Genomic DNA, 266,239 nt, shown 5'->3' on the forward strand with positions numbered 1-266,239 from the left:
CTAAAAATAAAATATAAAAGAAAAAAGAAAATCAATTGGCACATACGTGAGGGGCTAGTTGTTATTAATTATTTTTATTCACCTATTGTAGTCTTCCTTGTTCACTATCTAAATACTAATTATTCACTAAAGAAATAATAATTAAAACATAATTACTAATTAAAGTAATTACAAAAGTCTAAGATATTACTTAATTATAAAAAATAAAAATAAAAACCATTTTGTGCCGTATAGTCGGACGGCTATACTATTTATATATTAATATATTTTAAGAGTAAATCCACGTGGCTATACTCTTTAAAATTTTCGTATATATTTAAAGAGTACAACTGGGCAGCTATACTTTTAAAATAGGGAGTTTCACTAAAACACCCAAAATGGGGGTTGAAATTATAAAAAAATTCAAACACTATTTAAACATATAAACACACCCAAAACTCATCATTACACACACTCAAAACCCATTTATAAACACACCCAAAAAGTTGACTTTGTGGTTGATTTTGGGTGTGTTTCTATGTTTAAATAGTGCTTGGGTTTTTTTATAAATACATGTCTAGGATTGGGTTTATTTATAAATTTGTATTTAAAATATTTAAAAGAGTATAGTCCCCCATTAATATTTTAAATGTCTAGCTACTCGGCTATACTATTAAAATATTGTATATATTTGTATATATTTAAAGAATATACTTTTTAAATATTAATATATTTTAAAGGAAAATTTGCATAAATACCACCTGAACTTTTGGGCATGTGCATCATTACCACCTGAACTTTTAATTTTTATTTTTAACCACCTGAACTTTGTAAAGTGTTGCAATCCACCATCTACGTCTAACTCTATTAAAGTTTCAATTAAATTTAAGGATATTTTCGTCAATTATCTATAATTAAGAATAATTATATAAAAAACCAGAATTAAAAATACAAAAAAATTAAGCTAACCTCATATCTCTCTCTCTTTTATCTACTCCATCGTCTTTATTCTACCAAATATCATATCAGATTGCAATGGTCCATTAATTTTGTTGCCTTCCTGTATTTCCATTTATTTTATTTTTGCCAACACCTTCCTGCATTCATTTCATGGCTTGCACTATTTGTTCAAAGGCTTGTCCTTCATTTCAATGAAAGTTTGCATATCTAAAAAAAATAATTTCATACTACAATTACTCTCTCTCTCACCCTCAATCCAGCAAACACTCTCTCACCCTTATTGATGTTGTTGGCACCACCTCTTTTATTGCACTTTCTCTTGTTGTGGCCTTGCTCCCCATAAATGGAACATTTTATTTTGACATGGAAGGATCTTGATAGCTTAGATCCAGTAGATGTTGCTGGTTTCTCATCTTTCTCTCTTGCCCTCACTTTTTTTAAAAAAATCTATTTTTTATATAATTATTCTTTGTTATACTTAATTGACGAAAATACCCTTAAACTTAACAAAAATTTTAACAGAGTTAGACGTAGGTGGTGGATTACAACACTTTACAAAGTTCAGGTAGTTAAAAATAAAAATTAAAAGTTCATATGGTAATGACGCACATACCCGAAAGTTCAGGTGGTATTTATGCAAATTTCCCTATTTTAAAAGTATCTTATGAAAGCAGCAGTCTTAAAACTAGAAAAGCACCCCTAAGAATGTCTGGATTGGTTGTGGCATCAAACACCACAAAGCAAATGTTTTCGAAGAAACCAACCGCATAACCAATGACATATCCAGGATTTGGAAGTTGAGTATGCAGAATTTACACGTTGTATGAATATGGGTATGGATACGCTCATACAAAAAATTTCCAAAAACTAGGATACATGTATGGCACTAATAAAATGATTCAATAATATAAATAGCAAAATTGATATTACATTTATCATGTTATAATCATCCATCAAATAAGAAGGAAAAAAAAATCTGAATCAAATGCATTTTGATTATAAAAAAAACAATTAGTACATGTAAAAACAATTAGCATCTATTGCTAAAAAACTAGGCTCTAGTGTACAAGAAATTGGGATTGGGTGTTAAAAAAAATTGGGTGTCCAAACAATTTTACCTAGTCCAAAATAATTATAGAGAATTCAATATCACCCATATCTAATCACGTGACTCTTGCCACGTTTATCCCTCTCTCTCTTTTCCTGGCTTGTTGATCCGTTCTTTCTCTTTTCTATTTTTTTTTCTTCTTCCCCTTTCTCTTTTCCTTGGTCTTTTTGCTTAATCTACCTATTTTCATTTCCTAACAATTTTCGGGTAGGCAGCTACCTACCCAAAACATGGCTAGATCCGCCAGTGTGCATAACAAACTAACTCATATTTGTGGAAGGATGGGCAAGGGCATCCTTCTTCATTATCTATTATATCTTTAGTTACAGACAACAAAGTATTTCAATCATATAAGATAAAGGTGAAAGCAATCTAAGCAATAAGGTGGATTTATGCAATCCTTGGGGTGATGAAAAAACACTAATTTATTGTTTGCAAAATTCACCATTGCATACTCCATGGTCATGCTAATGTCCAGCAATATAGGAAACAACATCAAGATGAATGATAAAATATATTGAGTAACCTTTTAACATACTTCAGACAAGTTCAATAATCAGCAAGTACAGTATCAATCTATTGTGTCTATCATGAAAAACAAAAGACTTTATTAGGACCTTAGAAGTAAAAATCCTCTGAAATATGAGAATTTTATGTTTCTCATATACATGACAAGTAGCTCATCAACTAACTACGCAAATAGAGCTCATTTCCTAAGGAGTTTGCGCAATCACATAAGTTACATGAACTCGGGTATGGGAGTCAGACGAGGGTCAATGCCCAAGTATATCACAGGGTTTGTCTTTCTCTGAAGGTCTTTTATGCATCTGCAATTCCTAGTGCCCCTTATCACTTACATGTGTCATGTCTTATTGACACATGTATAAGCAATAAGATGAAGTGAAGAGTCCATGTAACCTTGCAACATTTATATCACTCATATTTAACTATTTATTAAAGCATCATTTACAAAGAACTGCCTTTAAATTTCTATATAAAACCAACAAAGGTTGTTGAAACCACACCATCAATCTAATTCAAGAATGCCATAATTTGATGTTATTCATTAAGATAAGGCTAACATTCTAGGCGGGATGGATACAGAATATTTAAGTGATGCCCGTGTGTGGGCGTATAAAGAAAAAGGTATTGTAGGAGCAAAATCTAGCATACCATTTATGATGAAAAAATGGCATAAGTCCACGGATATTCGGAAGAGTAAGAAAAGAGAGCTAATGTTGCCAATGACATATTAAGCCTATAGAATTATATGAATCTTTGACGTTTATGATGAAGTATAAATTTGAATACCAATCACAAATGTTACAATCAATCATGTGTTTTATGCTAACTCAAGTATAGACTTCAAAATGAAGAACACTGATATCATAACACACCGCTTCTTGTTTTGTGGCAATAGTAATTATTAATTGTTTATAGCCGATATTCAAAAAATAAAAAGTTATTATCATCCAAAAAAAGTTTAATTGCTATCAAGTATTTTTATTCACCTGTCGTAGTCTTTTCTTGTTCACTACAATTGACCAGTTAGATTAACCAACCCAAAAAGTAAAAACAGTGGCAAAGTAAATTTGTGTTGAATAAATGTGGATGATTTTTCACTGTTCTGCTATGCGGGTAAAATATGCAGATCAATTACTTTACTTTACTGTTCTTGATTGAATGGCAGAGGATTTATTCTTCAACATAAAAGCGTGCTCGTGTTCACTGTGGTTTAATGGTTCTCCTCCTCCATAGCGTCCACTGATTGAAAACACACTTTTACAAGGAAAAAACCATATGATATGTTTGTATTAATTCATGGTATTTGTTGTGTATGAGTGTCAGCTAATTCATGGTACTCGTGTGTTTGAGTTTTTCTCTCATTTTTTAAATTTTAGAAAGAAAAAAAAATAACAAACCATATAATATGTTTGTATTAATTCATCCTCTTCTTAACTTTGGCAGAAGAAAAAAAATCCAACTTGGCTGAATTTAATATTATCCTTGTTAAAGTTGTACGGACGCCCCAACACAAAGTGATTCATTCTTTCTTCATCTTCACCACCCACCCAAAAAAAGGTGCAATTGTATAATATAATATAATATTCAATTAATTGTTGGCACTTACAGAGTTGAACTAAGAAGGAAAGGAAAGGAAAGGAATGCCAAGTCAAAGCTGCAAGAGAGAGAGAGAGAGAGAGAGCGTTTAATTATATATATTGAAAAGGAAAGCCAGTTTTCCATTGGGTGATGGAAGGAAGCTGCTCTTTGTGACTCTGTCTGTCTTCTCCAATTTGCTTATCAGATTCTGAGTTTTGTTGAAGTGTCATTCAACTAATCATCAACCGCATAACATACTCTATTATATAAATTATATGTTTATTTAATTTTTGATTAGCTTTGTCACTGAGTCTTTGATGATTCACGGACCAATAGAAAAATCTAAATTTGATTGTCTTCCTTTTTTCTTTTATATATTATAAATTGCACGTCATTTTGGCACTAGGTGACAACACATGGTGACTAACTCAAAATTTTAATAATGAAAAGGATATTGAAATGATGGAGGAGGGTGGCAGACTTTAGTGATCCATCGACCTTATCCCAAACTGTAGTAGATAATCAACTACTATATTTACTTTAAAATTAAAACAATAAAAAAGTAATAAAATAAAATAAAAAGATGCAGAAAGAAAGCTACAAATATGGCCCCCCACTCCCTCCCTATGTTCTGGCTTTTATCATGTTGGACGAAAAGATTCTATCTTCCCAATGAAGGCTCCATGGTATCTATCTCTCATAATAATTTCTTTTCTTTTCTTTTTTTTCTGCACATTCTGTAGAGGAAGCAGCTCTCTGCAACTTTATGGTAGAGTCTCAATACATTATCTAAGGTGTTTTTTCTTTTCCTTTAACTTTTCCCAACTATCTGGAACCCTGCCATGCCATTTATACCAATTTTGCTTCAACATTTGATCATGTATTGCTGCTATAGCCCCCACGTCCTTGGCTTTTTCAAGAGCTACTTAGATCTCAAATCTTGTTTATTCTATCTGCTGTCCTCCCCCTAGACCTAGAGCTAGACATACATGTGCCCGCAAAAGAAGGGGTCACTACTTTCCAGTACATTATCTTCTGATCGATTCTCTGCCTAGCTAGTCTTTATTATATATTGTCAAGGAAGGTTTTATCATGTTCCTTCCTTGCTATAAAATAAAAGCTTGAGTTCTATAAAAGCTGCTCTGCGCATAATGTGAATATAGAAGAAGAAGATTTTAGATAAACTTGAGGTTTAGAGAGCTAAGCGCTGGGCCCTATCATTTCATTCATGGCCCAAAATCTTTAAGCATTGTGTCATATTATACATTACGGCTTCTTGTTGTTAACCAGGAAGACTCATAGAAAGAGCTAGATATATATATATATATATATATATATATGATATGAGAGGTTGTTTCCAACGTTGAACATTCATCGCCAGCTAATTAAGAATGCTAATTGCCAGTTAACTGGGAAGAGGAGTACATGTGCTCTAATTAATTTGAGGTTTATATATACATACACATATACATATAGAGGTATGTTCCCTAACGTCCAATTATTCTTTGAAAAGAATCAGACACGCGGTGATACGGTAGCTTTTTCATCCAACCACGTTCCATTATCTACCCTGCTCATGTACGTGAAAATACTAAACTAACTTGGAAGATAAAAGATACCAGTTTTGATGAATATAAAGTATTTGTATGCGAACTTGATATAGCACTTCTGCGGTGCGGTGTCAAGTCAACGATTCATTAATCAATGAGAAACAGAGAAAAACCAGAAAACCAGTTGTGTTATACAACGACGATCGATGTCTCTTACAGTCATGGAGCACACCAGCAAATGCATAATAAAGATCAAAGCAAGGAAAAAAACACAACGGAAATACAAAATTATATCTCTTTCGCTGCTCGACCTGGAGGAGCTAACATTCCATAGTTTATTTCAGTTTCCTCCATTAATTTCTTGGCAAACAAGCCAAGAATCAGGAGAAAAGGAGTTGACTAAAAGGCAAAGATAAAAAAAGGAACGGAGAAGGTCAAGGAATATTAAGGGTTGATATATATATATATATATATATCATATGTATAAGCCAAGAATCAGACTTGCCTGAGGTTACATTTCCTCCTCAAGTTCATCACCTTCTTTACTGCTGTAAACCAGGCCATGACTGAAAGTTGAGGACCCTATATCCTCCTCCTGGTGAGCTTTTGGACATGAAAGAATTATCTTCTTCTCCTCTTGACATTCTTCTCATCAACTTCTGAAGCACCATCATCGCCGTCATCGATCCTTCCTTGGACAAGTTCAGTGAAACCCTAATTATTATTTCTCTGGCAGAAAAATCAACTTAAGTTGTAGAGGAAGAAGAAAGAGGCAATAGAATTTTGGGGTGGTTGGGTATATAGAATAGATAGATGTCTTAATATATAAGTAGCAATCGGTTGTGGAAGCGGACGAAACAAAGGTGAAAGGGAAATGAATTAGGCCACGTACGTACATGGGAGGCCCTACTTCACATGTCTCTATGTGTTTTACTGATAAAAGGAATATCCCATTAAGTAAAAAGGACCCCCCCTCTTATAATTTAAAGTTGGAATCTGAGGTGAGCTATCCAATTTGGATCCACATATATACCTAAAAATAAAAACAAAAACAATATTCGTTTATTTTGTGCTCATAGTTGGCCAAAACTTACCCATTGGATTGGACAACCTAATTAGCTGGCCGCTAATTAACTCAATCACTAGGTTTTGTATATATAATAACACAAGATAGTTCTTGGGTTTTGCAGATAATGACTTTATTATAAATGGCAGCATTAGTTTAGTTGCTTATATAATTGTTTTTAGAGCTTCTTGTCAAAATTTTGTCTCTCATGTCAATTTTGTCGTTCAATTGTTTTTGACAATCTCTGCCGACACACCATTGTCAGTCGTTGATGCATATGAAATCCATAATAGAATTCACCTACATCAAACACTAATAGTCATTCATTCGCGCTCTCATGTCCATAGCATATGACAAAGAGTCACATGAGATCTACATATTTTTTTAATATGTTGTACCATATACTAATTAATTTAGAAACATCATTCCAAGGTAAGGTAAGCATGGATTAAATAACTATTAGCTATATAAGAAATGATGATCAACATCATTCGTATATGATCTCAATTGTCAACTGTTTGCACCATGAAACCTATTGATTGAAAGACTAAATTGGCACAAGATGTGGTAGCCATATATAGCTAATTGTGGTTTACTCCGCTGTCGACATTTCTGGTTAGACATTTCTGGTGCCCCCATTTTTGGAATATTAAATTACACCCTTAGCTCTTAGTGAGAGTATAGAGACAGAGACCTTTTTTTTTTTATGTGTATACAAGATTTAAAGGCATGTCCTTTAGACAATTGAGATTCAGTTGAGAATTAGTGCCGTTTAAGTGGGGAAGGTCTACTGTAAACAACTAAACAAACATGGTCTGATTAAGGACGATCGACTAGTACTAACAAAGTCAAGGGGAAGGGGCCTTTTCAAATTGGATTGTTGAGAGATTGATTGGATGGATTTTACAAATTGAAAGAGTGGAGGGGCCTTTTCATTATTTAGGTAGGACCAAAAGCTGATCCAATTGAACAGAGAGAGAGAGAGAGAGAGAGATGTAACTTGTAAGGACCTCACCTCATGGGTAATGCTTTTGCAATTGAAGAAAGAAGCTCTCACGGGTTTGCAATTAAAAAGTCTCTGGATTTTGGTTTGAGTGGAAGCCAAAGCCAGTGAGATTTGGAAACGTGGCCAACCACACTGAGCTTCAAGTGCATCTTCAGAACTCACAGAAACAAAAAAGCTAAGATCCCACTCCACTGAAAAGTAAAATTTTCTACTTATAATGATTTATGAATCTTCAGTACGAAGCACGTCTTTAATAATACTATTAGTTGGTGATGATGGTATAATCCTAAAACTGTTTTTAAACATTATTCGCGTACAACTAGAGCAGGCCCCCGCCATGTCATCATTTCCACCAAACAAGATTTTCTAGCTTCACTTTATTAAGCGTGATAAGTGAGAAAGTAGGAATTGTTGGTTAAAGAAAAGGAAGAAAAAGGGGGAGAGTTTTGTTAGAAAAGCTTTACATGGGGCTCAATTATTTGAAAAACTTACACAAATGACAAAATGTGGGGGCAAATGGAGAAATCCTTGTCCGAATGCATGTAAAAAAGTAGTGGTCAACTTGTCTTCTTCTCTCATTTATCCTCTAGTTTAATATGACTTGTGTGCATGCCAGTTTCAGTGCATGTATAGTTTGCATATCATGGATGTCATGTTGACTGAAAAGTTATGGTCATCCGTTTCATGTTTCCAATTTGGAGCATTGCGTTTCAAATGTCTTTCCAAAAGTATGATGCAAGCCAAACCGAGCAAAGCATGCAATTCAATAGTGGACTGTCTGAGAAATTATGGCCCCAACCAAACATCCAATAGATACCAACATGCTGTTAAAGACATATATATATATATATATATATATATGTAAAAAGAATCAACTAGAAGCAGAGGACATGCACTTCCCAGATGGGGCAGTCTATTTGATCTAAAATTAAGATGTTTTAAAATTGAACTCAGTTCCCTTGGGGATCAAGGCAACTGAGTTCAATTTTTGTCATGGTAGATGCATCTCGTACCAACTACTGTGGTTATATACGCAGCCACACACGTCCTTCAAGAGCGTTGCGTCCAACTACATGAGGACAACTGTTCTATATGAATAAGACCACTTGGGGTATAATTGACTGAATGGCAAATCTATGTAACATATAATACACAAATGGAAGCACAATCTTTAATCACAAAATAGAGGGCACAGATATCTTTTCTTTGGCACAGATATCAGAAGCAAACAAACTAGTCAAGAAAGTTGCAACATCCAAACATTAACATGAACTCTGCATCTGCATTTATAATAGGACATGGCATAGGTACCACCGAAAATACACTCTGAAACTGCCATTCATCCCAAAAATATCGAATAGCAATCAGCTATCAAAATACAGATACAGAACTTGAAATGTTTATATGGACAAATGATATAACAATCTCTGTTTTGATTCCTTGCTGCCTGTAAACCCTCGATGCCTGAAATATGAGGATTCAAGAAACAGATACGATAACGCAGTTAAATAATACCCAAGGGGAAAAGACCGAGGAAAAAGATGAAAGAAGCAGAAGATAATTGCACATACCCTGTTTACAGCACCCTGAGAGGCCAACATCACATTTCTCAAAGAGGTCTCCTGTTTACAAAAGAGAAGGAAAAAAGGGCAAGACAGCAGCAAACCTGTGGCCCTTATAAAATCAGCCACCAACTTTTATCTTTGGTTTTTGACACGACACCAACTTTTATCTGTGTTCCACTATATATGAATGATTCCTTTGTCAAAGCACATAGTTGAGTGCATAAGAACAAACAAACAAAAAAACAAAAAAACAAAAATCTAATACCCCAAAATGAAGGCATGTATTTCAGCCCAACTACTCGCTGTGTAAAGAATGCCAGTTAACCCTTTCCAATTAGAAGACCTTCCTTCTATGAATTCTTTCTGTTTCTTAACTAACCCAGGAAACAATGGAACAAAAGATACACCAAACTGAGTCCCCACTCTCCTAAGGCTTGAACTTGACCCAATTACAATTCCTATATCTGCCTCAAGCAGACAAAGTATGTCACCCACTGAGTCTCCAATGTAAACGGTCAAGCTCTTTCTGTCATCGCGGCAATTTTTTAAAATATCTTTGAAAGATCGAACCTTGTCAATAGGAGACTCCACCTTCTTAACAATATCACCTGTGGAGATGGATTCTTCAAAGGTAAACTCATTTGCATGCACATTCAGCTCGTGTAAATCCCCTGCTCCAAAAGTCAATAAATAGATAATGCTGATCATTTATACTTGGTCACAGGAAAAAGGAACAAAGACACGACACTTAATCAAAAGGAAACAACCCATAAGCAAGAATCCCAACAATAAAATAGCTGAAGGGTCCCAATGAGATGCAATGTAATAATGTATCTTAACCAACAACACATTACTTATTCTTAGTTCTGATGATATGTATGCACACGTATATAGGACTGAGGCAACACAAGAGAGAAAATCAAGATACAGTTGCTCACAGTGATAACTATATGCACTTCAAACGTCAACAATCGGCATCTTATATGCCCACCAAGGGTCAGATTCTAAGGTTTCGAATGATGGCCTCAAATATACATGTACAAGGAAAAATCCATACCCACCAAAATATTCCCATAACTCATATGATCCAGAATTTTATCCTAAATCTAGGTATATCACCTTTAAGGCATCTTATGAAAACGACTGTTAAACTACGCCTACAAAAGAGGTAATACATTCACATCAATTTCTCTTTAGCAAAAGTCAGTTAGGATCATGTTCAATTCATTTTCCACAGAGGAAAAAGAAGGATAATATTTCAATATAGACCAGCTTGTCCAAAACATACAAGATATAGCTACTGGGATCAAAACAATAAAACTGTCTATAGTACTTCCAAGAAAACAAGAGAATAAGCGTAAATTTAGTCTGCGTAATGCACACACATAAAACATGAACAAAAGTAAAAGTTTATGAATGTTCATTAGGAAAATATACCTGATGAAAAGGCTGACCTGATGAGATCGCCACACCAACAGTATGAAAGAACATGAACATTTGCATTCAAGTTTTCACTCTTGACAATTTTCTGGAAGAAATTAATACAACCATCTTGAAGAATGAGACGTTCACCAGCTCTTTTTATATCCTCAATATTAAGACCCTTGAGTACTCCAGACTTCGTAACTCTATTGTTTGCCTTTTTCTCAAAATCTGAAAGTTTTTCAAGTGCTTTATGCAAATTTTTATAGTCAAACACCACTGCAAAACCACAGAAAGTCAAACGGTCAAATCTGAGCAAGTAACCTCTATAAAGGTGCTTTTGTAACAATTTCACACCTTCAAAACAAAAGTTGAAAATTCATGAGTATCAAACAAGATTGCCTTAATTGTTACTATACCTTTTTCAGTTGGAACAAAGCTTTCTATGCACTGCTCATACTCTTCTGTGTACTGCCTGGAAAGAAGGCCCCATGTATTCCTGAGATCAGCTGATGACATCCGAGCAATCTGATTTTCAGATTGATGTTGATCAGATTTTGGTGCTGTTACTATTGCAATTTCAGCCAAAATGGCAGATGAATCAACGACTGTACAGGTCAAATCAAAATCAGAAAATATCATGAGGCGATCTGTTGCGGGGTTATGTTCTTTGATCAGAGGAACTATGGTTGGCTGAACAAGGGACTGAGCAGAGAAGAACTCTATTTCAAGTTTCATTGCTTGGTGATAAAGCTTTTCGATGATGTCAAGCTCCTCGCCTGTCAAAGAGACACTTAGTTTATCGAGCAACTCTTCGGTTTGCGCAGCTGAGGCCTAAATTCAAAGATAACAATATTTGAGCTATAGAAGTAATGAAGGCCATTTATGCAATGCATGAACCTTTTAGAACAGAATCAGCAAATTATAACCAGACTGACCATAAGAAAACAAGGTGAAAAAACTTGATATGACAAACCTGAAAACTTTCAGAAGAGTAATTGTCAATCCACTTCTTGTATGGGTGACTGCCTTCATTGGGATCTAGAAGTGCCTTGAACTCCTTACCTAGAAAGGCATATAGTCTCATGCAAGGAGTCATAGCACCAAGGGTGTAAGCAGCAACTTTGGTTTTTTCAAATGGGGTTGCAAGTTTACCAGGGCCTTTAACTCCTTCAACTTTTCCAGAGGCTGTTGCCAATAAGAAATCTATGTACTTTGCTGCTGCAGAATTGATAGCGGCCTTTTTAGCACCATGTAAACCCCATTCCTGCATGACTCTTATATTTAGACAATGCAAAATGTAACTTAACTGAGTAAGAAACAGAGAATTTCTGCCAATATTTGAACATTAAAAAAAATACAAAAAATTAATAATAAACGCTTAATTGGAATGTTGCATTCAAATACAATTTACATGTCTATTCTTATATTAGACAAAAGAACCCTTCATCATACCTTCACAAATGAATCATGCATTTTCAGCTCCTCCCGAACAGCATTCCTCAACAGAGAAATCGCAACCTTTGCATCATCATCATCTGCACACTCTTCCGCCAATTCATACCTAAAAAACCAAACATAAATGGAAATCAAACAAGTAAATCACCTACCCTAGTTCTAAACATAACTGAAATAAAATGTATTCCTATGCTAAACATTATTTTGGATTGCAGGGAAACGAAAAAACAAAAAACTTACCCATTCAACGCACATAAATATTTGCAAAATACCTAACCCTCCATTTGGTTGCTGAGAAAACTGACAAAAAGAAATGAATACAAAATTTTGAAAATCATGATTTTTAGTTACTCCTGTTATTAAAGAACAATAAAGTCAACCAAATAAGTCAATCATTTAAATTATGCTCAGCCAAATTACCACATAATTTTCTCCATCATAGCCACGAAAAATAAATTTTTTTGTTTTTGTTTTGTTTTGTTTACATTTCAGACCTTTTCTGAGCAGCCAAACAAACCTTCAGTTGAAAATCCTAGCTCATCTTCTGGTAGACTTTTAAGGGAAAAATTTTATATAAAAAAATTCACGACATATTATGAAAATAAATTACAAAAAAGGTGACCTAATGTAAATACCAAGGCAAAGAATGGAAAGGTGCATAGGAGAATAAATGGCATATTACTAAACAATAAAAAGTGTCCAAGACGCATGTGGTTATTCTTTGTCATTTCCTATGTTTCCTCAGCAACCAAAGAGACCAAGAAGTCAAGAACAGATAAAGGAAAAGAATACCTTACTTGGCCTTTTGGCTAAGATTATGCAAAGAAAAAGAAACAGAGGTAAAATCCATACAATGAAAAATCAAGAACTCTGTCTTGGCAAATATATAGTAGATACCGAGTTTTCATCAAACCACATATCCTTTCCTCCTATTGATTAAGCCTCTACATTCACAATCCAAATTCCTATATTTTCCCATATTTTCCCCAAAATCAAACAGACCACAACAATGAAAGCACGAGCATTCGCCAAACCTTTATATTTGTGTTAGGGTAAAACTACCAATATGCAATTTCAAGCAATTCATGAATCTTTATTTTTTGTTGCTAAAAACTGTTATCTAACTTTAAAAAAAGTTTAATAAATGGAACCAAATTTTCCAAATTGACAACAACAAGAAAAAAAAGTCTAAGAATTACAATAACTACTCTGGGCTATACTTTTTTCTGAAACCAAATACGCCTAGAGATAAATAGACATATAAACAAAGGCATAGTTTAATCCTTATTTGCTCAAACACTTGCAGTGATTAAAAAAACTAAGCAAACCCCAGATTCAGATTCCGATTCAGATTCAATCACAGCATTTTCCCAGCAACCAAACAGTCCCAAAAACCCCAACAGAAAAATATACCCAAAGAAACTCGTATAAAGAAAAAAGAAAATGAAATTAAAGAAGGCAACAACTCACGCATGAGCGAAGGCCTTGAGAAAGTGAACATCTTGGGCAATATAATGGCGGAAAGTTTCAATCTTGAGATTCCCGGAAGCCAAAGAGAGCGAGAAGGGAGAGTACATAGCGAAAACCGATTCTCGGTGGAACTTGATCCAGAAGCGGCGAGCAAGACCCACCTCGTTGTCGACAGCAGAAGCCATGGCTGACTTCGGAGGAGGTATGGCCATTGAGTTGAAACAGTGGGATCGGAGCGAGTTGAATCGCAGACGGAGGATGGAGTTGAAGAGAGCTGGGGTTTTGATTGGGTTTGGGGGGAAGAGTATGCGCATCAATCAAGAAAATTAGAGAGAGAGAGAGAGAGAGAGAGAGAGAGTGGTTTGGTATTTGCTGTTTGCCTGCTAAAATGCTCCGTGTGAGTATGTGAAAAGAGAGGGAAGTTTTTATCTGCTGCCTGCCTGGTGCTAGATGGTGTTTTTCACCTTGTTTTTATTATTCATTTCTTTGGTGCATAATATTGATTAATTAATTAATTAATTATACTTATATTGAAAAAATGATGACATATTATGTCAGCTGATAATATCACCTTACAATGTTAAAAAAATTTGTATATGCACTCGAAGTCTTGTATCTGATTACTTCTCTTTAAATATCGTTTGTATAAAAATAAAAAAATAAATTAAACTTTAATCAGCTTATGCTAAAGAGGAATGGAATATCTTGCCGTGAATAAAAAGATGAAAAGAGAGGGGGCCGGGTCTATTTTCTTGTGTCATTTTCTGATAAAAGTATTGCCACGTTGTTTTATTATAGTTGGGCTATTCAAGACAAAGACCTTGTTATACAACTGCAACCATTTTTGATTCTGCCATTTTTGTATACATACGTACACCATATAATACCAACATCTCTTTCAGTTTTTTTTTTCCCGAACATCTCTTTCAGTTATTTGCTCCCCAAAACTTCTTCAGTGGCAGCTGCATCATCATCAGACAGACAGACAGAGACATATTGCGTTCCTTAATTATAGTTAATAAGACCAAGCAAGCAAGGGGGATGGATAGAAATCTTTTGCATCCCAGGCGAGGATTAATTAGGCTAGATTAAAAAAATAATAATAACATTAAAAAAAAAGGGTTCGAATTTCATTCTCTATAATTTAAAATAATTTTAAAAACTAGATTGCTAGACACTCTTAGCCGCCGCTACCCCTCGGTCCCCTTCCATACCTCCTCCTCCTCCTCCTCCTCCTCCTCCTCCTCTCTCCTGTTATCCCTTCTTTTCTCCTTTCCTCCCTTTTCTCTCAAGATTGTTAGTTTATTTTGTGATGTGGAAGTAGTTGCCATAAAACGATGTCGTCGCCATGATATAGTCATCGTATTTTGGCCTACATACACAAAGAGTTGGCTTCATTCGACATAGTTTTGAGCTTTAAGGAGGGCAAGATGTTTGCTTGCATTGGGTTCGGGTTTAGCCAATGCAAGATTATAGATTTAGCTAGTATGTATGACAACCGAAAAGACTCATATAGGGATGGCAAAAATCCCCTCAAGGGCGGGTTCCCATCAGGTCCCTAATCATAACGGGAAGATTTGAGACCCCACAAATATCGAGTACGAGGATCCTCAAACTTGAAAAATTCCCGACGGGTATGAGGAGGGAATGATATTGGCCTCCCCATTCCCTAACTTGACTCGAAAACATATATGTTTATATTTAAATAAATAAATATATAATTATAATATTTATGTTTAATCCTAAGTTAACTTCCCTATCCTAATTCTTTCTAATTTTCTATGGAATTTCATATTGATGTGATTTTGAATAGTTGAGTTGAACTTTATAGTTAATTTGGATGTGTTGAATGATAATTTAATATGAAACTTAATGTTAAAATGTACGATAAATATTTTTTATACAAAAAAAAATCGGGGATTAAGGGTGGGTATGGGGGATAGTCTCCCGATGGGGACGAGGATTCCCTAAAAACTATTAAACGAGGATGGGTTCAGGGACGGATGAGGGGATGGAGAGCGGGGCGGAAACAGGGATGATATTATCATACCCGGCCCCTACCTGACCCATTGCTATCCCTAGACTCATTATGTCATACCGGCTAAACCTCAACATAGCAACACAAATATGAAATGCGCTTTGTTTTTATTCAATAGATAAGAAAAGCTGCAATACATGGCTTATTGAAGTATTAGATGACAATATTCATTTTTAAGTTGGCCGAGCCAACTACATACTTAGGAAGTTGAATTGAAACTGTAGTTAACGTTGACCAAAAAGACAAGTGCATATGCCATGCTCACAAATTTGTTGAGTCCAAGAAGGAATTTTTGGTAGACAATCATCATCACAAGAACATTTAATTGGGAGGTCTTCAAATACCAGTGATGAGTTATGAGCATAATGACACGTAAAAAAGTTACTTATAATGGGAATAACATTATTTTATAATTTTCGACTAATAACATAATGATACGTGAAAAAGTTATTATATGTGTTATTACATTATTGACTAGAAATATAAAAAATATTATAACGTTATATGAGAGTTTCTCTCCTTTGCAAGAGAGCTATCTGGCCACTACCGCAAATGCATTAGCCGATGGTCACAAACTTTGAGGGCGCCTTGACATTTGATTTTGTGGCACTCAATGCCAAGAGAACATTCCGCATTTTCAACCTCTGCGAAAGGAGTGAGGGGTTGGCCTCCAAAGCAAATACATTTACCATGATCACATACTTTGAGGCGTGTACATATGATTAGATAGTAGCAATCAATGCCGCGGCTACATTTGGCCTCAGGCACAATCCTGCCAGCTGCTTCCACTCTTGCAGGTACTCCTTCTTACCTAACAAAACAAGATAGATGGGTTGGGTCTAACTGTTTATAAGAGATGTTATGGGTCAGTTTGTAGGTAGAGAAACCAAAAAAGGAGTTTATCATTACAAGGTCAGATTTGTGTACATAGGATCTCTCCATAAATTATGATATTTTACATGCAATGAATTAACATTAACATCAATTTGCATTTATAAAAGATACTATTAATATATATATATATATATTTAGAATAGTCTTAAAATAATTATATTGCCTAACAAAAGGATAGATCCTAATCCTATTTTGAAAATGTTATATATATATATTTGGATCCGTCCAATTTCAGATTAAGGAAGTTTAATTACTATATAAGTATATAATTCATACTTGTTCATAATTCCGGCCTTTGTTAGGTTGGGCTTATTTCTGTGTCAAGCATAGCTGCTGCGCGCATGGGATTTGGCCCATTATTCTACCTCAAATATACACGGTTAAATAAAATTATATTTGAATTCAATATCAACAGATCAGAGTGGCGCAGCGGAAGCGTGGTTGGCCCATAACCCACAGGTCCCAGGATCGAAACCTGGCTCTGATATAAAATATATGTTTTTAATATGTTTTTCTTTTCCTGCAACCCTTTCACCCTTTCTTTTCGAAGCTAGTGTAATTTATAAATCGAAGTTTGCTTTTTAGGCTTTTTGCTGTATTGTTTATTGTCTTAAGTTCATGTAAAGATTCCTCTACACTCTTGTATATTAATATATATAACGAGTAGGCCAACTACCCCATATACTCCTTTCTCAGGCGCTCCTCCCAGCAGTCTCTTTCATTTCATCTCTCTCTCTCTCTCTCTCTCTCTCTCTCTCTCTCTCCCCCATGGCAGCAGCAGCAGCAGCAACAACATCAAATTCTGCAGATTCATTTCCCAATCTAAAAATCGTAGTAGAAAGCAATCCCTCTGAGTCGCGCTTATCTGAGTTGGGCATTAACTCATGGCCCAAGTAATTAGTCTTTTATAATTAGTCTAGATAGTTATATTCAAGTCATGAAGTTTATTGAATTTCATAAAATTCATTAGATATGATATGATTTCAGATCATATATATTTTTTGATTTTTTTTTAATTGTAATTATTATTTATAGATGGGGGTGTCCACCGGGGAAGTACACACTCAAGTTTGACGCAGCAGAGACATGTTATCTGGTAAAAGGCAAAGTGAAGGTATATCCTAAGAAAGCAGCAGCCTCCTCCTCATCATCTTCATCTCATCATCATCATCATCATCAGGATGTTGTTGAGTTTGGTGCAGGGGACCTTGTCACCATCCCCAAAGGCCTTAGTTGCACTTGGGACGTCTCCGTTGCCGTTGATAAGCACTACAAATTCGACTCTTCATGATCAACGGCCATGATCTTACTAATAAGCTAAGCTAGTGATCATTTGAGCAGAGCAGCCCCATGAATTCTTTTTAGCTTCTGGTTTATATATATATATATATATATATGTAGATGTAGTAGCAGCTGCCATGCCATGCCAGTTCTAAACTTGAAATATTCAGTATGTATGTGTGTCTACTTTTATGAATTAAATTAATGTAAAGTGATGTTAATCTCCTTGCTTGATTGCTTGCTGTATAATTATATATCATATATGCAGGTGAGAGAGAGATTATTATGGAGGTGCAGTGCAGCTGCCATGCCTTTTTTGTTCTTTTGACTGGTCAGCTGCTTATTTTATCATGCATGATGCATGGCATGCAGCTAGAAAAAGGCCTCCTTTTTTGTAGCTTTGTCACGTGAAATCCAAGCTTAAAGGTTTCACATACATTTTCCATACAACAATATAAGAAAAGGCAAAACTGTTTTCTTTCACTTGTTCGTTCTCACCCAAAATGCACACAATTCCAAAGTGCCACGTATGCAATAATAATGTCAGTCTATGAGTCAATCGTCAACGGACCAAGCTGACCCCCACCATCAAACTTTGTGGTCCGCATCTCAATCCGTTGGCCCGGGGCCTCCTTGCTAGGAAAAAAGATTGGGCTTAAGTGCTGCACGTTGGGCTAAGAATTTAATCAAGGTTTCAATCCCAACAATTGTGGGCCCAGCATGAGCCCAACTGGCTGGTGGGTTACATTTGTTTTTATTTTTATTTTGTATAAATGATATTAGGGAGGTGGTGGGAAATTCGGGTGCAAATTGAGCTACAATTCAAAAGAAAAACAAAGCTGTGAATTGGGAGTTTCACATCATAAAACAAAGAGTTTGTGATTTTCCAAGTAATAATCTCGAAAAGCGTTATAAGCTAGCTACATTGATAAATAAAAAATTAGGAAATAAAATTGAAATACAAGCTACTTTTCTAAAATACAGAAAGAAAGAAAGTGAATCCCAATTAAAAAATTAAAAAGAAAAAAAGGGGAAAAGAGATGCAAAGCAAGCGTTCGTCCGTCCCGCCGCTAAGCAAGTAGAGAAGCGGTGTATGTGTGTGCGTGTTTGTAGAAAGGCTAAGCTACCGCAGCGCTGCTGTTGAGTTGAGAATGGGAGAAGATAGTGAGTGGGTGACCCCAGGGGAAGTGCTTGGGAAAGCCTCCAAGTTTAAAGCAGGCAGAGGTGCCTACGTGTCGCCGGACAATCTCACCGTCTATGCTTCCCTCACTGGACTCCGCCGCATCATATCCCCACCTCCCGACTCACCCGACCAGGTACTTATCAGCTTTCCTTCTGTTTCTCTACCCACAAACCTACGAAGATTGAGAAAATTAGTTTAACAGTTGAAAGTTTGAATTTTTGGTTTACTCTGGCCTGAAAATCTCAACTTTTTAATATTGGAATTGGATGTTCACCGATTACAGTAGATGTAAAATTCAGACATGAACAATCCTAAACTTACTTATGAGTACTCCATTTAACAACTGTCCCTACCCTTTTGTATTACATGGCTCTTAAATTCTGAATGTGTGAATTTAATGATGTGGTGGTCTTGGCATTTCCATTGATGACATTGAGTTTTATGATTTGTAGAGACCCACTGTGGAAGTAACTGGTCACAAGGCCCACGGTGCCATTCCAGAGCCTGGATCAATTGTCATTGCTAGAGTAAGGGATCATCAACAACAGCATGATTACATAGCTTTCCTGCTTCAATTAGGAGGCAGATTGTCGGACTGATTCATATATATAAACCTTGCCCTGTATTTTTCTGATTATGTTAGGTTACCAAAGTTATGGCAAGAATGGCTTCTGCTGATATTATGTGTCTTGGCACTAAGTCTGTCCGAGAAAAATTTACCGGTATAATCAGGTACGTAACATTCCTTTTCAACAGTTACCTCAAAGGTGTGGCATTTATCTTCTAGTATTCAGTTTGTAGCTTGCCTTCTGTTTTAAAATTGTTATTTTGTTGACTTTACAAGTATACATTAAAGCTCAGAGCTCGTTCTATTAACAGGCTTCAAGATGTTCGAGCAACCGAGATCGATAAAGTGGATATGCACATGTCTTTTCACCCTGGTGACATTGTCAGGGCTGTTGTGGTATCCTTTATGTGTGGAATGTCTCGGTTATTGTTTGGTGAAAGAGATTGTAATATTCAATCTGATGATCCCACTGCTGTGCAGCTTTTATTTAAAGATAATTTGAGACCAAACTAAGTAGTACATAAAGGCTTGGTGTTTCTTAGATGTTAATAAGTTATTTTACAACCTTTTCCCCTCGATGCAAATCTGGTTAGGTGTTAGTCCGTTGAAGAAGTCCTATTCTTTGAAGTGGCATGCCCATTCCTAATTTCTTATTACTGCCATCAATAAACGTTTTCTTTGTGAGGATTAATATTGTTTGAATATAAGTTTTTTCTTCTCTGCTTTGCTTCATTCTGCTATATGCTTATTCCAAAATATCTATATTTCTTTTGGGTGAAATTCATGATATCAATTATCATATTCAACAGTTTCTTTGATTCTTTCGATAAGCTGTCCCTTGGAGACGCTAGGGCTTATTATCTGTCAACTGCAAAGAACGAATTAGGTGTTATTTCTGCCCAGAGTGCAGCAGGTATATGAACTTTTGTTAGCATACAGCCTTTTGTTCTTTATCCTCATCTAATGTGTGCATGGGCGTCTAGCTAGTAACCCTATCAAATCTAAATGATGTTAGCTCATATGTGGTTTTCTAATTGTTCATTGTAGGTGCAACAATGGTGCCAATAAGCTGGACAGAGATGCAATGCCCTCTTACAGGGCAAATTGAGCACAGAAAGGTTGCTAAGGTCGGAGGATGAAAAGATAAACTCAACATTAATGTTTCTTCTTGTTCTTTCTTCCCGCTTTTTTCTTTTTTCTTTTTTCTAGAGAGTCGGTAGTGTTGAAATTTCTTATAGATAAAGTGTACTCAGGGATTTTGGTTGTTAAAGTCAGAAATTATGGTAGTTTGATATACGATTTGGTGTCAAGGGGTATTGGTTAAAGTCAGAAATAGGTACCGCAGTTGGAAGGTGCATTCGACATCTCTCCCATCCAGTATCACGATTCATTCATTTGAGTTTAGAGTTCATGAACAAAATTGAGATTAACCGAAGTTTTTATTTTCCAAGTAAAATAAAAATGCTTCTGATCAACGAAATTATAAATGCTCAACAGATGTGGGTTACAGTGGGCAGATAGTATATCTATTCAGAGCATCTCTGGTTATTCCAAGACTAAATATTGCACTGTATTCCCATAAACCATGGAGGTCGTTTCTGTAGCACTATCATGTGACATGGTAGACACCCCTGCAACATCTGTGTCATCAGGTGCATCCTCCATTGGCATCTCTTGTGGACAGAAGAAAGGTTTTGGAGGCATTTGCAAGAGTTCGACATCACCTTCAAGCATCTCTACAACTTTGCTCATAGAAGGGCGATTGACGGGCATCAACTGTATGCAGCACAATGCAACCATGACCATTTTCTTGGCTATTTTCTTATCATACTCACAGCCATCCTCAATTTCAATGCTCAATCCCTTTTCTAGTTGCTCATAAATCCAAGAAGGGAAGTATATCTGGCTTGAATTTTCTGCATGTGCATTCAAGTTCTTCCTACGTCCTGTCATTTCCAATAACAACATTCCAAAGCTATAAACGTCTGCTTTGTACGAAACGCCTCCAATGGATCTATAGAACATTTCTGGAGCTATATATCCCATTGTGCCTCTTACAGCAGTAAGAGAAACAGTGTTATTATCTCTTGGGTAAAATCTTGCAAGCCCAAAGTCTGAAATCTTTGAAGTGAAGTTTTCATCAAGAAGAATGTTGTGGGGTTTAATATCAAAATGTAGAATTTGCACATCACATCCCTGGTGCAGATATTCAATTGCACGAGCCACCCCGAGAGCTATCTCAAGCATGCTATCCCAACTAAGAAGAATATTTTTTCCTCTGTCAGGAAAGATGTAGCTGTCTAGGGATCCATTAGGCATGAAGTCATAGACAAGAGCTCTTTTTGGTCCTTGAGAACAAAAGCCAATCAGCTGCACCACATTGACATGATGAATTCTTCCTATTGTGGCAACTTCATTGATGAAATCTTGCCCTTTACCTTTGGAGCCACTCAACATCTTTACTGCAACAAGATGACCATTTGACAGCACTCCTTTGAAAACAGAGCCAAAGCCTCCCTGGCCCAGTTTATCTTTAAAATCATTTGTCATCTTCTTAATATCTGAATAGGAATACCTTCTCGGCATAAGGTTCTTGTATGCATCCAGGAACTCTTCAACTGCATCATCCTTTATGAACTTTTTCCAGTACGCTCCCTGACTGAGTTTAATTTTGAAATCAATGGTCATCTTCTTAATATCTGAATATGAGTACCTTCTTCTCATAAGATCATTGCATGCGAGCGAGAATTTGTCAACTGCATCATCCTTTAGGAATTTTTTCCAATACAGTTTGTAGCTCCAGAAAGCCAACAAAAAAATAATGCCGAGTACCATTCGTGCCATCAGACTCAATCCTGCCATAATAACAACACAAGCAGGTTCTTAAAGTTCAATCTGGAATCTTGATCTCTATATGTCTAAATGCTTTGATGCTCTTTTTTCCTTATTCTATGTTCTTTCCAAGTTAATTTAACCTTTTATGTTCTTGAAAAAGACTTACCAGAGATCTTGGCGGCTCGTGTGAAACCTGCGTGAAATGAGAATCAATGGAGAAATGATTTAGGTGCAACTCACATCATCAACTACCATTTAAAAACTCACAACATTAACCACCATTAAGAAAATTCTAACACAGTACAAAAACTGGTGGTAATCAAACTTACCCCGTTTCAAGTACTCACGAAAACCTGCAAAGTACCACTGGTGTCAATAAGAGATTAATTTCAAGAAGAAAATAATATATGCATTCTAGATTATAAAATCGAAAAGTGATTCAAGAAACATGCATGGCCAGTCAGTCACACATGCGCAAAACTGCTCGTAGTGATACCCCACCTCCTCCATCAAAATTTTACTGCATTGGACTATAGATAGCATACCCTTGATCACTAGAGATATATGCATAAAAACTACCATAATTTTCAAAAGCACAGAAATCGACCTCACATAAGAGGAGAAACTGATCAAAACATTAAACATACTCACAGTAGTGCGATTGGGATGGACTGTAGCAGTACTTATCGTGGAGAAATTGCAACCATGAAAGCTCAAAACCCTGTCTCAACTCATCATGTATGGAAGAAAATGAAAGCGCCTTCCCAGTTTCTTCATAATTCCTTAAAATGATCGTTGACATATTACAAGAAGAATGAAGATCATCTACCCCATCTGCCACTGTAACATAAGAATACAAAGTTGTAGATGAGCTACTGCAAGTGATGTTTATGTAGTCAGGAGACTCAACTGGAAACGAGCAATCGAAGAAGGCTACATAATGGATGGAAACTGGGTAGTATCGGTCTGGAGTATCGTACGGGATAAAGTTATCTTCTGTTAAACTGCGGAGTGGCCTAATGGAGCAACCATCGCTTAGCAGACCAGGATCCACAAGTCGGATTCTAAATAGTTCATAATCAATTGCCTTGACATAATACGTACCATCGTATAGATTTAAAATGGTGCGGTTATGCTGGCATGACAGTTCAGCTGGATAGTCGAGAGTCTTGAGACAATTCTGATGAGGAGAAGCATTTTTCAAGTGAAAAGGGTATCTAATGTCAAGGAAATCCCCGCAAGAAGCAGGCTGACAGAGTTCTCCTTTGGCCGCATCAGGAATAATTACAAAGCAAATAGCTACGACAGTACATGTTAATAACCAGATTCTTCTCACCATTGCGACTTGCGAGGGTTGAGATGAGATCATAGATTCATAGTAATAAGGGAGAAAGAAAAAAGAAAGAATACTTATCATTACAAGTTTCAGGCTGGATGGAAGAAACTCAGTCCTTGCACTTGCCAAGAAAGTTACTTTAGAGATGACAGCTACAATCGTACCATACACCAAGTCAACTGCTCAGAGTCAAATGATAAGGCAGGCACAATATATGCTGCGTGGACAGTCGGCATGTAGCGTCCAAACTCATCTAATACATGTTAATCAAATAAGAAATAAGAAAAATGATGGATGTGAATGGACCAACGACTTTTTTAATATGAGGCAGAAACTTAGATCTGATAATAACTAACTGGCTTGGGTCTGCCTGGCTAAAGAAGAGTAGAGGAGATGGATGTCCTGCTCTTGCCTTTGTTTTTCGTGCTTATTGTGTTCCCCGTGGCCATTGTTGTACCAAGCAAAGCAGCTGATGATTCTCGTGACTGCCCAATTCAAAGGTGTAGGGATGATGGTCCCGATATCAAGTTCCCATTCCGTCTGAAACACTATCCACCTCACTGTGGCCATCCAGAGTTTGAGGTTGTTTGCAGCAGCAGCTTCAACAATTTGACAATGATGAAGCTCTCTTCATCTTCAGGACTGCTTCCCATTCAAAATATTGATTATGAAGCACAATCCTTCAGCATATACGATGCAGATGGTTGCCTTCCCAGACGCCTTCTTAATTTTACTATCTCCACCAACTCACTCTTTCAACAAGCAATATATTATCGCCTAAATTACTACTCTTGCATGTATAGATATCATGGGGATAATTCGAAGATCACGTTATTAAATTGTTCCACTGCACAAAATTTTAGTACGGAGATGAACTATGGTAGCTACTTTCCCGTCAGATGTCTCAGTGTCCCAGGGCATTATCAAGTTATTGCTGCTGTGCCGGAAACTACTAAGGCTGACTTGCCGGTGCCTACTTGCACTAGTTTGAGACAACTCTATCTTCCACTACGAAGAGTGAATGCTAATATGCACCACTGTGAACCGGACAACGTTTTATGGCTGCTATGGGATCTGTGGGATTTCCCAGCGTGTCAAAACTGTAATAGAAGAATGGAAGACTGCTATTTCAATTATAGCAGCAATGAAATGTTGAAGTGCCATCCTTTCATTCCCCCACACAAACCAAGAGGTATGTAGTCTACCTTTAAAATTAGATGCAATATATGCATAACACCACGGGGTAAACTTTTTGAGAAATTTGTTGTGTTCAACATATGGCTTGCCAGGGACAAAAACAAAATGACTCTCCTATTTTAAGTCCCTTTGTTAATTTTCTCCTCATTTATTCAGGTCATATATCGAGTAGGCATATAATTGTAGGAGTGAGTTTGGCTTGCTGTTTTGTGCTCATATCGATAATGGCGGTAGCAATTTTCCTCTATGTAAAACAACAAAGAAATAGCATAGAGGAAAAGGAGAATCAAATGAAGGTTGAAAAGTTTCTAAATGATCACAAATCTCATGTACCAACAAGATACTCTTATGCTGATATAAAGAAGATTACAAATGGATTTAAGAAGAAGTTAGGGGAAGGCGGTTTTGGAAGTGTTTTCAGGGGAAAGCTTCCCAATGGAGTTCCAGTTGCCGTAAAAGTCCTCAGTGATTCTAAGGGAAATGGGGATGATTTCATTAACGAAGTGGGAACCATTGGCAGAATTCACCACGTTAACGTGGTTCGTCTACTGGGGTTTTCTGCTGAAGCAGGCAAGCGTGCAGTTATTTATGAGCTCATGCCAAACAGGTCCCTGGAGAAGTTCATCTCGTCTAAAGATCAATCTAATAATGCTTTGTTCGATTGGGAGAAACTTGACAACATTGTCAATGGTATAGCAAAGGGAATTGAGTATCTTCACCAAGGGTGTGAACAGAGGATCCTCCACTTCGACATCAAGCCTCATAACATCTTGCTAGACCATGACTTCAATCCAAAGATCTCTGATTTTGGTGTGGCTAAACTGTGTTCCAAGGAAGACAGCATTATATCTATGACTGCCGCTAGAGGCACAGTGGGCTACATTGCACCAGAAGTGTTCAATGGGAACTTTGGAAGCGTGTCCCACAAGTCAGATGTGTATAGTTTTGGGATGCTAGTGCTTGAAATTGTTGGAGCTAGGAAGGAAGCTGCTGTTACATCTAGCACCACCAATGAGGGCTACTTTCCCGAATTGATTTATAAATGTCTCATTCAAGGAGAAGCACTGGGTTTGGAGCTAATAAACACGGATGAGGATGCTGAGATTGCTAAGAAACTAGTGATTGTTGCACTTTGGTGCATCCAGTGGTACCCGGTGAATCGGCCTTCCATGAAAGCAGTTGTTAGAATGCTAGAAGGAGCCTCTGAAAACCCGATCATGCCGCCGAATCCGTTTGCTTCCGCAACAAGTACTCAGAGTCAGACAGAGCAACCAAAAACAACAGAGTCAAGTTAATTAACCACGCTACTAAGCATAGCATAGAGCAAGTGATCAATGCTAATATCCAAATCAAATCAGCCACTAAAATTAGTATTGTAATTTGTAAGTGCTTTTCAATGAAGTTACTGGTTGGCTAGTAGTTAGTAGTAGAAGATAAGTTAAACTTGTTATGCTGCAGCTTGTTTCAGTTTCAAAGTCGCCGTCGGAGACAACACGCCAAGTTTAAAAAATGCAAGTCTTAGCATTCTTTCTGACAAGTCAATCCAGAAATTGCGCCACATTTTCTGCATTCTTAGTTTTGTTGGAAGACTTGACCCGATGATAGGTGCATCATTAGATTAATTAACTCAGACTTAACGCGGTTCGTCTACTTGGTTTTTCTGCTGAAAGAGGCGTGCTCTTGCCAATCACAATTTGCTACGTGTCTAGATTTCGAAATAGTACAACGTGACTGTTTGTCTTTTTGGTTTTTTCATTGGCTGGTCCTTTACTCGAGTCTCATCCGTTTTGTCGTGGATGACCCGACTGTCCAACATCAACACCGAGCTGGAAAGTTTGTAGCTTGTCTGGTGAAGTTGGTTCTGGTTGTAGTTGTGTTTTTAAAATGTTATTTTGTTGACGTTACAAGTATACATAGAAGCTCAGAGCTCTGTCTATTAACAGGCTTCAAGATGTTAGAGCAACTGAGATCGATGCAGTGGATATGCACATGTCTTTTCGCCCGGGTGACATTGTCAGAGCTATTGTGGTATCCTTTATATGCGGAATGTCTTGGTTATTGTTTGGTGAAAGAGAGTGTAATTTTAGATCTGATGATCCCACTACTAAATAGTACATAAAGACTTGGTGTTTCTTAGATGTTAATAAGTTATTTTGCAACCTTTTCCCCCTTGCTGCAAATCTGGTTAGTGTTAGTCCATTGAAGAAATTCTATTCTTTGAAGTGGTGGCATGCCCTCATTTTTAATTTATTATTACTGCCATCAATAAAGGTTTTCTTGGTGAGGATTAATAATTGTTTTTTGAATATAAGTTTTTCCTTCTCTGCTTTGCTTCATTCTGCAATATGCTCATTCCAAAATATCCGTTTTTATGCTTAACATTCATATTCAAGCGATTAACTACCAAACAGTTTCCTTGATTCTTTCGATAAGCTGTCCCTTGGAGACGCTAGGGCTTATTATCTGTCAGTTGGAAGGTGCATTCGACGTCTCTCTTATCCAGTATCACGATTCATTCATTTGAGTTTAGAGTTCATGAACAAAATTGAGCTTAACCAAACTTTTTATTTTCCAAGTAAAATAAAAATGCTTCTGATCAAAGAAATTATAAATGCTCAACGGATGTGGGTTACAATGGCCAGAGAGTACATCTATTAAGAGCACCTCTGGTTCTTCTAAGGATGTGTGAAATTACAAGACTAAATATTGCACTGTATTCCCATTATACCATGGAGGACGTTTTTGTAGCACTGTCATTTGACATGGTAGACACCTCTGCAACATTTGTGTCATCAGGTGCATCCTCCATTGGCATCTCTTGTGGATATGTGAAAGGTTTCGGAGGCATTTGCAAGAGTTCGACGTCACCTTCAAGCATCTCTATAACTTGGCTCATAGAAGGGCGATCGACGGGCGTCATCTGTATGCAGCAGAATGCAACCATGACCATCTTCTTAGCTATTTTATTATCATACTCACAGCCATCCTCAATTTCAATGCTCAATCCCTTTTCTAGTTGCTCATAAATCCAAGAAGGGAAATATATCTCGCTTGAATTTTCTGCCTGTAGATTCCAGTTCTTTCTCCGTCCTGCCATTTCTAATAACAACATTCCAAAGCTATAAACGTCAGCTTTGTACGAAACGCCTCCAATGGATCTATAGAGCATTTCTGGAGCTATATATCCCATTGTGCCTCTTGGATCAGTAAGAGAAACAGCGTCATTATCTGCAGAGACCATTTCTGGAGCTATATATCCCATTGTGCCTCTTACAGCAGTAAGAGAAACAGTGTTATTATCTCTAGGGTAAAATCTTGAAATTCCAAAGTCTGAAATCTTTGAAGTGAAGTTTTCATCAAGAAGAATGTTGTGGGGTTTAATATCAAAATGTAGAATTTGCATATCACATCCCTGGTGCAGATATTCAATGGCATGAGCCACTCCCAGAGCTATCTCATGCATTCTCTCCCAACTTAGAATTACGTATTTTTCTCTCTCGGCAAAGATATATTTGTCTAGGGATCCATTAGGCATGAAGTCATAAATAAGAGCTCTTTTTTATCCTTGAAAACAAAATCCAATCAGCTGCACCACATTGACATGATGAATTCTTCCTGTTGTGGCAACTTCATTGATGAAATTTCGCACTGTACCTTTGGAGCCACTCAACATCTTTACTGCAACAAGATGACCATTTGACAGCTCTCCTTTGAAAACAGAGCCAAAGCCTCCCTGGCCCAGTTTATCTTTAAAATCATTTGTCATCTTCTTAATATCTGAATAGGAATACCTTCTCGGCATAAGGTTCTTGTATGCATCCAGGAAATCTTCAACTGCATCATCCTTTCTGAACTTTTTCCAGTACGCTCCCTGACTGAGTTTAATTTTGAAATAAATTGTCATCTTCTTAATGTCTGGATATGAGTACCTTCTTCTCATAAGATTATTGCATGCGAGGGAGAATTGTAATTTGTAAGTGCTTTTCAATGAAGTTACTGGTTGTTTCAGTTTCAAAGTCGCCGTCGGAGTCAACAAACTGCTAGTCTTAGCATTCTTTCTGACAAGTCAATCCAGAAATTGCGCCACATTTTCTGCAGAGACCAAATCAAACCAAATGGAAAATTATTCAACTTTATTTGATTGAGAATTTGCATACTTTTCATACCAATTGGAAATTCAAACCAAACCAATAATCACGACGGAGTTTCGACGAAACTACTCGCAAGAAACAACCAAGTTTTGTTGGAAGACTTGACCCGATGATGCAGAAAATTTTTTCCTCCTTTTATTTTCTTTTCAGCCTTCAAGAAAAAGATAAAAGATTATGGAAGAAAAGGATAATAATAATAATTGGAGATTATATCCCCGCCAGGAACTTCCAAATTTTCAGTGGCTGAAACTGCTGGTCTTAGCATTTTTTAACAAGTCAATCCAGAAATTGCACCACATTTTCTGCAAAGACCAAACCAAATGGAAAATGAATGAACTATTTAATTAGATTGAGACGTTGCGTGGTCTTTCGCATACTTTCAAACATGCATTAAATTCACCAATTCATCACCACAAAAGTGTTGTTGGAAGACATGACCCGTGATGGCATTAGATCATACAAAGAGAATGATTCGACTTTTCTTTCTTACTAACTGTAAAAGAAAGTGGTATCAATTATTACAAGACTAAATATTGCACTGTATTCCCCTTATACCATGGAGGTCGTTTCTGTAGCACTATCATGTGGCATGGTAGACACCTCTGCAACATCCGTCTCATCAGGTGGATCCTCCATTGGCATCTCTTGTGGACAGAAGAAAGGTTTCGGAGGCATTTGCAAGAGTTCGACGTCACCTTCAAGCATCTCTACAACTTTGCTCATAGAAGGGCGATTGACAGGCATCAACTGTATGCAGCACAATGCAACCATGACCATTTTCTTGGCTATTTTCTTTTCATACTCACAGCCATCCTCAATTTCAATGCTCAATCCCTTTTCTAGTTGCTCATATATCCAAGAAGGGAAGTATATCTGGCTTGAATTTTCTGCATGTGCATTCAAGTTCTTTCTCCGTCCTGCCATTTCCAATAACAACATTCCAAAGCTATAAACATCAGATTTGTATGAAACGCCTCCAACGGATCTGTAGAACATTTCTGGAGCTATATATCCCATTGTGCCTCTTACATCAGTAATAGAAACAGTGTTATTATCTCTAGGGTAAAATCTTGCAAGCCCAAAGTCTGAAATCTTTGAAGTGAAGTTTTCATCAAGAAGAATGTTGTGGGGTTTAATATCAAAATGTAGAATTTGCACATCACATCCCTGGTGCAGATATTCAATTGCACGAGCCACCCCGAGAGCTATCTCAAGCATGCTATTCCAACTAAGAAGAATAATTTTTCCTCTGTCAGGAAAGATGTAGCTGTCTAGGGATCCATTAGGCATGAAGTCATAGACAAGAGCTCTTTTTGGTCCTTGAGAACAAAAGCCAATCAGCTGCACCACATTGACATGATGAATTCTTCCTATTGTGGCAACTTCATTGATGAAATCTTGGCCTTTACCTTTGGAGCCACTCAACATCTTTACTGCAACGAGATGACCATTTGACAGCTCTCCCTTGAAAACAGAGCCAAAGCCTCCCTGGCCCAGTTTATCTTTAAAATTTTTTGTCATCTTCTTAATATCTGAATATGAATACCTTATTGGCATAAGATTCTTGTATGCATCCAAGAACTCTTCAACTGCATCGTCCTTTATGAACTTTTTACAATAGCCTCCTTGTCTCAGTTTACGTTTGAAATCAAATACCATCTCCTTAACATCTTCAACTGCATCATTTAGCAACTTTTTCCAATAGCCCTTCTCACTGAGTTTAATTTTTAACTCAATGGTCATTTTCTTAATATCTGAATATGAGTACCTCCTTCTTCTGAGATTCTTGCAAGCATCAAAGAATTTTTGAACAGCATCATTTAATAACTTTTTCCAGTAGCCTTCCTGACTTTGTTTATTTTTGAACTCAATTGTCATTTTCTTAATATCTGAATACTTTCTTCTCATAAGATTCCTGCAAGCATGCAAGAATTCTTCAACTGCAGCATGCTTGGGGAACTTTTTCCAATACAGTTTGTAGCTACAGAAACCCAACAAAACAAAAATTCCGAGTGTCATTCGTGCCGTCAGAAACCATCCTGCCATAAGAATACAAGCAGGTATTAGAAATTCATCCTGCCATAGGAACTTCGGTTTTCAAAATCCATTTATGCATTGATGGCTTCAGAAACATTTTATGCTTTAGACTCAGCTACTTCAGAAACACTTTCCATGACCAGGCAGTTTTAATGGAAATTGGATACAGAGAGTATATAATGGAGATATGAAAGGTGAAGCACATGGAAAATGATGAATGTTGGCATACTCTTACTTGTTCATTGATATACATATATATATGTGTGTGTGTGTGTGTGATCTGCAATAGCAGGCGAATGTTTCACCTTTTTAAAGAACATATATTCTTGAAAAGGACTTACCAAAGTTCTTGGCGGCCACTATGAAACCTGTGTGAAAAACAGAATCAATGGAGGAATGATTTAGGTTCAAGAAAAGGAAATTAACTCAGAAGTTTCAGTGACATAAAACACTAGCTATTAGAAAAAGTGGTGTGAGTCAAACTTACCACGCTTAATGTTTTCACCGAAACCTGCAAAGCTCATCAGTATCAAAAAGAGATTGAAGAAGAAAAAGAATCTGCGTTCTAAATCATAAAATTAAATTGAAGAATGTCCAGTCACACAAAACATACTCACAATAAAGGGATTGGTGTTGGGTGTAGCAGAAGTTTTCGGGGAGAATTAGTACCCATGAAAGCTCTAAACCAGTTTTCAATTGATCTCGGATGAAAGAAAATGAAAGGGCGCCCCCAGTTTTTAATGACTTGGTTGGAATGACGGTGGTCAGACTACAAGAAGATTTAAGATTGTCCACGCCATCTTCCAGCATAATATAAGAATATGAAGTTGTAGATGATGAGTTGGTAGTACTGCTACTGCAGTTGATTTGTACATAGTCCGGGGACTCAACTGGCAACGAGCAATCAAAGAAGGATGCATAATGATTATAATCATCAAAGATGTATGATGCACCATACATGTATGATGCACCATATTCATAAACGCTGATGTTACGAATTGTTAAACTGTAGAGTGGCCTGAAGGGGCAAGAGGCATCGTTGAGCAGACCAGGATCCACAACTCGGATTGTAAACTTGTCGTAGTTGATTTCCGTGACATAATACGTACCATTGTAGAGATTCAAAGTGGTCCGGTTTTGCTGGCATGATAACTCAGCTGGATGGTTGAGGCAATTAAGATCAGAAGCAGTTTTCAAGCGAAAAGGATATCGAATGTCACGTAGATCCCCACAAGAGACAGGAGGACAGTATTTTTCTCCATTGGCAATGTCATGATGACAAATTACAAAGCAAATAGCCATAGCACAGCTTGTAAACCGGATACTTTTTGCTGGCATCATTAAGAGCTTGGTTTTTAGATAATAGGAAAACTGAGGGAGACAGAGAAATTTATGGGTGCAAGTTTTAGGTTGGATTCTTCATACTCTTCTGAGCTACCAATCTATATGCTGCTGATTGATGCACTTTGTTTGTTGTTTTTACACAGGAAAGTACGAGTACAAGGCAGGAGGAACAGGATCCACATGACCATTGGGTGAAGGAAGATATTTAGATGCTTCCCACTTGCCGAGAAAGTTACACTATAATAGAATGAAGAGTCAAACATCATCAATGACCAATGACTATGATGTGCAGAGTTGATCCACCAAGTCAGTCAAGTGATAAGACGCAGCTAACTTTCGTTTCGTGGACATGGCTGTGCGTACATCTATCTCTATGCAATGCAGCCTCCCAAGTCCAGAAGTGCATCAATTCTTTCGTTGGCCTTAAGTTAACTGACGACTGTCTCCCTAAACATCAGTAAAATAAATCAAGATGGACGTCCTGATGCTGCTACTGCTGCCTCTGTTTTTCTTGCTTATGATGATGACCATGAGAGAATTAGCAGCAGCAGCAGATGACCATGGCATCGAGGATTGTCCAATTTCAAAGTGCAGTGGCGGAGGCCATGCTGATGATGGCCCAGTTATCCAGTTTCCATTCCGTCTAAAACACCATCCCCGTCACTGTGGCCATCCAGAATTTGAGGTTTTTTGTGTCAACAACATGACAATGATTCAGCTCTCACCATCATCAGGACTGTTTCCCATCCGAAACATCGACTACAGCATCCGAAGTTTCGATGTCTACGATGATGATGATGCAGATGGTTGCCTTCCGAGACGCCTTCTTAATTTTACAATCTCCAAAAGCTCCCTCTTTCAACCAGCACCTTCTCAATTACCTATGTACCGCCCTTCTGGTCATGCAGCCATGTACAATTGCGCTTACTATGTTTCCCTTTCCATATATGTCAGATCTTATCCCCATTTGAAGAAATATACCTTATTAAATTGTTCCACTGCACAAAACTTTAGCACACAAGAGTTCAGGTTCGAGTTCAAAGCGTACGTGCCCATCACATGTCTTAGTGCCCCAGGGCATCAAGTTCTTGCAGTTCCACCCTCAACTTCTGTCATTGACTTGCCAGTGCCAACGTGCAGTACTTTGAGTTCGACGAAACTCCTTCTTCCACTACGAAGAGTTGATGATGAAAATAATGGCCACAAGTACCACTGTGAACCGGACAACGTTTTATTGCTAAAATGGGAATCAACGGAATATTTCCCACAATGTCAAAACTGTACAGAAGGAAGAGGAAGCTGCGAATTCAATAACACCACCAATCAAATGGAGTGTTATCCTTACCCTATCCCTCCAGATCCCCCACAATATCCCCAAGGTTCGTACTCGTCTACTATATGCAGCCCAATTATTTAACATGACTTACTTAGTCTTCACAAAATCTCAAAACAAAATAATTTTCCTGAAATTTGATCAATTTGTTTAACTTTACACCTTGCAGTTTCAGGTCATGTATCGACTAGGCATATAATTATAGGAGTGGGTTTGGCTTGCTGTTTTGTGCTCATATCAGTAATGGCGGTGGCAATTTTCTTCTATGTAAAACAACAAAGAAATAGCATAGAGGAAAAGGAGAATCAAATGAAGGTTGAAAAGTTTCTAAATGATCACAAATCTCGTGTACCAACAAGATACTCTTATGCTGATATAAAGAAGATTACAAATGGATTTAAGAAGAAGTTAGGGGAAGGCGGTTTTGGAAGCGTTTTCAGGAAAGCTTCCCAATGGAGTTCCAGTTGCCGTAAAAGTCCTCAGTGATTCTAAGGGAAATGGGGATGATTTCGTTAACGAAGTGGGAACCATTGGCAGAATTCACCATGTTAACGTGGTTCGTCTACTCGGATTTTCTGCTGAAGCAGGCAAGCGTGCAGTTATTTATGAGCTCATGCCAAACAGGTCCCTGGAGAAGTTCATCTCATTCTCGTCTAAAGATCAATCTAACAATGCTTTGTTCGATTGGGAGAAACTTGACAACATTGTCAAAGGTATAGCAAAGGGAATTGAGTATCTTCACCAAGGGTGTGAACAGAGGATCCTCCACTTCGACATCAAGCCTCATAACATCTTGCTAGACCATGACTTCAATCCAAAGATCTCTGATTTTGGTGTGGCTAAACTGTGTTCCAAGGAAGACAGCATCATATCTATGACTGCAGCTAGAGGCACAGCAGGCTACATTGCACCAGAAGTGTTCAATGGGAACTTTGGAAGCGTGTCCCACAAGTCAGATGTGTATAGTTTTGGGATGCTAGTGCTTGAAATTGTTGGAGCTAGGAAGGAAGCTGCTCTTACATCTAGCACTACCAATGAGGCCTACTTTCCCGAATTGATTTATAAATGTCTCATTCAAGGAGAAGCATTGGGTTTGGAGCTAATAAAGACGGATGAGGATGCTGAGATTGCTAAGAAACTAGTGATGGTTGCACTTTGGTGCATCCAGTGGTACCCGGTGAATCGGCCTTCCATGAAAGCAGTTGTTAGAATGCTAGAAGGAGCCTCTGAAAACCTGATCATGCCGCCGAATCCATTTGCATCCGCAACAAGTACTCAGAGTCAGACAGAGCAACCAAAAACAACAGAGTCAAGCTAATTAGCCACGCTACTATGCATAGCATAGAGCAAGTGATGATGTTTTGAGTAAAGTAATAATAAAGAATGATATGCTGATCAATGCTAATATCCAAATCAGCCACTAACATTAGTATTGTAATTTGTAAGTGCTTTTCAATGAAGTTACTGGCTGGCTAGTAGTTAGGAGTAGAAGATAAGTTGAACTTGTTATGATGCAGGTTGTTTCAGTTTCAGTTTCAAAAATACTTAGATGTTCAATCCACAAAGAGTTTTTAGCCTTTCAAAATTGCAACTCAGCTAAAAAATTCTTGGATCCGCCAGTGCTACTAGTTAGGAATAGAAGATAAGTTAAACTTGTTATGCAGGTTGTTTCAGTTTCAAAGTCGCCGTCGGAGACAACACGCTAAGTTCAACGAACTGCTAGTCTTGGCATTCTTTCTGACAAGTCAATCAAGAAATTGCACCACATTTTCTGCAGAGACCAAATCAAACCAAATGGAAAATTATTCAACTTGATTTGATTCAGACTGTGCATATTTTTCATACCGGCATTGAATTCACCAATTAATCAGAGAGAGAGTTTCTTCGACAGGACTTAGTTTTGTTGGAAGACTTGACCGGATGATAGGTGCATCATTAGATTAATTGACTCGGACTTAACGCGGTTCGTCTACTTGGTTTTTCTGCTGGAACAACTGTGATGTTATTTACGTGCTCTCGCCAATCACAATTTGCTACGTGTCCAGATATCGAAATAGTCTAATTGTCTTCGTTGACCAACAAAAAAAACAAAAAAAAGACTGTTTGTCTTCTTTTTTTTCATTGGCTGGTCCTTTACTCGGGTCCCATCCGTTTTGCCATGGATGACCCGACTGTCCAATATCAACACCGCGCTGGAGACGGCCCATTTATGTTTGGGCCTTCAAGCAAAAATATAAAAGGTTATGGAAAATGGGCCCACAAAATACTTCCCGTTTCTGGGCTTAGGTTTTGTTTGATGCAGAAATTTTTTCCACCTTTTATTTTCCAATTATGGAAGAAAGGGATAATAATGAATGTTGACTGGAGATTATATCCCCCGCCATGAAAACAAAAAAACCAAAAACACTTCCAAAACTGCCAAATTTTCAGTGGCTGAAACTTAGCTCAGCAGCAGCACGCATGATACACCCTCTAAAATGGCTTCTCTTACCTTCCTTCAACCTCTCTCCAATCTCTCTTCCCCTACCACCCTCGTCTCTCTCAAAAATCCCCACCATATCCCTTCTTTTACTTCTCTAAATCCCTCCATTATCCCCAAAACCAGCCCATTCAAATCTTTCACAGCCTCATTCTCTCTTGCAGAATCAAACTCCCCCAAATCCTTACAGCCCAATCTTCAGCCTTTCCTCCAAGAACTCGCTGTAAGAAACCATTTCCTATTCAAATTTCGAACCTTTGCGTCATGATTTCAATGCCAAAACTTCCATAAATTTTATATGCATTCCTTAGTTTTATGTTTTCAATGTCAAAAGTGCCTTAATTTTAGTTTCAGTTTTTAATTTCTTTTTTGTTCTCTTCTGTGCAGGATAGTTTCGATCTTCCACAAGACTACTTTGCGCAGCTTCCGAGCGATCTCCGTCTCGATGTGAGTAGAATTTTTGCAATTCTCAGTGAACCCAGTTTCTTTAATTTGATAAAGAATGTGACTTTGAACTGACACAGTTTTTCAAATTTTGTTTTGGGCATGTTTGAAGCTGAACGATGCAGCTTTTGATCTTTCAAATGGACGGGTCATTGATGAGGTTAGTTCTTTCCATTGCTTTGCCTCTGCATTCTGTTTGAAATCTGATGAATACTTTCCCCCTCATCCTTGGTCTCTTGTCTGTTCAGCTGTCAAAAATTTCTGCTTTTGAGTGGATACAGATTACTATTAAAATTACTGTCTTTGGATTTTCTTATTTGCAGTGTGGTCAAGAGTTGGGAGAGACATTGTTAAATCTCTCTCGTGCATGGGAAGCAGCTGACACATCAACTTCCCACGCCTTAGCCAGACAGCTCCCTGGGTTGGGGGAATCTTTGACAGGCAATGCCAAATCAGGCAAGAATGAAATTATATGCAATTGCTGCTTTCGATGTATTCTTCAGATTTTGATTCAAAAGCCTATATCTATTTCATTATAGCATTTGGGAAGCGTTTGGTTTCTGCTGGAAGAAGGTTCCAGTCTATGGGACAGTATGGTCAAGGTGAACTACAAAAGGTATGTTATATATCACTTGGGCAAGACTGAGTGTAATGTGGGGGGCTAAATAATCTTTTACTTCCAAAAGCCAAAAGATTTGTTTATTATTTTAATACAAGCCAAACGAAACTTAATTATGTTGTTATTGTGAATGAAGATACTTTGGGAAGATCTATGTGAATCCAAATACTTTTGCCTCAAACCCTCTAGTTATATTTCAGAAGTTTATGGAACAATTCTCTATTCTATTATAATGCAATATAACTAGGTTTCGTGCGCCTCTAAAATAGCAGTATTGTTGGACTCTGTTCAACCATTATAGATTGCAAAAGTAATGATTACAACTGGAAGGGTTCTATCTGAGAGTTCAACATCCACGGTCACTGATGAACAACCAAAGAAGGAAAGCAGGATGCTGAAGGTAGACGATAGCACTGCACTTGATGGAAGTAACAACGCATGCATTTATTCTAAATTCAATGGACGTTTTTAGGCTACGTTAATGGTGCGCTTGATATGATGTATTAATGTCATTGCCAACTGCAGTTTGGAGAACTTCAGCTCGAGCTTACATCAGATAAAGCCATCATTGGGGCTATAATCAGCGTTGGTTTTGGGTAAATATATTGGACTTAGTTCTCTTTTCTACTTATCTGTTGTAACAATGAGGTATAAAAGAGATTTCTATTCTGTTTCCTTTAAAATTTCAAATGTAGAATTCTTTCGTGGGAGCTAGCTCAGGGCATCCAAAACATCCCAGAGAGTTCGTTGCAGCAGCAGCAGCAGCAACAACATCAAATTCTGCAGATTCATTTCCCAATCTAAAAATCGTAGTAGAAAGCAATCCCTCTGAGTCGCGCTTATCTGAGTTGGGCATTAACTCATGGCCCAAGTAATTAGTCTTTTATAATTAGTCTAGATAGTTATATTCAAGTCATGAAGTTTATTGAATTTCATAAAATTCATTAGATATGATATGATTTCAGATCATATATATTTTTTGATTTTTTTTTAATTGTAATTATTATTTATAGATGGGGGTGTCCACCGGGGAAGTACACACTCAAGTTTGACGCAGCAGAGACATGTTATCTGGTAAAAGGCAAAGTGAAGGTATATCCTAAGAAAGCAGCAGCCTCCTCCTCATCATCTTCATCTCATCATCATCATCATCATCAGGATGTTGTTGAGTTTGGTGCAGGGGACCTTGTCACCATCCCCAAAGGCCTTAGTTGCACTTGGGACGTCTCCGTTGCCGTTGATAAGCACTACAAATTCGACTCTTCATGATCAACGGCCATGATCTTACTAATAAGCTAAGCTAGTGATCATTTGAGCAGAGCAGCCCCATGAATTCTTTTTAGCTTCTGGTTTATATATATATATATATATATATGTAGATGTAGTAGCAGCTGCCATGCCATGCCAGTTCTAAACTTGAAATATTCAGTATGTATGTGTGTCTACTTTTATGAATTAAATTAATGTAAAGTGATGTTAATCTCCTTGCTTGATTGCTTGCTGTATAATTATATATCATATATGCAGGTGAGAGAGAGATTATTATGGAGGTGCAGTGCAGCTGCCATGCCTTTTTTGTTCTTTTGACTGGTCAGCTGCTTATTTTATCATGCATGATGCATGGCATGCAGCTAGAAAAAGGCCTCCTTTTTTGTAGCTTTGTCACGTGAAATCCAAGCTTAAAGGTTTCACATACATTTTCCATACAACAATATAAGAAAAGGCAAAACTGTTTTCTTTCACTTGTTCGTTCTCACCCAAAATGCACACAATTCCAAAGTGCCACGTATGCAATAATAATGTCAGTCTATGAGTCAATCGTCAACGGACCAAGCTGACCCCCACCATCAAACTTTGTGGTCCGCATCTCAATCCGTTGGCCCGGGGCCTCCTTGCTAGGAAAAAAGATTGGGCTTAAGTGCTGCACGTTGGGCTAAGAATTTAATCAAGGTTTCAATCCCAACAATTGTGGGCCCAGCATGAGCCCAACTGGCTGGTGGGTTACATTTGTTTTTATTTTTATTTTGTATAAATGATATTAGGGAGGTGGTGGGAAATTCGGGTGCAAATTGAGCTACAATTCAAAAGAAAAACAAAGCTGTGAATTGGGAGTTTCACATCATAAAACAAAGAGTTTGTGATTTTCCAAGTAATAATCTCGAAAAGCGTTATAAGCTAGCTACATTGATAAATAAAAAATTAGGAAATAAAATTGAAATACAAGCTACTTTTCTAAAATACAGAAAGAAAGAAAGTGAATCCCAATTAAAAAATTAAAAAGAAAAAAAGGGGAAAAGAGATGCAAAGCAAGCGTTCGTCCGTCCCGCCGCTAAGCAAGTAGAGAAGCGGTGTATGTGTGTGCGTGTTTGTAGAAAGGCTAAGCTACCGCAGCGCTGCTGTTGAGTTGAGAATGGGAGAAGATAGTGAGTGGGTGACCCCAGGGGAAGTGCTTGGGAAAGCCTCCAAGTTTAAAGCAGGCAGAGGTGCCTACGTGTCGCCGGACAATCTCACCGTCTATGCTTCCCTCACTGGACTCCGCCGCATCATATCCCCACCTCCCGACTCACCCGACCAGGTACTTATCAGCTTTCCTTCTGTTTCTCTACCCACAAACCTACGAAGATTGAGAAAATTAGTTTAACAGTTGAAAGTTTGAATTTTTGGTTTACTCTGGCCTGAAAATCTCAACTTTTTAATATTGGAATTGGATGTTCACCGATTACAGTAGATGTAAAATTCAGACATGAACAATCCTAAACTTACTTATGAGTACTCCATTTAACAACTGTCCCTACCCTTTTGTATTACATGGCTCTTAAATTCTGAATGTGTGAATTTAATGATGTGGTGGTCTTGGCATTTCCATTGATGACATTGAGTTTTATGATTTGTAGAGACCCACTGTGGAAGTAACTGGTCACAAGGCCCACGGTGCCATTCCAGAGCCTGGATCAATTGTCATTGCTAGAGTAAGGGATCATCAACAACAGCATGATTACATAGCTTTCCTGCTTCAATTAGGAGGCAGATTGTCGGACTGATTCATATATATAAACCTTGCCCTGTATTTTTCTGATTATGTTAGGTTACCAAAGTTATGGCAAGAATGGCTTCTGCTGATATTATGTGTCTTGGCACTAAGTCTGTCCGAGAAAAATTTACCGGTATAATCAGGTACGTAACATTCCTTTTCAACAGTTACCTCAAAGGTGTGGCATTTATCTTCTAGTATTCAGTTTGTAGCTTGCCTTCTGTTTTAAAATTGTTATTTTGTTGACTTTACAAGTATACATTAAAGCTCAGAGCTCGTTCTATTAACAGGCTTCAAGATGTTCGAGCAACCGAGATCGATAAAGTGGATATGCACATGTCTTTTCACCCTGGTGACATTGTCAGGGCTGTTGTGGTATCCTTTATGTGTGGAATGTCTCGGTTATTGTTTGGTGAAAGAGATTGTAATATTCAATCTGATGATCCCACTGCTGTGCAGCTTTTATTTAAAGATAATTTGAGACCAAACTAAGTAGTACATAAAGGCTTGGTGTTTCTTAGATGTTAATAAGTTATTTTACAACCTTTTCCCCTCGATGCAAATCTGGTTAGGTGTTAGTCCGTTGAAGAAGTCCTATTCTTTGAAGTGGCATGCCCATTCCTAATTTCTTATTACTGCCATCAATAAACGTTTTCTTTGTGAGGATTAATATTGTTTGAATATAAGTTTTTTCTTCTCTGCTTTGCTTCATTCTGCTATATGCTTATTCCAAAATATCTATATTTCTTTTGGGTGAAATTCATGATATCAATTATCATATTCAACAGTTTCTTTGATTCTTTCGATAAGCTGTCCCTTGGAGACGCTAGGGCTTATTATCTGTCAACTGCAAAGAACGAATTAGGTGTTATTTCTGCCCAGAGTGCAGCAGGTATATGAACTTTTGTTAGCATACAGCCTTTTGTTCTTTATCCTCATCTAATGTGTGCATGGGCGTCTAGCTAGTAACCCTATCAAATCTAAATGATGTTAGCTCATATGTGGTTTTCTAATTGTTCATTGTAGGTGCAACAATGGTGCCAATAAGCTGGACAGAGATGCAATGCCCTCTTACAGGGCAAATTGAGCACAGAAAGGTTGCTAAGGTCGGAGGATGAAAAGATAAACTCAACATTAATGTTTCTTCTTGTTCTTTCTTCCCGCTTTTTTCTTTTTTCTTTTTTCTAGAGAGTCGGTAGTGTTGAAATTTCTTATAGATAAAGTGTACTCAGGGATTTTGGTTGTTAAAGTCAGAAATTATGGTAGTTTGATATACGATTTGGTGTCAAGGGGTATTGGTTAAAGTCAGAAATAGGTACCGCAGTTGGAAGGTGCATTCGACATCTCTCCCATCCAGTATCACGATTCATTCATTTGAGTTTAGAGTTCATGAACAAAATTGAGATTAACCGAAGTTTTTATTTTCCAAGTAAAATAAAAATGCTTCTGATCAACGAAATTATAAATGCTCAACAGATGTGGGTTACAGTGGGCAGATAGTATATCTATTCAGAGCATCTCTGGTTATTCCAAGACTAAATATTGCACTGTATTCCCATAAACCATGGAGGTCGTTTCTGTAGCACTATCATGTGACATGGTAGACACCCCTGCAACATCTGTGTCATCAGGTGCATCCTCCATTGGCATCTCTTGTGGACAGAAGAAAGGTTTTGGAGGCATTTGCAAGAGTTCGACATCACCTTCAAGCATCTCTACAACTTTGCTCATAGAAGGGCGATTGACGGGCATCAACTGTATGCAGCACAATGCAACCATGACCATTTTCTTGGCTATTTTCTTATCATACTCACAGCCATCCTCAATTTCAATGCTCAATCCCTTTTCTAGTTGCTCATAAATCCAAGAAGGGAAGTATATCTGGCTTGAATTTTCTGCATGTGCATTCAAGTTCTTCCTACGTCCTGTCATTTCCAATAACAACATTCCAAAGCTATAAACGTCTGCTTTGTACGAAACGCCTCCAATGGATCTATAGAACATTTCTGGAGCTATATATCCCATTGTGCCTCTTACAGCAGTAAGAGAAACAGTGTTATTATCTCTTGGGTAAAATCTTGCAAGCCCAAAGTCTGAAATCTTTGAAGTGAAGTTTTCATCAAGAAGAATGTTGTGGGGTTTAATATCAAAATGTAGAATTTGCACATCACATCCCTGGTGCAGATATTCAATTGCACGAGCCACCCCGAGAGCTATCTCAAGCATGCTATCCCAACTAAGAAGAATATTTTTTCCTCTGTCAGGAAAGATGTAGCTGTCTAGGGATCCATTAGGCATGAAGTCATAGACAAGAGCTCTTTTTGGTCCTTGAGAACAAAAGCCAATCAGCTGCACCACATTGACATGATGAATTCTTCCTATTGTGGCAACTTCATTGATGAAATCTTGCCCTTTACCTTTGGAGCCACTCAACATCTTTACTGCAACAAGATGACCATTTGACAGCACTCCTTTGAAAACAGAGCCAAAGCCTCCCTGGCCCAGTTTATCTTTAAAATCATTTGTCATCTTCTTAATATCTGAATAGGAATACCTTCTCGGCATAAGGTTCTTGTATGCATCCAGGAACTCTTCAACTGCATCATCCTTTATGAACTTTTTCCAGTACGCTCCCTGACTGAGTTTAATTTTGAAATCAATGGTCATCTTCTTAATATCTGAATATGAGTACCTTCTTCTCATAAGATCATTGCATGCGAGCGAGAATTTGTCAACTGCATCATCCTTTAGGAATTTTTTCCAATACAGTTTGTAGCTCCAGAAAGCCAACAAAAAAATAATGCCGAGTACCATTCGTGCCATCAGACTCAATCCTGCCATAATAACAACACAAGCAGGTTCTTAAAGTTCAATCTGGAATCTTGATCTCTATATGTCTAAATGCTTTGATGCTCTTTTTTCCTTATTCTATGTTCTTTCCAAGTTAATTTAACCTTTTATGTTCTTGAAAAAGACTTACCAGAGATCTTGGCGGCTCGTGTGAAACCTGCGTGAAATGAGAATCAATGGAGAAATGATTTAGGTGCAACTCACATCATCAACTACCATTTAAAAACTCACAACATTAACCACCATTAAGAAAATTCTAACACAGTACAAAAACTGGTGGTAATCAAACTTACCCCGTTTCAAGTACTCACGAAAACCTGCAAAGTACCACTGGTGTCAATAAGAGATTAATTTCAAGAAGAAAATAATATATGCATTCTAGATTATAAAATCGAAAAGTGATTCAAGAAACATGCATGGCCAGTCAGTCACACATGCGCAAAACTGCTCGTAGTGATACCCCACCTCCTCCATCAAAATTTTACTGCATTGGACTATAGATAGCATACCCTTGATCACTAGAGATATATGCATAAAAACTACCATAATTTTCAAAAGCACAGAAATCGACCTCACATAAGAGGAGAAACTGATCAAAACATTAAACATACTCACAGTAGTGCGATTGGGATGGACTGTAGCAGTACTTATCGTGGAGAAATTGCAACCATGAAAGCTCAAAACCCTGTCTCAACTCATCATGTATGGAAGAAAATGAAAGCGCCTTCCCAGTTTCTTCATAATTCCTTAAAATGATCGTTGACATATTACAAGAAGAATGAAGATCATCTACCCCATCTGCCACTGTAACATAAGAATACAAAGTTGTAGATGAGCTACTGCAAGTGATGTTTATGTAGTCAGGAGACTCAACTGGAAACGAGCAATCGAAGAAGGCTACATAATGGATGGAAACTGGGTAGTATCGGTCTGGAGTATCGTACGGGATAAAGTTATCTTCTGTTAAACTGCGGAGTGGCCTAATGGAGCAACCATCGCTTAGCAGACCAGGATCCACAAGTCGGATTCTAAATAGTTCATAATCAATTGCCTTGACATAATACGTACCATCGTATAGATTTAAAATGGTGCGGTTATGCTGGCATGACAGTTCAGCTGGATAGTCGAGAGTCTTGAGACAATTCTGATGAGGAGAAGCATTTTTCAAGTGAAAAGGGTATCTAATGTCAAGGAAATCCCCGCAAGAAGCAGGCTGACAGAGTTCTCCTTTGGCCGCATCAGGAATAATTACAAAGCAAATAGCTACGACAGTACATGTTAATAACCAGATTCTTCTCACCATTGCGACTTGCGAGGGTTGAGATGAGATCATAGATTCATAGTAATAAGGGAGAAAGAAAAAAGAAAGAATACTTATCATTACAAGTTTCAGGCTGGATGGAAGAAACTCAGTCCTTGCACTTGCCAAGAAAGTTACTTTAGAGATGACAGCTACAATCGTACCATACACCAAGTCAACTGCTCAGAGTCAAATGATAAGGCAGGCACAATATATGCTGCGTGGACAGTCGGCATGTAGCGTCCAAACTCATCTAATACATGTTAATCAAATAAGAAATAAGAAAAATGATGGATGTGAATGGACCAACGACTTTTTTAATATGAGGCAGAAACTTAGATCTGATAATAACTAACTGGCTTGGGTCTGCCTGGCTAAAGAAGAGTAGAGGAGATGGATGTCCTGCTCTTGCCTTTGTTTTTCGTGCTTATTGTGTTCCCCGTGGCCATTGTTGTACCAAGCAAAGCAGCTGATGATTCTCGTGACTGCCCAATTCAAAGGTGTAGGGATGATGGTCCCGATATCAAGTTCCCATTCCGTCTGAAACACTATCCACCTCACTGTGGCCATCCAGAGTTTGAGGTTGTTTGCAGCAGCAGCTTCAACAATTTGACAATGATGAAGCTCTCTTCATCTTCAGGACTGCTTCCCATTCAAAATATTGATTATGAAGCACAATCCTTCAGCATATACGATGCAGATGGTTGCCTTCCCAGACGCCTTCTTAATTTTACTATCTCCACCAACTCACTCTTTCAACAAGCAATATATTATCGCCTAAATTACTACTCTTGCATGTATAGATATCATGGGGATAATTCGAAGATCACGTTATTAAATTGTTCCACTGCACAAAATTTTAGTACGGAGATGAACTATGGTAGCTACTTTCCCGTCAGATGTCTCAGTGTCCCAGGGCATTATCAAGTTATTGCTGCTGTGCCGGAAACTACTAAGGCTGACTTGCCGGTGCCTACTTGCACTAGTTTGAGACAACTCTATCTTCCACTACGAAGAGTGAATGCTAATATGCACCACTGTGAACCGGACAACGTTTTATGGCTGCTATGGGATCTGTGGGATTTCCCAGCGTGTCAAAACTGTAATAGAAGAATGGAAGACTGCTATTTCAATTATAGCAGCAATGAAATGTTGAAGTGCCATCCTTTCATTCCCCCACACAAACCAAGAGGTATGTAGTCTACCTTTAAAATTAGATGCAATATATGCATAACACCACGGGGTAAACTTTTTGAGAAATTTGTTGTGTTCAACATATGGCTTGCCAGGGACAAAAACAAAATGACTCTCCTATTTTAAGTCCCTTTGTTAATTTTCTCCTCATTTATTCAGGTCATATATCGAGTAGGCATATAATTGTAGGAGTGAGTTTGGCTTGCTGTTTTGTGCTCATATCGATAATGGCGGTAGCAATTTTCCTCTATGTAAAACAACAAAGAAATAGCATAGAGGAAAAGGAGAATCAAATGAAGGTTGAAAAGTTTCTAAATGATCACAAATCTCATGTACCAACAAGATACTCTTATGCTGATATAAAGAAGATTACAAATGGATTTAAGAAGAAGTTAGGGGAAGGCGGTTTTGGAAGTGTTTTCAGGGGAAAGCTTCCCAATGGAGTTCCAGTTGCCGTAAAAGTCCTCAGTGATTCTAAGGGAAATGGGGATGATTTCATTAACGAAGTGGGAACCATTGGCAGAATTCACCACGTTAACGTGGTTCGTCTACTGGGGTTTTCTGCTGAAGCAGGCAAGCGTGCAGTTATTTATGAGCTCATGCCAAACAGGTCCCTGGAGAAGTTCATCTCGTCTAAAGATCAATCTAATAATGCTTTGTTCGATTGGGAGAAACTTGACAACATTGTCAATGGTATAGCAAAGGGAATTGAGTATCTTCACCAAGGGTGTGAACAGAGGATCCTCCACTTCGACATCAAGCCTCATAACATCTTGCTAGACCATGACTTCAATCCAAAGATCTCTGATTTTGGTGTGGCTAAACTGTGTTCCAAGGAAGACAGCATTATATCTATGACTGCCGCTAGAGGCACAGTGGGCTACATTGCACCAGAAGTGTTCAATGGGAACTTTGGAAGCGTGTCCCACAAGTCAGATGTGTATAGTTTTGGGATGCTAGTGCTTGAAATTGTTGGAGCTAGGAAGGAAGCTGCTGTTACATCTAGCACCACCAATGAGGGCTACTTTCCCGAATTGATTTATAAATGTCTCATTCAAGGAGAAGCACTGGGTTTGGAGCTAATAAACACGGATGAGGATGCTGAGATTGCTAAGAAACTAGTGATTGTTGCACTTTGGTGCATCCAGTGGTACCCGGTGAATCGGCCTTCCATGAAAGCAGTTGTTAGAATGCTAGAAGGAGCCTCTGAAAACCCGATCATGCCGCCGAATCCGTTTGCTTCCGCAACAAGTACTCAGAGTCAGACAGAGCAACCAAAAACAACAGAGTCAAGTTAATTAACCACGCTACTAAGCATAGCATAGAGCAAGTGATCAATGCTAATATCCAAATCAAATCAGCCACTAAAATTAGTATTGTAATTTGTAAGTGCTTTTCAATGAAGTTACTGGTTGGCTAGTAGTTAGTAGTAGAAGATAAGTTAAACTTGTTATGCTGCAGCTTGTTTCAGTTTCAAAGTCGCCGTCGGAGACAACACGCCAAGTTTAAAAAATGCAAGTCTTAGCATTCTTTCTGACAAGTCAATCCAGAAATTGCGCCACATTTTCTGCATTCTTAGTTTTGTTGGAAGACTTGACCCGATGATAGGTGCATCATTAGATTAATTAACTCAGACTTAACGCGGTTCGTCTACTTGGTTTTTCTGCTGAAAGAGGCGTGCTCTTGCCAATCACAATTTGCTACGTGTCTAGATTTCGAAATAGTACAACGTGACTGTTTGTCTTTTTGGTTTTTTCATTGGCTGGTCCTTTACTCGAGTCTCATCCGTTTTGTCGTGGATGACCCGACTGTCCAACATCAACACCGAGCTGGAAAGTTTGTAGCTTGTCTGGTGAAGTTGGTTCTGGTTGTAGTTGTGTTTTTAAAATGTTATTTTGTTGACGTTACAAGTATACATAGAAGCTCAGAGCTCTGTCTATTAACAGGCTTCAAGATGTTAGAGCAACTGAGATCGATGCAGTGGATATGCACATGTCTTTTCGCCCGGGTGACATTGTCAGAGCTATTGTGGTATCCTTTATATGCGGAATGTCTTGGTTATTGTTTGGTGAAAGAGAGTGTAATTTTAGATCTGATGATCCCACTACTAAATAGTACATAAAGACTTGGTGTTTCTTAGATGTTAATAAGTTATTTTGCAACCTTTTCCCCCTTGCTGCAAATCTGGTTAGTGTTAGTCCATTGAAGAAATTCTATTCTTTGAAGTGGTGGCATGCCCTCATTTTTAATTTATTATTACTGCCATCAATAAAGGTTTTCTTGGTGAGGATTAATAATTGTTTTTTGAATATAAGTTTTTCCTTCTCTGCTTTGCTTCATTCTGCAATATGCTCATTCCAAAATATCCGTTTTTATGCTTAACATTCATATTCAAGCGATTAACTACCAAACAGTTTCCTTGATTCTTTCGATAAGCTGTCCCTTGGAGACGCTAGGGCTTATTATCTGTCAGTTGGAAGGTGCATTCGACGTCTCTCTTATCCAGTATCACGATTCATTCATTTGAGTTTAGAGTTCATGAACAAAATTGAGCTTAACCAAACTTTTTATTTTCCAAGTAAAATAAAAATGCTTCTGATCAAAGAAATTATAAATGCTCAACGGATGTGGGTTACAATGGCCAGAGAGTACATCTATTAAGAGCACCTCTGGTTCTTCTAAGGATGTGTGAAATTACAAGACTAAATATTGCACTGTATTCCCATTATACCATGGAGGACGTTTTTGTAGCACTGTCATTTGACATGGTAGACACCTCTGCAACATTTGTGTCATCAGGTGCATCCTCCATTGGCATCTCTTGTGGATATGTGAAAGGTTTCGGAGGCATTTGCAAGAGTTCGACGTCACCTTCAAGCATCTCTATAACTTGGCTCATAGAAGGGCGATCGACGGGCGTCATCTGTATGCAGCAGAATGCAACCATGACCATCTTCTTAGCTATTTTATTATCATACTCACAGCCATCCTCAATTTCAATGCTCAATCCCTTTTCTAGTTGCTCATAAATCCAAGAAGGGAAATATATCTCGCTTGAATTTTCTGCCTGTAGATTCCAGTTCTTTCTCCGTCCTGCCATTTCTAATAACAACATTCCAAAGCTATAAACGTCAGCTTTGTACGAAACGCCTCCAATGGATCTATAGAGCATTTCTGGAGCTATATATCCCATTGTGCCTCTTGGATCAGTAAGAGAAACAGCGTCATTATCTGCAGAGACCATTTCTGGAGCTATATATCCCATTGTGCCTCTTACAGCAGTAAGAGAAACAGTGTTATTATCTCTAGGGTAAAATCTTGAAATTCCAAAGTCTGAAATCTTTGAAGTGAAGTTTTCATCAAGAAGAATGTTGTGGGGTTTAATATCAAAATGTAGAATTTGCATATCACATCCCTGGTGCAGATATTCAATGGCATGAGCCACTCCCAGAGCTATCTCATGCATTCTCTCCCAACTTAGAATTACGTATTTTTCTCTCTCGGCAAAGATATATTTGTCTAGGGATCCATTAGGCATGAAGTCATAAATAAGAGCTCTTTTTTATCCTTGAAAACAAAATCCAATCAGCTGCACCACATTGACATGATGAATTCTTCCTGTTGTGGCAACTTCATTGATGAAATTTCGCACTGTACCTTTGGAGCCACTCAACATCTTTACTGCAACAAGATGACCATTTGACAGCTCTCCTTTGAAAACAGAGCCAAAGCCTCCCTGGCCCAGTTTATCTTTAAAATCATTTGTCATCTTCTTAATATCTGAATAGGAATACCTTCTCGGCATAAGGTTCTTGTATGCATCCAGGAAATCTTCAACTGCATCATCCTTTCTGAACTTTTTCCAGTACGCTCCCTGACTGAGTTTAATTTTGAAATAAATTGTCATCTTCTTAATGTCTGGATATGAGTACCTTCTTCTCATAAGATTATTGCATGCGAGGGAGAATTGTAATTTGTAAGTGCTTTTCAATGAAGTTACTGGTTGTTTCAGTTTCAAAGTCGCCGTCGGAGTCAACAAACTGCTAGTCTTAGCATTCTTTCTGACAAGTCAATCCAGAAATTGCGCCACATTTTCTGCAGAGACCAAATCAAACCAAATGGAAAATTATTCAACTTTATTTGATTGAGAATTTGCATACTTTTCATACCAATTGGAAATTCAAACCAAACCAATAATCACGACGGAGTTTCGACGAAACTACTCGCAAGAAACAACCAAGTTTTGTTGGAAGACTTGACCCGATGATGCAGAAAATTTTTTCCTCCTTTTATTTTCTTTTCAGCCTTCAAGAAAAAGATAAAAGATTATGGAAGAAAAGGATAATAATAATAATTGGAGATTATATCCCCGCCAGGAACTTCCAAATTTTCAGTGGCTGAAACTGCTGGTCTTAGCATTTTTTAACAAGTCAATCCAGAAATTGCACCACATTTTCTGCAAAGACCAAACCAAATGGAAAATGAATGAACTATTTAATTAGATTGAGACGTTGCGTGGTCTTTCGCATACTTTCAAACATGCATTAAATTCACCAATTCATCACCACAAAAGTGTTGTTGGAAGACATGACCCGTGATGGCATTAGATCATACAAAGAGAATGATTCGACTTTTCTTTCTTACTAACTGTAAAAGAAAGTGGTATCAATTATTACAAGACTAAATATTGCACTGTATTCCCCTTATACCATGGAGGTCGTTTCTGTAGCACTATCATGTGGCATGGTAGACACCTCTGCAACATCCGTCTCATCAGGTGGATCCTCCATTGGCATCTCTTGTGGACAGAAGAAAGGTTTCGGAGGCATTTGCAAGAGTTCGACGTCACCTTCAAGCATCTCTACAACTTTGCTCATAGAAGGGCGATTGACAGGCATCAACTGTATGCAGCACAATGCAACCATGACCATTTTCTTGGCTATTTTCTTTTCATACTCACAGCCATCCTCAATTTCAATGCTCAATCCCTTTTCTAGTTGCTCATATATCCAAGAAGGGAAGTATATCTGGCTTGAATTTTCTGCATGTGCATTCAAGTTCTTTCTCCGTCCTGCCATTTCCAATAACAACATTCCAAAGCTATAAACATCAGATTTGTATGAAACGCCTCCAACGGATCTGTAGAACATTTCTGGAGCTATATATCCCATTGTGCCTCTTACATCAGTAATAGAAACAGTGTTATTATCTCTAGGGTAAAATCTTGCAAGCCCAAAGTCTGAAATCTTTGAAGTGAAGTTTTCATCAAGAAGAATGTTGTGGGGTTTAATATCAAAATGTAGAATTTGCACATCACATCCCTGGTGCAGATATTCAATTGCACGAGCCACCCCGAGAGCTATCTCAAGCATGCTATTCCAACTAAGAAGAATAATTTTTCCTCTGTCAGGAAAGATGTAGCTGTCTAGGGATCCATTAGGCATGAAGTCATAGACAAGAGCTCTTTTTGGTCCTTGAGAACAAAAGCCAATCAGCTGCACCACATTGACATGATGAATTCTTCCTATTGTGGCAACTTCATTGATGAAATCTTGGCCTTTACCTTTGGAGCCACTCAACATCTTTACTGCAACGAGATGACCATTTGACAGCTCTCCCTTGAAAACAGAGCCAAAGCCTCCCTGGCCCAGTTTATCTTTAAAATTTTTTGTCATCTTCTTAATATCTGAATATGAATACCTTATTGGCATAAGATTCTTGTATGCATCCAAGAACTCTTCAACTGCATCGTCCTTTATGAACTTTTTACAATAGCCTCCTTGTCTCAGTTTACGTTTGAAATCAAATACCATCTCCTTAACATCTTCAACTGCATCATTTAGCAACTTTTTCCAATAGCCCTTCTCACTGAGTTTAATTTTTAACTCAATGGTCATTTTCTTAATATCTGAATATGAGTACCTCCTTCTTCTGAGATTCTTGCAAGCATCAAAGAATTTTTGAACAGCATCATTTAATAACTTTTTCCAGTAGCCTTCCTGACTTTGTTTATTTTTGAACTCAATTGTCATTTTCTTAATATCTGAATACTTTCTTCTCATAAGATTCCTGCAAGCATGCAAGAATTCTTCAACTGCAGCATGCTTGGGGAACTTTTTCCAATACAGTTTGTAGCTACAGAAACCCAACAAAACAAAAATTCCGAGTGTCATTCGTGCCGTCAGAAACCATCCTGCCATAAGAATACAAGCAGGTATTAGAAATTCATCCTGCCATAGGAACTTCGGTTTTCAAAATCCATTTATGCATTGATGGCTTCAGAAACATTTTATGCTTTAGACTCAGCTACTTCAGAAACACTTTCCATGACCAGGCAGTTTTAATGGAAATTGGATACAGAGAGTATATAATGGAGATATGAAAGGTGAAGCACATGGAAAATGATGAATGTTGGCATACTCTTACTTGTTCATTGATATACATATATATATGTGTGTGTGTGTGTGTGATCTGCAATAGCAGGCGAATGTTTCACCTTTTTAAAGAACATATATTCTTGAAAAGGACTTACCAAAGTTCTTGGCGGCCACTATGAAACCTGTGTGAAAAACAGAATCAATGGAGGAATGATTTAGGTTCAAGAAAAGGAAATTAACTCAGAAGTTTCAGTGACATAAAACACTAGCTATTAGAAAAAGTGGTGTGAGTCAAACTTACCACGCTTAATGTTTTCACCGAAACCTGCAAAGCTCATCAGTATCAAAAAGAGATTGAAGAAGAAAAAGAATCTGCGTTCTAAATCATAAAATTAAATTGAAGAATGTCCAGTCACACAAAACATACTCACAATAAAGGGATTGGTGTTGGGTGTAGCAGAAGTTTTCGGGGAGAATTAGTACCCATGAAAGCTCTAAACCAGTTTTCAATTGATCTCGGATGAAAGAAAATGAAAGGGCGCCCCCAGTTTTTAATGACTTGGTTGGAATGACGGTGGTCAGACTACAAGAAGATTTAAGATTGTCCACGCCATCTTCCAGCATAATATAAGAATATGAAGTTGTAGATGATGAGTTGGTAGTACTGCTACTGCAGTTGATTTGTACATAGTCCGGGGACTCAACTGGCAACGAGCAATCAAAGAAGGATGCATAATGATTATAATCATCAAAGATGTATGATGCACCATACATGTATGATGCACCATATTCATAAACGCTGATGTTACGAATTGTTAAACTGTAGAGTGGCCTGAAGGGGCAAGAGGCATCGTTGAGCAGACCAGGATCCACAACTCGGATTGTAAACTTGTCGTAGTTGATTTCCGTGACATAATACGTACCATTGTAGAGATTCAAAGTGGTCCGGTTTTGCTGGCATGATAACTCAGCTGGATGGTTGAGGCAATTAAGATCAGAAGCAGTTTTCAAGCGAAAAGGATATCGAATGTCACGTAGATCCCCACAAGAGACAGGAGGACAGTATTTTTCTCCATTGGCAATGTCATGATGACAAATTACAAAGCAAATAGCCATAGCACAGCTTGTAAACCGGATACTTTTTGCTGGCATCATTAAGAGCTTGGTTTTTAGATAATAGGAAAACTGAGGGAGACAGAGAAATTTATGGGTGCAAGTTTTAGGTTGGATTCTTCATACTCTTCTGAGCTACCAATCTATATGCTGCTGATTGATGCACTTTGTTTGTTGTTTTTACACAGGAAAGTACGAGTACAAGGCAGGAGGAACAGGATCCACATGACCATTGGGTGAAGGAAGATATTTAGATGCTTCCCACTTGCCGAGAAAGTTACACTATAATAGAATGAAGAGTCAAACATCATCAATGACCAATGACTATGATGTGCAGAGTTGATCCACCAAGTCAGTCAAGTGATAAGACGCAGCTAACTTTCGTTTCGTGGACATGGCTGTGCGTACATCTATCTCTATGCAATGCAGCCTCCCAAGTCCAGAAGTGCATCAATTCTTTCGTTGGCCTTAAGTTAACTGACGACTGTCTCCCTAAACATCAGTAAAATAAATCAAGATGGACGTCCTGATGCTGCTACTGCTGCCTCTGTTTTTCTTGCTTATGATGATGACCATGAGAGAATTAGCAGCAGCAGCAGATGACCATGGCATCGAGGATTGTCCAATTTCAAAGTGCAGTGGCGGAGGCCATGCTGATGATGGCCCAGTTATCCAGTTTCCATTCCGTCTAAAACACCATCCCCGTCACTGTGGCCATCCAGAATTTGAGGTTTTTTGTGTCAACAACATGACAATGATTCAGCTCTCACCATCATCAGGACTGTTTCCCATCCGAAACATCGACTACAGCATCCGAAGTTTCGATGTCTACGATGATGATGATGCAGATGGTTGCCTTCCGAGACGCCTTCTTAATTTTACAATCTCCAAAAGCTCCCTCTTTCAACCAGCACCTTCTCAATTACCTATGTACCGCCCTTCTGGTCATGCAGCCATGTACAATTGCGCTTACTATGTTTCCCTTTCCATATATGTCAGATCTTATCCCCATTTGAAGAAATATACCTTATTAAATTGTTCCACTGCACAAAACTTTAGCACACAAGAGTTCAGGTTCGAGTTCAAAGCGTACGTGCCCATCACATGTCTTAGTGCCCCAGGGCATCAAGTTCTTGCAGTTCCACCCTCAACTTCTGTCATTGACTTGCCAGTGCCAACGTGCAGTACTTTGAGTTCGACGAAACTCCTTCTTCCACTACGAAGAGTTGATGATGAAAATAATGGCCACAAGTACCACTGTGAACCGGACAACGTTTTATTGCTAAAATGGGAATCAACGGAATATTTCCCACAATGTCAAAACTGTACAGAAGGAAGAGGAAGCTGCGAATTCAATAACACCACCAATCAAATGGAGTGTTATCCTTACCCTATCCCTCCAGATCCCCCACAATATCCCCAAGGTTCGTACTCGTCTACTATATGCAGCCCAATTATTTAACATGACTTACTTAGTCTTCACAAAATCTCAAAACAAAATAATTTTCCTGAAATTTGATCAATTTGTTTAACTTTACACCTTGCAGTTTCAGGTCATGTATCGACTAGGCATATAATTATAGGAGTGGGTTTGGCTTGCTGTTTTGTGCTCATATCAGTAATGGCGGTGGCAATTTTCTTCTATGTAAAACAACAAAGAAATAGCATAGAGGAAAAGGAGAATCAAATGAAGGTTGAAAAGTTTCTAAATGATCACAAATCTCGTGTACCAACAAGATACTCTTATGCTGATATAAAGAAGATTACAAATGGATTTAAGAAGAAGTTAGGGGAAGGCGGTTTTGGAAGCGTTTTCAGGGGAAAGCTTCCCAATGGAGTTCCAGTTGCCGTAAAAGTCCTCAGTGATTCTAAGGGAAATGGGGATGATTTCGTTAACGAAGTGGGAACCATTGGCAGAATTCACCATGTTAACGTGGTTCGTCTACTCGGATTTTCTGCTGAAGCAGGCAAGCGTGCAGTTATTTATGAGCTCATGCCAAACAGGTCCCTGGAGAAGTTCATCTCATTCTCGTCTAAAGATCAATCTAACAATGCTTTGTTCGATTGGGAGAAACTTGACAACATTGTCAAAGGTATAGCAAAGGGAATTGAGTATCTTCACCAAGGGTGTGAACAGAGGATCCTCCACTTCGACATCAAGCCTCATAACATCTTGCTAGACCATGACTTCAATCCAAAGATCTCTGATTTTGGTGTGGCTAAACTGTGTTCCAAGGAAGACAGCATCATATCTATGACTGCAGCTAGAGGCACAGCAGGCTACATTGCACCAGAAGTGTTCAATGGGAACTTTGGAAGCGTGTCCCACAAGTCAGATGTGTATAGTTTTGGGATGCTAGTGCTTGAAATTGTTGGAGCTAGGAAGGAAGCTGCTCTTACATCTAGCACTACCAATGAGGCCTACTTTCCCGAATTGATTTATAAATGTCTCATTCAAGGAGAAGCATTGGGTTTGGAGCTAATAAAGACGGATGAGGATGCTGAGATTGCTAAGAAACTAGTGATGGTTGCACTTTGGTGCATCCAGTGGTACCCGGTGAATCGGCCTTCCATGAAAGCAGTTGTTAGAATGCTAGAAGGAGCCTCTGAAAACCTGATCATGCCGCCGAATCCATTTGCATCCGCAACAAGTACTCAGAGTCAGACAGAGCAACCAAAAACAACAGAGTCAAGCTAATTAGCCACGCTACTATGCATAGCATAGAGCAAGTGATGATGTTTTGAGTAAAGTAATAATAAAGAATGATATGCTGATCAATGCTAATATCCAAATCAGCCACTAACATTAGTATTGTAATTTGTAAGTGCTTTTCAATGAAGTTACTGGCTGGCTAGTAGTTAGGAGTAGAAGATAAGTTGAACTTGTTATGATGCAGGTTGTTTCAGTTTCAGTTTCAAAAATACTTAGATGTTCAATCCACAAAGAGTTTTTAGCCTTTCAAAATTGCAACTCAGCTAAAAAATTCTTGGATCCGCCAGTGCTACTAGTTAGGAATAGAAGATAAGTTAAACTTGTTATGCAGGTTGTTTCAGTTTCAAAGTCGCCGTCGGAGACAACACGCTAAGTTCAACGAACTGCTAGTCTTGGCATTCTTTCTGACAAGTCAATCAAGAAATTGCACCACATTTTCTGCAGAGACCAAATCAAACCAAATGGAAAATTATTCAACTTGATTTGATTCAGACTGTGCATATTTTTCATACCGGCATTGAATTCACCAATTAATCAGAGAGAGAGTTTCTTCGACAGGACTTAGTTTTGTTGGAAGACTTGACCGGATGATAGGTGCATCATTAGATTAATTGACTCGGACTTAACGCGGTTCGTCTACTTGGTTTTTCTGCTGGAACAACTGTGATGTTATTTACGTGCTCTCGCCAATCACAATTTGCTACGTGTCCAGATATCGAAATAGTCTAATTGTCTTCGTTGACCAACAAAAAAAACAAAAAAAAGACTGTTTGTCTTCTTTTTTTTCATTGGCTGGTCCTTTACTCGGGTCCCATCCGTTTTGCCATGGATGACCCGACTGTCCAATATCAACACCGCGCTGGAGACGGCCCATTTATGTTTGGGCCTTCAAGCAAAAATATAAAAGGTTATGGAAAATGGGCCCACAAAATACTTCCCGTTTCTGGGCTTAGGTTTTGTTTGATGCAGAAATTTTTTCCACCTTTTATTTTCCAATTATGGAAGAAAGGGATAATAATGAATGTTGACTGGAGATTATATCCCCCGCCATGAAAACAAAAAAACAAAAAACACTTCCAAAACTGCCAAATTTTCAGTGGCTGAAACTTAGCTCAGCAGCAGCACGCATGATACACCCTCTAAAATGGCTTCTCTTACCTTCCTTCAACCTCTCTCCAATCTCTCTTCCCCTACCACCCTCGTCTCTCTCAAAAATCCCCACCATATCCCTTCTTTTACTTCTCTAAATCCCTCCATTATCCCCAAAACCAGCCCATTCAAATCTTTCACAGCCTCATTCTCTCTTGCAGAATCAAACTCCCCCAAATCCTTACAGCCCAATCTTCAGCCTTTCCTCCAAGAACTCGCTGTAAGAAACCATTTCCTATTCAAATTTCGAACCTTTGCGTCATGATTTCAATGCCAAAACTTCCATAAATTTTATATGCATTCCTTAGTTTTATGTTTTCAATGTCAAAAGTGCCTTAATTTTAGTTTCAGTTTTTAATTTCTTTTTTGTTCTCTTCTGTGCAGGATAGTTTCGATCTTCCACAAGACTACTTTGCGCAGCTTCCGAGCGATCTCCGTCTCGATGTGAGTAGAATTTTTGCAATTCTCGGTGAACCCAGTTTCTTTAATTTGATAAAGAATGTGACTTTGAACTGACACAGTTTTTCAAATTTTGTTTTGGGCATGTTTGAAGCTGAACGATGCAGCTTTTGATCTTTCAAATGGACGGGTCATTGATGAGGTTAGTTCTTTCCATTGCTTTGCCTCTGCATTCTGTTTGAAATCTGATGAATACTTTCCCCCTCATCCTTGGTCTCTTGTCTGTTCAGCTGTCAAAAATTTCTGCTTTTGAGTGGATACAGATTACTATTAAAATTACTGTCTTTGGATTTTCTTATTTGCAGTGTGGTCAAGAGTTGGGAGAGACATTGTTAAATCTCTCTCGTGCATGGGAAGCAGCTGACACATCAACTTCCCACGCCTTAGCCAGACAGCTCCCTGGGTTGGGGGAATCTTTGACAGGCAATGCCAAATCAGGCAAGAATGAAATTATATGCAATTGCTGCTTTCGATGTATTCTTCAGATTTTGATTCAAAAGCCTATATCTATTTCATTATAGCATTTGGGAAGCGTTTGGTTTCTGCTGGAAGAAGGTTCCAGTCTATGGGACAGTATGGTCAAGGTGAACTACAAAAGGTATGTTATATATCACTTGGGCAAGACTGAGTGTAATGTGGGGGGCTAAATAATCTTTTACTTCCAAAAGCCAAAAGATTTGTTTATTATTTTAATACAAGCCAAACGAAACTTAATTATGTTGTTATTGTGAATGAAGATACTTTGGGAAGATCTATGTGAATCCAAATACTTTTGCCTCAAACCCTCTAGTTATATTTCAGAAGTTTATGGAACAATTCTCTATTCTATTATAATGCAATATAACTAGGTTTCGTGCGCCTCTAAAATAGCAGTATTGTTGGACTCTGTTCAACCATTATAGATTGCAAAAGTAATGATTACAACTGGAAGGGTTCTATCTGAGAGTTCAACATCCACGGTCACTGATGAACAACCAAAGAAGGAAAGCAGGATGCTGAAGGTAGACGATAGCACTGCACTTGATGGAAGTAACAACGCATGCATTTATTCTAAATTCAATGGACGTTTTTAGGCTACGTTAATGGTGCGCTTGATATGATGTATTAATGTCATTGCCAACTGCAGTTTGGAGAACTTCAGCTCGAGCTTACATCAGATAAAGCCATCATTGGGGCTATAATCAGCGTTGGTTTTGGGTAAATATATTGGACTTAGTTCTCTTTTCTACTTATCTGTTGTAACAATGAGGTATAAAAGAGATTTCTATTCTGTTTCCTTTAAAATTTCAAATGTAGAATTCTTTCGTGGGAGCTAGCTCAGGGCATCCAAAACATCCCAGAGAGTTCGTTGCAGCAGCAGCAGCAGCAACAACATCAAATTCTGCAGATTCATTTCCCAATCTAAAAATCGTAGTAGAAAGCAATCCCTCTGAGTCGCGCTTATCTGAGTTGGGCATTAACTCATGGCCCAAGTAATTAGTCTTTTATAATTAGTCTAGATAGTTATATTCAAGTCATGAAGTTTATTGAATTTCATAAAATTCATTAGATATGATATGATTTCAGATCATATATATTTTTTGATTTTTTTTTAATTGTAATTATTATTTATAGATGGGGGTGTCCACCGGGGAAGTACACACTCAAGTTTGACGCAGCAGAGACATGTTATCTGGTAAAAGGCAAAGTGAAGGTATATCCTAAGAAAGCAGCAGCCTCCTCCTCATCATCTTCATCTCATCATCATCATCATCATCAGGATGTTGTTGAGTTTGGTGCAGGGGACCTTGTCACCATCCCCAAAGGCCTTAGTTGCACTTGGGACGTCTCCGTTGCCGTTGATAAGCACTACAAATTCGACTCTTCATGATCAACGGCCATGATCTTACTAATAAGCTAAGCTAGTGATCATTTGAGCAGAGCAGCCCCATGAATTCTTTTTAGCTTCTGGTTTATATATATATATATATATATATGTAGATGTAGTAGCAGCTGCCATGCCATGCCAGTTCTAAACTTGAAATATTCAGTATGTATGTGTGTCTACTTTTATGAATTAAATTAATGTAAAGTGATGTTAATCTCCTTGCTTGATTGCTTGCTGTATAATTATATATCATATATGCAGGTGAGAGAGAGATTATTATGGAGGTGCAGTGCAGCTGCCATGCCTTTTTTGTTCTTTTGACTGGTCAGCTGCTTATTTTATCATGCATGATGCATGGCATGCAGCTAGAAAAAGGCCTCCTTTTTTGTAGCTTTGTCACGTGAAATCCAAGCTTAAAGGTTTCACATACATTTTCCATACAACAATATAAGAAAAGGCAAAACTGTTTTCTTTCACTTGTTCGTTCTCACCCAAAATGCACACAATTCCAAAGTGCCACGTATGCAATAATAATGTCAGTCTATGAGTCAATCGTCAACGGACCAAGCTGACCCCCCACCATCAAACTTTGTGGTCCGCATCTCAATCCGTTGGCCCGGGGCCTCCTTGCTAGGAAAAAAGATTGGGCTTAAGTGCTGCACGTTGGGCTAAGAATTTAATCAAGGTTTCAATCCCAACAATTGTGGGCCCAGCATGAGCCCAACTGGCTGGTGGGTTACATTTGTTTTTATTTTTATTTTGTATAAATGATATTAGGGAGGTGGTGGGAAATTCGGGTGCAAATTGAGCTACAATTCAAAAGAAAAACAAAGCTGTGAATTGGGAGTTTCACATCATAAAACAAAGAGTTTGTGATTTTCCAAGTAATAATCTCGAAAAGCGTTATAAGCTAGCTACATTGATAAATAAAAAATTAGGAAATAAAATTGAAATACAAGCTACTTTTCTAAAATACAGAAAGAAAGAAAGTGAATCCCAATTAAAAAATTAAAAAGAAAAAAAGGGGAAAAGAGATGCAAAGCAAGCGTTCGTCCGTCCCGCCGCTAAGCAAGTAGAGAAGCGGTGTATGTGTGTGCGTGTTTGTAGAAAGGCTAAGCTACCGCAGCGCTGCTGTTGAGTTGAGAATGGGAGAAGATAGTGAGTGGGTGACCCCAGGGGAAGTGCTTGGGAAAGCCTCCAAGTTTAAAGCAGGCAGAGGTGCCTACGTGTCGCCGGACAATCTCACCGTCTATGCTTCCCTCACTGGACTCCGCCGCATCATATCCCCACCTCCCGACTCACCCGACCAGGTACTTATCAGCTTTCCTTCTGTTTCTCTACCCACAAACCTACGAAGATTGAGAAAATTAGTTTAACAGTTGAAAGTTTGAATTTTTGGTTTACTCTGGCCTGAAAATCTCAACTTTTTAATATTGGAATTGGATGTTCACCGATTACAGTAGATGTAAAATTCAGACATGAACAATCCTAAACTTACTTATGAGTACTCCATTTAACAACTGTCCCTACCCTTTTGTATTACATGGCTCTTAAATTCTGAATGTGTGAATTTAATGATGTGGTGGTCTTGGCATTTCCATTGATGACATTGAGTTTTATGATTTGTAGAGACCCACTGTGGAAGTAACTGGTCACAAGGCCCACGGTGCCATTCCAGAGCCTGGATCAATTGTCATTGCTAGAGTAAGGGATCATCAACAACAGCATGATTACATAGCTTTCCTGCTTCAATTAGGAGGCAGATTGTCGGACTGATTCATATATATAAACCTTGCCCTGTATTTTTCTGATTATGTTAGGTTACCAAAGTTATGGCAAGAATGGCTTCTGCTGATATTATGTGTCTTGGCACTAAGTCTGTCCGAGAAAAATTTACCGGTATAATCAGGTACGTAACATTCCTTTTCAACAGTTACCTCAAAGGTGTGGCATTTATCTTCTAGTATTCAGTTTGTAGCTTGCCTTCTGTTTTAAAATTGTTATTTTGTTGACTTTACAAGTATACATTAAAGCTCAGAGCTCGTTCTATTAACAGGCTTCAAGATGTTCGAGCAACCGAGATCGATAAAGTGGATATGCACATGTCTTTTCACCCTGGTGACATTGTCAGGGCTGTTGTGGTATCCTTTATGTGTGGAATGTCTCGGTTATTGTTTGGTGAAAGAGATTGTAATATTCAATCTGATGATCCCACTGCTGTGCAGCTTTTATTTAAAGATAATTTGAGACCAAACTAAGTAGTACATAAAGGCTTGGTGTTTCTTAGATGTTAATAAGTTATTTTACAACCTTTTCCCCTCGATGCAAATCTGGTTAGGTGTTAGTCCGTTGAAGAAGTCCTATTCTTTGAAGTGGCATGCCCATTCCTAATTTCTTATTACTGCCATCAATAAACGTTTTCTTTGTGAGGATTAATATTGTTTGAATATAAGTTTTTTCTTCTCTGCTTTGCTTCATTCTGCTATATGCTTATTCCAAAATATCTATATTTCTTTTGGGTGAAATTCATGATATCAATTATCATATTCAACAGTTTCTTTGATTCTTTCGATAAGCTGTCCCTTGGAGACGCTAGGGCTTATTATCTGTCAACTGCAAAGAACGAATTAGGTGTTATTTCTGCCCAGAGTGCAGCAGGTATATGAACTTTTGTTAGCATACAGCCTTTTGTTCTTTATCCTCATCTAATGTGTGCATGGGCGTCTAGCTAGTAACCCTATCAAATCTAAATGATGTTAGCTCATATGTGGTTTTCTAATTGTTCATTGTAGGTGCAACAATGGTGCCAATAAGCTGGACAGAGATGCAATGCCCTCTTACAGGGCAAATTGAGCACAGAAAGGTTGCTAAGGTCGGAGGATGAAAAGATAAACTCAACATTAATGTTTCTTCTTGTTCTTTCTTCCCGCTTTTTTCTTTTTTCTTTTTTCTAGAGAGTCGGTAGTGTTGAAATTTCTTATAGATAAAGTGTACTCAGGGATTTTGGTTGTTAAAGTCAGAAATTATGGTAGTTTGATATACGATTTGGTGTCAAGGGGTATTGGTTAAAGTCAGAAATAGGTATCACAGTTGGAAGGTGCATTCGACATCTCTCTCATCCAGTATCACGATTCATTCATTTGAGTTTAGAGTTCATGAACAAAATTGAGATTAACCGAAGTTTTTATTTTCCAAGTAAAAAAAAAAATGCTTCTGATCAACGAAATTATAAATGCTCAACAGATGGGGATACAGTGGGCAGATAGTATATCTATTCCGAGCATCTCTGGTTATTCCAAGACTAAGTATTGCACTGTATTCCCATTATACCATGGAGGTCGTTTCTGTAGCACTATCATGTGACATGGTAGACACCTCTGCAACATCTGTGTCATCAGGTGCATCCTCCATTGGCATCTCTTGTGGACAGAAGAAAGGTTTCGGAGGAATTTGCAAGAGTTCGACGTCACCTTCAAGCATCTCTACAACTTTGCTCATAGAAGGGCGATCGACGGGCATCAACTGTATGCAGCACAATGCAACCATGACCATTTTCTTGGCTATTTTCTTATCATACTCAGAGCCATCCTCAATTTCAATGGTCAATCCCTTTTCTAGTTGCTCATAAATCCAAGAAGGGAAGTATATCTGGCTTGAATTTTCTGCATGTGCATTCAAGTTCTTCCTACGTCCTGTCATTTCCAATAACAACATTCCAAAGCTATAAACGTCAGCTTTGTACGAAACTCCTCCAATGGATCTATAGAACATTTCTGGAGCTATATATCCCATTGTGCCTCTTACAGCAGTAAGAGAAACAGTGTTATTATCTCTAGGGTAAAATCTTGCAAGCCCAAAGTCTGAAATCTTTGAAGTGAAGTTTTCATCAAGAAGAATGTTGTGGGGTTTAATATCAAAATGTAGAATTTGTACATCACATCCCTGGTGCAGATATTCAATTGCACGAGCCACCCCGAGAGCTATCTCAAGCATGCCATCCCAACTAATAAGAATATTTTTTCCTCTGTCAGGAAAGATGCAGCTGTCTAGGGATCCATTAGGCATGAAGTCATAGACAAGAGCTCTTTTTGGTCCTTGAGAACAAAAGCCAATCAGCTGCACCACATTGACATGATGAATTCTTCCTATTGTGGCAACTTCATTGATGAAATCTTGGCCTTTACCTTTGGAGCCACTCAACATCTTTACTGCAACAAGATGACCATTTGACAGCTCTCCTTTGAAAACAGAGCCAAAGCCTCCCTGGCCCAGTTTATCTTTAAAATCATTTGTCATCTTCTTAATATCTGAATAGGAATACCTTCTCGGCATAAGGTTCTTGTATGCATCCAGGAACTCTTCAACTGCATCATCCTTTATGAACTTTTTCCAGTACGCTCCCTGACTGAGTTTAATTTTGAAATCAATGGTCATCTTCTTAATATCTGAATATGAGTACCTTCTTCTCATAAGATCATTGCATGCGAGCGAGAATTTGTCAACTGCATCATCCTTTAGGAATTTTTTCCAATACAGTTTGTAGCTCCAGAAAGCCAACAAAAAAATAATGCCGAGTACCATTCGTGCCATCAGACTCAATCCTGCCATAATAACAACACAAGCAGGTTCTTAAAGTTCAATCTGGAATCTTGATCTCTATATGTCTAAATGCTTTGATGCTCTTTTTTCCTTATTCTATGTTCTTTCCAAGTTAATTTAACCTTTTATGTTCTTGAAAAAGACTTACCAGAGATCTTGGCGGCTCGTGTGAAACCTGCGTGAAATGAGAATCAATGGAGAAATGATTTAGGTGCAACTCACATCATCAACTACCATTTAAAAACTCACAACATTAACCACCATTAAGAAAATTCTAACACAGTACAAAAACTGGTGGTAATCAAACTTACCCCGTTTCAAGTACTCACGAAAACCTGCAAAGTACCACTGGTGTCAATAAGAGATTAATTTCAAGAAGAAAATAATATATGCATTCTAGATTATAAAATCGAAAAGTGATTCAAGAAACATGCATGGCCAGTCAGTCACACATGCGCAAAACTGCTCGTAGTGATACCCCACCTCCTCCATCAAAATTTTACTGCATTGGACTATAGATAGCATACCCTTGATCACTAGAGATATATGCATAAAAACTACCATAATTTTCAAAAGCACAGAAATCGACCTCACATAAGAGGAGAAACTGATAAAAACATTAAACATACTCACAGTAGTGCGATTGGGATGGACTGTAGCAGTACTTATCGGGGAGAAATTGCAACCATGAAAGCTCAAAACCCTGTCTCAACTCATCATGTATGGAAGAAAATGAAAGCGCCTTCCCAGTTTCTTCATAATTCCTTAAAATGATCGTTGACATATTACAAGAAGAATGAAGATCATCTACCCCATCTGCCACCGTAACATAAGAATACAAAGTTGTAGATGAGCTACTGCAAGTGATGTTTATGTAGTCAGGAGACTCAACTGGAAACGAGCAATCGAAGAAGGCTACATAATGGATGGAAACTGGGTAGTATCGGTCTGGAGTATCGTACGGGATAAAGTTATCTTCTGTTAAACTGCGGAGTGGCCTAATGGAGCAACCATCGCTTAGCAGACCAGGATCCACAAGTCGGATTCTAAATAGTTCATAATCAATTGCCTTGACATAATACGTACCATCGTACAGATTTAAAATGGTGCGGTTATGCTGGCATGACAGTTCAGCTGGATAGTCGAGAGTCTTGAGACAATTCTGATGAGGAGAAGCATTTTTCAAGTGAAAAGGGTATCTAATGTCAAGGAAATCCCCGCAAGAAGCAGGCTGACAGAGTTCTCCTTTGGCCGCATCAGGAATAATTACAAAGCAAATAGCTACGACAGTACATGTTAATAACCAGATTCTTCTCACCATTGCGACTTGCGAGGGTTGAGATGAGATCATAGATTCATAGTAATAAGGGAGAAAGAAAAAAGAAAGAATACTTATCATTACAAGTTTCAGGCTGGATGGAAGAAACTCAGTCCTTGCACTTGCCAAGAAAGTTACTTTAGAGATGACAGCTACAATCGTACCATACACCAAGTCAACTGCTCAGAGTCAAATGATAAGGCAGGCACAATATATGCTGCGTGGACAGTCGGCATGTAGCGTCCAAACTCATCTAATACATGTTAATCAAATAAGAAATAAGAAAAATGATGGATGTGAATGGACCAACGACTTTTTTAATATGAGGCAGAAACTTAGATCTGATAATAACTAACTGGCTTGGGTCTGCCTGGCTAAAGAAGAGTAGAGGAGATGGATGTCCTGCTCTTGCCTTTGTTTTTCGTGCTTATTGTGTTCCCCGTGGCCATTGTTGTACCAAGCAAAGCAGCTGATGATTCTCGTGACTGCCCAATTCAAAGGTGTAGGGATGATGGTCCCGATATCAAGTTCCCATTCCGTCTGAAACACTATCCACCTCACTGTGGCCATCCAGAGTTTGAGGTTGTTTGCAGCAGCAGCTTCAACAATTTGACAATGATGAAGCTCTCTTCATCTTCAGGACTGCTTCCCATTCAAAATATTGATTATGAAGCACAATCCTTCAGCATATACGATGCAGATGGTTGCCTTCCCAGACGCCTTCTTAATTTTACTATCTCCACCAACTCACTCTTTCAACAAGCAAGATATTATCGCCTAAATTACTACTCTTGCATGTTTAAATATATATATCCTGGAGATAATTCGAATATCACGTTATTAAATTGTTCCACTGCACAAAATTTTAGTATGGGGATGAACTATGGTAGCTACTTTCCCGTCAGATGTCTCAGTGTCCCAGGGCATTATCAAGTTATTGCTGCTGTGCCGGAAACTACTAAGGCTGACTTGCCGGTGCCTACTTGCACTAGTTTGAGACAACTCTATCTTCCACTACGAAGAGTGAATGCTAATATGCACCACTGTGAACCGGACAACGTTTTATGGCTGCTATGGGATCTGTGGGATTTCCCAGCGTGTCAAAACTGTAATAGAAGAATGGAAGACTGCTATTTCAATTATAGCAGCAATGAAATGTTGAAGTGCCATCCTTTCATTCCCCCACACAAACCAAGAGGTATGTAGTCTACCTTTAAAATTAGATGCAATATATGCATAACACCATGGGGTGAACTTTTTGAGAAATTTGTTGTGTTCAACATATGGCTTGCCAGGGACAAAAACAAAATGACTCTCCTATTTTAAGTCCCTTTGTTAATTTTCTCCTCATTTATTCAGGTCATATATCGAGTAGGCATATAATTGTAGGAGTGAGTTTGGCTTGCTGTTTTGTGCTCATATCGATAATGGCGGTAGCAATTTTCTTCTATGTAAAACAACAAAGAAATAGCATAGAGGAAAAGGAGAATCAAATGAAGGTTGAAAAGTTTCTAAATGATCACAAATCTCATGTACCAACAAGATACTCTTATGCTGATATAAAGAAGATTACAAATGGATTTAAGAAGAAGTTAGGGGAAGGCGGTTTTGGAAGCGTTTTCAGGGGAAAGCTTCCCAATGGAGTTCCAGTTGCCGTAAAAGTCCTCAGTGATTCTAAGGGAAATGGGGATGATTTCATTAACGAAGTGGGAACCATTGGCAGAATTCACCACGTTAACGTGGTTCGTCTACTGGGGTTTTCTGCTGAAGCAGGCAAGCGTGCAGTTATTTATGAGCTCATGCCAAACAGGTCCCTGGAGAAGTTCATCTCGTCTAAAGATCAATCTAATAATGCTTTGTTCGATTGGGAGAAACTTGACAACATTGTCAATGGTATAGCAAAGGGAATTGAGTATCTTCACCAAGGGTGTGAACAGAGGATCCTCCACTTCGACATCAAGCCTCATAACATCTTGCTAGACCATGACTTCAATCCAAAGATCTCTGATTTTGGTGTGGCTAAACTGTGTTCCAAGGAAGACAGCATTATATCTATGACTGCCGCTAGAGGCACAGTGGGCTACATTGCACCAGAAGTGTTCAACGGGAACTTTGGAAGCGTGTCCCACAAGTCAGATGTGTATAGTTTTGGGATGCTAGTGCTTGAAATTGTTGGAGCTAGGAAGGAAGCTGCTGTTACATCTAGCACCACCAATGAGGGCTACTTTCCCGAATTGATTTATAAATGTCTCATTCAAGGAGAAGCACTGGGTTTGGAGCTAATAAAGACGGATGAGGATGCTGAGATTGCTAAGAAACTAGTGATTGTTGCACTTTGGTGCATCCAGTGGTACCCGGTGAATCGGCCTTCCATGAAAGCAGTTGTTAGAATGCTAGAAGGAGCCTCTGAAAACCTGATCATGCCGCCGAATCCGTTTGCATCCGCAACAAGTACTCAGAGTCAGACAGAGCAACCAAAAACAACAGAGTCAAGTTAATTAGCCACGCTACTATGCATAGCATAGAGCAAGTGATCAATGCTAATATCCAAATCAAATCAGCCACTAAAATTAGTATTGTAATTTGTAAGTGCTTTTCAATGAAGTTACTGGTTGGCTAGTAGTTAGTAGTAGGAGATAAGTTAAACTTGTTATGCTGTAGCTTGTTTCAGTTTCAAAGTCGCCGTCGGAGACAACACGCCAAGTTTAAAAAATGCAAGTCTTAGCATTCTTTCTGACAAGTCAATCCAGAAATTGCGCCACATTTTCTGCATTCTTAGTTTTGTTGGAAGACTTGACCCGATGATAGGCGCATCATTAGATTAATTAACTCAGACTTAACGCGGTTCGTCTGCTTGGTTTTTCTGCTGAAAGAGGCAACTGTTATGTTATTTACGTGCTCTTGCCAATCACAATTTGCTACGTGTCCAAATATCGAAATAGTACAACGTGACTGTTTGTCTTCTTTTTTTTCATTGGCTGGTCCTTTACTCGGGTCTCATCCGCGTGTCCATTTATGTTTGGGCCTTCAATAAAAAATAGAAAAGGTTATGGAAAAATGGGCCCACAAAATACTTCCCTACTTCCCGTTTCTGGGCTATGTGGTGCAGAAATTTTTTCCACCTTTTATTTTCCAATTATGGAAGAAAAGGATAATACTGATGACTGGACTGGAGATTATATCCCCCGCCATGAAAAACAAACAAAAAACAAAAAATCATACTTCCAAACTGCCAAAATTTCAGTGGCTGAAACTGTGCTCAGCAGCAGCACGCATGGTACACCCTCTAAAATGGCTTCTCTTACCTTCCTTCAACCTCTCTCCAATCTCTCTTCCCCTACCACCCTCGTCTCTCTCAAAAATCCCCACCACATCCCTTTTTTTACTTCTCTAAATCCCTCCTTTATCCCCAAAACCCGCCCATTCAAATCTTTCACAGCCTCATTCTCTCTTGCAGAATCAAACTCCCCCAAATCCTTACAGCCCAATCTTCAGCCTTTCCTCCAAGAACTTGCTGTAAGAAACCATTTCCTATTCAAATTTCGAACCTTTGCATCATGATTTCAATGCCAAAACTTCCATAAATTTTATATGCATTCCTTAGTTTTATGTTTTCAATGTCAAAAGTGCCTTGATTTTAGTTTCAGTTTTTAATTTCTTTTTTGTTCTCTTCTGTGCAGGATAGTTTCGATCTTCCACAAGACTACTTTGCGCAGCTTCCGAGCGATCTCCGTCTCGATGTGAGTAGAATTTTTGCAATTCTCAGTGAACCCAGTTTCTATAATTTGATAAAGAATGTAACTTTGAACTGACACAGTTTTTCAAATTTTGTTTTGGGCATGTTTGAAGCTGAACGATGCAGCTTTTGATCTTTCAAATGGACGGGTCATTGATGAGGTTAGTTATTTTCAATGCTCTGCATCTGCATTCTGATTGAAATCTGATTAATACTTTCCCCTCATCCTGGGTGTCTTGTCTAGCTGTAAAAAAAATTCTGCTTTTGAGTGGATACAGTTTACTATCAAAATTACCGTCTTTGGATTTTCTTATTTGCAGTGTGGTCGAGAGTTGGGAGAGACATTGTTAAATCTCTCTCGTGCATGGGAAGCAGCTGACACATCAACTTCCCATGCCTTAGCTAGACAGCTCCCTGGGTTGGAGGAATCTTTGACAGGCAATGCCAAATCAGGCAAGAATGAAATTATATGCAATTGCTGCTTTAGATGTATTCTTCAGATTTTGATTCAAAAGCCTATATCTATTTCATTATAGCATTTGGGAAGCGTTTGGTTTCTGCTGGAAGAAGGTTCCAGTCTATGGGACAGTATGGTCAAGGTGAACTACAAAAGGTGTGTTATATATCACTTGGGCAAGACTGAGTGTAATGTGGGGGACTAAATAATCTTTTACTTCCAAAAGCCAAAAGATTTGTTTATTGTTTTAATACAAGCCAAAAGAAACTTATTTATGTTGTTATTGTGAATGAAGATACTTTGGGAAGATCTATGTGAATCCAAATACTTTTGCCTCAAACCCTCTAGTTATATTTCTGAAGTTTATGGAACAATTCTCTATTCTATTATAATGCAATATAACTAGGTTTCGTGCGCCTCTAAAATAGCAGTATTGTTGGACTCTGTTCAACCATTATAGATTGCAAAAGTAATGATTACAACTGGAAGGGTTCTATCTGAAAGTTCAACATCCACGGTCACTGATGAACAACCAAAGAAGGAAAGCAGGATGCTGAAGGTAGATGATAGCACTGCACTTGATGGAAGTAACAACGCATGCATTTATTCTAAACACTTGATATGATGTATTAATGTCATTGCTAACTGCAGTTTGGAGAACTTCAGCTCGAGCTTACATCAGATAAAGCCATCATTGGGGCTATAATCAGCGTTGGTTTTGGGTAAATATATTGGACTTAGTTCTCTTTTCTACTTTTCTGTTGTAACAATGAGGTACAAAAGAGATTTCTATTCTTTTTCCTTTAAAATTTCAAATGTAGAATTCTTTCATGGGAGCTAGCTCAGGGCATCCAAAACATCCCAGAGAGTTCGTTGCAGTACGCAAATGAAAACGCTTTGATGCTGGCTAAGGTGCTTGAAGATTATCCGTGTCATAGTTGTAGCCTATGTTTTCTATTATAATCTATTACTGCATGCTAAAATATGAAGGTCAATGAATGCAGTCTTTGAGAGGAGCTCTACTTGCAGTCTGCTATTCATCAGCATTCTTGTCTGCTCTTACTAGTGTTGGACTTGTCTTACTTGGAAGACAACTAAAGTCATCAAAAGAAAAGTGAGCTTGGTATCCTGTTTACCTTTCTTTGTATATGCACAGTCGGTCCATCTCTTTTATGTAAAAGAATTCTCTGATAGAAGTGAAATTAAATAATGCTCAATAATGGTCTGAAGAAGTGCATAAGCTAGTTATTAACAAAACAATTGTATCATAATGTACCAAGTTGAGAGCTCTTCTGTGTTCATGCTGATTATCGTTTACGTTTACATTTTTTCGGGAACTTTGTACCCCGAAAAAGGGGAATCTATGAACCTACATTACTGTGGGCTGCAAGTTGCAAGATAGTTCTGTACAGTTCTGGCTGCATTTTATTAAGGCAAAGCAAAGGGAACTTGTCCTTGTAATAATTCAGGTTATGGTTGTCAGTCGCTTTCCTGTTACTATCCCTCTTTGTTGTAAATGAATTAAAACTATATGGCGACTTGAATTGTATGCATGACATATGTAAATGGATTTTTTGTATAGACTTTATGTGTTTGTTTGTTGAGCAATTCAAAATCTTTGTTTTATAAGAAAGTCGAGCGTGCTTGAGATTGAGACAATAGTCAGCAATGCTGTCACAGGTTCATGAGCCAGACAAGTTTTCTATGTGGCAAGACTTGTCTGTTATTCTGGTTATTGCGACGTCCTAATTACTGCTAACGTAGGATGTTTGAAAGATACAAGTATGATTATTAATTACCAAAAAAAAAGAAAAATACAACTATCAGATGATGTATTGTTGGTTTGAATTGAATATAATTGGGATGGGAGAGTCGAGAGTGTGTAAAAGGGATATAATTGACATTTAACCCTTAAAGAGGATTCTCTTGTTAATAATTGTATATATATGAATAAAATCCAATTTGCCAATTTGAGAGAACCCCAGAGAGATTAGAATCTTCTCGTTTGACGATGCAACTTGGCTTCAAATTGCATCACACTAATAGTAATGATTCTTTGTTTATATCTTAAACCTTTTTGTAACTCATTTATTTCAACCAACTTGTTATTCTCTCCTCTTAGTCCTCTGGTGGCGATCAAAATTCTTTAGTGTTAAAATTATGTCATCATGCAAATGATTCATTAGTGTAGTGGGTTTGGAGTATTTACTCCTTCAAACAAGGTTCTGGGTTTGAGTTTTAATATTCATGTAGTGTATATAAATTTAATATACTACCGTCATTCTCAATAAGATTGTTAAAAATATAAAAATGTCATCATATTTATCTTGGGGAAATTAATTAAACAATATTAATTTTCCTATTATAAAGAAAAGTTGATGCTACTTTCGCATGACATAATTATAAGGAACGGACAAGTCTAGGCGCCACATTTTACTTTTTATATGCCTCAAAGGTTCATTTAAGAGCCTCCAAGTCTAAGGTATGTAAATTAAGAAACCCCTCGAGTAAACAATTTTTTTTTAACCTCTCATTAGTGTTACCTAACAACACGCAAGGATTTGTTTAACAACCGACGACTTTTAAAGATGCAGACAAAAACAAAAGAATTACTCTAATTGTCTCTATCATGGTATGCTCCCATGAACGTGACACTCTGCAATTAAATTCACAACTTCCACACTCTAATCTGACACAGTGTGGGTGGGCAATTACTGTCAACAGCATTAGGACGTGTAACAACCGCAATTAGTTCTACAGAGAGTTGAGATATATATATTTTTTTGTGTTGTTGACAAATGATGGGATATTTATAAGATTAATATGATAGATAATTCATGACATAACTACGCTTGTATAATGGGCCAGTCACATTTAAATATCAAATTCATCATGCATATATGTGATTTTCGTGTTTGTGTAAGTCAAGTTTGAGAGGCTTTCTAACCAAACATACGTAACTATACCACTAAACCAAAGACTAATTGATACATAATTGGCTAATAAATTGATGTTACACCTAAAAATATTAGTGAACCAAGTGATCAAACTCTATTAGACGATGACCACAGCAAAACCAAACAGAAACAAGTACTATACGTATCAATTAGGTACCAAACATATTGTTCCCTGTTGCCCTTCGCATGCACATGCAGAGGAATAATCCAGACATGTTATATTTAGCCTAACTTTCCTATTGCTTAATTTTGTTAGTTTAAACTTATAATCATCCAAAATCAGCTTTAACATCATCTGCTGAATAATTTCCTCTACTCTTTTTTTTTTCCTTTTTTTATTTTTATATTTATTTTTTTGGTATTAGAATTTATTAATAAATATAAAATTAAAAAAAAGTATTATCCATTAATTAATATCATCTGGTCCACAATGTTTTTGATATAGAATATGGACCCCATAATCACACAGTTGCATTAGGGAGGAGTGCATGGCCACACAGTCCCGGTATTCCTATCCATTTGCTCTATAAAAAAGACAGAATTCGTTCTTCACTTCTTCACTTCTCTCTCTCTCTCTCTCTCTCTCTCTCTCTCTCTCAGAGACAAACATCATGGGCTCTCTGACCTGCACAGCCTCCGACCTAGCCCCTCTTCTCCTCACCACCACAACCACAACCCTCAACGCCACCACCATAGCCGAATTCCTCTGCAGCCGCTTCAACACCATCAACATCAAATTCAACGACACCACCCACGCCATCGACAACACGTACCTCCTCTTCTCCGCTTACCTCGTCTTCGCCATGCAGCTCGGCTTTGCCATGCTCTGCGCCGGCTCCGTCCGAGCAAAAAACACCATGAACATCATGCTCACCAACGTCCTCGACGCCGCCGCCGGCGCTCTCTCCTACTACCTCTTCGGCTTCGCCTTTGCTTTTGGCGCTCCCTCCAACGCCTTCATCGGCCGCCACTTCTTCGGCCTCCATAACATCCCTTCTCTCTTAGGCGGAGATTACAGCTTCTTTCTCTACCAATGGGCTTTCGCCATCGCCGCCGCCGGCATCACTAGCGGCTCAATTGCTGAGCGAACCCAATTCGTCGCTTACCTCATTTACTCTTCTTTTCTAACCGGCTTTGTCTACCCGGTCGTTTCTCATTGGTTTTGGTCTGCTGATGGCTGGGCCAGCCCGAGCCGGCCCAATAATCTACTCTTTGGTTCCGGTTCCATTGACTTTGCCGGCTCGGGTGTTGTCCACATGGTTGGGGGAATAGCTGGTTTATGGGGTGCTGTAATTGAAGGACCGAGAATCGGGCGGTTTGATCGAACAGGCCAGTCCGTGGCCTTGCGGGGTCACAGCGCGTCTCTAGTGGTTCTCGGTACGTTCTTGCTTTGGTTCGGGTGGTACGGCTTCAACCCCGGTTCGTTTCTCACGATCATGAAGAGTTACGGTGAGGGAGGTACTTATTACGGTCAATGGAGTGCTATTGGGAGGACAGCTGTCACGACCACATTGGCTGGGTGCACTGCTGCTCTGACTACCTTGTTCAGCAAGAGATTACTGGCGGGTCACTGGAATGTTCTGGACGTTTGTAACGGTTTGTTAGGGGGTTTTGCTGCGATCACCTCAGGGTGCTCGGTGGTAGAGCCGTGGGCAGCAATCGTGTGCGGGTTTGTGGCGGCGTGGGTTTTGATCGGGTGCAACAAGGTGGCGGAGAAGCTAAAATACGACGACCCATTAGAGGCGGCCCAATTGCACGGCGGGTGCGGTGCTTGGGGGCTAATGTTCACAGGGTTATTTGCAACGGAGGCGTATGTGAACGAGGTATACGCTGGCAAGCCAGGAAGGCCTTTTGGGCTGTTGATGGGCGGCGGCGGGAAGCTGTTGGCGGCCCAGATTGTGCAGGTTTTGGTGGTGTTGGTGTGGGTGAGTGCCACCATGGGCCCACTTTTCTACGGGCTCCATAAGCTGAAGTTGTTGAGGATCTCAGAGGAGGATGAGACTCAAGGAATGGATATGACAAGGCATGGTGGGTTTGCTTATGTTTACCATGATGAAGATGATCCATCCATTAAACCTGAGTTTATGATGAGGAGGGTGGGGCCCACTGATGATGCCAGTCCTGCAATAATCACCCCATAATAATTGACAGATAATCTACCCTAATTAAACCTCGTCATCATCAGAAATCAACAAGATTATGCGTGATATCATGGGATGGGATGGGATGGGATGGGATGGGATGGCATGATATCATTATGAATGAACGAAGCTATATACATATTTACACTCAAGTCCCCATCAAATCAATGCAATACTTTGTTTTTTTTCTTTTCTTTTCTGTCTGGCCAAATGAGATAATTAACAAATAGTTAATCCAGTTATATCATAATTATCATGTTATTAATTAAGAACATGGGAATTAATGATATAGAATTAGATTCTCTGATCCATAAATATTAGGATGCACATGCACTTGTGGGATCAGATTCAATGAGACAATGTTTCCCCTCATCTGTATCTGTAAGCTTAACAACTGCAAAGCAGAGACGTTCTTCTCCGTAGATAGGAGGATTGTCGTCATTGTTAACTCGAAACGACCACACCTGGATTATATCCTCTTTCTGAAGCTTATTCTTTTTGTTCTCTGAAATTTTGGACCAACCACTGTTTAACATATAGGAAGAACTACGCTTTCCCTTGCTCAAGCCTGAACAAGACCTACTTTTGAACTTCCACTCGCTCAACCTTAACTCATTCTCGTTTAAATTTGGATCGATTACTTTCACTCTTATTGATCCCTCAAGCTTCAATGTTTTCTTATCTTGTTCCCCAAGAAAGTCCTGGTTACTCACTTGATTCTTGGGCATTGAGAGACGGTCGTGATGCGGGCTCAAATCGGTAGGGAAAATTTCTTTCTGAATTACCAATTGCACTCTGAAACCGTGCAAGGATTGAATCTTGTTCTTGAATTCCATAGGCATGTCTGGTGGCGTAGAGGGAATTGATGATAAAGCTGATCGCATGCTCACTGCTTTCTTGGCCTTGTCCTGCTTCTTCTTAATCAACTTGCTTACTTTCTCTTCAATACACTTATATTCATCTTCGTCTTTGCTGCTTCCCAAACTCTGCTTTCTAATTTTCATATGGTAATTTCCAGCAGAAGTAGAAGCAGCTTTTTCTTGATTATAATTATTCTGCTTGGAGATGGATGCTTCTGCTTTCCTCGCTTGACTTTGAATGAGATCAAACACAATTCTTTCTGTTAGCAATTGATCCTGTTCAACTGGGTCTCTTGAGACTGCCTTAACCTCTTCCACAATCTTGTCAAAAGAATCCGAACTAGACTTGTTCTTTTTCAAATCTTCAAAGCTCATGATCCTCGTCGTCAACTCCATGAAGGGAATTACTAAAGATCACCAGTACTTGGATGTATTGACAACAAAGATGGAGAAGGAAGAATGTAGGGGCTGTTGAAGTTATAGGGGGCAGCACATTTATATATTACTACTGCTTACAAGCGAAATCCTTCCCTTGGTGATCAACATCAACTAGTAGTACTAAAGAAGAATTTGAATTAGTAGAGCTTTCAAATTCAATACTCACCTGGATTCAAATCATCTTACGGATTTATATATGGTAAAGATTATCATAAAAAGCGGATACTCTGTATTTGTTTATGCCAAGAAATCCCAACTCTTTTCTGATTGGGATTCTCTAAAAATCGACATAGAAAAATTAAAGAACATAACAAGCACGACAAAGGAGTCAAGCCGCCTCATCTCCATTTCAGGCAAGCCTCATTTCTTATCATGTTTCTTTGATGTGAAGAAAATGGTGGGGAAAGTATTCTAGAGAGCAGATCATGTGGTATTTTAAGTTAACCCCAAACTTTGTTCTTTTTTCCTAGTTAGTAAGAGTTCAGACAACTCTTCTGATCCAAACCAAGTCTATAGACAAATGTGATGTGATGATACACAAAAACTATTTTCCTTTTCTCAAATTTTCAGGTATGTTGATCAATGAATCATTATTTTTCTTGATACATACATAATGTTGTTAGACTAAATGAGAGAGAACAAGAAGAAGAAGAGAGAATTATATTTAAGAGAAAAGCTTTCAAATTGTATTGATTATTTCATCATTTACAATGTATAATCTAACAGATTGTAGCTTAACTAGTTAAGCTGACTCGGCCTTCATATCAATGAATCACATAAAACCATTTTCTACAAAAAAGAAAAAACTCCCTCCAAATTTATACAACAGGAACAGAACAGCAGCCTCAATTTTTTGCAAACGTTACGTCTCTAAACTTGATTGTGATATGTTTCCTGGCTCCAAACTCAGACTGGTTCTTGGCCATGGATGATTCATTAGCTTCGTTGCCGCGGGCAATGCTACCATTAACATCTTCTTTCTTGCTCATCGACGTTCCAACAGTTTCCATTCTGTCATTACCACCATTAACATCTTCTTTCCCCTCTTCTTTCTTGCTCATGGACGACGATGATCCAATAGCTTCCTGGGGATCTTTAACATCTTTGTGCTTAACAAGTGCGAAGCAGATACGTTCTTGGTCGACAAGATTGGGATCGGAAACTCGAAATGTCCACACCTGAAGCACATCCTTTGCCTTAAGGTTATTAGTCTTTTCTGTAAAAATCTTGGACCAGCCACTGTTTAACACATAGGAATAGTTGTTTTTAAAGACCCACCTCTTCATCCTTAATTCGTACTCTGTTAAACACGGATCTATTACTTTCACTTCTAATAATCCACCACCTTTCAATTTTTGCTTGAGTTCTTTACCCAGAAACTTTTTGTTAGACAGTTGATTCTTTGGCATCGAGAGACGGTCATGGTGCGGATTCAAATCAGTAGGATGAATTATCTTATACATCACAAATTGCAAGTGGCGACCATTCATGGATTCAATCATCTTCTTCAATTCTATAGGAGGCGCGTCAGGCGGTGTAGAGGGTTTTGATGGTAGAGATGATCCCTTGCTCTCTGCTTTCTTGGCCTTCTCCTTATTCTGCTTCTTCTTCTTCGTCAGCATCAACTTGCTAGCTTCATCTTCATCACCATAATCATCCCCATGTTTCCTTTTCCTGCTTTCGAAACCTCGCTTCTTAATTTTCTCAAGATAATTTCTAGCAATATCAACTTTTTCATCAATGTAATTATAATTAGTCTCTGTGCTAACCACCTTCCTCTTCTTGATCACAACTTGGGCTTCCATGCGTTCTCTCTCGTTCGAAATCGAAACATTCGATTGTTGTGCTTCCTTGGATTTTCTTTGCAATTCATGAATGAGATCAAACACAACTCTTTCTGTCAGCAGTTTGGATACTTCTTCTGGGTCTCTTGCCACTGCTTTAACCTCTGCCACAATTTGGTTAAAGGACTCGTTACCCAACTTCTTCTTTCTCAAATCTTCCAATCTTATCTTCATCGTCATCTTCAATTTCTTCACCACTTCTCGAGTGTAGGAACTGAGATTATGACCTAGTTAATTAATTTCTGAAACAAAGATGGAGATGATCAATGCTACTTAGAATTAATTTATAAGCACAACCCTTTCCTTATTGATCAAGGAAAACCTTCATCTATTCCCAAACCCACAAGGACATATTTAAATTACTTACCGGCCTTTTAATCCTCATTTCACCTGGGTTTAGCTCATTTACTCTTTTGCCATTATGCTTTGACTGAATTACAGAACCCTATTTCCTATCGAATTTACCCTTTTTGCTATTCTATTAATACACGGGCTTGCCAAAAATTAAGACAAAATATGGTTTTCTTTTTCTTTTCTTTTTTCATAAGGAAAGACAGAAAATTCCATGTCAAAAAAATAATAAATGAAAAGAAAAGCCGATAATTAATTATTTTTTTCTCGGGAAAAAAGTTTGAGCTATCTCTGAATTTCTTAGGGGAAAAAAAGTTTGGTACTTTAGCCAAAACCACAGGGACAAAGTGAATTGAGACTATAGGAAACTTGATGCCCAAGTAATTGAGAGTACACTTAGGGTTTGGTGGGTGATGCTACTTACTTTACTAATTAGTTAATTGGTGGTATTAGGGGTTTCTTCTCTCCTCTTATTGCAACTACGAACCCTACTTGTATTTTATCAGACTACTGATCTCACACCTCTATATAACACAAAGATTGTTTTTGTTTAAGGGAAATTAACCGAATTAATTAGGCGGATGCAAATGAAGGGCAAGGCAAAATATCAAAGGCCTTGTACACAGGCTCAGAAGATATGCTTGTTTGACCTCCAATATCACTGATGAAGCAAACCATGGTCATCATGATCAAACTCCGCTGTCTGATCACCTTAGCAGCCATGAGCATATTAGGCAAAGCTACAATGCCGGTTTGAACAAAAAGGCACTTAATGACCCGATTTGCTTATGAGAATTCAATCTAATCTAGTTACTTTTATGCGTTTATTTTACTCTTGTAGGTATTTGTAGCTGAAAAGGTTATGAATGTTTTAAGTCATTTAATGGAGTTATCTTTAATATAATATATAATCAAAATAAATTTCTCTATTATTTCATTTATATTTTATATTTACATATGGTTGATTAGATTAAACCTAAGGATAAATATTTAATATTTCATTATTGTCTTTTTTCATTATCAAAATTGATCATCCAATCTAATTCAATTCAATATCAATTAGATCGGATCGGATTTAAACATCTAATATGATTGGATTGGATAGAAAAAAAATCACAATTCAATTTATATTTGATCATATGCGGATTGACTAAATTGTATTAGTTTCGAACCAACTACACCCTACAATAACATGTGTGCGAGACGATTAAAGAGCCAGATGGATTTTTTTTTGGGGTCAGAAAAAAAAAAGTAAAAACAGAGGAGGAGCAATAATATAATTCTATAATTAAAATTTGCGAGCTCACAAATATTTACCAAAACAAAATAAGAGAGAATTTACGAATATAATTTCCTAACTATGAGTGCATGAATTGACAGAAAATCTTTACTAAATAGTGACCAGATGATTTCAGCAAAGTTAAGTATGAATCATTAAGCCCAGATCCAGAGGAAAATTCCATTATAAAGAAATACTGCTATTTCCAAGCCCATTTGTGCAACGCAATACTTGTCTTATTTTTGCAAACTCAAAAAATGTATGGAATAATAAAAAAGCAGAAACAAGGATGGAAATAGCATATTCTTATAATTACATAATTAAAGAATATATTGCAATTAACTAAAGTAAATACTTAATTAATTGGAGCACACATGATCAGTAATTAATTGGAAATCGAAACATTTGATTTTTGGGCTTCCTTGGATTTTCTTTGAAATTGAATGAGATCAAACACAACTCTTTCTGTCAGTAGTCTGAATACTTCTTCTGGGTTTGCTGGGTGTGCTGGGTCTCTAGCCACTGCTTTAACCTCTGCCACAATTTGGTTAAAGGACTCGTCACCGAACTTCTTCTTTCTCAAATCTTCCAATCTCATCCTCATCGCCATCTTCAATTTCTTCACCACTTCTTAAGTGTAGGAAACAGGATTTGTGCCCTAGTTAATTAATTTCTGAAACAATGTTACGTTGATGGAGATGAACACGTAGAATTAATTTATAAGCACAACCCTTTCCTTATTGATCAAGGAAAAGCTTAATCTATTCCGAAACCCACATGGACAAATTTGAATTACTATCCTTATTTCACCAGGATTTATATAAAAGCTTTCTAGTTTTTGGTAAAGATTTATTCAAATTCGATACTTGGGATTTATTAACAAAATAAATGAAAAGAAAAGCCAATAACGTTTCTTTTTTCTTTTTCTTTTTCTTTTTCTATTTTTGGTAACTAAGTTTCCTTTTTCTTGGGAAAAAACGTTTGAGCTATCACCGAATATCTTAGAGGGGAAAAAAATGTTTAGTAGTTTAGTCAAAAGTTACCACAGGCCTAGGGCAAATAGTAAATTGACAAGATTTCTGGCTCCAAAGCTTGTAAACCAACTCCTTAGAGCATCTCCAAGGGAGATGTTAAATACCAAACATCAAATTTAAATTTGATGGCTGATGTGGCAATTTGACATTTACACAGTTTTACAATCTACCTCAAAGAAATGATTATTGTAAAAGTCAAATTATTTAAGATAAAGAATAAAAAAATTTAAAAAAGGAAATTAATAAATGAAAGTAATAGCTAGCTGTCTTTAAAAAAATAATAAAATAATAATTTGACATCTTGCTTTTGGGATGTCAAAAATAACATCTCAACCTCCAGCCTTCATTCCACATCAGTTTTGACAATTCGGTTGGAGTAATGTGAGATGTTGTTTCTAGCCGTTAAATGTCTATGTGGCACTTTTGACACATTGGTTGGAGATGCTCTTAACCTTAATGAGCAATGGCTAGTAGAAAAGTCAAAACAGAATTCGGAATCCTTATTGGATTTGGACATGCGTGCTGTGTGAGATAATTAAAGGTCCCAGATGGATTAAACACAGGGTTTTAGATTTAATGGCACTTGAATTTTGACTCGATTTGTATTTTGGTCTCTTAATTTTCAAAATCGTTCTCATAATCCTTCAATTTTAATTTAGTTAGGATAAATGGTCATGTCGTCAATTTTGCTAACTTTTTCTGTTAAATTTGAGCATGTGCATGGCACATGGTGTATTGTTGAGGGTCAAAATCCAAAATTGCTTCATTCTTTCGGTTGATGGGCAATTTCTGGCACACCTAAACCTTGCACTCACTCCCCCACCACTGCAACTTAACTCTCCCCATCCATATATCTCCCTTCCTCCCCAAACCATACCCACCCTCCCTGCAATGGCTTCTACCCCTCATTCTATATCTATATAATGTCCTCGATTTTGCTGATTAAAAAAAAAAATTGAATACTTCATCCTGAGGAAAGAGGGGTTGGGACTTGGTGAGGGTGAAGGTGAGGGTGAGGGTGAGGAAGGCTTGGTGGTTGTTATGGGTTGTGGCTATTGTGATGAGGATAGGAAGAAGGTTTTTTAGTTTTATTTTTTGGGTGAAAGGAATATTTAGATGGTGGAAATTAAAAATAATTTCAAAGTACTATTTTGCCCTTGTATTTAACAGAAAATATAATAAAATTGATGGCATGACCATTTGTCCTAACAAAATTGAAGTTGAAGGATCACGGGACGATTTTGGTAATTAAGGGACTAAAATGCGAATCAGATCAAAGTTCACGGACCATTAGACCTAAAAACCCATTAAACACGAGATAGTGTTCTCCTAATACAAGTGAAAATAGAGGAGCAACAATAAAATAACTCTATAATTAAAATTTGTGAGCTAATATTTACCAAAACCAAATAAGAGAGAAGATTTACAAATCTAATTTGGGTCCGGCAACTGCCTAACTCATTGCATGAATTGACAGAGAATCTTTACTAAACAGTGAGCAGATGATCTCAGCAAAGTTAAGTATGAATCAAATTAAGCCCAGAGAAAAATTCCATTTCCAATATAAAGAAATACTGCTATTTCCAAGCCTGTTTGTGCAATGCAATACTTGTCTTATTTAATGATAATAATACACAACGCTAGCTAGATTTAGCTACTTTGCAAACTCAAAAATGTGTACGTGGAATTATAAAAATACAGAAACAAGAATGGAAATAGCATATTCTTATAATTACATAATTAATGAATTTGACAATTTATATATATATATATATATATTGCAATTAACTAAAGTAAATACTTAATTAATATGGATTTAAGGGCATCGTGAATTTTTGCCAGGGCCACCATAGTAGAAGTGCGTGCCCCATTCATTGTTGTACGAGCTCTCGATGTTGTAGCAATTGGTGTTCTCCGCCAAAGTTGACACACCTGGGACCGAGCTGAGGCTGTTGTCCGAGTCCACGATCTCAAGGTTTCGGAAATAGCTTGCTTTCCCAAACCCGTCTTCAGCGAAATGACCCGAACCCATTTGCGTGGCGGTGTGCTCACCGTTGGCTCTTGTGTTCACCACCTCGCCACCCCATTCTACCATCGTCGCCTTCTCTTTCAAGTGTGTGAATAACTCCGCTGGCCAGTACCCTACAAGTGTATTGTCTCCAAATCCCATCCACCAGTTCCCTAGCTTTGGATCCTACGCACACACACACATAACACATTCATACTTATATACGTACATTAACAAAACCGATCATTAATTAAATTAAATTTATACGGTAATTAATAATGTTCTCTTACTAAACTTATGTTGATGACATAAAAATGTTACGTTACGTACCTTCCATATGAGAATGGTGACATCGTATTGGTTGCTGGCATAGGATGAGACTGGAGAAATGGAAGCTCCAATTGCTATCTTACTGTTTGTTTGGATAAACCCAGAACACAGAAGATTGTAGCACCCAGTCGCCTGATATGAATCGGTCTATATATATACACAATCAAAGAAACAAGTTATGCAAAATATAAACACACATTGACATGCATTTAATGATATATATTGGTCGAGTTCCATGATCTGTTTGTTCGAGTGTTGACTAACATGCATGCATATAATTCTCAAGGCTCAAAAGAAAAGCCCATGCTCTAGGATTGAATTGATATATAAAAAAAAAAAAGTCAAGTACCTTACTAGTTGCTTGCACTTCATAAATTCCTAGCCAGCTAGCTACTCTCTAGTCTCTAGGGGTTATTGAAGGCAACCGGAAAACTGAAAGTTGAACCAATTTCCAAATTCCAATGATGTCCTAAATGAAAGACTTTCATGACCACAAGCTATGCATAGCTAGTCTACATAGTTTTCTGTGTATCAATCAATTTCATGGTAATTAAGCTTTGTGGCCCATTCATTATTACTGCTAGGTAATTGTAAGCAAGCCATAACCAAGCGCTCTTTCTGCTCAAATTTGATTTATAGACTTATTTTGTGCAATGTAATTAAGCCTATAAATATACAATCACATCACAAATAGCGGTACAATAATATTATGTCACATGAAAATGTTATCATACGTATCATAGCATTATTAACCGAATATAACAAAATAGTGTTATCTTCGTTTCATAAAAGTCTTTCTTCAAAAACACACACGGGGCAAAATGTATGCAATTAATCAATAAGCCTATTATATAGACATGTACAAGGACAACTTAAATTTCAGTTAATATAATTGGGTGAATGCATAAATATTGAGAGAAAAAGAGAGAGATCTGACCGTCCAGTAAGTGAACAATCTGGGCCTGTTGTCACCATAGAGCTCCGGACTGACCTGACTAGTGGAATAATCAAGGCTTCATAATTTAGAATTAAGCGCATAAAATAAAGAATAAATTAAATGGAAGAAGTACCTGCCATCCAGCTTCTATGCTGTTGAGATCTGAGCCGTCGAATGATCCGGAAAGAACCCAAATCTGGGAGAGACTGAACTCGTTTACTTGTTCGATCGAGGGGGTCCACACATTGATTGTCGCCCTTGCCCCATACACTTCTTGCAATGATCCGGTGTACGCGATTGCGTGCTATATATCATTTTAATTCATACAACTTTCAGTCAAATAATCATCATTTCATTACTTTGGTCTCGGAAGGGGTTTTCTCTTTCTTTTTTAACAAATTCGAGCAAACGAGAGGCGGACACACTATCTTAGTCAAACAAATCCAACATTTCATTAAAACTGTTTGTTGGCAAATGTGGCCGAATTTGTTGAAATATTACACAAGCTATTATCATCTAGAGATTGGCTTTTCGAGAAGTTAATAATTTATATTGTCAAAGTCATGGTCCATAAACATTTAAATATTTCAACAACAACATTTATATATCTATGCAATTTAATGTTCTCGGTAGCTATGCAATTTATATATCTAACATATTCCACTTCCTTTTGATTATACAATAGGAAATCAAAATTGTATATCCAAGACTAATCAAGACACACATCTTTTTTCTTATTTAATTTCATCCAACTTGCAAAGAAAAAGAAGACGACGACATGACATGTATGTTTCCAAGGAAATGAATGGAGGTTTTTATCCGAAAAGGAAAATGCTCGGCATACCTCATGGCCATTGCCGCTGACTACATCGGGTGCATCGGTGCGCCTAGCAGCAGGATCAGCAGTGAGATTATTATTAAAATTGAAATTATTAGGAGGTTGCTGCTGCTTCTTCTTGCCATAGTGAAACAAAGATTTGGCTCGCAGGACGTCATCTACTGTGCTTCGCCGTATTGGAACCGTTCCTCTGGGACATCTCGTCCCATTTCTGTGCCACATTTGCTGCACAACCCATGCACCCTCCTTACCCTTACCCTCAACTGCCGCTGCTGCTTCATCTCCATTATTATTGTTAATCCCTTCTTCATCTTTATCATTTGTGTGCTTCATCTTCTTCTTCATCGCTTTTGGCCTTTCTGGTGCCTCCTTCTGTTACGTTACGTATAATAATATTAACACAAATATTAATTATATCAAAATTGAAACCCTCATTATTATCAAATTAATACACAAGTAATATAATTGCTTAAGAGGAGAGAGTTATGAGGAGGAAATTTAATTTGCATTTATACGTATGTATTTTTTATTTTGTTGGTCGTACGTATATACGTATGTGTATATATACAACAACAACAAAAGTTATATAAAGAAAAAATATAAAGCCAACAAATCTAATAAATTGTTGGGGAGAGAGAGAGAGAGAGAGAGAGAGAGAGAGAGGGAGGAGGGGCAACTTTTTAAAGCTTTTTGTACCTGGATCTTGTGATTCTTTAAGAGAGGGTGATCCAAAGCTGGCTGTTTTCTTTTATGAACGCAATCTATTATATCTCCATCTGGGCTCTGCAAACATTGAAGAAGAAAAAAACCAAAACAGGAAACCCCACATGAGAAATATCTATATATATGAAGTGGTAAATAAATTCAGATCTTTTAATATTACTAATTGAGAAAATAATTAAGAATTTATACTATATATATACGCAAATACCTGAACGGTGATGACAGCAGGCTTGTTGATCTTGTTGAGGTGCTTCTCAATCCTTTGCAGTCTCAAGCTGCTAACTTGCTTATAATTATGCCTTGTGTATTTTAGGCCCCCTGAATTCGAAGCAGCTTCCACTGAAGGTGAAAACCTTTGGAAAAAGCTGGTGCAGATGCATAAGAAGATGATGAGAAACAAGTACTGCTCTCTCTTCTTCCTTCCACCAATATTAATAGTAGAAGTAGCCATCATCATCATCTATTATCTCATTCAGTGCCAAACAAGAAACAAAAAGGAAGAAAGAAACTAGCAGAAGCAGCTCCGCATGACCATTACAGGTAAAACAAACAACACAACCAAATCTGACTTTGTTTGCTTGATATTTACTTGCACCAAACACCCATACATACAATACCACAAAAGAACAAAAGAAAAAGACTTATGGCAATTCCAAGAGGGGTCCTATATCTTTCCTTTCCTTCTCTCTCTCTCTCTCTCTCTCTCTCTCTCTCTCTTAATGGTTTAATGGTGAGGAAGGGGAGGTGGGTGAAGGATAATTAAACACAGTGCACAGCAGAGAGTTGGCCCCCTGAGATGACCTTCAGAATCAAGATCATCATTGTCTGCTGCAGCATTGGTTTCATAATATATATATATATATATTGTTGCTCTTTCTTTGAAGTTGCACAAGTTGTTGAGTTGAGGCAAAGAATTTAAGGAGAGGAGAGGGAGAGGGGGAGGGCAGTGGCCAGGCTAGAAGAGCATTAAAATTAAAAATAAAAGAGCAGACCTACCCATTACCCATTACCCAACTGAAACAAGGACACTCCTTCAATGTGTATCTGCCCCAACACACTTTGCCATTAATATTTACTTGAAACCGCACACCTTCCTTCTTCAACTTCTCCTTCCTACCTTTCTTTAGCTTTCTTTCTTTCTTTCTTAGCTACACTCTCCGTATATATTCCTTCATCTTCAATATCCCTTTTTTTTTAATTTGTTTCCATCACCTTTTTATCCCTAAGTAGCAATCAATTGCCATGCTTTGCTTTCTATCCTTTGCTTCTACCACATTCCAAGTCAATGCGTTCCCTCACCTTTTCTCACCTAAATGTAAGGTATGTCTGAATGTGAATATGATATGTTACCATCTACAAACGTACGTTCACCATATATTGTACACATATATATATATATATAATATTATATTATACAATCATTTTCTATTAACAGATCCCTTAAAAAACCTTACTCGGAGAGAGAGATATATCGTTTAAAGTCCACTGCAAATTTTATTTCAACAATCCAAATCATTTATGTATTACTCCCTTTCGTTGTAAAGATAATTAATGAGTGCTTAGGGTTTGGACTTTGAGGTGATAGAATGGAACCCAATGAAGTAAATAGCTGTTGTTCAAATCTCAACGTATGAGTGTTGCTTTTTTTTTCTTTTTTTTTCTTTTTCAAATGGATGGAAGCGAACAGTCCCTTGATCTGTGCTGCAAACGCACCCTTCTCCATGTGGTATACACTTCAGAATAATGACAAATTTTAGTAAATGTAGGAAGGATAATAAAATAATGAATAAATTATTATCTTATATGAAAATTTTAAATGTGTTTACGATATAATAAATGGGCAAGCTTCTATTCTCGAATCTCGAATGCTTCTGTGCTCATTTAATAGAGAGAAATTTGGTTGTCAGTCTCCTCCTCAACTCCACAAGCCTGGATTTGACTCGAATTTTTTACTTCAAATGACCTAAATACCCTCCACAACATCTCGTGATATTTTACTGTAACATCTCGTTTTTGGAGTTTGATAGTTGAAATACAGGAGAAAATAAATATATATCCAGTGCCAGACCAGAGGGAAAGAAAGAAAAAAATCATTGTTATAATAATTTTAATTTTGGAAGAATTTACTTGCGAGTATTCTATTTCCATTTATTTTACTACCAAACTCAAAGGCCATAAAGAGTATTTACTACCAAACTCAAACCCCAAAGGGAATGCAGTGTTCCACGATTATTCAGATAGTTTCCATAAATATACTTGAATAATACTGAATAAAAACATAAAAGACCTGAAATTAATCTGAGTTGAGGCCATGTTTCATCAAACATAAACATGTTACATGTACATTCAACTAAAATCAATAAACAGAAATCTAGTAATCAATTATAAGGGATTTATTGAATTTGAATGCTTGACCAGTTATTCTCCAAGCCAAGTCAAAATTGTGAAATCATAGCCCATCAAAATATCATCAATTTAAACAAGAGGTGATTTAAATTGGAGAATGACCACACAGCGATTGGAGGGGCCCTTTGCCCTTAATGCATTATATGTCACTGAATAATAACATGTGTGTGCAGTTCCTACGGTGCTACATGTAAATGTAGAGATTCGAGATCCCATCCCACGATATATATGAACAATTAATGCAGCTGGCTCATTGAGGGTCATTCTAGCCTTTGCACATTACGCTCGCTTCTAAGGCAAGAAGGCTTTGAATGGAGAGGCCATGACATGACCATTTTATTATAATGTCCTGCACCTAAGTCTCTGCTGATTTACCAATCCATCTCTCTCTCTCTCTCTCTCTCTCTCTCTCTGTGCTGTGATTTGAACTATCTGAACTTTGCAACTACTCATGAACTTTGACGGCTAAGGAAAGATATAACCTGAACTTGGCAAAACCCTTTGGCTAAGCAATAGACTTTTTATTATTATTATTATTATTATTTCGTCGAAACACTTGCTTTGTTTTTGTTTTTGGCTTCAGCTACCAACCCATACCCAACAGGTAAAGCCATAACGTGGAACAGCCAAAGGAGGCTTTGGTTTGTCACCCAAGTAAGGCTTGGTGTGGAACAAACAAACAAGGTGCAAAGTTGATCAGAGAAGATAAACCAATGCGCGACTCTTAACTGTCATTATTAAACATACGTACATACATACAGACATGCATGTTCAAATTCTAATGTATGTGGGGTTTTGTGAAAGTGAAGCCACGGAAGTTGGTATGGGGGTTGAGTCTGCGGCCAGGAAATGAAATGATATTTCAACCTTAAAACATTGGTAAATCATTTTCTTTTTTTACTCGGATAATCAAACAAGTGAGATTCCAAAGCTACGCTAATGGCATATTATACTTGGGAATAGCTCTGTGATAAGATGAAACATTATATGAAATATTTGATGTAGCTTACAAAAATGGCAAAAGCCAACATGCGCTCTTGTTCTATACATGATCCTTTGATATATATATATATATATATATATATATGATATCCAATCAACAATTATATTCAACTTATAATACCCAGGTGAGAAAAATTGGGTATGGAGGCCTCTATGATTTGTATATCGGCAATTCTTTGATAAAAATGTTCCATAAAACCTTCTGCTGGCATCCCAAACGTATGGATTTTCTATACCTCCACTTTTGATAAATGAGATATTCGCGGCTCGTCAAACAACATACATTTTCAGCCACTTGCCAAGTCCTCACTGTCGCTATCATCACTGCATATTCCCAGAAGCAACAAGCAGTTGAAAATACCAGCAATTACAAAATATTTAAAAACAAAATCAAATTATCAAAACCACAATGCACATTTTGGAAAACCAGTGTATTTTCTTTTATATATATGTACCGTAGTATACCTGTTTTCAGGGATCTTTGATATTCGTCTAGCATCCAAGCCTGTGATGAATTTTTGTGCAGCTTGAACATTTTCAGGACCTGGAAAATATGTAACAGAAACTGTAACAGCTGCATTTTTTGGTCCGACAACTGAATCATTGGAAATTTTTCATTTGAACTATTGCAGTAAAACTGTAAGAGAGCTTGAAAAAAATACCCTTTGTCAATTGGAAAGCATGCAGAGCACATCTTTCCGCTGCAAGTCTCACAGGAGTGCTTCCATCTTTCAAGCATTCAGCAAGTGCGGGTCCAATAATATTCATATGAGCCAAAATAGCCGAGGAATTTTCCTGTAATGCAAACACCAAGCATAAAATCCTTAAGGATTTGCACAGTTGAAGTCCATAATTTCAGCATGCAATTCCAAAATCCCCAAGCACAAACCTTAGAACCTGCTTTTATAGCAGATAATGCCTTTCTTCTAACTTCACTAGAATCATCGTGCAAAGCTGACACTAAGGATGATATAATATCCGAATGAACTGAGCTATTAGATGGATCACTTCGGAACTTATGAATCAGAAGTCTCCCAAATGCCTTGGTTGAAGTTTCACGAAGAGGGAACTGTTTGAAGGAGTGTCACTAGTTTGCAAAGCATAATAAAAAATATATATAAAAATGCTTACTATCAGGACTAAGTACCTTCTCATCAGTCAAGGCACTTTTAAGCTGGTCCAGAATAGACGGAAACTCTGGAGACGTACAAATAACGGATGGGTTGTGCCTGAGCATAGATGAAATTGTGAGTATGGAGCCATGCCTAGCAGACCAGCTAAGAGACAACGGCAAATTTGAGAGTTCCTGAAGCAGCTCAGACAGTTGATCATCTTCTACGTACTGCAAATAATCAGAGAAAAGTCTGGTCAATAATAAAAGAAAACCACTAAGAAGCCAATAATATATTGGAAAGCCAGAGAACAATAAGAGTTACATAGAATCAATTTAAATGAATGTGACAGATCTCATGATGATTTTGATGGTATTGTTGATTGCAGTTTGCATGTAAGCAAATAGAAAATGGTTTCCATATATCCAATATGAAAGAATTCTAGTGCATCTCGTCAGTACTCTATTACTTTTGTATCTTTTTCGCAGAACACAATGGCCGATGAAAGATCATAAAAAGATTGGCAACGGACATATATATCCCTTTGATATTGATCATTATTTAAGCTGTTTCTTACTTGCCACATTCGTCCATTATTTTTATTCAACAAAATCATGCATCCCACTCCTCTCAACTAATTACTCTAGTATCCCGACAGATATATTATTGCATCAATCAACAAATATCAAACTTCCAAATGAAATCTCCAAATTTCTTTTATTGTTACACCCAATTTTACAGATATCTTCTCCAATCTTCATATGTGCTCTGCATACATACTTTAGTTGCCCAGTCAATATCAACAGTACGAACATTGTCTACAACCGTATATCAACAATACAGAATCTTGAACATCATGATTAAGCGACAGCTAAATACATCTAGAAACCTTAATTGCTCATGCACAAAATTAACAACAGATGGTAAGATATAGATATTGGAGAAGTTCCTATATTACCGATGACATACCTGGGATGTGATACCCAAAATGCTTGCCGCAGATATGCGAACCTGGTCATCATCATTACGAATCAAATCCTTAAGGTGCAAGTAGACACGAGTTCTAACAGCACTGCTCAAGCTCTTCCCAGCATGCTTCAGGACACCTTCTAAAGCAGACAAGCTTGCCTCCCGAACCCCACTATCCGAAGCCTGAACAGTGAAATCAAGAACAATTGTAAAATCAAAATTTGAAATTTAAGTGCATCAAAGATCCTAACTAACAATCACCTGCAAACTCGATAGGAGGTCTCCAACTAAAGGGTCAACCCGGGTACTGAGAGCACTAAGCTTCCCAAGTGCAAGGGCAGCACTTGAACGAACAATTCTGCGCTTGAAAAGCATCTAATAAGGAGGATATATGGAGGAAACAAGCTGGACTACTTGTGCGCCACTAATGCTAATATAAGAAAATACACAAGAAGCAATTAAATGTAAATCTGATTCTTTCTCCCGACCTGAAAGCACTAATTTGTATAGGAAGTGATACCTATGTGGACCATATTTGCAGCACACACCATACCCCAATCATATTTTAAATCTATATATGTAAAGGTCTTAAAGGTGAGACATTCAAAATACCAAAAATGCCCTTAGTTAATGAAATTGTAAAAAAAAATTATTATATGAGGATAATATAGTAAATTAATATAATCTTTTAAATTGGATAAGTTTAAAAAATAGAAAACTAAAATACCCACATTTCCTTGAAAATAGACACTGTTTTCTTCTTAAACCCCACGTCAGTAACCTCTTCCCCCAAATTACTTTCTTTTCATTTTCTACCCTTCATTTTTTTTTCTTATTTATGTTTATAGATATATATACAGGGTGAATAATGTTTACGTGGCAGTAAAAAAGGTGCCAAGAGGATAGTTATGATTATAGCACCATTTTAAAGGACATAATAATTCCAAATGTGAGGACCTGTGAGCCAAAAAGCATACATGGGAAAAACATTACTAGATGATTGTACTTTAAGCCAACCTTGTGTTATCCTGTAGACACTTTACAAATGTTGTTTGAAGCTGAGGAAGAAAAGGTTTCAACGCCATCCCACCCTTTCTTATCATGATTGCCAAAGTAGATAAAATAGCACTCTTCACCTGCCAAGGGAACCGATCACCTATTATCCGGATAAGAGGCCTGCAGTTGCAATCCAATAATAGCCAGTCAGATTTTGAAAAACAATGCACAAGCATGAGAAACTGGGGTCTTATGGAAAAGTAAGATATACAAAGTTCAGTTACAGTACAAAAGTGGCCTAGAGTCATGAAAGTCAAACAATGATATAAGAACTGAAAAAATAGATAAAACATATGATAACAAACAAAAGCTAAAGAGTCATTTTATTTTGGACAGAAATTGAATCTGCAAACTGTGAATTTTGTAATACAATAAAGAACATGAGTATTTTCAAGAGTTTGCCTCCCACAGACCATTTCATCTGGTATGACTCAAGTTTTTTTCATACAGAGCAAAAATACAATGCGTTTCATCACTGAGGAGCACAATGATTAGACCCAAAAAAAAGACCAAAAAAAAGTATTGTAAAGAAAAGCAGGTATTATTAAAGCCTCTACGTGACTTTCAGTCATAAGCAACAAAACCATTCCATTAATGAAGACATCAATCCAATTCCAAGTGTCAAGTAAAAAACTAAGGGCAGTACTTTATACAATGACATTGATGAGGTCAAAATTAGATATCTCAAATTTAGCGAACATTCCTCTACCATACTTTAATCATACGTACCCTGTTATTGGGATGACAAATTCTTTCAGTGCCTGTTCACTAGTCACCTCAATCAGTTCACCAAGACCCAGTGCCGCTTGCTCTCTCAGTTCAGCAGATCCACTTATTAAGCCCTAAAGGTGCAGTACAGGTACAGTTTAAAATCTAATGCCCAAAAAGCAATGAGGACAAAGTAATGAACCATATCAACATCTAGAAATCTATCCTATCATAAAAGTAACAAAATAATATTCTTACCCTACAGGCAAGCATGTAAAGAAATCATATGCAACTAAAACTTCACATAACCAAGTATCTGGGTCAACCCAAAATTCCATAGAAATCCACAAGGAAGCACTTCCGGCAATCCAAAAAGTCATCCAAGTAAACTTCCAGAAATCCAAAAAGTCATCCAAGTAAACAAATCTTCCCCAGATCACAAGGATAAAAATAAATAAAGAGAAAACATTATATTCAACCATTATTTTCTACTACAAGTTCGAATAGTAAAATTTTGTTCTGGAATAGATAAGAAACCCCACTTTATTAGAATAATAGAGCACACTACGAGCACAATGGACGAGAAGTCCGTCAACTACTGAAACAACAAAGGACCAAAGCCCATGAATGAGTCAGTACCAAGATTTTTTCTTTCTACAATTGAATCATAAGGTTAAGGAATGGGTGCATTTTAAAACCACAACTAGCTAGCTATAATGACGTAATATTGCATGTTAACTAAAAAAATTGAACATACAACAAGACTAATTGATTTCCATTTAAGATCAAGGCAAAGAAGAGTTACTATACCTGTAGAAATATTGGAAGCAATGGTTGAAGTGCTTTTGGTAAACAAAATCCAGGTATGAGAATTGGTCCTCCCTGAAAGATCACAAACATAACTATTAGGATTTAATGGACCATTCACTAGAAAACATTTAGAATAGACAACATATAGAACTTATTTTGAACTAACGAATTTGCTATGATTCACAATCTAAACTATTTGCCCACCTTCTTCTTCCTGCGCTCTTTATCCCTGGAAGTAGATACAGCATCTCGTACTAATTTAATATATGAAGGAAGTACCTCCTTGGGAACAGAACTTACAACCCTTGACAAAGCTTCCCAAGAAATCTGTTGATTAGAAGATAACAGACAATGTTACATACTTGGAGTCAATAACAGAACATGAAATACTTGTAGCACATACCGCCACAGTAGCTGAATCTGAGTCACTGAGCAAGACAATCAAGGTAGATATCATGTTTGGAGCTTCATCAACCAAATATAATTTACTGTTTTTGAAGAAATAGCCTATAAGATATGAAGAACTTCTTCTAATTGAGGCCTGAAAACATGAGTAAAATATCGAGTGAGAAGAGCGAGGGAGGGAGGGAGGGAGATAAACAGGATGATACCTTGTTAGTGATTATTACCTGACTATCACTGACAGCTCTAACAAGTTCAGATATAAGAGATTCAACACCTTCCTCATCTATGACTAAGACCACTGTTTCAGCAGCCTCCCTGGCCAAAGTTTGAACTTCCTAAAATTTCCAAAGCAACAATATTTCAAATTCAGCCTGATTATATTTCAACAACATCCAGCCAGTCAGTGTCACATATTAAATAATCGTGTACAAGCCAGTAAGACGTGTTCAACCTACTAACCGAAACCGTGGGGGCAAAAATCAGAAAAAGTTATGTTCTTACATATGCAAGAAGATTGCAAATTGCAACAGCATACCTTTTCATCAGCACCCATTGCAGAAAGTAGAGCAGGAATAACAGTGCCAAGATGAGAGTTAAGGCCAGGTCCAGCAACCTCAGCTACAGCTCCAAGAGCATGTGCATTAAACGCACTGGATATATAAACGATTTCAGTAAACAAGTAGCACCCAAGGGGAACTTTGTTATAAGACATTTAATACACAGTAATTTTGAGAACGAAATACATACGTAAGTGGAAGGTGGACCAGCTTGGGTAAGATGTGGGGCAAAACAGCAGTAATCCTCACACTGAAATAGAAAATGCCGCAACTTAGCCCAACAAAAAAAGAAAAGCATACACAAAACAAGGTGTAAGAGAGGGAGTGAGAGACATTAAATTGAAGTGGTATTTCACCTTAAGATTTGTTTAAGGCCATCAAGAGCAGTATCAGAAGTTTGATCATCCTCCAATGCACGCAAAAGAGTGGGAACAATTTCATCGATTGCTTGCAGTCCAGCACTCTACATTGTGACTTCAGAATTAAAACATATATGACCATCTTAGAAACGAATATTCAAATTAAACAAAAAACTAGAAACAGAACCTTGTAGAGAGTGCTGAATGCTAAGCCAGCAGACTCACGAACCTCGGGCATGCTGTTGTTGACAAATAAACAGTAAGGTAACATTTTGCAAAAAGGAAAAGAACTCAAGACAAACACTTGTAAAATCAGAAACATCATAAAAGAGAATAAAAACCTATCAGAAAGAGCAGTTCGAATTGTAGGGATGAGCTCATCCATGAAACTCAACAACTGATTTTTACCAGCACTTGCCATTACTTCACTCAAACCAATGCATACACCCTGTGAATCGTAAGAACATAGAAATGTGTTAGCTAGCATAGTTATCAAACAGGTTATATCTTTTTAACAAGGTCATAATAAGGCACTCAACTAATGTATTCAAACCACAGTATGTGCACTGGTTAAGCAACAACCCAAATGATACACTAGTTTTAAGTGTTTAGACAACACCAAGGCACCATTCCAAAACAAACCCCATTTTAGCTACGAGACTAAATGATAGTAAGAGAATACTCAGTCAAGATGAGGTGGATGCTTAACCTGACACATCACAGTTGCAACATCATAACAAGCAAAAGATAAACAGAGTGCTCACTTGTCTTCTGCTGGTGTCAGAGTCCTTCAGCCCTTGGGATAAAATTGGGATGATCAAAGGAAGCACTCTTTCACCAAGTTTCCTAACAAGCTCACCCAGTGATCGTCCAGCAACCTGCCGCCTTTCAGAGGACGATGATGCAAGAGAGGCAATCAGAGTATTCATTAAAACTGGCATTATTTCCTTTAGAGTCTTTGGAGTATTTGCCACAATAGTTTTCCATACATGCAACGCAGCCTGAAAAAAGGACGGTGAATTTTGATTACAAGTTAGATATGTCCCGAAAATAAAACGAAAGATTGAATTTGTGCCAAACAAAGTACTTCACTACCTGACGAACAGATAAGCTGACATCAGTTCGAACCATATATAACGCAGCAAGAACTTCATCACGCTTTTCCCTTCCCAGAACCTCAATTATAGCCCGCCCGTGTGCCTCAGTACTAGCACCTTCATCATCACTGCCACCCTCAAGTAAAGCTTTTCCAGAAGTCCCAGCAACCTGGATTAATAAAGATTATCTCAGAAACCAAAGACTTAGAAACTCCAAGAGAAGGAAACAGGAAGAGGTTGAGATGAAATACCTTAAATAAGAGATCACCCAATAACTCCACAGAGCTTTGTCGAATCCGCCAACTATCATTAAAAATACCATCCTCAACAGCAGGAAGGAGCAAAGGTAAAGACCTGAAAATAAAATAAAAACAGCAAAAATAAAATGGAACCCATCAGATGAAAACCATTATGACAACATTATATATGCTTTATGAGTAGGGCAGCCCCAGAATGAACAATATGAATGATCACTCATAATCCAATAATTCCCAAAACGCCAAGATATTCCAAGTTGCAAAACATTTCAGAGAATTAATGAGAACAAATTGTATTTCCTAACAAAAGTTGATTTTTGGTTGCCTTCAGGTTATTAAGATGCTGAGTAGCTTTAATTGATTGTCCAAGGACCACAGATTGAATTCCACCTTCACCAGGATTAGGGGTTTATGGCATGATCGAGGCCTACCATCCCAGTTTTATAGCACATAGGTCCAATGGGCCTCCAACGGACCAAAATAAAATTGTTATGCAATAAATTCTCTAGACTAGAACCAAAATCCAAGACACAACAAATTCAACTAGAGAGTTATCACACTGGTTGAAAAGTGCTTACGTTGTCGCATAATGCTCAACCAGGACATGCCCTGCACCTAGTGCTGCCTCACGTACAGACTCATTTTCATCGGCAAGACCTGTAAGAGTATAAGCGCGCATTAAGTTTAAATGGGGCACCAAAGTACTGTAGTAACATGATACCATATAATTTTACAGCCAACCAAACTCCAGAGAAGGATCTTTACTTACCATCTAAAATAGAAGGCAGCACCTGCTGTAGATAATTCTGGAATTGGACTCCCAATGACCTCGGTAGATACTACATATCAATTCCCAAACGAAGGCAACCATTAACAGAGCCGGAAAAAAAATACTTGCAGTGGTGGTTAACTTGATTTTAACATACTGTCCTCACCTTAAATAATGTTAAATATCCGTCACGGACAGATGCTTTTTGGTGAGAACAGTTCCGGATAACATCAGGAAGTACATGCTCAAAGTACTCAGTCCCGAGTGCAGCTAATACCTGGATTGGCATCAATTGTCTCTTAGCAAACCAAGGCAATATTAAGAAAAATAAAGACATCCACAGATTCCATAACAGCGTAGTCCATGCAAAAAGGAAACACTTATCGTGAAACACTAAAGGAATAAGTATAACAGGTACAAGGTTAAACTAAATATATGTCTGCATAAAGAAGCATCACTGTCAAATGCCTATCACATTGGCATTGTGGATAACATGTTTTCCATCCTATAAAATAAAGTACAAGAATACTCTTTCCTTGACCAATTTCTTTGATATCAATTTCAATAAGGATATTTCTGCTAAATACTTAAATCATGCCATCAGAAAAGTTATCACATTATAATTTCAATAAGGATATTTCCGCTAAATACTTATAAAGTAAAAGGGGTAGAAAATAATTACATCATGCCATCAGAAAAGCATCCTGTGGATAAAATATTTGATCGAAGAAGGTTATCACATTATAATTCATCACATATCAATTCAATCACCTTAAAAAAAGGCAAATAATTCTACACATCAACTATCACAGCATAATTTATTGAAATATTATCATTACTATTATCAATGAAAGCGCGATAAAAAAAACTTACTGGGAATTAAGCAATGGAAAAGAGCCAACTTATTTTCCAAGTACAAAAAGGTACAATCAAATGGTAGCACATTTCTGATCTACATATTTTCGGTTGACATTGTCCCCTTCTTTTCGTGCATGCAATTACATTTTCTTTCAAAATTAACAAATAAATTTAATCTAGAATAGAAGCTTAACCATACTAAGATAAAATAGATCCATAATTTTTTATTTTATACAGTAATACTGACCTCACTCAACCCTTGAGCAGCTCCAGAGCGTTCAACATTACTATTATCAGATTTAAGTGTATCAAACAGCCATGGAACAAGATCTGGGAAATGATCTTCACCCATTCCCCGTATAAGGGATCCAAGGGCCCTTGCTGCAACTGACCGAACTTCTGGAATTGGATCCACAAGAACCTAGTTTTGGGGGCACAAATATTTAGAAAATAGTTAAACAGAAGAGTCAAATTACCGCTCTTACAAAAGGGTACCTTTTTCACTTCAGGAAGAAGCAACCCAATATATGGAATCATGTCCTTAGGTCCGTAACTAACAAACACATATTGCCAACTATTTGTGCTGCTTACCTTTTTCACTTCAGGAAGAAGCAACCCAATATATGGAATCATATCCTTAGGTTCCGTAACTAACGAACACATATTGCCAACTATTTGTGCTGCTTTCTTTTTAGTCTCTGCACTCCTTTCCCGCAGCCCTCTATGAACTATCGGCACCAACAGTGCCAGTGAAGGAGCATCAATTGTATTAATAAAAGTTGTCTGCAAAGAATTCATGAGCATTCAAATTAATAAAAGAGGGAAACAAACTTATTAGAAAGTAGTAGAGTTCAGTTTGCAAATCCTTACTTGTAAGAGAATATCAAGAGAGTACTTTGTATGGTCATTTGGATCCGTCAGACCCAGTAGAAGAGTTGGGACCAAGGAAGCTATTTCAGGATTCTTTATTACACTCCCAACCTAAGAGGGAGTACCACCAAAAAAGAAAAAGAAAAATTAACAATGACTATAGGAGAAACATAGGTAACTTCATTGCACAATCTAAAAACCTGTTGAAGTGCAGTTTGTCCCGCTGACTGGACTTTAGGATGTGTATCTGTTAAAACCTGCAAGAACAAGAAAAGGTAAAGAATTAAGCACAAAACTATGCATATTCTATAAGTGCCACAGATACTCATGTCCATATAAAGACAAACCTCGGTCAGTTTTGGTACAATCTTAGGGAGACACTGAGACAGCTGTTGAGGAGCACAATAGGCCATAGCCCCAAGCAGTTGGACACTACTTTGCTTTGTTCGCCAAGCTTTATCTTCAAGACCCTATCAAATAATGTAATTCATACAGTAAATTCATCACTTAATAACTGGCCATGATTATAGAAATTAAATTATATTGATAGAAATTAAATTGTACAACAAAACAGAGGACAAGGTGTTCACTGACTTCACATCCTACAGACAACATCTAATAACAAGATCAGCAGCAAAATACACCAGTAAACATCATTACACAGCCACTCTAGGTAACAGCAGCACAATAGCTCTGGACACTCATACATATAGAATACAAAGAGGACTAAACAAATGACATGACCTCGAAGGAAAGATATGCGCATTAAGACAGGAAAAGTTTGATGCCTACGTGATGTGCTTTAAGATAATAAGACAATAACACTTTAGTACTTGCATAATTCCCACACACAAATTTGATGCATAAGAAATTTCTGACAAAAAGGGAGCACTTACCTCCAACATACTTCAGAAATTAAAATTACAAAAACTTGACAATTAAGCCCTTTTCTTTTCGAACAAGTTCAAAGAAATAGATAAATAAGATATAAAATACAAGTCCCACTCAGCTGGGAGACAATGAGCGCCACTTTCATGGCATCCGTTGGATTGATCCAGCGGCACAGACAATGAATCTTAGTAACCCATTTTACAACCGTATTCCTTACTAACCTGGAGAGATGAACAGCCTCCGTTCTACCATCTTGTACGGTGGAACAGTACAAACATCTCTCTGCTCCATCTTCATTTCTCTGTCTTGCTGTCTCTCTACGTCTCGCTCTTTCCACACACATTCATCCTTCACATGTTTGATTCTCAAAGGATAAATCTGTGTGGAAAGAGAGAGAGGTAGAGAGACAGCAAGAGAAGAATGAAGATAGAGGAGAGAGATGTTTGTACTGTTCCACTGTAGGAGATGGTAGAATGGAGGCTGTTGAGGTTTCGGGTTAGTAAGGAATACGGGCTGTAAACTGGGTTAATAAGACTTTAAAAGTCTGCTGCTGGATCAATCCAATGGATGTCATGAAAGTGGCACTCACTGTCCCTTAATTTTTGTCCCTCAGGTGAGGGGGACTGATATAAAATACCTTTAAAAGAGATGGGAGGACCAGTTTAACTCCTTGAGCACTAAGTTGAGACATCATTGCACGAGCTGCACACTCAGCACCTTCACGAACTGCAACAACTTGATCAGAGAACGAAACCAACAGTAGTGGCAACATCTGAATTACATACCTGCATCAAAAAGATGATTGGGAAGAGAGAGAGAGAGAGAGAGAGAGAGAGAGTTCAGAAGAATAATAAAGCCCATATGGACAATCACTTCTTTGTACATAACTGTTCACTTACGGTTCAAATAGTCGTCCAAGTGATTCACAAAGGCACTCAAATCCAAGCAAAGCTCCTTCACGACATTTTGCAGAACTCCTGTGATTCAAACGATATACAAAGATGAAAGGCTTGACTAGCATTTACACAAAGGAAATATTTTTTTTTTTTAATAAAGAAAACAACAATAAAATGCAGAAGAAACAGAAGTTTAGAGGGATTGAGCCTTATCACTTGCAACTACCTCGCGATCTTTACTCTTGAAATTTGAAGTTAATCCATTCAGACCAAACCACCAATACAGAATATGTATCATTCATTCAATGACTAATTAGTGTACCTGACCTATATTTCTTCTTTTTTTATATAAAGATATTAAATTCGCTAGTATTTCTTGGAATACTATGTTTAGCAATAACACTATCTAAATATCACAAAACATAAGTTTCTACAACATATACATAAATACCAGTCAAACTTATTGAACCAGGGTTAGAAACCAACCTATCTACAAGACCTTCTTGTAGTAGAGTTACAATCCCATACTTCTTCAAACAAGAAATACCGAATCCCTTGACCACCCCAGCAAGCCCAAAAGCAGCTCCTCGACGTTCCCCATATTTGTCACTCTTCATCAGTTTATCCAAAAGCCTTGAGACAAGAGCTGGTCCATCATCCTTGTACAGGAAAAAGAATAAAATTAGCTTTCATCTTAACGTCAATACAGTATCTGTCAACATAAACAATGTCATAAATCAATTTCTGGATGGGAAAACAAATTTGATTTAACAGGATAACCACTCTCATTTAAAGGTAAATCCGGTTTTACTTAACAGGGTCCCTTTTTTTTAATAGTATTTTCATGGACTGCTTGACAACACAAAAAAGCATGGGCAAGAAATGCAGTTCCATGGGCATTTAGTCTAATAACAATATACTTATCTATATAATTGTCTGTGTATTCAAATGTGTCCAAGGCTTGCATAAACAATTACTGAAATAAAAGCAAAGGAGGGAAAGTGTTAAGACTTTAATTCATACTTGCTTTGATTGCATTAATGGAGATAGGCATGCTGAAACCGCCCGTTGAACAGCTTCTGATGGAGTGTTTAACACATCCAACAACTTCTCTACAACAGTATGAACTTTTGGATCATCCTGTTCCAGAGTACAGATATAAGCTAAACTAAATTCCAGAGGGGAAAAGAAAGAAATAAACAGTAAATACAGCACCTTTGCCAAGTGTTTTGCCAATGCTCCGGTGAAAATAACAACTCCCTCACGAACCAAATCATATTTCTCTTCATCCGATGCCTACGAAAATTCACAAGTTATGTCAGATAAATTATGAAGTTCCTACAATAGCTTGGCATGGGAACAGCAGTTCCAGCATTTACCACCAAAACAGACATGAAACGAAATCAAAGCCCCAAAAGTTCTGCCAACACCATCTCTATTTAGAAAAGGAGAATAACCTTTTTGTTTAAGTAGTTCTCAAAGATGGGAAATAGCAAGGAAACGTTATCCCTGCCATGCTTATCAATAATCATAATACCAGCAGTAATCATTCTTCCCCTAACATCAGCATTAGGATCGGCCTGCATATTGAGCAGCATTCACAAAGTGGTTAAAATCAACTACTACTCCTTTTCTGACAAGGATGAAACTGAAGAAAAGAATATCTCTTTCCAATTGAATGCATAGCTCATGCTTCGGAAAGAACAACGATGTAAACTTTACCAGTGCTCTTGAAATCAGAAATGTCATAACAACAGGAAGGTCTTTCGTTCTGAGTACATCAGCAGAAGAATGTAATGCCAAGGCTACACCTTGTCGGCCCAGCCAACCAGCATCAACATTGTCCTCAGTCAAACCAGCATCACGGATATACAGAGAAAATAAAGTAGAAAGAGATTCCTGAATAATAATAACAATACACTTTTGAGATGGGCATAACAAAAATGCAAGTCAATGTAAGTTGACGGTTCAATATCAGACAAACCTGTATAGTATCTGGACATTCATCCAAAGCAGCAGCTAATGCCTCCGCAGCAGCAAAACGGACATTATAATTGATATGGGAAAGTGCTTTGAAAAGGCCTGAATAGTCAGTCCCAAAGTCATACCCATAGCGATCCCATAAATCCTCTGCTGCTTCTGCAACTGACTGAATCAAAAGCACAGAGAAAACAAAGTAAATGAGCTGTCTATATAAGAAAAATGAGGCCAAGGAGGATGGAGAAAATTTTGCAACTGTAAACTTAACTACAGCTAAATCTCCAAAATTCATGCAACAAAGGCATTTCAAAGGTCAAAATTAAGGTCCCATTCCAAGGCTATATCATTTAGCCATGCATTTGCACACAAAACTTCAGCCATCAAATGGGACCTTATCCATCGGTCAAAGATGGATACACTCTACAAAAATAATTGGTGCACCAAACCTTTTCAGGGTCATGTAAAGCAACCCAAATGCTTGTAGCAACCTCAACGTTCTGAGGAAGAGAACGACTGGCAACAGCAGGAATACATTTGACAGCACTTAGGCAGGCCATTCTAACATGAACATCTTTCGCATAAACCCCATATAGAGCCTGAAGAAAGACATATTCATGAAGGATGAGTACTATGAAAGCACATCAATGAAACAATTGAACTAGAAATAGAAATAGCATACTGGCGCCACTTCATCTGGTCGCAGACCCAAACACAACTCATTCAACGCAGGTCCAACAGAAGCTTGATAAGCAGGAACAACACCGAGAACATGATAAAGAACCTGTGAAAAGACAAAGTAAATAAATGAAAGGCAACAAATAATAATAAATTAAAATTAGTGGAAAATTCATGTGAATTTGTGCCCAAGGAAAATCCAGTAACTGAAATCATTCGAAGCCTCGGAAGGGGTAATAGGGGGTCCATGTGCAAATAAAGAATCCGAAGCACATCATCGTGAAGTCCTGTCTTCTTAGAGCATAACAGAATTCGCTCCATTATCTAATAACATAACCATATAAAAGAAAAGATTAGTCTAAGAGAAGCACCATTCAGCTGAATCCGTAATATGGGAAAGCAGGAGAACTTACAGGGAAGACGAAGGTAAAAGAATCTACAGGAAGCGGTCCAGATTTACAAGATACAGAAAGGCCATTAATTATTCGCTCAAATAGACTCAAATATGGTTTTTCATTGGCTTCCGCTTCACCAACTGATGGAATCATATCACCCACAAGACGAACTTCTTCAGTCACAACTAAGCGCAAAGCTGTAGCAATGTCAAGGGCCCAATTACAGAGAGGTGGAGCAGTGCATCTAGCAAATTTCACCACAGTTTCAAATGCCACATCACTGACTATTGGTGACCTTAGCAATGGATCAACATAGTTAACCTGACATTGGATGAAAGGTTAACAATTAAGCCATTACATCAGATCTTACACATTATCAGAAAATTTGGTCTGAACAAAGTTCGTAACAAAAAGCCAATGAAATAAAGGGATAGAGGCAGTGAATTAATAGCAGCAAAGCAGAAAGTCAATCATCAAAAATAACATTATTAAATTCTTTTGTTCGGTCAACATCAAGGAAGCGCTGGAGATCATATACCACAGGAATGGCAGCAAATCAGCAAGCCCAATTCTATACTATGGAAGATGGTAACTGAAGTACTTCCCCCTAAGACTGACTATAACTAAATACTTTCATTTTGGTAGAAAATTTATCCCCTTCTTTATCACGTGCAGAAATTATATGCAATACAAGTAACAACACTCAAAGCAAACTTGCTTTTGAATGTGTCACTGAAAAAGAAGTTTTATAGTGATGCACATCTAATTACTTCGGGAACATTTAACAGCAAACATCATCATAGAAACCTTATAGGAAGAAAAAATATGGTAAAAAGTCTTCATTCTGGATAGTAAACGTAAATTTAAATATTCTGAAAAAAGCAAAATCAAAATCCATCTATAAAAAATGGAAGGAAGAGATAACAAGCTGGAGAAAGACAACAATTCAAAAATGGCAAAAAGATATTGAGAACATATATCTTAATCAACTAGTTAAGGACAAATAAAAAACATTCCACAAGTTCAGGCTCCTAGAACATACCAGGGAAGGAAGCTGACTGTGAGCGAAAATAGGATTAGCAATGGCCATTTCCCCAAGTGCTTTAAGTATGGAAGATAGATTTTTCTGTATTTCTTGGACCTTCTCACGTATGGATGACTCCTCCCTAAGTTGTAACTCACGTGCCTCCTCTTTTGCAGTCCTTCCTTTATCTAGCCAATCAAAATTATTGTAATGCTACTAATAAATTCATAAAGTTAAAAACAAAAATAAATTTCCAGTGGAAAAACAGATGCAACAATAACGCACCAGGTTTCTTTGCAGACTTCCCAGTTTCCCTTTTACCTGTAGAACCATTGGCTGGCTCTACTTTTGCAGAATGATTAGAACCACCATGGTCCTGGGAACAAAAACAAATGCAACAGCCAAAATAATTGAAGATTAAGCTTCTAAAACAATTGGTCCAAAATGAATAAAAGAGAAACTGATTGGTACCGTGGCATCCTCATACATCCGAAAACGGCCCTTCGCTTGTTTCATGTTCTTAGCAGCAACAGACTCTGCAATGTAGACACCTTGCTCACTGGAAAGCAAGCCTTCAGGAGTATGAAAAATCTGAAACAACATAAGTGGAAATTTTTTTTAAACAAGTTACAGAACAAAAGAAAAACATTTAGTAAACTAATATATCCTAAACAACTTAAAAAACGTAAACGGACCACAGTTATCAGGAAAATTTAAATCTCCATAGATCCTAAACAAATTACAAAACTAATATATCCTAAACCCCAAAGAACTTACCTGAACATCATTTTCTGAAAGTGTATCATGTGAATAACGGTACGGAAGACTTTTCAAGTGCTGCCACAGAGAATGAGTTCCAGTAAGCATTCATTAATGTGATCTCAGCGGCCTAAATAAATAAACATCCATCGAAACTGAGATATACATAAGCAAATGACCTTTTCAAACTCCGCATAGGTTTCTCCAGGTGCAATGGACATCAAAGTGGATAAGGAGGAAATTGCTGCTTGCTGTTCAAATGAATTAGAGCTGCACAACCACATTGGTCCAAGTAGGGTCTGCACATGATAACCACTAAGGATTTAGTCACAAAATTCAAAGCAAAAACACTACTTCAAGATGCCTTGAATTAATAGAATACTTATCTAAACTTACTCAGTTACCTAGACAAAACTAATCTGTATTGAAGAAAAGTTTAACACAGGAAATTCTACAAATCAGACCACCAAATTGAGGGATGATAGTCCTATTTAAGTAAACACAACCTCAACTAACCTATTCCTAGCTTGTATAGGTGCAGTATGTGACTTTTGGGGTTGGGTAGCTTGGTCCGAAAGGAAGAATCTGACCTTTGGGAGTAAAGGAAGGCAGGCAATGGACTACTTGCTGGACCTAAATATCTCTCTGTAAGACAATTTTACAGGCTTTGTTTCCATCAGGACCATGTCCAAATCCCAAACTAGTTCCTCTTAACTGACAATTGCAATTTAAAAAACATTTTGGGTTCAGATATAAACACATGGGTTTCAATTTAACAAAAAAAGATACAGTTCCTAAGACTGTTATAATGGTTGGCAACCTCGCATCAATCCTTTTAAAGATAAAAATACTTCTTTAGCAGTCTACTGATCTCTCTACGCCTCTATACGGATGGTATTACCATGTACCAACAAAACACATAATATTTTAGCAAATAGTTTAAGTTCATGCATCTGTAGCTTATATTTGTAAAGCATACAAGCTTGACTGCAGTTTTTACGGTGTTTTTATCAAGCATATCAAGAAGTAGATCACCAAACACTAAAGCCGAACTTCATTTTCACCTTCCCTAGGTACCTTTTTCACATTGTATCAGACCATCAATTACAGATGCTGAGGCAGGATGCATTCAAGCAGCAAATTGATCTTATTTTATGATTCGTAACGAAAGATGATTAAACCCATCCATGAAAATGAACAAAAAAACTCCAGAAGAACTAGTTGGTTTACCTTGCACAAATTCTCCACATCAGCCAAAATGTTGCTGATGACGTCAAAACCACATGTATGCAAACATTTTTGCACCCTCTGAAAACAAAAGGAACCAATCCAATAAGATAAAAATGCCATTGTGATTTAATTGTGCCACAACAGCTTAAAATTAGCACATAGGAAGGCACACAACTCTTTATGAACATACATCTTTCACCTGTAAAAGATGGAGAGCAAGCATAATTGTCATGACTTGCCGTCAAAAAAAAAAGGGCAAGACCCTTAGGAAGCTTACCCAACTCCTCACTTAACTTATACGGACGCAGTTACCATATGTGTGTAAAAGATTATGAGGCTGGCATGGAAGAAAAAGATTTACCCTCCAAACTGCATCTCTCTTTGCAGTTCCAACAATGTACGGATGATGTGCGCAGAATAAAACTCGCATTGATGCCCTTGGAGCTGCAGGTAGAGCTGCTGATGATATCACAACTAAAGCCTTTACTGAAACCTCAACCGACGGAAAGAATGGAACTTGAGTGTCCAATGAATTATCTGTTTCACTATATAAATAAGAAAAATTAAATCCCAGCCACCAGATCAAAGAGGATGTGAGAAACTATATGCCGATATGGTTGGGTACTTTATATGTACAAACTAATATACTTAAACCACCACAAGCATTTATATTTCATAATGTTATTAGTTAGATGCATATACAACTGAAAGGGGCAACTATCAACATTACCTAAAACTAAAGAAACTTAAGAAGAACAAATTGACCCTCCCCTTCAAATGCAGGTGCATGTGTCTTTTTACTTAAAAGAATGCTCAAGATCCAAGAACCTCAATGGGGAGAAATTAAAAGGGAAAGTGGTGTCTAGAAGAAATGAGATGTACCTTGAATTTGAAATATGAAGTTTCTCTGCAACTAGAGACATGAAATTCGTGAATTCAACTAAAAGATATTCAGTTAATTGTGGAGCAGCAGGAACTATCCTTCTGGTAGCGTCATAAGTCATTCTTCGAACTTCCCAACATGGGTGGCATATGAAAAAGATAATCAACTGCAACATACTGATAACTAGTTACTAACAAAACAAAATTCTTTCCTGCGAAAACAAAGTAGCACTTCTTGAATTTTTACCTGTGACAGTAATCTGAGTGAAAAGGAGTCCAGTACCCTGAAAGTTTAACAGAAAAAGTGTCAAATAAACACCATAACAAATTCTCAACCTAGGAAACCATTGATAGTCATATTTTGTGAATTAATAATAACCTCTGCAGATGTTCCACCAGCATCACTTCAAGAAGATCAACACATGCCATGCAATCTTCAGTCAACAATTTTGAAGCCTGTAGTGCAATACATATCTTTTGTCAGGGAATACATGATAAAAGTTTTTATTTAATATATATATATATATATATTCTAAAAATCAGCGAGCCCTTGAATAACTACCATGGATATTGGTACAAGTGAAGGCTCATTTTGAGATATCAAAGACCAGATCTTGTCCTTCACAACAGTCTCCTCTGAGAGTAAACAGAAAGAAATAAAGGAAAAGGGATGAAAGAGGCATTGTGTTGAAATAAACAACAAATAAATTTTAAATTAGTAGTAAAAACACCACATGATAAATAAAATGTCAACATAATAGCCATACCTGCTTTGATGTCAACAGCCGCAATCTTCACAACTAATAGCAAGGCATATATACCATCCAAACGCTGAGCTGCTTTCGTAAAACCAGTTTTGACAAGTTGGATGAGAGCTTCCAGTAAGGATGATATCTGAAGTAAAAAAATTAAAATATCAAGCAAAGAGATGAAAGAAGTAGCCTGGTCAAGAACAAGTGAACCAAACCACAGCCAAAGTAAAATTTAATCAACCAGCTAACCCGGAAAACAGCATCTGTATTTTTGCATATGGCTCGTAGACAACGAAGATGCCCTCTTCTTAGAGCTTCCTTCTCCTTCAGACCAGATGAGAAAAACAAAACTACATCCGATTGAATGGCATCAGCAGATCTTGCAGCCCACAAACCCAGAGCGGACAAAATTGCAAGCTTCACCTCCTCATTTCCTGGAAATTAGAACATCGGATAGAAATATAAATAAACAAGGAAGAAACATTAAAAAAAAAATTGAAATACTCCATCACAAAGCTAAGCAAAAATTTAAATCCACAAGGATAAAATTAACAGATTTGAGTACTCATACAAAAATTGGAGAAAGTGTTCAATAAAATAATGTAAAAGGACAAATATATAAGACCACAAGTTCACATGTTACCCTCATCCTTGTAACACGATAAAAGGAAACTGCATAAGGTTTGTGACTGGCTGTTGAGATGTTTCCCGTCTGGAGTATTACACATTTCTTGCAGTGCATTGATCATGCCAATTCTCTGGTAAGGAAATGTAAGTCTTCCCTCTGACCCTGTTCAAATTGAAACCTTGAGTTTAAAACTACCAAAACCAGACTTTAAAAACACCCTTTACTAAAGACTCTGAAAATGCATCATCCTGCAGGCTGCAGAAAACCAGAATGAAGAATATTGGGAACCACTTCAAAGTGGGGACTGGGCTTCCCTTATTTGGATGTTAAAATAAATTGAATGAGAGAGAGAGAGAGAGAGAGAGAGGAATGAGGAAAGGGAAATAAACTTTTAGTAAATTTAATAAAATTCATTCCTTACCCATACACCTACAGAAGAAAAAGAAGAAACTAATAGGGATACAATGATAAAATCATTAAAACAGGATTTTGTTCCCTTCCTTTCTCATTCGATTCGCTCTTCATTACTAATTTCCTTTCCATACCATTCTTTTCAAAACTCCCAAAATAATAAAATAATCAAGAACAAACCTCCAATTACAGATTTGACAGCATTGAACATTGCTTCTAAAGCATCTGGATTACTAGACTTTTGGCTCAAACATCGTATAATTGCCAGCGCCCCAACCCTTCTGCCTTCATCTGCATGCCGAGCCTGTGGCAATGCCACTGAAAGAATTTCGATTGCATACTTACTTAAATCAAGGTTGACTGAATTCAAGAGAATCCCAACAGATTCCAGTACAATCTCTGGGTTACGTTTCAGCATTTTAACAGCAGATGGAAGCACAATGTTTTGGAAATCTTCATGTAACATATGTCTAAAAAGTGGATGAAAAGCTTCACTAAGACCCTTTGCTGGCTTTTCCTTTGCATTTAAAATTGCCTTAAGATATATATCCAGAAATATTGGCTGTGAAAAGCAAAGGATCAGTTAAAAACTTTGGCACATAAAACTACATGAAATCAATTTGAAAAAAAAATTTAACAGAATAAATATCCCCTTTCAGACATGATCATGAAAAAAATAATCTCTCACCTTGCATTGCTCAAACAAAGAAGATAATTTGCTTGAGGTACTTGAGAACTCCATCAACAACCATATTAACTCAGGACTATCTTTGTATGGGATACGTGCATCTTTAAGTTCCTCTATATACATTTTGTAAATGTCCGGTGACTATAAAGGAAACAAGAAATATGAAATGCTATCAGAAAATAAGAATGTAAAGTAAAGGTATGCAAATGATACTCATTAGAGAAGGTTCAACGGTCTAAACCTGAGAAAATAAGTGACAAAATGTCTTCTTGCAAGCCCTTCGCTCACGGAAAGATCTTTGCATAACAATATGAATTAATGATGCCTGCACTGTGGCAACTTTACACAATGCATTCTTCGAGACTCTAGCAAAATTACTCTTACTGAAAAGGAGACATGACCACTGGAGAAGTCTGTAGCAGCCAACATGTGATTGCACCCTCACTTGTCTTTCCATGACCTGAACAAGGGCTGCTGCAAAACTTTTCATGAAAGCAACCTCTTGTAAACCTTTTGTAATGATGTCATCAACAGCTTTCCTTGACCCACGATCATCATAAATGTACAATGTTTTGAATATTATATCTACCAACAGCAATGCAGGCTCTGTACCTATTTCTGCAGAATTCAAAATGACAAGTAATTTAAGAACAAGAGCAGGTGCAGATGATCCGCCCATATCAAAACTGAAAAATATTATGTAATAAACTCAGTAAGCTCAATCTAATCATGGTATTGAATTATCTAAGGCCCATTAGTTTTAAATGTTAAGTGCATAAATATTCACACAAAAAGCAAACGAAACTTTGTGTTTCTCAAAGATATAATTGACATAAAAAGTATTAGTTCCATATAGCATTTCCGGGAAGCAAGCGTAATACGTAATCCTTCCTCTTCGTTATTTATAACAAAATAATCAGATAATGCATGATTCCGTCCTTATTGCTCTATAAAATTCATCAGCTCTGTTAGTTTGACACATCTGTTTCTTAGAAAATACTATAAGGCAAAGACACATGTGCAGCGACACTGTAAATTTCATAAGAAACAATTTATAGAACCAGAAAGGTAAAATCAATGAACTTACTCTTTGTACTAATAATTAAAGAATATTACATCACCTTTAACAGTTCAGCAAAAAAAAATTCCTTCAAATTTCAACTCACTAAATTCAATATGTAATATGTTCATGTTATCTTTTTGCATTATGGGCACACACAATACATTCACATTTACATTGACATTTCTTAAAACTTAGGTATGCATGCTGGCACGTACGAATGTAGATAAATTCAATTTGGTAATTTATTCAGAAATGAAAATGGAATTAACGTAAAATTGGAACCGATAACTAAGCTCACGACTAACCTGAGTTGTTGAGAATGGAAGAAATTTCGTCTCGGAAGATGCGAACCCGTTTCCTGGTCGATGGGGTGGAGACTGACCCGGCGATGGTGAGGAGAGACTCTGTTGGAGTCCCCATTGGAAACGGGCGGGTAGATCCGAATGAAGGATCCGGTTGTGAATGAAGAAAGTTTGCTTCAGTTGGTTAGGGTTTTAGGAGCCGGTGAGAGTGAAAGTTTGCTTCAGTTGCTTATATTTTCTCGCTGCTTGTCAGTGTTGAGGCTTGGAGAGAGAGTAGCATGAGGTAGAAGATAATGGGCTTTGGGCTCTCTGGGCTTTTGAAGAAAATAACGGCCATTGGAGGAGCAAAAAATAAAAACAAAAAGAAATAGGCCACTGCTTTGTTTAGAAGCCCACCTCCGTTTGTGGCGAAGCATTCTTAACACAAAATTGGAGATGGAAAATGCTACTCAGAAATTTTGGCAAGCGAAAGTTTGTTGAGATACACCTGCGGATTGCAAATAATTTTAGAACAAGTTTGGAGAAGTTCGAGAGCTAGAGTATTTGGTTCAAGACTTCAATTTAGGGTTTGGATAATAAAATTCATTTTTGACAGCGTATAGCCATGCGGCTATAAATACCTTGTATTTAAATACTATGGCCGCCCGGCTATACTATTAAAATTTATATTTATAGCGTATAGCCGACCGGCGATGCTCTTAAAATTTCTATTTATAGCGTATAGCCAACCGGCTGTACTATTAAAATTTCTATTTATTGAGTATAGTCGTCCGGCTATATCGTTAATGTATTGTATTTAAAGCGTATAGCCGGGCGGAAATACTTTTAAAATATTGTATTTAAGGCATATAGCCGTGCGGCTATACCGTAAATACTATAGTCATGCGGCTATACTTTAACAATCGGTTTCTATTTATAGCGTATAGCCGCGCAGCATTTACTTTTATAATTTCTAGGCAAAATTGTAGCAATGGTCTCTGGATTAAGATTAAACTTTACTTTTCATCCATTATATTGTTAAATTGTTACGGTGGTGTTTCAATTAGATCTCATGTTGCATTATTGGTATTTCCGTCAACTTAGTTAAATTTTCTGTCAAAATTAAGGGCAAATTGGGAAATTCGTAATTTCTCTCTCTCTCTCTCTCTCTCTCCCTCATGCTCCTCCATCCCCCACCCCAAGGAGAGGGTTGATGGGTATCTAGGTGGGCCGCTTCCTTTGTCCGTCTCCTTAGTGGGAGGATGGATCACTTTCCATCACCTTTTGGGTTTTTGGCTGCACTGAAGATCGCTCCTCATACAGGTTTCAATTTCATGTACCTAGCTAAGTCATGCCTGGCTGATGAAGAAATAGAGAGGCCATTCTTTTTTGTCAGCAAAGAAATTTGGGGCTAGGAAGAGATTTGGGTGGGTTGCCTTTGTTTTTGTGCATCCAACTCCTCACCAATAGAAGATTCCATCTTGCCCCTCTTAGAAATGACGTTTGTGATATATGTACCAATTTATTTAAAAGGCTCTTTTCAATAAAAAACTCGTTTGGAACCAAATTCTCCTCTTTCCCTCTCAATCCCAACCACTTAAATGCAAGTTTCCTCGTATCTGCTGTGTGGGTCTTCTCAATGAGATTCATGGAGGACAAAACATTTGCAATATCATAAATCAGCCTTACTTTAGTTCTCATCGTTAATGCACTATGTGCATCCCCAAGCATAACTTGGTAACATCATCAAGCGATATCATTTCTTCAGTGGAGCAGACAAAGAGCTTCACAAAATTCTGCGTAAGAAGCGCCATAGACTTTTCCCTTATATTATCTGTTTTTGGTCAGCTGGAGGTTGAGGTTTGACAGTAGGGTTGGACTTGTCGTTCAGTTGACTCCCACATCTCTCTTCATCATCCTCATCATTTGAAACCTTTGCATCATTATTGGCAACAAAGTTAATGCAATTCTCTCTCAAACCCTCTTCCTTGAGCTCTTGTAATGCGTTACAGATTGCCCCAAATCCTTTCCAAGAATACTGGTTATTTGGTTGATGAAGAAATAGAGAGGCCATTTTTTAAATTTTTGTGTGAAAATACATTTTTGCCCATGCCAAGTAGGGCTTGTTATTGTCATGTCATCATTTTTAATGGAAAAGTTGACGGAGATGACGGAAAGGACGATTTTTGAAAGTGAAGGCATAATTAAAGTACTACTATAATAATTTAATAATATGATGGACGAAAAGTAAAGTTTGGTCTTAGTCCAAGGACCATTGCTACAATTTTGCCTTATGAAGTACAGCCGTGCAGCTATACTGTTAAAAAATTCAATTTATAGTGTATAGCGGCTATCTTTAAAATTTATATTTATTGCGTATTGACATTCGGCTATCTGTTAATATATTGTATTCAAAAGTATAGCCGCACGACTATACTATAATTTTTTTTATCTATATAGTATAGTCGTGCGATTATACTTTTAAAATATTGTATTTAAGGCATATTGTCATGCTATACTTTTAAAATTTCTATTTATGGAGTCTAGCCGAGCGGCTATACTTCTAAAATTTCTATTTGTAGAGTGTAGTAGGGGTGACATTTTAGACCGAAAAATCGCAAAAACCAACTGATTATTTACCGCAATGAAATTGCGATCGCAGTAAACCGAATCGCATTTGAGGTATGAAGAACCGAACCGCATTTGCGGTATTTGATTTTCAAAACTTGCGGTTACCTGCAAACCGCAAAGTATAGCCAATATATGTTGTTTTATTTGATCTTCTTATAATTAAATGTACTAAACTATGTTGTTTTATTTGTAGATAATATTGATGCTTAAACAACACAATGGGGTTCTTCAAATCCACTCACCACCAACACTTAAGTTTGTAACTTTAGTTTGTAACATTGGTGCATTGCATTTTTCGTTTAGTTTATAACTTTAATTAACTTTGAATTGAATTTTTCTTTTTAGTTGTAACTTTAATTCATTTTGCTTTACATTTTGCTTTTGGTTTGTAACTTTAAAGAATTTGGAATTGGAATACTTGAGAAGTTTAACTTTAATTGGAATGTTTGGAATTGTAACTTTAATTTTTTTTAGGTTGTGAATGCTTGCGAAGTTGAGGAGATTGTGAATTTATATATGCTTGATAAGTTGAGATTGTGTATTTATTTATTTAGGTTGTGAATTTATATTTTTGTGAATGCTTGAGAACTTGCGGTTTTAAACCACTAATTCACGGTAACTGACCGCTTTTTGTGGTTTACCGGTCGGTTTGCGGTTTCAAAAATCACTATATGCAAATAGTCGGTCGGTTTGAGGTTTGAGCAAAAATTGTTACCGAACCGCAACCACCCCTAGAGTATAGCATGAGGCTATACGTTTAAAATATTCTATTTATAACGCATAGATAAATTTTGTTTTTAGTAATTAAATCATATCTTAGCCTTATTTAATTGATTTAATTAGTAATTATATCTTAAATATTACTTCTTTAGTGAATAATTAGTATTAAATATTTTAATTAATTTCATAAATTAGATTACTTGATAAATACTAATATTTTTTTTTAAATGTCTTTAATAAAATATTTAAATAAATCACAAAGTAAATAATAATTAAAACATGACAACTAATTAAAGTAATTAAAAAGAGAAATCCAGATTATGCTATTTAAAGGGTATAGCCACATTATTAGACGTTTAAAATATTATATTTAAAGAGTATAGCCGCGCAACCATATGTTTAAAATTTTCTATTTATAGAGTTAGTCGCGCAGCTATACTACCACTTATTAAAATCTACGTCAAGGCATACTCAAGTGTAGGGTTAGGTCCGGTTATATCGTACTAACTATATATTGAGATAGAAACCCTAATCATAAAACCCCAAGTGCAGTTACGTAAGTATTCAAGCCTAATCAAGTCATAAGTGCCCCATAGTTGACTTATGGCTAGGGTTCGAGGCTTGAGAAATATTTTGGAGCAAGTTCAGAAGCAGGGTTTTTAATTCGAGACTTGGATTTACCCAAATTAATTTTGTATAAAATAAATAATTACTATTTATTGAGTAATTTATGAAATCAGTAAAATATTTAAATATTCACCAAAGAAACAATAATTAAAATATAATTACTAATTAAAGTAATTAAAAAAGACTAAGATATTACTTAATTACATATATTAAATTAAAGAAGTTGGCCCAAAAACAAAAGTAAATAAACTAATTTTATACTTTTAAAGCGTATAGCCGTGACTATACTTTTAGAATACTCCATTTAAATAGTATAGCCGGGCGGCTGTATTGTTATAATTACTATTCATGGAGTATAGCTGTACGGCTATACTGTTAAAATATTGTATTTAACGGGTATAGCCGTGCGACTTCTTTACGGTTAATATGTTGTCTTTAAATAGTACAGCCGAGCGGCTATACTGTTAAAATATCTATTTATATAGTATAGCCGTTCGGCTATTCTGTAAAATTGTTTTTAATTATCAAAATTATTTTAACAATAGTTTCAATTAGTTAAAAATCCTTAAAAATTAATTTAGCATTCCAAACCCTAAATCCAAGTCTTCAACTTATCCAAACTTATTCCGAAATCGTTTGCAAGTCTCGAATCTTGATCCTAAACCTATTCTAGAACACTTAGGACTTGCAAATCTCGAATGGTAAAAGAAAAATAAGTTTAAAGAAAATGAAATACACCTCAGCTGACGACCAATTTGTCCCGTTGCCATCTCCCGCGCATGCGACTCCTCTTCCACGACTGAGCTTGCTTACTTCAAGGTTGGATTTATTTTCTTATTTTTTATATATTTTGTTTTATGATATTAATTTATCTTTGTCCAAGGTGGACTTTGGGCTCTAGGATTTGGGATGTGAACTGTAGGCGATCCCAACAAAAATGAAGAGCTACCCATGACGTGACATGTAGTATGTACGTGTGACTCTTTCCGTACGCAGAAATTAAAAGGGAAATCCAATTCATATCGTATATCTTCAAGCTTAAGGAGTTGGTGAAACAATTAGAATTAGGCATTAGGCCAGACGACAGGTGTTCTTTGACCGTTTGACATGTGTTCATTGAGGGTCGTGTGCAACAGCAACAGCCAAGCTATTGTTTTACACATGTCAACAGCCCACTTCTCCTCCTAACTAAGTAGGATGTGCATCTCATGTGCCTCTCAATTTCCCATCAAACACATGCCACAACACAACACTACACTGGGTAGCAGCCACCTGTGGCTCAAAAAATTTATTATAGGTCACTGTGCCAGCCAAATCTTCTTCTTCATCACTTCACCAAACCAAGGCCTTCTTATTGCCTTAACATGGAAAAGGAAGGGAGAAAGGTAGGGAAGAAAGCTACAGCAAGCATGGGGCGCTCAAGAAAAGGGTGCATGAAAGGGAAAGGAGGGCCAGAGAATGCACTGTGCAACTTCAGGGGAGTGAGGCAGAGGACTTGGGGGAAATGGGTGGCTGAGATTCGAGAGCCCAATCGTGGGGTTCGGCTTTGGCTGGGCACTTTCAACACCTCAACAGAGGCAGCTCTTGCTTATGATGAAGCAGCTCGAAAGCTCTACGGTACCTCTGCCAAGCTCAACTTGCCAGATCACAAACCACCATCATCATCACCTGCAAATTCAAGTTGTTCAAGCACTAAGTCCACCTCTGATCAGTATAATATGAAGGGTGGATTTGGGGAATCTATGGAGGGGGGCTCAAGTGGAGATGGTTGTGATAAGTTAGGTGGTGAAGCTTGTTCAGATTCATTAATATTTGCAGGTTGGAGTATTGGAGATGATTTATGGGCGAGTACTACTACTACTGGTGGTGGTGCTAGTGCTAGTACTGGGACTAATAGTCCTGTATTGAGCAGTTGGGCTGGAGTTTGTGGTGAAAAGGATTTCCTAGAGATGAATGACATAGGAGCTGCTGTTATGATGAGGGGAGGAGATGAATTCATAAATTGGGATGCTTTGGGACCTCCATCATCATGGACCTAATAATATTGCTGCTAATAGAGTTTATGAAGGGCCTCATATCATATTGCTGCTAGTAACTTGTACATAGCCTCTAGACCCTTGTAGGAGTGGGAAGCTTTTTTTATATTTATTTTCTGGTTGGGCTCTGTTTTCATCTCTGTCATCTTTCATGTTAGTGGATCTAAAAATAATGCAAGGGTCTATTTATTTTCTTCTTCTTTTTTATTGTCTGCTTCAGGCCCATAGTGTGTGAGCTTTGTATGTAACAGGGGCCTGAAAGTTATATATAATTTGTGCCCCAAAAAGGATGAGGAAAGCCTACATGCGCACTCAAACGAAAACCAAAAGCCCAATATTTTAATCACTTTAATTTTTTATTTTCTGTTTGTTGATTGAAGTGCAGCAGAGGCAGGCACATAGAATTATAAAAAGATTCAACTCTCAGATTTCAGAACAGAATTTGGTAGTCTTTTCCATCATTAATGTCACAATTGTTTTCCCTTGTTGTTGTTGTTGTTGTGTGTTATGTGTTAAAAACAACAATCATTTGCGCGTCCATACCATGCTTTTCCTCTGATAATCAGAACCTGAAGACAGGCACATCTTTCACATTCAAAGAAAGAGTTGTGAGCTGACTGAGTACCAGTGAAAACTGTTAATAATCTCTACCTGGCTTCCAAAAGTTTTAAAAAAATTAATAAATATATACAGCAGATTGGGAACTAGAAAGTTATTATTTACAATCAAGGATATAAATTTTATACTCCTTCGTACTTGGTGGGAATTTAAGAGCCTGAAAAGATTGGTATGGTTATACCACTTTGGGAATTTGTAGGAAATGTCAGTTTCTTGGCCAGTTGGTTGCTTTTCTAATTAAGCCAAGCCACGTGAAGGGTTTTGTTGCAGAAGAAGCTGTGGTCATTGCAGCAGATAATAGTATCACATAGAAGCTTCCCAAACTCTTCAGGAATTTGTTATCATTTACTCGGCTAAGAAAATCGGTTGCAATCTTTGATTCATCAACTGTGACAAGATATTTATTTTGCTGGCATATATAATCTCTAGCCTTTGATCTGCTGCTTCTTCTTCTTCATTAAGAAATAAGCAGCTTTTGTAGGAGCTGACAGATAAGTGCTTTGGCAATTGGCAGTTTAACTTGATAAACACAATGGGGATGCTGCTTTTAGTCCTGTTGTTATTTGAGAGACACTTGAGAGACAGACTGTATCAGATTGATGTTATTGCTAAGAGGCACATAAAAACCCCATTTATGCTCCATCATCATCAATCAATCACACACAGACTCAGTCCTTAATAATTAATCCTGTCAAATGCTGAAACAAATATTTCGTATCCCTCAAAAATCTTAATCAGATGGGGATGGCTCCAAACCCAAATCCTTTTCTTTTTAAAGGAGCCTTCATGTTGTTGGTCACATGAGAAGGATCTGGGGTTAAAAAAAGCTTATTGCTAATGAAGGGTTTTTTCTGTTAGTGAAAAAAGGCATAATATTTTGACATGCACATAATTTTAATGTGCATTGAGGTAGCATATGAAGTGCCTTTTGGAAGTAGTTAGATCACACCCCACCTTATTTATTTTGGTCACATGGCTTATTAATCTGTTGCCTTTTGTCTGTCCCCCCTCCCTCTCTTACCAATATGCGGCATTCCCTCTTTAAAGACTAGGCTATAAACATGCATCACACTTGCCGTATATTGCTGGGATGGGAATTGAGAGGGCTGACTCATTATATCTGTTAAACTAATTATATTTCTGCGCATGGCAAATTGCATGCAATCTATAAAACCTACCAACCAAACATTGAAGCATTAGATAAATAAATAAGTTTAAAGAGTTTAAATCGTCTCCCATGAGTTTAGGCATGCGATATATTCCATGATTTAAGGGGGTCAAATGGGTATGAACTTATGATGACCTTCACCAGATGAGAGCTCAGCCTTTAAACCACGAAAAGAGAAAAATGCAGAACAAGAAAGAGAGAGAAAATAAAAATGGTCTGACAATATTTTTAGTTCCTCTTAAACTGAAAGCTGAAAGAATTCTACAATCATTATATATGCTTCAAAATTTTATTTTATTTTACATGGATTTAACTGAAAAAAATCTGTATCACCGTCACTCCGCCTGAAAGAAAAAGATGGTTTATTAAAGCTGTAAGAAGTAGGTGGAAACCTAGCAAGCAAGGATTGACTGCAAAGTTGAAAAGTCTAACCCAAAATTCAATCGCTCAATCTTTTTTTCACTGTGTGTAACATCATGGTGTTGAAAAGTAAGTATTATATTCAACCAAATAATGCAGTATTTAACCAAATAAGTATTATATTTGTCAGCTTTACCAAAATAAGCAACACAAGAATGAATGCAGTGCAAAGTAAGTCGGCAATGTCTCACAACTAGAGGTCATAGTGGATATACAACTTACTGGCTAGTGGCTGCTCAAATAATTCCCCGTTTTTTCTACTGGAACTACCAGAGCTACTAGCTTTTGTTAATGGTGGTGGTCCTATGCTTTATTCTGCTGGTGGTAGAGCACGCCATTAATATGGTGCCAAACAATGAAAGCAGGAGCAATATATAAAGCAAGCAAGCTCTTATTCACTTACCAGTGGAATAAAACTAGAGTACTTTGAGTGAGAACAACAGATAGAGCTAGTTGGTTGTGAGATTTCTTAAAGAGTTAGAGCCATTTCATTTCATCTCATCATGCATAGCATTTTTGCTTCTTGGGTAATTATCCTAGGCCTGCTCGGTGCTTGTGCTAGCCGTCGAGCTGAGGCACGGGCATTCTTCGTTTTCGGAGATTCTCTGGTGGACAATGGCAACAATGACTACTTGGCCACCACTGCCCGGGCAGACTCTTACCCTTATGGCATAGATTATCCAACTCACAGACCCACCGGCCGTTTTTCTAATGGCCTTAACATACCAGACATTATCAGTAAGGCTCTTACTTTTTTGTCTTTTTTGGTTTTTTGGTAGTGATTATATGCTGTAACATATTTGCAATATGTATTTTTCAGGTGAGCAACTTGGCTCAGAGCCCACATTGCCCTACTTGAGCCCTCAACTCACTGGACAAAACCTACTTGTCGGTGCCAACTTTGCTTCTGCTGGGATTGGAATTCTCAACGACACTGGCATCCAGTTTGTAAGTCCTCTTTTTAACCCTCTTATAGCAATGTCAATTAAAGTATACATTCTATTTAGTTTTAGTTTTTTCACATTGCCATAAATAATGAAGAAGAAGAGTATCTAATTAGCAATGTCCAAAATTGGCAGCTCAATATAATCCGAATCTACAAGCAATTGGAATATTTCGAGCAATACCAGACAAGGGTGGCTGCCCTAGTTGGACCTGAACAAACTCAACGACTTGTTAACCAAGCACTTGTTCTTATTACTCTTGGTGGCAATGATTTTGTCAACAACTACTACTTGGTGCCCTTCTCTGCTAGATCTCGCCAATTTTCTCTGCCAGACTATGTTGTGTACCTCATTTCTGAATATCGCAAAGTTCTAGCGGTAACTATTGTGCTACTTCCTTTTTATGAAAAATTCTTAAGTGTCACATGTTGTGTACACTCTTGAGTTTGTCTCTCACAGTTAACTAAATCATGTGACGAGATTGATAAACTCAAGAGAGAGTGTATACAATCAGAAATTCTCTCCATTTTTCCCATTTTCATTATTTCTGTTATTGATGCACTCACTATATACGCAAGGTGTTACAGTAACACCAACCATACGCACACACACATATAGAGAATTGGTGTAGGATAGTCAAGGAGTAATGTTGATGTGACCCAAGGCAACCAGGGAGTTATTGGAAGATATGCTTGGTTGGTGAGACCAGCAAGTATTATGACATTTTCATTAATGCCTTTGCCCAAATGCACTTATGACCACTATCTGCCTACATTAATGTTGTTTAGGAGACAAATTTATTAGCAGAGAATTTTCAACTTTGTTAAGACCTAACAATCTTTATCAATCAAGTTAAAACATTTCCTCATATCATTTGTGGATGATTTGAAGTATGTTATGCATCATGCATGTCGTTAAAATATTGAAATTCCGCACGTGATTAATTTGAAGCTCAATTAGAACAATGCATGCTTTAATGTAATGTAATGTTTTTGTCTTTTCACAATGCAGAGGCTATATGAATTAGGAGCTCGGAGGGTTTTGGTGACAGGAACAGGACCACTAGGGTGTGTTCCTGCAGAGTTGGCTCAGCACAGCAGAGCCGGTGAATGCTCGGTTGAGCTGGAGCGAGCTGCATCTTTGTTCAACCCACAACTCGTCCAAATGATCAATGGTCTCAACAGCCAGATTGGCTCAGATGTCTTTGTTGCTGCAAATGCATATGAAATGCACATGGATTTTATCGCTGACCCTCAAGCTTATGGTACGTCCAAATAATGAACTGGCAAACTGATAAGCACAAAGTGGGTTGGTTGGGCCAAGACAGTATGCAAGTTCAATATCCATCTCCGTACATTAGACATTAGATATTAGAATAGTTTAGAATATGATTACCGAAAAAAAAAAACAAACAAAACTGGGAAAATTAAAAAGAAAATTACAAAGATACCTTGAACTGAACATGATCTGGTGTTACTTTTTTGCAGGATTTGTGACTTCAAAGATAGCATGCTGTGGGCAAGGGCCCTACAATGGGATTGGGCTATGCACAGTTGTGTCCAACTTGTGCCCAAACAGAGATTTGTACGCGTTTTGGGATCCATTCCATCCTTCTGAGAAGGCCAACAGAATCATTGCGCAGCAAATCCTGACAGGGTCCAACAAGTACATGAACCCAATGAATCTCAGTACTATTTTGGCGTTGGACTCTAGGACCTAGACCTACAACTTAAAGTCTAGAAAGTTACTAGAACAACTACGAGGGGTTTATTATTGAACTCTTATCATCATTTCATCAACCAATCTGCCTTCATAAGTGAAGTGATTATATTATTATTATTATTGTTTTGCCTTGTGTCATTAAAAACTCTAGTGTGTATTAGTGTAAGTTGGTTTGCCTATTTAATTCCAAGCTTGAAATTTAGTTTTGTCTGGGTTTCTTTGTTCTCTATCTCTCTCATTCTCTTCTCATCTTCGTTATTAACCATTGAGGGCCCAAGACATAAGCTTCGTGTCAAGCATTTCAGGCCCAATAATAAAGGGCGCAAGTAAAGTAAAAATGTTGGCGTTGGGCCATGCAGAGCAAGTAAAGTAAAGTAAAGTAAAGTAAAGCTACGCAAACGCATGAGATGGGGCAGATCTAAATTGGCCCAAGCTTTGATGTGTGAAACATGGGGAGCTTTTACAATGAGGAGTTAAAGTGAGGAGGTTATTTGAGGAGACCGATCCGACCGTCAAAACATTTAAAATATTTAAGTCCCATGATTTCTTTACATTTGTTGATGGTGAGATTTGACCTCCTCAAATAACCTCCTCACTTTAAGCCCTCATTATAGCCTTTCCGGTGAAACATGTTACTGGCAATGGCAAATCTTCTGCTCAACACACTGAGCCCACTTGTTTTAAAAAATGAAAATAAAAATTAAACTTTAATTAAACTTTTAAAATTGGCAAAGTACAAATTGTTTGAATTTGTTTCCTCTAGTCAAATGACAAACGTAGCCCCACGTAGAACTAGAGTGGCACAAATGCACACATTATTCCAGTCAAGTAATTGTATAGAAATGTACTATTGTTTTTATTGATTATTTTTCCCATCATCACAATATATATGCAAGCAATAATAAATAAGACGGGCCATAATTGTATTGCATAATTCAGAGTTGAGACAGCTGTGCAACTTGAAGGCTTGATGAAGCTCTCAATGTAAAGTGAAATAAGCAAAAGAAAATTAAAGGAAAGCAAAGCTCGGGGAGGGAGGGAGGACTAGACCAGATCGATTCAGACAGGTACATATGAACACTTAAGAAGAAATAAATTGCTCTGGTCCAACAAGGGACAGATGTCAGTTTGATATGAACTCATCGATCTCTTCAATGCCATTAACTTAGCCTCCAAATGGGATGCAGCATATGCTCCATTGTTCCTTTTCCAAACTAGCTACTCTCAGCATTTGACCTATTTAAAAAAATAACCTAATCGTAGCAAAGACGAAGAGAAGAAGACAACAAATTGATTCAAAAATATTGCTGCATTTGCAAATTAATCTCATCTGATTCCCTTGTTGTTAATGTTGGTCTTGGCACAATGGCATTTGAAGACAGTTAGTGCTAGGGTGCTGCTATAGTATAGGTAGGTGGTGTGGTGAAGGGCATGAGCTTCACGAAAATGCTAGCCAGGGCATCACTCACTCACTGGTCAGAAATTAAAGAGCCTCAAAAGTAGGTTTTGAGAGAGAGAGAAAAAGAGATGAATGCTTCATAAACTTGACAAGCCCTCGGGAAAGCTAAGGCCTTGTTGGTTAGTTGAACCGTTTCTTCAGCCAAAGTTAATTTGTACGAACCATATTGCTGTATGGTAGTTGGTATTGTAATAAAGGCTGTCTTTTACTATTATGTGTGTTGGTATTATGTGTGTGTTTCATTTCATGTTACTCTCGAGTGCTCCAATAATGCTGAGGAGAAAGTCACATCTCAAGTCAATTAGCAAAGCTTTTGCTTTTAATACTATTTTTTTTTCTCATTCAGAATGATTAGCATTTAGCAGCAGATGATTTAAAAGCTGTGATGTGAGAGTCGGTGGCTCGCAATTAAACCTCTACGAGCTTTATTGGCTTTGGCTGGATAATAATTGCACGTTTTTATGGCAATTAGTTTGTAAGGTGCGTCAAGAAATGAAGTCATTTTTATGTTGAATTGGATCACATGCCTGCTGCTGTTGTCGGTAACTTTTTTCTGAATCACATTCCTAAACTTTATAGCTAATGAGTTAGCTTCATAAATAAATGGCTAACATCTTCAAGCGCATAAGTGATTAGCCAACCAAGGGTCTTCACAATCAATCATTTACTGGCGTCAAATTTTGAACTGTGTCATTAATTTATGATGAAGTTGGTCATTGTCAAAAGCTAAGGTTTAAGAAGGAAAGTCATTCAAGAGCATGGAAAATCTAGTCACAAACTACTACCTACCCCATTTACTAGCGTGTAAAATTGGCTGTCATATGTTTAATTTGCAATTAGGTGGTCACTACTGGTGTTTCCAAATAAGAACGAATTATCTGCAGGCTAATTTGATCTCATCCAGCACTGGATCTTTAGGCCAAGGTTGAAAAAGTAATAACAGCTGTAAAACTGGGTTCCGATTCGACTTAATGTTTAACCGATACATCAAATTGCCTCATAAACTTTCAAATTTTGACTCTGGTTTTAGTAAATCTGCTCTGCATAAAACAGAGGTTGTATGGATCATAGATCCAAGAGGGCTCCATCCTGACCTAACTGACACCTACACTTGAATTTTGTTCACTTTTGACTTTTGACTTCTGACATGGCAGTAAACTGGAAAGGCAAATTCGTGACCAAATTTACAAAAGCTTGGCCGAAAAACCACTTTCAATACATGACGAGCACAAAGTAGATCTTTCAAAGGCGCGCATTGGTCATCAAATATCAAGCGTCGCCCGCCACAGCTACTTATGGCATTGCCATAATCGCAACTACCCAGACTGGGTTGTTTTTGTACGAAGTGGGCCCTGTTTTGCCCCAGTTGACAAGTATCCCGACCTATATAACACCCCATGCTCTATCAAACTTCCACATTACCAAGCTCTTCAGCATCATTGTTCAATCATAGACAATATATAGTCTTTTTGTTCTGTTTTGTTACTTTCAAAACCAACGACGCCTCCATGGCATCGGCTAGTTCTTTGGCTTTGGGTTCATTGGCCATCTTTGGTCTGGCCATGGCATTGGGAACTTTGAGCTCCCAAGCTGAGGGTCGGGCCTTTTTTGTGTTTGGAGACTCACTTGTTGACAATGGCAACAACAATTACTTAGCCACCACAGCTCGCGCTGACGCTCCTCCTTATGGCATTGACTATCCAACTCGTCGACCCACTGGCCGTTTCTCCAATGGCTTCAACATCCCTGATTTTATCAGTTGGGTTTTCTTCCAATCCTGTTTTTCTTTGTACACATATCTGTTTTATTTATTTATTAAACTGACTTAAGATGTGTGTATGAATATATTTACAGGCCAGCAAATTGGTGCAGAATCCACATTGCCATATTTGAGTCCAGAGCTCACTGGACAGAAGCTACTAGTTGGTGCCAACTTTGCCTCTGCTGGCATTGGCATCCTCAATGACACTGGAATTCAGTTTGTCAGTTCTAATTACTTTTATGTAGTCTCAGTTTCCGAATGCTAGTTAGCTTTCATTGAGGTACTTAATTAAACTAATCATGTATGTTATGTGAAATTTTGGCAGGTAAACATAATAAGAATGTCCAGGCAATTGGAATACTTTCAACAATACCAGCAAAGGGTGAGTGCCCTCATCGGAGCTCAACGCACCAAGCAGCTTGTGAATGGAGCACTTGTCCTCCTCACCGTCGGCGGCAACGACTTTGTGAACAACTACTATCTGGTGCCTTTCTCTGCAAGATCACGCCAGTATGATCTCCCGGATTATGTCAAACTTCTCATGTCCGAGCTCAAAAAACTTCTCTTGGTAGCCAACTCCTAATTTCATCTTGTAACTTGTTGGGCAAGTCACACATCACTTTTAATGTCACCACAAAATTAATTAATTTAATGGTGTTGTGTGGTTTTTCAGAGAATGTATGACCTCGGAACACGAAGAGTTCTGGTGACAGGTACCGGGCCGCTAGGCTGCGTGCCGGCAGAATTGGCGCAGCGAAGCAGGAACGGCGAGTGTTCAGCTGAGCTGCAAAGAGCCGCGTCTTTGTACAACCCTCAACTTCGTTCAGTTGCTAAAATCACTCAACAGCCAACTTGGTTCTGACGTCTTCATTGCTGCCAACACACAGCAGACGCGAAACGATTTCATAAGCAACCCTCAAGCATTTGGTAAATATTCATGATCATGGGGGCTAATCTAATAATATTAATTGTTAATAAGAAATGATTTTGATTGAATTATAATTTTTTTTGGACACAGGGTTTTCTACATCAAAGATTGCATGCTGTGGACAGGGACCGTACAATGGGTTAGGATTGTGCACGGTGGCCTCAAACTTGTGCCCAAACAGAGACCGATACGCTTTTTGGGATGCATTTCACCCATCAGAAAAGGCAAACAAACTGATCGTTCAGAACATTTTGACAGGGTCCACCAAGTACATGAACCCCATGAATCTCAGCACCATCTTAGCTTTGGATTCGAGGACCTAAACGACGTCTTAATTTGTCGTTCCATGCCATCCATTTGAATTGGAACTATATAATTTATGAGTGTATTTCAAGATCATTGATACTAGATCTATATATGTTAAATGCTACCAAATGTTTGTGCGTGCTGGAATTTCAAGTGATTAAAACCGATGGAGCTTTCGAGTTTCCTTGTTTATAGTTTGTAATGGTTGATGGGCATGTACCAATGAGCCTTTATTCATTGGTTTTTAAACTTGTGTGATCTCATCTTGGTGTTATTTCTAGCTATTTTATTTCCTCCTAGTTGCGTTTGTTTTAATTTTCACTTGTTTATTTAGCTAACCCGTCCCTCACTATCAATAATATATCAATATATCAATATTATAAAAGAATTAATTTTGGGTTGATATTAGATTATTAATTTAGTTTATCATTTGTATATATATATGTTTTGAAAAAAATAAAAATCTTGAGATAACTAAGTAGAAGGTGGTTCTGCTGTCGAATATAAATGCAGGTGTGGTTTAGTCAATGTTAGGAGGTGACAATTCAAATTAGTTTCCGACTTAGCTGGTAAATGAACGTCTCAAAATCCTTGACCTCTCAATTGTTTTATATTTTCTTGTATCTTCTTTCTCAATCCCTTTTCCTATCTTTTTTGGTCGTAAAAGTCCCCTCTCCTATCGGGTAAAAGAATTAAGAAGAAACAAAAAGAGGGTTTACATATAAAAAGAGTCTTTCCAATATGTAAACCCTCTATTTTATATAATTTAAATATAAAGCTATTGGAAAGACTAAAATACCCTTAAAAATGGATGGAAAATTGGATGATATTAAAGTCAGGTGACACATCATGGATTTTGAGAACTTAAGGTGACATTTTGCTTAAATTTTTTTTAAAGTGACAAATTGAAACTAACGTATAAGTTCATGTGACATTTCTACAATTATCCCAAAATCCAATTAGATGTTGCTTTCTTGGCTTAGACGTGCTTATCCTTATTAAAAACAAGGAAATATTATCATTATTAACATGCTATTTTTAATAGGATTGGGAATTTGATTTGCAACTGAACTGGATCACCAAAGGATTTGGAGTTAGGACTTTGCCTCTTACCTACCTACGTACAAGTTACAACTACTACAAAGTAGAGGTGAGGTGCGCTTCTTGCTCTTTGCTTTGCAACACCATATATATACAAAGACAAAACCCCTACCGCAGTCCTACATGATGAGACAGATTCATAACATGGAAAATCCATTACCAGATGTAACCAAGGAAACAGTCCAACACAAGGTATAATATTATTACCTACCTATGAGACAGATTCACGTGAATAGTGTCAGCCTTTGCATTTGTGGTTCCACCCATGAGAGCTAAAGTCTAGGGCAAGTCTAAGGCAAATACTATTCATATGAGATATGAGGAGATGAATTTGTATATAGTTTTTTGTGTGGGAAGTAAAGAATATGCCTAGATATTTATTTAAAAAAATTCTGAAATTTTTGGTTTTTTATTTATTTATTTATTATATTTTTTGGGATTGTTGACGTCATTATGACGTCGGCATTGCATCACTTGCAGCAGCTCGGGCTGAATTTGCCCTTGGGCCTGCCGGCTGGTGGAACCCACCATGAAACCAGGCTGCATCTGCTGCTGGAGGTGTCTTAGGCTCGCCAGGGCAGCCTTTCCCCCGTTTGGGTATGGCGCTGGCGATGCTCTTAGAGGCCTCACACCGGAGTTAAGACACAAGAAAAGCCGTAGATATGTCGATTGGGTGAGTCGTGTAATGGAACAACATAAAGGTCCAAAAATGAAACGATTCAGTGATCGTCGTTTCACTACTTCCATTGACAGATGGATTCAAATTGCAATGACAAAGGGAGTTGAAATACTAGAGTTGGAGTTTTTTTTAGGAGACGGGGTCATTGACAAAGGTCACTATGCTTTTCCTTACAAAGTATTAGGTCTTGAAAAAGTACCCAATTTTTTTGGACACAATTTTATTGGTTTTAAGTCGCTCAAAGTAGTTAATTTCAAACATGTTGATGTGGCTGAAGAAATTCTCGAGTACTTGTTGTCTAACTGTCCAGGTCTTGAACAGTTGAGTGTATGCTTCCTCAAATTTGGCAAATCTAAGAGTTGTTGGTTCATCATCGGCTGCGTTGAAGTACCTAGCGATAAAACATTGTTGTCGCCTCAAAAGCATTCAGATTCGTGAAGCAGCAAACCTTGTTTCCTTTATTTACCATGGAGGTTCGGTAAGCTTGCTTCTCAGTGATGTACCATTGCTCACTGAAGTATCCACTGAAGAGGCTGACTGGGGTGTTGATTCGATAAGGGTTGTGTTCCCTCAACTTTCATGCTGTATTCTTTCTCGGCTAGAGATTCTCATGTTGGATATCACCCCAATGACACTGGTTAGTATATCTAGCTAGTCATGAACATGTGGTTTTTCTTCTTCTTTTCTTTTCTTAACTACTCCTTTGGGTTTCAGGACCACGATGATTTTGGCCCACTTCAGAATCATGCATTTCCTATATTAGCAAATCTCAAGCAATTGGAATTAATAGTTGAAGCAGATTATTGCTTGTCTCTTCATCACTTAAGTTCTTTCATGAAGGTATCTCCTTACTTGCAGAAACTTGTATTGAAGGTATATATAACAAAATTAATTTGGTATTTGTGTATGTGCATTTTCAGTGGTTTTGTCAAACTTCTATTCATTCCGTTGCCAATTGTACCAATTGTGAAGGAAGGAAAAAAAAAGTGTAAACAGAAACTCAATTGTTCTTCCCTTGGTGCAGATGAATTTCGTAACATGGAGGCGACCAAAAGTAAAGACAGTTGCCAAATGCCCCCATCCTTACCTCAGGGTAGTAGAAATAGTCGGGTATTGTGGTCGTGCATGTGCAGCTAAACATGTCATGTACCTAACGAAGAATGCTGTTTCACTGGAGAAAATTGTTATTGATCCTGTTCTCAACCATTCAACAGATAAGAGAGTTGAAGAAGTAAAAGTTGAAGTGTTTGCAAAATATCATGCTATGCAACATATTAAAAACAAAGTGCCATCTACAATTGAATTTGTATGTATTTAGTAGTTGCAGTGCAACAGAGACCAATATGCTTTCTGTGAATTTCAAGCTGTATAGGTATGTTTGCGTCAGGGTTCATCATTGGGCAGGCCTAAATTTTTGGGCTCGATTCGGGCTTGGTGGGCCTTTTAAAAAAAAAGAAAAAAAAAGGTAAATGTCTTGTCTTTTTACTTTAATTTATTTTTATATTATTCAATTTACTTAAGTTTATAATGTAAATAAAGAAATACCCCCCATTCAGATTCAATTAAAAATACTAGAAAATCAAATTCCCAACAAAGTATAAGATACAATTTATACCAATATTAATACATCAATAAGTCAATGTAAACTTTATACTAATCTATATTATTGTGCATCAAAATTTAACTACATATCGGACTACTCACTTGAAGTCACTTCGCCCAGCGGGCCAAATGATGACCTCTAGTTTGCGTGTACTGGAATGTATGGTACTTAAAATTGATCCAGTTTTCGAGTTACTTGTAGTTTGTAATGAGTGATGGGCAAGTATTGAGCAGAGGCTCCATCTAACTCTCAATCCTTGAAACTTTTTTTTTTCTTTTCCATTTTTCATAAACAAATTCAAAGCTTACTGCTTTAAACATATGCACTTACAAGTTGCGATAATATTTACCATTGAGTCTTTGATCATTGGTTTTAACTTGATCAAATTTGTTGATCTTGGTTTATTTCTAGCTATTTAAACGTGTTGGTGTAGGTGGTTTAATATTGACGCAGATTATCGTTGGCTTCTTCATCAATTAAATTCTTTGATCAAGGCATCTCCTTACTTGCAGAGACTTGCATTGAAGGTATAGACAGAGATATTTATTAGCAGCACTTAGCAGATTACATAAATACAGAAAAGTAAAAACATACTGAATAAAGAAAAGTATAGGCATACAGAAAGCAAAAAGGTTAAACTTTGTCTTCTTGGTTCTTATTAAATTTCTCCCTTGGTGCAGCTGCAATTTCAAACATGGAAGTGCGATGGAAAATTAAAGAAAGCTGCCATTTGCCCCCATCATTACCTCAAGGTAGTAGAAATAGTAGGGTACCGTGGTCGAAGACTTGCTGTTACACAAGTCATGCACTTAATAAAGAGTGCTGTTGCACTGGAGAAAATTGTTATTGATCCTGTTCGGCGTTGGTTGTATCCTAAGGGAATGGAAAGGGTACTTGCAGAAGTCGAGAAGGAAGTGAAGGCAAGAGATCATGCTGTGCAACATATTAAACACAAAGTGCCTTCAACAATCGAATTTGCATGCCTCTAGTGAGTGCAGTGCTTCAAGTATCTAAATATTGTGTTGGTATTATTGGTTGCAGATGATGATGACTCATCAATGAATATTATTATATGTCTGATCAATATTTTGGCATTGGGAACTATCAATATTTTTAGCATTGCTCCTCAGTTTAGCAGAGGGTCAAGCCTTCTTTGTTTTTGGTGACTGATTCTCCAACTCGACGAGCCACGTGCCGTTTTGCTCTGTTTTGCTCTCCTTTCCTCTGTTTGCTCTGCTTTGCCTTCTGCTTGTCAGCCAAAATGGTGACTGCAACTGCTGATCCAAATACTCCACACACATGGATAGACAACTGAGCTACTTCCATGAATACCAGCAAAGAGTGCAAGTTCTAATCGGAAGTGAGGAGACCAAAGGACTCATTAGCCAAGTATTTGTCTTATCATTCTCGGCGGCAATGATTTTGTTAACAACTAAGACTCGAGGTCGAGGTCCTCCTCCCCTGCTCAATCTTGCCACCACCCCTTTCCATATTTTATCAAGCTTATCATCTCTGAGTACAGGACGAATGGGATGTGCTCCTGCAGATTTAGCTGCAAGAAGCACAAATAGTAGATGCTCAGCTGAACTTGAACATGCGGCTGACTTGTACAACCCATAGCTCAATCAAATGTTGGCAAAATAACAAAATCGGCAAAGATGTCTTCATCTCTGTAAAGAAGAAAAAAAAATGCAGATGAATTTTATCAGCAACCCCCAAGCATTTGGTATATATAACTGATTACCGCCTTAATTATTATTATTATTTTGGATTTAATTTTTCTAGCTAAACTATGTTGTTTAATGAAAAATAAAACTTTTCTCATTTTACCTAAACACTTTCGCATGTTTACTTTCATGTTAACTTGTTGTATAATGCGCCAAACATAATTCTATCAAAGGATTTAGAACATAGGAAAGTGTTGTATAGTTAGGGGCGGAGCTAGGATTTTATATTTGAGGAGACCAAAATGTTAAACACAAAAAGTTTAGTTGTATATCTTTTTGACCTGTTGAGTAAACTATTGCCTACAAAAGCACTAAATTGAAATGAATGGTTTTCTTTCATAAATGTAGTATGATTTTACTATTATATTCATATTAAAATACAATTTTGACAAGTATTGATTTGTGTGAGGGGGCATAGGCTTAAATATAGCAATTTTTCTTTGCATTTGTTATATACATTCGAAGGGGTTAAATAAATTTTGGGAGAGGGAGGGGGGAAAAGGCCACCCCTAATAGCTAAGTTGTACCTTTCTTTTTAATGTTAGAAGATATTTCACGTTCGATATATTTATTAATTGAATAATTTCAAAGTCATAATGTAAATTATTTGACATTTACATGGCACAATTGCCAACCTTTCTTTATTTAACTGGATTGAGGTTAACAAAGTTATTTAAAAAAAAAAAAAAGTTGAAAAAAATAAGACTAAGGAAAAAAAAACTCAAAAACAGTAAAACCCATTGAAAACAATTAAAAAACAGTTAAACCCCTTTGAAAAATAAGATAAGAAAACAGTTAAACCCTCTCCCGCTCAGCCGCTATTCAATCCCTTGGCCTGTACAGAAAAGCACCCGCCTTAATACCCACCTTATCCACAGTCGCATGCACTCCAATCCAAATGTCCACTCTCCTCCTCCCCTCCATCAATTCATTCCCCACCTTCCCCTGCAAATTCAAATGCCCAAACGACACCGTTTCTGCCGTCGTACGCGCGTCAGCGGTCTCAGCCCCTGAGAAGCGAACCCGAAGGAAGCGGAGGCAGACCAAGGGCGACGATGATTCCTCGTCTCCTTCTTCCTCAGCCGCCGAGAAGAGCCTCCGCTTCACCTTCATGGAGGAGCTCATGGGTCGAGCTCGAAATCGCGACGCCAATGGAGTCTCTGATGTGATTTACGACATGGTTGCTGCTGGCCTCACCCCCGGCCCTCGCTCCTTTCACGGCTTGATCGTCGCTCACGCTCTCAACGGCGACACCGAGGCTGCGGTCTGTACATTTTTTTTTCTTGTTCAGCATTGGATTTTCATTTTCATTTTCCTTAATTTCTTAAGATATTGTTATTTCTTTTTTCTTTTTTTTTGCTATATGAACGTTAGATGCAATCATTGAGAAGGGAGTTGAGTTCGGGGCTTCGTCCTCTCCACGAAACCTTCATTGCTCTGATTCGGCTGTTCGGTTCCAAGGGTCGTGCTACGAGGGGCCTAGAAATTCTTGCGGCCATGGAGAAATTACACTATGACATTCGCCGAGCTTGGCTTCTTCTTGTTGGTACAAACAAATCATGATAATAAGTTGCACATTATTTATTATCTGTTCCTTAAAATGTGAGGATTTCTTATCTGAGTTTGTGTGAGCAGAGGAGCTCGTTCGGACCCGCCATTTGGAAGATGCCAACAAAGTGTTCTTGAAGGGAGCCAAAGGTGGCCTCAGAGCTACTGATGAGGTCTATGATCTTCTTATAGTTGAAGATTGTAAAGTTGGGGATCATTCTAATGCCTTAGATATTGCCTATGAAATGGAGGCCGCTGGCCGGATGGCAACAACTTTTCATTTCAATTGTCTTCTTAGCGTGCAGGTGGCCTTTCCTGAAATTTTTTTGTGAACTTGTTTTGTTGCTTACTTTATCTGAACATAATATCGATTTAGGGGTTGTTATTGGATTAATATCATCTTTAAAACTTTTCAAATAAAAAAGGAAGACAAAGGGCAGGGTAACACGAGTGATTCGAAAGTAGACAAATCTCTGATGTTGTAGTTCTACATTCGAAAGTTATACGCAGAATTTGAAATTAGAATAGGGTTGAAATCTGCATGTTGTAGCAGTTGGCTAAAATTTCCACATTTTGCTAGTGAGTTACTGCAAGCATCTTTAGCCAGTCTGATGAAAATTTTCCCCTTTAAATGCTATAGGCTACTTGCGGAATTCCTGAAATAGCGTTTTCTACGTTTGAGAACATGGAGTACGGAGGAGAAGGTTCGTATATATTTGTTTGAAATTTGTTGTTGGTGCTTGTATAAGTCTTACTTATGATTAAGCTTTCATAAGAACTTGTGCTAAAATTATTCAAATTTGACTTTATGCCTGCTTAATGGTATTCCTAGCCTTATCGAAGTTCCTTTCCTGGCTGGCTTGCGACAATATTTGTTTGTATTGAAGTACTAATTTAACTTTTGGACCATGGTAACATATATGTATTTTGGTTATTCTGGTTTCAGCATGACATGTGGTTTATTATAATTTTGTATTATGAAATTGAGTTGTATATTGCTGGCTGCAGAGTTATTTATGTTTGTTCAAGTTTAATACTTCTCAGAAGCCTTTGTTTTCTGTTCTTCAGGGTTTATACTTATAGTTTTCTTGACAAAACAGAATACATGAAACCTGATACTGAGACATATAATTGGGTGATCCAAGCATATACCAGAGCTGAATCATATGACAGGTAGTTTATGTAGCCATAAGTAATTCCTGCTATGTTTCTTTATGAGGTATGAATCCTTATAACCTTTAGCAACCTGTAGGAGGCAATCTTAGTTCTCAAGTTTTGTGTTTTCAATTTTCTGGGTCGTCAGCTTTGCATGATAATTATATTTATGGAATTTTGACAACTTCTTAAGTTGTTTTGAGTTCAAGATTATGACATTGCCATGAGGCGCTTTATGGACCCTTTTAATCTTATGAACCCTCCTTGGGGTTTCAATTTGACATGTAGAGTGCAAGATGTTGCTGAGTTACTTGGCATGATGGTTGAAGACCACAAGCGTTTGCAGCCTAATATGAAAACCCATGCGTAAGCATCTTTTTGTTTGCTTATTTAATTATGTAAAAGTTAGTAGTCCATGCAGACCATCAACTTTATCAAATGTTGAGCTTTGGCTGCCAACATTGTAGCTTTTTTTTAGTTCTTTTTCCCCTCAATTGTCTCTTTTTCAATGTGGCTTGGGGCAGAGACAATCTTGAGTTCAACCAACATCTTGTGTTACATTGTATCATACTTCTTTCATTTTTGCTTTTCTTTTCTTTTGAAATATGTTGTTGTGCCTTGATGTTCAGATTGTTAGTTGAGTGCTTTACCAAGTATTGTGTAGTTCGAGAGGCAATACGGCATTTTCGTGCCCTCAAAACTTTTGAAGGGGGAACAAAAGCTTTACATAATGACGGAAACTTTGGGGACCCTCTGTCTTTGTATCTGCGAGCTTTATGTCGAGAAGGTATACAGTATAATATGTTTCATTGATTCTTCTTAACAAGAGTAATCTCATTTCTTCACACTCCGAATAATGGTTAGAGATTTCAGCAGCAGTTTTATTGCTATATGTTGTCTGCACTTAGTAATATGCAACCAAGGTTTTCGTAAAATTGTACCTTGAAAGTTTTGAATTTCAGGGAGTAGAAGTTGATAGGCAATCTACATGCTTAAGCTGAGGTATCACAGGAACTAAACTATCTTATATAATAACTCCTTCGTAGATGTATGCTTTATGCCTTTCTTGGACTAGGAAGTCATTGCCTAAACTCTATTCAAGCTGCTAAGGCAGTGCCTTATTAATTCGTATACATGATTTCCTACGTTGTTGTCAATTATTTAATCTCACAGTAGGCGGCTGCGGTTTAAAATTGTTGATGTGTCCAAAGCAATGCTGCTCCGGCATATCTGTTGTTTTGATGTAGCCTATAAACTGTTCAAGAGTAAACAAGCTAACAGACCATATTGGTAGCCCCAGTTGGCTTCTATGATCAATATCAGATCTAATTTCTCTATTTTGTGGCATTGACAAGATGTTGGGCTTAGTTTATTTATATATACAATATTGTAGGTTTTAGGAGTTGGATATGGTCTGTTGTTGTTTCTCATCAATCTTATTTTATCTTCTCAAGACAGTGGGTCCATTTTAATCCTTTCAGAGGTTTTAGCTTGTTTATAGTAGTTTCTTGTTTGGAATTTGATGTCCTACTTGGATTAGTAGTAGAGTTTCTTTGCAACTCTTTCGTTCTTATGCCAAACAATTTTAGGAGAATATAACATAAGCTATTGAGCTTTCTTTATGGATCATGTGATGCATGAGGAATTCAGAAGTATAAGAATAATGAAAAATCTGTGCTCCTGATGTTGGATCCTAGCTTTTCTGATTCACACTGTTCACTTGCAGTCACAGTAATATATCATATATTGTTGCATGTTAGGTTTATTAAAAATTTGTTAGCTTTTTTGACCTACATTATGGATCTTTCATTCTTAGTCTTGAATAGAACTTATTGACTTGATTAATGTTGTGTTTGTCTTTAGGAAGAATACTTGAGTTGTTAGAAGCTTTAGAAGCTATGGCCGAAGACAACCAAACAATTCCACCACGAGCCATGATTTTGAGCAGAAAGTACCGGACACTGGTGAGCTCATGGATTGAACCTTTGCAAGAGGAAGCTGAGCTTGGACATGAGATTGATTACATGGCCAGGTGGGTGTCTCTGTGTGTGTTAATAGATACAACACCTGATGCAAGCCTTTTCCTTCATCTTGTTCTACACCTTAAGAAAATAATGAGTTAAGGAGGGGACTGTAGATCCCATTGCTCCTTCCCTCCCACCTCCTTTTTGTTTTTTTGTTTTTAATATAAAAATTATTTAATATTTTATAATAAATCTACTATAGTTTCAACTGGTAAAAGTGCTTTTCTTAATTATTATTTTTAATTTCTCTTTCAATTTCATAGTACGTGTAATTAGGGCAGAACACATACTCTGCGGGTATTTTTCGTTTACCCGAGTTTAAGCATATGTGAGGCAACCCTACCTCTACTTTAGAAATTAACAAATAAATAAAGAACAGAGATGAGAGATTTCAAATGCGAGACCCTTTTCATAAAAGAATCAGGACCTTCAATAGCTTTGATATATTAGACTACTAACGGACACCCAAAAGATTAAATGCAGTGGGTCAACCATGCATATGAAGATAACAAAGACATCTCAGTATTAACTTCTTGTCGTGTTGTTGACTGATTTGTACATGAATCAGGTACATTGCAGAGGGTGGGCTTACTGGTGAGCGTAAGCGATGGGTGCCTCGAAGAGGGAAAACTCCACTAGATCCTGATGTTGAGGGGTTTATATACTCAAATCCTATGGAAACCTCATTCAAGCAAAGATGTCTTGATGATTGGAAGGTACACCATAGAAAGCTTTTGAGAACGTTACAGAATGAAGGAGTTGCAGCTTTAGGGGATGCATCTGAATCGGATTATATTAGAGTGGAGATGAGGTTAAGGAAAATTATAAAGGGCCCTGACCAGAATGTTTTAAAGCCCAAAGCTGCTAGTAAGATGGTAGTATCTGAGTTGAAGGAAGAACTAGAAGCACAAGGTCTGCCAACTGATGGTACCAGAAATGTTCTTTACCAGCGTGTCCAAAAAGCAAGGAGGATAAATCGTTCTCGTGGCCGACCACTCTGGGTTCCTCCTGTGGAGGAGGAGGAAGAAGAGGTTATTTATTTATCTAATTTATTTTTTCTTGCTTGGGTTTCTTCTGTAGGGCACTTGAATCTTCACTTTATACTGATAAAATCAAATTGAATGCGTTTCTGTTACAGGTTGATGAAGAGATCGATGAACTAATCTCACGTATCAAGCTCGAAGAAGGAAATACAGAGTTTTGGAAGCGGCGTTTCCTTGGAGAAGGCGTCAGTAGTGATCAAGAAAAGGCTGTAGATGTTTCGGATAGTGCGACTGTTGTAGATGTTGCAAAAGAGGTTGAAAACGGCGAGGCTGAAGCTGATGATGACGACGACGGTGATAATGATGATGATGACGACAATGACGATGATGATGATGATGAGGAGGAGGAGGAGGAGGAGGAGGTAGAGGTGGAGGTAGAGGTAGAACAAGCTGAGAGACAAGATGTAGAAAGGGTTAAGGAAAAGGAAATTGAAGCTAAGAAGCCTCTTCAAATGATTGGAGTACAACTGTTGAAAGATTCTGACCAAACAAGTACGACATCTAAAAAGTCAAGGAGAAGAAGGTCTCGAGTTTCAGCTGAGGTATGACATTATAGTTACTTTTGTTTTACATTATTTTTCCAGGAGGTATGAAGGATATGGCCAAATCCATCAACTTAAAGTTTCAATGTTTGTTTATGGATGCAGGATGACAATGATGATGACTGGTTTCCTTTAGATATATTTGAGGCATTTAAGGAGCTGAGGAATAGGAAAGTTTTTGATGTATCTGACATGTATACACTAGCTGATGCTTGGGGTTGGACATGGGAGAGAGAATTGAAGAACAGACCTCCTCGAAGATGGTCACAGGACTGGGAAGTTGAGTTGGCAATTAAAGTTATGCTGAAGGCAAGTTCTTATCTTTATAGTCCATTCTTCACTTGCAATGCTAGTTTTCTCCACAAATGCTGATCCTTAAAACATAAACTTTAACAATAAACTTTAGATTCCTAGACGTTAATGAAATATATGTTTTTTGGGACTGCTTTTCATGTGAAGACCATTTGGAGAACTAAGGGGCTGTCATAACTCGTTAATGACTAAAGCAATGGCCAAAGGAATGATGACCATTTCATTTTCATTTTGGTTGAATGATGACCATTTCGTTATGCTTGGGCAAAAGCATATACATCTATATTTACTTTTCCTATTTGAAAGAGACACTGGACTTCATTTCAGGTAATAGAATTGGGTGGAACACCCACGATTGGGGATTGTGCCGTGATATTGCGTGCAGCCATAAGGGCTCCTCTGCCGTCAGCTTTCTTGAAGATCTTACAGACTACACATACTCTTGGTTATGTATTTGGCAGGTAAGACCATGTTTCGTAATTTGATTAAGATAAAAGCGAAAACATGCCTGCTTAAATATGACTCATTAGATAGGCCAACAAACAAGAGAAGCATGCATAGTTTGATCCATAAATCCATGTGATGTACCAGCTGCCCCATCCTTATAAACACATCCATGATCCATCCACACAAATAATGCTTGCCAGAGCTGATGGAGGTCTTATTTGTTCACATCTCATTTTGTTGTGATTTATTGCAGTCCCCTTTACGATGAAATCATCTCGTTGTGTCTTGATCTCGGGGAGGTAGATGCAGCCGTTGCAATTGTTGCAGACATGGAGACTACTGGAATCACAGTCCCAGACGAGACCTTGGACAGGGTGATATCTGCTCGGCGGACCACCTGATACCGCTCTTAATGCTAGTGCCTTGCATGGGTTCAAATTCACAGTTTTGCCCTGCTGTGTAATTAGTAATCACAACTAAATTTTGCCCACTTAGTGGTAGTGCCCTCATTTACTATTAGCTTCAAAGATAGATTTAATTTTCTTAGTGCAAGCAAAGGACATATATGATTAACGCTTGACCCTAAAGCAAACTAAAGAGAATGGACTTGAGAGGAAAAAAGGCAAATCGTCTCATCATGTTACGATGTATCACCATCTGAAGCAATCAATAAATTGATGTATCACCAGCTGCGTTATCATTCCGTTAGCCTTTTGAATGGATGGTGATCCATTCATTTATTATTCGAATTTAAAAGCTCTTCCAATATCATATGGAAGAAAATTAAGCAAGTTAATATGTTTCTTTTTCTCCAAAACAAAAACGGAAATGTGGGTTTACTTAATTGCACCAATGTGACATGATTATGTACTCAAAAAATTCAGGGAATAAATTACAAAAAACAACAGAAATTATATAAGGTTGTTTTAGCCGTTGATTAAAAAAAAGAAAAGAAGAAAAAGCAGAGAAAAACAGAAAACGGAAGAAGAAAGTGAATTATACAATTAAGTCAGAGACGCATCGTTTTAATGTAGTTGTACCCACTCCACTGACGAGTATTAGACAGCAGCAGCACTACTAACCGCCTTCAGACATACCGCAAACTGCTCGCTGGCGGTCCTTCCTTCCTTCGCACCAAAAAATTCAGGAGGCAAAGCGCAAACTCATTCTCTCCTTCAGAAGCTTTCTATTTTGGGTCTCGGCTAAAATTAAAGCAGAATGTGACGATTCTGTTCCCTATGATCTAAAGCTTCTTCTATTGCACTGCTTCAATTTCGGTCAGATCTTATCGTAGACTCATTATCTACTGCATTTTACGGCTTCACTCATGGCTGTTCCTGTGGAAGAGGCCATTGCCGCCCTATCTACATTCTCACTCGAGGTACTCTCTCAAATGTTGTTGTTGGTTTTTTTTTTTCTTCATATTTGGAAAAATGAGTTTATTTCATTTGTAAGTACATGAAATAAATTGTGCTCTTTCTGTATTTTTTTGGGGATTTATGTAGGATGAGCAAGCAGAGATACAAGGACCGGGAATTTGGGTTTCAACTGATAGCGGCGCAACTGATAGCCCAGTTGGTGTGTATTTCTTTTTCTTTCTTTTACGCATTTGGATCGCCAACTGCGATACGGGAGCAACCAGTTTTGGTGTTTATTTGGAAGTATTTTAAGTGAAGTGGTTGATAGAATGAACTGCGCTTAACTATTTTTCCAAATAAATCTAGTATCCTCAAATTTACATTTGGCATTTGAATCCCAACTTGGTTAGACCAATTAGGTCTGTTTCATCTCTGTATGGATTTATTACTGGTGCAGCCTTGGAGGTCTGATTTGCTAAAATGCACTGATATGACGTTGCTTAATACATGACTTTTTGGATATTTCCATTTTGTAGAGTATAGCGATGTTTCTGCATATCGCCTATCTCTGTCAGAAGACACAAAAGCTCTCAATCAGCTGGTATGCAGCTCTTTGTGCTCATTTTGCTTTTTTATTTATTTTTTTTTTTTTATCATATAAACTTACTTCTTCTGTTAAGATAAACTGGTTATTTAAAATATTAATTCTGGTGGATACACCATTGGAAACACTTTTCCTTTCCTTTTCCATTGTTTTTATTTTTGTCCTCGATTCTTTTTTTGCTGTAGTTTTTCATTTTCAATTTTAAACTTTTGTTTTTTCTGTTTGGATAATTTGGTTATTGACCGTGTAGATGCATTATGGCTAGATTTTCTTATTCATTTTTGAATGTATCTAAATGTTTTCTTTGATTGTGTTTTTGATAAACACTGCAACATATGTAGAATGCTCTTATCCAAGAGGGGAAGGAGATGGGATCAGTGCTTTATACATATCGCAGTTGTGTCAAGGCACTTCCTCAGGTAACTCTTTCTTCAAGTCATCATCCTTACCAACTAGCATTGCATGGGAAAACATTATAAATGGTTGTGCTGACTTGTCTCTAATATGTGTACATATGCACCTTGTGGCAGCTTCCTGATTCTATGAAACAGAGTCAAGCTGACTTGTATCTAGAAACATATCAAGTTCTGGACTTGGAAATGAGTCGTCTACGTGAAATACAGCGATGGCAAGCGTCAGCTGCCGCAAAGGTATGCTATTGCCCAAACCTCAATACTACACTCTTTCTTTGTCATCCTTTAGTTGAATTTTCACTGTATCATGGATTTTTTCTCTGGTATAGCTAGCTGCAGATATGCAACGCTTTTCTAGGCCCGAACGACGCATTAATGGCCCTACAGTAACTCATCTCTGGTCTGTCATAACATTTTTCTGAAACATTTTCTTTTTGTTCACTTTTGTTCTTGTCCTGTATCACAACTTTACTCACTGGTCTCTTCCATATTAATGGCTATATCATTGTAAAAGTCATTTGATCTTGTGATGAGGGTCAATATGGGTCCCACATGTTTTGTTACTATTCCAGGTCCATGCTGAAGCTACTTGACACTCTGGTGCAACTTGATCATCTCAAAAATGCAAAAGCTAGCATACCTAATGATTTCTCTTGGTATAAAAGGTAAGACAATTATTACCACTCTAAATCGTATTGTTATACCTATGTGACATGTTATGTGATCCTTGACTCGTTCTCTTGACCTATTCTGGGGTTTTCAGGACATTCACACAAGTAAGTGTACAGTGGCATGATACTGATTCGATGAGAGAGGAGTTAGATGACTTACAGGTGTGATTGTCATCTCCTTCACTATCTTCCTGATATTCAGCTTTAGGTGGATACATACTATGACTGTTTATCGGTCTTGGAAACTGTTTTTCTGGAAGTCTGGTATGATATCGTGACATAGTAGTCCAATAATGAAATTACTTTTTAATTATCTTCTGCAGATTTTCCTTAGCACAAGGTGGGCTATCCTATTGAATTTGCATGTTGAGATGTTCCGCGTGAACAAGTATCCTTTGTACCACAGTCATAATAAATGACATATTTTCAGATGCTACACTTCTGTATGACACGAGCAGAATAAATTAAGACTTCTTATGATACTTCTATGTCAACTTGTTTCGCTTATAAAGCCTTTTGTTGTTATTGTTAATTTATTACATTTGATATTGGTGATACATTCTGCTAGTCCTGTTTGAGTTCCTTGACCCGAATATAGCGTAGAAGACATCCTTCAAGTTCTTATAGTCTTTGCTGTTGAGTCATTAGAGCTGGATTTTGCACTTCTGTTCCCTGAGCGGCACATTCTTCTTCGTGTTTTGCCAATTCTTGTTGTCTTAGCAACATCATCTGAAAAAGATAGTGAATCTTTGTACAAGAGAGTGAAAATCAACAGGCTGATCAATATATTTAAGGTAATAAATAGTACATAGAGATTTTCAAAATTCAAAAGGATTGAGAAGTTACAATGATTTATCTGCTAAAACTTCTGTTTTTTTTTTCTCTTTACCAGAATGATCCAGTAATACCTGCATTTCCAGATCTCCATCTTTCTCCTGCTGCAATCATGAAAGAATTGTCAATATACTTCCAGAAGTTTTCCACCCAAACTCGTCTTCTCAGTCTTCCATCACCTCATGAGCTTCCATCTCGCGAGGCACAAGAATATCCTTTGTTATATTTATTTATTTTTATAAGCAAATTTGTTATTATTTTTTTAAAAAACCTTTAGCATCACTTATATGTAGAAGACAAACATTCTGTTTATTAGTGCAATTGAAATCCATGTTTCTAAAACTTGTGTTATTTGCCACAGTTGGTTGGAACAACGTAAGACCTGTGGCTCAATTCTTGCATTGTTATAGAAGCCTAATAGTACCCTGATTATTAGTAGCACTTTCTTTTATCTTCGCCAGAACCTTTTTTTTCTTATTAGAAACGTGGGTTTCTTTTTTACATAGTTACAGAATCTGACTGTAACTTTAAAATTTTGTCTTGTTAAGTGTCTTTCAGCTTTTGGACAAAAGCTCTTAGTTGCATATATCCAGTAAGGCCTTGACATGACATACTTATCAGAGACATTATCTAATTATCAATCACATTGGATCCATCCGTGCGGAGCATGATGACTTTGCAATTCGTTTTTCTTCCTCCATGAATCAGGTCTCTTCCTCCTCCTCAGTCCTTCCTCTCGACAACATAAAATGTAAAACTATATTACGGATATGATTTCTTGCCGGCCCTCTTATGTAAGTTTCTGAAGCCTATTACTTTGTTCCTTCTGCTTTTCGCAGTTATTATTGCTGAAGTCAACAGACAGTGCCGATATTGACTGGTGCAAAGAAGTGAAGGGAAATATATATGATATGGTTGTTGAAGGTTTTCAGCTTCTAAGTAGATGGACTGCACGCATTTGGGAACAATGTGCATGGAAGTTTTCTCACCCCTGCAAAGATATAGTTCCTTCTGAATCACAAGAGGCTTCAGCATCATTTTCAGACTATGAAAAGGTATTGTATCCCAGATCTGAAATGTTGTAATTGCTTCTGTTGATCACAGACAATGTACTCAATATGTAGTGAAATTGTTGTATGGTTTCTGTGTAAGATTTGTTATCATGTACAAGAAATTAAAAAAAATTGTGAAAAATGAAGCTGAGTACAACACTAACGAGAGGATTGGTAGTCCATCCTATGGCAACAGTACAATATTAAAGAACTTGGTTGATATTTAAAACTTTTTGCTAGGTCACAAATTAGCTGAGCAACATTGACCAAGTTATTCAGCTGTTTGAGCTTGGCTTATTCTGAGCTTGAGGCAGATTGTGTTTAAGCCTGGATCTCCATCTACATAATAACTTACAAATTATTGCTCGGCTCTGTTTGCTCTATTTTGAAGATTGCCTTTTAAGTTATACATGGAAGAAACCTTAATGACCTAAAAGGCTGAAACCAACTTGAATATTTGACTTATATGTCTATGTACTTAAGTATATTAGTTCAATTCTTGTCTGCGTATATGTTGATCATATCCATCCTATTACCTGATGGTGACATGAGTGTGAAATATCTCTTAGGTGGTACGATATAATTATAGTGCAGAGGAAAGGAAAGCACTGGTTGAACTTGTTAGCTACATAAAGAGCATTGGATCAATGATGCAGTGCAGCGACACATTGGTAGCGGATGCTTTATGGGAGACAATTCATGCTGAGGTCCAGGATTTTGTTCAGAATACATTGGCCACTATGTTGCGAACTACCTTCCGAAAGAAAAAGGACCTTTCTAGGTGGGACTTTTGAGTTTGTTCAGTATGATTGGAACTTTCTAGTTGGAATTCCTATATATTTTATAGTCTGAGTTACAGTTGTACATCTATTCATTCAAATAATTGAATCCTATCTTTTTAATGAAGATTATCATTTCAAATTGCTTATAAGTTCTATTCAATTCAGGATCCTTTCTGATATGCGGACTCTTTCGGCAGACTGGATGGCAAATACAAGCAAGTCTGAGTCTGGATCCCTACAACAAGGGGGTGAAGAAAGCAAAGCAAACTTTTTCTACCCAAGGCCGGTTGCACCAACAGCTGCTCAGGTTCCCCGCATCGTCAAATTCTTTCATGCAATTTAAGATGTCTTTTTACTATTGGTTAACCGGGTATTTTTGCCTCACCTAGTATTGTTCGTTCTATTTTGTTTTTCCTTCCATTTGTTCTTTTAGAAAGGAAATTAATCATAACATGTTTGATTACATTGTACTTCCATAATAGTCTTGCATCCACAAGGAAGCACACACATTAGTAAATTATTAGTACCTTTAAATTTTAAGTGTTATTTAACTTGAGATACTTTTTCTCTACAATGAGGATCACATGGGTTGCATGGATCTCAAATTTCTTGAAAATCCCTCTTTTCACCGAAATACATGGTTGCTCAATTTTATGCTATTAAAGAGAAAGAGCTTAAATTGAATTTGATATTGTGTACTATATTTTTGTCAATTATCACATAATCCTGTTGCCCTGAGATTGAACTAACTGATCAATTCAATTTCTATTTGCAGGTCCACTGCTTGCAGTTCCTTATATATGAACTGGTGTCTGGCGGTAATCTTAGGAAGCCTGGAGGGCTCTTTGGGAATAGTGGATCTGAGATTCCTGTTAATGATCTAAAACAGTTGGAAACATTTTTTTACAAGCTTAGCTTCTTCCTGCATATGTTGGACTACTCAGGTATTCCTTCAAACTCTCCTTAGGTCTTAATTCATGTTGCAGTCTTAAACTTTTGCACTTTACATAGTCCCAGAAGGACCAAATTCTCAAAAGTAACTTTTGAGTGGAAGCTCTTTTCAAAATGGTTCCTTCTTCAGAATGGATGCATTGTGATTAATAATTTTAAATCCTGGCTCGTTAAAACATTGGGTCCTTTGAGAATGTGCATGTTCGGTGTAACCATGCTTAGCTTGTAGTTAGTGCAGCCTTTTAGGAGCATTCATGTAGTAATCTTGAAGCTCCTATCAGAAAAAAAAAAGTTTGTTGGAATTATGTTGCTCTTATTTTATCGCAATGGCCAATAGTGCCACTCAATTTTGGTTATCTTGGAACATGAATATACATGCCCCTTGTCATCATGAGACTGATAACAGGTTGATTTGCTCCTTTCTTAAAACTAGAATTCTTTATCACTTCTACAAAATTCAATTTTTTTCCTTTGATTCCGTTGCAGTGACAGTGGCCACGTTGACAGATCTTGGTTTCTTATGGTTTAGAGAATTTTATTTGGAGTCTTCTCGTGTTATTCAGGTAAAACATTATTCCACATGATAACTGGATTTCGTTTGAATTATACTAGCATGTTGAACTCATCTTAAAAAAACCTAAAATGTATTTCCCATTCACTGGAACCTTCTTGTCACCCTGCCCACTGGTACTTTTAGAGTGGTCTAGATTATCAGAATTATTCTTCAATAGTTTAGTGATTCCCATACTCCAGTTTATCATATGTTTATAGAGGTGAAAGTGTTCCAGTTCAAAAAGATTTTCTAAAGTTGCACTTGTAAGTTGTACCCGTAAATAGTTTAGTCCATAGTTTCTTCACTTTGTTCATTCTTAAATTTGATGAAATTTGTTTGTTCTTATTGAGCAGTTTCCCATTGAATGCTCTCTACCCTGGATGTTGGTGGATTACGTGCTTGAGTCACACAATGCAGGTATTCTAGAGAGTGTTTTGATGCCATTTGACATCTATAATGATTCAGCTCAGCAAGCACTGGTTTTGCTCAAGCAACGATTCCTCTATGATGAAATTGAGGCTGAGGTACCTGAATTTCAGAACACACAGCTGTGCCTGCTCTCTCTTTAATAAATTTTGTTTACTTATAGCCAGCACAATTGTATTCATGATTACCTTAGTTGCTTGCTGCGTTGAACTAATGCTTAAATCTCACTGGTGTTCTTGTGGCTCCTTTGGGATGGAAAATTAGTTGCAGGCTGAATTTGTATATTTCTTTGAAAAAAATATTGCAACTGTATTCTATTGGAAGGATTTACATCAATTCTGAGGCCATGTTGAAATGGTACAATAACTTTTAAAGAAAGCTAAGGAATTAGTGCCCCTTATACAATTATTTTTATTCATACAAATGTATGTTCGAGAATAGATTGTTTCTTGTACCTTAGTTATTTTATTATTTTCTTTTCCTTTATAGGTGGACCATTGTTTTGATATATTTGTTTCAAAGCTTTGTGATAGTATTTTCACATACTACAAGAGCTGGGCAGCAAGGTATGCCGATTTCCTTTGGCTAATAAACTATGCCACCAATAGATAAACTTACATGTGTTAGTTGTCATATCTTGCAGTGAGCTACTTGATACGTCATTCCTCTTTGCATTGGACAACGGAGAAAAATATTCTGTTGAGCCTATGAGGTTCACCGCACTACTAAAGATGACCAGAGTGAAGGTGATTTCTAATTTGAGATGTGATTTTCATTAGTTTTCCTATTCTATACTTATATTTGGTTATTTATGTATATATTGTTGCATACAGTTGCTTGGGAGGATGATTGATTTGAGAAGTTTAATTGCTGAGCGGATGAACAAAGTTTTCAGAGATAATATCGAGTTTCTATTTGATCGTTTTGAGTCTCAGGATTTATGTGCTATAGTGGTTAGTAGTTTCACAGTTTCACTTTTGTCTCTTAGTTTATGAAAACAATGACATTGTTAACAAATATACCTTTGTGGTTGGTAGGAATTAGAAAATCTGCTGGATATCTTGAAGCATGCCCATGGATTGCTGTCCAGAGATCTCTCAATAGACTCATTCAGTCTCATGTTGAATGAGATGCAAGAAAACATATCTCTTGTGTCATATTGTAGTCGACTTGCTTCCCAGGTTTTGCTAATTTTTCTTCATCATTGTTATTAAGCTAATTTTGAGTCATCTATTTCACTGTTTCACTTACTCATTTTGTTTTTCTGTTAGATTTGGTCAGAGATGCAAAACGATTTCTTGCCAAATTTCATCCTTTGCAATACTACCCAGCGTTTCATCCGATCATCAAAGGTTCCTCTTGTTCCTATTCAAAAGCCATCAGTTCCCTATGCCAAGCCTAATTTCTATTGTGGTACTCAAGTAAGAACTCTTCCTTAACCACCTTATCTGTTTGGAGTTTTCGATGATAAATGTTCTTATTTGTTATTGTAAATGCAATTTTTTTGATTTAGTATTGAATATCATCCTTTTTCTTCACTTTTTATAAGATTCAGATTACACCTTTATTACCTTTTTTATTCCCGTAAATAAGCTTATTTGAGGGACACCCTTGTAGTTCCCAGTCCGTATTGTATTTCACTAATCCAAACCGTTTATTTGTAGATACTATTCAAAGATCATCTCTCAAAAAATCACTTGAATATGATATCATTTGACCACTCAATTGAATTATTGAAATTTTAGTACTTTCTTGAAGCACCGTGTTCATTGATTTTGTAGGATACAATTGGATATCGAAACGGTTTCTGATTTGTCTAATTTTTTGCAAGGATGATCTATGAATGTAGACTTAATAAATTAGATGGTTTGGATCGTTGAAAGAAAATTTGTAGGGGACCCTAAAGGGTGTCCCTCAATTTATATATATTTTGTTATGATGTTTTTTAACTCTATTGAATATTGACTGTTGTCATGATAGGACTTAAATGCAGCTCATCAGAGTTTTGCACGGTTGCACAGTGGATTTTTTGGGATGCCCCACATTTTTTCAATTGTTAGGCTTCTAGGCTCTAGATCATTGCCCTGGCTAATTCGAGCACTTCTAGATCATATATCAAACAAGGTACGTCTGTTATGCAGAAATCAGTTGTTCAGAGACAAATTGCAAATGTAAATTAATAAATGGCCATTTGAAGTTGCACTTGTTTCGTCTGTTTAATTATCTTCATTGTTTTGGAAAGTTTTCTTTGTTTAATACAGGTCAAATGTTGATAACACTAAAGTGCTATTAAGGTTCACCCTTAGCTTCATGTGTGCTTATTTCAGATAGCTACACTGGAACCAATGATAACAGGACTGCAGGAAGCATTGCCAAAGTCTATTGGATTGCTTCCCTTTGATGGAGGCGTGACAGGTACATGGAGCTTTTTTAACATTTACATGTGTGCATATTGTTTCTTATGGAACAGAGTCTTATTTCTCTTTTATGTAGTTTTGAAATGTAAAATTCATTAGGCTGAGTAGTACATCAGCAAGCATGGAAAAACCCATCAACACAAGTAATTTGCGGGGGTGTTTGTGGTATACCCTGATTTGTGTTTATATTTCTCTATGCACAGGTTGTATGAGGCTTGTTAAAGAACAACTTAATTGGGGAACTAAATCACAGCTCAAAGCAGAAGTTCTTCGGGGGATAAAGGAGATTGGAAGTGTATTGTATTGGCTGGGGCTTCTTGATATCGTGCTGGTTAGTGTTCTAATTTCATCATTTTTAATATATTTAGGAATGCTTCTGGGGTGATTATAGACCTAGGTACTTATAACAATTTATTATTTTGGGGAAAGAAAAAACTACATTGTTGACAAGGGTTTAAATAAGGAAACAAAAGAGGAAAGAAATTTGAGGTGTCTATCCTAAAAAGGAATTCAATTAAATGTTCTCCAATCATATATGTTTGAAAGTGAACCTATGTTATGAAATAAGTTTTGAAATAAAAACTTTTTTATTTTCTATACTGGAACTTCCTTTTCCAGATCTTCACATATTTTAATGCGGCAAGGCATAGTGTTATGAGGCATGTATTGTATTGATTACATTAGTTTTGCCACTGCTATGTGATATTGGGCAGGCGAATCCTGATTTTTTTCCCCATCATATTGATTACTATTTTAATTGAAAATTATTCTTTATGGCTGCTTGATCCTTACTATCGCTGTCTCCCATGCTTGACAGAGAGAAACAGATACCACACACTTCATGCAAACAGCCCCTTGGTTGGGGTTGCTTCCTGGTGCAGATGGACAAATATTGCATTCTCAAGATGGTGGAGAAAGCCCAATCGTCAACCTCTTTAAATCAGCTACTTTTGTAATTGTGTCAAACCCTGGGTGCCCAAACCCAACTTCCTTCCACACCTTATCAAAACAGGCAGAAGCTGCAGGTGTGCAGTTGCATGTTTTTCCTTCCTAAACGTTTCCTGCTTACACTATATAATTATGTAGTTCGTGTTCCCTGGAAAAATTTAGATTCACTTGCTCTGATTAAAATTGAAATGCAGAAAACTGAGGTACTATCGTGCATAATCCTTTCCATGCTTTTGTCAGAAAGCTGTCCTTAGTATGGTTTCAAAAGCTCAGTTTCTAGGTTCATGGAAGATTGAAAAAAAAAAAAAAACTTACTGTAAGATGGTAAAATGAAAATGCTGAAACTTGGAAGTAAATATGCTTAATGAACTACACTTCACACACACAAGAATGAAAAGAAAATTGCGCATGGAATTGCTGTAGTCTGATGACACAACAGTATATATAGCGTGTTCTAAGTGATTATAGTTCTGTAACTTCTTAGGTAAACAGATAGAAATTATACCCAAATTGTAAGTTAACTTTCAAGGTACCAAAAAGCTCATTGAAGTAAGAATGAGTAAAAGCATCTCTAGTTTCCAAGGAAAATCACAGCAACCACACTCTGGAAAGGACAAGTCTTATGTTATAGTGTCATCCTGAAAATAGACCTTTTCACCTTTAATTTGAAGTGACGAGATTCTTTGCTTCCTGTAATCCTATTAAAAATTCCTGTTTTATTGATGTTCTGGATTGAAGGTTTCAGATGTCTATCTTTCACTGCAGATCTTTTGTACAAGGCTAACATGAATACTGGAAGTGTGCTGGAATATGCCTTAGCTTTTACTAGTGCAGCTCTGGACAAATATTGTAGTAAATGGAGCGCTGTTCCCAAAACAGGGTTCATTGACATCACAACTTCGAAGGATTTCTATCGTATATACAGTGGTCTTCAAATTGTAAGGAATAACCTTGCACATTTGGTTTCTCTAAGATCAGCTTGCTCATCTTAATTGTGGGAGAACGTGAAAATTTGCTCATCTTGTGTTACTGCTAACATGTTGTAATTCTTAAATTGTAGTGGTATCTAGAGGATTCTGTTCGAGTACCACCAAGCAGTCATGAAGTGCTGGGTGATTCTGTAGCTTGGGGTGGCTGCACCATAATATACTTACTCGGGCAACAGCTGCATTTTGAGCTCTTGGATTTTTCATACCAGGTCCTCAATGTTGCCGAAGTGGAGATTGCATCAATTACCCAGACCCATAAGAGCCCTCATTTTTTCCAGGTACAGAAGTTGTTTGTGTCGTAAATTTGTAGGAAACTAATTGCAGAACCAATTTCCAACTCTCCTAAGTAGAACAAGTCCTGATGTATGTTGGCATGCAAAAATGGTTTTGTAATTTGTTGATTAAATGGATTGTTTGTATATGTGGTGAAGGGATGGGACGGCCTGTTAGAAGTAATGAAGAAAGCAAGGAGGCTCAACAATCACGTGTTCTCCATGTTAAAGGCACGGTGCCCGCTTGAAGACAAGACAGCTTGTGCCATCAAGCAAAGTGGTGCCCCTCTGCATCGGATCAAGTTCGAGAACACCGTCTCAGCATTTGAAACACTTCCACAGAAAGAGGCCTGAATGAACTTTGAGGTCAAATTACTTCTTAATATGTTGCTTTCATCCTTTCGGTTTCTGTTCTTAATCAGGATTCGAATCAACATTCTGTGCATAATTACAGAGAGAGAGAGAGAGAGAGAGAGAGAGAGAGAGCATTTTGTTTGAAGAAATTATTAATTAGTTGCATATTCTAAGGTTTTAGTTGGATTATTAAAAGTTAGTTAGCAGAACAACAAAAATTGAAAATTATGACAAAAGTTCTTTGGTGACATTATGACCGCCACTAGATAGGGGGACCCCCACCCTACCACGCCAACCATTAATTAGCTGTGGCTGTGTAGACGTGTGAAACGGTCGATAGGGGTGCCAAACTGTACAAATAATCAAATGAAAAAGTTGGGAAAATATTATATGCCAAAATAATATAAAACTCAAAAAGAATTTCTATCATGATGTGTGAGAGGTTAACGTCAGCAATGACATATAAATGGTTAAACGTACCCAGAAATTTGATTCATACACACACTGGGCACCATTTTATTTTATTTTATTTTTTTGGCTACGAAATTTTCGAACTTATTTGTTCCTGAGCATTTATTTCGTGGCAAAATGGGGCCAACCCAAAATGGAAGCCATTCACATCGTGTTGGATTATTATTCTTCTTCCTCCACGCTCATTTCATTTGTTTATTTTGAATTTTTGCGAAATCTTAGTCAACCCTAAAGTCCAGTCCATTCATGTTATTATATAGAAAATAATTTGCTTATTCAGCATTCGATCGATACCAAGAAAGAATGTCTAACCTAATTTTAACATCCCTTTGTATAACTTGCGAAACATATTCATCCAGAGTCATGTCTCCACGTAGCAAAAGAAAACAAACTGACTGTTAAATTATGTACAAGACTAGGACCCTTTTGAAATTTAGAACCAATACTTAAATCAGTTCATTTCAATATCCACCAAAAAGCAAGGCAATCCAAAACAACTATGGAAAAACTACGTGTTAGCCAGAGAAAAACAAAACCCAAAACTATGGTGGGAAGCCGTACGAAGGCCGAAGTGGAATGGTGCTGTGGTGACTCAATGATAGATATTTAATCAAACACAGAGAGAGAGAGAGAGAGAGAGAGAGAGCAAAGCAAAGCATACTTATCTTAAGCAAATGCGATAATGGAGATGAGGTCAAGTTTGACTTGCTCAAAACCAGATGCCAATTTAACTAATTATTATTATTTACTAAACCTTCAAAGGTTTGACTTGGTTGGGTTGGGTTCAGTTGGTTCCCATCTCTCCACTCCAAGCCAGCAGACCTTGAAGTTTTGAAATGGCTTGTTTTGTTTTTTAGGTGAGAGTTAAAAAGCAGAGCAATGCAAAACTGAAACAAAGAAACAAAGAAAGAGATGGAGAAGACATTTGAGTTGGGTTTGTGAAGCACTAAAATATTATGGAAGAGGAGTAAGAGAGGAGAAAGCGCGTGCATGCTTTGTCGGCCATTCCTGCATCACACACTCTCTCTCTCTCTCATTCCTATTTCACATCCTTTTCATTCACACAAAGTGGGATCTTCCAAATCATTCTGTGGGGGGACAAAATGAATGAACACTTGGCTTTTTTCATGTTCTTTAAGATTATCATTACAAGCTTTTTTCATGTTCTTTAAGATTATCATTACAAAGGTGGCAAGTCATTGCACCTAATTAGTTATTATTCAAGAAATTAAGAGGAAGTCAAGCTCAACCTATCAATAATGCACCACTCTTTTCGACCCTAATCTAAATGTCCAATTATTTTTCCCAGTAATCTTTCTTTTTCTGGGCAAGTAAAGTATATTTCTTGCTGGTTCCTAGAGAATTGGTTGGTTCTCTTTGATGGGTTAGCTTTTCTTATTTTCCATTACCGGTCATCAACTCAAGGTATGTAAAATAATAGCTCCCTATGTAGTTCTGTACAAGTTATGGAATGCTTGTATCTTTCTGAATCTTTGTTTTGGTCCCTCTCTAAAGCGTGAAATCTTTGCTCCAGCTAGTGATGTTGTGAGTGCTGCAAGCCTACAGCCAGGCTTATTGTTTTCAATTCCATTTCATGGTTATGGAGAAAACATCATATGATTTGTTAATTACCATAAATATTGTTCTTGTTACTGCACTTATGGCTTATGGATCTGAGGGGCTTAATGATGAGGGTCAATACCTTCTAGAAATAAAGAGTAGATTAGTTGACAGATTTGATCATCTTAGTAGTTGGAATTCCAATGATTTCACGCCTTGCGGATGGAGGGGGGTGAATTGCAGCAACGGATACAATCCGGTGGTTTTGTCTCTTAACTTGAGTTCAATGAATCTTTCTGGTTCTTTGTCTCCGAGCATTGGTGGATTGGTTCACCTGAATCATCTTGACCTTTCTTTCAATGAATTGTCTCGGAATATACCTAAAGACATTGGAAGCTGTTCAAGTTTGGAGGTTCTACTTTTAAACAACAATAAGTTTGAAGCTCAAATTCCCAAAGCATTTGGTAGACTTTCTTCTTTACAAGTATTGAATGTCTGTAATAATAGAATATCAGGGCCCTTCCCTGAAGAGATTGGAAATCTTTCTTCCATGTCCCAGTTGGTTGCATACACTAATAATATTAGTGGACCACTGCCGAGTTCTATTGGCAATCTCAAAAGCTTGAGGACTTTCCGGGCAGGGGAGAACTTGATATCAGGAAGCTTACCTACAGAAATAGGTGAATGTGAGGGCTTGGAGTATCTTGGTCTAGCTCAAAATCAGTTAAGCGGAGAAATACCTAAAGAGATTGGAATGCTTGAGAATTTGACGGCTTTGATTCTTTGGAATAATCAGCTTTCTGGGGTTATTCCAAAGGAGCTTGGCAACTGTACAAATTTGGGAACTCTGGCTCTGTATGAGAACAAACTTGTGGGAGAGATACCAAAGGAGCTTGGAAGCATTGTGTTTCTAGAGTACTTATATCTTTACAGAAATATGTTGAATGGGACCATTCCAAGAGAGATTGGTAATCTCTCTCTGGCAAAAGAGATTGATTTTTCTGAGAACTTCTTGTCAGGAGACATACCATTTGAGCTCAGTAAGATAGCGGGGTTGCAGCTGCTTTATCTTTTTGAGAACCAACTCACAGGTGTTATTCCAGATGAGCTCACAACCTTGACAAACCTGACTAGGCTCGACCTCTCTATCAATTTTCTCACTGGTTCAATTCCTACTGGATTCCAATACATGACTGAATTGATGATGCTACAATTGTTCCACAATTTTCTGAGTGGCATAATTCCTCAAGGACTTGGAGTGTATAGTCCACTCTGGGTGGTTGACTTATCTGAAAACCTCCTAACAGGAAGAATTCCTCGTCATCTCTGCAAAAATTCTATTATGATCCTGTTAAATTTGGAGTCTAACAGGCTCACTGGGAACATACCAACTGATATCACAGGCTGTAAGTCATTGGTACAGCTTCGTCTAGTTGGAAACAACCTTACAGGGACTTTTCCATCTGAAATGTGCAAACTCCCTAACCTTTCTACAGTTGAGTTGGGTCAGAACAAGTTCAGCGGTGCCATTCCTCCAGAAATTGGTAACTGCAGAACTTTGCAAAGGCTACACCTTTCAGGCAACTACTTTGCATTTGAGTTGCCAAGAGAGATTGGTAACCTCTCACAGTTGGTGACCTTTAATGTCTCATCAAATTTACTCTCTGGAAGGGTACCACCTGAAATTTTCAATTGCAGAATGCTTCAGCGACTTGATCTTAGTAATAACAACTTTTCGGATGCCTTACCAAGTGAGATAGGAACACTTTCTCAGTTGGAGCTTCTCAAGCTTTCTGAAAACAATCTTTCTGGGAAAATACCAGGTGCGGTGGGAAACCTCTTGCGTTTGACAGAGCTACAAATGGGTGGCAACTCATTTTCTGGCGTTATCCCAGCTGAGTTGGGTGCCCTTTCAAGCTTGCAGATTGCATTAAATCTCAGTTATAATAACCTTTCTGGGGAGATACCTCCTCAACTTGGAAACCTCATTTTACTGGAATTCCTTCTGCTTAATAACAACAATTTGACTGGTGATATTCCAGGTTCTTTTGAGAGTCTCAAAAGTCTACTTGGCTGCAACTTCTCATTCAATGGCTTGACGGGGCCAATTCCTCGTTTACCACTCTTTCAGAACATGCCTGCTAACAGCTTTTCTGGGAACAAAGGTCTCTGTGGTGGACCTCTAGGTGACTGTGGAACACCACCATCTTCACTCTCTTTTCCTCAAGATATGGTGAAGAAAAGTAGCCTCTTAGGTAAAATTGTTGCTATTATTTCGGCAGCTATTGGTGGTGTTTCTCTCATTTTAATTGTAGTCCTTATATATGTCATGAGACGTCCTGTAGACGTTGCTTCTTTGCAAGAAAAACCATGCTCTTCTCCAGTTCTGGACACCTACTTTTCATCAAAGGCAGGGTTCACTTTCGAAGACTTGGTTATGGTGACTGAAAATTTTGACGAAAGCTTTGAAATTGGAAGAGGAGCTTGTGGAACCGTGTACAAAGCAGTCTTGCCAACTGGTCATACAATCGCTGTTAAGAAGGTTATATCCAACAGGGAGGGGAACAATGTGGATAATAGTTTCCATGCTGAAATTCTTACTTTAGGAAAAATCAGGCATCGGAATATTGTAAAGCTGTATGGTTTCTGCTACCACCAGGGTTCCAATCTTCTGCTCTATGAGTACATGGAAAGGGGCAGCTTGGGTGAATTGCTTCATGGAACATCTTGTAGTCTTGATTGGATAACCAGGTTCATGATTGCTCTCGGGGCTGCTCAGGGTCTCGCTTATTTGCATCATGATTGCAAACCTATGATCTTTCACCGTGACATAAAGTCCAACAACATTCTTCTTGATGATAAGTTTGAAGCTCATGTTGGAGATTTTGGCCTGGCAAAGGTGATTGACATGCCACAATCTAAGTCTATGTCTGCAGTTGCAGGTTCTTATGGATATATAGCCCCTGGTAATTAATTAAGCTATCTTTTGTTTTGAGCCCTTTTATTCAATAATTATTTTCATCAAATTTACCATCTGCATTGATTCACCAAGTTCTAAATGTTCTTAATTCCAGAGTATGCATACACTTTGAAAGTCACAGAAAAATGTGACATCTACAGCTATGGAGTGGTCCTTCTGGAGTTGCTGACTGGCAGAACACCTGTACAATCAATAGATCAAGGGGGTGACCTGGTAACATGGGTAAGAAATTATTTTCTGCACCATTCATTGTCGTCAGGAGTGTTCGATGCTCGATTAAATTTAGAAGATGAAGCCACTGTCTCTCACATGATCACTGTCTTGAAAATTGCTTTGCTGTGCACAAGTATGTCCCCCTCGGACCGCCCAACCATGAGAGAAGTTGTTTCCATGCTCATTGGCTCCAATGAGAGGGAAGCACACTTTGATAATGATACCAATTCCAGTGATATTGAATCTCATTTTGATTAATCAGGATTCCTCTTTAATTAGTTTGCCAATTATATATTTATATACATATTCATCCTTGTATTATTTAAACAAGTATATAATTAATAAACTCCCCTGTACATAGTGTGTGATTTTTCCTTTTTTATGTGGAAAGTAGTCAATATGCTCTGCAAAGCATATCCACTTTTATTTTGAGTGCATATATACTGCTGCAATGTTCAATTAATAAAGAAACAGAACATGAATATACAAAGCAGGAGTTAGAGGAGCTCAACAGGAAGAAGAAGATAAACATAATTAAAGGGCCAATTGGCAATTCTTTTTCAGATACCACTACAAACACTCCTGGGGTCAATCTAGCTGTTATTATAGCCATTAAATAATAAAGGCAAATGACAATAGATGGCTTCTAGAAAGGGGGGGTTATGGTAGCATCTGGTTTCCATGATGTAGGAGAGAACATCTCTGTTTGCAGTTTCCCACTCCAGGAATTGGGGTTCGCATTTAGGCCGTCGTATTCTCATGTTAAGAGACAACATTGTCCCAAGCACATGGATGGCCAGTGGTAACCCAACACAACTTTCTACCAGTTCCCTGCCCAGCTCCTCCTCGTACGTGTTTGCCTTGGTGCTGGAACCTGCATTAATTAATTCATGTCAAATTTTAAGAAGAAAATCAATAAGTTAGCTACAGAAACACAAAAGAAAAATTAGTTAGGTTAATACCTGGATTGTCTCCTTCAAATACCGTTTTTAGAAATAACTGCCAACCCTCTTCTTCAGTTAAAAGCTTTGGCTCATGAATAAGAGCTTTTGGGTCTGCATGAGAAGCTACTTCTCGATTACGAGTTGTGAGCAATATTCTGCTGCCGCTGCTGCACCCCTTGACATTATTTCCACCAGGAGATGGAGATGGAAAGGCGTGACATAGATGATCCCAGTCCTCAGTGGACCAAATGTCATCAACAACTATCAAACACCTCTTCTTTTGCTGAATTTGATAAATCCTTCTGGCAAGCTCAGCATATGGTAGAGCTCTAATATTAGCAACCCTTTCCTCATCAGATGACACATAGTTACTACTATAACTATTACTTGTAGTTAGGTCAATCAAAATAGATTCCCAAACATCCCTTGGTTGGCAATTTTCAGAGACATAAGCCCACGCTAAGCAATCGAAACGCCGCCTAATTTGACCATGATTGTAAACTTTTCTGGCAAGAGTGGTCTTGCCAAGACCAGCCATGCCACAGATTGCCACAATTCTAGAGGGTGGTCTAGATGATCTAATTGTAGTAGCGGCTGGAGCAAGCTCTGCCACTAATGCCTTGATATCTAGTTCCAGCCCAACAGTGTCCTCCCAAAACCTATGGCAATAGTCCCACCTCGGGTCATTGAGTTCCTTTTCGTTCAAACTGGCATTGTAGCTTTGCCTAATATGCTCATGGCCGCTAAGGTGATCAGACGACGGAGTTTGATCATGATGAGCATGGTTTGCTTCATCAATGACATTGGATGTCAAACAAGTATACCTTCTGAGCCTATTTACAAGGCCTTTGATCTTTGCCTTGCCTTTCATCTGCATCCGCCTAATTAATTCGGTTTGCATTATGTATATAGTGATAGATTTAGGGTTAATTTGTCTGAAGCAGAAACAATCGTTGTGTTATATAGAGGTGTGGGATCAGTACTCTCAATTACTTGGGCATCAAGTTTCCTATATTAGTAGTGAAGAATAAGGAGAACAACTATGTCGTGTTTAATCCATCTGGCTCCTTTAATTGTCCCGCATGTCCAAATCCAATAAGGATTTCGTCCAAAAAAAAGAATCCAATAAGGATTCCGATTATTTATATATATTTTTGGATTCGTTGAGATTTTCTACCGTAATTTGATTGTGTGACTTTTCTACTAGCCGTTGCTCATTAATGAGTGGGTTTACAAGCTTTGGCGCCAGAATTTTTGTCAATTTACTATTTGCCCGTCTTTTTATCTAAACTACCAAACTTTTTGACATAGAATTTTCTGGCTTTCCTTCTGAAAAAAGAAAAACAGGAAAACAGATTTTGTCTTTTTGGCAAGCCCGTGTATTGTAGATTAGCTATCTAAAGGGTAAATTCGCTAGGAAATAAGGTCTGTAATTCAGTGAAAGCACAATGTTAAAAGGTAAATGCGATAAATCCAGGTGAAAGAAGGATCATAAATTCAAATTTGTCCTTGTGGGTTTGGGATGAAGCTTTTCCTTGATCAATAAGGAAAGGGTTGCGATTATAAATTAATTCTTTCCAAGTAGCATTGTTGTTCCAACTGCATCTCATCTCCATCTTTGTTTCAGAAAGTTGAAGATGGCGATGATGATGAGATTGGAAGATCATTTGAGAAAGAAGAAGTTGGTTGACGAGTCCTTTAACCAAATTGTGGCAGAGGTTAAAGCACTGGCAAGAGACCCAGCAGACCCAGAAGAAGTATCCAAACTGCTGACAGAAAGAGTTGTGTTTGATCTCATTCATGAATTTCAAAGAAAATCCAAGGCAGCACAACAATCGAATGTTTTGATTTCGAACAAGAGAGAACGCGTTGTGCCTGGCGAGGACCAAGCCCAAGCAGTGATCAAGAAGAGGAGGATGGTTAGCACAAAGACTAATTATAATTACATTGATGAAAAAGCTGCTGCTGCTAGAAATTACCTTGAGAAAATTAAGAAGCGAGGTTTCGAAAGCAAGAAAAGGAAACATGGGGATGATTATGATGATAAAGATGAAGGTAGCAAGTTGACGATTAAGAAGAAGAAGAAGCAGAATAAGGAGAAGGCCAAGAAAGCAGTGAGCAAGGTATCAGCTCTTCCATCAAAACCCTTACACCCCCTGACGTGCCTCCTATAGAATTGAGGAACATGATTGAATCCATGCAGGGTCACCACTTACAATTTCTGATGTATAAGATACTTCATGATACTGATTTGAACCCACACCATGACCGTCTCTCGATGCCAAAGAATCAACTGTTTAACAAAAAGTTTCTAGGTAAAGAACTCAAGGAAAAATTGAAAGGTGGTGGATTATTAGAAGTGAAAGTAATAGATCCGTGTTTAACAGAATATGAATTAAGGATGAAGAGGTGGGTCTTTAAAACCAGCTATTCCTATGTGTTAAACAGTGGCTGGTCCAAGATTTTTACAGAGAAGACTAATAACCTTAAGGCAAAGGATATGCTTCAGGTGTGGACGTTTCGAGTTTCCGATCCCAATCTTGTCGACCAAGAACGTATCTGCTTCGCACTTGTTAAGCATAAAGATGTTAAAGATCCCCAGGAAACTATTGGATCATCGTCGTCCATGAGCAAGCAACAAGAGGGGAAAGAAGATGTTAATGGTGGTACTGACAGCATAGAAGCTGTTGGATCGTCGATGAGCAAGAAAGAAGATGTTAATGGTAGCACTGCCCGCGACGAAGCTAATGAATCATCCATGACCGAGAAACAGTCTGGGCTTGGAGCCAGAAAACATATCACAATCAAGTTTAGAAACATAACATTTGCAAAAATTGAGGCTGCTGTTCCTGTTGTATAAGGCTTGTGAAATTTGAAGGAGGGGGTTTTCTGTTCATGTTTTTTCTTTTTTGTAGAAAATTGTTTTCTGTGATTCATTGACAATGAAGGCAAAGTCATCTTTAACTAGTTAAGGTGCAATCTGTTAGATGAACTAAAATTCATTGACACATTGTAAATGATGAGATAATCAATACAATTGAAACTTTTTCTCTCAAATATGATTGTGTATCATGAAAAATAATGATTCCTTAATCAGCATACTTCAGAATTTGAGGAAAATGAATTAGTTATTGTGTATCATGACTCATCTCATTTGTGCTGTCTGTAGACTTGGTTTTGATCAGAAGAGTTGTCTGAGGTACTCTTCGCAGTACAATATCTTACAACTCAAATGCAGGTTAAAATCTCATTCCTTTAGATCATGTGTAATCGAGGAAAGAGTTGTCTGAGGTACTCTTCGCAGTACAATATCTTACAACTCAAATGCAGTATCTAAGTTAAAATCTCATTCCTTTTCGTAGATCAGATTAATTTAGATTATTATTTGTATAGAAAAATTAAAAGAAAAAATTATGTGTAATCGAGGAAAGAAGGTACTCTTCGCAGTACAATATCTTACAACTCAAATGCAGTAAAGTACCCTAAGTTAAAATCTCATTCCTTCTCGTAGATCAGATTAATTTAGATTATTATTTGTATAGAAAAATTAAAAGAAAAAATTATGTGTAATCGAGAAAAGAAAAAAGAAGAAAAGAGAACTACTATGGGCCTAGCCCAACTAGGGTGACTTTTACGGTTGGCTTGAATACGGTAGGTGGGCTCTGCTCCAGTCATTGGCCTAATGGGTACACTTGGAATGTAAAAGATTTTTTTGAGAAAAGAATTAAATATACGCGCTTTTGTGTAGATGACGCGTCCAAATAAGTCAAGTTCTTTTTACTTTTTAGGTGGAACTCCTAATAAATTAATCGAATCTCATACAATTACAACTCAACCCATACGACATCATTCTCGAATCTCAATCAGAGCTCCGCATCCCACGGCCCAGATCACTCCCTGTCCTCAACCCCACTTCTCCTCTCTGCTTTTATTTAAACCCCTCTTTCTGTCGCGTTGTCTCGTCTTCGCACCAGGACGACACAGCAACACAAATCAAACCAAAACCCGTTTCCAATTGTACAGCGCACGCAAACTCCACAACCCAAGAACCAAAAAAAAAAAGGCACAAAGGCCAAGGGGCAGACCCGGACAGCTCGGGAAAGAGTGGGCCGTCCGATCGCAGTTGGATGGTAGTGATCGGGCGTGAGAAGGAGGTATCACGATGATCACGGTGCAGGGCGAGGCTCGCCAGCCCCAGGTGGTGGTTGGGGCGTCTAGGGCTCACTTCGGTGTCTCTCGCGATGACTCTTATGCGCCTAAGCCTGAGCCCTCGCCGCTCAGCTTGGTCCCCTTCAAATCTCATCACGATGCTCATGAAGGTTCCTGTTGTTGATCCTTTTTTATTTTTGGCTTGGAATATGAACCGTTGATTTTTCTTAATCAAACTTTCAAACTTCAATTTCCGTCTTTTTTGGGCGTTGCAATGAATGATGATTCTGGCGGTCGTAAATTTTTAGCTATGGATTTTTAGGGAAAAGCTTTATATATCCAGATTTTAGGGTTAGGGTTTTCACATATTTTTCCCTATCTGGTTTGTTTGGGTTTTATTCCATCAGAGGCCAAACGTTGTGGGCTTTATGGTTTCGTGTTTGTTATACTTATACGTGAACGAAACTTATGGATGAAGGGATTTTCTGAAGCCATATGACGTGTTTTGTAGAATTATTTGAATTTCTTATGTTTGAGGCTAAATGATGATATTTTTTATTATGTAGTTGATGAAGATGCACATTTGTCTCTGGCTCATCAAATGTACAAGGCTGGCAACTATAAAGAGGCACTAGAGCATAGCAAAATTGTATATGAGAGAAACCCGATTCGCACTGATAATCTCCTTCTATTGGGTGCAATTTATTATCAGGTTGAATTTTAATTCATTAAGTGTAATTTTTTTAGTCCACTAGTTGGTTGCCATTCAATTGGTATTGGGACCCTAAAATCAATTAATATCTTGTTTGTGCTCCATTCCATTTCAGTTGCATGAATTTGATATGTGTATTGCCAAAAATGAAGAAGCCCTTCGAATTGAGCCACACTTTGCTGAGTGTTATGGTAACATGGCTAATGCTTGGAAGGTAAGGTCATGAACACACAAGTGCCTACTTTGACTCCTTCTATCTTTGTGGTTGAATAACTTTCCAGAATTTTTGAGTTGGTTTGGTCTTAATACAGGAAAAAGGCAACAATGACCTTGCAATTCGGTACTATTTGGTTGCCATTGAGGTTCGTATATGCTTGTATACCTGTTTTCTGATAAGTTATTCATGCTTTCCCTCAATTATTAGAAAGGGATTAAATTGGATGCCAAATTTTCTTTTAATTTATAATTTTTAGAGTTCAAGTTATTCTGTTTGGTTCTTGAATGCTTTCTATCTAGATGCCTTTTTATTTTTAAGTTCAAGTTATTCTGGTTCAGTTATTGAATAGTTTAGATGTCCTTGTTTTCTCATACTCTTCAGTAGTTTCTTTATCTCTGTTCTACCTGGCTGCAGCTTCGACCGAATTTCTGTGATGCTTGGTCAAACTTAGCTAGTGCATACATGCGGAAAGGAAGGCTTGACGAGGCAGCACAGTGCTGTCGTCAGGCACTTGCTTTGAATCCCCGTTTGGTAGGCTTTTATCTGGTTTGGCTTGACTATCTAAATGATGTTCTTGCTGTTCTTTCCTCTTATCCAAGGTTCCGTGCTATTCTGCATTCAATGATATCTGCAATCTGACTTGAATTGTAAATTGGCATACAGGTGGATGCCCATAGTAATCTTGGGAATCTAATGAAGGCAAGAGGATTGGTGCAAGAAGTAAGTCTTAGAAACAAATGCTTTTATTTTTTGGATTAAGTTTTAGTCTCTTTATGCACAATAGAAGCTAAGATCTAGATTATGATTTATAGGATATAGGTACCGTGTTGTGCTAGCACTGTGCTTTCTTTCCTTAGCTGCCATGCTGATTGGCTAGAACTGTGATAGTAGTGTGTCATTTTCTGTTATGATGACAGTGGGAATGATTCATTACAGACTTTTGTACTTAAGCCTGAGCTAGTACTCTAGTTAAATTCACCGGGCCCAAACTCTTCCCCTGCCCAGCCTGTGTTGGCTTAATAATATTGGTTTCCTCAACAGTCTACTGGAAGGACTAATTCCACTCCACATTTAAATTTTAGTAATGTTTCTCCAGTAAAGTTACTGATGGAAATAATTCATGTGTGGAACTGTGTGTGAATTCACAGTTCAAACAGATATCAAGTTGTTATCCTCAAGCCAGGGCCCAGGGCTCAGATGATGGTCTTGTTGTAACTACCATCTCCAAGACTGCAAATAGTCAGAATCTAACCTTTTGTGCAGGCATACAGTTGCTACCTTGAGGCTTTACGTTTACAACCAAACTTTGCTATTGCATGGTCAAATCTCGCTGGTCTTTTCATGGAGTCTGGTGATCTTAATAGAGCCCTTCAGTACTATAAGGTATCATCATCTTGTGTTCACTCACTAGTTCTTTTTTCATACTGTTCGGATGCTGTTTTTGTTTTTATTCTTGTTTATATACATGCTATATTATACCTGCTCTGTTTCTGTTGCCTTAGAAGTCCATGGCTTATTGATGTTTTTCCATCATCATACTGGAGTTATATGGAATTTGGGTGTTAATGGGATGTGACTTATTTATGCTATTATGCTATTTACCCAGAAAGGTTCTTAAATTGTATTTTTTTTCCTTGGATAATTTCCAATCTCAGGAGGCTGTGAAACTCAAACCTGCTTTTCCGGATGCGTATCTCAACCTGGGTAATGTTTATAAGGTAAGCTGTCATGCGTAATGCCAGTAAGGTTGGATAGGTGCAAGTGGCTGGACTTGTATTGGAGAAAAACAAGAAATTTCTTTTGCCTTTTCCAGGCTTTGGGAATGCCTCAGGAGGCTATCGTGTGTTATCAGCGTGCTCTCCAGACAAGACCTAACTATGCAATGGCTTTTGGTGAGTAATATCTTGTCATGTCCTAGCCTTTTCATTTATTTATTATTCTTGACTTATCAGACTACTTTGTTATTGGCCCTTTTGTCATGTCTCAACTGGCTACTTTAATACCTTGCCTGAGTCAACTTCTTTATCAAAAGAAATAAGATGAATTTTCTTTGACTGCAAATGGCGCAGGTAATTTGGCTAGTACGTATTATGAGCAAGGTCAACTGGAGTTGGCAATCCTACATTATAAGCAAGCCATTTCTTGTGATACAAGATTTTTGGAGGCTTACAATAATTTGGTCAGTTATCATATCCAGAATGTTGTGTTTTTTGGATTTGCAACTGCAACTTCCACTGACTTTGAATATTTTTTTTCCTTTTCCCATCATTTGAAGGGCAATGCTCTGAAAGACATTGGCAGAGTGGATGAAGCAATTCAGTGCTACAATGTAGGTTCAACTTGCTGTGTTAGGTTTTGTTTGAATTGCTTGCATATAATCTTCCATTTTACTTAACATTTTATGTGCCTGCATGCAGCAATGCCTTACTTTACAACCTAACCATCCACAAGCACTTACCAACTTGGGGAATATTTATATGGAGTGGTATGTGAACTTGAAGTACGTAAGAATCTTTATTTATGTTTAGACAATTAGTTTTGGATGATGATGGTTTTTTATATGCAGGAACATGGTGGCAGCTGCTGCTTCATATTATAAGGCCACGTTGACTGTAACAACTGGATTGTCTGCTCCTTTTAATAATCTTGCCATCATCTATAAACAACAGGTATTGGTTGCTTAATTATAGTTTTCCACTTTTATATGGATGCAAGAAGTGACCAACCCAATTGAGTGCGTGAGTTGTAACTCCAGAACAAGAGGCCCGATTTCTAGGATTAAGATAGAAATAAAATCCAAAAAGAGAAGAATAAGAATTGTATGAGCACAGTAGTCCAGTTTTTCCTAGTTGAATTGCTAAGTTGTTTCTCTATCACCTTCTTCCAGTTCTAATCTGTATTATGCATGCTTCCATCACAGGGGAATTATGCAGATGCAATATCTTGCTACAATGAGGTTCTTCGCATTGATCCATTGGCAGCTGATGGGCTTGTCAATAGGGGGAACACATACAAAGAGATTGGTAGAGTCAGTGAAGCTATTCAGGACTACATACATGCTATATCTATCCGGCCAACTATGGCTGAAGCTCATGCAAACTTGGCTTCAGCTTACAAGGATAGGTATGGCTACTCCAGTTTTTACTGTCAGTAATCTTATTTGTTTATACTGTTTGGTATCCCATATGAAGAATAAATCCTGTACTGAAGCTCTTTAGGATTTCGATGATCTTGGGCGGACGGAAAGAATAGGATCTTCCAGGTTTCTGGGGACAGCGAGTTTAGCCCAACACAAAGTGGAATTTCCTTGGGGATTCTCTTTCTTATTTTGACCCTCTTAATTCAATTCCTTTTATTCTGTTATGGATGGTATTGAAATATGCAATCCATAGTAAGCATTGCCCTTTGGGAAGAAACATTTTCTTTCATTCTAGATGAAGGGCATTTCATCTTTGGAGACCTAACAAACTCCAACTTGGTAAATTTTAGTTCAGTAGAGAAAGCTAGATGCCTTTGATGGATGAGGAAAACCATCACAGCCATATTTGTGGAACTAAAATTTCGTGAACTCATATATCTTGCAGTGGACATGTGGATGCTGCTATTAAGAGCTATAAACAGGCATTGCTCCTTCGACCCGACTTTCCAGAGGCAACTTGTAATCTTTTACATACATTACAGGTACTATCTGAACTTTATGTCAGTGGTGAAGAGATTTGACAAAAGTTCTTAGTGTTTTTAGTTTGGATGTAAAATTTGAATAAATATAAATTGTGCTTATTAAAATATGTATCTGGTGCATTAACAGCTCTGTCCATGTTGATATATGTTCAAAACTCAACAGAAATGTGCGTGGATAAACATGCCTTTACTGTTTGAAATTCTTGGTGTTACGTATCCACGATTATAGAGTTGCCCTTATGTTGGTTGATTTAGACTACATAGGGATGAATAATGCATGCATGGATCATATGGACTATATAAATGTCTTGTGTTGGTTGCAATGCTGTTGAAATCTTTTTTCTTTACATATAAACTAATTGAATATGAATGTATATTCTAGTGTGTATGCAGTTGGGAGGACCGTGACAAAATGTTTTCTGAAGTTGAAGGCATTATCAGGAGGCAGATTAATGTTAGTTTTCATATGTCATAAGTATAGTCTTATTTCTATTCAAAAAAATAAGTATAGTCTTATTTCAATCTGTCTCATTATCACTATACCCTGCTTAGAGTTACTTGAATGCTACTTTCTTCTCATTTCAGATGTCTCTTCTGCCTAGCGTGCAACCTTTCCACGCAATAGCATATCCTATTGAACCAATTTTGGCACTTGAAATCAGGTATAGTTCGTATGGTCAGTATTTTTGCAACAGCAGGTAACCAGCAGGACTGAATTATTAAATCTCATTCACCATTTTGTCTTCTATATTGCAGCCGTAAATATGCTGCACACTGCTCCATAATTGCATCCCGATTTGGACTTTCTTCCTTCAACCATCCTGCTCCGATTTCCATAAAGCGCAATGGTGGACCTGAGAGACTAAGGGTTGGGTATGTTTGGACTGGATGTGCTTGAGGTTAATCTCTTTATTTGTTGTGTCTCTACTTTTGGTTAACTGTATGAGCATCTTTTTTTATTTGCAGATATGTAAGTAGTGACTTTGGTAATCACCCTTTGTCACATCTTATGGGATCTATTTTTGGCATGCACAATAAGGACAATGTTGAGGTTTGTAATTTTGTACTCTTGTTTAGGTTCCATCTGTGTGATTACTACCTGTTTTTTTTTTTTTTTAGGTCACATACTACCTGTTTGATTTTTTTTGGGTCAAATACTACCTGTTTGAACTAAGCGTACTCTTATATAGGTTTTCTGTTATGCCTTGAGTGCAAATGATGGAACGGAATGGAGACAACGTATCCAGTCTGAAGCGGAGCACTTTGTGGATGTGTCATCTTTGTCATCAGATATGATTGCCAAAATGATTAATGAAGATAAGATACAGATCTTAATTAACCTTAATGGTTATACAAAGGTATACCTCGTCGGTTGATATTTTGTTTCTCAACCTTAAATCTTCTTTGGGGAGGTGTATTGTAAGCATTACTGGGACCTAGAAAATTTGCATATTCATTTTTCGAGTTATTTGGTTATAATTATTGTTGGGGAGTTAATACTACTTCAATTAGATTTTCTTTTTCTTTTTCTATTTCATTCGGTTTCTAATGATCTACTTTGTTACCTATGTCTGTTGTTACTTGTTGGAATGACTTGATGGTACTTTAATCATGCAGGGGGCAAGAAATGAAATATTTGCTATGCAGCCAGCGCCTATTCAGGTTTCATATATGGGGTTCCCTGGTACAACGGGGGCAAATTACATCGATTACTTGGTCACTGATGAGGTTTGAATTGGGCCACCTTATGTCTTGAATGGCTTAATGTTGTTGTCCGTACTTGTCTGACGTGCTGTGTCTTTGCTTTCAGTTTGTTTCACCTTTACGCTTCTCGCATATTTACTCTGAGAAGCTTGTTCATCTCCCACATTGCTACTTTGTGAATGATTATAAACAGGTCAGTATTCTTTTAAATAAGCGTATTATAGAAAACCTCTCTAGTGTTTTGTTATTATATTTAATTTGAGGGAAGGTACATGACACCTGAATGACCTATTAATGTTGTGTTCAGAAAAATCAAGATGTATTGGATCCAAGCTGTGGGCACAAGCGATCAGATTATGGTCTGCCCGAAGATAAATTTATATTTGCTTGCTTCAATCAGTTGTACAAAATGGATCCTGAAATCTTTAATACTTGGTAATATCAAGATGTTCCTCCCTTCATATCCATAGGTGCAATTCCTAAAGAAAGAATTCTACGAGTGCACATTGTACCTAATTTGGCACCTCACAAGTGTTTTTGTGTTTTAGGTGCAACATTCTTAAACGCGTGCCCAACAGTGCACTCTGGCTCCTCAGATTCCCAGCTGCAGGCGAAATGAGACTTCGTGCATGTAGGTGGAATGGTTTACTATTTGATAATGAATTGATCCCTTTCCTTTAAACCTCTACTAGTTTATAATGACATTTTACCTTTCAGTCTGAAGTAAAAACCATTATTTTTATTTGTGATATTTGTTTACTTATTGGACTTTGTTCAGATGCTGTTGCTCAAGGGGTGCAGGCAGACCAAATCATCTTCACAGATGTTGCCATGAAAGGCGAGCATATCAGGCGCAGTGCATTAGCAGATTTATTCCTTGACACGTAATCTTCTTTTGACCTTGATTCATTTAAAATCTTAAGGCTCTCTTTTATTCTTTCTATGCAATAACCTAAGAATTTTCGATTTTGGGATTTTTTGTTTTAGGCCTTTGTGCAATGCACATACAACAGGCACGGATATTCTATGGGCAGGTTTGCCCATGGTGACCCTTCCCCTTGAAAAGATGGCAACCAGGGTTGCTGGGTCACTGTGTCTCGCAACTGGACTGGGAGAGGAGATGATTGTCAGCAAGTATTTGCTCTGCCCTTTTAACTTTATGAAATGCTTGTTTCTGCAGGCTTTGTTTCTATGTCTTCCATCAGACGCTTCTTTCTTCAATATAATGGTGCATGAGTTAACAATTTTATTTTCATGTTTTGACTTCCTATAGTATGAAAGAGTATGAAGAGAAGGCAGTATCTCTGGCATTGAATCCCCCGAAGCTCCATGCTCTTGCCAACAAGCTCAAGGCAGCCCGACTGACTTGTCCTCTGTTTGACACAGCACGCTGGGTGAGTAGTTTATATTGTACCTTCAAAATTGTTTGTATCTTCAAACTGTTGTCTCATATGCCTTCCTAAATGGAAAAGAAAAGAGCAGCTTAGTAATCTTTTGTAACAACACTTGTTGCAGGTGAGGAATCTGGAAAGGGCTTATTTCAAAATGTGGAATCTGCATTGTTCAGGACAGAAGCCCCAGCATTTCAAAGTCGCCGAGAATGATTTAGAGTTCCCCTATGATAGATAGAAGAGAGAAATTAGACGGGATTGTAGATAATTTAGGAGAGAAACAAGATAGGGAAGTTACTTCTATGGATTAGGAAATTCATAATTATCCAGATGATGATCCTTGACGTGTTTCTAGTTGATGGAGATCTTGCTTAACGAAGCATTATTCTCTCTCCCTCTCCCCCTTTCTTTCTGTTCCCCTCCTTGTATCATCCCCCACAATAATCATGTGATTTGTACTCCTGTTAAATAATGGAGATAATGGTCATTTGTGCAGATTATCCGCTGGGGTCTTGATCTGTTCATTGTGGTCTTTGTGCCGTGCGTTTGCTAATAGATTAAAGGCTTCAGCTGTGTATGTTATACTTGTGTGTTGATTGTATCTTTGACATCGACTGTTGCATCATTAATGGTAAGGTATTGGTCCCATCTGCTTTTACCCCTCTTTTCGGTTATAAATATGCTTTTATGCCTCTGATAACATTAAGGTGGCGTTTGGCAGCGCTTAAGTTTTTTAAAAAGCACCTTTAATAAAAATTTGGCATGAGTTGGGTGTATGGTAAACCCAAAAAAACACGCTTATTTTAAAGACACCCATCATAAAAAGCAAAAACTCAAAGTCAGGCATATGGTGCTTTGAAAAGGCTGCTCTAAAAAAGAGCCGGTTTTCTCGTTAATGAAAGTTTCATTATCCCTATAATACCCCTTAGTATTTTACAAAATGACAATGTTTGACCCTCTCACAAAATAGATTTCGCGACCTTCACTCTCTGACCTTCACTCTTATAGACTGCTCTTCTCACTGTTCTTCTTCTTTCTCCCCCTACATCTCAAAACTCCATCTCAATCAAGGATGTTAATTGCCGACAACAATCAGCTACTTATCAGTGAGTTCATATTCTCATTACATTTATGATTTTTGGGTTTATATATGTTATGAAATTAGGTTTTTTGTTTGGTTTATATGAAATTGGGGGCTTTGTGTTCTTGGGGCTTTAGGAGGAAGACACGGGAGAGACAGAGAGAGAGTTTTGCTCCTAGTTTTGTACTGGGTTTGTCTCTCCTTGCTTTTTGGCAAGGAGATATTTCTCTCTAGCTTGGTTCAATTGACCTTTGGGTCAGATACTTCTCTCTCTGTTTCTGTTTCTCTGAAATATGTCTGTCCTAGATGTTTTTTTTCTCTAGATTACAACCATCATTGTTCACAGATTTACTCATTGTATAGTTTGGTACAGTTCCAAAATCTCAAGAACAAAACCCGCCAGGCCAATCTGGTTCTTTATATACATAAATCTATATATTATACATATATATATGATTGCAACCCAAGTCCCCAAGTCAGGTCCGTGTTGATTTTTCCATTGTCCTAACCTTGTTGTCTTCAAGCTCAAACATAATTCCTTTGGACTTTAGTTCTAGTTCTCTTTTAGTTAGAAGACAAGAAAAGAGTAAAGAAGCCATTAGCTCCAGATTTTGGGGCTTCTCTTTTCTCAAGAATTAAAAAAAATAAATAAATAAATCCTATTATGTGAAACTGTTGTTCCATCAAAGTTGTCGTCCATTATTGTGTTAGAAGATTTTTGGTAAACAAAGCTTTTATTTTTTAGTTGTCATAGTTTCAAGTTCTTCCTTATTATTAATTTTTAGTGTCGGTGGACTTTATTATTGTGTTAGAAGATTTTGGATTGGGTAATGGTTTGAAGTTCTTCCTTTTATTTATATTTTTTGTGTTGGTGGGCTTTATCAAAAGTGATTGTAGCATGCTGGTCATTGTGGTCGGGAACTCATAAACTGACATATGGTTGAAATATAAAAAATTTGTAAATTGGTATGAAATTGCATTCTCAGTAAATTATGAGAATGCAATATCATCTTGCCTTAGAAGCTGGAAATATTGGCTAAGACTTTATGTTATCTTTGTCTCTTGGCAGAATAAGCTTGCTAGTTCCTCAAAACATTATGGCCGTATGTAACTTTGACATGCAATTTATATTTGCATGTGCCGGGTGGGAGGGCACTGCACATGATACAAAAGTGTTTCTTTCGGTTCTACGCAATGAAAATTTAAATTTTAAGCCTCAAGTGGTAAAATTAGGGACATTTTGGAAAAAAAAAGGAGAGAGAAAAATTTTAAAAGAAGCAAAATGGACAAAAATGCCTTATTTATTTTTAGATTTCCTAAGGAATCCAATACATTTGCATGTCTTTGATTTGAAAGTTGAGTGGTTTTTTTGTCTTTTTGAAAAGCTTTGGCTTTTTCAAAGTGAAATTTTTATGTCTAAAACCTAAAAAACCTTAAAAATTATGGTCAATTAACCTTTGTGTTTTTCATTACTTACTTAGTCCAATTATATATACATATTAAGAAAAATGAATGTTGTATTTCACAGGGAAATATTATTTAGTAGATGCAAGGTACCCACAGATGAGAGGTTATTTGGGACCATATAAAGGCGAAAGGTATCATCTCCCGGATTTTCATAGGGGAAGTCAACCAACAGGTTATAAAGAGGTATTCAATCATGTTCATTCTTCTTTTAGGAGCGTTATTGAAAGAACCTTTGGTGTATGGAAGAAAAGATGGAAAATTTTAAGAGATGTGCCTAATTATCCATTCAACAAGCAAGTGAAGATAGTCATTGCTACAATGACACTTCATAATTATATAAGGAGGCATGCCCAACGTGATAGACATTTTGATGCTTCAAATGATATCTTAAGTGAAGAGATAGATGAGGATGTTGATGTACAACAAGAACTTCATAGTCTTAATGACAATGGAACACAAGAGATGGAAGCATTGAGAAATAGCATCGCTACAAGTTTAATGAATGCATCTAATTAGCTTCTTTTATATTGTAGTGATCTATTTGGGCATGTTAACATTGAACAATTTTTGTATATTTTTATGCCTCCGAAGCCCTCAAAACACATTGTTATTATTAATATAACAATATTTAGAACTACTTTTGTTACAATATTAATTTATAATTTATGGTAATATATGTGTGCTAATTGTAGATTACAAATTTTGATTTAAAAAAAAGTGTAAATTAAAAAAAGAACAATTTATGAACAGAAAACATTAGGGGATAAATAGCAAGGGACTCGTCTCAATTATACGAATAAAATCAAGAGGCTAGGTCAAGCCCCCAAGCATGCATCAGCAGCACATGGGCGCAGAGGGGCATTTTCATCTAATTCACCAAAAGATAATAAAATGATCAATGGCGGACAGTTCTGATAGTTGGAACTTACTTGGTCCCGTTGAATTCACTAACCTTCTTGCTGTCATGTTCTCAAAGCAGTCACACTGTTGTTGAGCATCCAAATTGACTGAAACGCGATGTTTGCTAATCAAAAGCCTGCTGTGTACTAATGCCTGGCCTCATTGAGCATATAAAGCATTTATCAAAGTTTGCATATTGAACAGAGACATGCAATCTTTTCAATATCATTTCTTCCTTGATCAAATACACCTGCACCATCGTTTCTCCCTCCCCACTTTTTTATCATACTCGGGAAGCAGTGCATATTGCAACGCCATCATTGTCATATGCTTCAAACAGCAATAAACTGTCATCACTTAACACTCGATCAAGTGGAAACATCATGTGCCCCGGAGAGAAACTTCCAATTGTTCAATCCTCTTAGCCATATCATGCTTCCCACAATTCTTCAACCCATCAGTAACCAAATCAAAGCACCGCGAAATCGGCATCAACCCCATCTCAGTCATTTCCACCAAGTAATTAGCAGCCTCAACAAACCTCCCTCCGCGCCCAGACATGGTGATCAGCATGGTATATACAGGCCTGTTTGGGCGATGCCCCTTAACTTTCATCTCACTAAAAAAGCAGAATGCATCATCAAACTGACCCCTCCTGCACATCCCCTTGATTATAGGCGCGTACAAGCTTGGAAATGGCCTATGCCCGTCCTCGATCGAATTATGCAAAAGCCTAAATGCATCATCTATCCTACCCACCTTTGAAACCGCAGGTATCAACACCTTGTAAGTATTGATATCAGGACAAAGCCCCAAACCATTTGCTTCCCAATACAGATCAATGCAAAACTCAACCTCCCCAAATTTACAGATAGCCTCCATCAACGAATTGAAAGTAGAAACATCAGGAACAAACCCTTCCTTAACCATTTTCCTTACCATTTCTTTAGCAGCCTCAATGTAACCGGCATTCAGCAACCCTTCGACGAGAAGATCACGCCCTCGAACCGGCGGATTAAATCCTTTACTGCTCATCTCCTCCAAGAACAATTGGGCCTCCCTCATTTTCCCATTGGAGCACCAAGCATTCACCAAAATCGAATAAGTCCTCTTATCCGGGACAAGACCTTTTCGTATCATCCTTCTCACCAAAGCATAAGCAGCATGAAAGAGCTTAGCTTGGCAAAGCGAGAAGAGCAGAGCATTGTATACCTCCACGGTCTGCAAGCAATTAAAGGTTTTGGGGGCTCGGTTGAAAAGCTCAACGGCCTGGTCAACAAGGCCGTGGTTGCCATATTCTTCGATAACGAAGCAAAGGGTTTCTTGAGAGAGGGTTAAGCCGTGATGGGTTTGCATAGATTGGAGGAGTTTCCACATTGACTCGTACTTCTTGGTGCGAGCCAGCGTCTTCACCAGCTCTTCGAGCTCTAATGTCGTGGGGTGATAGGTGGGGTGGTGGGTCCGGGCCCAGTTGAAGAATCGGAGTGACTCGGTGCCTGCAGCTGAGCAGGCGCGGAGGACTCGGTAGACGAGTTCGGAATCGACGGTAATGCGAAGCTTGTTGAGTGTGCGCTCCATGAAGTGGTCGCGCCGTACGATGTTGGTAATGTGTTGGATGGCTGAGAAGTAGTCGTCCTTGGTGGGGACGACGCGGTTTTGTGGAGCGGCATTGACGGTGGCGAGGTGGCGGAGGAGGACGCAGTGCGTTTGGGGTTTGGAGCGGTGGAGAAAGAAGAGCAACGAGTTTTTGGTGGAAGCCAACATACGTTTTGTCATTCGATTCGAGTTATTTGCGAAAATTGAGTGATTTAGAGCAGAAATGAAGTGAGAATAGTCAATAATGCCCTTTTCTGCTTGCGTAATCTAGTAGGGTAAAAACGGCATTTTATATTTAGCCTAATTCTCGAACTGACCCAAGCTCTGTTGTCAAATTCGAAAGTATTACTATTGGCAAATTGCCAAGGGATCCTTTTGCAGTTAAGGACATAATTTAGTTAGATGGTGCCACGTTGTAAATGAATGAACAATGGTATACGACGTCGTCGACTGGTGTTCTTCAACCTTCCAACGTCCAAATAAAAAGGAAAACGGAAGGCCCTGCAATCTGCCTCATTCCATTACCGCGGTCTCAGCTCTCGCTTCTTTCAAGCTGAAACGAAGCAAACGACGTAACAGTAGATTCAGCATCGGGTAACTCTCTCTCTGTCTCATTTGAACTTGTAAAGCTAAAAGACACTGTCGTTAGCTTTCTAGGGTCGTAAAACAAGCTAAGATTTGTTTTGGCGGTTTGAAAATGGTTGGTGAAATATTTACTGAGATTGTGGTTTAATTCATGAAATCAATAGCAACGTAACAAAAAGAAATTAATGAAATTACTGAGATCTTGTTAGGAACTTCTGACCCCTCTTTTTGTATTGCATCAGATAATATTTCAGACGGAAATTTTGTTAATTTTGAAGGTGGAGCTTTGTTAGAATCTGCCATGAACCGTCCTCCTGCTCAATTTGCCCACCCATCCTTCACTCTCATTCCCTCAAATCCTAATCCTAACCCCAACTTCTTCCACTCTCAGCCACAAAACACACAACCTGCAATCCCCACTCCTCCTTTGCCTCCTCCTGACCTTTCTACCACAATTTCATCTCTCGATAGCCTCGTTCGCGACTCTTACCAGACCCTTGACTCACTTTCTGCCCTCCTCCCTCTTGAAAACCCAAATTATAACAACCCCCAGAGTTCCCTCATCCCCTGCCCTTTCAACCCCCACCACCGTGTGCAACCTCACTCCCTTTTCTCCCACTCCCTCCACTGCATCTCATCCTCACCCTCTCCCGCACCTCAATTACCCCAAAACTCTCAAATCCTCTGACCAATCTCAAATTGAAAAAAGTTTTCTCCAAACTCTTCATGGCTCAGAGGCTGATCTGTGCTTGTCTTTGGAGCATTATTATGCAGATTTTGGTTCAAATTTCTTCTACAGTGACTGCCCTGGTGTTGTTAACTTTTCTGGTCTGGATGGTGTCAACAGAATGTTTACACTTCCATTGATTTTGTCTGTTGAGTGTGCAAATTTTATTGGTAGAGGAGAGAGAGAAATTACGGATTTTGAGAAAGCGTGGTGTAGAATTCTTCCATCTGAGTTGTGGGCTATTAAAACCGAAGTTGAGAGCTGGAATGAGTTTCCTTTTACGTACTCGTACCGCGTTCTTTGTGCCATTTTGGGGTTGGGTGTGGTTAAAGAGTATGATGTAGGCACATGGATAATTGCAAATTCACCACAATATGGCATTGTGATTGATGTGGCCATGAGGGATCATATATTTTTGCTTTCCAGGCTGTGCTTGAAGGCTATTTTAAGGGAAGCTTTAAGTAAGGTAAAGGAAGGAGATCCAGAGAGTACACATTTTGAGTGTCCCACTTTGGTTCAAGCTTTGATGTGGCTAGCCTCTCAGCTTTCCATACTGTATGGTGCACAGAATGGGAAATTATTTGTCATAAACGTCCTTAAGAAATGCTTATTAGATGCTGCACTGGGCTCCTTAACTTTCCCATTGGAGCAACAGGTGACAGAGTATCCTGCTTTAGAAGAGGGTTCGTTGAATTTGGATGCCAATGGCAGTGGTGTTAGGGATGCTGAAGTTATGAAACCACTAAGTACAGATGGTGGAGGGAATAGCATGGTGAAGGAAAACATTATCAGTAGGGTGGTATTTGTGTCCCAGGTTGCAGCAGCCGTTGCAGCATTGCATGAGAGGTTCTTGCTAGAAGAAAAACTTAAGGCACAACGGGTTTCACAAACCTTTTCTAGATATCAACGGTATACCACTTTGCTCAATTTCTTTTTATATTCAGCTTGCTTTCAGGTTTGCTTTTAGCCTGTTGAAAATCTAGTTGAAGCGTATAACTTTTATAAAAGAAAAGGAAAAGAAAAAAGGAAATGCAGTAATTGAAAATGCTCCCTTAATTAATCTTTGTCAAGGTTTATGCTTGTCAATCTAAAGGTAAATATATCACTGCTCATGCACCCTAAATTCATATATGGGTTAACATGCTGACTGTTGGTATTGGTGGCCCTCATCTTATTGCTTCTCCACTTATGATCGCAGATCTGTCTTGTCTTTAATTTTTTCTCCAAATCCTTCTGAATGGTGTCCTTAGGCACTCCAGCATTTGTTTCTGCTGCATGTAAACAAGATTTCTGGATGTCTCGAAGGGTATATGGCAATAACGGGAAGAACATACACTTAGCCAACACCCATCAAAAACTACAGGAGGTCAATAGAAACAGATATTAAACAAAGGGCTTTATAAGAAGCATTAGTAATTGAAAAGGGCAGGGATCTGCCACTGTTACAAATCACCATATAAAGCTTTTGTAAACCAGCCGATACATTGTTGTTTGGAGCAAACTGTCTCTTTGTCAACATTTGTTCCAACTAAGTTGTTATGTCACTTACATTGTTTGACATATATACTGATTTTTGTGTTGCTTAATAAATGCTAAGTTTCTCATGTTTCCCTCTTTACTTGCAGGATGGTTGATCATGATTATGTGTCACAGAGAGCTGATGAGAAGCGGAAAAACCGAAGTCAATATAGACCTATTATTGACCATGATGGGCTCCCTCGGCAGCAATCATGTAACCAGGTACCAGATAATAGCATTATTCCTAGACAAATTAACAGGGACATGATACTTGTATTCTTCTCTAGTGGGAACTTGTAGGGTAATTAGTTACATATTTTCGAGTTTGCAGAAATTGGTTTCTAACCGGAAACTACTACATTATAGTCAATTTCTTTTTGAACTTGATTTAATCTCTACTTCGTAGTGGTTTCCTACCTTTACTCTCACTCTGTCTCAGTAAATATATAAGTTTTTCAGAAAGTGCCGAGAGGTGCAATTCATGTTTGTATAGATAGCAAAACATACAAATTTAAGACTAAGAACACTTTGAATGTAAAGGAAGGGAACTCACAACTTGCCAATATACATGTGGAATAGATGCAGATACTTGACTAAGCCTGCTGGGGTTTTAGGACTTTTTCTTGCCCTTATTATTAAGTAAATGGTTCTCAGAGAGATCTGAAATAATTGAAGCAGTAGAGAGATTTATCTCATCATGATTGAAGATCTTGTCTCTTGTAGTGGTAAGTGCATTTACAGTATGGCTGTAATTAGCTGAAGAATAAACCTAGTGATAGCCTGAAATTCCTGTAATTTGGTTCTTCATGCTTGATTATATGATGCTGTAATCAGATCGTTATCTTGAATCTAACTTCTTAGAAATAAGTTTGGTTATAAAGTACAGGTTATTTTCGTTCTTAAATCTCACAAATTCTTTCTTCTTTGTTGGTTGTACACAAGGAAACAAACAAGACTAAGACTAGAGAGGAGTTATTGGCAGAAGAAAGAGACTACAAAAGACGAAGAATGTCATATCGTGGAAAAAAGGTGAAGCGAACAACTTTGCAGGTAAGGCTTAGGTTTATAATTTTACTTTTGCAACTAAAGAAAAATCACACCAACATATTTTCCCCGTTGAAGCATGGATGCCAACAGTTTTCCCCCCTTTTTTATTTTATCAACAGTTGATATTTACTTTTATATTTTCCAAAGGTTATGAGGGATATTATAGAGGAGTACATGGAGGAAATCAAGCAAGCTGGAGGGATTGGGTGCTTTGAGAAAGGAACTGAAGGGGAAGGGAGCTTTCCATTTGAACTACCATCAGCTCCTGAAATCACCACCGATGCTGAAAAGCCAACAAAAAGCAATTATGACTCAGCTGGATGTAGCCCAAGTCATAGCAGGAAACAGTCCCATTCTAGTTATTATGCTATTGATTCTGCAACATCCAAGGATGCTTCTGCCAAAGGTAGCGAAAAACTAAGACGGAGTCTTCAGGGACACCATCACTATCTAGAAGATCATAGAAGTGACAGTAGGGACAGACATGATATGGTGAAACATTCCAGAAGTCCAGAGAGTCGCAGAAATCCTGGATGGGCACACGGACAGATTCGTCATCACAGGGAACGAGATGATCTGGAGGTGAGAAAGACCAAGCACCGTGAAATCAGTTGGTCATCTTCTAGCATATCCAAGTATCGTGATAATAGATCATCTTCTCAGTCAAATTCGAGTGAGAATTCAAAAGTTAGAAGGGATAGGTACACATATGAGAATCATAGTTCAAACTCTGTGGTACAAAATACTTTTGAGGATAGATATGATCCTTTGATATCTCGTGACATATATGAAGAGGATCTTTCTACTAACAGAAAATATGCTAGAGTGGGCAGATATTCTGAAAACGAGAAAAGTCCTGACTACCATTAGAAATCTGAGTGCGATGTGGGTAAGTTATTCTTGGATTTTTTCTATGTACTTGTATTATGCTCATACCTGAATTCGAAAGTGACCTTTTCTTTGTGACATGGTTTATTGAAAAATTTTTGCAGCACAAAGTCATCAGGCTTCAACAATTTTAACTTCATCTGTATCCTCCTTTTGTATCCTTGAATTTTTTATTATTATTTAAATTTCTTCCCCCATTCTCATTCTGAATATATCAAAACATTGCTCGTACTGGTTATTCCCATAATCATCGTGATTTTTTACCCTCGTCAATTAGCATCATGGTATCAGTTGAGACTGATATCCTGTTCTCTGTTTCTTTGCATTAAAGCTTAATGTGTCTAAAATAATATAAATCCTTACGGAAGGAGAGCAAGGTCATTGGCTTAGAGAGGCTGCGGTACAAGATCCCAATATGCAAATAAGGGTAAACAGGTTTGTTGTTGGATTGCAGAGCATAGCATCATTATATAGATTTTACAATCTTTGTCATTTTCATTTGGGAAGCTTTCATCTCCGTCTCTCTCTCCCCTGGTTCCTCTTTTTGTTAGTTGAATAACTTGCTTTCTACTCTGGTTTTATGGTATACAGCAATACCTGTCATGGTTGAATTTTCTTATAGGCTTGTCCCTTTGCTTGTAGATACGAGTATTCCCACAGCTTCTGATAGAATGCTAAAGAAGTTCATGAAGGATTGCGGATGAAGCATGGTACCGGCACTTTGACCGTTATTTCGATGCAACAGTTTTTGCTCATATAATGCAGTTCTGTTATGATTCCTATGAGTTTATACAAATCTGAGGAAGTGCATATGTAACTCCTAGGTTCTTTTTACCCCATTGCAATATGCTGATGGAAGAAGAATGTTTGTCATGTAAACATCCAGATAAACAATAATAAAGATGGTTGATACTTACTTACACCCACCCGGTTCTCCTAAAAAGTTGTTTAATGGTTGTTACTAAGGTTAGGTTTAGTTTATCAGTTTAACCACAAGTTTCACATTTCTTTTTTTTTAATGGAAACCTTTAAATGAGGCGCAAAGAACAGAGTGGTTTGACTTTGTATTTTCAAAAGAACTGAATAGTTGTAACCTGGTCGTCTTTTTCATTTTTTTGTGTGGGTATGACTAATGGATCCAGATACGTTGCAGAATATGGAGATGAATTTCCTAAACTTTGAAAGATTTTACATCATGGGTGGCAAGCAGTGGACACAAAAGGGTTATTTATTCAAACATTCATGCATTTGGTGAGAGTAAAATTAGTTCCCATTAAATAAATAATTTATACATCTTAGTTCATCATCCAAACAAAAGTTACATGAAAAAATAAAATAAATAAATAAAAGATACAGAAGTTATGCAAAGTTACCAACTGGACCCTTATAAAGTTGTATAATTTCATTTTGGCAAACAGTTGATGGTAGATACCAACCACACCTGGTGACTTAATCACTCACTGACAAAGTACATATTGTTAGGACGACTACCCTTACAACATGTGCCCGTTGAAACGGAATTTTGCGTGTCATAATATTTCTTCAAAGTCACAAACACAGAAAACAAAAAATTCTCAAGAAAGAAAGAGAAAAAGAAACAGAGTATAGGCAGAGACACACTCTGCTGCTCTCTCTCAGTGCTCTGGCTCCGGGTCTCTCTCTCTCTCTCTCTCTCTCTCTCTCTCTGACAGATGATGAAGCAGCCCACAGTTCTCCACGTTTGTTTCTCTTTGACAAACCCATTCATCTGAACCCAAAATAATCAGCAACCCTGATCTCCATTTTTCTTCTTGTTTTGTCTTTCGCAAATGGCCAGGACAGGTGTCTTGGACGAGACTGAGACTGAGAGTGACTCGTCTATGGTGGCAGCAAAGGCCATGGAGATAAAGAAGCAGTTGGAGAGACTGGTCAAGGCCATTGTTGATGAAGATGACTACAGGGTTGAGACTGCTGATGAGGCTATCAGTGCCTTGTCTTCTTTGAAGGGCTTGAAGCTAAAAAAGTCTCTGTCGTTCAAACTTGATGGCCATGGCAATCTTCTTGATGTTCCTGAAGACTTCAGATGTCCCATCTCTGGAGAACTCATGAAGGACCCCGTTGTCTTGGCCACTGGACAGGTTACAATTTCTTTTCTTTTATCTCCCTTTGATTTCTTTGAGTGTATATTTCTTTCATTTCGATTTGTCTTGAATTTTCTTTGCCGCTATTTGGATTTTGATGAGTTCCTGGCCAATTTGAATATGCATGCAAGAATTTCATGGGTTGGAGATTTTGATTATTGTTAATCTTGGGCTTTGCGTCTTTTTTCCGCTTTCTTTGGTATCAATATCATGAATTCTGAATACTTTCGGTGTTGGGTTTCGAAGAATTTTTTGGTTCTTGTATTTCTGCTTAATCTTTCAAGACCAGACTTGAATTGTGTTTCCAGGCTTCAGAACCCCAATTCCACACTAACAAATGTACAGTCGGGTTAACTTTAATAATTTGTTCTGTGGTTTTTCTTTTTCATCGTGTTCTGTGATTCCTTTTTCCCTTCTTTTCATTGCAGAGGACCTGTTTGGAGAATATGTTTGATCTCAAGAGTTTTCTAAGTTTAAAAGAATCTTGTCAGTAATTCACATGTCATCCTCCATTATAATGGGAGAAGAAGAAAGTTGTTTGATAACGACTACATCGGGAAAAAAAAAACCTGTAGTCATTCTTTGAATTGCTTTCATTGATTAAATAGGGATTATTGCTTGAAGTGGACATCTAAGGTGAACTGTGATCATAAAATCTTGATGTATGTCTCAAACCCCGTATGACAGCTGGGTTTCCTAAGTCCTACCAACCCTTAATGAGTTATTTGTTCATGAAAAAGGAAACTTCATAAAGAGTGAGAGGAATCGATGAGGTTTTTGCTATCTTTCACGGCACAGCCCAATTTGGGCTGGTGCTGACACGGCAGAGTCGATATAGAACAACTAACTAAGCATCACATTTTGTTGCATTTATGAATTATTTAGGATCAGATCACCGCTGCCTTTGTGCTACAATTATGGTAGTATCATTTGAAATCTCACCTTGAGTTCTTGCAGTTTCTTATAATTTCTACTTCTCTAAATGAAATGCAGACTCACTGTATTACATATTTTTATTGGATTACAGACTTATGACCGGCCATTCATCCAGAGGTGGTTGAATGAAGGCAACCGAACATGCCCTCAAACAAAGCAAGTCCTCTCTCATACTGTCCTTACCCCTAATCATCTGGTTCGAGAAATGATTTCACAATGGTGCAGGGAGCATGGAATGGAGCTTCCAAAACCTGTTCAGGATATTGATGAGGAAGTTGTCACCAATGCAGACCGTGGATATCTAAATTCGTTGCTTCAGAAGATGTCATCATCCCTATCTGATCAAAAAGAAGCAGCAAAAGAGCTTCGACTGCTCACGAAGCGAAGTTCACCATTTCGGGCACTTTTTGGTGAGTCTATTGAGACCATTCGACAATTGCTCAGTCCACTTTCACCGGGGCAGGCTGATACTGATCCTGATCTTCAAGAAGATTTGATCACAACACTACTAAACCTTTCAATTCATGATAATAACAAAAGATTGGTTGCAGAGCATCCCTTGGTCATCCCTCTGCTGATTGAATCCTTAATATCTGGAACCATTCAAACAAAAAGCAATGCTGCTGCAACTTTCTTCACATTAGCAGCCATTGATTCCAACAAGATTATTATAGGAACGTCTGGTGCTCTCAATCCTTTGATTGACCTTTTAGATGAGCATCCACTGGCCATGAAAGATGTTGCTTCAGCCATATTCAGCTTGTGTAGTGTTCTTGAAAATAAAGGAAGGGCCATCAATGCTGGAGCAGTCAGGGTAATTCTGCAGAAGATAATGGATCGCGTGTTAGTTGCGGAGTTGTTGGCTATACTTGCTATGCTTTCTAGCCATCAGAAGGCTGTTCAGGAAATGTGCGAGCTTGGCACTGTATCTTGCTTGTTTGGCATCATAAGGGAGAGCGATTGTGAGCACAACAAGGAGAATTGTATTGCAATCCTTTACACCATCTGCTTTGCTGATCGGACCAAATTGAAGGAAATTAAGGAAGAGGAAATGGCCAATGGTACAGTTTCCAGACTTGCAAGGACCGGGACTTCGAGGGCCAAGAGAAAGGCCAGTGGAATTCTTGAGAGGCTGAATAAGACTGGCTCAATAACGCACACTGCTTGATGGAAATGAAACTTTGTCTTGTTTTTTTCTCTCTTCCCCAAAAAGGTATCATCCCATCACCCATGTAAATGTCCTTTCTATATCTGGTCGCTATACATACTCCATTACCTGTACAAAAAAAAAAAAAAAAGGTTTCACAGATTTGTACACATTACTTGAGTCGATCTCCTAGGCAAGTTTTAGTCCATTTCAGGCATATAGACATGTAAAGGTTCGTTGGAACTTGACCTCTCTTTGGTCACAAAAGAATTCATAACTGGTATATTTTTCTATTTTCTGACTTGTCCAGTTTGTGCCAGCTGTGTTTGAAATGCCAACATGTGTAGTTTGATTTGGATTATTTGATTGAATTAATGATGATCATACTCGGCTTTGCTGAATTACAGGACCTGTGGCCTGTAGGGTCTCCAGTCCATTGTTTTGTTTAAGAGTGTCGGCAAGGCTGACCACCAAATTGCTTAACCCCCCCTTGATTAAATACACCAGTTAAGCAGTGGATTAAGTACTAAACCAGAATTATAAAGCTTGATAATGACATATTTGGACGGCGCCATAAGATTTACAACTTTAATTATAAAAGAAGGGAAAAGGGCAAATTAAGCGCAGACTGATGCTGAAATCTAGTATTTCATGCTGCCTCTGACTCGTCATTCCAATAACGTACCTTTCTCAACATTTTTAATAATATTTCCTTGAGCGAAAAAGAAGAATTCATAAAGGTGGGTGAACTACTATTTAGAATAATTTAATTTAATGATGTTAACACCGAGTGAAAGGAAGCGGCTGTATCTATGTATACAAAATAGACGGTTTAAATCAGTGAAATACAAAATACAATGCGGCTGTATAACTTCATTTGTCTTTTTTTATTTTTTTATTATTATTAGAAACTTACAACCACTGCATTACTTGCAAGGCCTAATTTTCCAACTACGTCTGTATGCCAGCGAATGATCGCTTCTATAATTCGTTTGCCTTCTAAATGCTTAGAAACACTCTGGTTGGCCACAGTAGTGTACAAATATTAATTTGTTTTTATTTGTTAGGCATAAATTTGTTGAAAATTAAACTATCAGTACGATTTTTTATTAATTAACTTACTCATAAACCTTGTTTATTAATTAACAAGTTGTTACTTGTTGCTTGATCATTAACAAATATCAACTTTTCCAACAACTTGTTGTCCCTTCCTATCTTCAATGGCTGGGCTAGCCATGAATTTGAAAGACAGTACACAATGCACATTGTTCATGACATGACATGACAGTGGGTGAACATCAGAATCCAATTCTCACGGCAGATTGGCTTTCAATGGTCGATAGAGTTTAGGTTTCTTATTAGATTGTTGTACAAATAAAAAGAAAATAAAAAATCTCACACATCGGACGATGCATACAAAAAACACTTCACTAGAAGACAATATAAAACCCAAAGACACTTTGGATACATAAACAGGACAACTCATGTGCAGCCTATCATCTTGTGTCGTTTGCTATTGCTGGTCCCATCCCATCTTTGCTGAAAATAATTTATTATATAAAAAAAAAACAAGCATGCATGAAGAATCTGAATATTTTCGTACCAAAAAGAGAGGACGGAGGAATATAATTTCACCATGATATTTGGAAACCCGAATGGCTGGCCCTGGGCTGGCTCGTTGGCTTCAATTTCATTTCAATAGATAGATATATGTTTGGCATGTAGTGCGTTTGTTTTTTGGTCTGTCTCTTCTGAACCATGTACAAATTAGTTTGAAAGTTTCTTCATTTCTAGTTTCTATTATTACTTGCTTTCGGTTGAGTGGTCCAAAGATATAAGGGGTGTTGTGGTGGAGAGAGAGAGAGAGAGAGAGAGAGAGAGAGAGAAGCACTTTTTGAGTTTGACAAGTAATGTAACGGCAATGCCATAAAGAAGAAGATCATGAAAATGTTTAATACAAACTTTATTCTCTGCTTAAAGAATGTTTATGATAATGAAAGTCCAAAATCAGCGGGCATGGAAATTTTAGATCCCTTGAATTGTGCAGTCTTCTTCTTCTTCTTCTCCTCCTTTTCCCGGCCCAAAACATGGACTTTTGAAAAAAGAAACAAATTGGGGACTGGTCCGACTGGTGCTGTTGCATGCAAAAACCAGAGATACAACCAAAACAGTGGCTCAACTCAACCAAAGAATATTCTTATTTTTGAGCTTTTTCAAGTGCTTTCTTATCAGCAAGTTGAGCACCCATCTGAGGGAGACATGACATACTACTAACTTGTTTATATCTATAAATTATAATTGGTGGACCAACACAAACAACTATAAATTATAACTGGTGGACCAACACAAACATTGTTTCAGTTCAGCAACTCACAATAATAATTGAAGATGGGCAGAAAGTCAAGATGTTTGGAAGCAGAAGCAAACGCAAGATAAAGGAAAAGAAGCCCAACTCTTTTTTGGGTTCTGGAAATCTCCTCAAAGGCCCAAAGCTTAAAAAGAAGCCCAACGTACAAGTCCAAATAATTATAGCTAAACCAAATGACTTGACTGGACTCTGCAGAGCAGACTAGGTTCCAAGTACCAGTTGGATTGGAGCGGTGGGTGGGAAGGCAAGAGGGTCAATTATTTCCAACTTGTTTCTTCTCTCAATTTCCATATCTTGTTCAATTATTTATTGGCATTAGATAACAAAATTGCGAAGAAAAGGGAAACTGAGATAAAGAAAACCACAAAAGCTGGCATTAACGTATCCAATTTTGATATCATTTCATAGCTTGGTTCCATCTCATCTCATACAATACAAGCACAAGACACACATGTTGAGGAAAAACAACACACATACACACACAGATGAGAATGAGATCAGCTTTCCTTTGTAGTACTAGTAGGATTTGTACGAGCTAGAGCAGCGATGAGAGAGAGAGAGATGGATATCCCAGATTCATGAAGCACATGCTGGCACCAAGCAACAAAGCAATCCCAGCATTTTCTTCTAAAAAACAAAACAAAACAAAACATATTAAAGTCGAGTGTTGAAAAACATCAAAAGACAGAGTTAGTATGATGTCACATCTCATAGATAAGAGTCCATAATGTAATGGGTTTGAAATTAAGAGCCGCTCTGGAGGCCATCATGATATCATCATGCATGCATCAAACTTACATCTTTTCTTCTTTTTGGGTGAGAACACATCACACTTTTTTGACTTATTAAATTTGAGGAAAAATAAAATATAAGAGAAGAAGAAAGACACGACACAGACACACACCCGTTTGGTCTTGTGGAGAAGCTCGGGGGGGATTTTGTAGAGATCTTCGTCCACAGGCTTTGGAGGCCTAGTGGGGAAACGAGGGGTTACTCTCGGAACGGCGTCGTTCGAACGAGTGCGATTTGATTGTTGAACATGATATTCGTAGTGTTTAGTTGGCGGTTGCGTCACGTCACAGACCTTAGCTTGCTGCTTCTTTTGCTCCATGACATGCGCACGCGAGCCTCGCTTTTCCCTCGTCCCTACTCTTGGTGCTGCCTGCTGCTGCAATATTTCCAAAAACAGCATTGTCATAAATTCACACTTGTCCATCTCGTTATTCTAATTTATATATCACCAACCACTTTCTCTCAATCACATTAATGTGGTGCATACTTGTTTCTTTCTTTGGTCACCAAGAAAATCAATATATTTTCAAACAAAATGTGTCAACTAAAATCTTAGTCTCATAACCACCACCACCACCACCACTTACTTTTTGGTGAGATTCTAAACTACTGTAATGTAATGTACGGGGATTGTGTTCGAATAATTTATGTGCAATAGGATGAGACATTAGTACCTTGGCTGGCCTAACTTGAAACTGGGTAATTTTAGTTAGAGGAATCAGTTGCCACTTAAATCAGTCAATCTTCACATTAATTCAAAGAATAAAAGAGGCCTACCTCCCTAGAGATAGAGAAGCTAGCTCAGTTTGGGTCATAGGTGAAATTAATTAGCCCCCAAATGAAGTCCTAGGTAATATAGTTCTCTAATTTTGAAATGAATGAAAGATATATCCTTTCACACCCATTTTGTACGCGGAAAATATCCCCAGCAGGAGCAGCACACTGAACATGCAAATGCAATGGGAATGAAAACAAGACAAATTTAAAAAAGCAGACAATAAAAAAGAAAGTTGAATGGAGATTAAAGGCAGAACCTTTCGAGAGGGTTTAGGCTTGTTGAGATGGTTAACAGCATAAAAGTCAGCAGGACGAACGTAGGCATCAGCACTTTCACCAGAGGAAGAGCTGAATCTGATCAAACCGGCCTGTCTTGCGCACTCGAAATACTGGGTGATTGGCAGCTCATTTGCATAATCCCAGTTTCCAAATGCTGGTATTTGACCACTCCTTTTATAGTAGTCCTGCTGATCACCATTCATTCACAACCCAATAAATAAAACCATGAAACAAACATTAAAACCAAATTGAAAAAGAGGAAAGCCATTGATGGTATGGAGAAGAACTTACATCCATTGTTTTGTTTGTGGGTTGTGTTGTTGTGAACACTGGTTTTGGCAGATAATGCCAATAAATAAAGGTGGGATACTTTTGAATCGCAAAGTAGGGAGAAAGGTGGAGGAAATTAAAGGGGAGGAAGGGGAATGGAGCAAAAAGGTAAAAGAGGGGTCTGGGTCTGGGGTGATTCCTGAGAGGGGGCTCAGGCTCAGAGAGGATATAAATTCTGGTCAGAGTTAAAGAGAGAGAATCTAGGAAAAAGAGAGAGAGAGATGATCTTCAAATCTTGGTCCTTGCTGCTACTAGTTTTGTAGCATATACATACATACATACACAGTAATAGTAGCTGCACAGGCTCTGAGTCTGAACAAAGAAAGACAGCTTAGAATTAGATGTCCTAGTCATAGGCAAGGGGCAGAAAAAAGGTTGTAATGAAGGAGCCTTGTTTTAGGGAGATGGGCACTGTTGCCTCTGCAATATATGTTTGCAGTTTGCAGCAGCAGCAGCAGCAACTACACCATAGTAAGTAAGTATACTGTATAGGGAGAGAGAGAGAGAGAGTTAAAAGCTACTTTTGGAGTGCTTTGTGGTGGTTGACGATGTTTATCCAACTCCTCAATCTGGAAATGCCACATTGCCACCATGCCTGTGATTAAAAGATGGGTTTTCCTCGGTCCACGCAGTAGACTGGTAGGTGGACCCCACATTCCTAGGGTTCCCCCCTCTAAGATGAGAAATGTGAATTCTTTCTTTCTTTCAACTCTTCTCTTCTCTTGCAGAAAAAGAAATCTGAGAAAGGTAACCGGTGGGTGGGTGTGACTGTGCGTGTGTGACCAAGGTGAAAAAGGATTTGAATATTTATTTTATTTATAATGCCAGGCTGCCAGCCAAGTATAATTATTAATTAATATATATATGTAGTGTAGGTCTGCTGCCAAACTTGCTTTGCTTTACTGTTTGGACTCGGATTTTGGAGGTGGTTCTATTCTAGCTACTAAAAGTCACTTTCGGGAAGAAGCGCTTTTCGAGAAGTTCACCCCCACCATTTTGGGATCTTGTCCGTTTCCCAGCCCGAATCCAGCAAACAGTATTTGCCATTTGCAACAGCAGATATCATGTGGATTGTGAACAGCTATATAACATGAACAACAATACTAGCTAAAAAGACCACAACCCAAATACACTATTTGCAACAACAGCGAGTTAGATTGGATTTGGACTTACCCAATACCCAGACCTATTTGTAATTGGGCTTCAACCGACCCATAAACTGATATTCAATTCGGGTTAACTCTGCCCTGCCCTGCTCAGCGGCAAGCAACAGTGCTAGTGGAAATTGGACAGTCAAATCCCAGAAGTTGGAATCAAGTGAATAAAATAAAAAAGACCAAAACAGGAACAGCAGCACCCACCAATGCCACAAGTTCATGTGAATATATGCCTTCTGTGAATCTGGGATTGCAAAAACAAACATTATTAATACATTACAGTCAAAATCAAGTGTTGAAAAACATCCTCAAATGACATTGCACCATTTTGCCAGAGATTATTTTTTTCATAAAAAAAAAACCCCTTATTTTATAGGACAAAAGAAAGAAAAACAAAAGTTCGTCAACCGCGGCAGAACGCAAGGTGCGTAAAGGCGCGGAGGAAATCGAGGAGTGTGAAAGTTTTGACTCTTTCCTTCTTCTTTCTTTGGTTGTGCCTTAAATTTATTAGCAGCAGTATGATTATAGTTTCAATGCTGAAGTCGGTTTCGGTGGAGAAATTGTTAAATAACTTTGACTCCAAGGCACCGCTTTGGGGATCGTGCAAATGTCTTGTATATATATTGTTGACCAATCTCATGTCATGCACAAGGAAAGGATGCCACGAGTAACACACCGGAAGCAGACGTGTTTTGCCAAGAGTATTAGCCTGTGGCCGGGGGACGGGACTCGGGGAGGGTGGGTGTGGGCCCCACAACATAGAAGACGAAGAAGAAGGGAGGAGTGAGTGTGTGTGTGTGTAAAAGTCAACAATGTCATTGTATTGATAATTCCACAGCACAGCGTAAGCTGAGCTGACAGAGACGACAAATGTCTCATTACTAAACGACGTTAGCAACCGACCAATGAGTTAATAAAAAGGACGCCACAATTCACCCATTTATTCACATTTCACAACCACAAAGGCTTCTCACGTGGGATGACCACTAAAATCAAAGCCCCCTTATTTCTTCTCCTCATCATCTTATTTCTCTCTCTATGGTCACCTAACGCGTTAATGCCTCGTACATATAGTGGTGTGGTTTATAAAGTGTATTCACTTTTATTAAAACTCTACTCTATAATATAGTCACTTTCTGTTCCGGCGTGGTCAGGCCGGAAAGAGGGAAACATTTTCGTACTATTATTAGCACTCTAAAAACAGTCTTCGTGCTTTTTTCGTATAGAAACATAAGAGAGAAATTATACGTAAATGAGAATATTAATGAAATGATGTAGTCTAAAAAACGACCCACTAAAGAAAAGGTTTGGGCTGGATGTTTCTTCATTTGGGTTTTTATTGGGCTTAGATCTATCAAAAAACTATGTAACGGGGTAGCCCATAAAAATCTTTACTTTGATGCTTTTTGTTTTGGTCAATCACTTTGATATTAATTTCTTTGATCTGTTGGGATGATTGTGAGGTATATATGTTATGTTTGGTGACCATCAGCCTCAGAATTATTGCTTGAACAAATATTTGGATGCATGTTGGTAGTGACAAGTGAGGGTCACTTTCAGTCTTCAATAGATTTATGTTATTCTAGCTCTGTTAGTTATGTTATAATAATTGCCTAAAAACCTAATTAATGGGGCAATCAGGAGTTGCATTGCAGGGGTTGAAGGTTGGAAAACATCAATCTGCACTGCGTGCCAGAATATCTCAATGTTTGCATGTGGGCTTGTAATTTTCAGAGGACAATATTGCATATGATTGTCATGGTCGTTTTCAATGTCACCAGCCAAGCTTCCCAGATTTAAAGACCGGTGAAGAAGTATTATATCATCAAGCTAGGCTAGGCAAGCTACACGACAGAGCTCACACAATAATATATCGATAAACTGTTCAAACACTGAATCAAATTGCTGCCTGCGCCACAAAATCAGGCCACTTTTGTTTTGTGAATAAGCAAGATTTCAGATAAAATATGTGGTCCAGTCCAGTTTTATACGCATGCATGCAATGCAAATTCAATGCAAATGCATGGTCCTTGCACCTTTGCTTCTTTCATATTCATATGGACTGCACGATATAACATTATTAATTGACATGGCGGTCCCTCCCTTTTGGCTCTCTGATCTGTCACCTGTGCTCATGTCTGATCGAGTCGATCAATACATATTTAAGTGCTCTCCTCCCCTCCTATATAGGTTGCAGAAATTTGAGTTTAAAGGTCAACTAGCAGCTAGAAAATAACAAGCAAATGCAGCATCAACAGACTTTAATTTGAGGATATTTATATATATAGCGCTGTTATTAATTTGGCCAAATTTTGAAAAAGATGTATCGCAAGAGACATAATAATGCTGCCTCATTATAAACATACATAGAGCCATACTGTCGTAGAAAGAAGATGGACCATTGGCCATGTTCTAAATTTCTAATTCATGTGGATATGCGTATGCTGCAGGCTTTCATTTTGGTGTGTTAGGCGCTAGAAAAGAACAAGGACAAAATAGTAGAATATATATGGTGTATATGTATAAGTCGTTGGCTGCAGCGACATTAGATATATTCAACTTTGCGTTCTGCATCAGATGAGACATGAGAGAGTAGAGATTTAGGATCAGGATTCAGGAGGGGAGATCAAGAGATGGGTGGCATTCCATGGACAAAGGAAGAAGATCAATTGCTCAGGAAATGCATAGAGCAGTATGGAGAAGGCAAATGGCATCGTGTCCCTCTCTTGGCTGGTATGCTATTAACTTATTCATTCTATTGCTTTAATTATTTCACAACTTTTTCCATCATTATACTCTAATTGGATTTTTCAATGAGTACTGATCAATTTCTTCTTTTGACATGAAACTTATGACTTAATTATTCATCTTGTTCAATTAATGCCATCTGACAATTACAGGCTATATAAGTCTAAATTTACAAGCAGGGTCGGAGTTCCGATATAATTAATTTTGCCAAGATGGTTTATACTCAAATATAAAAATGAAAACTTTCTCGAATTAAACTTCGCTCAAGTGACATGAAATGAGTGAGGTGAAAAAAAGTTACATCTTATCAATATGCATAGAAAAGGGTGGGTAATACCACTTCTATATGCATGCTACAGGGAAACTCTTCCTCATAGCTTTAAGGTAGGGTGTTATATTGTGCAAAATCAAATGTACATTTCAACTTCCCTATGCAATAATGCAACACACCCTTTTCTAAGAGGCATTTTGGTTGGGTTCTTTGTGAATTTATCTGCTTTGAAGTGTGCCCTTTTAGAAGATACGTATATTATAAACATTGGATATGGATGGCGTTTTAACTTTTAACGATGATCAAATTAAGTTGATGAGGACGAAACAGGGTAAGCTTTTGTTAAGTTAAGTGTCTCACTGTTAATCCATCAAATTCAAATGTATGCCTGGTGGTGATATATATTGGATTGTGGTGTATTAAGGTCTAAACAGGTGCCGTAAGAGCTGTAGGCTGAGGTGGTTAAACTATCTCCGCCCAAACATCAAGAGAGGGAGCTTTGAAGAAGAGGAAATTGATCTCATCATCAAGCTCCAAAAGCTCCTAGGGAATAGGCAAGTGAATAGCATTCCTCTATTACATATATAATGTAGTAATCACTCGTAAACCGCACGCATCTAGAAACCTGAGAAATTTATTTTTCAGGTGGTCATTAGTTGCAGCTAGACTTCCGGGAAGGACAGGTAACGATGTGAAGAACTACTGGAATTGTCACTTGAGCAAGAAGCTAAATGCTCAAGAAGCTGAAGACAAGAACAAGCATTGTGCAAGGAATGTGCAAGTCATGAGACCCCGAGCCTCAAACTATGCCAGTACAAACTCAAAGAGGCCATATTCAACAGCTCTAGACCAAGCTCCAAGTAACAATTTTTGCCAACCAGTTAATCTACTACAAGAAGGGGGCAGCAGCAGCCGCACACTAATTCCAACGCCAATGCCAATGCTGTGCAACATTGGAGATGGCCAGAATCAGATGTTTCAGGCAGAGCATGATGAGAGCAACAAGAATGTTCCAAGTGTGGAAGAAGAAGATATTAATGATGGGATTAATATGGGTGATTTTCCAATGGAGGGCCTTCCATTTAAGGGAGTTGGAGAACATGATCAAGATGATGATCCTGCTGATGATGATGGGGTCAACAAGCACAACAAATGGGAATGGGACGACTCCATCTTGGGTGACGTGGACCTCTGGACTCATTGTTAAGTAGTTAATTAGAGAGTGATTTGCTCTGCTTAATTCGGTGTTCGTGATTAGTATATGTGTGTACGTGAGATGATGATGATTTATTTATAATAATTTATGTACGTGAGTGATGGTAATGTTTCTGAAGAAAGAGGTGACCTGAATAATTGTGTAAAAATATATGTCAATTGCTTCTTCTGCGTTTATTAAATTAGTACAAAAATTTCCTCATTATAAAAACCTCAGAGAAAATTTAGAAAAAAACAAGGTAAAGAAAAGTTTTTTTTGTTTTTTGTTTTTTAATAGAGAAACTTAAAAGGCAATGCAAACCAAAGAGTCAACCGTTGGTAAAGAAGAAGAAGTGGCGATTGAGCACATCTGTTTTCATCTTCATCATTTCCCGGCGTGCTTGTATAAGTTTGGTCTGTCTTTCAACTTTTCACATCTATCTGCTATGAATCAATAATCTGCTCTGTTTTGTGTGAATATGAATTCGACTCTGTATTTGGCTCCAAAAACGCGATCAAAATGATAACCCAGTGAAAGTCTGGTGTAATAGTTGCTGCTGAATGATCAATTTCATAGGAACGAAACCGAGTATAATCAGACTCTCACTTTACGATTATACGAAGAAAAGGTTTCAATTTACTTCAATTTCCCACTTGTTCTCAGCTAGAAAATGGATCAGGGACTGAGATTAGTGTGATTTTCTTCACAAAACATGGGAAAGGATACTTCTTGCTCTATAACTTTAACTACTCTCTTCCAACTTCTAACCTTGTCCAATATAAACATGAGCAACCATTGCAATTTTTTCATCAACTTATTTTTTTGGCCTCACTTTGATCTTTTCTTTCAGGCCTAAGTGCTAGATTTATAATGGCTTACATCCCACCGCACAAGCGGCATTCAAAGGAAACGGAGAGGCCGTTGCCAACTCCGGAGCTACTTGCTCCTCAATTCAAGAAAAAATTGAATTTGCGATCATCTAAATCTAATGCGGATTTGGATGGAAAGATAATTTATGCAAACCATGCTAGATCGAGATGGTGCATCATTGGTTTGGATGATGAGAACCAGTTTCCATCCTCTGTTAATCTTGAGCCGATTTCCTGGGAAACCACTGAGAGGAGAACTGGAGAAAAGCCTCTAGCTTTAATCAATACTAGTCTAGATAAGGGTTAGTGCTCTAATATTTCTTTTAGTGCATTTATCTTGTAATTTTCTTTTGCTTACTTGGTCTGTTTGTTTTTGTTTTTCTTTGTTGATACTTGGTAGAAGGTAGTGAGGTGAAATGGTACTTGCCAAAGAGCCCTTGGGTATCGTTAGCAGAAAATGTGCTGGAAGACCTACTTTCTTCTTTTGAAAATGTGAAGAATGATATGAAGTGCCCAAAGCTTGAACAAGTAAAGCCATCGTTGGTTGCTAGAGTGGGAAAAGTACTTTTTCAGAGGTTAGATTTCCTTCTTATATACTTGCTGCTATTCAGCCTATTGTGCCATTCATTCACTTGATTCATGCGTTTTTCCTTCTTTTGAGCCTAAGAATATTGGTTGGCTAGATTTTGGCGTTTTTATCTTAGGAGATAGGATACCAAGTTGGACAGTGAAGCAGGATTCTGAAACCCTGCCTTTGTTTTTCTGTGTAGTGTAGATACTAAACCGTACTTACTACGACATTAATTTACGCCTTACTTAATACAATAATTTGTTGATTTTGATTCTTGGTTACTGTCAATCATCTCATATTTTGTACTAGTTCTGTAGCAATGGAAAACCATGTTATATTCCTTAGTTGTACATGACCAGATCTAAACCAAATGTTATTCGAATCTTTGTACTTCAGGAGCCCTTCAGTTAACATGGAATCTATCAGAAATAATTTGGATACTGAAATCTTGAAACAGTGGAAGAGGTCATTTTACACGAATCTTCCTGTTTCATATAAGGAAAACATTCTAAAGGAAGTTGTCCCAAACATTGGAGTTGATTTTGAAGAGGAGAAGGATGTATACCGAGTAAAGGTATTTCTTTTTGCATGCCCATCAACTTACTGAATTCATGCTTTCCATATTTCGGATTTTCTCTATTGAATCCCTCATTTATTTCCTTCTTGTCTAGTTATCTGATTCAACAAGACCAGATTCAATTCTCTCCTGCAAATGTAGTGTAATGAAAGAACATGGAAAGCTACAACTTTACAAGGTAAGTTTTCTAATTCATGTAAACTAAATTGGATGAAACAAATCATGATTTTGTTGCCAAGTTATTGACTAAATATAGTTTATTGTACTTCAAAATACCAGTGTCGTATAAGAAAATTAAATGGTCATCAGGTGAATGTGATTAAACTCTCCAGTTTTTTGAATAAAGTATGATGGGCTTTGCGAATCCCTTGAATCTCTCCTCCCTTGTTTTTCCCTATTGCTTCTTGTAGAGTCTGTTTATTGAGACTTACATCAAAATGTCAGCTTTCTTACAGATTGAACTAAATCAACTTCGTGACATGGTCATAGACATATCATGCCTTAATAAGAATCTGGACCTGAGAGTGATGCTAAGCACGAAGAGACCTGTAACAGCTCTGAGTGTAAGTTTCTTAACCGAACACCTTCTAAACTTTTCAGTTCTATTCTTTGTTGTTTTGGGGGAAGAAGTTCAAGGAATTAATTATAATCTATTTAGTATAGATCCACAATTGAAACAGATGAGAGAAATTGTTGAAATGCTAATAATGTGGTGGGACAATGAGGGTTAACCACATTGGATCCCTTGATGAACTCTTGCATCTTGGATTGAGGTTCTGTGATCAGATTAATCCATTTCTATTTCAGGATGATGAGATGCAAAGCATTAGGGATCTGATTAGTTCTGCGGTTCTAGATCCAGATGTGAAGGGTGGGTTGAGATGGCCGCTGGGGAAGGAGTCTTCTGGAGATAGATACAAAGTTGTTGGGATTTGGCACGTAATAGCTAATATGTATACAAATCCATCATTAAGACTGAAGGTAAGACATGCTGATCGATTTGATTTTAGGACCTCAACTGGGGAAGCTACCTGGGAGGTTAGTCTGATGTTGAAAAAGGTCTTGTCAAAGTTACAGGTAATTGCCTGCCTTTTCTCTGGGATATTTTCCTCTTCCCACTGTATATACTAAATTCGTCTAGGCATTGGAGAGACCTCATTTTTGTCTGACTTCAATGTGCTACTAGAATTCAATAGTTCTGAATTTTAAAGCTCAACCAGCATTTTAAATCATGCTTGCAAAACTGTCCTCTTCCTCCTCATCTTCTTTAAATAAATAACATGTAGTGCTAGTACTGTGCTATTCGTAAGGATGATGTCTCATGGAACAAATATCCATTCAGCATCAACTGAATAAAATTGTAGTTCAGACCTCTTCTGAAAATTGGATAGTTTCCCCCTTTAGTTACTAGGGTGATGCTTATTTAGCTTTGCCTTAATGACATTGAACTTGATTATTCGTACAATCATCAAAGATTTAGCTTTGGCTCCTTTTCTTTCAATTTTCAGGAAGAGAAGGTTGAAGTCAGCTTGATTTCTGAAATTCTCGAGGAAAATATGAGGATGATATGGGACAACTTCTTGTGCTCTGAACATTTTCTAATATGAAATTGCATGTTGTGAATCACTGTATTCTAAGTCTTCCCTTTTCCACATAAACTAATGGCATCACCTTCGCTGGAAGGCTTTATTCGACAAATTATTGCCATGGTGACAGACAATTATATATTTGTATTATACACTATAGATATTCATATATATATGCAACGAAAATATCAAATTACGTATGGCTAGAATTATAGGTTATGATCAATCTTCAATGTTTATTGAGCTTATGTAGTAGGAACTATATTTGGTTGTCGTTTGATTCCTGCTGCTGCTGCTGCTGATTGAAGACATACGTAGTCTGCATCAATTTATCTGCTCTGGGAAAATCACTAACACTGCGCATCAGCTTCGGGCGGTTGTGGCTCATGAACTTCTTCATATTTTGACTGCCTTTATTTTCTGCATCATTTTTCCCTGAATTCTTGTATGTGAGGTATAGGATCATTTGAACGACGCCTAATAAGAATCCCAACACATTTGGTAACTGGCCATCCAATGACCGTGTCAAATTAATATAGCATAGCAATGAATTAATTTGCCTCAAGTCAAACCCAAGAAATGAAATTAGAAATTGGTACTAGTTTACTTACTGCAATGTAATAATCCTTTGTGAAGAGGCCGTAGAAGAACCACATGGTTGCACAAAGTGTAAGGAAAAATGACAAAGAAAATGGCATGTATTCTACACTGCTGGTTCTTATTACTTGCCTCTGCAATAATGTAAAATACATGTCAGCTGATTAATTTACCATAATGCTAGGTTTAAAGAAATAAGTGGAAACTAATTAAGAGAAAACTTACCATGATGCTTAAAGGAGCAGCAAAGACAGCAATGTTAAACACAGCACACATCCATCCAACGGCGCTAACACGCTTGGCTTCTCCTAGAAGAAAGACTGTGACCGCCGTCACCAACCCAAAGGCAACTACGTTCACCAGCAGTATCAAACTCATTGTAGTAATCTACAAGGTGTAGAAGCAGGACATCTCCATCAAAAATAGCCCTCAAATTTATTTATTTATTTATTTGTCTTTCTAAAAAACATATTATTATCGATAACATGTCAGTAACAAAATGTATAGACGGAAAATCGTCATTTAAAGGCAGTGACCTTGTCCTTCTTGGATGCATATACAATGTAGAATATGAGGTAAATAATTTCTATAACGCATCCGACGCCATTGATGCTGATGATCAAAAAGGCATTGGTCTTGAGGACACCATAATACAATAGCAGCATTGCACTAAGAAGGGCAACCACATAAGGCATGGATTGGAAGCCTTTGGATGATTTCTTCTTGTATATTGTGTAAAACGTTGGTCTGAGAGAAAGATAGAGATAGAGAAATGGAGGAAACAGTTAGCCTAATGCAATTTATTCATAGAGATGTGACGGGCAAACATTTTCAAAAGCAGAAGGGTCTTACATTGGCGCCAAGAATACCATGAATGACACAATGTTACCTATGAATACTCAGGTTGTGTCAGAATCAGATAACAGGAATCTAAAGTAAACCAACTTATAAGTATGAAATATAAATTTAGGACTATTAAGAAAAATTAAAGATGTTCCATATAAATATTTTCGCAACATTTTGATGATGTTTTCAGTGGTGTTTTTGCTTTTTAATAAAGCAAAAGCATTCTTTATACTTTCAATTACTGAAAAAAAAAAACCAAAAACACAGAACGGTTTAGAGAAAATTGAGATATATATATACCTAAGAGACCGAATACGAAAGCCAGTTGTTCATTACTCAAGAACTTCATTCTTTCTGCTGGTGATGATGACTAGTGAAGATGTTTTTGTATAGTTTCTTCTATTTTTTTATTTTTCTCTTTTGGTGAAGCTCTTTTCAGTGCATATGTAGTAATTTAGAAACTGAAAAAAAGCTTAAGCACATTTCATCTTTCAGATAACTTCATTTTATAAGCCAGATAGATAAGAATTAGGTTAGGCCAACTGATTACGAAATACGTGTGACAAATTAAACCTGATTTTATTAATTATATGTGACTGAAGAAATACCTAAAGTCCTAACCTAAACCATGCAAGAGGTGGCTTGGTTATTTTGCAAGCATCATGGCTTGCCCATATATTATTATGCTACGTAGATTAATGCAACGACTAACTTATCAGATATATATCGTCATGTTACATCGTGTCCACCTGCCAAGAGAAATTATTGCCGTCAAATAACACCTCAAATTAATGCCTTGATGCTCTTTCACAGAAGCAACATCAAATACACTTTTGAATCCATTTTCCATTTGAAGACTGAGACGGCTTTTACAACACTGTTTCTATAAGTGGCCTGTTTGCCCTTAATCTTTGTATAATTTTGCTAACATTTTAGCGTGGGATTTTAAGCACCACACATGCATGGATCTCATCTACTAATTAACTTACTTTCACCTCAATGACGATTATTTTTTGCTGCCATATATGCTAGCAGATCGACCCGATCGGGGAAAACTTTGCAAGATATCTAAAGTTCAATGTCGTTAGATTTTCAATCTCGACCACACATTCAAACAAAAATAATAGTCGTGCTAAAAGTTTAGAGTAACATAATAGTGGCTAGCCGGTGATGCTGCTTTGCTTTGTTTTTTGAGTGTGACTGGCTACGAGGCCCCTGTGGATCCAATTAGATTTTATTCTCTAGGTTGGTTTCTGTTTGGCTGCATGATTAAAGAAAAGTTAGCCTAATTACTCTCATAAGTTGTCAAGTTTAAGCAATTTTCTTTAATCAGCTTGGAATCTTTCTTCTTTATCTGTTTGTGATTTGGGAGCTTCACTTTTTCTCATGCCAATGGAAAAGGCATTCTATATATTTTCTTGTTTATAACAAGGAAAATGTACATTATATGTACATGACAAGGATTTCTAGGATTAATGCGACAACTACTATGCAGTATCAACCTTGATTACATCGTTATTTCCTAATAATTAAACACCAATCTTACTCTTGAACAATAAATATCTAAAACAGCGCCAGCCAACAACCCAAAACCTTGTTGATCATGAACCTTTGCACGTCAAACTGAAAACACATCCGAAGATATAGACAGTGGTGTTGCTGAGGAACTCATCCCTTTCTTTGCCTTCTTCTGCACTCAAACAAAAGTAGAAAATACTTATCAGCATGGTTAGTACAACAATAACCTATAGCATCAATGGCTGCAAGTTTTGAGTGGCTGGTGCCTAACCATGTCAGCAAGAGTGTTCTTCCAAGCCTTGTCCATCTCTTCGTACACGAGATCGATTGTTGGGCGACCTTTGCTTGATTTGGCAACACAAAGTACTGCAACTTGTAGGATTGATTCAAAGTCCACCTTGTTGACATTTCCATTTAGTCTTGGGTCCTCAAGATCCTCAGGTGGGCGCTTGTTCATACTTATATCCTTTGCCTGCAAAGAACCGAAAAAAAAAAACAGAATTCATTAATCTCTCTCTTTCTTTCTCTCTAGCTCTAGGCACAAATGAAGTTGGGTGTACCTTTCTTGTCAGTTGGTCTCTAGCATCAAGATCCAGCTCAAATACTTTTTGCCCTGATAGCAGTTGCAGAGAAACAATACCAAAACTATAGACATCACTGGCGCAGGTTAACTTGGCATTGGTCATATATTCTGGATCCATATAGCCTATGGTTCCTCTGACATCTGTAAATACTTTGCTCTCCTCCATCCCCAACATCTTTGCCAACCCAAAATCAGAAAGCTTGGGATCCAAGTTCTCAGTCAAAAGGATGTTGGTAAGCTATAAAGAAAAAAAAGAAATGCATCAACAACATCAATATAATATGGATCAAGAGGAATTAACTGTAGTGTAGACAAAGAAGCATATCATAATCAATTATTACCTTAATATCTCTGTGAACAATGCATCCATCTATATAGTGGTGGAGATACCTCAAAGCAAGCGCACAATCTCTTAGAATCTTAACTCTTCTTTCCCATGTTAAGACAGGATCATTTCCTGATCAATGTAGAGAGAGGAGAGAGAGAGAGAGAGACACACACACACATATGATTATTCTCACCTAGTCATGCTCCTTAAAGAAAATTAATTTCAAACATGCTAACGAATTAAATGTGTTTTATCTAGCAATTCATAAAGATCAAAGGAATTACTTAGGAGGTGTTGAGCTAGATTCCCTGCTGCGCAATACTCGTACACGAGAAATTGCTCGCCATCTTCAACGCAGCAACCAAAGAGGCAAACCAAATTTGGATGTCGAATCCTTGAAAGACCTTCGACTTCTCGTGTAAAAGAATCAGAAGTACTGCTCTTGTTTATGTGCTTAATGGCCACGACTTGTCCACTAGGAAGAACACCTTTATAAACCTGACCAGCACTTCCTCTTCCGAGGTCCTTTCTCTCAAAATTTATGGCATTCTCAATCTCAGCCTTGGAGAATCTATACAGGCCAGACCATGTAGTAATTGGTCCTGATTGAACCGGTTTTTTAGGCTTCTTCTTGCTCACATATTTAATCAGCAGGATGATCAGCATCACTGCAGTGATGGCTATTAAGATTGAAAATATCGCTTCTACCAAAGAATCTGATAGGTTAAATGATTAACTTCTATGAGTATACATGAAGTTTGTAAGTGAATTTGCAAGAAATAAAGTAGATTGAAATAGTACTAGTTTTACTTACACTTGAGTTTGATGTAACCTGGTTCTGCATGTGGAACAAAAACAAAAACACAAATTGAACAGATAAATTCAAGCTCATAGAATAGAAATAAAGATCAAGTCAATTAGAAGTTGAAAATTTTGATTGAGCAGCATGAAGTAGTTTCATACCAAACGTGTCTAACATAGACAAACACCGAATGTAGTCAATATCGACCGAAAAGGAACCATTCATATTTGCTGCTGCAATAGAAATCATAGCTGCTACACCACATATGGCTGTTTCAGTTTTGTTCTCGTCCTTCACGTTATACTTTTTCAATAAATACTCCCTCAGAGCTGAGAATGCCCCGGTGCATTTTCTGCAAACATTATCAAATGCATTGCCAAATTGAGAGCAATTGCTTAGTGCGTCTAGGAAGGGCTGGTCTTGCCTAAGGCCTGAAAGAGTTGTGCCGGAGCAGTGGCTACTTCCACTGTTAAGGTCATCAAAGCCACACTGTTGCGCAGACAAATTCTGCCGCATTTGTAAAGGGCCGTTGCAGTTCTGCCATTCCTCTTGTGCAAGAAAGACACTGCCCTGCCCCTGTGTCTTAATTGCATGAATGGCTAAGGCTTGGGACATGACGGGGAGGACATTTCGACAGCACAGGTTTGTAGGGTAGCTGCCCCACATGTTGATTCTCTGTCCCACATGACTGATGCACTCCCCAGTCGGTTGGAACGGGTAGGATGTGAAATTTAACACACAGCTTCCTGCAGCAAGTCATGCATATATGGAACGTTATAAGCATATATACATATATATATATATTTATATATATATATAAAACAGATAAAACAAACTAAACTTTAATCACCAAAAAAATAAAAGATATAAATAGACCTGATATACCATCAGGTGAAGGTGGTCGAGTCTGGGAAAAAGTTCGGATAAAAAAAGTGGCAATGAATAAGATGGTAAGCTTGGAAGAATAAGAAAAGTTTCTTTCTGTCATATCCCCCTGAGGCATTTGTAAGCTACTAGCTATAATATATGTAGCTGCTATATCAGTCACATGGGAAAAAAATTGAAGCAAAGCAAAGCTCTTGTGTGAATTGTGAATTTGTGAGTGAGAAAAATAATGCAAGCGAAAGTTTTCGAAGGCAATAGTGGAGCTGAATACTTATAAAATCTTAGAATCATTGCAAACATCGGAAAAAGAAGAGACATATTCTTTGTTTCTGCTAAATTGGTTCTGATGACAGCCTAGAAATGCCCGGCGGGTTCTATTTGATCAATGGGAGATGCAATATGGCCTTTGATAATTGAGTGGTCATTAAAAAAACAGCCACTTGGGAAATAGCTCCAAAAGCATTTGCTTATCTTAATGGTTGAGCCAATCATGCTAATCTTCAAACACATCGCCGCATACCTGTATAAAACTACAACAACAACCATATCTTATCTGTTTATTTTGGCCTTTTGTCTTTTTATGCCTTGTAAAGCCCCTACAATGACATGCCTTAATTCTTCTGCCCTTTAACTTAATTATCTACTTTTCTCTCTTCATAATCCAGTTTCTTAAGTTATAACAACAATTTATGAAAAGGGATATATATAGAGTGCTGCTAAACGAACCTTAAAATTAACTGCGTACATCCTATAATCTAAGTTAACCCTAATATTTTAATCAAAATGTAAAATTAACTAAGTACACCTTATTTAACTACCAAAATAGCCCCAGTACAACACTCTAATACCAATCCTAAACCAGGTTTCTCTTTTTACATGAATCTATGCCCTTTCTTCAGATTTTGTGTTTCATCAGAATCTTTAATTTCATAATACTAATCCTAAACTAGTATTCGCTGCTTTATTCGTGAGCACCAAGCAATACGAAGACTTTTCTATGTTTGATAAGGGTTAAATATAGTGAATAAGGTGTACTTATTAAAATTTTATCTGTTTCGCAATTCAATATATCTTTTTTGGTCATTTTATATTAGGGTAAATTAGTAATTCAATAAATAGTTTGGTAGTAGGGTGTACTCAGTTAATTTTAAGGTTCGTTTAGTAGCACTATATATATATATATAATGAGCTTCAATTGAGGGATCTCTCAAATAATATTTGAGGGACGCTCTTATAGGACCCACCACATATTATTTTTCAATGATCTGAATAGTATAATCTTTAGATATTCCTTCAATGATCATCTTTGCAAAAAATCACTTGAATCCGAAATGATTTAACTACTCAATTAGATGATTAATATTTTAGTAAGTACCGTGTTTGTCTATTTTGTTACTTGCAATTAGATGCCTTAATGATTTTCAATTCGCTTGAATTTTTGCGAGGATGATCTATGAATGAAGATGTGAAAAATAGATTATTTGGATCGTTGAAAAAAAAATTATTAAGTACCCTAAAAGATGTTCCTCAAGCTTCTGTACTTTTCTCTCCATATATAATCCGCTTCTTCCTTGATCGCCAACTCATTTTCAATTAAAAACCTAATTAAAGTAGACGAAAGCCTCACCCTCAAGCTATGACAACCGTGGGCCTTAGCATTCTCATGGTCCATGGACTCAAGGTCATCCAATCAAAGGCTCCAAAGTCCATAAGGCTTGTCCATGCCATTGCAAATTGCATTAAGATAATTTCTTTTTTTCTTTTTTGTTTTCTTTTGATTTTTGATTTTTTATAAAAAAAATATCTGCTATTTTAATGGAGGATTTTAATACCTAAATTCCAAGTTATGAATGTGAACATGCGCTAAATAGTCTCATTGTATAAAGATAAATAAAAATAAATAAAATGCTAAAAACAATTGGAATACGTTCCAGGCCTGGTTTCCACACGATGGATGACCGCTCTTATCCGGCCAACTAACTGAAATTTGGCGCCCTCTTCTCGTCTCTCATAACTATGCTCTCATCTTTTGCTCTTTTGCGTCATGTTGTCTACTTGTCTACCGTCTGTTCTTCCTTCATTTACTAGCAAACTAGATAAGCTAGCTACCTAGGCTAGCTGTTGCCATGCCCATCATCTCCTCCTGCAATAAACCCCAAGGTACTCCTCTCTCTCTCTCTCTCTCTCTCTATGTATTAATTTTTTCCAAGTTTAATTCAGTAATGTTAATCAGTCATTGCACATTGCGCGTGCCCATAACACTTGCTAAGTTCTAGTTCTACCCAACTTTTTGTTTCTAAGATTTTTCCTTTGGGTAGTGAAAATTTCAGCTATTGGGTATCTCTGCAGTCTTCATGTAGTTTCAATGGCACCCACTGGGCAGCCAAGTTCTTATCTTTCTTGCTTTTGTTTTTGCTGGTTACTCCAAGTTCTTATTTTGATTGCAATCTTTTATAGTATAAGGGGAAATGTTAACGATATTTGAAACTGTATTTAGAGTCTTGACAAAAATAAGCAAAGTTTTCTTATTTGACTTTGATTCTACTCCCATATCAAGATTTATTAGGTTTTTATATACTTTCTGGTCTTCATAAGTTGTTAGAGAAACAGGGTATTTATAACTCTTTGTATTCAAAATTGGAACATTTGGGTCATTGGGTTCATTAGTATTTTATTTATTTATTAAGAGAGCAAATACTACCGTGGTGAATCTTTCTTTTTGTTTTTAGTCAGAGGTTGAATCATTTATAAAAAAGTAAAAACAGTTAGGCCGACCTAAAAAAGAAGAAGGCAATAAAACTTCTGTCAAGAAAAGCAAAGTCAAGGCTCTCAGAACATTTTGAAGGGAATGAATTTCTCATGATGTACATTCCGGGGAAACAGAATCAATGTAATCAATCTTTTTCATTCCTACCAGGTTTATAGAAAATTAAAAAAAAAATGAATACCACTGATACAATGAACTGTATTCAGGTCAGAATTTGAGGTGAAAACGCTGGAAGTATGGCACTGGCTGGACGTTCAATTTTCCTGTCCCATAATGATAGTATTGGCAATAAATGTATCAGGTTGGGACTTACAAGTGACGAAAGGTTTCAGAAGAGAAGGATGGTTGGTTTTCGTGTGGTTGTGAAATTTCCCTCCAATAGAAGAAAATCAAGATACTCCCAATTCATTAGGTCTAAAAGAAACTTCTGTGTTTTGGGGTCAAAATGCTCTTCACTGCTCTCTAGCAAGACAGAGGAGGCTTTCTCAAAATGTAGCACGAGAACTAGTGAACCAGAGGTAGCTTGCAAGAAGTATCTGCACTTGGTTTCTTGATAGAGTAAGGTGATGATTGACCTTTATCTCTCTCTAATTTGCTTTTGCAGATGAAACGAGTAATCAGTTTTCTGCTTGAAGAAGCATCAAGTTGCATTAAAGAGTGGAGCCAGTTACATTTCATGAAAGTAGCTGGTTTGCTGGCATGCACTTTCATGATCATGCCATCAGCCAATGCCACCGATGCTCTCAAAACTTGTGCCTGCTTACTTAAGGAATGCAGGTAATTCATTAAAACGAGTCTGATACTTATAGTTGGTATCTTTAACATGATTGCTAATAGAACTATACTGCTTTCTATCTGCCTTTTTTTTTGGGTAGAGTATCTGCGCTTTTTGTTTTCCTTAATATGTCCCAATTTTCTGAATTTAAGTACTTCACGCAGAAACACCAATCCAGTTATTTAGTTTGTGAGAGAACTCATTACCACATACATTTTTTTTAATTCTTTATAGTAAGAATTTTTGGTTTGTTAAAAATGTTGGTTTAGGTTTTGGCTTATAATAGGGTAAGGGAATGGTTATCTTAGTCTATAAGTGATTTTACTCGAATTCCATACAGGATCCAGACGAAGTGTTGGTCACTATATATGTGTAATAGTTTTGCTCTTTAACTACATCACATTTTATTGGAGTTTTTTTTTTCTTTTCTAACTATATGCACCACTCTAAAACTTAGTCTTGGTCTTTAATTTGATTACTGGAGTACCTATTCATGTCAGGGTAGAACTTGCAAAGTGTATTGGAAACCCATCATGTGCTGCCAATATTGCTTGTCTGCAAACTTGCAATAATCGACCTGATGAGACTGAATGCCAGGCTAGTTCTCTCTCTATCTCGATCACATTCACCAGTTCTAAAGTTTATACAGGGGGGAATTCTGGTGTCATTTATGCGTTTGTCTTATTCCTTTTTGCAGATTAAATGTGGGGACCTGTTTGAAAACAGTGTCGTAGATGAATTTAATGAATGCGCAGTGTCGCGTAAGAAGTGTGTGTCTAAGAAATCTGATGTGGGAGAATTTCCCATCCCAGATCCGGCTGTTCTTGTTAAAAGCTTTGATATTGAAAAATTTAATGGAAAGTGGTTCATTACAAGTGGCTTGAATCCTACCTTTGATGTATTTGATTGCCAGTTGCATGAATTCCATACAGAATCCAGCAAACTTGTGGGGAATTTGTCTTGGAGAATACGAACCCCGGATGGTGGCTTTTTCACTAGATCAGCTGTGCAGAAATTCGTGCAAGACCCAAATCAGCCTGGAATACTTTACAATCATGACAATGACTATCTTCACTATCAAGATGACTGGTAATTCATGTCACATGAATACCTCCTTATCTTGTTCCTCTTGATGTTTGATTATGCATGCTTCCTTCCATTTATGTGGTGGTTTCCACCATTTTGTCCTTATTTTGGCTTTTCTGTGAACTGTAAACCTTACCAGAAGTCATACATGACGTATGCAGGTATATTCTATCGTCCAAGACGGAGAATAAACCTGATGACTACATATTTGTGTACTACCGTGGAAGGAATGATGCATGGGATGGCTACGGCGGTGCTGTGATATACACAAGGAGTTCAGTTTTGCCAGCAAGCATTGTTCCTGACCTTGAAAAAGCAGCTGCAAGTGTGGGAAGGGACTTTAGCAAGTTTATCAGAACAGATAATACTTGTGGCCCTGAGCCTCCTCTTGTAGAGAGGTTGGAGAAGACACTTGAAGAAGGGGAAAAGAACATTATAGAGGAAGTTAAACAGATAGAAGGGGAAGTTGAGAAGGTTGAACAGACTGAGTTGACATTGTTGCAAAAGTTAGCTGAAGGGTTTAACGAGCTTAAACAAGATGAGGAGAATTTCTTGAGAGGTCTTAGCAAAGAAGAGATGGACATATTGAGCGAGCTAAAAATGGAAGCAGCTGAAGTAGAAAAGCTTTTTGGACAAACACTTCCACTGAGGAAGCTAAGATAGTTGAGTACTATGAAAGGGTATGTCTTCTTGTTTATAGTTATACCATATCGTTATTTATTTATTACTTCTCTTTCAGAATGCTTGCTTTCAATGATTTCATTGGTTGGCAGTGAAAAGGGTTAATACAGTGTTCTATTTCTCAAAAGCAAATTTACAAGAAAAAAACAAAACTAGGGAATCTGAATCCACAATTTGCTTTAGCCGATGTGATTCCAACAATTGAATGACTATGTTGATTCCTATATTCAACTTGACAACTTTATACATAAAACTCTTGAATGTAAGACTGCTGAGGTAAATTATAACAATAAGTACACTCCCTTTTAACGTCAGCACCCTGTGCAATTTACCATTGATCCCATTGCCTTCTCTTAATAGTTTGGCTCAGTACCAAGGGAAAAATACATTAAGTTATTATCTGAAGCCACCCATAATTCAATAAAACTTCTTTTTTTTGTTTGTTTCTTTAAGTTTTAAGGATTTGTTGTTGAAGAAAGACGATACCAGAAGTCCCGAAATTGAATTATAATTGAAATCTTAAAATAAAAAAATAAAAAAAAAGAGAGAACCTCATCATTAAATTCTTGGCCCAGTGCAGTTTTCTCCCTCCGCCAAAGTACTACTTATGCAGCTCGATTGGGTTCCTCAGTACCGGTGCTTCTTGTTTGCTATCTCTGAAGGACAAAAGCCTTGCATGGCTCCTCCATGCAAAAAGAAAAAAATCCCATGTTGAAGTTTATGTGCAAGATACAGACATTCTAGTAGTGACTGGACTGGCATTTTGTTGGTGTTAGAGCCTCCCGTGATTCCATCCTGGCGTGGTTCGGGTCAAAATGAACATTTCCATCCTTTAGTACCGGTAATGGTGCCCTGTTTCTGTTTTGCTGCTCATCTGGTCTGCTGCTTATGTTGTGCTGATAATCTGGTCCCCTGCTTCCGTTTTGCTGATCATCGGTGCAAACACTTCCACCTTCGTTTGAATGTTCCCCAGCACTGCTAATGCCGCCCAATGTAACAGTAGCACTCTCTTTTTCTGATTTTCTACTGCTGTTCTTTTGGCTATTAGAAACACTTTCTTCTGTTGATCCTCTGCTGCTGCTTCTAGAAAAAACACTTGCATATTTAGATTGATTACTGCTCACTTGGCTTGAATTGCCATCCAGATTATGATCACCTTTGTTGCTCTTCTGGCTTGACACACTTGATTCTTTGCTACCTCTTTGACTTGAATAAACACTTTCGTCCTGAAATCTCATGCTGCCTTTGGGGCTTGAAAATGAATGCCATTCTTTTGATTCTGTACCAGTTTCTTGGGGTTCATCTTCACTACCGTCACCATCTGAAATGTCAGTGCGACGGAGGTTATTACTTGAAATTCTGTTACCCTCCTCCTGATCAGAAACCTCCCCATCTTCAACTTCTGAACATTCAGAAGCGCATTCTGAACCATCAAGGTTCTCATCATGATTTTCGGTTGGTTTTGGATCAGCTGGAAGAGGAGCAGGGATAGCCTCAGGAGGAGGAGGGGTTGTAGAAAGAAAACTTAGAGTTGTCACAACGTCACTCATGAAGGGACGGACTCCTGCCTCCTCTTGCAGGCACATGGCTGCAATTGCAACAGCTTGATTTAGATCTTTTTCTGGGAATTCCCTGTTAAGAAGAGGATCTGCCAAATCAGGAAACTTTTTCGGGTCCCTGAATAAGGGTTGTGCCTGCTCACACATCCAAAATAGAACAAAGTTACACATGATATTACATTAAGAGTGAATTAAAAGACTGGTTAGGCATAATCTTCTTCTAGAAGTAGAGAGAGAGAGAGAGAGAGAGAGAGAGAGAGAGAGAGTGTGTGTGTGTGTGTGTATTAGATAGGTGGGAATGATAAGGTATTTACCCAAGATACTAGATTTTGCTCATCATTTGGTCTTGTAGTGTCAATAGCTCTTCTTCCAGTAATGAGCTCCAGTAGAACAACTCCAAAACTGTACACATCTGACTTCATTGTGACTTCACCTGATTTTGAATACTCAGGAGCACAGAAACCATACGTACCCATCAGCCTTGATGGTCCATGCATCTTATCTCCATCAGGGCCAAGCTTGGCAAGTCCAACATCTGAGAGCTTTGGATTGAATTCTTCATCTAACAAGATATTTGAAGATTTTAAATCACGATATATAACCGGGGGATTGGCCTTTTCATGCAAGTACTCCAGTCCCAGAGCAGCACCATAAGCTATTTTAACTCGGGCATACCAATCTAATGGCTTATGACCTGATCCATCAACTGCAGCAGATAAGTATATTGATCAGGGTAAATTACTAATTAAATTGAATTTGCAATGTACAGTATGGGATTAAGTACCAAGAACACTTATAGAGCTAATAATGTGGTCCTAGATCAAGAAAACAGTAGAGGAAAAAAGAGGGTAATTACCAAGAACACGATCATCTAGAGAACTGCCCGATATGTATTCATACACCAAAAGTCTTTGATCTCCATCAGCACAATATCCAATTAGATTAACCAGATTTGGATGGTGTAGGAGGCTTAGCGTCAAAACGTCCCCAAGGAACTCCTTGTTTCCTTGCATTCCATTTCTGTCCAGTTGCTTCACTGCCACCACCTATAAACAAGATGGGAAAACTCACTAACTCACTCATTGAAAAATCTTCATTAAAAACCAAAAAGCAAATGCAAAGTTAGAGTATAAATAGACTCTTCATACAGTCATACATCTAAAAGATCAAGCAAACGTTCTTAGTTATTACCTGCCCGCTGGACTGAAAAGTCCCCTTATAGACTCTTCCAAAACCACCTTCTCCCAAAAGACATTCCTGACGGAAATTCTTTGTTGCTGTGGCTAGCTCACGGAAAGTGAAAGTCTTTGCATTAATATCTGCTGGGTTAACTCCCTCTGCAGGTTTTTGTTTTTTCAATTCTGCTGAAGTAACGATAAGAGGTGTTAGCCCACATGCCTTAGCTATATAGCATTGTTTAGCCTAAATTACAATCATGCGTATTTGTATTTATATGTATATGTATGCCCTAGCATGCTTTATGGTTTTCTTCCTATAGCTTCTATATATATAAAAATTTATGAGCTAAGTGCAACTCTGATTAACAAATATATGTTGCTACATTATAATTAATGCAGTCAGGACATTGCACTAGAAGTACAACCAAGCCTTGCCTTGCCTTGTCTTGTCTAAATTTGATTATTAATTAAAACCAAGGTTTCTGAAATCACAATTAGCTTACCTTGTCCGATAGGTGGAGAGGCATTCTCTAATCTCTTGCTATTTGATCTCTTACTTCTCTGTGAGCCAAAACACGGGAAGCAGCTCATGTCTTCTTAACTCTTGGCAAATGAATGAATGCTTGCTAACTCGAAATGAAGTTAATATTACAATGCAAAATGAAAATATGAAAAAGGAAAGAAAAAAGAAGAAGTTTGACAAGAAATGCAAAAGAGGAGGACAAGGGAGGAGGAGGAGGAGGAGGAAGAGGAGGAGAGGGGATCAGGGTCCTCCAAGAATATTGAAAGAGGAGGACCCCGCAGGTGGGGAGAGGGCAGGTAATTGCTGTTTGGAATGGGGGGCAAAAAAAAAGAACAACTAGAGAATGCTAGGCATTGGGGGTTGCCATGTTTTGGGGTGTTAGAAAAATGAGAGACTTTTCCTTAGACTTCTCGCAGAAAAAGGTGGAGATGTGAGTGGATACTTCGTAAGGTGTCCGGCCTTTTAAAACTGAGGAGAGCAAAATGTGGGAAGATTATTGAATTTCAGTTACCATTACAGGCTATACCTGGAGGGTGTCCAGCCCACCCCATTTTTGCCAGCAGTTATTTTAAGGGGCAGAATTTGGCTTTGCTTGCAAGCCATTTTAATTATTTCTTCTGTTTTATTAGTTTCCCACACCTCAGAATGAGCAAGATTATTATTGGATTAATGAGATCTCTGTCAACTTACATGTTATTATTTTGCTGCTGTTGTTAATTGTTCATATCCAAATTGAAATCCCAGTGAATAAGAGGAGTGATGGAGTTACATTACATCAAATTAGATTGGTTGTGTTCTGGGCCTGGTCCAACCCTCAATATATTAATTAACATAATTTTTTATATGTTAATATGTATTATTGGTTTTGAATTCTATTCTGTCAAACAGAATATCTTCTCAAATCAGACAGTATAATTTTTCTCTTCTAAGATGAACATGGCTTGTCAAGTTTTCACCAAATTAATTAAGCCGTAGCGAGCCAAATCTTTTACATACTTTATTTTTAGTATAAGTGATAATTTAAACTACAGAGGAGGAAAATTTTTCACACACAACTATGATTCTGTGGTGAATCGATGATTCGAACTTGAGACATTTAATTTGCAAATCAATGTATTTTTCCTTTAGACTAGACTTCGTTGATGTCTTTTATACACTTTTGAAACCTAGCAAAAGGGTCCTTAATCCGACTAGACCAACTACTTTGCTTAATTATAAAAATACAAGGAAAATACAAAACAAAACCTTTGGTTACTTTTACTGTTGAGCAAACAATAAACATGTGGGGTGAAGTGGAAATGGAAAGTAAAAAAGAAAAATAAATAAAAATTGTGAGTGCGTTTCTGAGTCCAAAAAGGAAAGATGAAAAGATTGCTAGTATAAGATTACAAGTGAAGGGTGTTAAAGAAATTATAGAATACTACACATAGTTATGTGATATATTTTATATGTGTTATACTATAAATAGATGAATGACAGTTTATTTTTCCTCTTCTTATATTATAATATATAATATATGTACAAAATATATTATACGTAGTATTTTATAATCACTTGGTCTCAAAGGGAGGGAGTGATTTTGTGAGTTGTGTGGCGGCAATTAGAGAGCACATCACATGCAGCAGCAAAGCAGTTGACACATAGAAAGTCGGTCTTTGACACGTCAAAAACAGCACATCACATGCTCCCATGCATCATGTCATGGCCTAAATTTCGGAAACCCTAATGATCTTATTTTGTTGTGTGAACGTACGTTTTGAGTGTTGGACATTTAAGAGTCTCGTTCAGTGTTGAGTAGGATGAGCAGCAGAGTGAGGTGGCCTTTACTTAAGTTATTGTTTTCTTCTTCCACCAAACATTTGTATTATCAATTTTGTTGAGTTAATTCTCACCTAATTATACACCCAACTCATTAATTTTCCTTCCTGTAAGTTTATGACAATTGTTACTAGCAACTTAAGCATTTGACCCTTTCTTCAATTTTAAAATTATTATTAAATAAAATGGTAAACTACAGTAAATCTCTCAATCTATATGGTCATTTATGAGTTCATACCCGATTTTGAGGACATTTATGGAGTACATACACAACGTCGCAAAACTTACAAATTGCCACTCAGTTAGCGAGTCAGTCGGAAATCAGTTAAATCTAACGTGTCAAAAATGAAACCCTTTTTTGATGACGTGACTTCCACGTGGATCAAAAATTAATAAAAAATTTCCTTTTTACATTATTTAAAAAAATTAAACATATTAAATTAAAAATTAAAAAAAATAATTAAAAACCCTACCCAATTCTCCCTCCTCCCAATTTCTTCCCCTCCCTAGATTTCTTGAACCCCAGATTTTTTTCCCCCACCCTATTTCTTCAACCCCATATAACTCTGGGTGATTGGAATTGGAAGGAATCCAACCCCATATATCTCTAGGTGCTTCAACCCCATATAACGCCATTCGAACTATTGAACCACCCAACCAGCAGAGGATGGAAGGAGAAGAGGAAGCTATCGCGATCCAAACCCTCCTCGGCCTCATCAATGTACGGAAGCGACTCGACTTGATGCTTAGATCTGGGTGACACAAGGCCGTGTTCGAATAAGAGGTTCTGGTCACCGGAGGAGGAAGGAGCTCAAGGTCTGCTTCTGATATGTCGTCATCTTCTTCTTCTTCGGATTCTTCAGGGAAGATTCCGAAGTCGCTGTGCCCGGAGGGAGGGTGGGTTGGTGGGGTGTGGGAAGAGGTAGTTAGTCGGGGTGAGGTAGGGCTGGGAAGAGAAAGAGATGAAGAAAAAAAAATTTCTTTTGATTTTTGCTAGATTTTTAATTTTGCTTTTTAAAATGTTCTCAAATGTGGCCCAAACCCAGATCACAAACAAATACGTAATCCCCAGTCATCCATAGTTTCCGCTCAAAAAGCAAACCGTTTGAAATTCCATACAAAACCCAAATTATTTCTTGCTAATTCCAGATTTGATCCACAGAAGAGAAGAAGAGACAAACAAAGAAGATCCAGTTCACATTCGTTAACCTTCTTCCTGTTCTAGAGAGAAAGAGAGTAGAGAGAGATGAATCATGTTTGTCACCACCAACATTTGACTTTGGGAGGAACATGGGGAAGTGTTTGATATTCAGATCCACACTTAATTGCCTTTGCGTGCTCTTCAAAAAGATGGTATTCATGGATTCATGTTTTCTTCATGATTTCCATCACATAAAGTTTAAATAAATTCAAGAGCTATAATAGAACCCATCAACGAAATTGAATTCAATTGAAGAATCAGATTACAACCCACCCCGGCGTTTGATGGCTTTGAAGAGAAAGAGACGAAGATGAATTTTTTTCTTTTTATTTTTGCCAGATTTTGAATTTTGAATTAATTTAACAATAATAAATAATTTAAACTGTAAATTTTTTTATTAATTTTTGATCCACGTGAAAGTCCACGTTATCAAAAAAAGGGGTCTTATTTTTGACACGTCAATATTTAACAGATTTCTTGTGACATTCGCCAACGGATGTAATCTGTAAGTTTTCGCGACGTTGTCATGCATCCATAAATGTCCTCAAAATCGGGTATGGACTCGTAAATGACCCTATAAATTGAGAATTTACTGTAATTTACCCTAGATAAAAACCCCAGCATTTTTATGGAGTTTTTTTTTTGGGCTGAACATTCTACATGCAAGGTTGTCATGTCATCCAAAAAACATTGTACGTGGAATGTTCTTCTATCTTTTTCTCAAAAAAAAAAAAAAGGTGTTGAGAATCAAATAAATAATATGGATTCGGATGGGAAAAAAAGAAATGACCTTTTATTTAGCTTTAACCAATTATTATTTTGTGGTTGATATATCCAGGATCTGACAGCTTTTCACAGAGAGAGAGAGAGAGAGAGAGAGAGAGAGAGAACCCAAAAACTTAGTAGCTAAGATTTCCTCCCTTCCCATCTCTTTAGTCGTGCTCTCTCCTCTCTATAAATAGGTTTATAACACAACATACTTTTAACATGCGAGTCACAATACACACAGTACATTTCACTCTCGTTGAAAACAGAGACAAAAAAGAAACGCAGAACAAAATACCAAGTCAAACACGTAGACGATGTTCAAGTTCATCTTAGGCGGTGGAACCCAAAAGAAAACAGACGTCGGTGTCGGTGTCGGTGTCGATGTCGGTGGCGGAGAAGAACAAGAAGAAGGTAGAATCAGCTGCGGAACGGTCATGGTGGATCACATAGATCTGCAGAACTTGCCCGAAGGATGCATAGCCAACGTTGTCTCGCTCACCACGCCTCGAGATGCGTGCAGGCTGTCTTCGGTTTCGAGGAGTTTCAAGTCGGCCTCTGAATCTGACGCCGTTTGGGACAGATTCATTCCGCCCGAGACCCACACGATCTTGTCCCTACAGTCTCCCTCCTCTTCCGTCTCTTCCTCCCCTTCCTCCACTTCCAATTCCAAATCCAAATCCAAGAAGGAGCTTTACCTCACTCTCTGCGACAACCCAGTCCTCATCGAGCAGGGCAAGATGGTAACTTTCACTATTATGCCCCATATTTTGAGTCACAAAAACAAAAATTCTTACTTTTCAGAATATGAACCGGATTTATTTATTCACTTTTTTTTTGGGGGTGGATGATTTGTTTATTTAATTCTTGCTTTATTGCAAAAAAGTTAAAAAACAGATGCCTCTGTTTTTATTAATATCATCATAGATTGATTCGTGTGGGCCGACAAAATCGTAACTTTTGCTGTTTTGCGGTGGGACCTTTGGGTTGGGGAGCATTAAGATTTGGTTGCATTGTTGATAATGATATGAATGTTTTAAGATGTGACCAAAAAGTGATACAGGAGATTTTGACCAAATTGTAATGAAACAGACACAGGATTATGAGTCAAAAACAAATGCTACAACTAATCCTATACGAAAAAAGATAAGGAAATTAGAGGGCTTTTAGCTTTTTCCTTGGTCATCTGAGAGTGTTTTTGTTATTCACATGAATATTATGATTGTGCAGAGCTTTTCACTGGAAAAAAGCAGTGGGAAAAAATGCTATATGATCTCTGCAAGGGCGCTTTCGATTGTCTGGGCTGACACTCCTCACTACTGGAGATGGATTTCTCTGCCCGACTCCAGGTCTGCCAAATTTCTCTATTTTCTTTTTCTTTTTCTTTCTTTTAAGGATTTATTTCATAAACAATAGATTTAATAATTATAAGCAAACAGGTTTGAGGAGGTGGCAGAGCTTGTGAGTGTGTGTTGGCTTGAAATCCGTGGCAAAATTGGTAGACGGATGCTGTCCCCATCCACCCTATATAAAGCTTATCTTGTATTCAAGTCGACTGCAGGCGCTTATGGATTTGATCACCAACCTGTGGAGGTCTCGGTTGGGATGCTTGGAGGAGAAGAAGAGCCCACCAGGGGCAGAGTCTTTCTGGACGCAGAAAGAGGGCAGAATACAGCGTACCACATTGCGCCAGGGCCCAGGCGTATTGGGCTAATCAACAGGAGACACTTTTTGGGCTATCAGTCGTCCCAGCCCAGAGAGATCAACGAGGCCCAATATCCGAAAGAGAGAGACGACGGCTGGCTGGAGATCGAGCTGGGTGAGTTCTTCTGCCAAGGAGGAGGAGACGGAGGAGATGGGGAGTTGGAGATGGCTTGTTTGGAGGTTACCGGTGGTCATTGGAAGGGTGGCCTCATTGTTCAAGGGATTGAGATCAGGCCCAAAGTCAAGGACTAGTATAGATCCATCTCATCGCATCTATAAAGACTTTTTCCTTTTATCAGTTATTAGTGTAATTTAGAATAAAAAGCTGTTGCCTTTGCTCTCTACATTGTAATTGTCGCAATCGACATTTATGAATCTTGGCCATGTCGGTAGTCAATTGCTTCATTGTTGTGGTATTTGTCATTTGTGTTCGTGATATAAAAAGCCAAACACTTGTGACCAATCGAGTTTGAACTTGTATGTGTTCCCTATTTCCTACTCTTGTCTACGGTCTAGGTTCAGCTACGGTATGACCTCGTACTATACTAAGTACGAACATATGAAAATATAATATAATCTCGTATTCACTACGAACACTTAAAAAATATAACAACTCATTACGAACACATGAATATATCAGTCGTATAATTAATCCTTTATTTACTCATCTCAACATTAAATTGAATTCATGTCGAGTTTGTTTTAGCTCTCTAATATGCATGTGCGTATCTCAATTTTTATGTTAATTTATTTTTTCATATATGTCAAACTGCGATTTGCACCGAGTAAAAATGCCAAATCTTTGGAGCAGGAGTAGCAGCGTACAAATCAACTTTATGTTTTCCAACTCCAATCATTCTGGTAAATTTTAATTTTTCAACAACTTGTCACCATTGTTGGAAATTGGAAAAGCCCTCACCTAGCCCCAGCTGTGATGAAGAGAAATAAAAAGCAAAGAGGAAAGTGGAAGAGGTGATTAACATCAAAAAGGTTTTGTTTTTTCTTTTTCCCCTTATAATTTTATATTGGAAATGATAAAAATGAAATTATATTAAAATATACGAAACGAATTTTTAAGGTCACATAGAATTATCTTTGTCAATAAAAAAAACCGTCTTTATAAAGTCAGGATTTAAAAAATATTTTTTCAAACAAAATAAGGTAGTTTTTTTTTCTTTATTTTATATTTTTATTTTAATGAGAGAGAACACAAGTAAGGACAGTTTTGTTGATGATGAAATGAAAATGTGTCATTGGGTCGTAAAACCCAAACGAAAAAACAAGAAAAAAAGGTTTTGTCAAGTTTGGTCTATCCCCTCGAATTGCCAGACTCCGAGAGCTTAGAAAGAAGACGACCCGAAACCGGAAAGCACCATCAGCTCAGCAGAAGCAGCATCCCACTTTCACCCACCAGGTCCGCCATTTTCTTCTTTGCTTCTCTATTTTTCTATTTTAATCTTACATATTTATTTTCTACCGCATCCCACAAATAAACCACTTACTTAAAATGAAAAAGAAGAAGCAGAAGCTGTCGATTTCCCTTTCGACGTAATTGTGAGTAAATCATTTTGTTCAATGATTATTCAAAAGGAGAAGAACCCACTTAGTGAAAGTCCTAATTTTTAAAGCCTTTTGGGGTATTGGGATCTGTGGCTTAGTCTGTGGATGCGTTCTGAGAATCCCAATTTTCGTTTCGAAGGGATTTTGGGAATCTTTGGTTTATAATTTCCGTTTTATAAAATTCTCGTTTTGGGTTTGAGTTGGGAATCATATTGGGGCAGAATGTTTCCGTTATGATATAATGGGTTATCCGTGATTTCTCAGTTTATTGTCTACTAGGTAATCACCAGTGTCTCAAATGGTCACATTGACTGCTTTGGTGAGCGTTACCATTTTTTGCAGTCGAGTCTGGTCTTATGGTGATTCTCATTGGACCTGCGTTGTGTTGGATGGCTAATGAATTGGAACTCGTGGAGTTCCTATAAGACTGTTAAGCCATGCTTTAAGGCTTGTGTGTTTGCCGTCAGCCTGGGTATGAGGAAATTGATGTCATGGGTGAAGAAGGAACGAGGTGTTATGTAGCGTGACTATGTTATCCGTAGATTCTGTGGCAAATGCAAATTGACTCTGCTGTCAGAGCAAGAGTGATAGGGAGTTTTAGTGCAGTTAATTGCATTAAAAATGGTGTAATCCTCATTTGAATCGCTTGTTGCATGTGGGTCCAACACAAGTAAGTTCAATAATGTTAGAGTCAAAATTTCAAATTTAGGTCAAGAAGTGAGTTTTGCTGTCATTTCACATTTGCTTAAACATTGATACCAGTTATTAAGAAAAATTTGCTCATGGGGTTCTCTTTTGTCTCACAGGTGAGTTAATAGTTTTTCTTTTCCTGTAAAGGATATATGGTTCATCAACACCGAAGAGCCAAAAGGATATACCTTGAATTACTATTCTATATCAGAAGCACCCCTCGCTTATAACTATTTATTAGTTAGTACTGGTATGATTCTTCCCATTTGTGTCTCCTGTTTTTTCAAGTTATGCATGGGTGTGGTCACGTGCACACACACATACACACAAATGCTGTTTCCGTGTTCTTTTGTCCTTCCACTGCTGTATCCATGTATGACAGGAGGTTTCATGTGGTGCAGGTGCTTACAATATCCATTTCTGGCGAATTTTCAGTCTCTTTCAGGATGCGGAGAACCCTTAGAATCATGTGACATGTCTGGTACTGCTCGTGGATACATGGAAGATCATTCTTTACCTGCACCAGACACTTCTCTTAGCTTGACAGAATATGTATTAGATTTAGCTATTGGGCAAGAATTTCCTGATGTTGAAACTTGCCGAAGAAGATTGAAGAATATTGCCCTAGTACAGCATTTTGATCTTCGTATAGTGAAATCAGATCGTAGCCGTTTTATAGCCAAGTGCTCCAAAGAAGGTTGTCCATGGCGTGTTCATGTAGCAAAATGTCCGGGAGTTCCAACTTTTACAGTAAGAACCCTGCATGGTGAGCATACTTGTGAAGGAGTTCTCAACCTTCATCATCAGCAAGCATCAGTAGGTTGGGTTGCTAGGTCTGTAGAAGCACGGGTTCGGGATAATCCACGATATAAGCCAAAAGAGATCCTGCAAGATATCCGTGATCAGCATGGAGTTGCTGTTTCTTACATGCAAGCTTGGCGTGGTAAGGAGCGTAGCATGGCAGCACTTCATGGAACTTTTGAAGAAGGGTATCGCCTTCTTCCTGCATACTGTGAGCAAATAAGGAAAACCAACCCAGGAAGCATTGCTTCAGTTTTTGCCATTGGACAAGAAAACTGCTTCCACCGTCTCTTTATTTCTTACCGTGCATCAATTTATGGTTTTATACATGCTTGTAGGCCACTTTTAGAACTTGATAGAGCACACCTCAAAGGCAAATACTTGGGTTCCTTACTTTGTGCCGCAGCTGTTGATGCTGATGATGCATTATTTCCACTGGCAATAGCTATCGTTGATGTAGAAAGTGACGAAAATTGGATGTGGTTTATGTCAGAATTGAGAAAACTACTTGGAGTAAGCACTGACAACATGCCTAGACTAACAATACTCTCTGAAAGACAAAGGGGTGTTGTAGAGGCTGTGGAAACTCATTTTCCAAGTGCCTTCCATGGTTTTTGTCTGCGTTATGTCAGTGAAAATTTCGTGATACATTTAAGAATGCGAAGTTGGTGAATATCTTTTGGAATGCTGTTTATGCTCTCACTGCAGTTGAATTTGACAGCAAGATTGCAGAGATGGCAGAGATCTCGCAAGATGTGATACCATGGTTTCAACATTTCCCTCCCCAACTTTGGGCTGTCGCATATTTTGAAGGAGTGAGATATGGCCATTTTACTCTGGGTGTTACAGAGTTGTTGTATAATTGGGCCCTTGAATGCCATGAGCTCCCTATTGTGCAAATGATGGAGCACATTCGTCATCAGTTATCATCTTGGTATAATGATCGTCGGGATATGGGAATGAGGTGGGCATCAATATTAGTACCATCTGCTGAGAAGCGGGTTTTGGAGGCAATGGCTGATGCTCGATGCTATCAAGTACTTCGTGCAAATGAAGTTGAATTTGAGATTGTGTCGACTGAGCGGACAAATATTGTAGATATACAAACTCGTGTGTGCTCATGTCGCCGTTGGCATATATATGGTTTACCTTGTGCACATGCTGCTGCTGCACTTATGTCTTGTGGACACAATGTCCATTTATTTGCTGAGCCTTGGTTCACTGTAGCAAGTTACCGAGAGTCCTATTCACAGATGATTAATCCTATTCCAGATAAGAGCCTATGGAAGGAGCCAGGCGAGGGAACAGAGGGTGGAAGTGCCAATGTTGATATCACAATACGCCCACCCAAGACTCGGCGGCCACCTGGAAGACCCAAAAAGAAGGTCCTTCGTGTAGAGAACTTCAAGCGCCCAAAGAGAGTTGTTCAATGTGGTCGCTGCCATATGTTAGGACATTCTCAAAAGAAATGTACCTTGCCAAGTTGACCTGAATTAGCGTTTGTTAAAATCTTTCTTCCCCCTTTGTTCTGGTTCGTTTATCCTTTCTTTGTTCTAAAAATGCAGTAGGATTAGTGGTGTGTTTGTAATGTTAATGTAATGTTTTAATTAACTATTTAGTTGCGAAATAAGGATTTAGTCCTTTTTTTGGCACAATTCCTTTCACTTATCATGTGCATACAGTGGCAGTATGTGTTTTCTGGATTTACACCAAAGCATGACTAAGTTGTAATGGACATTTGAACATGTTCTTGAGCATTTGTTTCTCTTGTTAGATTGTATTATAATTGTCCAGGCCTAAACATCTAAAGGTTCCATCTGTGATTGATCGATCGTATAGACATCTTTTGCATTTTGGGTTTGATGAATGAATTTTTGCATTTTGGAGTTTCAGGAATGAATTTTCTCCTTTTGGGGTGTCGATAATGAATTTTCAACTGCCGAATCCATTCCAAAATGTGCAATTGATCATCTCCTAAATTACCATTACCAAAGACATAGAAAAATAGGCAATGATTTTGGCATTTAAGGGTTTCAATGATGAATGTATTTTGAGGTTTCATGGTTGAATTATAGTATTTCAAGGTTTCGTTGATGAATTTCATATTTTGGGGCTTTATGAATGAATTTTTGCATTTTAAGGTTTCAATAATTATTTTTGCCCATTACTGTTTCCTCCCTTACATTAACCTTACAATAGATGTGAAAAATACAGCTATCATTCAAAAATATCTGCAGATACAGCACTTTAGGGCACAATATCATACAAAACCAAACTTAAAACCATTGCGCTCAGCTCAAATTGGGTTTCAAATAATGACTGTTGACAAAATATTGTCGCAGACACCGTCACAACTTTTGTGTCTAAATCTAAATTTGGAGAGTACTATCCAGACTAACAGATGACAGTTAACACAAAATTTGTAAGATAAATATTCATAGATGCGTGTGTAAATTTCTTTCTGCCTCAACTCTAGCTGAATATATTGCGTAGGGGCCTCACTGCCATACATGCATCCACCATCTGAAAAATATGCAAAAACGTTCCATCAATCCTTCTAAGTCATAACTGAGATTTCATATAATTCAAAATGTTTGCTTTCAATGCCATGTGCCAACAAGCATCTTTCAAAATCTATATGGGAGGCCAGAATCAGCAGAGTGACAAATAACAATCTATAGAACGATCAATCCTTAGCCCAGAAGCTTACATCAGTCACAGCAGCCCTAGCCCTACGATGTCTTTCAACTAGTTCAGTCAAAACTTGAATAAGCAGTTGCTTAACTTCACCTGTTAGCACGCGTCCTGCACCGTACTCCTATAGTACCCGAAGTAAATTAGCAAAAAAAGCAGGCATCATTTGTACTAACAAAAAAAATTTATTGATTAAAAAAACAAAAAAACAAGTAAGCTCATTAGGATACCAGTCTCACCTTCCTTATCGCTTCGAGTTTATCATCATCATCCATGAAAAAACTGAGATATTTGAATGGTAAATCTACCTGAATAATGTCCGGAAGATAAAATCATTCCTCAATAAGTTACAACGCACCAAGTACTGACAGACAAATCTTATAAGACATGAATCAAATTGGCATGTAAGTGCAGACAGATGAGCAGAATTGTTTTTCTTGCTTGGACAATCTATAATGAGAAGAGAAGGTAGTAGATCCAGCAACAAATAACACTCTCAAACCAAATGGGGAGGACAAATTTCTATTAATAACATGTGAGACAATTCAAACACCTCGAGATTTACTCCATGCTCTCTATGTCCCTCTATTGAATCTTGTCCACCAGAAAATGCATGCCTGTTTATCTGCACACGCACACAAAATACTTTATTTTGTTAATCCTGAAGAATTTTCGGACCATTTGGAGTGTGTGATTTCAGGTAGAAACATTTGGCACTGTGAAACTACGGTTTGGTGGTGTTGGAAAGCTAAGACAAGAGGAGATGCTGGTTTTGGAAAAGGAAGACAGCTATTTGAAGAAACAGAGAAGCATGTTTTTCACAGAGAATTTAAAGGGTTACATTTTGCAACCTTGCATCAATTAAAGACTTTGGTCCTAGCATAAAAGAACATCGATAATGAGTGTGTAACATTCTTAATAAATACAGAGGTTGTACAAATAAACCCACAGCAACAGCAAACGCAAACCTTATTCTTAGTTTCCTTTGCAGAATCAGTTACATAAATGGCAGAATTTGGATCACCGGCCGACATTTTACCGGTCTCACCCTGCAAGTATCCACATTCCAGGAAATATATCAGCAATCACATGCATACCACATCATCCAATTCTGGCATGACCAGTTTCACCGGAAATTATTTGTATAATTTTAAGGCTGAATATTCATGTTACAATAATCAACGTTTTTTTATATTAATTATGGTCCTTGTGAACAATTATATATTCATGTTTATGTGTGAGTGCATGCATACAGGTAGGTGTCTTCAAAATCCACATTAGGGCCTAAACATATCTGCAAACATCAAAATTTAGCACCCCACTGGAAAACATTGGTCAAATGAAACAGAACAGTCTCTAGTGCAAAATCATTGGTCCAATTAAAGACAAAAATCAGAAAAATAAACAGCCAAACAAGTACAGAAAGCCAGATTCTGCATAAAAATCATCAACTAAATTATATCGTATCTTTCTTATCCCTTTTTAAAAACTTAGGAACCACTTTAAGTAGCACACATGTATTCTGCGCCAAAACCATAAAGTACCTGCAGGGCAGGAAGAAAGAAGACTCAATCAATGCAGATTTCTGATATCCAATCCGTAGAGCGACATCTCGTGTCATTCTAAAATAAGGATCCTGGACAAATCAAGAACCAATATAGCATGGTATTAGTAAATAAAAGAAAATAAGAAAAAAAGAATACATTAAAACAAATGAGCACAGAAAGTTACTAAAACTACAATCTCTCAAAAGGTGTTATGTTTAAAGGTGAGGTGGGTCCCTACAAATTTTACCAGGAAAAAGAAAAACACTAACCCTCATATTTCATAGCATGTAAAAAAGGAAAAAGTCTCCCAGAAAGTAACCAATATATGTTCTCCTGAGTAGTAACAGAACTTGCACAATAATACTAACATAAATTTACTGTACACTGCTATCAAGGGCACATAAACCATACAAATCTATAAAAACTAAAAAAACTTGACCACTTTCAATCATTAGTTAACATTTCATGTCTGAGAATTATTCATATCATTTATACCTGGTCAATTGTGCAGGGAATTAAGCAACGAAGATTGTCTTGGCCACCGACAGATGTGGAAAGGAACTTGGAAATGATGGAACTGCCTGCATTAACACATAACCACATTGGAGCTCCTTAACATGTTTTCAGCATACTCTCACATCCATATGCTATCTAACAGAGTCACATCAAAGAAACAGAAAAAATGGAGATTTCAGAAAAGAAATTTTTTTTTTTGATGGAGCTCAGACTTGGACTAAGCAATGTTTTGTTTCTTTGCCAGTTACAGTTGACTGGCAGAGTGTCAACCATAAGAGCTCAAAGGAAAGAATAAGCACTTATGAGCTTAATCAAACTTACAAGAGGTGATGTTTCATGAAAGTATAAAAAACAGAATAAATATTAGCTTCACTATTTTTTTTGGAACTAATCAGAAACAACAAACAAAAATTACATGATTCACTATCATAAGCAGCATAGCCAAGGAAAATACCTGCACAGGTGGAAAACTTTTCCTACATGATCTTCACGGGTGAAACCAAAAATTCCAACAACCTGGATAGATGATTACAGAAAGTCAAATAAAGAGGTACACAAAATATCTATAAAAGGAAGGAAAATCAGTACAGAAAATAATGCTCCATGGGGAAAAGATTGTAAATCACCTTATTATATGTGACACACTTTCCAACCTTCACCATGTTCTTGTAGAAGGACTGCATAGAAAATTAAACATAAAATCAGCCAGCAAAAGTTATAACACAAACTTACACACAATATTCATGAATGATAGAATCACGCTCCCATCAAAGTTTAAAAACAGAAGGTTCCCCATCGAAGCTTGTCAAGTAGTTTGCATCTCATACGGTGATCACTTGGTGGAACATCCAACATGAACTTTAAATTCATGAGGCCCTTTTACGTAAATTCATTAAGAAACTCAGGATTTTAAAGCCAACAAGATTTTCCTATTAAAAAAAAGAGGCTTGCATAGAAGCCCGAAATCTCAAACCCCTTCAACTTGGGCAGAAAAGTAAATAAAGGCTTGAATAGCACACTCTAGGCCATTGATAAAAAATTGAAACACAAACTTAACAACATGTCGACATGCAGAAGTATTAAATTAGTATTGGACTTAAACGTATATATGTGTTATTTACCCATCAACATAATCAAAATCCGAGAAGATGAAGGTTCTTGTTACGTCAAAACCACAGGCAATAATGTCTTTGGCATTCTCCCTGGTGAGTCTCTGGCTCTCTTCCACGGTCAGATTTTTCCACATGCATTTCTCATCATCAGTAAGTTGAATAACAAGAGGAACCTTAAGGCCTCTTGCAAATATCTGCAAAAAGCATTCGGTGATAACTATTCACAAATTTACTATACAAAGACACTGATTATATATACATATATACATATGAGTGTGTACATAGCAGTCTCATCATCTGCCTCTTAAACCCTAGCCACAAAAAGATAAGCAGAAAGCAAGGTAGTAATAACTGTGTTGGAAAATTTAATATTAACTAATATTGATTTTCCTATTTGAATAGAAATTAATAAAATCCATTGGGTTAAAGACATGACCCTTGGGTTAAAGACATCTTCACATGGGGGGTGACAACTCTTCAAACCAAGGGATGCATTGTTTGCCTTTTCAGATAAGGATACCTTTTTGGAAAGGGTATTTCATCATCTATAAATAGATCAATCTTCATGCAGTTTTAAAAATTCAGTTTAATTCTCTACATACAGACTTTCACATATAGAAAGCATTAGAGTTTTCATAAAGAGAGGTTCCTGCATAATTTGGTTCAAAGTTCCTTGTGAATTGCAGTGCTTCTTTCACAAGGAGGAGTCGTTGTATCCTAGGAGGCGAACGCTAGTGAACCATAAGCACCAGTGTGGGGCGTAATTCGTCTTAAGGTCAGAGTGTCCAACACTTGCCTCGACTCAATTAAGGTTCTTCTAATTCAATTCTCCTTTTGTAAAAATCTGTTTTATGTGCAGTATTTATTTTATAGCAATTTAGCACTCATATTTCTAACAAACTGAACATGAAGGGGATAAGATGAACCAAATGCAATACCTCAGAGGAAGGCCCTCTTCCAGTGTACAAATAGAACTTCTCTCCTCACTCATATGCACCAAGAATTTCATTCAAGTCCCTGCACTCGCATACAGTCCACTATCAACTTCACTTCTATATTTTTTTTGTTTAAAAATGTCAAATTTATAATGATTGAAAACCAAAGACAACGAGAGATAGAGAGACCTGTGGGCGAAGAAGACGCGAGGGGGAACACGTGGGGAGCACGTGAGGTGAGGCGGTGGATACGGTCGACGAGCGATCGGTCGATTTTGAACTGGTCAATGAGCTTGTCGTAGTTCATTTTCCGACCACCGTTGGCCCGACACCGTCCATGGATTCACTACCTGCTCTTCTCCTCCCCCCTCCTCTCTCGGCGGCTATTTTCTTTCTCTCTTTTCTGAGGGCATTTTGGTGTTTTTCATGACTTCCACATTTTATTATTCATTTCATTTCCCCTTTGACGACGTAACATACAAGAAGAGAAGGCCCAAAAACCTCAACCCAAGAGCACTTGACATTGAAGAAGAGAGTGAAGATGATGATGGGCCGTTGAAGGAAGGAGAAGTGAGCTGCTCCAATGGTGTTGACTTGGAGTCTCCAACTTTCTGTAAACAAGAGCAAGAGGAATGTATCTGTATTACCACGCCAAAGGAGCGCAGGTGCAATGCAAAGCTTGATCCTTTTTTTTTCAAGTATAAGAAAAGGAGCACTCTTGATCGCTATGTGTTAACATATAAGAGAAGGAAACCCAAAAGCCTCTATACTTGTTATACATTTACGTATAAGAGGAGGAAACCCAGAATTCTGTATGCTCGTTCAACTGGTTCATCTTGAGACCTATACTGAATCTTGATAGCTACAGGTAGGAGAAAACATCTTCCTCTTGAATCTTGAGTGCATTTGGTTCTTGCTGTTTGAGTTCTGAGTTTCATATGCTTCCGTTATGATTTTTAGTATGCTTAGTATTAATTTAGGGACACCATATGATTCTTCATCTAGTATTAATTTCAGCTCACATATCATTTTGCCTTCTCAGGCAAGAATTCACGATTATTTTCTTCCAATTTGGGTTAAGATCGCTCAGGAGTCTGTAGATTTAGAAGTTCCCCAAAAGAGCATCTCCAACCGATGTGTCAAAAGTACTACATAGACATTTAATGGCTAGAAATAACATCTCACATTACTCTAACTGATGCGTCAAAGCTGATATGGAATGAAGGCTGGAGGTTGAGATGTTATTTTTGACATTCCAAAAACAAGATGTCAAATGAATATTTTATTATTTTTAAAGATAGTTGGTTGTTACTTTCATTTATTATTTTCCTTTTTATATTATTTTTCTTCTTTATCTTAAATGATTTGACTGTTACAATAATTATTTATTTGACATATCGGGTGAAGTGTAAAACTGTGTAAATGTCAAATTGCCACATCAGCTGTCAAATTTAAATTTGATGTTTGGTATTTGACATCTCCCTTGGAGATGCTCTAAGTAGTGTTTCTTTAAGAAATTACTCCGTTTGGTTCACCTAACAAATTTGAGGGGAAATCACTTCCCATGTCATTTCCCAATGGATGGAAAATGGAAGATTCATTTCCCATGTTTGGCAATACCAGGAAAGTAATTGAGAGATATCACTTTATTTCTTTTCCCATATTTGTTTTGAGTAGGAATGGAAAACAATATTTGTATAATTTTTTAGTTATACCCATATTAAATTAAATTAAAAAAAGAAAGCATTTAATGATATATTGTAATTCTAAATTGTTAATGAGGACACAATGGTCATGAAAAATGTGCATTTAATATTAACTTATTTTTCCAAACTTTCCCATGAGAAGGGAAAACAAAACCCAAGTTGGGAGGAGGTTTTCACTTTCCCCCGTACTTTCCCATGAGCAAGGCAACCATTTTTCATGCTTGAACTTACCAAACATGGGAAAGCAATTGATTTTCCATCCCAAGCCTCTTTTCCCATTAACCAAACGGGGCCAAAATATTCTCACTAAAGAACTCCAGTACTTATAAGGGAATTAATTGGTGTGGTTAATGCCAATTAGCAAAAGATAAGTGTTCGAGGTAGGAAGACAATCTCTTGTCGATTGGAGGAACTTATACTTTAATCAATTAAAACTAAGGGGTATATTCAATCCATACTTATAAAGACTTTTTTTAAGTGAGTGACTTTCATAGAGTTGACAAATTCTTAAATACTTTCATAGAGTTGTTAAAAGTTACTAGTAAATTGGCAAGACTTTTGTCTTAACAATTAGCCTTTAAAAAGTATGGAAAAGTCATTCATTTAATAAGCTTTTTAAAAGTCACAACTGGATACCAATACTTTTAACTACTTTTTAAAAGTCACAATTGAATACCACTAGACTTTTATTAACTCTTTAGAAATCTAAATTGAATACCTCCACTTTAAACTCTATAAAAGTCATTAAAAGTTTGAATTTGATACATGAGACAATCTAGTCATATGATCTACTGTTTCAAGTGTAATAATACAAGTTAACAAACAATCTTAGTATAAAGAAGGCCATTATTCTCCTCAAGTATACTTTTGTGGCCTATATTCTTGTTCTGTCGTCTTGAGGGCAAATTTATTTGGAGCCCTGCTCCAGATGGTTCATTTTCAGTTAAGTCAGTTACTTGGACTGATGCCTTTCTTCCTTGTTGAAAAAAAAATTGTGGAATTTTTGCTTTTAATCGTCGTCTGTTTCAAGATTTGTGCTTTTACTATTTCTATTTGGATACCATTCTGTTTACAACTATTTGAATGCTCTGGTTTGGTCTTTTGAGTGTTAGTAGTCTCTTTGGTGAAACAAATTTTGGTTCTTTGTTGGCAACTGTGAGAAACATTGTGATGCAATTTTTTTTAAATGATGGAAGGCCAATGTTGTGCCTGTAATTTCCATTGCGACGAAGTGTTTGGTATGGATGGCTTATTGTGGAAACTTCAAATTGAAACCTCCTGGCTAACGAACAATTTATCAAGCTAAATTTTGATGCTTTTTATTCAGAGCTTTAAGAGATCTTCATGTTTAATCTATGGACATAGAGACACTATCTATCTTTGTGTCAGCATGGTTTTTTACTCTGCGTGATTCATATTCTCAAACAGAGAATCCAATGGTTGATTGATAAATGCATCACGGTAGTAAAAACTTAAGTTAAATCTGTAGGGTTAATATTCATTAAATCCTTCATTGGCAGCATTTGGTTGGCAATGGCATTTTGCAGAATCGAGATGGTGGGTATGAATGATCATCAGATCAGCTGTTTGGTTTTGAGTGGGAAATATGGATCATCATCACATTCACACACCAGCTGCAACCTTGGACAAAGATGATGATGTTGAGGAAACAGCAACACTCAGCCACACTCAAAATTCGGCGGCCAGCAGCTGCAGCAGCAGGCTCTCTCATCTTCCGACAGGAGGAGAAGATGAAGAAGATCCAACGACTCTGATCAGGGTGAGGGCCCAACAACATCCTCCGGTCACCTACTTGATGGGCCCCAACTCGCTGCTCCGACATGTCTTGCGAAACTACTGTACACGTAACTCTCTTCTCTATGAATCAGAGCGTTTCATTTACAATGGGAATAGGGTTCGCCAAAACCACACTCCGGCCGATTTGGGAATGGAGGACGGTGATGCCATTGCAATGTCCCACATGTTGGGTGGTGGGGCTGCTGTTACTTAATTAAACCCATATCTTTGTGTAACGTACTATTTAGTATTTACTTTGTATTGCTTTTTTTTTTTTGGTCAAGGAGATGCTTCATTGAAATAAAGAGAAACCAATATAAAGTCTCCAGGAGGGAGGGTACAATCCCTCCACTCAACCAGATAACAATAAGGCAAAGAGAAACGGAACTAGCAAAGAAAACTTAGTTAGGTCATCCACTATGACATCACCATCGGGTGCATGTCAGCCTCTAACCCATCTGAACTAGGAGCTAGGAGGGCAGGGAAGCCCATTCGCCTGCAGAATAAAAACCAAGTAAGATGGGGGTCTGTGTAGCCAGACATCCTTGCTCATCCTCCGTCTTCGTAGAAAAAAGAAAAAGAGAAAGTGGATAGCTGGGTTTTCATCTTCTTTTTTTTTCTTTTTTTCTTTTTTACGTAAGGGGGGATTCTTGGAGTGTAGAGCATTTGTCTTTTTTGTAAGTAAAAAAATAAAATAAAATAAAGCTAGCTTCTTGAAAATCTGAGATATTAAATTTATTAAATTAGGAATTTCTTAAACACGTAACAGGATCATGTGCTCTTTGCCATTGTATCTCTCCTCTTAATTTAAAGATGAAATACATTCACCCAAAATATATGGGAAGCTGCTTTTTAGCAGATGCTGGTTATGCTAGTTGATCACAGCAGAGGGTTCGTCCTTTACATTCAAGTTCGAATATTCCTCATCGTAGGGTAGATTATAGCTTCTATTAAAAAAGTATAGATGTGCTTCCAATTAATTGACTAAAAGACAAAAAGTTTGATCTCCCTTTCTGTCTCCCTCCTCTCTCATGTCAGGACGACTAAAATGGAACTCTGAGCAATATTTGAATAAGAAGTACCATCAAGCTTTCACCAAAATGTACCATCAGTCACATGACTAAAGGTTTTTATGTTTTTTCCCTCTCTCTTTTGTTTTGGGTTGTGGAAAATCTATGTGTGTGTTTTTTGTTTTAAAGAAAAAAATAATAATTTGGTTTTGTGTTTAAATTGTTGTCCTTTTGATGGCAGGTCTCTCATTTGGGCACTCACAGACTTGACTCATCATCTCTGCAAAAAAAGGTAATTCTTTTTTGAAAATCTCGTTTTTGTTTGAGAAAATTTCTGAATGTGTTGGGTTATATCAACTTGTTTTTGTATGAGAAAGTTTCTGAATGTGTTGGTTTATCTCAACTTACAAGGTGAAATTTTGTCTACATTTCGGTTGTTTTAGGCGCTTCTTCTCATCACATCACTTTGGGTTTTTCTTCTTTTTTGGTTTATTTTGCTGTTTTGTTTTGTTTTGTTTTTGTCTTTCTTCACTTTTGTTGGATGGATGGACTTCTTGTTGGTTTGTTTGGGGTTTGATTTCTGTGATTTGGAGGGGGTTTACTTTTCATACTAGGGGAGCTGATTAGTCTTGCAAAGAGTCAGATTCAGAACGTGTTTTTCAATGTCTTCGATTGGGCATTTTGTATCTAAAATAGTCTACATTGTGATTTTTCTTCTGTATTGATCAATTTATCAGATGTATATTGGTTTATGGGTTTCCCTTGTTTGTTTTAAAAATCTTTGTATGCATTGGTTCTTACAACTTATAAGCACAATAATATTCTAATTCTAAATGTGGATTTTCATTTGGGGTTTACAGAACACTGATTGATCACTGTGGGAATGGATGATCACGTACCAACAATCACCCATGAATTGCTCATCAGGCTCTCTCTTCCGAAAGAAGAAGATGATGCGATTCTTCTCAAGATTCAGTCTCAACAGCATCCTGACATCTCCTACATGACCAGCCCCAGTCTGCCTCTTGGACATGTACTTCGAGATTACTGTAGACGTTTTTACCTACACTACGAAGCAGTACGTTTCCTTTATGATGGTCAGAGAAAAGGATACCCCGGAACAGCATGAGATGGAGAATGAGGATGTTATTGATGCAATGTTGGATCAGATTGCAGGCGGTGGCCATGTTCTTTGATCTATTTTATTTAGCTGCTGCTATGAACTAAGTCATTTTGGAGCGTCCCCTTGTTATTTTCTTCTCAATGATCATTGGCCGCCTTGACTGGAAAGCAGTCATTAGTATGTTCAATTATCGAATTGCTAGAATATTATCATCAGTTTGGGTCCTCATTAGTCATCACTATGCAACCAAACACCCACTCTCTAAACAACCAGAAGTTCATTTAATAACAATCTATATGCATTAAATAATGAGATATGCAGGGAGTTTGGAGAGGTTTGGAATTTGGAAATAGGGAATTGAATGATATTTGACTAGAATACATGGTACAACTACCTGTGTGGCTGCTTCATTGTCTTCATTTGTTTGTAACGGTTGGTATTACGAGTACATACCAAGCGTTTGAAGTTGAACGCCACAGTCCATAGATATATATAGCTTCTAAGAAGCTGCAGTGCAGGCTGAGGCATTGTTTGTGTTGTGGGAATATGGATATGGACAGACGAACATCCACCCAGGAATCTCATCAGGCTCTCTCTTGTGAAAGAAGAAGATCCTGTAATTCTCAAGCTGCAAAAAGAAGATGAACGTAAACATCTTGTGAACGTAAACATCTTTTTATGAAGTGTGCCGCTGAAATATCTGATTCGAGATTATTGTGAATGTAAACATCTTGTTTATGAAGAAATGAGTTTCCTTTTCGATGGAAAAAGGATAAACGAAAGCCAAACTCCAGAACAGTTGGAAATGGAGGACGATGATGTTATTGATGTTATGTCCGATGAGTTTGGTGGCCAGGCCTGCCCATGATCTCTCTGTTGTTCACGTTCCATTTATTTTCTGTTTGGACATATATTATAGAATCCTCCACTTGCATGGGTTCTGTTTTTTCTTTGTTCTCTTTCAATTTATTTGATTCCTCCTATAAAATAAAATTTTGACTGAGCTCAGATTAGCTTAAGACATGTTTTTCTTTTGTTGCTTGCACTTATTTTATTCTCAGTTTAAAAATGAATTCATTGACGGAGATTACCACTCTGAATCTGATTATATTTGAAGTAGTGCAATGCAAAACCCGGCCTAAATGAAATAATAATAACCAAGGTGCTTGGTACTATTTGGTGTTTGGTGTTTGGTCTTATCCATTCCCTCTTTTGTTCCTTGTCAGTGCTGCCAAGCCAATGGCAACAATTGAGCTTAATTACGTTGTGAGTTGCTGGAATATCCCAATCCATGTCCTACTTCAAAATTGGACTCGACTCAATTAGGAGCTAGCAGACGATTAACCTCAATAATTTGACAGCTAGCATGCCGATTAAAGATGTTATTCAAAACCAACTACTTGGTCTTGATAAGCTTTGTTCTAGACTCTCTTAATTATTGACACCTAAATAAAGATCCTATGCCATGTTGTGAGACTTAGCTAGTTTTTACTAGCACCACCACCACCACCAACTAATTTTCTTGTTTAGTGCTAAACGTTGATGGTATCAATTACACAGAAGCCGGCCCCTAATGTTCATTTCTTGGCATTTTCTGTATCTTTTTGTTTTTCTTCGTTTCATTCACAAAATGGCAACTCACATTCACAGGCACAGCCCTACTATATATACAGTGTAAATCCATTGCAACATAAGCAAAGCTCTCATTGCAATAGAAACAATGGGGCATCATCATAATGGGGTTCCTCTTCCTTTCATTTTCTCTCTTGTTGGATTGTTTCTGTTGGCTCTGCATGTTAACATGTCTTCAGCAGCAGAGCGGTCGACTCATATCGTCCACATGGACAAGTCTCTCATGCCCAAGTCCTACGCTAGTCATCAACATTGGTACTCTTCCATTGTTGATTCTTTCAAAGCTCAAATTCCCACCTCATCGGATGGCCACAAAATCTCACCATCCCTTCTGTACACCTATGACAATGCCTTTCATGGGTTCAGTGCGGTTCTGTCTGCAGAGGAATTGGAGACTCTAAAAAATTCCCGGTTTCGTCTCAGCTTACAGTGACAAGTCCATTACACTTGACACCACCCATACCACTCAATTTCTCTCCCTCAATCCTTCCACCGGTCTCTGGCCTGCTTCCAATTATGGGGAAGACATCATCATTGGTGTCATTGATACTGGGGTCTGGCCAGAGAGTAAGAGCTTCAGAGATGATGGTATGACCAAGAAACTTCCAGCTAGGTGGAAAGGAACATGTGAGGTTGGACAAGAGTTCAATTCCTCTCTTTGTAACTTTAAATTGATCGGAGCTAGATACTTCAACAAGGGTGTCATGGCTGCAAATCCTGGTGTCACACTTAGCATGAACTCTGCTAGAGACTCTCAAGGGCACGGGACACATACATCTTCCACAGCTGCAGGAAACTATGTAGATGATGCATCTTATTTTGGTTATGCTAAAGGAACAGCTAGAGGCGTAGCACCACGTTCCAGACTTGCCATGTACAAGGTTAGCTGGGATGAGGGTCGTTATGCCTCTGATGTCCTAGCTGGTATGGACCAAGCTATAGCCGACGGTGTGGATGTTATTTCGATCTCCTCGGGCTTTGATAGCGTGCCATTGTATGAGGATCCTGTAGCCATAGCTTCTTTTGCAGCCATGGAGAAGGGTGTGGTGGTTTCAACTTCTGCAGGAAACGAAGGCCCCAGCCTTGGGACATTGCACAATGGCATCCCTTGGGTCTTGACTGTTGCAGCAGGCACAGTGGACCGCTCATTTGGTGGAACATTAACCCTCGGCAATGGGTTAACCATTACTGGATTTACCTTGTTCCCAACAAATGCCATAGTAGAAAACTTTCCACTGGTTTACAACAAGACCTTCTCAGCATGCAACTCAACAGAATTGCTATCAAGTGCCCCAGATGCAATCATCATATGCGATGACAGTTGGCCTATTCGTAGCCAATTATTTAGTATAATTCAATCACAGGTTGTTGGAGCCATTTTTATCTCCAATGATCCTGATATACTTGAGTTAGGATATGTTGCATCTCCTAGTGTTGTGGTAAATCCAAAGGATGCACCGCCTGTGATCAAATATGCAAAAAAAAGTGCTAAGCCTACTGTCAGCATCAAATTCCAACAAACGTTGATTAGGACAAAGCCTGCACCGGCTGCTGCTTTTTACACTTCAAGAGGTCCTTCGCCAAGTTATCCGAGCATCCTGAAGCCGGACATAATGGCACCAGGGTCATTAGTTTTGGCTTCTTGGGCTCCCAAGGTTCCAGCCGGCCAAATTGGCTTCAATGTGCACTTACCTAGTGACTACAATTTGATATCCGGGACATCCATGTCTTGTCCTCATGCTTCAGGTGTGGCTGCCCTATTGAAAGGTGCGCACCCAGAATGGAGCGCAGCAGCAATTAGGTCTGCTTTGATGACCACGGCCAACCCCTTGGACAATACCAACAATCCAATTCGTGACGATGGTGATAATTTCAACATCGCTTCGCCATTAGCTATGGGAGCAGGTCAGATTGATCCTAATAGAGCACTTGAACCGGGCTTAATATATGATGCAACCCCACAAGACTATGTCAATCTGTTATGCTCCACTAATTTTACCCGGAAGCAGATCTTAGCCATCACCAGATCACATGCCTACGATTGTTCCAACCCATCTTGCGATCTTAACTATCCATCATTTATCACCTTGTACAACGACCATCACAAAACCAAGACAAAGGTTCAAAAATTTCAGAGGACCGTAACTAACGTGGGAGAAGGTGCAGCTAGGTACAAGGCTGCTGTGATTGCTCCAAAGGGTTCTAAGGTGACAGTCTCACCAGAGATACTGATCTTTGGGGAGACATATGAGAAGCAAAGCTTTACAGTGACTATAAAATACAGGCGAAAAAGAAAGGAACTGTTTCATCCGGTGCACTTGTTTGGATAGAACAAAATGGAAAATACACTGTGAGGAGCCCCATTGTAGTGTCACCTCTTGTTTGAGTTGATGCTTAATGGTCATGCCTCAGAGGCTTGGCAATTTAGATGAGAATAAATTTTTTAAGTAATCCACATTCTATGCATGCTAAGAGTTTGAAATTGAGAAAATTAAAAGGTCTCTGTCTCTCTTATTTCTAATGGAATGAATGAAGTTCTCTTTCAAAAGTAAGCAGACATGAATGAATCAAATCCAAATTACTGAGTCTCTTTGCTTTTCACCATCATCATCATCGGTATCAATTATGTGGCAATGGCATGACAATGAGTTAAGGGTATATGATATGACTGCATCCGCCAAGAAGGAAAGCAATAGCTTGCAAATGTTGATGAACACGTGACCTATAATGCAGCTTTTTAATTACCAAACGAAGTTTCTCCACTTTAGCTCCTTTAAAAATTTTAAAAAAAATCATGTTGCTTCTGAAATGGTTGAACATTTTAAGGGATATCTATTTCTAAATTCTAATTGCATGTAAAGTTAATTTGACCCTGGCTGGATGGATTATATCATTATTTAGAGATCCATTTCACATGCACATCTCTCACACCTTTTTTGAGTTTGAGTTCTCTGTCTGCGACTCTCTTTCATTTGATAATGCTCTATTCGGTTAACATTACTTAAAAATAAAAAAAATCAAAAAATCAAAAAATGCAACTTCATTCAACTGAGGAAAGAATATACAAAGAAAACAACTTTGAAAGGCCGAAGGGCAATAATGTAGCCTCGTTAAAACCTTGCCTCGTTAACTCTTTTTCATTGGTTAACATTAATTTATTGCAGTTTACATTAATACTTAATTAAGTGAAAAACCAATTACTCTCTAAAACTCTACAGGCCCAGGGAAAACATATACTCTTTCTATATATAGTCAGATGGAAACTTAAATCTTGCTAATATTATATTATTTGGACCGAAAAACACCTTGTTTAGCTGTCATTGCCTAATTGCCTAATTGTTTAGCTATCAACTCAAGTTTTGACTATTGGATCGGTGGTAATCTTTTATTGTTCCATTCCACCCCAGTAGCATTATTAGACGCAATTTAACTTGGCTTTTCATTTCACAATTTTTAAATCAAAATCTCATTCATACATATACTCTGTCAAAAGTCAGTATCCTTAATAAACTCTTCAAACAAAAAATTCTTGATACATCAGAAATAATAATATAGGAATAGCTTCACCAAACTCCATAGAAATCAACTGAGAGATTAACAGCTTGATGCGCATCAGCTGTGCTTTCTGTGGACATATCCCCAGTACTACCACTATTTCCCGTGTCAACAGAGGTTTCATTTCCATGCTTGGACTTGTGGCTCTGACTCCTAAAGGGTATAGCCGCGCGGCTATATTTGTAAAATTTCTATTTATAGACTATAGCCGTACGGATATACTTGTTAAATTTCTATTTATAGTGTATAGCCGAGCGGCTCTACCGTTAAAATTTCTATTTATAGTGTATAGCCGAACGGCTCTACTGTTAAAATTTCTATTTAGTGTATAGCCGCGCGGCTCTACCGTTAAAATTTCTATTTATAGCGTATAGCCGAACGGCTCTACTGTTAAAATTTCTATAGCCTATAGCCGAACGGCTCTACGTTTAAAATTTCTATTTATAGCTTATAGCCGAGCGGCTCTACTGTTAAAATTTCTATTTATAGATTACAGCCGTACGGCTATAATGTTAAAATTTCTATTTATACAGTATAGCCGTTCGGCGATACTTTAAAATATTCTGTTTTTCCACCAAAGAAACAATAATTAAAATATAATTATTAATTAAAGTAGTTAAAAAAGACTATCCCGGCATTCTGAAGCCGGATGTAATGGCGCCCGGGTCTCTCGTCTTGGCGGCTTGGATCCCGAACGACACTGTTGGTCAAATTGGGCAGAATGTTTTCTTGTCCAATGAGTACCATATGGTTTCTGGGACATCCATGGCTACCCCTCATGTTTCGTGGAGCGCAGCTGCTATTAGGTCTGCACTGATGCCCACAGCTAACCCCGTTGATAATTCCAAACGTCCAACTAGAGACCAAGGTTTCAATTTTACGGTTGCTTCGCCCCTCGCTATGGGGGATGGGCAAGTGGATACGAATCGAGCACTTGATCCGGGTATGATTTATGATGCAACGCGGCAAGACTACATCAAGAGAATTTTTGCTATAACTAGATCAAACAAGTATACATGTGACAACGTATCGTCGGATCAAAGACTTATTGCTTATAATGGACAAGCAATTCAAGAGGACTGTAACCAACGTTGGTGATGGCTCAGCCACTTACAATGTCAAAGTTACAGCACCAAATAATTCTGTTGTTAGAGTGTCGCCGGAGAGATTGGTGTTCAGTAACAAGTATGAGAAGCAAAACTACACTTTGAGAATCGAGTACATGAGCTCCGAAGAACAAGTCGTCTCATTTGGTGACATTGTTTGGGTTGAAACAAGTGGAAAGTACCATGTGAGGAGCCCTATCGCGGTCTCGCCTGCTTTCATATTCGGCTAAAAGTTTTGCGCTTAGGAATTGTGTGCCAATTTATGTGATACAATTTTGAATTGTTAATTCCCCTTTTGTCACCTTCGCTCAATTTCTAAGATTTAACAATTCAAAACTACGAAGAAATATATCAATAAATGTTCTATGTTCTATTTTCTTTTTACCAGAAATTTTACTGAGGGCCTCCTCCTGACTTTTGGGCCTGATCTCAATCCCGCCAGACTTAACCACCAAACCAGTCATCTTGATTAACTCCCCATCTCCTCCTCATTGACAGAAAAACTCACCCAGCTCAGCCTCCAACCAGCCATCGGTTCTTCCCCTTGGAAATTCAGCTTCTTCGAGAACGATAAGGAAATAAGGAAATTATTCTAAATAAGCCAGTTAATTAAGGTTCGCTTACCTTCAAGTCTGTTAATTGTTCTACGGCACTCTTTTTCCTTAAAATTCTACATATATGAAATGCTCAAAGATGAAAATAACAAAGGTACAGGAAAAAAAATCTCTTATTTACCATTTATGAAGACATGTATGCATAAACTCAAGTATGGATACAATTAGATGTGATTCAGGCTCCGAAAGTTGACTTAAAAGCTCATATTTCTTGTCCCTTAACTAAATCAAAAACAAATCAATTGGTTTCATCTTTAACCCAAAACTACAATTGGGGGAACAAAACATTGATTGAGTCCTAGTAAATACAAATTGTAATTCAAGTGTGACTGGTACAGAAAAATTCTGGTTTCAATGACCTTCTTGTCACAATATTTGGATCTGATACAGGACTTTATACATCTCAGAAAAATGCAAAACCTGGAAAAGAAAGTCATCCAGTAAGCAAAATAGAAACAAATTAAATAGTGTGTGTGTGTGTGTGTGTGTGTGAGAGAGAGAGAGAGAGAGAGAGAGAGAGAGAGAGAGGAAAAAATAAAGCTTGCGCAAACGTAATTCATGCAGCATGCACATAACTTGACACAATAAACGGAGACGATTGTCCCTAAAATTACCTCAATAAAATTGTACAGGGAAATGCATAGACGGAAATTGGTTCTGACATCCTCAAATCTGATTAGCCATCTCCAAAGAAGCAACTGATTTGATACTTTACAACAACATTTAACCAGCTTCTGCCCCAAATCTCTGAACCACGAATTCATCTAGTTGACCCCAGTTTGGAATACTAGATTCACTCATTTTATCAGAAGGCAAGGAGCGAATACATCCAAGAATGTGTTTGACATCCCGATACAGCCTGGTAGACAAAGTGAAAAATGATGTTTCACTAAAGAGTTCTGATAATTAACATGCACACGGGGGAAATTGAAAAGGTAGTACCTGTCCTTGGCCTGTGGTGTGCTGATCTCTAAGCGTGAAAATGCTTCTGAAATTTGTGAATGGAAGACTATAACCACTTGCCTGCAAAATAGCAAGCCACAGTAGTCACTGAGTTGCAAGAGAGCAATTTTTATTATAGCACGGACTGTCCCTTTCATCAAACCAAAGAACACTGATTGATGTGGGGGTGAAAAGCATGCAAACCAATGGAAGAGAAAGGTTCAACCAGGTTTCCAAGCAAATTCGCTATATTTCTATATTATCATATTATGGACACCAAGCTTATGGCACCACAACTTTTTGTTTTGTTTAGTGCTGATATGACACCACAACTCACTATCAAAATAAAACATATACATCACTCTACTATTGAGCAGTTCATTATACTAATCCAATACTAAAATCTTGGTGTAAATCAGTGCTTGGGAAAAGGGGGGAAACACCCTGGAAGGCCGCACAACTTTGTTGTTTTCTTTACAAGAGTCGAAATTCATTTCCGCATATTTGAGCTAGTTAGAAACCTTTCTAGGAAATTCAAAAGCCCAAGGGAAAACACAAATTTTTACTGCAAATAACGAGGCTACGAGATGTAGATGCACAACAAACATGTTGCAAGTATCCAAAACCTCAGCAATTAATCACATGCTAATGTGGGCCTTACCTGAAAATTGCTTGAACATCGACCTCATGTAAAGTTCGAGTTAGGACACGTTGCAAGTATCCAACTTCCTGGAAATCAGTTGGGTGAGGCCCATAAAGATCAATCAAGATAAAGAAACTGCCAGGAACCACTACTTATTTTGCATTGGAAAAAGGTATAGAAATAGAGCATTTTAATAAGATCCATCCAACATGTTTCTCATTAAAAACCAAAAATTAAAAAAATTATTAGAAAAAACCCAAGAGAAGAGGAGAGAGAGAGAGAGAGAGAGAGATAAAGAGAATAGGGAGGGTTTTAGATGAATAGATACAAAAACCAAATGTTTCAATGAAGACATTTACCTTAGTAAGGGATCGAGCAAACTGGCTGGGCTGTGGGTCAGCTTCTTCAGGTCTATTCCAGCTCTCTACAATTTGAGGTAACCCACGTAGATGAACTAATAACCTTTCTCTCATGATCTGAACCAGCTTCGTATGTATTTCATCTCTGTGAACCTTGTAATCCTGTTTTAAAATGAATGAACAGACATATAAATGGTTCCCAAGAAAGAATGAGCGAATAGTGTGGTAAAAGTGCATGTGGGTTCAAAGAATCTAATTGTAAATTTCGACATAGAGGTGCATTCTGGTTCAATGAACCAAATAACAAAAATCTGGAAAGTTCAAATGGTACTACAAACCTCTAAATCACTTTCCAGAAGTAGGGAGAAAAAGTAAAGACACAAAACTGAAATAAAAAAGTACATTAGCATTGAAAATGTTAAATATGTTCCCCAGTGTAAAAGACAAACCTGAGCTACTCGATCAATTTCAGATAGCAACAGTGCCTTTCTTGTCTCAGGTACTTTTAGAAAAAGAATTTGCTTGATTTCTTGAAGCAAAGAAAATGAATAAAGTCATGACATTACTCAAACACTCCATGCTCAAAGTAGAACTATGTACAAATACATTTCTACATATATATATATATATATATATCCTGCGAGTGACATTATAATTGAGTTGAGAACATAGCTAATGCATTCACAAAAATTTGTTACTACAGCAGCACCAACCAAAGAAATAACTTTAAGTTATAATTACCTACCAGGAATAATAGCATACGTAAAACTGATGACTTGACTTGCCAAGGCCAGGTGTTTAGAAGTGATGGACTTTAAACCAGATACCTACAGCACCACATACGATTTATCAGAAAGCGCAAGAACGACTCTGGAGAGCATGGTTAATAGTTATAACTGAATAAAGTAACCAAAAACATCAAAAAGCATTTAAATAAACTTCAATGATTTCCGGACTCAAGAAGATATTTTATGTCCAGTGGAACAATTTCAGTTTTTTGGCACATTTATATACAACAGTAGATATTTTATGAACTCAGTTGGATAACCTTTTTGGGATTTCTAAATAGTATCATCTATTTACTGAGAGAAATTTAGTACCTGCATGGCACCAGCACCAAGAACAAGCTGGCACGTTCTTGTATTGAAAAACTTTAAAATTTCTACAATACGATGAACAATTTCTGAGGACAGTGCTGGAAAAAAATTGTTCATATCAATGTACTCTGACAACATCTTCACCAATATCAAGCCACTGGAGGAAAAAACCAAGAGCAAGGGAAAATGTAATTAAAGACTTGTAATAAAAAAATTCTTTTAATTATTGATACATATTAATAATGAGTTCCTCGATGAGTGCAAAACAAAACTCCAAATTGAAAATCAGGATTCGTGTAACAAAAAACACAATATCAGTAAGCACATACATCCTAAGCACCATAATCCAAATCCGAAGTTTCCAAAGGAAAAAATAAAGAATAATGGGGGAAGCAGAAATATAGATACAAGAAAAAAAGACAAGATAACTAACCAGTTTACCATGTGAAAACCAACACCTTTGAAGAAAAGGGTTTGAGAGGTTGATTTTCCCCGCTCCTTCATGTTGCTGTGGTTATTTTGAGCCACAGAATTTGCGACATCAGGCTTATTTTTTTCCACTCCATCAGCATTTTGTGTACACTTCTCTTTCGCAGTCTCATCCGCGGATAAGTCACTCGAATCAGCCCGTTTAATTTGCTGTTCGGCAATTGATGATGCTGTATTGTCTGTATGTGAATTATTACTGCTTGTGGCCATCTCCCTATAGCTTGTTTCCATATTACCTTCGATAGCATCCAGGTTCTCAGATACCAATTCAGAACAAAATAGTGAAGTGACAATGACTTGAAATTCATCAGGAACATCTACTTCAACCCATGTTTCTTGGTCAAGAACGGCCTTAATTTTTGCCATCTGTAATCAACCAAAAAAACAATTAGCTCAAAGCCACATACGAGGAACATACAAGGAACAATAGAACTAAAGTATGCACAATCATAAACTAACTCGAGATTCATGCTGAAATTCGATGAAGGCTTTGGCTTGTGACTGTAGGGTTCCCCTGATGCTAAATCCTGGCCTTCCCCCTATCTGTTTAAAGTAGCACAAAATATCACCACACACATCAACACTGTTTGGTCACAAAACGAAAAATCTGGAAAAAAATTACAGGAAAAGAAGACAAAAGGGAAAGATAAATACCTTCTCTGTAGCAGTTATAAACTCTTGGGTGATGTTAAAGATGCTCAAAAACTCCTGCAATCTCAACTTAGGATGAAGAAGAGCACGAACCCCAAGTAGCTTTGCCCATCTTCCATGGGCAGCATCACATGCTGCAACAACAGCTTCTGTGTTTTCCCGTAACACATCAGCTCTGTTTAGAATCGCATTGTTTCAGAATATTGTATAGGTTAGGAAATACTCTAATATTTGGAACAAATCAAAGCTAGACCTTAGAAATTAAACCCGATGGTATACAATCAATTCTGAATTTGAAAATTGAAATAGCTTCGAAGGAAAAAGAAATTGAGAGAAAGTATTCTAAACCAATCTTGACACCACCTATGCACACTGCAATGGACATTACTATGATACACAGAAAACCATGGCACATTCACATGTTTTATTTGGAGAGAGCCAAAATTTTGACCTGTAACACTCACAGTGCTACCAAATAATATTGTTCACTGAAGGCCCGGCTACAAGCCAGCTAGAGAAAACAAGCAGAGTAAGTGGCCTTCCGTAAATGAAATGAAGGTCTTAATTGTAGATGGCAGAATACAAAATCTTCAATAATTAATATAACCACTCCCGAAAAGGTATCGTATATGCAGTTAAATTTATTTCTTTTGGCTATAATGAAAAGAACACTCATACAAAAACTTAAAATATAACTGTAATTGCACTACAATACATCCAAAATGCATCGACAATGAACTTGTAACCGTCACATCCATAGAAATGAATACATAATCAACAAATTGCGGACATTCATAAGGCAAAATTTTATTTACACGACAAGATTAGCACAAAACAAAATCTTAAAATTACATGATATATAAGGTTTTCAAGCATGGGAAAGTTTTAGACGTCAAACTACGAAAACAAGAGTAACATCAAAGAACTAACATGATCAGGAGAAAATAGCTCACCTAAAATTCTTAGACATGTTTGAAGGACTTGCTGCATCATTTGCTTTCCCTTGAAATGGAAGGGCCTTCGCAGCAACTCTCTGAGGTGAAAGTGAGGGAAGCAAACCACCTTGACCATCACTTTCTTGAGCTGTTTCTGCAGCTGCGGCACCAACAGCGATTGCAGCAGCAACTGAATCTGCTGCATAATGACCATCAAGGTTGCACATAATCCACTCGATGGCCTTCTTTACTTCAGCAGCCCGCACTAGATGTGCCTGCATTCACTAAAATAAATCATATGACATCACACTCAAATAGTGGTTGATGCTGAAAGAAGCTCACGCAAGTATATGAATGAAACTCAGCACATATGCCATCTAATATATAACTTAACAAGCAACCTAAAAACAGATAATATATGTAATGATTTGTTGATGAGATCACTACCCCTTTTTTTATCTTTTTTGGAGAACCACTACCATTACAGCTGATTGTCCCTAATGCTCCCAAAAAAATTCGACTGATAGACTCAAACATTACTCCCAAACATTAAAATGTGTAGATTAGTTTATGTATTGCACCTGGGACTGCAATCAGCAACTCATAAGGAATAAACTTTTAAGTAGGAATAAATAGAAGTTAATGGCCACTTGCACTGGCTGCTAAATTATTTGAGCTCAGGAAGGAGTAGGAGATTGACTACTTCGCATAATAGACAACCCCCAGCCAAATCTATCATAAAAGCTTGCTTTCATCCCTAATCATTGTTATTTATAAGAAACATCTAATTTAACTTTCAGACACGAACCAAATCTTAATCAAATGAATGGTGAGTTTACTGGGAATTCAACAATAATATTAAAGAGCATGTGCTTTTTCAGCAACCCAAAGCCTATAAAACAAAACGAGCTTAGTCTAGAACACATACCCTTACAATCAGGAAAATAGCACTTAAAAGTTGAACAAAGCTTTCAGATGACAGGCTCCTCAACTTGCTTGCAAGTGATGCACCAATACCTAAAAAACCATGTTTTAATGATCAAAGAAGAAAAATTGTCTGTAAAGAACAAGGCACAGAACGTAAACACCAAAATTAAGCATTATACCATCAACCCTTTTTTCTCTCGTATAATGTAAACTTCTCAGTCATGAGCATAAAAGACAAACAATATTATGAATTTCTCACCATCTGCATCTACTATTCGCTCTCCAGGTGTAAAGTCTGACTCCATGGGTCGGGAAACAAGAACAGGAAGCAGCTCTGCAACCGCATTTTTAATAGCTGCCTTCATGTCAGCTGTAAGCTGGTCACGATATAACCTCAACACAGAAGGGAGCTTGGCCTGAAAGTAAAAGGAAACCATCTAATGTTGTACTCACTGATCACAGAAAGAAAACAATTCCATCCCCAAATATATAAAAATATAGGCTGAAAGAAAAAATTAGGTTCTACAGAACATAATGACTCACTGTTCTAAGCAATCCAATGATGACAGGAAGAAGACGATCTTGATAATTGGAGGTTTCTTCATCGTCCAACTTAATCTGCCAACATGACAATTGCAGCAATCAGTTCAGATATAGAATCCTGCACTAACTCCTGACATTCACAATAAAGGAAATCAACTTGGAAAAGCAGCCACATGGTATCACAAATGCAAACAACAAACAACAAATTTTGGACAAGGGACTCTACGTGCATAACAATAGTTAATTTCATGAAAGATCCTACAAAGGGTTTATAGCTGAAGGAAATGGTCTGCATTAAATCAAATCCTTTCTTGGAGGGTTCAGCAAAACTAGCAAGATGGCTTAGCCCAGGGCACTGGTTTTTGACCCATCTTCACAAACTGTTGTTGTAAAGTCAAATTTATGAGCTTACTATCAAATTAGATAAAGTGCCGCATAAAATTTGCAAATAAATTTTTATAGTGCTTCCAATAATGAATTTAACTGTAAGCAATTCAAGCTGGTCTGGAAAATAATAATAATAATAATACAAAGACCTTAGTGATAAGCTTTTTTTTTAAATCAGTGCAAAGCAGCCTCTCTCGGGAGAGTATATACTTTTAATAAATAAAAGAAAGTATTATGCGATTCAAGACAAAGACTTGAGTTTTGGGTATCATACTAAAACCAAAGAAGAAAAAACACCTTTCAAAGGCACTAAATAAGCATATGCAATTGAGCTTACTTCACCATCTTCTCCATTCAAGAGAATTGACGCCCTTGCCTGCGCTCTGGATATAATTATAACATCTGTATCTCCAGCATCGTGTATTGAAGCACGCATAAACTCTGCAGAAAGAATGCTACAAGAATAAACTTAATAAGTTACTATAAACATGCCTCGTATCATCTTATTTCCATCTGAAAGACAGAAAATGTTTATTTAGGTAGAATTCAAGCAATATTCTGGTCAATATAACTCAGTCAAACTGAATTCAGCAAAGCACATCTATTCCAAAATATCAAATTGCAACACAATTACTGTTTACTTTTCCTTAAGGGAACAACCGTCTTGTTAGGGTTCAGATTATCAGAAGAAAGAAATTAAAACCTGCCAACCTCAGTCCCAAGTGTATAGATCCACACATAATTAGGGAGATTATACCTGTTTATGGATTCAATTGAAGCTGCTAACCAATGTCATCATAACGTGTCACTCATTTCTTTAAAAGCAATGCAAATAGTGTTACTCATTTCTTTAATAACTAGTGTCATCACAATGGGAGATTATACCTGTTTATGGATTCAATTGAAGCTGCTACGCGATCCCTGAGGTGATGAAAGCAATGTAGACCAGTAAGCTCATCCCCATCCTATTGAACACATAGAACATCAGTAAGGTACATAGAAATTGTAGTCCAGTATACTGCATTCCTCTGTTTAAACACACTAGTTAGTGGAATCAGATAAAACAAAAAGTAAATACAACTATACCAGCAAATGCTGCAAATCATCTGTGACATCCAAAGCTCCAGCACAATCTGCAGAGGCAACAAGCTGTATGACAGAAAAAGTAGATCAACTTATATCAAGAAACTTGCTACTTATGGTAATAACCATATAAATTTTTATAAAACTCCTCAGCTGATGAGTCATGAGCATTTCTAATAGAAAAGGAAGAAATGCACAACAATCACGTGAAATAGTTCTACACACAGCTAGAGTGTATTTTGCATAATCCTATTCGGGGTTTGAATTTATGTATTCTACTAGACATTTCATCAACAGGTTAAGGGTTAATATTACAACAGAAGATCTCATATGGAGTATAATTTTTAGCATCACATGAACCATTTTAAACAGATAATCTTCGTAGATTTGTTTGAAATATCCCCGATCACATATCAGTGCTTTCAATTGGCTGATACTAGTATTTGCCAGAAATGTAAGGCGTCGCTAAGTTTTATACTATGAACCATCTTGAAATAAAGCGAATCTACTCAGGAGAAAGTTAAAAATCAAAACGTAACCAACTGGCAATTTTGAATGAAGTGATTCTAGACCATACTGCTACCGATTAGCAAAGCATGGACAATTCAATCCACTACTAAACCGAAGTGAACTAAAAAAATGAATGGAAGGTTTTAAAGCGCAATGGAATACCAACCAGTTTAAGCGCGGAAAGAGCTTGGTTGACATAAAGAATGAGCCTCAATTTCTGTTGAAGAGCCAACAAATTACTCCTGGTTTCATTCAAATCATGAATCTGCCTGGCGCACTCCACCAAATCGACATCCAAGAGCAGAATGGTCTCCTTGAGCTCGCGAATCCGACTACATCCTTCGATGATCTTCACATTCAAGTCCTGCAACTGCCCCTGAGCCTCGAAGAAGGAGTTGGAACGCAGCGAGATCTCTTTCACCAAGTGAAGCTCCACGACGTCCAAGTAATGCGAGAGCTTCTCCTGGAGCACCAGATTCTCGGAGACGTTCGTGAACGGGCAGGCCGATCGAAATGTGGCACCGTCTTCTAGGGCAAAGTCTTCTTTGAAATACAGAGCGGGGACTTCTCGGAGGCAGGCGACGAGGGCTTCGCCTTGGCCGCCGATGGAGTCGATGTCCGAGTTCTCCTTCTTGACGTGGTTGATGATGTCCTCGAAGCGGTTGTAGTGATCGGAAATGGAGGCGAGGTAAGGCTGGAAGTCGGATCGGGTCACGGAGTCGGATGCGGATTTGGGTATGAGGGGCGCGAATTCGGGCGGGGCGACGGAGGCGGAGGAGGACCACCAGCCGACCCAGGAGGAGGAGTCGGAGGCATTGGGGTTGTTGAGGATGGAGGCGAGGCTCTGGCTGGTATTCGGGTCGGATATGGAATTGGATCGGCTGTGGGACCTTCCGGGTCGGGAAGGCTGGGTGTCCATGACTACCATTTTCTTATTAGAACCATGGCTGTTGCTGTTGCTGCTGTTGTTGCTTGAGTGGCTCTGGTTCATGTATATTATTATTATGTGATAAAATAAAAAGGAGAGCGAGTTTCAGTTGGCTGAGTTGACTCGGATCGAGTTGGATAAACCCTACGGACGGTGTAGGAGGAGCAAGAGGAATGTATGTGATGTGAGGGTGGATCTGGGAATTGGAAATGACCATATCATATTCATATGGGATCTGGGAAAGAAAGAAAGAAGAAAAGAAAGTGGAGAGAAAATAATAATTAATTAATTAAATTTAATAAATCACAGAGACAGGTCGAGAGGTGCTGTTCGTGATGATGGCCGAACCGAAATACACAGAGAGAACCGGGCTGACCCGGATAGAGAGCGAAGTCTGGATTCAATTTTGGAGCCCAAAGAAGTTTATGGGCCAAAGACCTAAGATCAAGCCCAACTGGTTTTGGGCAAACCATATGCTTGGACTAGCCAGCCCGTAAAGATTTTGAAATCAATTCCAAAACCCAACTGGAGAGTTCCGGATTAATTTTTTTTCGGTGGGAAAAGAATTTTGAGTTTTTTAAGATTATGTAATTAGGAAGAGGTCCCAATTCAAATTCCCTCATCTCCCATTGATTAAAAAAGATTGACAAAAATGATGATAGGATTAGGAAAAGGAAAACCCACAATAAAGTAAGGTGAAGGAGGTAAATCAAGAAACTGCACACAAGAGTACATAGGCAACAAACAGCTTGACTGCTCAGACACCTATTCCATATCAAAAGGCTACAACTGCAATGAAGGCCCTCTAAACTCATGCAGATCTTCCTATGTCACCTCCAGATCCCAGCCACCCTACGAGGACCACATTAGCGTCGCCCGTCTCCTCGGTGCTGAAGCTTCCAGCGTAGCCTCATGTAACCACATCTCATCTGATGATGATCATGGTAAAATTCCCCCTAACAAGTCCATTATCGTTCCGGTCCCCCCATGTTCATGCTCTGGGACGTCTATTTATCAGCATGTAGCGCCCTACACTGTTTTCAACAGTTCCAAAAAATACTTCCATGTAGCCAATGATACATACCAAGGCCTGAATACTTGCCAGGCCTTGAGAGACCAAAACCATTATTATGAAAATGGAAAGCCGGAGCAGAGCTGAAAGTTGCGTTGAGATGTGCATGTCCTAGTGCAAAGCAAATGGAAAATGGGGTGATCTCCCTGCTGACTTACATGGTGACCTGGAATGACACAGTAACACTGATTGGAGAAAAGTTTGGGGTAGATGTGCACAGCGTACTAGATGCAAATATGTTGTCATGGAGCAGCACCATCTCCCCATTTACTCCTATTTTGGTTCCACTAAAACATGAAATTTGCACTGCAAATCCAGCTGGGACTAAATCATTATGCCCGTGAACGACCGTCACCATAGTGGATGGGCAGTCGGGATTTCGGTTGCATATGTGGTAGTAAACGGTTCAAAGGCAGTCAGGTTATCTTAGGTATGGCTTGGACAACTCTTCACCAGGTTATCTTTTCATTTAAATGAAAAACCTGCATTGTTTGCTTCATAACCATGTGGAATTATTTCATTTCGATTTGGAACAACAACTAATTTGGTGGACATATTGCTTTATCTGTAAATTAACTTTAGGTGTTTGCCTTGGGACTGTATTCTTATGCTTGTTTCCTTTGGGTTACAAGTTACATCAATCCCTGAAGAGAAGAAGATGAAAAATTCGCAAAGAAAAGTTCTTCAAGCAAAATGGTGGCTACTTGTTGCAACAAAAATTCCATGCTAACAACACTACAGTACTGGCAAAGATCTTTACTGCAGAAGAGCTGCCGGAAGCGACAGATAATTTCAACGAGAGCCGGTTTCTTGGTCAGGGAGGCTATGGCACAGTTTACAAAGGAATGTTACTTGATGGCAGCACAGTTGCTGTTAAGAGGTCAAAAGTAATCAATCAAAATAGAATTGAGCAATTCATAAATGAAGTTTACATCTTATCCCAAATAAATCACCGAAACATAGTGAAATTGCTGGTTTGTTGCTTGGAGACTGAGGTTCCATTACTAGTGTATAAGTTCGTCTCCAATGGAACTCTCTCTCATCATCTTCATGCTAAAGACCAGCTTAAACCAGCCCTCTCATGGGATACTCGTCTACGAATTGCATGTGAAGTTGCTGGTGCGGTAGCACATATGCACTCAGCAAGCATCAAGCTCCATTCTTCATCGTGACATCAAATCGTCTAACGTACTCTTGGAGGACAAGTTTAGTGCAAAAGTATCTGATTTTGGGACTTCAATATCCATTCCTTATGACCAAACTCACTTAACCTTGACAGTGCAGGGTACTTTTGGGTACATTGATCCAGAGTACTTCCAGTCAAATAGGTTCGCAGAGAAATAGTGACGTCTATTTTACCAAAAAAAAAAAAGTAGTGACGTCTATAGCTTTGGGGTTATGCTTGTAGAGCTTCTAACAAGCAAGCAGCCAAATTTCTTTTACTAGAGAAGAGATGATGGGAGAAATCTTATCATGCACTTCGTTTCTTTGGCGAAGGAGAATCAAGTTCATCAGATTTTGGGATCCTCGATTGGCTGGAGAAGCAGAGCCAAAGGATATTGATGCCATTGCAAGGCTTGCAACCAGATGCTTAAGATCAAATGGAAAAAAGAGACCAACAATGAGAGAGGTGTCAATGGAGCTAGAAGGATTGAGAAAGACTGAAAGATGCTTAGAGATGCACCAAACGCCTCAACCATTAATGATGTAACCGTACAAGAATCTTTTGAGGATAGCATTGTCTCCACCTATGAACTGGGTTTTACTTCAACCTTGGAATCAGCCCGATGTGGAAGAGTATCCATGTAAAGAGGTTTCGGCGTAATCTTTAATGGTCATATATCATTTTTCTTTATTTTTGTGTCATGTTTCGGCGTAATCTGAAATTTGTTTAGTTAAACTTGCTAGATGTTAAGTCCAAAACAGACGAAAAGAAAACTTGCCAGATTGTGGAAATTTTTTGTAATTTATATGGGACTTTCCTTATTGGTTGGTGCTATTTTTGTTCATCTGAATTGATGTATCATGTTGATTTTCAGGGAGATAAAAGAACAATAAGGTAGTCTGGAGATTTCTCTGATCTTGTATGTCTGCACGAATTCCGGTTCAAAGTAAGCATGATGTTGTAGCTGGGGAATTTGGGAAGGAATGTGTATAGCCGCGCGGCTTTACTCTATAAATAGAAATTATAAAGGTATAGCCGTGCGGCTATAGGCTTTAAATACAATATTTTAATGACAACATTGCCGCACGGCTCTACGCTATACATAGAAATTTTAAAAGTACAGCCGCGGGCTATAATATTTAAAAAGTATCGCCGAGCGGCTATACTCGTTAAATTAGTTTCTTAACTTTTTTTTGTGCCAACTTCTTTAATTTAATATATGTAATTAAGTAATATCTTAGTTTTTTTAATTACTTTAATTACTAATTATATTTTAATTATTGTTTCTTTGGTGAAAAATATAATATTTTAAATTGAAATTTCAGAACAAGGGTACATCTTCTGCAATGTAAAATTAAGTACAGTTACATTACAAAGAAGGATTCTTACTCAAGCCCATCATCATGTGACACAGTTGGGAAAAGAGTTGCATTGTACAAAACCAGAAACTACAATGCTAGAGAAGACAGACAGAGAGACAAGATTAAAATGATTGTTGGAAAAAAAATAAAACTATGCCACACTAATAATGCAACCTTATCATCTTGTACTTTTTAAATGAGCTTCGATTTCTTCGAATGTATAATAAAATCTTCATATTTCAAAATGAGCATTTCTGTGATTTTAGGGTTGACTGCATGTTATCTTAAAATTCCTAAGTGCATTGAAGTGATTCGTGAAGGTTCTGTAAAAATATATACTATTTCTGAACAAGGAAACTAGATACTTCAGCAATGTAAAAATAATTACAAAATATTCATGTTCTTCTTAGCTAATGGTAAATCAAAGAAAACACATCAGAAACAAGACTGCTTTATTCAATCCTATCATTTTGTTCCTGCTCAAAAACAAAAAGCAAAGGAGGGGTTCAGAAAATTGTGCCGTTTAGCAATTAAGTTAGTTGCATGTTTTGGAAAATTGAATGCTTTATTGTTTAAGTGTTGTTAATTCTAAACGGCTGTACCTTTTACAGGATTATATAGACACCATGGAAGGGGCAACTTTATTTGACAGGCAAGCTACTACCCATATATGTGATTCTGGGGAAGAGTCAGTGGGATTGCGAAAGAAGCTTGCAGCCCAAGATTCTGGGGAATAAACAAAAGCTGCTAATACAGTTTAAATATTTTCGAAATAAAATAAAATAAATATTCGAATATTTAATGGTATCTGGGCGGCTATACTCTTTAAATGTACCAGAATATTTAAACAGTATCCCAGGGCGGCTATAATCTTTTAATATATTCGAATAGTTTAATAGTATAGCCGTCCGGCTATACCCCTTGAATATATTCCAATATTGAATAGTACAGCCGAGCGGCTATACGTTTTAAATGTATCTGAATATTTAAATGGTATAGCCGTTCGGCTATAAAAGTTAAATATATTCGAATATTTAATAGTACAGCCTCGCGGGTATACCTTTTGATTATTATAATAGTTTAATATTATGGCCGCACGGCTATACTATACGTACAGCCGCCCGGCTATACGCTCCGAATGCATTTGAATATACGTACAGCCGCGCGGCTATACGCTTTCAATATATTCCAATATTTTAATCTTATAGCCAAACGGTATACTCTTTAAATATATTCGAATATTTAATAGTATAGCCGACCGGCTATACGGGTTGAATGCATTCAAATATTCGATAGCATGGCCCTTCGGCTATACTTCCTGAATACATTCGAATATTTTAATTGTATAGCCGCGCGGCTATACGCTTTAAATGTATTCGAATTCTTTCAATATATATGAACTGTTAGAGAGAGAGGGAGAGACAGCTCAGAGCTCAATTTAAGTTGTTGATTCTTAGAAGCTTCAATCTATGGCTTCAGTGTATTTGATTTGATGGGATTTTTGTTTTGTTTGTAAGAATAAAAGAAAAAGAAACAAATCCAATTGGTATAAGTTTGAAAATTGGATCCCATTCATTCATGCATTAGAAATAATTACAGAACAAGGAAACTGGATACTTCTGCAATGTAAAAATAATTACAAAATCTTTCAAGAACACAAGGAAACATCATTTTCTTCTTAGCTAATGGTAAATCAAAGAAAATTAATCAGAAACAAGACTGCTGTGCTGGACATCCCCAAAAAGAATGATAGACAAGTCTCTTCCTGCTCAAAGTTTTCCAGAAAATTGTGCAGTTTAGCAATTAAGTTTGTTGCATGTTTTGGAAAATTGAAAACATTGCAATCTGCTACATATCTTGATATAATACATGATCTTAAATAGAAATTAAGTATGCAACTATACGCAGGACCACAATCATCTCCAGTGTACATGCATCCGCTTTGGTGGGAAATTTTTTTCTTTGTAAAATTTATAGGAAAATGTTCATGACTCCTGAAAGATATAGTTGTTATAAGTTTAAAACGTGGATCTCAGTCATGCATTAGATGCAAATATCTTCTCTGTCACACGTCAATTAAGTATGCAACTATTCAGGACTACGATCATCTTCAGTGTATTTGCTTTGGTGGGATTTTTTTCTTCTTCTAAAATTATTATAAAAATTACAGAATTATTTCCATATATGACACCGGAAGATATATGTAGTTGGTTTAAGTTTAAAAGTTGGATCTCATTCATGCATTAGATACAAAAGGTAAAGGAAGTGTGATTCTCATTATTGAATAAACTGTTACAAAGGCCTTTATACACAGCAACTATGCTGAGCTGTCATAACTAATTACAGATGAGAATATATTAGTAAACAGAAAATATAACTAATCTAACAGATTAATAACTAGTTACTGCCTTTAGCCTCCCTCAAGCTGAAAGGGGGAGAGAGAGCACACTAGATAAAGGCTTGTGCAAGCTGAAGGGGAAAGAGCATGTCTGGCAGTAGATAACGAAGGTTTGACGTGATTAGAGCGAATGTCTGCAGACTAGATTAACTGCATAGGAGAGGTCTGGCCTTGTCCAAGTGAGATACTGAAGGGCTCCAACAGTAGAGCAATAAAAGGTAGCATCAGCAAGAATGTCACCACAGTTATCCAACTTGTAAGAGCCAAGAGGAGTAGAACAGGGGCTGGCGCCAATAAAATCTGTTTTCTTGAGGAGATCACAGGCATATTTGGTTTGAGAAAGAAAAATACCCTTGCCAGATCGATGAACTTCTAACCCAAGAAAGTAAAGTAAAGGACCAAGATCTTTAACAGGAAACTTGGCACTAAGAAGAGAAATAAGAGATCTGCAGGCAGTGTTGCAATTCCCAGTAACTAGGATATCATCGACATAGACCATATTGTGTATTTTTTTATCATCAACCAACAATGCTCCAGCATTAGCATTTGAAGATGAGCCTACTTTCTTGCCACTAGACTTATTCCCATATGCATCCCTTTGGGAAGGAACCTCATCAAGACTTGTCGAAACGGTTTTAATTGGTATTTGTCTTGTGCCAGATACTTCAATGTTTCTTTTCCTAATGGGGCTTATCTAGGCATTGGAGATTATAGGACTGAAGGCATTTTCCACAGTGCTTCGGGTTACCCCCAACACAGCACACAAAACATACATGGCATACCTGCAAGAAAAAGAGGCAGGCGAGACAGAATATAGCAATGACCTTAAAAATAAATTATAGTCTAAGACAACTAAGAGAAGATCTTCATAGAAACCTAAATTAAAGAATCAAATCTAAATGTTCATCTCAACTAGATACGCTTTCAAGGGTCGGTTGAATCAGTATTACGAGGAATGCGGCAAACAAAAATTGTACTAACATTCTCCACCTAAAACATATGCAGTGAGGTACAAGCATAAATGCCATTTGCATATTAAAGAATAAGCAAAGCAAGAGAAGCTAAACGCATGCCATTCACAGAAATGTTTAAACTTCAGAATCAATTTGAATTCAAGTAGCCTAACGCATGCCATTCACAGAACCTTGTTATTGGCAAGACCATAGAAACTCCATGATAGGACAACTTCATCATTTCCTTCCACAGAAGACAGACACCAAGTCAGCAAATTTTGTATTTTTTTCTTCTGCGCCATGTCGTCGGTTGCAAAGAGAGAAGAATATAAGGCGCGAAACAGGGAGAGGAATGGAATTAGATGAATTAAGAGTCTCATGATCTCTTCTTCTATGGATCTGACTTGTACTTCACTGCTTCGGCTTCCCAATCTCAAATTTGCAGCTAAATTTTTTCACTTTCGGGTTTCAGACTTTCAGTCAATCGCAGTGTTCGAAAAGTCGGGCCTAGGCGGGGCGGCTAGGCGGGCGCTAGGCGGTGGACTAGGCGGCTAGGCGGTGGCTAGGCTGCTGGGAAGTAGCTAGGCGGGCGCCTAGGCGGGTTGGGTCTTTTTTCGGTGCCGAACCCGGAGGACGAAGCAGTGACTGCGAGAGAAAGTTCCGTCCTCTGCGAGTGCAAGCTTCCGTGTTCGTTCGAATATCTTTAACGCGTATAGCCGCACGGCTGTACGTTTAAAATATTCGAATGTAATTAGAAAGTATAGCCGTGCGGCTGTACGGTTATAATTTCTATTTATAGAGTCGAGCCTCAGCTATAATGGAAACGTATCATAAAAAAGAAGATGGAATATAAACGTATACTAATTTCTGAGCTGTTGTTGCTGTGTCCTTTCGAGAATGAACGAATACCATTGCATGTTCACCTTGCCTGAGTGAGTCAACAACCTGGCAGAAAAAATATCAATCAGTTAAATAATCATTCTAATACATACAGTATAGCCGCGTGGCTCGACTCTATGAATAGAAATTTTATAAACGTAGGGCCGCTTGGCTATACTCTATAAATACAATATTTTAACCGTATAGCCGGCTCGGCTCTACTTTATGAATAGAAATTTTAAGAGTACAGCCGCCCGGCGCTACCCTTTACATACAATATTTTCAAGGTATAGCCGTCCGGCTATACGCGTTAAAAGTATAAAATTAGTTTCTTTACTGTTTTTTTTTGTGTGGCCAACTTCTTTAATTTAATATATATAATTAAGTAATATTTAGTATTATTTTAGTTACTTTAATTAATAATTATATTTTAATTATTGCTTCTTTAGTAAAAAAATAGAATATTTTAAGGTATAGCCGACCGGCTATACGCTTTAAACAAAATATTTAACTGTATAGCCGCTCGGCAGTGCGCTATAAATAGAAATTTTAAGAGTAGAGCCGTTCGGCTATACGCTACAATATTTTAACAAGTATTTCCGCCGGCCACACACCAGAAATAGAAATTTATAAAATTATGGCCGTTCGGCTATAATCGCTTTAAATACAATATTTTCACAGTATAGCCGCTCGGCGCTACGCTATAAATAGAAATTATGAACGTACAGGTTTACACGTTATTTGGAAATTCTCACGCTCGAAACCCCAACGCCGACGAGCCAAGACCATCGCTGACGAGCCGACGAAGCACGAATGAACCAGGAACGACGCCAACGACGGTACAAATTCTTATTATCCCTTTCCTTTTTTCTCTGTGATTATTGGATTCAATGTTTGACTCCAACTTGTTTTCTTTGTGTTTTGTTCAATGTGTGATTGATTTGGGGTTCAATTTTGACTGATTAGGGTCAGATAAAGGGTTGAGTATCCATGTGTGTTCAGATTTTTTCTTCAGACAAACATAATTTGGTGGTGATGATGATAACTTCATCATATAGTGTTCTGATTATAACTGCTGCCATGCCATCTTTGTTTATTCTGCCATTATTGAGCTAGAACTGGAAATGTCCATCATGCTCATCTACAAAACGCAGTAATTCCCAGTGTGCATTTACTTTTGAGTATTTAAGTAAGAATATGTTTCTTAATCCTTAAATTAAATATGGATTGTTGAAATCCACCCTCACCACCGCTTCAATTGTTCATATGTCTCCTATTTAATAACTTCTGCTTTTGCCAGATCTCATAAAAAATCTAGAACAAGTGATTTTTTATTCCATCGTCTTAACTCTTAACTAACCAGTTTGGTAAGCAGATGTTAGGTTAGGTTAGGTTAGGTTAGTATGCTAAAGCTGTTTATTTTACCCTTGCACCCGAATTCAAACTTCCTTGCTGTACATTAGATTAGTTGGAATTAGAATATCAAACCAGTCTGATAAAGATTTCTAATGTAAATTGGTGCATTCGACCATGTTGGGCTAGCCCATCAAAACAAAGCTATTGGCGAACTAGGGCTTGACTTTGCAGGCTGTTGACCAGTCAGCATGGCAGGTTGGGTTGGGTTGAGCGCAATAGCTTCTGTAGAAATAAATAGTTTAAAGTGCTTTCGAGTGTTATAGAAACACGTTTTTGGGAAGACTACCAAGTATGCTGAGGCTACAGCATCTCAGCCTTCGGTAAGCCTGGCCTCCTTCCTCTTCTTTCTTCTTCATTTCTTCAACATATAAATCAGTTTTCCCACCCAAAACAAACATGAACCTCCAATCATTATAATTGAACTCAATTTCATACATTTTTCATAATGGGTAGTTTGCAGTTTGCTTAGCTGGGTTCATATACTTCATCGAATGGTTGCTGTATTCTTTTGAAAAGCTATAAAAACAAATGCGGCAACTGTTTGATGAAATGCTTCACTGAAAATCAAATGGTCGAACTTTTTCAAAGTTCTTATTTTGCTTGTTTATTTATTGTGTTTGGGTGCTTTACGATAGGTTTGAGATCTTGAGGCCGATATAGAACAATGGGAAGCGAAGAGGACCCGGTGAAGAAGACTCAGGTGGTGAATGCCCGTGCTCGAAACATTAGTCACAATGTTCGGTGCACTGAGTGTGGAAGCCAGTCCATTGAAGATTCACAAGCAGATATTGCCATCTTGCTTAGAAAGGTATTGCATTTATCATTATGTTGCATAAAGAAGATGGAGATATTTGCTATTCTTGTTTCATAAATGACTTTTGTTTTTTTTTTAAGGACATACTGTTATCATAATGGTCATTTGCTACCCGTCAATACCAATTTCAACTTATGCTATTTTCTTTTCTCTAATCACTCTGATTGCTTTCTAGTAGTGGTAATGCATATGTTATTTGTGCAGTTAATTCGTGATGAGATTCATGCTGGGAAGAGTGACAAAGAGATTTATAAGAAGCTTGAAGAGGATTTTGGGGAGACAGTACTTTATGCCCCAAAGTTTGATATGCAGACTGCAGCCTTGTGGCTATCACCGGTCAGTTGAAGAACCTTCAATAAAAGAAGTTAAACTTTTATATTTGTATTTTAAATCTTAATTTGTACATCTTACTGTTGCATTTGGGAAACAGCTTCTGGTTGCTGGTGCTGCTGCAGGAATTTGGGCTTATAAAAAGCACAGGCAAAAGACTAATGTCCACATCATGGCGCTGAACCTTGTTAGAGGTGTTCCATTAACCCCAAACGAGAAGCAAACCATGTTAGACCTCCTCACACCGCCGCCTTCACGAGGAAATATTCCTTCCTCGTGGTGGAGGAGGTGGAGAGAACAATGATGTGCCTTCAGGCCTTCTTTTCAATCTTATGCTTTGAACTATAGGGTTGAAACTATGGAACTATGGCTGAATAGCAGTCTACGGAGATGTAAATCAACTTGTTAATTGGTCTATTTTACAAGTAAACTCATTCATGATAAAGAATTCAGACTTTTGTACAATTTCGTACTGTAGCCAGAGATCACGTTGATTGCTTTGTTTAATAAATGATGTCTTGTTATTTGACTCTTATCATTTAAAAATCTTATCCATGTTTTGGTTGGAATTTGCTAGCCTTGAGTTTTTTTGTCTGAATTGAAAACCTCCCAGTTGCTTCCACTTATTTGTCTAATTCTCTCAACTATCAACTAATTGCAACTAAGACCCCTTGTTCTTTTTGTTTATGCAGTTAAACCCCTATTACACTATGTTTTTCTAGCAAATATCACCCTTTTATCCATGTCCTAGTAGGTCCTTCAACATTTCAGTAGATTTGTACAGAAGGATTCACTTGAGTTCGCCTAATTAGGTGGTTGATCAACTTCACGTCAACCTAAAAGGAAAAAAGAAAGGTTTGTGCTGATTTAAGCATCCATATCAATTGTCAATCCCATACTGTCTAATGTACCTAAAGGCGTGCTCCTAATGTACTTCACAGTATAAGCCTAAATGCACAAAACTGTCAAGAAATTTCCTGCAATGATATGTGATTACTTAAGAATTTACCATAATTAATTTATAAGTCGGATTGGCATCAAATTTCATGGAAACAAACTAGAGACATAAATCTTCATACAGAAAAATTATAGAGTCGTTTATAGCTAATTAAAAGGTCTAAAATTGATCTACAAAGTTACTCAGAAAATCTGTCAGCACATACTTTTCTTGAACACAGATCACTGATAAAATTCTCACAAATAAACTCTACGTCCAATAATCACGAAACTTTGCCACATTCAAGAAGACACGTATATGCTTAACATACCAAGATCTTTAGGTGAGTCATTCAACACTCTTCATACATAATGTAGTCAGGAAAATTCCTGTGCATCTGTTTCAACTTCATAAATTCACCAAAAATTCAATTCTCATATTTGCATGAAATCAGAGCCTACAGAAACTTAGAAAATCATCCTTCTCGCTAAATTTTTTCATTAGTGAATTCGAATTAAAACTTCACTCTAACAGACGACATGTTAGCGTAGTTCAAAACTGAAAAATTGTCAACTATAAATTGTTGAATGCTAGCAATATACATTTCAAGATGATGCTATTATCAAGGATATAGCCGACTTGCTTCCAGCTTATAGTAGCTCCATTAGCATCTTCATCTCGAGATTTGAGTGACCTACTGTCCTGAAGTTGGAACAACCTTCCCGTACCAAATTGTTGGTCATGGAATAGATGGTAAAAAACCTGAGGTGGTAGTGTGTAGTCCAGCGAATTTTCCGGAGACTCTTTTGAGCAATCCAATATTTCTCTAGGCACTTCCCTAATTGCTCTAATTGCTATGGTACCCCCTTCTCTTGCTTTTATTCGTATTTTTATTATTTGTTGTTAGGGAAAACAACATTTAGGCATTTAAAAACAAGTTTACCTATTTTTGTCCACTGATATATGACATAACTGTACTTGTTTTTAAATCATTACTATTAATTTATCAATATGAGCCGTTGCATTGTTTCGTGCAGAGACATATTTGCAAGAAGCTTGGCCGACGGTGGAATCTGCTTTAGCAGAGTATGGTATCATATGCAAATTGGATCTGGTATGTCATGATAAATGTTGAATTTGTAAATATTGATCTATGTGAAATCTACTCTTGATTGATCGGTGGTCAATTAAACACACCCAAATCATGTATGATTGGATGCAGCTACTAACTTCATGTATTTTTAATCACGGTCAGGTCTATCGTCAAGGCCAAGCAGCTTGTTGAACTCTTATCAATACGAATTCCGGTAAATGAGGTACAAATTGTAGTCCTTTTTGTTTTTGTTTTATTTTGTTCTCATCCGCATCCTACAAGTTATTCTGTGGTTTGAAGTAGCTGCTGCCAAGGCAGTATGGTATTTATTTTTGTAGTTTCAATATAACTCTTATGTCTTTGAAGGCAACAAACATCATACTATTAATATTGGTTGTTGCACCAACATTTTGATTTCAGGCAATTAGAGTAGTGAAACTGAGTGATATGCACTGCGACATCATCCAGCTTGGGGAAATAAATGGGCTTGGCTCAAAATTTGGTGTCACGCCGGTGGGTATTGCATATATATATTGCCTTCCCTTTTTCTCCCCGTGTAAATCCGATTTTAACGAGTTCTCAAGCGATGATGGATCTTAAGGATTTGCATTTATGAAGAATCTCGAGAATTTTGGAGTTATTTATTATTTTGATGCTTTCAATTCAAGTGACAAAGAATGTCAAGGACCTTTGAGTTATAGTCTCGTTTTAAATGGAACAATTTTAGCGTTGTGTTGCAAATATTAGCCAGCCTACAATATAGTCAAAACTGTATGGCAAACAAGGATTAATCGTTTTATCAGTTCTTGAATTTTGATCCGATTTGTATTTGAGTACCTCAATTTCCAAAATGGTTTCCGAGGTCCTTTAACTTTAGTTTCGTTAGGACAAATGGTCCTACCATCAATTTTGTTAACTTTTTCTGTTAAATGTAGGGGCAAAAATGGTATTTTAATATTCAAACTAAAAAAATGAATAAAAAAACATATCTTTAAAATAATAATAAAAGAAAATCAAATAAAAAACCAAAAAATATATATATCAAGTTTGGGGGAAGTAGAAATCGGGATAGAGAGGGAGAGAGAGATTTAATTTTAATTTTTTATTCATATTTTAATCAATTTTAATAAAAAAATACCATTTTGCCCCTATATTTTAACAGAAATTTTTTAATCACATATGTTGTCTTTTGCATCACTCCACCACCATGAATATACATGGATGAACTGTCCCCAAAATTTTTACTTAAATACGTTAATTTATTGTGTAAATTACCATATTCCAAAATCCCAAACAATAAACTGCATAAACTTCTTGTGCAAGAATATATGGATGTAGAGAAGACTTGTTAGTCTTTGTAGTCTGCTATCCAGATTGTTCCATCATATTGTTATCAATATGTACAATTTCCATATGTGGATGGAGAATGATACAGAAAGCTACTAATATAGATGCAATTATTGACCAAATTGTCGAGTTTAAAACCTTCTCATACAGCAGCTGTGGCTCACTCAGTTTGCATAACATATTCCAAATCATTGATCAAAAGTCCTTTACAGCATGATGGAGCAGTAATAACTTTATGCCCTTGATCATCCCTTATCAAATAAGATATGCAAATCCCTTTGTTTAACACTACATGTTTCTATGACTAATGATCAAATACATGCAAGCATGATATTATGAAACAAACAAATCGCCTTATAAGCCAATTCTTGAACATGCAATTATTCTAGTTTTAATATATATTATGTTGCGACATGTTATTCTTTGTCATGCTTGGAGAAGATAATTGTCTTAAGCTTTGAATATGTACGCATGTATTTTTTATGCTGTTGGAATACCATCCGCACGCAAAGCATGATGATATTCAATTAACAATAACTTCAGTCATGGCTAAAGGCAAAGTAAGAAATTAATAAGAGAAAAAGTCACGGCTTTGGATTGAAACATGACACAGGTCTTTGTTCATAAAACTTTTCAATTATTTAGGATAAAAATTTATCCACAGTGATTAATTCACACCAGTCCTTATTAATTGCAACAGAAATTTATGCTTGTCTTTCTCTAGCAATTTCTTTAGAACATGTCACAGCAATATGATAACAACAGTAATTTGCCCATTGTTTCAGAAAACTTTAGTTAATTCAACGTAGCCATTAAAACTGAAATATAAAACTTGAAAGCATATCATGGTTTATAGTTCGGTCAAAAGCAGCGAAAATTTATGCAACTAACTCGTATTCAATAAAAAACATCATACCCCAAAATCAAATATGAAGACTTAGTCAGGAAGCAGCGGAAGAGAATTGATATACCACCTCTGTTTATTTAGTTTAACTGGTATAGCAAGATGAAAAACCTCTCTCAAGTAACTTGGAGTACATAAACATGTGTTTCATTGTCAAAGGAAGGTGCACGTTTCACTGAGCAAGTAAAAGGTTGTCGTGCTTAAGACCAATTTGACCATGTGATAGTTAAATAAGATAAAGTCGTCAGTCTCTAGAATTCTCTTATGAGGTGGCAGCCGAAGATTAAAATTAAAAAATAAAACAAACAAAAAACTGATTTGATAGGAGACACACATACCATCCCAAGAAAGAGGCATAACAACGAAAACCAAGATTTCAAGCTGACAATTCTGACTAGCTCATTTTCCTTGCTGACCTCAAGTTTGGAAACCAATAGCAGAGTTCATGCCAAACCATGCTTTGTTATATCTAATCTCCATTAGAAAACTATCCCAACTCATCCCTGGTTTGGCATCAAACTCCAACCCATACATATGGAGCTATTTTCATTCTCCATCCTTTATGCATACTTGTGTTTGTCCCTATTTTATCAACCAGCACGCACTCAGCAGGCATACATCAACGGCAGCACACTGTGGAACTGCTCTGGTAACCCTGCCACATCAAAAGGGTACCTCTGTGATGCTAGTGTGAAGTCATGTGAAGCCTTTGTCACCTTCCGATCGCGAGCACCTCATGACACCGCCATCAGCATAGCCTATCTGCTTGGCTCTGAAGCCTCTAAGATTGCCTCAATTAACAAAGTTTCAGCAAGTGACAAGATTCCAAGCAACAAGTTGATTGTAGTTCCAGTTTCTTGTTCATGTTCGGGCAATATCTTCAAGCACTACTCGCCTTACACCGTGACAAAAAACGATACATATTTCAAGACAGCCAATGACACCTACCAAGGCCTGACAACATGCCAGGCTATGATAAGTCAGAACTATTACGACCCTGAAAATATTCCGGTGGGAGCAGTGTTAACGGTTCCTGTGAGATGTGCTTGTCCGAGTGAAAATCAAACTGCAGATGGGATGACCTCCCTGCTGACATACATAGTAGCCAAGAATGATACAATTGCATCAATTGGAGGGATGTTTGGGGTCAACACACAAAGTATAACAGTGGCAAATATGCTGTCACAGGACATCATTATCGACCTTAATACGCCTGTTCTTGTTCCACTCAAAAGCAAGAGATGCCCCACTTCTGATGGTTCCCTTGCAGATGGGATATACCTAGAATATGTCGATTGCATTCGTGGTGGCAAAAAGTTTCCGGTGAAATTGGTTACACTGCTAGGTGCATATCTCTATCTTCTATGTCTTCTTGTTAAATATAAGTTCAAAGGAGAAGGCTTTAACGAAAACCATGTACAAGTACAATCTGGTAATTCAATTTTCAACTTGACATAAATAATCTAATTGGTATTCTTTCTTTACTCATTTACATAACAGGTATTGGCATAGGCCTTGCATTCATATGCATGTTCCTTTCAGGCTACAAGTTATATCAATGCCTAAAGAGAAGGAGAATCAAAACCCAACAGGAGAAATTTTTCAAGCAAAATGGGGGGTTCTTGTTGCAAGAAAAAATCTCATCTTTTGGGAGTAGCAGCAAAGCAAAACTTTTTACTGCAGAGGAGCTGGAAAGAGCAACAGATAACTACAACCAGAGCCGCTTTCTTGGGCAAGGAGGCTATGGCACAGTTTATAAAGGGATGCTACTTGATGGTACCATAGTAGCTGTTAAAAGGTCAAGAGCAATAGACAAACATCAGATTGAGCAATTCATCAATGAAGTTGTCATTCTAACTCAAATTAATCATCGAAACATAGTGAAGTTGCTGGGTTGTTGCTTGGAGACTGAGGTTCCAGTTCTAGTTTATGAATATATTCCGAACGGAACACTCTCCCATCATATCCAGCAGAAGCACATTGAAACACCATCACTTTCATGGGAACATCGCTTCAGGATCGCTTGTGAAGTTGCCGGAGCAGTATCATATATGCACTCTGCAGCTTCAATCCCCATCTTCCATAGAGACATCAAGTCTTCTAACATTCTTCTAGACCATAACTACAGTGCTAAAGTATCTGACTTTGGGACTTCCAAATCAGTTCCCCTTGACAAAACTCACTTAACCACAGAAGTACAGGGAACTTTTGGGTACATGGATCCAGAGTACTTCCAATCTAGTAAATTTACTGATAAAAGTGATACCTACAGCTTTGGAGTCACACTTGTAGAAATATTAACTGGGAAAACCCCGTTTTCTTTTGCTAAAGAGGACGGGGAAAATCTGGTTGCTTCTTTCATTTCATTGACAAGGGAAAACCAACTTGTTCTGATTTTGGATCCTCAAGTGGTTCGAGAAGCAGAGATGGAGCATGTCGGAGCAATTGCTGAGCTTGCAACAAGGTGTTTGAGGTTGAATGGGAAAAAGAGGCCTAGTATGAAAGAGGTATCAACAGAGTTGGAAGGATTGAGGAACACTCAAAGATGCCTAGAAAAGTTCCAAGAGCCTCAGTCATTCAAAGACGAAACAACATTCATGCACTCTACCAGTGAAACCATGAAAGATCCTACAGAGGAAAGCATTGATTTCTCTATGGAAATTGAATCTGCATCATTTTAAATATCGGTTTTCTTTGATACCCCGAACTTTTAATTTGCTTCCCCAGTTTTGTTTTAGATCTCAGTTCATTATGGCATGTTTGGTTTGTATTCACAAAATCTCCAACCACGATAAGATTGGTTTTCAAAAAGGTATATGTATTATTAAAATTAAACTGCTGTTATAAAATCCAGCCATCGGTAAACTGATACACAATATTCCAGCGTCTATTGCATTCTGTATCCTAGTTAACTAATTAGGTAGGACCAACCCCCAAAAAAAAAGAAAAAAAAAAAAGAAAAGAACCAAAGACCAAGAAAACTCATAAGAAAATTTTGAAATCGGAATCACACTTGGTAGTGATGTTGGAGGCTTGACCATCAATGTAATTGACCAAAGGAACCTGCAAGTGACATGTAAACTCCGACCGCGATTGCTGAGAACCCAAAAACCAAGTACTCGCGGGTGACAAAAAGTAGACGTTTTGAAGATAGAGCTTGACAGCAATTTGGTAATGAGTTCCGGCAGCAGTAAATGTAACATTGGAAAGATTCACCAAGCCATGTTGGTGCCCCTTGAACGA

At 37.7% G+C, this 266,239-nt stretch overlaps 49 protein-coding genes, 2 long non-coding RNA genes and 6 pseudogenes across 76 annotated transcripts in view; 36 read left to right on the top strand and 21 right to left on the bottom strand.

Moving 5' to 3' along the window:
- Nucleotides 1-9,034: 9,034 nt before the first annotated feature.
- LOC103318720 (bifunctional TH2 protein, mitochondrial-like) lies at nt 9,035-14,082 on the bottom strand. Its single transcript, XM_008220137.3, has 7 exons — nt 13,688-14,082; nt 12,215-12,323; nt 11,736-12,026; nt 11,179-11,593; nt 10,775-11,038; nt 9,344-10,008; nt 9,035-9,236 (listed from the first exon to the last, which is right to left on the bottom strand). Exons 1-6 carry the CDS (start codon nt 13,999-14,001, stop codon nt 9,596-9,598), a joined length of 1,806 nt encoding a protein of 601 aa, XP_008218359.2. The 5' UTR covers nt 14,002-14,082; the 3' UTR covers nt 9,035-9,236; nt 9,344-9,595.
- Nucleotides 14,083-17,306: 3,224 nt separating this feature from the next.
- On the top strand, nt 17,307-18,383 carry LOC103318721 (uncharacterized). Of its 2 annotated transcripts, XR_016127928.1 has the most exons (3): nt 17,307-17,512; nt 17,655-18,069; nt 18,169-18,383. XR_016127928.1 is itself a non-coding variant. In XM_008220138.3 (2 exons), exons 1-2 carry the CDS (start codon nt 17,388-17,390, stop codon nt 17,908-17,910), a joined length of 381 nt encoding a protein of 126 aa, XP_008218360.1. In that variant the 5' UTR covers nt 17,307-17,387; the 3' UTR covers nt 17,911-18,125. The 2 variants fall into 2 exon arrangements, 1 of the variants encoding a protein (XP_008218360.1); XM_008220138.3 differs by lacking the exon at nt 18,169-18,383 and having other exon boundaries at nt 17,655-18,125.
- Nucleotides 18,384-18,843: 460 nt separating this feature from the next.
- Nucleotides 18,844-20,961, top strand: LOC103318723 (uncharacterized). Its single transcript, XM_008220142.3, has 6 exons — nt 18,844-19,216; nt 19,536-19,610; nt 19,727-19,815; nt 19,963-20,047; nt 20,483-20,564; nt 20,699-20,961. The coding sequence occupies exons 1-6, from the start codon at nt 19,052-19,054 to the stop codon at nt 20,788-20,790; spliced, it is 588 nt and encodes a 195-aa protein (XP_008218364.2). The 5' UTR covers nt 18,844-19,051; the 3' UTR covers nt 20,791-20,961.
- A 110-nt stretch (nt 20,962-21,071) lies between these two features.
- LOC103318722 (LEAF RUST 10 DISEASE-RESISTANCE LOCUS RECEPTOR-LIKE PROTEIN KINASE-like 2.4) lies at nt 21,072-23,979 on the bottom strand. 2 transcript variants are annotated; one of them, XM_008220141.3, is made up of 5 exons: nt 23,591-23,972; nt 23,138-23,326; nt 22,816-22,839; nt 22,653-22,679; nt 21,072-22,506 (listed from the first exon to the last, which is right to left on the bottom strand). In XM_008220141.3, exons 1-5 carry the CDS (start codon nt 23,901-23,903, stop codon nt 21,197-21,199), a joined length of 1,863 nt encoding a protein of 620 aa, XP_008218363.2. In that variant the 5' UTR covers nt 23,904-23,972; the 3' UTR covers nt 21,072-21,196. The 2 variants fall into 2 exon arrangements, with proteins under 2 accessions (XP_008218363.2, XP_008218362.2); XM_008220140.3 differs by having other exon boundaries at nt 23,138-23,979.
- Nucleotides 23,980-24,192: 213 nt separating this feature from the next.
- LOC148921228 (rust resistance kinase Lr10-like) lies at nt 24,193-26,469 on the top strand. The gene is made up of 2 exons (XM_089043002.1): nt 24,193-25,021; nt 25,144-26,469. Exons 1-2 carry the CDS (start codon nt 24,216-24,218, stop codon nt 26,312-26,314), a joined length of 1,977 nt encoding a protein of 658 aa, XP_088899128.1. The 5' UTR covers nt 24,193-24,215; the 3' UTR covers nt 26,315-26,469.
- Nucleotides 26,470-27,564: 1,095 nt separating this feature from the next.
- LOC148921229 (rust resistance kinase Lr10 pseudogene) lies at nt 27,565-29,377 on the bottom strand (annotated as a pseudogene).
- A 114-nt stretch (nt 29,378-29,491) lies between these two features.
- LOC103318863 (uncharacterized) lies at nt 29,492-32,697 on the bottom strand. Its single transcript, XM_089043011.1, has 4 exons — nt 31,825-32,697; nt 31,695-31,718; nt 31,549-31,575; nt 29,492-31,209 (listed from the first exon to the last, which is right to left on the bottom strand). The coding sequence occupies exons 1-4, from the start codon at nt 32,546-32,548 to the stop codon at nt 29,720-29,722; spliced, it is 2,265 nt and encodes a 754-aa protein (XP_088899137.1). The 5' UTR covers nt 32,549-32,697; the 3' UTR covers nt 29,492-29,719.
- An 8-nt stretch (nt 32,698-32,705) lies between these two features.
- Nucleotides 32,706-35,449, top strand: LOC148921230 (rust resistance kinase Lr10-like; annotated as a pseudogene).
- Nucleotides 35,450-36,289: 840 nt separating this feature from the next.
- Nucleotides 36,290-38,580, top strand: LOC148921231 (uncharacterized). Of its 2 annotated transcripts, XM_089044275.1 has the most exons (9): nt 36,290-36,586; nt 36,751-36,810; nt 36,920-36,967; nt 37,131-37,263; nt 37,347-37,423; nt 37,728-37,826; nt 37,952-38,022; nt 38,122-38,297; nt 38,440-38,580. In XM_089044275.1, the coding sequence occupies exons 1-8, from the start codon at nt 36,362-36,364 to the stop codon at nt 38,228-38,230; spliced, it is 822 nt and encodes a 273-aa protein (XP_088900401.1). In that variant the 5' UTR covers nt 36,290-36,361; the 3' UTR covers nt 38,231-38,297; nt 38,440-38,580. The 2 variants fall into 2 exon arrangements, with proteins under 2 accessions (XP_088900401.1, XP_088900402.1); XM_089044276.1 differs by lacking the exon at nt 38,440-38,580 and having other exon boundaries at nt 37,728-37,854; nt 38,122-38,262.
- Nucleotides 38,581-38,700: 120 nt separating this feature from the next.
- Nucleotides 38,701-39,168, top strand: LOC148921232 (uncharacterized). The gene is made up of 2 exons (XR_016123387.1): nt 38,701-38,854; nt 38,954-39,168. It is a non-coding gene; the product is annotated as an uncharacterized LOC148921232 (long non-coding RNA).
- Nucleotides 39,169-39,628: 460 nt separating this feature from the next.
- On the top strand, nt 39,629-41,746 carry LOC148921233 (uncharacterized). Its single transcript, XM_089043997.1, has 6 exons — nt 39,629-40,001; nt 40,321-40,395; nt 40,512-40,600; nt 40,748-40,832; nt 41,268-41,349; nt 41,484-41,746. Exons 1-6 carry the CDS (start codon nt 39,837-39,839, stop codon nt 41,573-41,575), a joined length of 588 nt encoding a protein of 195 aa, XP_088900123.1. The 5' UTR covers nt 39,629-39,836; the 3' UTR covers nt 41,576-41,746.
- A 110-nt stretch (nt 41,747-41,856) lies between these two features.
- LOC148921234 (LEAF RUST 10 DISEASE-RESISTANCE LOCUS RECEPTOR-LIKE PROTEIN KINASE-like 2.4) lies at nt 41,857-44,765 on the bottom strand. 2 transcript variants are annotated; one of them, XM_089043996.1, is made up of 5 exons: nt 44,376-44,759; nt 43,923-44,111; nt 43,601-43,624; nt 43,438-43,464; nt 41,857-43,291 (listed from the first exon to the last, which is right to left on the bottom strand). In XM_089043996.1, exons 1-5 carry the CDS (start codon nt 44,686-44,688, stop codon nt 41,982-41,984), a joined length of 1,863 nt encoding a protein of 620 aa, XP_088900122.1. In that variant the 5' UTR covers nt 44,689-44,759; the 3' UTR covers nt 41,857-41,981. The 2 variants fall into 2 exon arrangements, with proteins under 2 accessions (XP_088900122.1, XP_088900121.1); XM_089043995.1 differs by having other exon boundaries at nt 43,923-44,765.
- Nucleotides 44,766-44,977: 212 nt separating this feature from the next.
- Nucleotides 44,978-48,242, top strand: LOC148921235 (rust resistance kinase Lr10-like). Its single transcript, XM_089042940.1, has 2 exons — nt 44,978-45,806; nt 45,929-48,242. The coding sequence occupies exons 1-2, from the start codon at nt 45,001-45,003 to the stop codon at nt 47,097-47,099; spliced, it is 1,977 nt and encodes a 658-aa protein (XP_088899066.1). The 5' UTR covers nt 44,978-45,000; the 3' UTR covers nt 47,100-48,242.
- Nucleotides 48,243-48,349: 107 nt separating this feature from the next.
- Nucleotides 48,350-50,149, bottom strand: LOC148921236 (rust resistance kinase Lr10 pseudogene; annotated as a pseudogene).
- A 127-nt stretch (nt 50,150-50,276) lies between these two features.
- Nucleotides 50,277-53,482, bottom strand: LOC148921237 (uncharacterized). The gene is made up of 4 exons (XM_089042946.1): nt 52,610-53,482; nt 52,480-52,503; nt 52,334-52,360; nt 50,277-51,994 (listed from the first exon to the last, which is right to left on the bottom strand). The coding sequence occupies exons 1-4, from the start codon at nt 53,331-53,333 to the stop codon at nt 50,505-50,507; spliced, it is 2,265 nt and encodes a 754-aa protein (XP_088899072.1). The 5' UTR covers nt 53,334-53,482; the 3' UTR covers nt 50,277-50,504.
- An 8-nt stretch (nt 53,483-53,490) lies between these two features.
- Nucleotides 53,491-56,236, top strand: LOC103318864 (rust resistance kinase Lr10-like). The gene is made up of 2 exons (XM_008220298.3): nt 53,491-54,715; nt 54,839-56,236. The coding sequence occupies exons 1-2, from the start codon at nt 53,809-53,811 to the stop codon at nt 55,987-55,989; spliced, it is 2,058 nt and encodes a 685-aa protein (XP_008218520.3). The 5' UTR covers nt 53,491-53,808; the 3' UTR covers nt 55,990-56,236.
- Nucleotides 56,237-57,047: 811 nt separating this feature from the next.
- On the top strand, nt 57,048-59,367 carry LOC148921238 (uncharacterized). 2 transcript variants are annotated; one of them, XM_089044188.1, is made up of 9 exons: nt 57,052-57,373; nt 57,538-57,597; nt 57,707-57,754; nt 57,918-58,050; nt 58,134-58,210; nt 58,515-58,613; nt 58,739-58,809; nt 58,909-59,084; nt 59,227-59,367. In XM_089044188.1, exons 1-8 carry the CDS (start codon nt 57,149-57,151, stop codon nt 59,015-59,017), a joined length of 822 nt encoding a protein of 273 aa, XP_088900314.1. In that variant the 5' UTR covers nt 57,052-57,148; the 3' UTR covers nt 59,018-59,084; nt 59,227-59,367. The 2 variants fall into 2 exon arrangements, with proteins under 2 accessions (XP_088900315.1, XP_088900314.1); XM_089044189.1 differs by lacking the exon at nt 59,227-59,367 and having other exon boundaries at nt 57,048-57,373; nt 58,515-58,641; nt 58,909-59,049.
- A 1,049-nt stretch (nt 59,368-60,416) lies between these two features.
- On the top strand, nt 60,417-62,534 carry LOC148921239 (uncharacterized). The gene is made up of 6 exons (XM_089044190.1): nt 60,417-60,789; nt 61,109-61,183; nt 61,300-61,388; nt 61,536-61,620; nt 62,056-62,137; nt 62,272-62,534. Exons 1-6 carry the CDS (start codon nt 60,625-60,627, stop codon nt 62,361-62,363), a joined length of 588 nt encoding a protein of 195 aa, XP_088900316.1. The 5' UTR covers nt 60,417-60,624; the 3' UTR covers nt 62,364-62,534.
- Nucleotides 62,535-62,644: 110 nt separating this feature from the next.
- Nucleotides 62,645-65,554, bottom strand: LOC148921240 (LEAF RUST 10 DISEASE-RESISTANCE LOCUS RECEPTOR-LIKE PROTEIN KINASE-like 2.4). Its single transcript, XM_089044182.1, has 4 exons — nt 64,712-65,554; nt 64,390-64,413; nt 64,227-64,253; nt 62,645-64,080 (listed from the first exon to the last, which is right to left on the bottom strand). The coding sequence occupies exons 1-4, from the start codon at nt 65,475-65,477 to the stop codon at nt 62,804-62,806; spliced, it is 2,094 nt and encodes a 697-aa protein (XP_088900308.1). The 5' UTR covers nt 65,478-65,554; the 3' UTR covers nt 62,645-62,803.
- Nucleotides 65,555-65,768: 214 nt separating this feature from the next.
- On the top strand, nt 65,769-68,141 carry LOC103318862 (rust resistance kinase Lr10-like). The gene is made up of 2 exons (XM_008220296.2): nt 65,769-66,594; nt 66,756-68,141. Exons 1-2 carry the CDS (start codon nt 65,790-65,792, stop codon nt 67,892-67,894), a joined length of 1,944 nt encoding a protein of 647 aa, XP_008218518.2. The 5' UTR covers nt 65,769-65,789; the 3' UTR covers nt 67,895-68,141.
- Nucleotides 68,142-68,587: 446 nt separating this feature from the next.
- LOC103318725 (LOW protein: ammonium transporter 1-like protein) lies at nt 68,588-71,053 on the top strand. Its single transcript, XM_089044185.1, has 9 exons — nt 68,588-68,912; nt 69,077-69,136; nt 69,246-69,293; nt 69,453-69,585; nt 69,669-69,745; nt 70,050-70,148; nt 70,241-70,311; nt 70,411-70,501; nt 70,594-71,053. Exons 1-9 carry the CDS (start codon nt 68,688-68,690, stop codon nt 70,705-70,707), a joined length of 918 nt encoding a protein of 305 aa, XP_088900311.1. The 5' UTR covers nt 68,588-68,687; the 3' UTR covers nt 70,708-71,053.
- A 2,045-nt stretch (nt 71,054-73,098) lies between these two features.
- Nucleotides 73,099-76,136, bottom strand: LOC148921241 (B3 domain-containing protein At2g24670-like). The gene has a single exon (XM_089044187.1). It carries the CDS (start codon nt 75,941-75,943, stop codon nt 75,005-75,007), a length of 939 nt encoding a protein of 312 aa, XP_088900313.1. The 5' UTR covers nt 75,944-76,136; the 3' UTR covers nt 73,099-75,004.
- Nucleotides 73,158-74,881, top strand: LOC148921242 (ammonium transporter 1 member 2-like). Its single transcript, XM_089044183.1, has one exon. The coding sequence runs from the start codon at nt 73,158-73,160 to the stop codon at nt 74,685-74,687; it is 1,530 nt and encodes a 509-aa protein (XP_088900309.1). The 3' UTR covers nt 74,688-74,881.
- A 617-nt stretch (nt 76,137-76,753) lies between the features above and the next one.
- LOC148921243 (uncharacterized) lies at nt 76,754-78,011 on the bottom strand. Its single transcript, XM_089044186.1, has one exon. The coding sequence runs from the start codon at nt 78,007-78,009 to the stop codon at nt 76,831-76,833; it is 1,179 nt and encodes a 392-aa protein (XP_088900312.1). The 5' UTR covers nt 78,010-78,011; the 3' UTR covers nt 76,754-76,830.
- Nucleotides 78,012-82,026: 4,015 nt separating this feature from the next.
- On the bottom strand, nt 82,027-86,438 carry LOC103318726 (carboxyl-terminal peptidase (DUF239)). The gene is made up of 7 exons (XM_008220144.2): nt 85,538-86,438; nt 85,303-85,389; nt 84,613-84,978; nt 83,902-84,072; nt 83,769-83,822; nt 82,832-82,978; nt 82,027-82,687 (listed from the first exon to the last, which is right to left on the bottom strand). The coding sequence occupies exons 1-7, from the start codon at nt 85,787-85,789 to the stop codon at nt 82,310-82,312; spliced, it is 1,455 nt and encodes a 484-aa protein (XP_008218366.2). The 5' UTR covers nt 85,790-86,438; the 3' UTR covers nt 82,027-82,309.
- Nucleotides 86,439-88,682: 2,244 nt separating this feature from the next.
- On the bottom strand, nt 88,683-111,393 carry ILA (putative protein kinase regulator ILITHYIA). 4 transcript variants are annotated; one of them, XM_089044180.1, is made up of 59 exons: nt 111,144-111,391; nt 110,017-110,393; nt 109,776-109,916; nt 109,268-109,649; nt 108,692-108,838; nt 108,298-108,482; nt 108,064-108,190; nt 107,859-107,932; nt 107,676-107,752; nt 107,544-107,580; nt 107,297-107,463; nt 106,776-106,959; nt 106,415-106,492; nt 105,364-105,483; nt 105,203-105,262; nt 104,897-105,016; nt 104,711-104,801; nt 104,444-104,607; nt 103,420-103,722; nt 103,214-103,330; nt 103,011-103,112; nt 102,778-102,927; nt 102,336-102,500; nt 102,074-102,250; nt 101,809-101,931; nt 101,567-101,647; nt 101,375-101,491; nt 100,838-101,010; nt 100,355-100,432; nt 100,093-100,240; nt 98,912-99,034; nt 98,765-98,821; nt 98,565-98,675; nt 98,190-98,477; nt 97,942-98,115; nt 97,003-97,113; nt 96,837-96,906; nt 96,646-96,724; nt 96,062-96,164; nt 95,809-95,979; nt 95,478-95,714; nt 95,055-95,161; nt 94,901-94,952; nt 94,711-94,817; nt 94,545-94,604; nt 94,333-94,447; nt 94,022-94,132; nt 93,796-93,933; nt 93,597-93,719; nt 93,393-93,464; nt 92,604-92,716; nt 91,836-91,994; nt 91,080-91,176; nt 90,819-91,001; nt 89,885-90,079; nt 89,627-89,806; nt 89,400-89,532; nt 89,203-89,281; nt 88,683-89,061 (listed from the first exon to the last, which is right to left on the bottom strand). In XM_089044180.1, the coding sequence occupies exons 1-59, from the start codon at nt 111,256-111,258 to the stop codon at nt 89,025-89,027; spliced, it is 7,965 nt and encodes a 2,654-aa protein (XP_088900306.1). In that variant the 5' UTR covers nt 111,259-111,391; the 3' UTR covers nt 88,683-89,024. The 4 variants fall into 4 exon arrangements, with proteins under 4 accessions (XP_088900306.1, XP_088900305.1, XP_008218367.2 ...); XM_089044179.1 differs by having other exon boundaries at nt 104,444-104,613; XM_008220145.3 differs by having other exon boundaries at nt 98,286-98,477; nt 104,444-104,613; nt 111,144-111,390.
- A 1,137-nt stretch (nt 111,394-112,530) lies between these two features.
- LOC107880545 (E2F transcription factor-like E2FE pseudogene) lies at nt 112,531-113,193 on the bottom strand (annotated as a pseudogene).
- A 3,137-nt stretch (nt 113,194-116,330) lies between these two features.
- On the top strand, nt 116,331-117,450 carry LOC103318728 (uncharacterized). The gene has a single exon (XM_008220147.2). The coding sequence runs from the start codon at nt 116,462-116,464 to the stop codon at nt 117,134-117,136; it is 675 nt and encodes a 224-aa protein (XP_008218369.2). The 5' UTR covers nt 116,331-116,461; the 3' UTR covers nt 117,137-117,450.
- Nucleotides 117,451-119,772: 2,322 nt separating this feature from the next.
- Nucleotides 119,773-122,211, top strand: LOC103318729 (GDSL esterase/lipase At5g33370-like). Its single transcript, XM_008220148.3, has 5 exons — nt 119,773-120,077; nt 120,160-120,287; nt 120,419-120,661; nt 121,295-121,547; nt 121,771-122,211. The coding sequence occupies exons 1-5, from the start codon at nt 119,843-119,845 to the stop codon at nt 122,001-122,003; spliced, it is 1,092 nt and encodes a 363-aa protein (XP_008218370.1). The 5' UTR covers nt 119,773-119,842; the 3' UTR covers nt 122,004-122,211.
- A 2,657-nt stretch (nt 122,212-124,868) lies between these two features.
- Nucleotides 124,869-126,721, top strand: LOC103318730 (GDSL esterase/lipase LTL1-like). The gene is given in 6 exon segments (XM_008220149.2): nt 124,869-125,222; nt 125,319-125,446; nt 125,552-125,794; nt 125,900-126,046; nt 126,048-126,153; nt 126,245-126,721. Coding segments are annotated over 6 exon segments (1,107 nt in total). The 5' UTR covers nt 124,869-124,972; the 3' UTR covers nt 126,478-126,721.
- A 1,848-nt stretch (nt 126,722-128,569) lies between these two features.
- On the top strand, nt 128,570-130,008 carry LOC107880546 (uncharacterized). The gene is made up of 3 exons (XM_089042810.1): nt 128,570-128,877; nt 128,955-129,113; nt 129,265-130,008. The coding sequence occupies exons 1-3, from the start codon at nt 128,851-128,853 to the stop codon at nt 129,556-129,558; spliced, it is 480 nt and encodes a 159-aa protein (XP_088898936.1). The 5' UTR covers nt 128,570-128,850; the 3' UTR covers nt 129,559-130,008.
- Nucleotides 130,009-132,329: 2,321 nt separating this feature from the next.
- PTAC3 (plastid transcriptionally active 3) lies at nt 132,330-139,341 on the top strand. The gene is made up of 13 exons (XM_008220150.3): nt 132,330-132,834; nt 132,945-133,116; nt 133,206-133,423; nt 133,759-133,822; nt 134,219-134,291; nt 134,562-134,639; nt 134,903-135,060; nt 136,137-136,305; nt 136,866-137,328; nt 137,436-137,882; nt 137,988-138,191; nt 138,522-138,655; nt 138,895-139,341. Exons 1-13 carry the CDS (start codon nt 132,469-132,471, stop codon nt 139,040-139,042), a joined length of 2,694 nt encoding a protein of 897 aa, XP_008218372.2. The 5' UTR covers nt 132,330-132,468; the 3' UTR covers nt 139,043-139,341.
- Nucleotides 139,342-139,621: 280 nt separating this feature from the next.
- PIR121 (transcription activator) lies at nt 139,622-151,513 on the top strand. The gene is made up of 30 exons (XM_008220151.2): nt 139,622-140,022; nt 140,147-140,219; nt 140,536-140,600; nt 140,945-141,022; nt 141,134-141,253; nt 141,346-141,416; nt 141,589-141,681; nt 141,780-141,849; nt 142,011-142,075; nt 142,286-142,481; nt 142,580-142,731; nt 143,136-143,229; nt 143,361-143,576; nt 144,143-144,354; nt 144,521-144,662; nt 145,131-145,299; nt 145,793-145,869; nt 146,213-146,383; nt 146,775-146,851; nt 146,929-147,031; nt 147,119-147,238; nt 147,323-147,466; nt 147,557-147,706; nt 148,266-148,409; nt 148,613-148,700; nt 148,906-149,033; nt 149,520-149,727; nt 150,416-150,588; nt 150,711-150,917; nt 151,071-151,513. The coding sequence occupies exons 1-30, from the start codon at nt 139,969-139,971 to the stop codon at nt 151,263-151,265; spliced, it is 3,855 nt and encodes a 1,284-aa protein (XP_008218373.2). The 5' UTR covers nt 139,622-139,968; the 3' UTR covers nt 151,266-151,513.
- Nucleotides 151,514-152,812: 1,299 nt separating this feature from the next.
- Nucleotides 152,813-156,845, top strand: LOC103318733 (uncharacterized). Of its 2 annotated transcripts, XM_089043684.1 has the most exons (3): nt 152,978-153,161; nt 153,271-156,262; nt 156,371-156,845. In XM_089043684.1, the coding sequence occupies exons 2-3, from the start codon at nt 153,331-153,333 to the stop codon at nt 156,745-156,747; spliced, it is 3,309 nt and encodes a 1,102-aa protein (XP_088899810.1). In that variant the 5' UTR covers nt 152,978-153,161; nt 153,271-153,330; the 3' UTR covers nt 156,748-156,845. The 2 variants fall into 2 exon arrangements, with proteins under 2 accessions (XP_088899812.1, XP_088899810.1); XM_089043686.1 differs by lacking the exon at nt 156,371-156,845 and having other exon boundaries at nt 152,813-155,560; nt 155,668-155,894.
- A 4,544-nt stretch (nt 156,846-161,389) lies between these two features.
- On the top strand, nt 161,390-169,869 carry SEC (Tetratricopeptide repeat (TPR)-like superfamily protein). 2 transcript variants are annotated; one of them, XR_016126197.1, is made up of 28 exons: nt 161,390-161,752; nt 162,149-162,294; nt 162,410-162,508; nt 162,606-162,656; nt 162,926-163,042; nt 163,175-163,231; nt 163,775-163,894; nt 164,167-164,229; nt 164,325-164,403; nt 164,581-164,690; nt 164,787-164,840; nt 164,929-164,996; nt 165,078-165,180; nt 165,432-165,634; nt 166,096-166,192; nt 166,575-166,646; nt 166,778-166,854; nt 166,949-167,065; nt 167,159-167,243; nt 167,383-167,550; nt 167,810-167,920; nt 168,003-168,089; nt 168,204-168,366; nt 168,445-168,527; nt 168,675-168,780; nt 168,884-169,030; nt 169,170-169,290; nt 169,412-169,869. XR_016126197.1 is itself a non-coding variant. In XM_008220153.3 (28 exons), exons 1-28 carry the CDS (start codon nt 161,596-161,598, stop codon nt 169,523-169,525), a joined length of 2,940 nt encoding a protein of 979 aa, XP_008218375.2. In that variant the 5' UTR covers nt 161,390-161,595; the 3' UTR covers nt 169,526-169,869. The 2 variants fall into 2 exon arrangements, 1 of the variants encoding a protein (XP_008218375.2); XM_008220153.3 differs by having other exon boundaries at nt 168,204-168,331.
- Nucleotides 169,870-170,234: 365 nt separating this feature from the next.
- LOC148921244 (uncharacterized) lies at nt 170,235-172,484 on the top strand. Its single transcript, XM_089050735.1, has 2 exons — nt 170,235-170,393; nt 171,897-172,484. Exons 1-2 carry the CDS (start codon nt 170,360-170,362, stop codon nt 172,349-172,351), a joined length of 489 nt encoding a protein of 162 aa, XP_088906861.1. The 5' UTR covers nt 170,235-170,359; the 3' UTR covers nt 172,352-172,484.
- On the bottom strand, nt 172,474-174,526 carry LOC103318736 (Pentatricopeptide repeat (PPR) superfamily protein). Its single transcript, XM_008220154.3, has one exon. It carries the CDS (start codon nt 174,509-174,511, stop codon nt 173,117-173,119), a length of 1,395 nt encoding a protein of 464 aa, XP_008218376.2. The 5' UTR covers nt 174,512-174,526; the 3' UTR covers nt 172,474-173,116.
- A 260-nt stretch (nt 174,527-174,786) lies between these two features.
- LOC103318737 (U11/U12 small nuclear ribonucleoprotein) lies at nt 174,787-179,930 on the top strand. Its single transcript, XM_089050723.1, is given in 7 exon segments — nt 174,787-174,925; nt 175,159-175,546; nt 175,548-176,552; nt 177,269-177,383; nt 178,104-178,211; nt 178,356-179,097; nt 179,739-179,930. Coding segments are annotated over 5 exon segments (2,280 nt in total). The 5' UTR covers nt 174,787-174,925; nt 175,159-175,217; the 3' UTR covers nt 179,079-179,097; nt 179,739-179,930.
- Nucleotides 179,931-180,622: 692 nt separating this feature from the next.
- LOC103318738 (U-box domain-containing protein 9-like) lies at nt 180,623-183,592 on the top strand. 3 transcript variants are annotated; one of them, XM_089050732.1, is made up of 3 exons: nt 180,629-181,213; nt 182,244-182,312; nt 182,382-183,592. In XM_089050732.1, the coding sequence occupies exons 1-3, from the start codon at nt 180,905-180,907 to the stop codon at nt 183,318-183,320; spliced, it is 1,317 nt and encodes a 438-aa protein (XP_088906858.1). In that variant the 5' UTR covers nt 180,629-180,904; the 3' UTR covers nt 183,321-183,592. The 3 variants fall into 3 exon arrangements, with proteins under 3 accessions (XP_008218380.2, XP_088906858.1, XP_008218381.2); XM_008220159.3 differs by having other exon boundaries at nt 180,676-180,814; nt 180,913-181,213; nt 182,244-183,592; XM_008220158.2 differs by having other exon boundaries at nt 180,623-181,213; nt 182,244-183,592.
- Nucleotides 183,593-186,019: 2,427 nt separating this feature from the next.
- Nucleotides 186,020-188,607, bottom strand: LOC103318739 (ubiquitin hydrolase). 4 transcript variants are annotated; one of them, XM_089044099.1, is made up of 4 exons: nt 187,807-188,607; nt 187,494-187,703; nt 186,466-186,832; nt 186,020-186,294 (listed from the first exon to the last, which is right to left on the bottom strand). In XM_089044099.1, coding segments are annotated over exons 1-4 (585 nt in total). In that variant the 5' UTR covers nt 187,813-188,607; the 3' UTR covers nt 186,020-186,292. The 4 variants fall into 4 exon arrangements, with proteins under 4 accessions (XP_088900225.1, XP_088900224.1, XP_088900223.1 ...); XM_089044098.1 differs by having other exon boundaries at nt 186,466-186,835; nt 187,494-187,700; nt 187,807-188,595; XM_089044097.1 differs by having other exon boundaries at nt 186,466-186,835; nt 187,807-188,594.
- A 2,706-nt stretch (nt 188,608-191,313) lies between these two features.
- On the top strand, nt 191,314-193,418 carry LOC103318740 (uncharacterized). Its single transcript, XM_008220164.2, has 3 exons — nt 191,314-191,735; nt 192,446-192,575; nt 192,667-193,418. Exons 1-3 carry the CDS (start codon nt 191,636-191,638, stop codon nt 193,226-193,228), a joined length of 792 nt encoding a protein of 263 aa, XP_008218386.2. The 5' UTR covers nt 191,314-191,635; the 3' UTR covers nt 193,229-193,418.
- A 72-nt stretch (nt 193,419-193,490) lies between these two features.
- LOC103318741 (uncharacterized) lies at nt 193,491-197,028 on the top strand. Of its 2 annotated transcripts, none has more exons than XM_008220165.3 (8): nt 193,491-193,629; nt 194,067-194,387; nt 194,486-194,660; nt 195,053-195,230; nt 195,328-195,411; nt 195,689-195,796; nt 196,041-196,310; nt 196,742-197,028. In XM_008220165.3, the coding sequence occupies exons 1-8, from the start codon at nt 193,530-193,532 to the stop codon at nt 196,838-196,840; spliced, it is 1,335 nt and encodes a 444-aa protein (XP_008218387.2). In that variant the 5' UTR covers nt 193,491-193,529; the 3' UTR covers nt 196,841-197,028. The 2 variants fall into 2 exon arrangements, with proteins under 2 accessions (XP_008218387.2, XP_088906899.1); XM_089050773.1 differs by having other exon boundaries at nt 194,489-194,660.
- On the bottom strand, nt 196,850-198,748 carry LOC103318743 (bidirectional sugar transporter SWEET9-like). Its single transcript, XM_089050778.1, has 6 exons — nt 198,563-198,748; nt 198,269-198,305; nt 197,953-198,163; nt 197,642-197,803; nt 197,431-197,550; nt 196,850-197,324 (listed from the first exon to the last, which is right to left on the bottom strand). The coding sequence occupies exons 1-6, from the start codon at nt 198,609-198,611 to the stop codon at nt 197,079-197,081; spliced, it is 825 nt and encodes a 274-aa protein (XP_088906904.1). The 5' UTR covers nt 198,612-198,748; the 3' UTR covers nt 196,850-197,078.
- A 903-nt stretch (nt 198,749-199,651) lies between these two features.
- LOC103318869 (putative leucine-rich repeat receptor-like serine/threonine-protein kinase At2g19230) lies at nt 199,652-202,793 on the bottom strand. Its single transcript, XM_089055547.1, has 8 exons — nt 202,370-202,793; nt 201,655-202,239; nt 201,506-201,529; nt 200,976-201,407; nt 200,705-200,820; nt 200,341-200,601; nt 200,052-200,252; nt 199,652-199,952 (listed from the first exon to the last, which is right to left on the bottom strand). Exons 1-8 carry the CDS (start codon nt 202,494-202,496, stop codon nt 199,881-199,883), a joined length of 1,818 nt encoding a protein of 605 aa, XP_088911673.1. The 5' UTR covers nt 202,497-202,793; the 3' UTR covers nt 199,652-199,880.
- Nucleotides 202,794-204,293: 1,500 nt separating this feature from the next.
- NPQ1 (non-photochemical quenching 1) lies at nt 204,294-211,617 on the top strand. Of its 6 annotated transcripts, XM_016796344.2 has the most exons (8): nt 204,304-204,538; nt 205,108-205,268; nt 205,352-205,663; nt 205,750-205,922; nt 206,421-206,517; nt 206,618-207,009; nt 207,168-207,686; nt 208,268-208,914. In XM_016796344.2, the coding sequence occupies exons 3-7, from the start codon at nt 205,382-205,384 to the stop codon at nt 207,667-207,669; spliced, it is 1,446 nt and encodes a 481-aa protein (XP_016651830.2). In that variant the 5' UTR covers nt 204,304-204,538; nt 205,108-205,268; nt 205,352-205,381; the 3' UTR covers nt 207,670-207,686; nt 208,268-208,914. The 6 variants fall into 6 exon arrangements, with proteins under 6 accessions (XP_016651828.2, XP_016651830.2, XP_088907570.1 ...); XM_089051444.1 differs by lacking the exons at nt 205,108-205,268; nt 208,268-208,914 and adding an exon at nt 209,698-211,617; XM_089051443.1 differs by lacking the exon at nt 205,108-205,268 and having other exon boundaries at nt 204,305-204,538.
- On the bottom strand, nt 208,428-211,065 carry LOC103318744 (putative serine/threonine-protein kinase PBL25). Of its 3 annotated transcripts, none has more exons than XM_008220168.3 (5): nt 210,928-211,065; nt 210,438-210,607; nt 210,103-210,292; nt 209,561-209,952; nt 208,428-209,381 (listed from the first exon to the last, which is right to left on the bottom strand). In XM_008220168.3, exons 1-5 carry the CDS (start codon nt 211,013-211,015, stop codon nt 208,428-208,430), a joined length of 1,794 nt encoding a protein of 597 aa, XP_008218390.2. In that variant the 5' UTR covers nt 211,016-211,065. The 3 variants fall into 3 exon arrangements, with proteins under 3 accessions (XP_008218390.2, XP_016651821.2, XP_016651818.2); XM_016796335.2 differs by having other exon boundaries at nt 209,561-209,940; nt 210,438-210,610; XM_016796332.2 differs by having other exon boundaries at nt 210,438-210,610.
- A 3,230-nt stretch (nt 211,618-214,847) lies between the features above and the next one.
- On the top strand, nt 214,848-216,840 carry LOC103318746 (putative F-box protein PP2-B12). Its single transcript, XM_008220172.2, has 3 exons — nt 214,848-215,474; nt 215,962-216,080; nt 216,171-216,840. The coding sequence occupies exons 1-3, from the start codon at nt 215,049-215,051 to the stop codon at nt 216,685-216,687; spliced, it is 1,062 nt and encodes a 353-aa protein (XP_008218394.2). The 5' UTR covers nt 214,848-215,048; the 3' UTR covers nt 216,688-216,840.
- An 861-nt stretch (nt 216,841-217,701) lies between these two features.
- LOC103318747 (uncharacterized) lies at nt 217,702-221,241 on the top strand. The gene is given in 3 exon segments (XM_089044247.1): nt 217,702-217,849; nt 219,121-220,126; nt 220,129-221,241. Coding segments are annotated over 2 exon segments (1,812 nt in total). The 5' UTR covers nt 217,702-217,849; nt 219,121-219,159; the 3' UTR covers nt 220,974-221,241.
- Nucleotides 221,242-222,172: 931 nt separating this feature from the next.
- LOC103318871 (tryptophan--tRNA ligase, cytoplasmic-like) lies at nt 222,173-226,597 on the bottom strand. Its single transcript, XM_089048418.1, has 10 exons — nt 226,480-226,597; nt 225,839-225,900; nt 225,409-225,549; nt 224,870-224,920; nt 224,698-224,759; nt 224,223-224,304; nt 223,149-223,229; nt 222,734-222,805; nt 222,420-222,488; nt 222,173-222,304 (listed from the first exon to the last, which is right to left on the bottom strand). Exons 1-10 carry the CDS (start codon nt 226,595-226,597, stop codon nt 222,173-222,175), a joined length of 870 nt encoding a protein of 289 aa, XP_088904544.1.
- A 4,189-nt stretch (nt 226,598-230,786) lies between these two features.
- On the top strand, nt 230,787-232,259 carry LOC103318872 (uncharacterized). 2 transcript variants are annotated; one of them, XR_016122746.1, is made up of 3 exons: nt 230,787-230,919; nt 231,045-231,095; nt 231,664-232,259. It is a non-coding gene; the product is annotated as an uncharacterized LOC103318872 (long non-coding RNA). The 2 variants fall into 2 exon arrangements; XR_016122744.1 differs by lacking the exon at nt 230,787-230,919 and having other exon boundaries at nt 230,958-231,095.
- A 1,379-nt stretch (nt 232,260-233,638) lies between these two features.
- LOC103318748 (subtilisin-like protease SBT3) lies at nt 233,639-236,055 on the top strand. The gene is given in 3 exon segments (XM_008220178.2): nt 233,639-233,963; nt 233,965-235,838; nt 235,841-236,055. Coding segments are annotated over 3 exon segments (2,295 nt in total). The 5' UTR covers nt 233,639-233,646; the 3' UTR covers nt 235,945-236,055.
- Nucleotides 236,056-237,767: 1,712 nt separating this feature from the next.
- On the top strand, nt 237,768-238,449 carry LOC148921245 (subtilisin-like protease SBT3 pseudogene; annotated as a pseudogene).
- A 479-nt stretch (nt 238,450-238,928) lies between these two features.
- On the bottom strand, nt 238,929-248,634 carry VPS54. The gene is made up of 19 exons (XM_008220307.3): nt 247,566-248,634; nt 246,893-246,955; nt 246,692-246,771; nt 246,144-246,261; nt 245,420-245,494; nt 245,136-245,292; nt 244,878-244,966; nt 243,968-244,224; nt 243,018-243,189; nt 242,823-242,906; nt 242,308-242,729; nt 241,878-242,031; nt 241,523-241,604; nt 241,227-241,306; nt 240,778-240,939; nt 240,437-240,504; nt 239,776-239,856; nt 239,448-239,692; nt 238,929-239,253 (listed from the first exon to the last, which is right to left on the bottom strand). Exons 1-18 carry the CDS (start codon nt 248,388-248,390, stop codon nt 239,557-239,559), a joined length of 3,105 nt encoding a protein of 1,034 aa, XP_008218529.3. The 5' UTR covers nt 248,391-248,634; the 3' UTR covers nt 238,929-239,253; nt 239,448-239,556.
- Nucleotides 248,635-248,665: 31 nt separating this feature from the next.
- Nucleotides 248,666-251,110, top strand: LOC103318874 (putative wall-associated receptor kinase-like 16 pseudogene; annotated as a pseudogene).
- Nucleotides 251,111-256,860: 5,750 nt separating this feature from the next.
- Nucleotides 256,861-259,239, top strand: CCMH (cytochrome c biogenesis protein family). Of its 2 annotated transcripts, none has more exons than XM_008220180.2 (4): nt 256,861-256,994; nt 258,207-258,379; nt 258,590-258,721; nt 258,816-259,239. In XM_008220180.2, exons 2-4 carry the CDS (start codon nt 258,236-258,238, stop codon nt 259,017-259,019), a joined length of 480 nt encoding a protein of 159 aa, XP_008218402.1. In that variant the 5' UTR covers nt 256,861-256,994; nt 258,207-258,235; the 3' UTR covers nt 259,020-259,239. The 2 variants fall into 2 exon arrangements, with proteins under 2 accessions (XP_008218402.1, XP_008218401.1); XM_008220179.3 differs by lacking the exon at nt 256,861-256,994 and adding an exon at nt 257,748-257,891.
- A 4,161-nt stretch (nt 259,240-263,400) lies between these two features.
- Nucleotides 263,401-265,753, top strand: LOC103318754 (wall-associated receptor kinase-like 1). The gene is made up of 2 exons (XM_008220185.2): nt 263,401-264,341; nt 264,497-265,753. The coding sequence occupies exons 1-2, from the start codon at nt 263,531-263,533 to the stop codon at nt 265,675-265,677; spliced, it is 1,992 nt and encodes a 663-aa protein (XP_008218407.2). The 5' UTR covers nt 263,401-263,530; the 3' UTR covers nt 265,678-265,753.
- Nucleotides 265,754-265,797: 44 nt separating this feature from the next.
- Nucleotides 265,798-266,239, bottom strand: part of LOC103318875 (NDR1/HIN1-like protein 3) — a 779-nt gene continuing 337 nt past the window's right edge. Inside the window, exon 1 of the mRNA XM_008220309.2 lies at nt 265,798-266,239. This exon is cut by the window's right edge and continues 337 nt beyond it. Coding sequence (XP_008218531.2) covers nt 265,979-266,239 — 261 coding nt within the window. The 3' untranslated portion in view covers nt 265,798-265,978.

This window comes from Prunus mume, linkage group LG1, assembly GCF_029339155.1.
Source record: "Prunus mume cultivar Tortuosa linkage group LG1, ASM2933915v1, whole genome shotgun sequence".
Classification (NCBI taxonomy): Eukaryota; Viridiplantae; Streptophyta; class Magnoliopsida; order Rosales; family Rosaceae; genus Prunus; species Prunus mume.

What these genes read in the sequence shown, in the direction of transcription:
- LOC103318720 (XM_008220137.3), bottom strand. Translation starts at nt 14,001, where the DNA reads ATGCGCATACTCTTCCCCCCAAACCCAATCAAAACCCCAGCTCTCTTC. An exon ending in TGCATGATTCATTTGTGAAG is followed by an intron (nt 12,027 to 12,214) that starts GTATGATGAAGG and finishes AGAGTCATGCAG; the next exon opens with GAATGGGGTTTACATGGTGC. An exon ending in CAGGTCAGCCTTTTCATCAG is followed by an intron (nt 10,009 to 10,774) that starts GTATATTTTCCT and finishes CTTTTGGAGCAG; the next exon opens with GGGATTTACACGAGCTGAAT.
- LOC103318721 (XM_008220138.3), top strand. Translation starts at nt 17,388, where the DNA reads ATGGCAGCAGCAGCAGCAGCAACAACATCAAATTCTGCAGATTCATTT. An exon ending in GGCATTAACTCATGGCCCAA is followed by an intron (nt 17,513 to 17,654) that starts GTAATTAGTCTT and finishes TATTATTTATAG; the next exon opens with ATGGGGGTGTCCACCGGGGA.
- LOC103318723 (XM_008220142.3), top strand. Translation starts at nt 19,052, where the DNA reads ATGGGAGAAGATAGTGAGTGGGTGACCCCAGGGGAAGTGCTTGGGAAA. An exon ending in GATCAATTGTCATTGCTAGA is followed by an intron (nt 19,611 to 19,726) that starts GTAAGGGATCAT and finishes TGATTATGTTAG; the next exon opens with GTTACCAAAGTTATGGCAAG. An exon ending in ACATTGTCAGGGCTGTTGTG is followed by an intron (nt 20,048 to 20,482) that starts GTATCCTTTATG and finishes TCTTTCGATAAG; the next exon opens with CTGTCCCTTGGAGACGCTAG.
- LOC103318722 (XM_008220140.3), bottom strand. Translation starts at nt 23,903, where the DNA reads ATGATAAGTATTCTTTCTTTTTTCTTTCTCCCTTATTACTATGAATCT. An exon ending in TCGTGAGTACTTGAAACGGG is followed by an intron (nt 22,680 to 22,815) that starts GTAAGTTTGATT and finishes CATTTCACGCAG; the next exon opens with GTTTCACACGAGCCGCCAAG. An exon ending in ACGAGCCGCCAAGATCTCTG is followed by an intron (nt 22,507 to 22,652) that starts GTAAGTCTTTTT and finishes TTATTATGGCAG; the next exon opens with GATTGAGTCTGATGGCACGA.
- LOC148921228 (XM_089043002.1), top strand. Translation starts at nt 24,216, where the DNA reads ATGGATGTCCTGCTCTTGCCTTTGTTTTTCGTGCTTATTGTGTTCCCC. An exon ending in CACAAACCAAGAGGTATGTA is followed by an intron (nt 25,022 to 25,143) that starts GTCTACCTTTAA and finishes TCCTATTTTAAG; the next exon opens with TCCCTTTGTTAATTTTCTCC.
- LOC103318863 (XM_089043011.1), bottom strand. Translation starts at nt 32,548, where the DNA reads ATGATGCCAGCAAAAAGTATCCGGTTTACAAGCTGTGCTATGGCTATT. An exon ending in CGGTGAAAACATTAAGCGTG is followed by an intron (nt 31,576 to 31,694) that starts GTAAGTTTGACT and finishes TTTTTCACACAG; the next exon opens with GTTTCATAGTGGCCGCCAAG. An exon ending in AGTGGCCGCCAAGAACTTTG is followed by an intron (nt 31,210 to 31,548) that starts GTAAGTCCTTTT and finishes TTCTTATGGCAG; the next exon opens with GATGGTTTCTGACGGCACGA.
- LOC148921231 (XM_089044275.1), top strand. Translation starts at nt 36,362, where the DNA reads ATGGCTTCTCTTACCTTCCTTCAACCTCTCTCCAATCTCTCTTCCCCT. An exon ending in CGAGCGATCTCCGTCTCGAT is followed by an intron (nt 36,811 to 36,919) that starts GTGAGTAGAATT and finishes GCATGTTTGAAG; the next exon opens with CTGAACGATGCAGCTTTTGA. An exon ending in ATGGACGGGTCATTGATGAG is followed by an intron (nt 36,968 to 37,130) that starts GTTAGTTCTTTC and finishes TCTTATTTGCAG; the next exon opens with TGTGGTCAAGAGTTGGGAGA.
- LOC148921233 (XM_089043997.1), top strand. Translation starts at nt 39,837, where the DNA reads ATGGGAGAAGATAGTGAGTGGGTGACCCCAGGGGAAGTGCTTGGGAAA. An exon ending in CTCCCGACTCACCCGACCAG is followed by an intron (nt 40,002 to 40,320) that starts GTACTTATCAGC and finishes TATGATTTGTAG; the next exon opens with AGACCCACTGTGGAAGTAAC. An exon ending in AAATTTACCGGTATAATCAG is followed by an intron (nt 40,601 to 40,747) that starts GTACGTAACATT and finishes TTCTATTAACAG; the next exon opens with GCTTCAAGATGTTCGAGCAA.
- LOC148921234 (XM_089043995.1), bottom strand. Translation starts at nt 44,688, where the DNA reads ATGATAAGTATTCTTTCTTTTTTCTTTCTCCCTTATTACTATGAATCT. An exon ending in TCCATCCCAATCGCACTACT is followed by an intron (nt 43,625 to 43,922) that starts GTGAGTATGTTT and finishes GGTACTTTGCAG; the next exon opens with GTTTTCGTGAGTACTTGAAA. An exon ending in ACGAGCCGCCAAGATCTCTG is followed by an intron (nt 43,292 to 43,437) that starts GTAAGTCTTTTT and finishes TTATTATGGCAG; the next exon opens with GATTGAGTCTGATGGCACGA.
- LOC148921235 (XM_089042940.1), top strand. Translation starts at nt 45,001, where the DNA reads ATGGATGTCCTGCTCTTGCCTTTGTTTTTCGTGCTTATTGTGTTCCCC. An exon ending in CACAAACCAAGAGGTATGTA is followed by an intron (nt 45,807 to 45,928) that starts GTCTACCTTTAA and finishes TCCTATTTTAAG; the next exon opens with TCCCTTTGTTAATTTTCTCC.
- LOC148921237 (XM_089042946.1), bottom strand. Translation starts at nt 53,333, where the DNA reads ATGATGCCAGCAAAAAGTATCCGGTTTACAAGCTGTGCTATGGCTATT. An exon ending in CCAACACCAATCCCTTTATT is followed by an intron (nt 52,504 to 52,609) that starts GTGAGTATGTTT and finishes TGAGCTTTGCAG; the next exon opens with GTTTCGGTGAAAACATTAAG. An exon ending in AGTGGCCGCCAAGAACTTTG is followed by an intron (nt 51,995 to 52,333) that starts GTAAGTCCTTTT and finishes TTCTTATGGCAG; the next exon opens with GATGGTTTCTGACGGCACGA.
- LOC103318864 (XM_008220298.3), top strand. Translation starts at nt 53,809, where the DNA reads ATGGACGTCCTGATGCTGCTACTGCTGCCTCTGTTTTTCTTGCTTATG. An exon ending in TCCCCCACAATATCCCCAAG is followed by an intron (nt 54,716 to 54,838) that starts GTTCGTACTCGT and finishes TACACCTTGCAG; the next exon opens with TTTCAGGTCATGTATCGACT.
- LOC148921238 (XM_089044188.1), top strand. Translation starts at nt 57,149, where the DNA reads ATGGCTTCTCTTACCTTCCTTCAACCTCTCTCCAATCTCTCTTCCCCT. An exon ending in CTTTCCTCCAAGAACTCGCT is followed by an intron (nt 57,374 to 57,537) that starts GTAAGAAACCAT and finishes TCTTCTGTGCAG; the next exon opens with GATAGTTTCGATCTTCCACA. An exon ending in CGAGCGATCTCCGTCTCGAT is followed by an intron (nt 57,598 to 57,706) that starts GTGAGTAGAATT and finishes GCATGTTTGAAG; the next exon opens with CTGAACGATGCAGCTTTTGA.
- LOC148921239 (XM_089044190.1), top strand. Translation starts at nt 60,625, where the DNA reads ATGGGAGAAGATAGTGAGTGGGTGACCCCAGGGGAAGTGCTTGGGAAA. An exon ending in ACATTGTCAGGGCTGTTGTG is followed by an intron (nt 61,621 to 62,055) that starts GTATCCTTTATG and finishes TCTTTCGATAAG; the next exon opens with CTGTCCCTTGGAGACGCTAG. An exon ending in TTCTGCCCAGAGTGCAGCAG is followed by an intron (nt 62,138 to 62,271) that starts GTATATGAACTT and finishes TGTTCATTGTAG; the next exon opens with GTGCAACAATGGTGCCAATA.
- LOC148921240 (XM_089044182.1), bottom strand. Translation starts at nt 65,477, where the DNA reads ATGATAAGTATTCTTTCTTTTTTCTTTCTCCCTTATTACTATGAATCT. An exon ending in TCCATCCCAATCGCACTACT is followed by an intron (nt 64,414 to 64,711) that starts GTGAGTATGTTT and finishes GGTACTTTGCAG; the next exon opens with GTTTTCGTGAGTACTTGAAA. An exon ending in ACGAGCCGCCAAGATCTCTG is followed by an intron (nt 64,081 to 64,226) that starts GTAAGTCTTTTT and finishes TTATTATGGCAG; the next exon opens with GATTGAGTCTGATGGCACGA.
- LOC103318862 (XM_008220296.2), top strand. Translation starts at nt 65,790, where the DNA reads ATGGATGTCCTGCTCTTGCCTTTGTTTTTCGTGCTTATTGTGTTCCCC. An exon ending in TCCCCCACACAAACCAAGAG is followed by an intron (nt 66,595 to 66,755) that starts GTATGTAGTCTA and finishes TCATTTATTCAG; the next exon opens with GTCATATATCGAGTAGGCAT.
- LOC103318725 (XM_089044185.1), top strand. Translation starts at nt 68,688, where the DNA reads ATGGCTTCTCTTACCTTCCTTCAACCTCTCTCCAATCTCTCTTCCCCT. An exon ending in CGAGCGATCTCCGTCTCGAT is followed by an intron (nt 69,137 to 69,245) that starts GTGAGTAGAATT and finishes GCATGTTTGAAG; the next exon opens with CTGAACGATGCAGCTTTTGA. An exon ending in AGGAAAGCAGGATGCTGAAG is followed by an intron (nt 70,149 to 70,240) that starts GTAGATGATAGC and finishes TGCTAACTGCAG; the next exon opens with TTTGGAGAACTTCAGCTCGA.
- LOC148921242 (XM_089044183.1), top strand. Translation starts at nt 73,158, where the DNA reads ATGGGCTCTCTGACCTGCACAGCCTCCGACCTAGCCCCTCTTCTCCTC.
- LOC148921241 (XM_089044187.1), bottom strand. Translation starts at nt 75,943, where the DNA reads ATGGAGTTGACGACGAGGATCATGAGCTTTGAAGATTTGAAAAAGAAC.
- LOC148921243 (XM_089044186.1), bottom strand. Translation starts at nt 78,009, where the DNA reads ATGACGATGAAGATAAGATTGGAAGATTTGAGAAAGAAGAAGTTGGGT.
- LOC103318726 (XM_008220144.2), bottom strand. Translation starts at nt 85,789, where the DNA reads ATGATGATGATGGCTACTTCTACTATTAATATTGGTGGAAGGAAGAAG. An exon ending in CTGCTGTCATCACCGTTCAG is followed by an intron (nt 85,390 to 85,537) that starts GTATTTGCGTAT and finishes CAATGTTTGCAG; the next exon opens with AGCCCAGATGGAGATATAAT. An exon ending in GATTGTTCACTTACTGGACG is followed by an intron (nt 82,979 to 83,768) that starts GTCAGATCTCTC and finishes GTATATATATAG; the next exon opens with ACCGATTCATATCAGGCGAC.
- ILA (XM_089044179.1), bottom strand. Translation starts at nt 111,258, where the DNA reads ATGGGGACTCCAACAGAGTCTCTCCTCACCATCGCCGGGTCAGTCTCC. An exon ending in TGGCAAAACACTTGGCAAAG is followed by an intron (nt 101,492 to 101,566) that starts GTGCTGTATTTA and finishes ACTCTGGAACAG; the next exon opens with GATGATCCAAAAGTTCATAC. An exon ending in TTTGTCATCCCAATAACAGG is followed by an intron (nt 91,995 to 92,603) that starts GTACGTATGATT and finishes TTGCAACTGCAG; the next exon opens with GCCTCTTATCCGGATAATAG.
- LOC103318728 (XM_008220147.2), top strand. Translation starts at nt 116,462, where the DNA reads ATGGAAAAGGAAGGGAGAAAGGTAGGGAAGAAAGCTACAGCAAGCATG.
- LOC103318729 (XM_008220148.3), top strand. Translation starts at nt 119,843, where the DNA reads ATGCATAGCATTTTTGCTTCTTGGGTAATTATCCTAGGCCTGCTCGGT. An exon ending in ACGACACTGGCATCCAGTTT is followed by an intron (nt 120,288 to 120,418) that starts GTAAGTCCTCTT and finishes CAAAATTGGCAG; the next exon opens with CTCAATATAATCCGAATCTA. An exon ending in CGCTGACCCTCAAGCTTATG is followed by an intron (nt 121,548 to 121,770) that starts GTACGTCCAAAT and finishes ACTTTTTTGCAG; the next exon opens with GATTTGTGACTTCAAAGATA.
- LOC107880546 (XM_089042810.1), top strand. Translation starts at nt 128,851, where the DNA reads ATGTTGGATATCACCCCAATGACACTG. An exon ending in ATATCACCCCAATGACACTG is followed by an intron (nt 128,878 to 128,954) that starts GTTAGTATATCT and finishes TTTGGGTTTCAG; the next exon opens with GACCACGATGATTTTGGCCC. An exon ending in TGCAGAAACTTGTATTGAAG is followed by an intron (nt 129,114 to 129,264) that starts GTATATATAACA and finishes CCCTTGGTGCAG; the next exon opens with ATGAATTTCGTAACATGGAG.
- PTAC3 (XM_008220150.3), top strand. Translation starts at nt 132,469, where the DNA reads ATGTCCACTCTCCTCCTCCCCTCCATCAATTCATTCCCCACCTTCCCC. An exon ending in CCTAATATGAAAACCCATGC is followed by an intron (nt 134,640 to 134,902) that starts GTAAGCATCTTT and finishes CTTGATGTTCAG; the next exon opens with ATTGTTAGTTGAGTGCTTTA. An exon ending in GGTCTCGAGTTTCAGCTGAG is followed by an intron (nt 137,883 to 137,987) that starts GTATGACATTAT and finishes TTATGGATGCAG; the next exon opens with GATGACAATGATGATGACTG.
- PIR121 (XM_008220151.2), top strand. Translation starts at nt 139,969, where the DNA reads ATGGCTGTTCCTGTGGAAGAGGCCATTGCCGCCCTATCTACATTCTCA. An exon ending in GGCTGATCAATATATTTAAG is followed by an intron (nt 142,482 to 142,579) that starts GTAATAAATAGT and finishes TCTCTTTACCAG; the next exon opens with AATGATCCAGTAATACCTGC. An exon ending in AGTCTTCTCGTGTTATTCAG is followed by an intron (nt 145,870 to 146,212) that starts GTAAAACATTAT and finishes CTTATTGAGCAG; the next exon opens with TTTCCCATTGAATGCTCTCT.
- LOC103318733 (XM_089043684.1), top strand. Translation starts at nt 153,331, where the DNA reads ATGGTTATGGAGAAAACATCATATGATTTGTTAATTACCATAAATATT. An exon ending in TTATGGATATATAGCCCCTG is followed by an intron (nt 156,263 to 156,370) that starts GTAATTAATTAA and finishes TCTTAATTCCAG; the next exon opens with AGTATGCATACACTTTGAAA.
- SEC (XM_008220153.3), top strand. Translation starts at nt 161,596, where the DNA reads ATGATCACGGTGCAGGGCGAGGCTCGCCAGCCCCAGGTGGTGGTTGGG. An exon ending in ACAATAAGGACAATGTTGAG is followed by an intron (nt 167,244 to 167,382) that starts GTTTGTAATTTT and finishes ACTCTTATATAG; the next exon opens with GTTTTCTGTTATGCCTTGAG. An exon ending in GCAGATTTATTCCTTGACAC is followed by an intron (nt 168,781 to 168,883) that starts GTAATCTTCTTT and finishes TTTTTGTTTTAG; the next exon opens with GCCTTTGTGCAATGCACATA.
- LOC148921244 (XM_089050735.1), top strand. Translation starts at nt 170,360, where the DNA reads ATGTTAATTGCCGACAACAATCAGCTACTTATCA. An exon ending in CAACAATCAGCTACTTATCA is followed by an intron (nt 170,394 to 171,896) that starts GTGAGTTCATAT and finishes TGTATTTCACAG; the next exon opens with GGAAATATTATTTAGTAGAT.
- LOC103318736 (XM_008220154.3), bottom strand. Translation starts at nt 174,511, where the DNA reads ATGACAAAACGTATGTTGGCTTCCACCAAAAACTCGTTGCTCTTCTTT.
- LOC103318738 (XM_008220158.2), top strand. Translation starts at nt 180,905, where the DNA reads ATGGCCAGGACAGGTGTCTTGGACGAGACTGAGACTGAGAGTGACTCG. An exon ending in TTGTCTTGGCCACTGGACAG is followed by an intron (nt 181,214 to 182,243) that starts GTTACAATTTCT and finishes ATTGGATTACAG; the next exon opens with ACTTATGACCGGCCATTCAT.
- LOC103318739 (XM_089044097.1), bottom strand. An exon ending in AGCCTAAACCCTCTCGAAAG is followed by an intron (nt 186,836 to 187,493) that starts GTTCTGCCTTTA and finishes GAAATATTGCAG; the next exon opens with CAGCAGGCAGCACCAAGAGT.
- LOC103318740 (XM_008220164.2), top strand. Translation starts at nt 191,636, where the DNA reads ATGGGTGGCATTCCATGGACAAAGGAAGAAGATCAATTGCTCAGGAAA. An exon ending in TCGTGTCCCTCTCTTGGCTG is followed by an intron (nt 191,736 to 192,445) that starts GTATGCTATTAA and finishes TGGTGTATTAAG; the next exon opens with GTCTAAACAGGTGCCGTAAG. An exon ending in CAAAAGCTCCTAGGGAATAG is followed by an intron (nt 192,576 to 192,666) that starts GCAAGTGAATAG and finishes TTTATTTTTCAG; the next exon opens with GTGGTCATTAGTTGCAGCTA.
- LOC103318741 (XM_008220165.3), top strand. Translation starts at nt 193,530, where the DNA reads ATGCAAACCAAAGAGTCAACCGTTGGTAAAGAAGAAGAAGTGGCGATT. An exon ending in AGGATGTATACCGAGTAAAG is followed by an intron (nt 195,231 to 195,327) that starts GTATTTCTTTTT and finishes CTTCTTGTCTAG; the next exon opens with TTATCTGATTCAACAAGACC. An exon ending in GACCTGTAACAGCTCTGAGT is followed by an intron (nt 195,797 to 196,040) that starts GTAAGTTTCTTA and finishes TTTCTATTTCAG; the next exon opens with GATGATGAGATGCAAAGCAT.
- LOC103318743 (XM_089050778.1), bottom strand. Translation starts at nt 198,611, where the DNA reads ATGAAGTTCTTGAGTAATGAACAACTGGCTTTCGTATTCGGTCTCTTA. An exon ending in TTTCGTATTCGGTCTCTTAG is followed by an intron (nt 198,306 to 198,562) that starts GTATATATATAT and finishes GAGTATTCATAG; the next exon opens with GTAACATTGTGTCATTCATG. An exon ending in ATGGTATTCTTGGCGCCAAT is followed by an intron (nt 198,164 to 198,268) that starts GTAAGACCCTTC and finishes TCTTTCTCTCAG; the next exon opens with ACCAACGTTTTACACAATAT.
- LOC103318869 (XM_089055547.1), bottom strand. Translation starts at nt 202,496, where the DNA reads ATGCCTCAGGGGGATATGACAGAAAGAAACTTTTCTTATTCTTCCAAG. An exon ending in GTCTATGTTAGACACGTTTG is followed by an intron (nt 201,530 to 201,654) that starts GTATGAAACTAC and finishes TTCCACATGCAG; the next exon opens with AACCAGGTTACATCAAACTC. An exon ending in TCTAGCTCAACACCTCCTAA is followed by an intron (nt 200,821 to 200,975) that starts GTAATTCCTTTG and finishes TACATTGATCAG; the next exon opens with GAAATGATCCTGTCTTAACA.
- NPQ1 (XM_016796342.2), top strand. Translation starts at nt 205,382, where the DNA reads ATGGCACTGGCTGGACGTTCAATTTTCCTGTCCCATAATGATAGTATT. An exon ending in CGAGAACTAGTGAACCAGAG is followed by an intron (nt 205,664 to 205,749) that starts GTAGCTTGCAAG and finishes TTGCTTTTGCAG; the next exon opens with ATGAAACGAGTAATCAGTTT. An exon ending in CTGATGAGACTGAATGCCAG is followed by an intron (nt 206,518 to 206,617) that starts GCTAGTTCTCTC and finishes TCCTTTTTGCAG; the next exon opens with ATTAAATGTGGGGACCTGTT.
- LOC103318744 (XM_016796332.2), bottom strand. Translation starts at nt 211,015, where the DNA reads ATGAGCTGCTTCCCGTGTTTTGGCTCACAGAGAAGTAAGAGATCAAAT. An exon ending in CTCTCCACCTATCGGACAAG is followed by an intron (nt 210,611 to 210,927) that starts GTAAGCTAATTG and finishes TCGTTACTTCAG; the next exon opens with CAGAATTGAAAAAACAAAAA. An exon ending in TCTAGATGATCGTGTTCTTG is followed by an intron (nt 209,953 to 210,102) that starts GTAATTACCCTC and finishes TATCTGCTGCAG; the next exon opens with TTGATGGATCAGGTCATAAG.
- LOC103318746 (XM_008220172.2), top strand. Translation starts at nt 215,049, where the DNA reads ATGTTCAAGTTCATCTTAGGCGGTGGAACCCAAAAGAAAACAGACGTC. An exon ending in TCATCGAGCAGGGCAAGATG is followed by an intron (nt 215,475 to 215,961) that starts GTAACTTTCACT and finishes ATGATTGTGCAG; the next exon opens with AGCTTTTCACTGGAAAAAAG. An exon ending in ATTTCTCTGCCCGACTCCAG is followed by an intron (nt 216,081 to 216,170) that starts GTCTGCCAAATT and finishes ATAAGCAAACAG; the next exon opens with GTTTGAGGAGGTGGCAGAGC.
- LOC103318871 (XM_089048418.1), bottom strand. Translation starts at nt 226,597, where the DNA reads ATGAACTACGACAAGCTCATTGACCAGTTCAAAATCGACCGATCGCTC. An exon ending in AGTGTGTCACATATAATAAG is followed by an intron (nt 224,760 to 224,869) that starts GTGATTTACAAT and finishes TCATCTATCCAG; the next exon opens with GTTGTTGGAATTTTTGGTTT. An exon ending in AACTCGAAGCGATAAGGAAG is followed by an intron (nt 222,305 to 222,419) that starts GTGAGACTGGTA and finishes CGGGTACTATAG; the next exon opens with GAGTACGGTGCAGGACGCGT.
- VPS54 (XM_008220307.3), bottom strand. Translation starts at nt 248,390, where the DNA reads ATGAACCAGAGCCACTCAAGCAACAACAGCAGCAACAGCAACAGCCAT. An exon ending in TTATAACTGCTACAGAGAAG is followed by an intron (nt 242,907 to 243,017) that starts GTATTTATCTTT and finishes TACTTTAAACAG; the next exon opens with ATAGGGGGAAGGCCAGGATT. An exon ending in ACACCACAGGCCAAGGACAG is followed by an intron (nt 239,693 to 239,775) that starts GTACTACCTTTT and finishes TTTGTCTACCAG; the next exon opens with GCTGTATCGGGATGTCAAAC.
- CCMH (XM_008220180.2), top strand. Translation starts at nt 258,236, where the DNA reads ATGGGAAGCGAAGAGGACCCGGTGAAGAAGACTCAGGTGGTGAATGCC. An exon ending in TTGCCATCTTGCTTAGAAAG is followed by an intron (nt 258,380 to 258,589) that starts GTATTGCATTTA and finishes TTATTTGTGCAG; the next exon opens with TTAATTCGTGATGAGATTCA. An exon ending in CAGCCTTGTGGCTATCACCG is followed by an intron (nt 258,722 to 258,815) that starts GTCAGTTGAAGA and finishes TTTGGGAAACAG; the next exon opens with CTTCTGGTTGCTGGTGCTGC.
- LOC103318754 (XM_008220185.2), top strand. Translation starts at nt 263,531, where the DNA reads ATGGAGCTATTTTCATTCTCCATCCTTTATGCATACTTGTGTTTGTCC. An exon ending in GAAATTGGTTACACTGCTAG is followed by an intron (nt 264,342 to 264,496) that starts GTGCATATCTCT and finishes TTTACATAACAG; the next exon opens with GTATTGGCATAGGCCTTGCA.